Raw genomic sequence first — 246,374 nt, 5'->3', positions numbered from 1 at the left:
ATGTCACCTTCATGGGGACTTAACAGTGTCACCTTCTGCCCCATCCCTGCGTGGACCTGATAGGACGGAGGCCCAGGGGAAGGCAGGTGCTATTTTTAACAGCAGCAGTTCCAGACGCTCTTAACGTCGCTTCTGCAAAAACAGCTTTCAGAGGACGCTTTGCTTTCGATCCTGTCAGTTTAGCCCTGGTGGAAAATGGATGGGGCGGAGTGACGCGTCCAAACTGAGGAGGACAGCGAGAGGAAGCAGTGTGGCCTTGTGGCTAGAGCCTGGGCTCCAATCCCAACTCTGCCACTTGTCTGCTGTGTGACCTTGGACGAGGCACTTCACTTCTCTGGGCCTCGGTCACCCCATCTGTAAAATGGGGATTAAGAGCGTGAGTCCCATGTGGGACAGGGACTGTCTCCAACCTGATGATTTTGCATCTACCCCAGCACTTAGAATAGCGCCTGGTACATAGTGGGTGCTTAACAAATATTTTTTTAAAAAAGCGAAGTGACACCCAGGGGCCATAACTGTCATGATTATTCATTCAGTTGTATTTATTGAGCGCTTAGTATGTGCAGAGCACTGTACTAAGCGCTTGGGAGAGGACACTACAACAATAAACAGATACGTCCCCTGCCCACAACGAGCTTACAGTCTATCTTCTCTCTACTCCAGCACAGGGCTCGGCTTCTAATAGGAGCTTCAAAAATACCAATCGATCAGTGGTATTTAGTGAGCGTTCACTGACCCTGGCCAGGGTCAAGCAGCATCTGTAGCAGTGAGTGGTCTTGAGAGGGCATCTCTTGTTAACAGACATCAACACCGACAAACTATAGCAGAGACATTGAAATAAAATAAAATGAAATAAAATAAAACATGAGAAGCAGCATGGCCTAGAGGAGAAAGCACAGGCCTGAACGGCGGGAGTCCTGGCTTCCAGTCAAGGCTCTGTCACTTGCTTCTTGGGTGACCTTGGGCAAGTCACTTCTCTTCTCTGTGCCTCAGTTACCTCATCTGTAAAATGGGGATTCAATACCAGTTCTCTCAATAAATCAGTGGTATTTAAAAATTTTTAAAAAGTCAGTGAAGTGACACCCAAGGGCCACAAATGTCAAGATTATTCATTCAATTGTATTTATTGAGCACTTACAGAGTGCAGAGCACTGTACTAAGCACTTGGAATAGTACAGTTCTCTTCCTTAGATTGTGAGCCCCATGTGGGACTGATTTTTTTTTTAATGGTATTTGTTAAGTTCTTATTATGTGCCTGGCACTGTACTAAGTACTGGGGTAAATAAAAGATAACCAGGGCCCACATGGAGCTCACAGTCAAAGTAGGAGGGAGAACAGGTATCAACTCTCCATTTTGCAGATGAGGGAACTGAGGCACAGAGAAGTTGCCCAAGACTTGCCCAAGGTCACCCAGGAGACAAGTGGCGGAACTAGGATTAGAACCCAGGTCCTTCTGATTCCCAGGCCTGGGCTCTATCCATTAGGCCGTACTGCTTCGTCTGATGGTAGTCATTCATTCAATTGTATTTATTGAGCAATAGAGAAGCAGTGTGGCTCAACGAAAAGAGCACGGGCTTGGGAGGCAGAGGTCATGGGTTCAAATTCCGGCTCCTCCACTTGTCAGCTGTGACCTTGGTCAAGTCACTTCATTTCTCTGTGCCTCAGTTCCCTCTTCTGTAAAATGGGGATTAAAACTGTGAGCCCCCCATGGGACAATCTGATCACCTTGTATCCTCCCCAGCGCTTAGAACAGTGCATTGTACATAGTAAGCGCTTAACAAACGCCATCATTATTATTATTATTATTACTGCTTGCAGAGCACTGTACTAAGCACCTGGCAGAGTCCAAGAGAACAGTAAACAGACGCATTCCCTGCCCACAATGAGCTTACCGTCTTGTATCTACTACAGCACTCCACACAGAATAAGTGATTAATAAATACTCCAATTATTACAGTGCTCTGTGCACAGAACAGTGCTTGGCATGCAGTAAGCGCTTAACAAATACCACCATTATTATTTACACAACACCTCTGTTCAGGGTTTACTATGTGCTGGAGATCTACAGAGTTCAACCTGCCTCCCGAGCGGGGACCCAATAATCCAGTTATTCATTCCATCGTATTTACCGAGCGCTTACTGCGTGCGGAGCACCGTACTAAGCGCTTGGGAGAGTACAAAAGAACAATAATCAGACACGTTACCTGCCCACAACAAGCTTACAGTCCTTTGGAACAGACCCTTGATCCGTGTCCTTGGTTTCAGCGCAACCTTTAAGTCCACACCAGTCGGAGTCCTCTTCTCACTTCAGCTCTTGATCCCGGAATTCAGCCCTTCATCCCCCTCCCAGGATGGCAGTGTGAGAGATCAGACCACGTATAAGCTCAGCACTACCTGTTTGGGAGTTGAGACTCTCTGCTGTCGTTTCTGTTTGCAAGGAGACTGATCGGCAAAAATTTCTACGGGCCTCCTACAGCCAAAAATCGGGAAGGAACCTCAAAAAGCCCTCCGGTTTAGCCCGTGTATCTGTCCAAGTCTGCCCCAAGATCTCTTTTTTTATATATATGTTTATGTTGAAGCTGCAGCAGGAGGGTTTTAAGTTAGATGTCGGGGAACATTATGAGTTGAAGAAACCCTTTGGTTCAGGCCACGCTTCTGGAAAAGTCTGCACCTAGACCTCACGAAAAGAATATCTTTCTGCCGTTTTATTGAAAATATAATAATGGTAATAATGATGGCATTTATTAAGCGCTTACTATGTGCAAAACACTGTTCTAAGCACTGGGGGGATACAAGGTGATGAGGTTGTCCCACGTGGGGCTCACAGTCTTCATCCCCATTTTACAGATGAGGGAACTGAGGCACAGAGAAGTTAAGTGACTTGCCCAAAGTCACACAAGCTGACAAGTGGCAGAGCCGGGATTTGAACCCATGTCCTCTGACTCCAAAGCCCGTGCTCTTTCCCACTGAGCCACGCTGCTTCTCTATAATATGCAGATAAGACACATCCCCATCTTGATGTAGATCCCTTCCTAGCATCTCACGACTCATAATGTTCCCCGACATCAAACCTAAAGCCCTCCTGCAGCGGCTTCGGCGTAAATTTAATATATAATATTCTAAAAATCCATACTAAAATCCACTCGGTTTGGGGGTCAGAAGGCGGCCCCCATAAGTCACGTTAAAATGAAGGATGCTGAGACGATCCTTGGTTATAACGTAATTCTTTAGCTGCACAGAAATTCTAGTGAGACTTCTTTGTGTCTTATTCTTGTTTGGGAATCTTAAAGGTATCCATCACCTTAACAACCATCGGTTTGAAGGATAAATCAAAAGATTCTTGGTCACTGAAGCTTTCTGCTTTATATTTAGCTAATTCTTTCAACTTCTTGTGTTCTTTGACCTGCAGTGACCCGTCCAGCCTGCTGCCTGTTCGACTCCAAATTTCTTTCTCTTCTTCTGGGTTGTTTTTATACCTCTCCAGGTCACTAGACGATGGTATTTTGTACTTTCCGGATTCCTGGCATGATCTTGTGCCTTCCACGGGGCTCGGTCTCTCTGAATCTTTGCTTGGCAATCCATAGTGCTTGCCTGTATTTTCTGAAATAACTTTCTGTTTGGTTCTGGGGGTTTCAGTGTTGCTTGAAGTGGATCCTTGATATTGCTCCTTCTTATCCAAGGTGTCTCTCGCTGCTGAAACGCTGTTGATGGGCCTCCCCAAATCTTTGGTAGGTGGGGTGTGATTCTGGGGTGCCGACGTCACAGATTCCGTGTTCCCCAGGGACGGATCACTTCCAGGGCTTTTGGTATTGCTCGAAGGGGCCGAATGGCTCTGAAAGGAAGTCAGCCCTCTCTTCCTCTGTGTTGGATTAGCTACGGACTCCCCCAAGTCACTGGGCAAAGAAAACTCCAAATCAGGACAGACGTCCCTCACCTCTGAAAGTTTGTTTTTATGATTCCCCAAATCCATTGACAGTGGCGTCCGATTTCTTTGAGAGTAGCCTGAGGAGATGGTCTCCCCTGCAAAATCGGTTCTGTTCTCCCCACCAATACGTGGTGAAAGCCACTTACAAACGGGATTCTCCCGTCCAGAAGGTTTTACCAGCTTCCCCGAGACCTCGGGTAGGGGGATCTGCCCTCCTCCCAAATTGGCTGACACATTCCCTTCTCGTGGAAGGCTGGATTTGGGCTTTGAAAATCCACTGGGTTGCGGATTGTTCTTCTCCCCTTGAGTGATACCAGTTCCGGGTCTCAGTGCTGGACCCGGATGTGACTCGGGATTCCGTGAGATCCTCGCTGTTGAGGGCACGTTGCTTTTCTGCTCTGCCCGGTCATCCGATGCAGGCCATGGACCGCTGTCCAGCTCATGGCAGGTGTCCTTGCTGACCAGATCTTTTCTATGCCTCTCCTCGACTCCTGATAGAGGCCTTCTGTGTTCCTTCGTGCTAGAAAAGAGACCCTTTGCCGCCTCGGTAGGTTTTTGGCTCTGCCCCAGTTCATTCGGAGGCAGTGATTGTTTTTCAGAATTCCCTTTTGAAACATTTTTCACTCCAGCGGAGCGATTCAGTGCCAAAATCTGGTATTTTTCAGAATTCCCTAAAGACTTGGTCTCCTCTGTCGAATCGTCATTGTCCTTTAGCGATACAGCGGACGAAAGCAGCTTCTTCTCCCATTTAGGATAGGTATCATCTTCCAGGTTGCCAGTGTCACGGACCACCGGGCGATCTAATACGGAAAGCTGGTTCTTCCTGTCATCACTCAAGTGTCTTATTTCTGCCGCATTATTGGTTTTGTGCCTCACCAACTGAACGGACGAAGGTAATTGTTGCCCCTCGAGTTTCAGAGAGGGTTTCTGTTCAATAATACCCTTTCCATGAGCCACCAAGTAATCTGGGGATGACTCCTGGCACTCAGACATGGTCCCAGAATTCATCTCTGCGGCAATATTATTGTCACGGCTCCTGGTGGCAGGCATTGCTATACCAAGGGCTTTCTTCAAGTTGCTTTCAGGCTTCGTCTCTGAGGTGGCTGTCCTGTCAGACCCTGCCAAGGTGATCGGAGTGAGAAATTTGTAGCCACCCATGTGATGACCGGCACTTTCTTCAGTCATGTTTGACGTCTCGGCGAAGGCTCTCCGGGGTGACACATCACACCCCTCTTCATTCCCCAAGCCTCCACTGAGGTTCCCTCGCTCTGTGAGGCCTGTCGATGGTGCATGTTTCACCCTCAGGTGACCTGCGAAGTCCCCCTCATCTGAGGCCCTGGACTTCGATTTGGCCTGTCTTTCTGGTGCCAGCAACTGGTCCTTCTCCAGATCCAGACATGTGTCCTGCTTCCTCCCAGATGTGGTTTCCTGTTCCTGGCCCTCAGTTGACAGCGGCCTGTGAAACGTCTCTTCAGGAGGTGATCTTCCCAGTTTCCCCGTAGCTGGTGGATGACCAGTGGGAAACCCAGGGGCCAAAAGTCTCCCTGGAGCACCAGGATCCAGTCCACTCATTTGGGTAGGCACTGGATCCCATCGGGTTTCTCGGGCCTTCGGTTTGTTTTGTTCGGGACGAGGGCCCGGCTGGGCTTTCCATCGAGTGTGGTTGTCTGGCGCCGCTGCTGCTTCGCAGTGATTTCTGGGAGTGCCGGGAATGGATCCCTGGGTATTTTCCAGTTTTTCTTCCACCCCCCGAGGACGTTTGCTTTCCAGACTGGATGTGTTTTGGGGCCTGACCGGAGGCGGTGGCATCTGGTAAACGACAGGGAGACTGATGATGACTTGTGGGGGGTCGATGGTGGGCTGGACATTCCGCGAAGCCCCGAAGGCGGGGTAGTGAAAGGGTGGGATCTCTTCCGAGATTTTCTGTTCCAGCAAACACTCTTGGGTCGCAAAGAAGGCATCTCTTTCTGAGCCCGGGCTCGCCATTTCCATGTCCTCGTCTGAAACGCAGACGCTCATTGTAATTTGGGGAATCTCCCCACCTTCCGCACCCCGGGGAACAGCCGGTGCCTCATTTGAGCAGGACAGCAGGGCCAGGGGGCCAGCCTTCCCACAGTGTCCTATGGTGCGGCCATCTCCCGATCCTGACCCTTGGCTCCAGACAGCTCCCACACTGTCTGGGCCAAGAAGCGGGGGAACTCTGGCGTCCCAGATGGCAGGTGGGACGTCCGGCTTGGGAAAGAGGTCTGGTTCCGAGTTGGGAAAAGCTATTTCAGGCCGGGCTGGTGGCCCCTGTGTGGGTACATCTGAACCAGGGGCTTCTGGGGGGCAGGAGCTGCAGGGCGCTCCGTCTCCTGGCTTCTCTTGGTCACCCGCCTCTGGCTGGCCTGTGACAAGAGCCTTGTGCGTGGATGCCCGTGGGGCCTCGAGGGCCCGCGTTGGACCGACGCCCGCCCTGGGTGCCAGCCACCGCCAAGGGCTGCTGACCACCGTCGCCAGGCTGAAGGCCGGCACGGGCTCGGCCGCGGGGGCCAGCTGCCGGGCGGGCGGGCGTCCCAGGCACGTGCCGGCCAGAGACACCAGCTGCAGCACCCGAATTTCCGGCTTGTGGACTTTCCTCTTCTGCACTCCTCTCGCCTTCTGCCGGTCCCCTCCGGCCTTCCGGACAGGCGGGGCGGCCAAGCAGAGCAAACTGCTTTGCTCGAACTTCTCCTTCAGCTTGGACAGGACCGAGTTCTTTTTGCCCACCAGTCTGGGCAAGATGCCCGGCTTCTCCTTGGCTTCCTTCTCCTCGGCCGCCAGGAACACCTTCAGGATGTTCTTCACGGTGCCCCGTCCGGTGGGGTTCATCCACCTGGGCTTCTCTGCCAAGAGGGGCTTCGGCTCCGCCCCCACTTTCTCCCGAGTCTTCTCCAGGAGTTTGTTGATGGTGGCCCTGACGCGGCCTCTGACAGGGGAGGGTTTCTCCTTGAAGATCAGCCTCCCCACCTCCCTCGTCCTGAACCCGGCGGGCTCCCGGTGAGGGTTCATGAACTTGGACCGCAGGAGCTGGAACTTGCTGGGCCTCCGTTGGGCCTCGCCGTCCTGGGGGTCCACGCTCCCTCCCGGCCTCCCCCCTCCACCCGGGGGACACCGGGCCTTCTCAGCAGGCCCCAGGGGGGACCCGGCTTCGCGGTCGGTGATGTAGAACAGCAGGTTGCTGAGGAGGGCGAAGACCCCCGGGTGGGTGGCCATCCTGTCGATCTTCTTCTTCAGCACGTTGAGGTCCATGGGCATCGCAGCATCAGCCATTTTAGCTCCCACGAACCTGCGGGAGAGGAAGCGACATGGTCTTCTATGACTGTAGACTAGACTGGACCGAAAGCACCTTGTGGGCAGGGATTAGTCGTTCAGTCAGTCAGTCCGTCAGTCAATCATATTTATTGAGCGGTTACTGTGTGCAGAGCACTGTGCTAAGCGCTTGGGAGAGTCCAAAACAACAATGAACAGACACATTCCTTGCCCATAACGAGCTCACAGTCTAGAAATTGGTTCAGGATAAGCATTGGGAAGTGACATCCGGAACAATAAACAACTGAACTACATGGCCCAGTGGATAGAACACAGCTCTTTATGGGCAGGGAACCGTGTCTGCTAATTCTGTTTTACTGGCCTCTCCCAAATGCTTAGTACAGTGCTCTGCACACAGTAAGCACTCAGTAAATACCAGTGACCGATGGACTGGCAGTCAGAAGGCTTGAGTTCTTGAGCCTGCTGTATGACTTTGGGCATGTCATTTAACTCTATGTGCCTCTGTGTAAAATGGGGATTCAATACCTGTTCTTCCTTCCCTTTTGACTGTGAGCCCCACGTGGGACGGGACAGTACTTGACACGTAGTAAGCATTTAACAAATACCATCACTATTATTATTATTGATTTTACCGTATCCAACCCAGAAAGTGATTAACAAATACTGACTTTCTACTCAGGAAAATGGAAAGTTTAGAAGCAGCATGGCCTAGTGGATAGATCCTTGCCTGGAAGTCAGGAGGACCTGGGTTCTAATCCCGGCCCTGCTGCTTGTCTCCTTTGTGCCCCTGGGCCAAGTCACTTCACTTCTCCGTGCCTCAGTTACCTCATCTGTAAAATGGAGATTAAGACCCCGAGCCCCATCTGGTACATGGACTGTGTCCGACCTGATTGACTTGTATCTGCCTCAGTTCTTAGAACGGTGCCCGGCACATAGTATGTGATTAAAAAATGCCATTAACAACCACAAAAGAGTTACCTTATTGTCCAGAAAAAATCTCAAAAGGAATGGGCCCCAGCTGATGTGGTAGGAGTGTTGTTTTTTTCTATCTCTGTCTAGGCGTGCATGACCTCAAAGCCCGGTCAACACTCTGAACTAATTTTCCATCCAGGCCAATAACATCCACATGGCCCATCATGGGAATGGTCTCCAAGCTTCCCCTCCACATCAGGATCCTCTGCTCTCTCATAAATTGTCTGTGGCGGTAGGGGGTAGAAAGCTGAGACACCGAAGAGTTCTGTCAAACAGCGGGAGGTGAAGTCTAGTTGCCCTGGTTTCCTTTTTAAAAGGCCCCCACACCTGTAGTGAACAGCTCATCGCTAAAGCGAGAAATGTTGCCCTCGCTCTGCTTTAATAGAGGTTTACAGTTTCAGCAGAGAACAGGTGCGTTTTAAGTGGAGTATCCTCTCGCAGAAAAAACACCCCCAATAAGGAAAGGAGCACAGCATGACAGGTTTTTGATTCGGAAGAAATGGAACTCTCCCAGAAGGGGTGATGAGGATTGATTCCTTCAAAATGCTAAATGTTAGACCTCCTCCCTGTTGTCTAATTTTAGCACCGAGTGGTTATCCAGGCTCTGAAAGAATTAATTCCCCACGATAGCTCGGCCTAGCAGAAAGACCACACTCCAGAGTCGGGGGACTGGGTTCTAGAAACATGCCTGCTGGGAGATAGTTGGACAAGTCACTTCTCTTTGCCTTGGTTTTCTCATCTGTAAAATGGGGATTCAATACTTGTTCTCCCTCTCAGACTGTAGGACAGAGACTGTGTCCAATTGGCTTATATCTACCCCAGGGTTTAGTAATAATAACAATAATAATAATGTTGGTATTTGTTAAGCGCTTTCTATGTGCCAAGCACTGTTCTAAGCGCTGGGGTAGATACAAGGTGATCAGGTTGTCCCACGTGGGGCTCACAGTGTTCATCCCCATTTTACAGATAAGGGAACTGAGGCCCAGAGAAGTCAAGTGACTCGCCCAAAGTCACACAGCTGACAAGCGGCAGAGCCGGGATTTGAACCCATGACCTCTGACTCCAAAGCCCGGGCTTTTTCCACTGAGCCACGCAGTACAGTGCTTGGCATATAGTATGGGCAGGAGACGTATATGCCGATTCTGTTGCATGCCCCCAAGAACTTAGTACAGTGCTCTGCACATAGTAAGCACTCCATAAATACCAATGATTGATTGATTGATTGTTAATAGGCACTTAGCACGAAGCAGAAGCAGTGTGGCCTAGCTGAAAGATCACAGGCCTGGAAGCCAGAGGACCTGGGTTCTAATCCTGGCTCCGCCATTTGTGTGCTGTGTGACCGTGGGCAAGCCACTTAACTTCTCGGTGCCTCAGTCGTCTCATCTGTGAAATGGGGATTATGACTGTGAGCCCCACGTGGAACATAGACTGTGCCCAACCTGATTACCTTGTATCTACCCCAGGACTTAGTGCCTGGCACATAGGAAGTGATTAACAAATACCATTAAAAAAAAATTCTGTTCTTTTTCTCTATTGGATTGTGAGCCCCACATGGGACGGTGAATGTTTCGGATCTGATTGCATTTTCCCCAGTGCTTGGCACATAGTAAGCACGTACCAAATGTCACGATCATTATTATTATCTATGAGGGAAGTTTCTGTTTTCTCAAAACTTCCCTCGGGTCAGAAACACTTCGGTAGTGTCCTGGATTCCAATCCCTTTGAATCCCAGTTATATAATGGTGAACATGTATCCTGGGGGGTATTTAGATTTTTGGCAAATCCCAGCTGAGAGTCGGGTGACGATGAGATCATCACTTTGATTCAGGGTTCGGGAGAGATAAATGACGAGAGGCAAACTGAGGAAAGTTTCTGGGAGCCACACAGCTAACCGTCAGCCCAAACTCACCGGAACGTGTCTCCCCGCACCTTCGTGTATTAGGGGTTGGGGGTGGTTTCAGTTTCTGAATGGTTTCATAATGGTATTTGTTAAGTGCTTACTATGTGCCAGACACTGTACTAAGCACTGGGGTAGATACAAGATAGTCAAGTTGGATACAGTCCCTGTCCCACATGGGATGCCAATCTTAATCCCCATTTTACAGATGAAGAGAGTGAGGTCCAGAGAAGTGAAATGACTTGCCCAAGGTCACACAGGAGACCAGTGGCAGAGCCAGGACTAGAACCAGGGCCTTGAGTCCCAGGTTCTTTCCACTAGGCTACACTGCCTGAGAGTCCTTTCACTCACAGAGAAGTGCAGACCATTTGGCCAAGATTTCCAAGCCAGTAACAGGAGCATGGAAAGCAGTGTGGCCCAATGAAAAGAGCAAGGGCCCAAACATCAAAAAGTCCTGGCTTTTAATCCTGGCTCTGTTAACTTGCCAGCTGTGTGACCTCGGGCAACTCCTGTAGTGTCTCTGTGCCTCAGTTTCCTCATCAGTCTAATAAAGATTCAATACCTTGTTCTCCCGTCCCTTTAATAATAATAATAATGGCGTTTGTTAAGCACTTACTATGTGCGCACACTGTTCTAAGTGCTGGGGGGGAATACAAGATGATCAGGTTGTCCCACGTGGGCTCACAGTCTTCATCCCCATTTTGCAAATGAGGGAACTGAGGCCCAGAGAAGTGAAGTGACTTGCCCAAGATCATACCGCTGACAAGTGGTGGAGCCGGAATTCGAACCCATGACCTCTGACTCCAAAGCCCGGGCTCTTTCCACTGAGCCACGCTGCTTCTCTAAAGTTCTAACCTCTGAGGTTCTTTAGATTGTGAACCTCATGTGGAACAGGAACTTTGTCTAGTCAGATTATCCTGTATTCACCCCAATACTTAGCACAGTGCTTGGGTAATTTTTTTTTATAGTATTTGTTAAGCACTTATACTACTTACTGTCACGGACCAGTGGATGTTGTCAAGTGGCTCCTTGGTCGTCTTCTTTGCAAGTGAAGTCTAATTCTTCCCAACTCTCCTTAAATCACCCATTTTCCCACTCCCTTTTGTGTCTCTCTGTTTCACTCCCTTTATCCTGCCCTCCCTCAGCCCCACAGCACTTATTTCCATATCTGTAATTTCTCTCTTTGTATTAATGTCTGTCTCCCCCTCTAGGCTGTCAGTTTTTTTTTGTTTTAATGGTATTTGTTAAGCGCTTATTATGTGCCAGGCACTGTACTAAGCACTGGGTAGGTTCCAGCTTATCAGGTTGGACATAGTCCTTGTCCCACATGGGGCTCACACTCTTAATCCCCATTTACAGATGAGGTAACTGAGGCCCAGAGAAGTGAGGTGACTTGCCCAAGGTCACACAAATGATACGTGGCAGAGCTGGGATTAGAACCCAGGTCCTTCTGACTCCCATGCCTGTGCTCTATCCTCTAGGCCCTGCTGCTTCTCACTTTGGGCAGGGAATGTGTCTGCCGACTCTGCTGTATTGTACTCTCCCAAGCGCCTGGCACAGTGCTCTGCACACGGGAAGCGCTCAATAAATACAATAGATTGATTGAATTCAGTATTCAGCATTCCCTCGAATTTCCTTTCCAATGATCCACTCCTTCCCTCCCCGCCCTCCTTCTTTCCACAGACACCGCCCCTGCTGCAAAGGATGAGGGAAGATCCGTTAAAGTCACCTTACAAAGAAGGAATCCATTTGGGCTCCTTAGGACCTTGAAAAACTGCTTCTGGGAGAGAGAGAGAGAGACTCCGAAGAGTCAAACCGTAGAACGGGATGGAATGGATTCTCCCAGATGGCCGGGAGAAGCAGCAGGGGTGCTACACTTTCCAAATTTGTTGTCCACTGGACATAAGTTTGGCAGGCCAGCCAGGCCACGACGCTTGAAAACATGAGACTGTGGAAAGGTGCCATTTTGGAAGATATTCAAGAGTCAATCTCACCGCCCGTTGGCTGTGAGGTCTCTGGGGAGATCTCTACGTCGGGATAAGGTAGGATTGATGGCTGTTTTTTTATCTCTATTTCTCTGACGGAGAGCTTCTGGGCATTGTGGATTCGCTTTCAGAGAGCGACGCAGGGCGGTTCTGTTCAATCTGTGGCATATTCCGTCTCCTTGTTCCTTGTTAATAATAACTACGGTTTGCCAGGAAGTACAAGCAAATCAGGTTGGGTACCTCCTACATGGGGCTCATAGTCTTAAACCCCATTTTACAGATGAGGTAACCGAGGCACAGAGCAGTGAAGTGACTTGCCCGTTAACTCAGGGAGCCTGTTGCCCACTTCTTTAGTACCCCAAGGGGACAGAGAAAAAAAGATTAAAGCTAGTTTGCACATGATAGACCAGGACTGTGATCCGCACGCAACAGATCAACATTGCTGTTGTCAGTGCTGTCAGCGAGTAAAGTAATCAATTTCAGGGATTGAGCCTTGCCTTATCAACATCACTCTAAATTAGGACTCTTCCTCTTAACTCAGAGAAAAAAGATTCCGTCTTTATCTCCTTTACATTTTGGCAGAGGGGCGGTTTACCCTGCTGCTTCTCCCGGGTTAAAATATTTCTGAAATAACTGACACTGTCGCTGTCTATCATGTCCAACATTGGATTAGCAGATTCAGTGGCTATGTTAAGAACCAGTGTTTATGGTTACTGGCTAGGTCTGTATGAAGTTTAGATAAGCTTTGCCAAAGTTTGCTTTTTTCCATTACCCTGAGGAATTATATGCATTTTGTGGGCACTTCCTTCTTAGGATTCTAAATGAATGTGCCACACTTCAACTCCTCTGTCCCTTTTTTCCTTCCAGCCATCTGTCCGTCCTATCTACCCACATGAGACGCTGTCATTCTCTGGGTGGCTGGGAATCATTTCCTAGAAGGCCCTGGGAGAATTCTAGAATTTGGTCTTTGAATCCTAGTATTGTTTTGAGATGGACAGAACATAAATAGAGGCAGTAGGCATGGGCTCAAAACCCCCTTTTTTGTTTCCAATCATGTCTCTCATCTGAAGTTTTCATCAAGGGACGCTCGCTCACTGAAATTGTCCGCGAGACGATTCGTCTGCTGACAGGCTAAAATGTTGTTTAATCTCCCGTGGCAGGTGTCAGTTTCAAAAATCCAAGACGATCTGTCCTGAAGCTTCAGTGTGAAAATTTTGGAAGCGGAATCTGATTCCTATTATGTAGCGATTTTTAGAAGTCAGTCGGGACAATCGGAATTATGCGGAACAGTGCCAATTCACTCGATTTACATATTTACACTGCCATCCTCATTGTACACATGACAACATGGTCTTGTGGCTATTTTCATTCTTGTTCACTGGTGAGAGTGAAATCCGGGGGCGGGGGGAGAAGGTGGCAGAGGGACTACCTCCAGTCACTGGCAAGGGGCATCAGAACAGTGCTTTGCACATAGTAAGCACTTAATAAATGCCATCATTATTATCAGAAAAGTTTGGGTGAAAGGGGAGGGGATGTCTCTGCTATGGGGCCACTTTCTACCCAAAGGACCATGTGCCTTCTCCAAAATGATGTGCCCTTTCCCGCCTCAAAGGAATCAATGAGCTTAAAAGGGGATCTGTGGCAGTGATTTTATGCCTACCCACTTTTAACCAGTTCTAAGAGGTTGGGGTGAAAAGGCGGTTTCTACTTCAGGGAGAATAGAGTTATTCTTTGGGAAGTGGTGAATGACGAAGTTTGATGAAGAAAGGAGTTCTAATAATACAGCTGTTGAGAAAGACAGAGATCGAAAGCAGCCAATAATGCTCTCAAAGGATCGATCGGCTTGGAAAATTTGGACTCGATCGTTGTTCTGTTCCGTGAGGGTATAACTGAGTGGGAGAATCAGACTCAAAGAGGGGGTCTTTCGGTGGCACGAGCTCAACTCTGGGGAGATGTGCAGAGTTTTCTTCGATACCTTTAGCGAGAGCTCGGCAAAGGGATCGAGAGGAGGCTTACTAGACTGCTGATGCATTGAATTCACCAGGATGGCTAAAGCCCTGGAACACGGGGGCAAAGTAAAAAGAAAAAGGTCCTGCCGAAATCGAATTAAAATCCAAAGAGTTGAACGTAAATCATTGAAAGTTCCCCCAAACCCAGCACAAATGTCATATGGAACATTTCTACCAACTCTGTTATATTGTCCTCTCCCAAGTGCTTAGTACAGTGCTCTGTACACAATAAGTGCTCCATAAATACCACTGATTGATTGATTGTTTGGATGGGAAAAGACTATGCAGACACTGATACAGCAAAGGAAGACCTGATTGATAGAGTAGGGTTGGGATTTTTCTTTCCTTCCTTCTTTCATTCATTCAATTCGTCAATAAATCAATGGTATTTATTGAGCACTTCTTGGATGCAGAGCACTTTACTAAAGAGCTTGGGAGAGAACAATACGATAAAGTTGATAAACATGACCCCTGCCCTCAAGCGTTTTATGAATTAATTAGGTCATCTGTTCATATGTATTGAGGGCATTCTGACGTGCAGAGCCTTGTATTAAATACTTAGGGGATTTCAATAGACATAACGGACATGGTCTCTGCCCTCAAGAAGCTTCTAATATAAATCTGATTTGGGCTAAGGATGCAGCACCCCTCTAGACTGGAAGCTCGTTATGGGCCGGGAACGTGTCTACCAGCGCTGTTGTATTCTCCCAAGTGCTTAGTACAGTGCTCTGCACACAGTCAATGCTCAGTAAATACCATCGTTTGATTAACAGGGGTATCATTCTCTCTATAATTCTGTTGAAATTCTGTCTTAAAATGTGTGACTTAGAATTGTTAAAATGCTGTTTTAAACGTTGGGGGAGGTACAAGTCAATTAGGTGAGACATAGTCCCTGGGGGCTCCCAGTCCTAAGACTTGCACTTTCCGAATTGCACTTTCCAAGCGCTTAGTACAGTGCTCTGCACACAGTAAGTGCTCAATAAATACTATAGAATGAATGAATGAAGGGCCCTGACCAGAAATAGTCCATCAGAACAGGGCTTGCTTGAAGGCCAGAGACACAGGGATGACTCCATTAAGAGAACAAATTCTCCAGAAAACCTGTAATGCACACACAGTAAGCACTCAATAAATATGATTGAATAAATAAAAGTATGATTGAATCCCCATTTTACAGTTGAGGAAACTGAGGTGCAGAGAAGTGAAGCGACTTGCCCAAGGTCACACAGCAGACAAGCGGTGGAGAACCCTGGTCCTCTGACGCCCAGGCCGGTGCTCTTTCCACTAGCCCATGCTGCTTCTCTGCCAACTCTTTTGTACCGTGCTCTCCCAAGCGCTTATTACAGTGCTCTGCACCCTATTGGCACTCAAGAGCAAGGGCTTGGGGTCAGAAGTCGGGGGTTCTAATCCCAGCTCTGCCACTTGTCCGCTGTGTCATCTTGGGCAAGTCACTTCATTTCTCTGTGCCTCAATTACCTCCTCTGTAAAACGGGGATGAAGACTGTAAGCCCCACGTGGGACAACCTGATTACCCTGTATCTGCTTCAGAGCTTAGAACAGTGCTTGGCACATAGCATTTGACAAATACAGTAATAATTATTAGTATTATTATTGATTGATTGTACGCTCCCGAGTGTTCAGTAAAGTGCTGTGCACATAGTATGCGCTCGATAAGTACCATCGATGATGAAGATGAGACTGTTGGAAAGAGATGTTCCCCAAAGATGACGGGCAAAGTCAGAAGTAGCAGCGGTGCCAGACACAGGCAGAGACACGCACACGCTTAAGGGCCCGTTGTTGGGTAGGGATTGTTTCTCTGTTGCCGGATTGTACTTTCCAAGCACTTAGTACAGTGCTCTGCACACAGTAAGCGCTCAATCAATACTATAGAATGAATGGCCCTGACCAGAAATAGTCCATCAGAACAGGGTTTGCTTGAAGGCCAGAGACACAGGGATGACTCCATTAAGAGAACAACTTCTCCAGAGAACCTGTAATGCTAGGACGGTGAAGTTGAGGGGAATGAGGATGACGGACGGTGAAGACGGAGGCGGTGAAGGTGACAGCCACCGGCTTCTCCACCCGAGGCTCCTGGGGATGCAGAAGGGCACCCTCGGGAGCCTCAAAGAGAAAGGAAGATCCCTGTTACCACCGGACAGTTACTTCCAAAAGAGGCGGTGCTTTCTCCCACTGTTGGGTAGGGACTGTCTCTATATGTTGCCAACTTGTACTTCCCAAGCGCTTAGTACAATGCTCTGCACACAGTAAGCGCTCAATAAATACGATTGATTGATTGATTTCTGCCTGCAAACAGTGGCTTCTCCAGCCCGGCACTTTGAGCTCCTTTGAGAGGATGTTCAGATCAGAAGAGGAGCAGAGCGCTCAATAAAGACGATCGAATGAATGAAGGGTGGATAGAAGGCGGGCCTAAGAGGCACCTGGGTTGGAATCCCGGCTCCGCCCCTTGTCTGCTGGTTGACCTGGGCCAAGTCACTTTACTCCTCTGGGCCTCAGTTCCCTCATCTGGAAAATGGGGACAAAGACCGTGAGCCCCAGGAGGGACACGGACTGTGTCCCATCTGATCAGCTTGTATCTATCCTGGGGCTTAGTAAAATGCCTGGCACCTAGTAAGTGCTTAACAAATACGATAAAAATAAATCCAGTGATTCGGGAGGTTTTTAATTGTTCTGCTAAAGCTCCGTGTGGTGTGCCCATTTCATTCATTCAGTTCAATCGTATTTATTGAGCGCTTACTGTGTGCAGAGCACGGTACTAAGCGCTTGGGAAGTACAAGTTGGCAACATGCAGAGACGGTCCCTACCCAACAGCGGGCTCACAGTCTAGAAGTCAGGGGGAGGACAGGGTTTGGGTGGGAAGATAAGGGGCTCTGTTTAAGACATGTTAAGCTTGAGGTGACGGGTGATGGGAGACGAGAGATTTCCATCTCTCACAATTTTTAAAAGGATACCTCAGCTAAGAGCAAACAGATTGCCAAATTGGACTTTCCATGTGCTTAGTACAGTGCTCTGCACACAGTAAGCGCTCAGTAAATACGATTGAATGAATGAATGAACGGGTCTGGAAGTTTAGGGATCTGACTTCCAAGCTCCACCATTTGCCTGCTTTTTGACCCTGGGCAAGACACTTATCTTCTCTGTGCTTCAGTTTTCTCCTCTGCAAAACAGAGAAGCAGCATGGCCTTGTGGAAAAAGCGTAGGTCTGTGAGTCAGAAGGCCGTGGGTTCTAATCCCTGCTCTGCCACTTGCCCGCTGTGTGACCTTGGGCAAGTCGCTCAGTGGAAAGAGCACGGGCTTTGGAGTCAGAGGTCATGGGTTCGAATTCCGGCTCCGCCACATGTCTGCTGTGTGACCTTGGGCAAGTCACTTAACTTCTCTGAGCCTCAGTGACCTCATCTGTAAAATGGGGATTAAGACTGTGAGCCCCACGTGGGACAACCTGATCACTTTGTATCCCCCCAAGCGCTTAGAACAGTGCTTTGCACATAGTAAGCGCTTAACAAATGCCAACATTATTATTATTATTATTATTATTCTCTGTCCCTCAGTTCCTTCATCTGTAAAATGGGGATTAAGATTGTGAGCCCCATGTGGGACAGGGACTGTGTCCAACCCCATTTAGAGAAGCAGCGTGGCTCAGTGGAAAGAGCCCGGGCTTTGGAGTCAGAGATCATGGGTTCAAATCCCAGCTCTGCCAATTGTCAGCCGTGTGACCTTGGGCAAGTCACTTAGCTTCTCTGTGCCTCCGTGACCTCATCTGTAAAATGGGGATTAAGACTGTGAGCCCCACACGGGACAATCTGATCACCTTGTATCCTCCCCAGCGCTTAGAACAGTGCTCTGCACACAGTAAGCGCTCAAAAAATACGATTGAATGAATTTACTTGTATCCATTCCAGAGCATAGGACAGTGCCTAGCACACAGTAAGCGCTTAACAAATACCAGAATTATTATTATTATTATACCTGCTCTCCCTCCTATTTAAGCCGCGGGAGCCCCGTATGAGACAGGAACTGCGCCTGACTCGAACTTCACCCCAGCGCTTAGAACAGTGCCTGACACATACTAAGCGCTTAACCCATACCGCAGTTATCACTGTTATCATCGCTATTATGCCCTGACACAAACACCCCCGACATCTCTCTGGCATAAGCCCCTCCGCCACAGTTTCCCAGAAAACCATTTATATAAAACCAGCGAGCACAGACACGGAATGAAATGAAAACGGAAATGAAACCCAGCAATGAAATCATCCTGAAACCCCCAAGAGACCAAACTCTCCAGAAAGAGGGTCCTGATTCCACGCCCTGACCGCTCAGTCTATGCCCAGAACCCCCTGAAGGACAGGTAAATTGCTAGACGTCTTCTGATTTGGCTTATTTCAGTTGAAGGCCTCGGGTTTCTGTTTATTGCTACATTGAACTCTCCCAAGCGCTTAGTACAGTGCTCCGCACACAGGAAGCACTCGAAAAATACGACTGGCTGAATGAATGACTTCAGCCGGCGCTTTCTCGACTGTGAGCTCGCTGCGGGCGCGGAACGTGTCCACGCAATCCGTTACACCGTGCTCTCCCAAACTCCCGGCACCAAGTGCCCGGGAAATACAACCGATCAACAGTCGCTGTTGGGGTGATTCTAGATCTCGGCTTCACGTCCTGTAGTTCCAACCCACATTCAACTGTGCGAAAGGAGGGAGTCGGGATTTGGAGGGTTCAAGTGGCAAAGCGCAGGGTTAAACTCAGTCTCCGGCTTTTTTAATTCACACCAGCTACCACCCCGCTGAGCGAGGCAGTGTCCGTTTTCTGGCTGGAGAAACCACCCAAAATACGGGGTTACCTGAGCAGTGAAGCCTAAATGGGAACGGACAGCTGCAGCTTGAGAAGCCAACTGCCGATCTGTTTCCTCACCCAGCGTGGCTTAGTGGAAAGAGCACGGGCTTGGGAGTTAGAGGACACGGGTTCTAAATCCACTGGTCTGCTGTGTGACCTTGGGCGAGCCGCTTGACTTCTCTGTGCCTCGGTTACCTCAGCTGGAAAATGGGGAGCCAAACTGTGGGACCACCTGATGACCCTGTATCTACCCCGGCGCTTAGAACAGTGCTCGGCACATAGCACTTAACAAATACCATAATGATTATTACTGTTAGTGCATGGTGAGTCCAGAGTTGGGTGGCATTTTTTCCACAAGTTCTCTCCAAAAGCTGTCCGATTTCTTTTTTTTTCTTTCAAAAAATAAAAAAAAAAGTGTTTGGAAAGATCTAGTGTGATTAAAAACGCAGGCTGGGAAGGTTAAACACATGTGTTGTGCTTGATGTTGAAAGGCCAAAGCACGACTTTTTCTTTTCCATGTAGAAGTCTCCTCAGTCTCGCTATAAATGCAGCTTTGTACCACCAAGAGAGTAACGTTTCATTAATGGATAATCCGAGAAATATCAGAATCGCCAGTGTTACGGAGGCACTGATCTCAGAGGGAGAAGGGGAAAAGCGAGAGGTTTAAGGATCAGAGGAAATAGCCCATTAGATGAGCAACTGCAGTTAGTTTTATTGGAATAAGTGAGCCAGTAGCATTAGTTTTGCATTCGACTTACATGATTGTCCAAGAGATTACTCGAAATGAATGCCCTTGGAAGTTGTGGCACGGAAAATGAGGCGAAATTCCAAGAGTAAACTACCTTTGGAAGAGTGAAAAAATAGTCTCACTGGACAAAAATGTATTTCAAGAAGCAATTAGGATCGTCCGATCTCCCTGAAAAGTGGAAAAAGTTCCATGTTGCGTGAACTGTTTCGCTAAGCTCTATCCCTCGGAATAACCTGTGGCCTAAAACTCATTCGAACCTAGCCAACTCGCTCTGAAAAACCACTAGATCACCTGAGGGCCTTGGAAGTGGCCTCTGAGGAAATGGGAAAGAAACGACAGAAACCGCTTTACTTTTCCGCTGTGGATACTTGATAAAGCGCTTCGCCCAAGTTTTCTAGCTTCTCCTTGTGCTCCAGGTCTTGGTATAGGCCTTTGGGAACGTTGTTTAGGCCGTAGAGCAATCCATAGAGGCAGCCGGCAATTGATCCAGTCGCTCCGCTCTCGCCTGCAGCGGGAAGCCAAAAATGGGCATCAGTAATCAATCAATCAATCGTACAAATTGAGCGCTTACTGTGTGCACAGCATTGTACTGAGCGCTTTGGAGAGTACAGCCCAACAATGTAACAGGCACATTCCCTGCCCACAACGAGCCTACACTCTGGAGGTGGTGGGGAGGGAGAGACGGAAAGATTTCACAATCAATCTGTCAATCGACGGTATTTATTGAGCGCTTCCTGGGTGCAGATCTCTGTACTATGTGCCTGGGAGAGTAAAATATGAGAGCGTTAGACCCGCGAGGAGCGTAGAATCTCTTTTTTTGGGTAGGGAACGTTTCTGCTAACTCTGCTGTATACTCAAGTGCTTAGTACAGTGCTCTGCACATAGCACTCAATGAATACCATTGATTGATTGACAGACAATAAAATAATAATTATAGCACTAATAATAATGATAGTATTTGTTAAGCGCTTACTATGTATCAAGCACTGTTCTAAGCACTGGGGTAGCTACAAGGTAATCAGGTTGTCCCCTGTGGGATTCACAGTCCCCATTTTACAGATGAGGTAACTGAGGCACAGAGCAGTTAAGTGACTTGCCCAAAGTCACACAGCTGATAAGTGGCGGAGCCGGGATTAGAACCCATGACCTCTGACTCCCAAACCTGGGCTCTTTCCACTGAGCCACGCTGTTGGCACTCATTAAGCATTTAATATGTGCCAAGCAGTGGGATAAATGGAAAGTGATCAGATTGGACCCCGTCTCTGTCCCACATTAGGCTATCCAAGAGGGAGAGTGTTTTTTTTTTTAATTTTACAAATGAGGAAACTGAGGCACAGAGGAGGTAATGACTTGGTCAGGGTCACACAGCAGTGTCTCATGGCGTTGCATCTACTCCAGCGCTTACCAGCTCCATTGTATTGGATTCTCCCAAGCATTTAGCACAATGCTCTACACACAGTAAGCGCTCAATGGATATCTTTGATGATCATGATGCTTGATGAGGCCAACCTGAGTAATTTGTATCTTCCCTAGCGCTTAGTACAGTGCCTAGCACAGAGTAAGCATTTAACAAATGCCATTAAAAAAAAAAAATTACTTGGTTGATTGGAGTAGATTCTGTCCTCAAGGAGTTTTCAGTTTAAGGGGCAGCTAACCAATATTGAGGCCGTTACAGAGGTGAAACTGGAGAAACTGAAGGGAGAGTCAGCCCCACAGCGCTTATGTCCATATCTGTAATTTTATTTATTTGTATTTATGTCTGTCTCCCCTGCTCTAGACCGTGAGCTCGTTTTGGACGGGGAATGTCACTGTTTATGGTTGTACTGTGCTTTCCCAAGCGATTAGTATGGGGCTGTGCATACGTCAGGCGCTTGATAAATACGATCGATGGAATCAATCAATCAATCATATTTATTGAGCGCTTACTGTGTGCAGAGCACTGTACTAAGCGCTTGGGAAGTCCAAGTTGGCAGCATATAGAGACAGTCCCTACCCAACAGTGGGCTCACAGTCGAAAAGGGGAAGATGGAATGAATGACCAGAGATGGCGGAGGGTTCCCTGCCCACAGTGAGCTTCCAGTCTAGAGGGAGCGATGGGCAGGTGGACAGGCAGAACCCGAGGGCCAGTCTCCGAATAGGAAGGAATTGGTTAGCGCGGCCGGGCGAACCGCGGGAGAAACGAACCTCCGTGAAACATGGCTCGATTGCAGAGCTCTGGCCAGTCGCCTCCCGTCCCCAGGAGTGCGTCGTAGGCGATCATCGGGGCGTCGTGGCCTCTCCTTCCTCCTCGGCCTTCCGAACTCCACTTCCTGTAAGTCTAACGAAACCGTCCCGGGTGAGTTGGGGGAGACAGTGAGGGGCCCCGCCATTTGGCTTTAGAGTCTGGTGGGACTCCGCTAGGGACCTGGCCTGAACCCGCTGACTTTGTCCTCATCCCCTGCATTTAGTAGTAACGACAGTAAAAACAATTGCGGGATTTATTAAGCACTTACTATGTGCCAGCCACTGTACTAAATGCTGGGGGGATACAGGCAAATCGGGTGGGACACAGCCCCTGTCCCAAGCGGGGCTCACGGTCCTCAATTCCCATTTTACAGAGGAGGGAACTGAGGCACAGAGAAGTGAAGTGATTGGCCCAAGGTTATCATCATCATCAATCGTATTTATTGAGCGCTTACTGTGTGCAGAGCATTGTACTAAGCGCTTGGGAAGTCCAAGTTGGCAACATATAGAGACAGTCCCTACCCAACAGTGGGCTCACAGTCTAAAAGGGGGAGACAGAGAACAAAACCAAACATACTAACAAAATAAAATAAATAGAATAGATATGTACAAGCAAAATAAATAAATAGAGTAACAAATATGTACAAACATATATATTCTCCCCCTTTTAGACTGTGAGCCCACTGTTGGGTAGGGACTGTCTCTATATGTTGCCAATTTGTACTTCCCAAGCGCTTAGTACAGTGCTCTGCACACAGTAAGCGCTCAATAAATACGATTGATGATGATGATGATGATATATACATATATACAGGTTATGCAACAGACAAGTCACGGAGTCGGGATCAGAACCCAGAACCTGGCACATAGTAAGCGCTTAATAAGTGCCATTAATAATAATAACCTGGGATCTAGCCACCAGGCCACACTGCTTTCCTGAAGCCAAAAATGAAAGTTTACCTTGTCTCTCTCCTCGGCGTCGTAATTATCCGGAAAGATGGCTTTATTTCCCTGCTCATCAGCAATCCCTCTCTCCTCCAGGTAGAACTGCCATTTGGCTTCAAAGTAAAACCAGTGCTCCTGGTACTCTAAGCACAAAGAGAGCGGAGAAGTTCAGTCCACTCAAAGGATAATAATAGTCTTTAGACTGTAAGCTTATCGTGGGCTGGGATTGTGTCTGTTTACTGTCCTATTGTACTCTCTCAAGCACTTAATACATTGCTCTGCACACAGCATTCAGTAAATGACTGAATTAAGAGAATGAATAATAATAATTACAATAACAGGATTATTTCTTTAGCGCTTCCTGTGAACCAAGCACTGTACTAAGCACTGGGGTAAATACAAGATAATCAAGTCCCACGCACACAGTCTAAGTAGGAGGGAGAACAGGGATTGAATCCCCATTTTACAGATGAGGGAACTGAGGTGCAGAGGAAGTGAAATGACTAGCCTAAGGTCACACAGCATGTACGTGGCAGAGCTGGGATTAAAACCCAGGCCCATTCTTTTTCCTTAGACTGTAAATTCATGTGGGCAGGAAATCGGTCAGTTATATTGTGATATTGTACTCTACCAAGCTCTTAGTACAGTGTTCTGCACACAGTAAGCGCCCAATAAATACAATTGAATGAATGAATGAATGAACGCTCTGCACACAGTAAGTGCTCAGTACATACAATAGACTAATAATAATAATATAAATTATGGTACTTGTTAAGAGCTTACTATATGCCAAGCACTTTTCTAAGTGCTGGGGCAGCTATGAGTTAATCAGGTTGGACACAGTCGCTGTCCCGCATGGGACTCACACTCTTAATCCCCGTTTTACAGATGAGGTAGCGGAGGCCCAGAGAAGTGAAGCGACTTGCCCAAGGTCACTCAGCAGACAAGCTGAGCCGGAATTAGAACCCAGGTCCTTCAGACTCCCAGACTTGGGCTCTATCCACTAAGCCATACTGACATTAGGCCTCGCTGCCTCACAGCAAACGTTGTCTCTTCCAAAGCGGATCAGAACCAATCTCCTTGGGAGGAACTGAGTATTCAGTTATTATTCTCCTGGCCTGAATTCTGGAGTTATTTCATTGCAGTCGTGTATAGCGGGGGCAAGAAATGAGGGTGGGAATTGAGGTTGGGCCATGGGGAGGGGAGGGAGGAAAAAAAAATACACGGCCACGGAAGAGCAGTGGTGGCAATTTGATTTAAACTCCCTTCTTTAGACCTCTTTACAACTGTAATCTCATTAATCATCACACCACTCCTTCAAAGCAGGGAGAGGAAAAGTACAATTCATCCAAGTTAGCAAATGGAAATCCGAGTCCCAGAAATGTTAAGTGATTTTTTGGAGCCCTTCAGCAGTGGGATAGGGCTGGAAATAGAATCACCGGTCATTCTCGATACACTAAGCCATTCCCCTGGGGCTTATTCCCTAGACCATAGTCCCAGGGCTGTGTACTAGACACCAAACTATGCTCCCGGGGCTGTGTTCTAGACACCAAACCATATGCCACATCTTTGGCAAATGAAGGAAAAAAACAGTTAAACTAGAGCTTAGAAACACTCAGCTTCTTCCTTCTCCTCCTCCTCCTCTTTCATCCATTCATTCAATTGTATTGAGCACTTATTGTGTGCAGAGAACTGTATTAAGTGTTTGGGGGAGTGCAATATAACACAACCTCTTGGATGTGCCAGGAGTTTTCTGTGGGTTTTTAGGCCTTACTCTGTTCCACAGCTTGCTGAAATAGAAGCATTTTCACCACAGTGTTGTGTATTCGGGCCCACACCTCAGAGGCAAAGGTCCAACCTGGAGAATACACAGTTTTGGGTTTTTTTGGTGGGGGAGGGTCATCTGGGTGTTATTTAAGTGCTTACTACATGCCATGCACTCCACTAAGCGCTGGGGTAGACAGAAGCTACATCAGGCTGGATACAGTCCATGTCCCTCATGGGACTCACGGTCTTCATCCTCATCTTACAAGACGAAGGAGCCGAGGGATAGAGGAAATGAAGTGACTCGCCCAAGGTCACAGCAGACAAATGATGATTAGAACTCAGGTCCTTCTGACGCCCAGGCTCTATCCACTAAGCCACACTGTTTCTCTAAACAGACACATTCCCCGCTCACAAGGAGCTTACAGTCTAGAAACGAGCTCACCCTCTCCCCAGCCCCACCTGCCTTTGAAGACCGGTCAGGTTCATGCATTGTCGTATTTATTGAGCGCTTATTGTATGCAGAGCACTGTACTAAGCGTTTGGGAGAGTCCAATATAACAAGCAGCATGGCTCAGTGGAAAGAGCACGGGCTTGGGAGTCAGAGGTCATGGGTTCTAATCCTGACTCTGCTACTTGTCAGCTATGTGACTTTGGGCAAGTCACGTAACTTTTCTGTGTCTCAGTGACCTCATCTGTAAAATGGTGATGAAGACCGTGAGCCCCGCGTGGGACAACCTGATCACCTTGTAACCTCCCTAGTGCTTAGAACAGTGCTTTGCACATAGTAAGTACTTAATAAATGCCATCAGTATTATTATTATTATTCTTTGTGTCTCAGTGACCTCATCTGTAAAATGGGGATGAAGACTGTGAGCCCCATGTGGGACAATCTGATCACCTTGTATCCCCCCAGCGCTTAGAACAGCGCTCCGCACATAGTAAGCGCTTAACAAATACCAATTAAAAAAAACCCAATAGACACATTCTCTGCCCACAACGAGCTTACAGTTGAGTGCGGGGGAGACGGACATGAATAGAAATAAATAAATGACAGACATGGACCTGTGTGCTGTGGGCATGATGGGGGGGACAACGAACAAAGGGAGCAAATCAGGGTGATGCAGAAGGGAGTGGGAGAAATCAGGGAAGGCCTCTTGGAGGAGATGGGCCTTTGATAAGGCTTTGAAGGGAGGGAAAGTCATTGTCTGTCAGATTTCAGGAGGGAGGGCATTTCAGGCCAGAGACAGGATGTGGGCGAGGGGTCGGCAGTGACATAGACGAGATGTACATATTTATTACTCTATTTATTTATTTATTTTACTTGTACATATCTATTCTATTTATTTTATTTTGTTAATATGTTTGGTTTTGTTCTCTGTCTCCCCCTTCTAGACTGTGAGCCCACTGTTGGGTAGGGACTGTCCCTATACGTTGCCAACTTGGACTTCCCAAGCGCTTAGTACAGTGCTCTGCACACAGTAAGCGCTCAATAAATACGATTGATTGATTGATTGGAGGCACAACAAGAAGGTTGGCATTAGAGGAGCGGAGTGTGCGGGCTGGATTGGAGTAGGAGAGCAGCAAGGTGAGACAGGAGGGGCCGGGGGATTGAGACGCTTCTCACCTGCCATGTGCCGGATGGTCCTCTTACAGTAGTCTTCCGCCTTCGGCATCTCCCTCATCATGTCCCTTCCCCACTGGACCAGAGGCTTTCCTTGGATGGCGTACGACGCGAACAGAGCTGTGCACAGGGAACCCAGGAACCCTGGAAGAAGAGGGAGTCATAAAAATGGTGGCCGCTCACTACGGGCCACGTGACGTGCTAAGCGTCGGGGTAGATACAAGATAGATCAGACACCGTCCCTGTCCCCACGTGGGGCTCGCGGTCTGTGTCCCCATTTTACAGATGAGGGGGCTGGGGTCCAGAGAAGTGAAGGGACTGGCCCACGGTCACACACACACACAGCGGACGAGTGGCGGAGCTGGGTTTAGAAAGCGGGTCCTTAGGACTGCCAGCCCCGGACTCTACCCACTAGGCCGCACGGCTTCTCTTCTGTTCTACTTGAGAAGGCATGTTCCAGTACAGTGCAAGCGCTTAGAACAGTGCGCTGCCACACAGTAAGCGCTCAATAAATACGATTGAATGAATGAACATTCCGAGAAACCTTTCAGAGACGTTTTACAGATAGGTGAGATCGGGATTTGGATGCTATGGGAGTCGAGTGGCATGGTGATCTCAGACCAGCGGAGGTGTTAGAAATTCATTCTCCCCCAGGGGAGCCAAGGGTGGGTCAAAAAGGCCTCAATCTGGTCACCCACATCCTCTGGCCCAAAACACCCTCTTTCCCTCTTCATATCTGGCAGACGATCACTCTCCACACCGACAAAACCTTATTAAAAGCACATCTGCAAGAGGCCTTTCCGGACTAAGCTCTCGTTTCCTCTTCAATCAATCAATCAATCGTATTTATTGAGCGCTTACTGTGTGCAGAGCACCGTACTAAGCGCTTGGGAAGTACAAGTTGGCAACATATAGAGGCAGGCCCTACCCAACACCCTTCTGTTTCGCCCTTGCCCTTGAATTTGCACCTTGTATTCGCCCTGCCCCGGCCCCACACTGCTCGTCTAAGGTATCCACAATTTCTTTATTTATATTAAGGTCTGTCTCCCCTCTAGATGCATTCACGTGTGTAGATAATGTGGATCTGCCAGTCCACTTCATATAGTTGATTTAAATCTGGTTATTCGCTGTGGGCAGGGAATGTGTCTACCAACTTGGTTATAGTGTACTCTCCTGAGCGCCTAGTACAGTGCCCTGCAAGCAGCGTGGCTCAGTGGAAAGAACACGGGCTTGAGAGTCAGAGGTCGTGGGTTCTGATCTCGGCTCCGCCACTTATCAGCTGTGTGACTCTGGGCAAGTCACTTCACTTCTCTGAGCCTCAGTTACCTCATCTGTAAAACGGGGATTAAGACTGTGAGCCCCAGGAGGGACAATAATAATAATAATAATAACAATAATGGCATTTATTAAGCGCTTACTATGTGCAAAGCACTGTTCTAAGCGCTGGGGAGGTTACAAGGTGATGAGGTTGTCCCACGGGGGGCTCACAGTCTTAATCCCCATTTTACAGATGAGATGGGAAGTCCCAGAGGGAAAGCATGGTCTCCTGGAAAGGGGCAGGGGGATGAGGGGTATTCATTCATTCATTCATTCATCAATTCAATTGTATTTGTTAATAATTAGGGTTATTATGGTACTTGTTAAACCCTTACTATGTGCCAGGCTCTCTTCTAAGTGCTGTGATAGAAACACGTTAATCAGGGGCTCACACTCTTCACCCCCATTTTACAGATGAGGGAACTGAGGCCCAGAGAAGTGAAGTGACTTGCCCAAGGTCATACAGCAAAGAGAAACCTGATTACCTTGTATCTACCCCAGCGCTTAGAACAGTGCTTGGCACATAGTAAGTGCTTAACAAATATCATCATCACCATATAGTAAGCGCTCAATAATCAGGTTTAATTGATCATTCTTTTCTCAGATCTGTTGGCAAAAGTGCTGAGTTCAGTGCTTTCATTCATTCAATTGTATTTATTGAGCGCTTACTGTGTGCAGAGCACTGTACTAAGCGCTTGGGAAGTACAAGTTGGCAACACTTAGAGACTTTGCAAGTACAGTGCTCTGCACACAGTAAGCACTCAATAAATAGGATTAATCGATCACCCTTTTCTTAGATCTGTTGGCAAGAAATCCACATAAACCCAGGGAGCATCTAAATTCCCCAAATCCGCGACGCCTACTCATCAAATATAAATAAAGGATCCACTCCTTTAAAAGCATGTTGCAAGAGGCTCGGGTTTCTGACGTCTGAGTAATTCAACTCTGTCTCGGGGAGTAAGTCAAAAACCGCTCCAGATTACGATGCCCGGGGAAGGCAAAGTAAGTGAGCAGTTCCCGTTTTAAGGGTTTTAAGTGGTCCGTGAGGCTCAGCAGCTGCTATGAAATGCATCCTTTGAACATTTAGAATGATTTAAATTATTCACCACTGTTCCTATCAATAGCAGAGGAAAAAAACCTCCTGGTCGTAGCAAGTTATTAGCAGGCAACCCAAAGATGCCAACTGAGTTGATGCTATTTCTGTAGTAGTGAGAAAGTCCATTTTGTTCTTCGGCTTGTATTATGGAAAAGTCAATGTCTTGAGGGAAATTTGCTAGATTGTCAACTCTTGGGGAGCGGGTTGACTAAGTCTCCCAAGCGCTCAGTACAATCGTCAGCCCAGAGTAAGTTCTCAATCAATATCATTGCTGGATTGACAAAGTGGGCAGGAAAGGTGTCTACCAACTCTGTTGCATTCTCCCAAGCGCCTAATATAGCGCTCTAAATGTAAGCTCATTGGTGAGCAGAGAAAATGTCTGTTTATTGTTCTATTTTACTCTCCCAAGTGCTTAGTACAGTGCCCTGCACATGTTAAGAGCTCAATAAATACGAGTGGCTGACTGACTGACATTGATTGATTTGCTGGTAGGGTCCATGTGAAAATCAGAGAGACACCTCTTTCAACATCTAGCTGGGAGTTTTGTGATAATTTCTCTTTGGCTTCTCTCTGCGCCATCAAACGCAGAGAGATATTCTAATATTATATTACGTTATATTGTAATATTATTATTGCCACGTGCGACTATGTGTCCCACATGGGGCTCACGGTCTCAATCCTCATTTGCCAGATGAGATAACTAGGCCCAGAGAAGTGACGTGACTTGCCCAAAATTACCCAGCAGATAAGTGGCGGAGGCGGAATTAGAACCCATGACCTTCCAACTCCCAGGCCCGTGCTCTATCCACTAAATATATCTATGTAGAGTTTCTTCCTTCTTCACAATAAAGACTCCAGTTGGGCAATTCTATCTCACCGCCAACCTCTGGCCCGCATCCTACCTCTGGCCTGGAAAGCCCTCCCTCCTCCTCCTCCTCCTCCTGATAATAATAATAATAATAATAATAATAATAATAATAATAACAATAATAATAATGGTTTTTGTTAAGCGCTTACTATGTGCAAAGCACTGTTCTAAGCACTGGGGAGGTTACAAGGTGATCAGGTTGTCCCACGGGGGGCTCACAGTTTTAATCCCCATTTTACAGATGAGGTAACTGAGGCACAGAGAAGTGAAGTGACTTGCCCAAAGTCGCACAGCTGACAGTTGGCGGAGCTGGGATTTGAACCCATGACCTCTGACTCCTCTGCTCATATCCCACAGATAATTGCTCTCCCGACTAAGCCCTTCTCTTCTCCCACTCCCTTCTGCGCAGTTCTTACTTGCTCCTTCATCCTCCCTCCCATCCCCACAGAACATATGTATATATCTCTATATATCCGTAATTGATTTATCTATTTATTTATTCCTTTATATTAATATTTGTCTCCCCCTTCAGACTTTGAGCTCGTGGTGGGCAGGAGCATGTCTGTTGTTCTGTTCCAAGCGCTTCAGTACAGTGCTCTGCGCGCAGTAGGCGCTCAATAAATACAATTGAATAAATGAGCGTGTTGGAGCGTGCATTACCCGTGGGGTGATTGTGCGTCATCCGCCCGCATTCGATGCTCACTTCGATGAGGGTGTCCAATCTCTCGGCCTTCCAATATCTCATGCCAATGCACATGGCCTTAGTAGCCGCTCCAAACCCCGAACCTGTGGGAGAGAGGCAACAGCCTTAACAAAAGAATACATTCATCTATTCAGTCGTATTCATTGAGTACCTACTGTGCGCAGAGCACTGTACTAAGCTCTTGGGAGAGTCCAATGCAACACCAAGCGGACATAATCCCTGCCCACAACGGGCCTACCGTCTAGAGAATCATCCTACAGAGCCACCACAACCGCTCAGTCGAGCCTCTCCTGGCATTAATTCGCTTGTTTTTCATTTTTAAGGGCATTTGCTACACGCCGACTAGGAGCCAGGCACTGTTAATTGGGTTGGACACAGTCCCTGCCCCACATGGGGCTCGGAGTCTTCATCCCCGTTTTACAGATGAGGTGACCGAGGCACAGAGAAGTGGAGTATCTTGGCCGAGGTCACAGGGCAGGCGAGGGGCAGAGCCGGGATTAGAACCCAGGTCCTTCTGACTCCGGGTCCGTGCTCTTTCTACTAGGCCACGCTGTTCCTCACTTCGGAGAATTTCAAGTGAAACTAAAAGAGGAGCCCTGAGGCCTAGTGGAAAGAGGGTGGGCGTGCTAATCAGAGGGCACGGGGGTGTTCGTTCGTTCAATCATATTTATTGAGCGCTTACTGTGTGCACAGCACTGTACTGAGCGCTTGGGAAGTACACATCGGCAATATACAGAGACAGTCCCTACCCAACAATGGGCTCACAGCCTAGAAGGGGGAGACAGACAACAAAACGAAACAAATAGCAGGTGACTTACAGTGCCTGACACAGAGTTAGCACTTTTATACACTACAATTATCATCATCATTGTTACAAAGAATGAAGGAATTTTAGTGTCAATACAATTCATACAACACAGGCATACACTCACAAGGAGTAACGGATGGAGGGTGGGGGACAGTAGTATCTAATGTCCTCCTGTGTATTATTTCCCACTACTCAGAACAGTGTTCTGCACACAGTAGGAGCCTAATAAAGCTTATTATTTCCTCAGCTTCCCCACAGCACCTTATGTCCACATCCATAATTTATTTCTTCGTAATGACATCCGTCTCCCCCTCTATCAGTCAGTCAATCGTATTTATTCATCATCATCATCAATCGTATTTATTGAGCGCTTACTGTGTGCAGAGCACTGTACTAAGCGCTTGGGAAGTCCAAGTTGGCAACCTATAGAGACAGTCCCTACCCAACAGTGGGCTCACAGTCTAAAAGGGGGAGACCGTCTAGACTGCGACCACGTTGTGAGTAGGGAATGTGTCTACCAACTGTTATACCATCCCCTCCCAGGAGCTTAGTATATCGCTCTGCACACAGCGATAAATGGTAATAAACAGTCGTAAATACAACTGGATGAACAGATGAATCCCTCGTAGGGGAGGAGCAGCTCGGCTCAGTGGAAAGAGCCCGGGCTTTGGAGTCAGAGGTCATGGGTTCAAATCCCGGCTCCGCCAATTGTCACCTGTGTCACTTGAGCCCACTGTTGGGTAGGGACCGTCTCTATATGTTGCCAACTTGTACTTCCCAAGCGCTTAGTACAGTGCTCTGCACACAGCAAGCGCTCAATAAATATGATTGATCGATTGATTCTCTGTGCCTCAGTTCCCTCATCTGTAAAATGGGGATTAAGACTGTGAGCCCCCCCCGTGGGACAACCTGATCACCTTGTAACCTCCCCGGCGCTTAGAACAGTGCTTTGCACATAGTAAGCGTTTAATAAATGCCATCATTATTATTATTATTATTGACCGTCCAGCCCATCCGGCTGTGAGGCGTGAACCGCCTTCTCATCATCATCATCATCAATCGTATTTATTGAGCGCTTACTATGTCCAGAGCACTGTACTAAGCGCTTGGGAAGTACAAATTGGCAACATCTAGAGACAGTCCCTACCCAACAGTGGGCTCACAGTCTAAAAGGGGGAGACAGAGAACAAAACCAAACATACTAACAAAATAAAATAAATAGAATAGATATGGACAAATAAAATCCTCCTCACCCTTCTCGTTGAAAGGCGTGTGCCAGGCGAGCAGGTAGTTATCGGGCTTGAGCTGGGAGCATCCTTCAGCCGTGGCGGGGTCGGACTGGCGGCCCGGAAGCTTCTCGGCGATCTCCACGTAGCGTTTCACCAATTCGCGGTACAGATCTTCCAGACACCAGTAGTCTGGGCCCAGGGAGGGGAGAATGGAAGACAGGAATAATAATAAAATAGGAATTGCGGTATCCGTTAAGCATTTACAATGTGCCAGGCACTGTTCTAAGCACAGGGATGGATCCGAACAAATTGGGTTGGAGACGGTCCCTGTTCCACGGGGGGCTCACAGTCTCACTCCCCTTTTTACGGCTGAGGCAACTGAGGCACAGGAAAGTGAAGGGACTTGCCCCAGGGACACATAAGAGGGCCTCAAACCAGACCCCCGAGCGTTCCCCCCGGATTTGGGATCACTTCAGCCAGGGTGGCATCCACCACGTGCCCGGTTCGGCACGTGTTGGTGCGCGAAAGACGTCAACCTCTCAACAGAAATAATAATAAATAACGAGAATGATTGGGGTGTTTAGTGAAGTGCTTACTAAGGGTCAAGCCCTGGAGAGACCTGGGTTCTAATCCTGGCTCCGCCATTTGTCTGTGCGTGACCTTGGGTGAGTCACTACACTTCTCTGGGCCTCAGTTACCTCATCTGTGAAATGGGGGTTATACGGTGACCCACAAGTGGATCACAGATTGTGTCCAACCTGACTAGCTTATATCTACCCCAGCTCTTGTCACCTTGCCTGGAATAATAATAATAATGGCATATATTAAGCACTTACTATGTGCAAAGCACTGTTCTAAGCGCTGGGGAGGTTACAAGGTGATCAGGTGGTTGTTCCACGGGGGGCTCACAGTCTTGATCCCCATTTTACAGATGAGGTAACTGAGGCACAGAGAAGTTAAGTGAGTTGCCCAAAGTCCCACAGCTGACAAGCGGGAGAGTCGGGATTTGAACCCATGACCTCTGACTTCAAAGCCCGTACTCTTCCCACTGAGCCATGCTGCTTCTCTTCTCTGGAGCATAGAAAGTGCTTTACAAATACCACTTTTTAAAAAACCACTGTATTAAGCGTTGGGGTGATACAAGATAGGTTGTGTACAGGCCCTGTTTCATAGGGAACACACATATAAGTGGAAGGGAGGACAGGTATTTTAATTCCCATTTTACAGATGAGAAAACTGGAGCACAGAGAAGCTAACTCATCTGCCTAAGGTAACACAGTAGTCAAAGGGCAGAGTCAGAATTAGAACCCAGGTCCTCAGACTCCCATGCTCGTGCTCTTTCCACAAAGCCATGCTGCCCCCAAATAACCAAACAACAGGAAACGGAACGTATCTGCTAATTCGGTTATATTGGACTCTCCCAAGCGCTTAGTACAGTGCTGTGCACATAGTAAGTGCTCAATAAATACCATTGATTGATTGAATAATAATTGTAGTATATGTTAAGCACTTCCTGAGTGCCAAACGCTGTAGTAAGCACAGACTCATCTGGTCAGATGCAGTCCTTGGGCTCACAGCCTAATAGGGAAGAAGAACTCATCTCCATTTTACAGATGAGGTAACTGAGGCACAGAAAAGGGAGATGACCTACCTAAAAGTAATAATAATTATTATGGTACTTGTTAAGCACTTACTATGTGCTTAGTTTTAGTTTTAGACTGTGAGCCCACTGCTGGGTAGGGACTGTCTCTATATGTTGCCAACTTGAGCCCAAAGGTGCTCAATAAATCCTGTCGATCGGTTGAATGAACAATTTCCGTGATGTAAGACAGGAACAACTTTCCCGACTAAATTTTAGTAAGTGCTCAATAAATACGATTGATTGATTGATATGTTTGTACATATTTGTTACTCTATTTTACTTGTACCTATCTATTCTATTTATTTTTTGTTAATACGTTTTGTTTTGTTGTCTGTCTCCCCCTTCTAGACTGTGAGCCTACTGTTGGGTAGGGACTGTCTCTATATGTTGCCAATTTGGACTTCCCAAGTGCTTAGTACAGTGCTCTGCACACAGTAAGCGCTCAGTAAATACGATTGATGATGATGATGATGATGATGTGCCAGGCCCTGTTGTAAACATTGGGGTAGATACAAGTTAATCAGGTTGGACCCACTCCCTGCCCCACACGAGGCTCCCACTCTTAATCCCCATTTTACAGAAGAGGCAACTGGGCCCCAGGAAAGTGAAGTGACTTGCCTAAGGTCACACAGCCGAAACGTGGCAGAGCTGAGATTAGAACCCTGGTCCTTCTGACTCCCAAGGCGGTGCTGTAGCCACTAAGCCCCGCTGCTTCGGGTGGGACGGAAGATGAATAAATTGGGGAGATGGGAGGTTAGTCAGGGAAGACTTCTTGGAGGAGATGGGAATTTTTAATGCCCCAGGTCCTCTGACTCCCAGTCTTGTGCTCTTTCCAGTAGGCCACACTGCCTCCCAGCAGGGAGATAGAAGGCCAGCAGTGATTTGGGGGAAAACTTCATCTGTAAAATGGGGATTCAATCACACTTGAAACGTAAACTCTGGTTGGGGCAGGGACCGTGTCCCATCTGAATACCTTACTTGACCCATAGTAAGCGCTTAACAAATACCATCATTATTATTATTCCCAAGACAGGGGTTTGAATAAGAACCAGTCCCGTTCCATCTCGCCCGACCACATCCATCTCCTCCTCTCAGCCGCCACCACGTCTCTTGGGGGCCATTAAAAATCCCACCTCCTCCAAAAAGCCTTCCGTGACTAACCCCGAATCTCCCTGCTTTATTCGTCTTCCAGTAGGCGCTTGGGTCTGAAGCCCCGAAGTATCCCACAACACTTATTCGCATGTCCTTACACTCCGTTTCTTCCAGTGCTTGGTACGTAGTAAGCGCTTAACAAATACCATCATTATTTAGGTTGATGTAACCGAGGCGCAGAGATGTGAAGTGACTTGCCCAAGGTCACGCAGCAGACAAGTGGTGGAGCTGGGATTAGAACCCATGACCTTCTGACGCCCAGGCTCATGGTCTACCCACTATCCCACGCAGCTTCTCTCCTTGAGAGCAGGAATCATGCCTATTTACTCTATTGCACTCTCCCAGTCAATCAATCAAGCAAGCAATCGTATTTATTGAGCACTTACTGTGTGCAGAGCACTGTACTAAGCGCTTGGGAAGTACAAGTTGGCAACATATAGAGACAGTCCCTACCCAACAGTGGGCTCAAGTCCCAAGTGCTTACTATAGTGCTCTGCACCCCAAAGGTGCTCAATAAATCCCGTCGATCGGTTGAATGAACAATTTCCGTGATGTAAAACAGGAACAACTTTCCCGATTAAATTTTAGTAAGTGCTCAATAAATACGATTGATTGATTGATATGTTTGTACATATTTGTTACTCTATTTTACTTGTCCCTATCTATTCTATTTATTTTATTTTGTTAATACGTTTTGTTTTGTTGTCTGTCTCCCCCTTCTAGACTGTGAGCCCACTGTTGGGTAGGGACCGTCTCTATATGTTGCCAATTTGGACTTCCCAAGCGCTTAGTACAGTGCTCTGCACACAGTAAGCACTCAGTAAATATGATTGATTGATTCCAGCGGCACTCACTAACTTCCTTTGATTCATTTGTTCACTCCATCGTATTTATTGAGCGCTTGCCGTGAGCGGAGCACTGTGCTAAGCACTCGGGCGTGGACGCTGTAATGATAAACGGACACATTCCAATGATTTTGGAAGGTCCATGACGTGGTCGCCGAGCTAGCCGCCGAGTTATGGGTCAGACGCCCGAGAATAATCCGTTGGTAAAAACGGATCAGGACAGAGAGACGGCAGGAGTCATAAGAGGCTCGTTTCATCACCGAATGTGTCAGGGCTCAGGAAGACATCTATTCTTGTTTAGCTGACATCTTATTATCTACAGCCCCTTAAAACGCTGGTGATTCAGGATTCAAACATGTCTGCGACATTCCTCCCCAGTGATCCTGGCACTAAATTTAGCACAAAGGAGCCACGCACGAGTGACACTTCATTGGCTTCGCTTGGTCCGCACTGCCCGGTTTTAACTTATCAAATTTTGCCAGGAGCCTGGGTGGGTTAGGGTTATAAAAAGCAACGGCATGGTTGGAATGGAAGGATATTCACCTATTTGCTTATTCATAGCACCCCTAGCTGTTTCTCCAAACAGTATTTTAATCCCAGATCCTGTGGGGTTTTCGGCGGGGAGAAGACAAACTCGGAAAATCGAAAATGAAAAATCGAGGCGCCTCGCTTAAACTTGTGGGTGTTGGACAAATATACACCAAGCTGAGTATATTTTGGCATAAACTTATGGGTGTTGGACAAATATACACCAAGCTGAGTATATTTTTAGCCAAAGAACAGCCCCCTTTTCTCCCGGAGTTGCGAAGCGCTTCTCGTTTTAGACAGAGGTACGCAGGATTTGGATTACTTTAGCTGATTTGAATGGGTTTATCTTTACATTCCTTTTGACCCCCCTGGAAGCTGGATCTTCCAAAACGGTTTGTTTTCGGAAGGCTTCCGAACGGTCTCAAATTGAATTCCGACTTGGAAAACCCCAGCTCCCCACCCGCCTTCAGATGTCACCCGGCCGGTTAAAAATTGACAAAGGTCAGAGGTGAAGGCAGCATGGAACATTCCACCTCGACGCGTTCCAGCTATTGGATTTTTATCAGAGTCCGGGGAGGGACCTCATGAGAAACACAATCCATCACCTATATAGCATTCGCGGAGCGGCCCTGGTGTAGATTAAATGGCCTTTTTTAGCCGGGGCATCGGGTGACAGACATCAGTAAGCGCCCGCCGTGCTTTTGTCCCAAGCTCTCCGCCGCACTGTGTTTACTTCAAGAAATAGGGACTAGTCAGTCTCCCTCTCTTCTTTCCCCGATTTAATAATTCTGGTGTCCATTGAGCGCTAGGATGGATCCAGGTTGGACCCAGTCCCTGTCATCATCATCAATCGTATTTATTGAGCGCTTACTATGTGCAGAGCGCTGTACTAAGCGCTTGGGAAGTACAAATTGGCAACATATACGTGAGACTGTGGCCCATGTAGGGGCTCACGGTCTCAATCCCCGTTTTCCAGAGGAGGTCCACTGAGGCCCAGGGCGGTGACTTGCCCCACAGACAGCCTTACCTGTGGTGAGAGCCTCTGCCGTGGTCATATGCAGGACAGTGTTGTCGCTCACCGGCCACTTGTCGGGAGAGATCACCAGCTTGTCCAGCCCTCCCAAGGCCTTTAGTTCTTCCCGGATCTTCGTCCCTAAGGCGCTGTTTTCCCGGCTGGCATTACGGTAGCCGAGGGCATCTCCGACGGCTCCCAGGAGGACGGCCGCCTTAAATTTCTCCATCCCCTCGGGTCCCGGCCGCTCTCCTGCAGCTGATGAACGGTCACCCTCACGGCCTCCTCTACTTCTGCTCTCCCGACACTTGTGTCGGTCACGGCATGAGTTCTGGAAGCATCCTCTATAAGGCCGCCCGCTCCTTTTCTGGCTCTGCAGGTGACTCCTCTCGCCTGCCACCCAATGAGGCGGGAGCGTTGGGAGATCCAAGCATCGTCCCCGTTTCCCTGCGAGCGGGAAGAACGGGCCGGAGAGCCGTCCGGTCGGACAGGCCGTCTCCGGCAAACCGGCAGACGTGGGGTGGGAGGGCTCCGCTAATCTCCCTCCGGTCACCCGACACCCCGAAAAATACCACGGTGTTCATTTGCTTTCGGTCGCCCCGGTCATCGTCTTCTCGTCGCCTACCTGGATCGCTGCGGCGTCGAGGCTAAAACGCAGGCCTGGGAGTGAGACTGTCGTGGGTTCTAATCCTGCCTCTGCCCCTTGTCTGCTGGGTGACCTTGCGGAAGGCGCTTCGCTTCTCCGTGCCTCAGTTTCCTCGTCTGGAAAGTGGGGACGAAGACCGTGAGCCCCGTGAGTGACAGGGACCGGGTCCAGCCCCATTTGCTTGTATCCCACCCCAGCGCTTAGTACAGTGCCTGGCGCACGTTAAGCTCTTAACAAATACCACAATTTTGTTTCTTCTAGTCTTTTATTAATAATGAAAATAATAATGATACTAATGATCGTGCCATTAATAATGACAATAATGATACTAATGATCTTCTAGCCATTAATAATGAAAAAATAATCAATCAATCGTATTGAGCGCTTACTGTGTGCAGAGCACTGTACTAAGCGCTTGGGAAGTACAAGTCGGCAACACATACAGTCCCTACCCAACAGCGGGCTCACATAGTAATGATAATAATGATGGCATTTATTAAGCGCTTACTATGTGCAAAGCACTGTTCTAAGCGCTGGGGAGGTTACAGGGTGATCAGGTTGTCCCACGGGGGGGCTCACAGTCTTCATCCCCATTTTACAGATGAGGGAACGGAGGCACAGAGAAGTTAAGTGGCTTGCCGAAAGTCACACAGCTGACAATTGGGATAATAGTATTACCCTTCCCAGACTGAGCCCCTTCCTTCCTCTCCCCCTCATCCCCCTCTCCATCCCCCCATCTTACCTCCTTCCCTTCCCCACAGCACCTGTATATATGTATATATGCTTGTACATATTCATTACTCTATTTATTTTACTTGTACATATCTATTCTATTTATTTTATTTTGTTAGTATGTTTGGTTTTGTTCTCTGTCTCCCCCTTTTAGACTGTGAGCCCACTGTTGGGTAGGGACTGTCTCTATATGTTGCCAACTTGGACTTCCCAAGCACTTAGTACAGTGCTCTGCACACAGTAAGCGCTCAATAAATATGATTGATGATGATGATGGTAGTATTTATATCAAACTAATATGTACTGATACATAGCTAACTCCATATCAAGCACCATTCTAAGCATTGGGGTGGATACAAGCTGATCAGGCTGGACACAATCCCTGTCCCACATGGGGCTCACAGTCCTAATCCCCATTTTACAGATGAGGGAAATGAGGTCCAGAGAAGTGAAGTGACTCGCCCAAGGTCACCCAGCAGGCAAGTGGCAGAGCCGGGATTAGGGGAAGGAACCCAGGTAGAAGGATCCCTAGTCACAGGGAAGTTTGAGAATTCACTCCCATTGTCGATCCGGGCATGGAGACTGAAAAACTGGAATCTCCGTCCCAGCTGGCCCTTCTCTGGGTTGAAGTTCACTGAGCCGAAGAATGGGAATGCTAAGGATCTCTGAATTGTTCATAGAGCTCAGCAGAAAAGGAGTCAGGAGACGTGGGTTCTAATTACTCCCGGCTCGGCCATCTGCTGGCTGTGTGACCTTGGGCAAGTCACGTCACTTCTCTGAGCCTCGGTTTCCTCGTCTGTCAAACGGGGATTAAATACCTGTTCACCCTCCCACCCAGACTGTGAGCCTAGGAGGGGGGGCAGGGGCGGTGTCCAACCTGATTATCTTGTATCTGACCCAGGGCTTAATACAGTGTTTGGCACATAATAATAATAACAATAATCATAATCATAATAATCATAATAATGATATTTGTTAAGTGCTATGTGCCAAGCACTGAACTAAGCGCGGGGTGGATACAAGCAAATTAAATGGGACACAGTCCCTGTCCCATATAGTAAGCGCTTACCAAATGCCACAATTATGACTATTATTATTACCTTTCTTTCCCCCGTGTGTTGAAAAGCAACATAAAAAGAGCACAGGCCTAGGAGTCGGAGGATCTGGGTTCTAATTCTGCCCCCATCATCTACCTGCTAAAAGACTTTGGGCAAATCAGCTAACTTCTCTCTGCCTCAGTTTCTGCATCCAAATGGCAGGGGTTGTCTGTATTTGTTGCTGAAGTGTACTTTCATTCATTGTCAGTCGTATTTATTGAGCGCTTACTGTGTGCAGAGCACTGTACTAAGCGCTTGGGAAGTACAAGTTGGCAACATATAGAGACGGTCCCTAACCAACAATGGGCTCACAGTCTAGAAACTGTGAGCCCTACTTTCCAACTCCACGGCGCTTATGTACATACCTTTTAAATCATATATTATCAATTACTTATATTCGTGTCTGCCTCCCACTCTAGACTCGTTATGGGCAGGGAATGTGTCTGTTATAATAGTAATAATAATGATGGCATTTATTAAGCGCTTACTATGTGCAAAGCACTGTTCTAAGCACTGGGGAGGTTACAAGGTGATCAGGTTGACCCACGGTGGGGGGCTCGCAGTCTTCATCCCCATTTTACAGATGAGGGAACTGAGGCACAGAGAAGTGAAATGACTTGCCCAGGGTCACACAGCTGACAAGTGGCGGAGTCGGGATGTGAACCCAGGACCACTGACTCCGAAGCCCGGGCTCTTTCCATTCATTCATTCACTCAGTCGTATTTACTGAGCGCTTACTGTGTGCAGAGCGCTGTACTGAGCGCTTGGGAAGTACAAGTTGGCAACATATAGAGGCGGTCCCTACCCAACAGCGGGCTCCACCGAGCCACGCGGCTTCTCTTGTATTGGGTATTGTCTGTTATTGTCTGTTCTGTTGTATTGTGCTCTCCCAAGCGCTTAGTACAGTGCTCTGCACGTAGTAAACGCTCAATACGATTGAACACACGTTACATTTCTGCAATATGCCTTTTCTGCCGCCTTGTGGGCAAATGGAGAATTACCTGCGCCATCTCCAATCAATCAATCAATCAATTGTATTTATTGAGCGCTTACTGTGTGCAGAGCACTGTACTAAGCGCTTGGGAAGTACAAGTTGGCAACAGCTGGCATCCCCACCAAGGCCACTACTGTTGAAAGGAATCATAAAGGAATGTATATTCATTCAAACGTATTTATTGAGCGCTTACTGTGTGCAAAACACCGTACTAAATGCCCGGGAGAGTCCAATATAACAATAGACACATTCTTGCCCACAGTGAGGTTATCATCATCATCAGTATTTATTGAGCGCTTACTGTGTGCAGAGCACTGTACTAAGCGCTTGGGAAGTACAAATTGGCAACATATAGAGACAGTCCCTACCCAACAGTGGGCTCACAGTCTAAAAGGTCACATTCTAGAGGGGCAGACAGACATTAATACAAATAAATGCAAACAGCTATATACATAAGAATGATGGCGTTTATTAAGCGCTTACTATGTGCAAAGCACTGTTCTAAGCGCCGGGGAGGTTACAAGGTGATCAGGTTGTCCCTTGGGGGGCTCACAGTCTTCACCCCCATTTTCCAGATGAGGTAACTGAGGCACAGAGAAGGGAAGTGACTTCCCCAAGGTCACACAGCTGACAATTGGCAGAGCCGGGATTTGAATCCATGACCTCTGACTCCAAAGCCCGGGATCTTTCCACCGAGCCACGCTGCTTCTCTACATATCATCATCATCAATCGTATTTATTGAGCGCTTACCGTGTGCAGAGCACTGTACTAAGCGCTTGGGAAGTACAAGTTGGTAACATATAAAGACAGTCGCTACCCAGCAGTGGGCTCACAGTCTAAAAGGGGGAGACAGAGAACAAAACCATACTAACAAAATAAAATAAAAAACGTATTTACTGAGCACTTACTGTGTGCAGAGCATATGCGCTGCGGGGATGGGAGGGAGGATGAGTGAAGGAGAAAGAGCGGTGCAGAAGGGATTGGGAGGAAAGGAGGTCTTAGGGAAGGCTTCTCGGAGGAGATGGGCCTTCAATAAGGCTTTGAAGTGGGAGAGAGCAATTACCGATCTGAAATGAGGAGGGAGTGAGATAAAAAATAGTTGGAGATAAAAAATAATGACGATGACATGTAAGTGCTTACTATGCGTCAAGCGCTGTTCTAAGTGCTGGGGTAATTACAAGCTAATCAATTTGGATGCAGCCCGTGTCCCACCGCAGTGGGCTCGCAGTGTTAAGCTCTATTTTCCAGATGAGGTAACTGAGGCCCAGAGAAGTGAAGTGACTAGCCCAAGGTCCCGCAGCAGACAAGGGCGAAGGAAATCAAAATCATCTTTTTCCAAATCGTGAAAGTTAGCACGGTATTTACAGAAACAAGTAGGATGGTTATTATGAGGGTCTGGGTCTCGGAGGAATAATGCTCGATTCAACCAATATGATAATAATAATGATAATCGATCAATCAATCGTATTGAGCGCTTACTGTGTGCAGAGCACTGTACTAAGCGCTTGGGAAGTACAAATGATAATAATTTGGAATGCATCTAAGAACCTTATCCAGTAAGGTGCGTCATTCTTCTCATTTTCAAACCCTCACTATCTTTAGCACTGGATCAGTCCTTCAGTAGTATTTATTGAGCGCTTTACTATGGGCACAGCACTGTACTAAGCACTTAAGCGAGGACCATACAGCAGAATTAGCAGACATGTGCCCTGCCCACAAGGAGCTTACAGTCTAGAGAGCCTTCTGATCAATCAATCAATCAATCGTATTTATTGAGCGCTTACTGTGTGCAGAGCACTGTACTAAGCGCTTGGGAAGTACAAGTTGGCAACATATAGAGACAGTCCCTACCCAACAGTGATCTCCCGTTAATGTTTTACTGCACCTTCATACACCATTCCTGCTCAACTTCACACTTTCTTCTGAAAGTCAAAGTATACTCTGATTTGATTGAGTCTTGCTTTATAAAGTACAGTATTTTACAAAAAAAAATTAAAAGCGATTGTTAACTTCTACCTGAGTTTTTCCTTAGCCCCCAGGCATAGAAATGACCAGGATATACGATACTGCGAAGCAGTTTAGCCTAGAGGAAGAAAGACCTGGGTTCTAATCAGCTGTGTGACCTTGGGCAAGTCACTTCACTTCTGCGGGCCTCAGAGACCTCATCTGTAAAATGGGGATTAAGACTGTGAGCCCCATGTGGGACAGAGACGGTGTCCAACCTGATTAGCTTGTTATCCACCCCAGCGCTCAGTACAGTGCCTGCATGTAATAATGATGGTATTTATTTTTTTTTGATGTTGTTGGCATTTGTTAAGCGCTTACTATGTGCCAAGCACTGTTCTAAGCGCTGATAATGATGGCATTTGTTAAGCGCTTACTATGTGCACAGCACTGTTCTAAGCGCTGGGGGTGGATACAGGGTGATCAAGTTGTCCCACATGGGGCTCACAGTCTTAATCCCCATTTTACAGATGAGGTCACAGAGGCTCAGAGACGTTAAGTGACTTGCCCAAGGTCACACAGCAGATATGTGGCGGAGCCGGGATTCGAACCCATGACCTCTGACTCCAAAGCCCGTGCTCTGCTCCACTAAGCGCTTACTATGTGCAAAGCACTGTTCTAAGCGCTGGGGGGATACAAGGTGATCAGGTTGTCCCATGTGGGGCTCACAGTCTTAATCCCCATTTTACGGATGAGGGAACTGAGGCCCAGAGAAGTGAAGTGACTTGCCCAAAGTCACACAGCTGCCAATGGGCGGAGCCAGCATTTGAACCCATGACCTCGGACTCCAAAGCCCGTGCTCTTTCCACTGAGCCACGCTGCTTCTCATGTAGTAACCGCTTAACAAATACCACTAAAGAAAAAAGAAACCCAACTGAAAAGAGTAACAAAAATAGACTATTCACACACCAGGTTTATTAGACGTCGCGAAAAAATTTAGCTCAGGAAATCTGCTCATTGAGAGAGACGATACAGCATTTTCCATTTAAGAGCATGCACAATTTAAACTCCTATGGTGAGAAAATAAATGGAAATAAATAAGTCTTTGATGAACAAACCTCTGCTGACTAACTTTATCCAGTAATCCATACGGGGGGGAAAAAAATAACCAACTACTACTGAAAACATTTCTTTTAAAATATAAATCTTGAACACCCGCATGAATTATATAGCAGAATTAAATAAAAAGCCACGAAACAAGTATTTCAGATGTTAAACACAGTTATGATCTCAGTAGGACATTGGTATTTCAAGAAATCATCCAATCCAGGTGAAAAATTACTCCGTTGCCTTTCTTTCCCGGTTTTGTGCAGACCAGCTTTGACCAGTCAATGAAGATCTTTTTGAGATTTGAATCAAATCTCCGCCATACCGTAACCATGCCGCTCGTATACAGGAAAATCTCATTTAACACTGCACAGTCTCGACCACGCTGATGAGTCACTGAGTCAAGGGGAAGTAGAAGGTTAGCTTCCTGAGACCTCAAGCTTTTCATAATTCGAAAAGCTTTTTAAATAAATATTTTAAAGCAGTACATACTTAAAATGAACATGTGCGTGTGCGTGTGTGTGTCTGAAACTGGGATTATGAGCGTGATAAACTGTGTTTGTTCCTCTAGACAGCAAACTCGTTTTGGGCGGGGAATTTGTCCGTTATATTGTACTCTTCCAACGGTTTGGTACAGTGCTCTGCACTCAGTAAGTGCTCAATAAACACGACTGATTCTGTTTGGGGTGCGGGGGTGAGTGGTATGCTTTGCGTCCCAGTGCTTAGTACAGTGCCTGGTACATAGTAAGCGCTTAACAGATACTATTATTATTATCATCATTGTTATTAATAATGATTTTAGCCAGAGTTTACAGGTGTCCCTATACTGCTGTCTCTTTGACAGCCTCTTTCACACGGTCTGCAAAACTAAGATGGATTTTGTGGGAAATGTTCACTTCTTATTCCACTTCCGCCGTCTCCCTACTGGGCCCGGGAGTCAGAAGGACCTGGATTCTAATCCCGGCAGTGCCACGTGTCTGGGCCTCAGTTCTCTCGTCTGTAAAATGGGGAGTAAGACTGTGAGCCCCATGTGGGACAGGGACCGGGTCCAACCCGGTTACCTTGGAGCTACCCCAGTGCTTAAAACAGTGCTTGGCACATAGGAAGCACTTACCAAGTACAGTGATTATTATTATTATTCCTAGATCTCCACATAATCTACCGTTCTAATCTACCAGCGAGCAAAACTAACCGGCTTTATATCAAAACACCCTTTTACTGTGGTTCGAGGGGGAATTGGGGCGTGCTGTGGTCAGCCGGATAGGTTAGAAATCGCATCAGGAGAAGGGAATCTTTTTGTTCTCCAAGTGGAAGCTATCAGCCACGTCTTATTAAAATTGCACTTTAAATGTTGCCTCCTCCACGGTTCTCCTGCATAGTCTTTTGTTCACAAATGAGGTAGCATTGACAAACAGGAGGTTCGGCAAACCTAGAGATTTTTCAGCAGGAAAATGTCACTCAGCCTCTAAAGTCTGCACGATTCATTCTTGGGAGCGATTGTTGTCGTCGTAAGTGACAAGGGAGAGGTCGGGGAAAGCAGAAATCATTTCCAAAATGTAGAGATCAAGGAAAACAGAGATCTTTAAAAATGCAGACCCTAAGGAAAACAGAAATCATTTAAAAATGTAGAGGTCAAGGGAAATAGAAATGATTATGTGATGGGGAGAAAAACCTCTCCTCGTACATAAAAAGAGATTTCCCCAGAAAGGCAACTTTGTACGTGTTAACTTCCAGCTGGAACCTGTATAAATCACATATTCCAACGGGTGGATTCAGTTCGCCAACCCATCTGATTTTTTCCGTCGAAAATGTGTTATTTCCAAAGAAAAGACGTGTACGCTGAAAAAGACCACTTAGAACAGAGGAGAAAGGCTCAAATTTCTAAAAGTTTATGAGAACCTCTTTGGAGGTCTGAGGAGCATTTCAAAACAGAAAATGAAAACACGTACCAGTTGTCAAAAGAATCGGAAACCAAGCTTCGGTCTTAAATATGACTCCCACCGTGTACGCTGATGTAGATGTTGCAACCTCAAATTGATTTTCAAATGAACTTTAAAATGAGACAATGAAAACTAAAAGGGCAGAGAATCTGGCATTCTGTAGGTTAAAAAAAATAGAAATCTAGAGCCCTGACAAGAAGTACAAAAGTGTCAACCGTCGTCAATTACAAGATTATGTCTTTCAGGCCTATATATATATATATATATATATATATTTTTTTTTTTTAACAAATATCGTTGATCTGTATAAAAATACGACATATTAGATACATTTCATTTCGGGATTTGATTCGGCCTACAAACGTTGCTCCTCCGTACGAGCACGTGTGACCCGGTCCTAGTTAACAGTAACCGCTGGTGTTCGCCTTGGGTGGGCAATCGGACGGGGGCACCTGCTTGGACGTCAAAAGCCAACGATACGGCGCTGGTGAACCTTTCTGGAAGAGTCGATGACTTCGGTCCTGACCCATCGAACTGATGAGGCGATGGGTTCCGGATGAACCTGGGCTATCTTCGGAGTTGAGTTCGGGAGTCAGCCACTCTAAGGCTTCTCTCTAAGCAGCATAAAGAGCCAGGCGGGGGCGGGCGGGCGGGCGGTGGCGGGGGGGATCCCACTCCGACTCCTGAAATCGGGCGCCGTTATTGAAGTCAACTACTTCCCCCCCTTCCCAAAAGCGATTCCGACTGCCGTCTCCATCCGGTCAGGCCTGTCTCTGCGGTTAGAAAGTACGGCGCTTCCCTCCTTTCACTAGCGGCCGGGCAAATTCCACGAAATCGTCTATGAGAACCGGCCAGGCTCCTAAAGGAAAAATCCAACAGTTTGAAGGGAAGGTTTGGGGGTGAAAATGCGGCCGCACGGTCTTGAAAAGATCTATCAATCAATCAATCGTATTTATTGAGCGCTTACTGTGTGCAGAGCACTGTACTAAGCACTTGGGAAGTATAAGTTGGCAACATATAGAGACAGTCCCTACCCAACAGTGGGCTCACAGTGTCTAAAAGGGGATAATAATAATAATCATCGTCATCAATCATCAGTCGTATTTATTGAGCGCTTACTGTGTGCAGAGCACTGTACTAAGCGCTTGGGAAGTACAAGTTGGCAACATATAGAGACAGTCCCTACCCAACAGTGGGCTCACAGTGTCTAAAAGGGGATAATAATAATCATCATCATCATCAATCATCAATCGTATTTATTGAGTGCTTACTGTGTGCAGAGCACTGTACTAAGCGCTTGGGAAGTACAAGTTGGCAACATATAGAGACAGTCCCTACCCAACAGTGGGCTCACAGTGTCTAAAAGGGGATAATAATAATAATCATCATCATCAATCGTATTTATTGAGCGCTTACTGCGTGCAGAGCACTGTACTAAGCGCTTGGGAAGTACAAATTGACAACAGTCCCTATCCAACAGTGGGCTCACAGTCTAAAAGGGGGGGACAGAGAACAAAACCAAACATACTAACAAAATAAAATAAATAGAATAGATATGTACAAGTAAAATAAATAGAGTAATAAATATGTACAAACATATATACATATATACAGGTGCTGTGGGGAAGGGAAGGAGGTAAGTTGGGGGGGATGGAGAGGGGGACGAGGGGGAGAGGAAGGAAGGGGCTCAGTCTGGGAAGGCCTCCTGGATAATGGCATTTAATAATGGCATTTATTAAGCACTTACTATGTGCAAAGCACTGTTCTAAGTGCTGGAGAGGTTACGACATTTCAACGTCGAGAAAGTATCTTTGGGTGGCTATTCATTGTTCTATCCTACTTTCCCCAGCGCTTAGTAGAGCGTGCTGCACACAGTAAGCGCTCAAATCTCTGACACTCCTCGTTGTTTAGTCATATTTACAGAGTGCTTATTGTGTGCGGAGCACTGTACTAAGTGCTTGGGAGAGTTCGAAATAACAATAAACACACACCCCCTGCCCACCACAACCTTACAGTCTAGAGGGGGGAAGACAGATATTAATAGAAATAAATTACAGATATGGATATAAGTGCTGTGGGGCTGGGAGCCTCACAGGGGACCTGATGTTCTTGTAATAATAATAATAATGATGGCATTTATTAAGCGCTTACTATGTGCAAAGCGCTGTTCTAAGTGCTGGGGGGGAATACAAGGTGATCAAGTTGTCCCACGCAGGGCTCACCATCTTAATCCCCATTTTACAGATGAGGTAACTGAGGCTCAGAGAAGTGAAGTGACTTGCCCAAGGTCACACAGCAGACATGTGGCAGAGCCGGGATTCGAACCCATGACCTCTGACTCCAAAGCCCGGGCTCTTTCCAGTGAGCCATGCTGCTTCTCTTGTATCTATCCTCGTGCTTGTTTCTAGACTGTAAGTTCATTGTGGGCAGAGAATGTGCCTGTTTATTGCTGTACTGTACTTTCATCATCATCATCATCAATTGTATTTATTGAGCGCTTACTGTGTGCAGAGCACTGTACTAAGCGCTTGGGAAGTACAAATTGGCAACATACAGAGACAGTCCCTACCCAACAGTGGGCTCACTCTCCCAAGTACTTAGTAGTAATAATAATAATAATAATAATGATGGCATTTATTAAGCGCTTACTATGTGCAAAGCACTGTTCTAAGCGCTGGGGGGATACAAGGTGATCAGGTTGTCCCGCGTGGGGCTCACAGTCATCATCCCCATTTTACAGATGAGGGAACTGAGGCTCCGAGAAGTGAAGTGACTTGCCCAAGGTCACACAGCAGACATGTGGCGGAGCCGGGATTCGAACCCACGACCTCTGACTCCAAAGCCCGGGCTCTTTCCACTGAGCCATGCTGCTCCTCATAATGGTATTTGTTAAGCACTTACTATGTGCAAAGCACTGTTCTCAGCACTGGGGAGGTTACAAGGTGATCAGGTTGCCCCACATGGGGCTCACAGTCTTAATCCCCATTTTACAGATGAGAGAACTGAGGCAAATAATAATAATGATGGCATTTGTTAAGCGCTTACTATGTGCCAAGCACTGTTCTAAGCGCTGGAGTACAGTGCCTTGCATACAGTAAGCACTCAATAAAATACGACTGAGTGAATGACTACAGTGCTTGGCGCACAGTAAGTGCTTAACAAATACCACAATTATTATTATTATTATCACTGTTCATTCTTCCTAGGCCGAAAACACGGGCTAAGCCGAAAGGTAGAGCCATCATCAGCAATGGTATTGATTGGGTGCTTACTGAGCGCAGAGCAGGATTGTCTCTGTTGCCGATTTGTACTTTCCAAGCGCTCAGTACAGTGCTCTGCCCACAGTAAGCGCTCAATAAATACGATTCAATGAATGAATGAATGTAGGTATTGATCGGGTGCTTACTGAGCGCAGAGCAGGATTGTCTCTGTTGCCGATGTGTACTTTCCAAGCGCTTAGTACAGTGCTCTGCCCACAGTAAGCGCTCAATAAATACGATTCAATGAATGAATGAATGTACTAAGCGCTCAGGAGAGTACAACAGAGTTGGTAAATTCGTTCCCTGCCCTCGAAGAGGAACCAGATATAACAAATCAGTTTATATGAACTGGAATGGCAAATCCATATTATATACAGATTATGATACTTGTGAAGCACTTACTAGATGCCAAACACTGTTCTAATTCCCGGGGTAGATACAAGCAAATCGGGTTGGACGCAGTCCCTGCCCCACATGGGGCTCTCACTCTGAATCCCCATTTTACAGATGAGGAAACTGAGGCCCAGAGAAGTGAAGTGACCTGCCCAAGGTCACACAGCAGACACGGGGCAGAGCCGGGATTAGAACCCAGGTCCGGGCTTTATCCACTACACCACGTTGCTTCTACAGATGTGAATTTTGAAACACCACCCAAAGACTAAAGAACAGATCTGCGATCCTTTTTCGGTGAGTTAGAAGGGGAGAGGATGAAAATCCTAAAATCGGTGTAAGACCAAGTTACTGGAAATAATCTACCGAGTTTTGGAACTGCCCTCTTAGTTTGGCTGCTAAATATTTAACTACTCCAGGGTGGAAAACTGATGGAGGGAATTTTCAAAATGACTACTAGCAGATAGTTCTGTTTCGCTGTATTTTTTGTTGAGAATTGTTTTCATTTAAACAGTAGTAAAGCATTTAAACAGTAGTAAAGCACCAACATCACAACTTCGGCTTATATATTACTTGAACCTGGGGCCGTTGCTGGGGGAAACATTGGTCTTGGGGTGGGAAGGGAGAACGCAGGCTGGGTTCTTTATGTTTCTGGGCTATGTAGGGCTTATACCACTGATGAAAGTCCCTGCTGTGAAAGGAAAACACGTAGCAGCCAGTTGTTGGGCATCATCATCATCATCAATCGTATTTATCGAGCGCTTACTGTGTGCAGAGCACTGTACTAAGCGCTTGGGAAGTCCAAGTTGGCAACATATAGAGACGGTCCCCACCCAATAGTGGGCTCACAGTCTAAAAGGGGGAGACAGAGAACAAAACCAAACATACTAACAAAATAAAATAAATAGAATAGACATGTACAAGTAAAATAAATAAATAAATACATAGAGTAATAAATATGTACAAACATATATACATATATACAGGTGCTGTGGGGAAGGGAAGGAGGTAAGATGTGGGGGATGGAGAGGCTGCCCCGTGGGTGATGCCCCCGGGCCCGGAAGAAAGTGGAGAGCCCGATTGGCTCTGTCTTAAGCGCTTAGTACAGTGCTCTGCACACAGTAAGCACTCAATAAATATGATTGATTGATTGATCTGTTGCCGATTTGTAATAATAATAATAATGATGATAATAATAATGATGGCATTTATTAAGCGCTTACTATGTGCAAAGCACTGTTCTAAGCGCTGGGGAGGTTACAGAGTGATCCGGTTGTCCCACGGGGGGGGTCATAGTCGTAATCCCCATTTTACAGATGAGGGAACTGAGGCCCAGAGAAGTTGACTTGCCCGAAGTCACACAGCTGACAGCTGGCAGAGCCGGGATTTGAACCCATGACCTCTGACTCCAAAACCCGCGCTCTTTCCACTGAGCCATACTGCTTTCCAAGCACGTAGTACAGGGCTCTGCACTCAGTAAGCGCTCAATAAATACTACTGAATGAATGAATAACCCACATAAGCCACCCTTCTGACAATCCTTGCTTGAGATAATATTCTTGCAATCTTTTAAGAAAAATTGTCCAAACAAGTCTCCACAGACTAGGATCAGGATTAGGGCCATTCTCTGACATATCAGGGCTCCTCCCTCTGCATTAAAGATTTTTTTAAATGATCACACTATCCAGGTTTTTTTTTAATGGTACTTGTTAAGCGCTTACTATAGGCCAGGCACTGTACAAAGCACTGGGGTACGATACAAGATGATTGAGTTGAACACGATCCGTGTCCCACTTAGGGCTCACTGTCCTAATCCCCAATTTCCAGATGAGGTAACTGAGGCTCAGAGGAGTTAAATGACATGCTCAAGGTCACACACCAGACAGGTGGCAGGGCTGAGATTAGAACCCAGGTCCTCTAACTCCAAGGCCTGTGCTCTTTTCACTAGGCCGTTCTGCTTCCTCTGAATTCAGTTCTATATGTTGCCAACTTGTACTTCCCAAGCGCTTAGTACAGTGCTCTGCACACAGTAAGCGCTCAATAAATACGGTTGATTGATTGATTGATACTAGATTCCTTTAAGTACCTATAGGCCAGTCTTCATTTCAGTTCTCTAACTCTGTTCTGTGCTTCTACGAGTTAGTTCTTTGGAGATGAGATACAACAGATCCAATGACCTCTTGTCGGGCCCCTTATCTCCCCAAATCTCTGTGAACATGGGTCAAACCCTAACCTAACTTTAAAATCCAAATTTCAATAAGTTAAATTACTGAAGGTGGAGTGTAGATCTGGGAAAGGAGAGTCTGGGGACGGAGCCAGCGGAGGAAGAAATAAAAAGAAAAGCAAAAAAGTTGGCTAGGCCTTGGAGAACAGAATGCATTTTTAATTAAAAAAAAAGGATTAAATTTGGCTGCCCAGTGATTGGAATCATGGCTTAAATGACCTTGAATGAAATCAAATTCAACTCCACATTTTTTTAAAATAGTATTTGTTAAGCACTTCCTATGTGCCAGGCACTGTACTAAGCGCTGGGGTAGATACCAACTGATCGGGTTGGGCACAGTCCCTGTCCCACATGGGGCTCACGGTCTTAATCCCCGTTTGGTAGATGAGGGAACTGAGGCACAGGGAAGTGACGTGGCTTGCCCAAGGTCACACAAGAGCCAAGTGGTAGGACCGGAATTCGAATCTACGTTGCAAATTGTTGCAAATTTGCACTTCCCAAGCGCTTAGTACAGTGCTCTGCACATAGTAAGCGCTCAATAAATACGATTGATGATGATGATGATGATGATCTACGTCCTTCGACTCCCAAGCCCGTGCTCTATCCACTAAGCCGCACTCCTTCCTAAATCACATTTTGGGATTTACAGAGAACGCTCTGAAGTTGGGGGGAAAGGGAAAAGAAATCAAGCCTAATTTTCGCAATGCTGAAGCAACATTATCGATTTTGCAAATGCCACTGAAGCGTTACTAGTTGCATACCTTCTTCGTCATAGTTGGACATATCGTCCGCAATCATATTTCCAAAGTCTAGCAGAAGGTTCCAAGTGTCTTTGGGGATCGACCTTTTATGATGTTCCTGATACAGGGAAACAAATGGTCAAATTTAAAACACAGACTCTACTCAGAGATGTTACAAGAGACTGAATGCACATATTCTTAAATCCGCTTACTATAAGTGTGGTAACTGAACTCATAAAATTGCTTAAACCGAAAAGTATAATTTATTGATAAGCAGTGTGGCTCAGTGGAAAAAGCCCGAGCTTTAGAGTCACAGGTCAAAGGTTCAAATCCCAGCTCCGCCAATTGTCAGCTGTGTGACTTTGGGCAACTCACTTAACTTCTCTGGGCCTCAGTTCCCTCATCTGTAAAATGGGGATTAAGATTGTCAGCCCCACGTGGGACAACCTGATCAACTTGTAACCTCCTCAGCGCTGAGAACAGTGCTTTGCACATAGTAAGCGCTTAATAAATGCCATTATTATTATTATTATCATTTCACAAAAAGTGTCTTAAAGGTAGATACACACTTAAGGCTTTAATGGTTAAAAATAAGGTGGTTGGGGGTTGTGGGAGGAGAGATGGACTGCATTCTCTTTTCCCCCTTGTTTCAGAAAGCACTTTATTGCACTGCACTCTCCCTGGCGCTTATTACATTGCTGTGCACACAGTAAGCGCTCAGTAAATATCACTAATGGATTATTTGCCTTCTCCCTGATCCCACCTACAATACACCTCCAACTGTCTATTTCCAGCCCACTTTCCACTGAAACTAGCAAATAACTCCAGATAAAAACCATCTGGATCATTCTGAATTTATAAAGGGATTGAGGACTCGTATTTGCCATTTAAATGTGTGCTACTAGAAATATATAGTGCTCTTCCAAATCCCTTGACAGAGTTATATGAAGCACGGAAACGAATGCCTTAAAATAGCTACCTATGAAGAGGCCACTTGTTTTCCAGTGATATTAAGTGTCAATGTCAGAAAGGGCATTCAGTCCCTGGGGGAGCTTATCCGCTCTCAGAGCTTAAACTACCGTCTCTTTCGATCAATCAGTTGTATTTCTTGAGCGCTTACTGGGTGGAGAGCACTGTACTAAGCACAAGGGAGAGGACGACGTAACAGAGTCAGTCGACAAGTTCCCTGCCCACGATGAGGTTGCAGTCTAGAGCAGCGTGGCTCAGTGGAAAGAGCGCGGGCTTTGGAGTCAGAGGTCATGGGTTCGAATCCCCACTCCCCCACATGTCTGCTGTGTGACCTTGGGCAAGTCACTGAACTTCTCTGAGCCTCAGTTACCTCATCTGTAAAATGGGGATTAAGACTGTGAGCCCCACATGGGACAACTCGATCACCTTGTAACCCCCCCAGCGCTTAGAATAGTGCTCTGCACATAGTAAGCGCTTAACAAATGCTATTATTATTATTATTATTATTATTGTTATTATTAGAGAGGGTGACCGCCCCCTGCAAATCTACTTCACCAGCCCCAACTTTTTGTCTGCAACCTCACATCTCCTAAGGACTCCGTGACATCCCTACGTGGATAATCTACCAGCACCTCAAGTTCAAAACGTCCAAACCCGAACTCTTCATCTTCCTCCCTAAATTCCCTCCTCCTTAGCGCCAGGAAGACTTACTGGAATCCCACTGCCCAAAGACGGCAGTCTCCACTGTTCCCCATCCACATATATCCCACCACCAGGAAAAGCAGTCCCCATTTGATGCCCTATGCTCAAGCGCCTAGTACAGTGCTCTGCCCCCCGAGTGCACGCTCAATAAATACCACACTGACAGATCCGTCTCTCGGGAAAGTTAGAGACCCTCGCCCAGCGTGGAACAAGCAAGCTCACAAGTTGCGGATCTCTACTAAGCGTTTGGCACTCGCCCTGACAAGTTGGAAAGTGTACTTACCGTTAAAAATTTGTTCCACAGTTCTAAAAATTTAAACCTTCCAGTTAAGACTAAATTCCAATATGCAACTGCCATATCTAAATCTGGAAAAAAAATATGATAAAGCACAGTTAATAAATGCAAACTCTACGGAACAGTGCAGAGGACTGGCTTTTTTCTTTGGCAAAGTAAACCTTCATTATGCCACTGTGAGTTACGATAAATGCTCGGGTAAGGCTGTTTATAGTCTGTTTTATGAGATGGAAAGACCTATCGTTTTAGGTATCTAGTGGTAACTAATAGTAATATATATAAATACATATATATGGTAATATGTACTATATATGAATGAATATATTCATGAAAAAGTATACATATATTTGTATATGCTATATTCATGCTATTTAAAAAACCTATTTCTTTATTTTGAACGTTGTTCCATGAAATTAGGCAAGCTACCATATTGCTTCGCAAGCAACCAGACTTTGAAATTCTGTGATTAGTCACACAAAGCCAGAGTAATGTAATTTGGCTCAACCTGGAAGCAGGAGTTCAGAATTAATGGTGGCATTAGCAATGACTTTGAGTTTTATTACAAAAAGGAAAAATAAACCAGCAAACATTGAAAATTACCAACTTTCTGAGATTCAGAAAGTTTTAAAGTCTGCCTGGGGATTAACAGCCTGAAGACTTAGCCCTAGTTGTTATTTTCCTGAAAGGTGGAAAGGTCATATTTTTTCAAACCACATACGTACCCTCACGTATACAAATCTAAAGGAAACATACCATAAAGGGAATATCAGAGCTGAGTTTTAAATAATTTCTAAATCTCCTTTAAATCATGATACCGAATGACACTTTAACTCACCATAACCCTCCTCCAACAATCAATAATATTTATTGAGCAATTACTCTGGGCAGAGCACTGTATTAAGCACATGAGAGTATATCAGTTTAGTTTGTGTGTGCTTGAAAAGAGTTTGCTTCAGCATGATTCACATCAGTTAATAATACATATATCAATACGAAGAGGCTTTAAGCACATCACACTAAGGCATAAGCAGACAGGCTCACCTGAAAGGTAAATTTGCATTGCAACGTTCAGAAAGGGAATCAATCGTATTTATTGAGCACTGACTGTGTGCAGAACACTGTGCTAAGCCTTTGGGAGAGTACCATATAACAGAGTTGGTTTATGCGTTCCCTGCCCACAGTGAGTTTACAGTCTAGAGGGGGAGGAGGTAATATGGGGATTCCAAATACATGGATTGCACTTGAAAGAAAATTGGTAATAATTCAGTTCAGCCGGAACACCTATTAGATTGCAGTTGCAATTCCTAGTAGAAACGTTCATTCCCCACCAAAGCAGAATTAGAACTACGGGTACAAAATGTGAATAATTCTGGCCCCAGCAATAGCTGAATTAACAAAGTATTTCAGGAGGATAACGATTAAGTATCCTTTAGGGATCCTAAAAGAAGAGGTAAGGATATTTATGGGCAGGGAACATGTCTGCCAATTCTGTCGCACTGTACTCTCCCAAGTGCTTAGTACAGTGCTCTGCCCATAAGTGCTCAATAAATTCAACTGATTGACTGATCCCAACCCTGATCAAGTGTGTGATTGGGAGAGACTGCACACAAAAAAAAACCCTATTCAGTGGTAAAAATCAATTTTTGACACAAGTATAAATTCTGAGTTCTGAGAAAATACAGACTCCACTCAGTTGCTACTGCTGCACAAATGAGCACAGCAAAATTACAAGGAGGGAGGTCTTATTTCTCTATTACGCCTGCCTTCTGTTGACTCCGGCAAGAACCAAATGATCATAAAATGATAATACAATTAATTGTCCCTAGTGTTGGTCATGGGTTCTCATCTCTGCCACTTGTCTGCCGTGTGACCTTGGGCAAGTCACTTCACTTCTCTGGGCCTCAGTTACCTCATCTGGAAAATGGGGATTGAGACTGTGAGCCCCAAATGGGACAGGGACTGTGTCCAACCCGATTTGCTAGTCTCCACCTCAGCACTCAGTACAGTGCCTGATACACAGTAAGTTCTTAACAAATACCACCATTATGATGATGATGATGATTATGGTTACATATTTTACAAACCACATAGTCCACTCCAATATGAGGAGAGAAATCTTATTAAACAGAAGGCAGATCCAGATAAAATACGACAAAAATCTTAAGAAAACGGTTTCAGGCAGCAATTAAAGTCATTCCAGATTATTGGTTGGGGACACATTAGGGCTAAGTGGCTTTAGTACTTGGAAATGAGAAATCCATTGAAATTGATTTCGATTATTTGCAGTCAGTACATTCTTTGAAAAAGAATCCAAAGCCATGCCATGAAAATATAAAAATGTAACTCTTATGTAGGTCTACTTTAGATTGAGGTTGTTCTCAATACATTTATAGTCCTTCATATACATATAGTATACATATATATCAAAGAAGGACAAAATCAAAACGATGTTAATTTCCATGTTTTTTGCAAATCTGGAAGGTTATTGCAGTTTTTCAAGAGCAAAACTCAAGGCGAGCCAAAATCTTTCCACACGGACACCTGCAAACTAATAACTTTTAAGATTTTGATCTAGAAAGCCTGCAGGGTCACAGAACCAGCAGAGCTAGTCAGTCTCAGCTGAAGAAAAAAAAAAAGAAAAATACTAAACGGAACTCCTAAATCAATCACTCAATTGTGTTTATTGAGCACTTGCTGCGTACTAAGCGCTTGGGAAGGTATAATATAACAATAACACAGACACATTCCCAGCCCACAATGAACGGACAGTCTAGATGGGGGGCTTAGGGGGGAAATTTAGTGAACGCTAAATGACAGAGTCACCAGACTTAATACTTTGACAGTACACTGTTCTGCATACAGTAAACTCTCAATAAATACCCCTGATTGATTGATTTATTGATTAACAGCCCCTTTATCTTGGGCACTGCGATGATGACATTACCGTGACACACTTGGCTTTTCTACTCACCTAAACCTTTTTGTCCAGGATTCTTTGCAAAATTAAAGGTAAACTGATAGAAATCTTTGAACTTCATCGGGTCCTTAAGTTCTTGTTCTAATCTTGGCAGTAGCACTCTTAGCTTTTCTGTGCTGTCACAGCTGTTGGCAAGAGACAATGTTATCTACGAATAACGTTCTCCAAAGCAGGCTTAATCTAAACATTTTAGTATAAATCACATTTAAAAGAATAGCTCTATTGGGTTTTAGTGTCCAGTACCAAGGACACCCCATCAGCTAGTCTCTTTTATAAAATAGCAGAGATCTTTCCTCAATTATAAAGGTAGGGACAAGAAGCCTCTCATTTTATGAGGGCCTCAGACAAGAATTCTGGAATTGCATGCTGTTGATGAGACTCACAATTCCCTCCACCAGCAATCTTATCATTATCTGGTGATTAGAGAAACACCTGGCCAAGTGGAGAGGATACCCACATTGGAGCTGGAGAGGCCTGGGTTCTAATCCTGGCTGTGCCACTTGTCCGCTGTGTGACCCCGGGCAAGTCACTTCACTTCTCTGGGCCTTAGTTACCTAATCTGGAAAATGGGGATTAAGACTGTGTCCAACCTGATTAGCTTGTTACCACCCCAGTGCTTACTGCTGTGCTCGGCACATACTAAGTGATTAACAAATTCATGTGCCTAGTACAGTCTCTGCACACTGTAAGGGCTCAATAAATGCGACTGAATGAATGAACAAATACCATAAAATAAATAAATAAATCTGCATTTTATTTTAATGTCTGTCACCTCTAGACTCTCCTTGTGAGTGGGGATCATGTCTCCAATTCTGTGGAATTGTACTCTCCCAAGCACTTAGTACAGAGCAAAGATAATGACATTTATTGAGCGCTTGCACTTGCTGTGCAGAGCACTGTTCCCTGATTACAGGGAGCTTATTAAAATTCCCATGGAGAACGGCTATTACTTTTTGGAAAACAGTGTTTTTACGGGATTCTGATCTATTAAGTCCCTTCCGCGTTTACCATCTGTAATTAGATCATTATAAGGCTTTCAGGAGAGGTAGGGTGGTTCTTCCGTTCAAAGATGGCACTGCTGATTTCTGGAATGTGCGTGCCACCGAGGAAACAGTGTGGCCTAGTGGAAAGATCCCGGGCATGGGGGTCAGAGGACCTGGGTTCTAATCCTGCCTCTGCCACTTGCCTGCTGTGTGATGATGTGCTGAGTTGATGTGTGATGCTGTGTGATGAGAAGCAACGTGGCTCAGTGTGGAAAGAGCCCGGGCTTGGGAGTCAGAGGTCATGGGTTCTGATCCCGGCTCCGCCACATGTCTGCTGTGTGACCTTGGGCAAGTCACTAACCTCTCCGAGCCCCAGTTACCTCATCTGTAAAATGGGGATGAAGACCGTGAGCCCCACGTGGGACAACCTGATCACCTTGTATCCCCCCCAGCGCTTAGAACAGTGCTTTGCACATAGTAAGTGCTTAACAAATGCCTTATTATTATTATTATTGTTATTCTGTTGGGCAAGTCATTTCACTTCTTCTTTCTATTTTAATGGAACTTTTACATGCTCACTATGTGTCAAACACTGCTGTAAGCTCTGGGGTAGATAGAAGTTAAGGTGGATTCAGTCCCTGGTCTGCACGTGGTCCACAGTCTAAGGAGGAGGGACAAAAGGAGACTCAATCAATAAATCAAATTTATTGAGCACTTATTGTGTGCAGGGACTGTACCAAGCGTTTGGGAGAGTACCACACAACAGTATAACAGGCACATTCCCTGCCCTCAACAAACTTCCAGGCTAGAGGGGAGACTGTACTGTCTAGAGAAGTGAAGCATAGAGACGGTAAGTGACTTGCCCAGGGTCACCCACCAAGCAACTGTCAGAGCCAGGATTAGAACCCAGGTCCTCTGACTCCCAAGTCTGTACTCCTTCCACCAGGCCACGCTGCTTCCCTGTGCCTCAGTTCCCTCATTTACTAAACGGGGATTCAATACCTGTCCTCCCTTTGATCGAAACTGAGTTCCACGTAGGACCTGAATATCTTGCATTTAACCCACTGCTCAGTACAGGCCTGGATTTAAGGTAAATACTTAGCAAATACCACGGTTATTTTTATTATCGAGGGCTCTCCCCCAGCCCATGAAAATAAACCGATGCACTTTTTTTCCAGCCCTTTGGCATTCTGGGAGAGAATTGCTCAAACAGCAATGGCAAGGCAGGAAAGATAGGTTCTACGGCCAGTAGGACATACACATGAGCTGTTCTTGCTGTAGTGGATTCAGATCTAATGTATTAAAGAAACAAACAAAAAAAAGGGAGAAATATTTTACCAAACCTCACAGCTGTCATTCAGTATTTTTGAGAACTCTTAAAAGGAAAATGGCACCATACCTCTTCTGCACAAAAAATGGATCAGCTTGTTTTAGTTTGGTGGGTCTTTTTTTTGAGTATTTAAGTGCTCACTATATGCCAAACACTCTACTAAACACTGGCGTAGTACACTGTCTTTTTTTTAATGGAATTAGTTACACACTTATTATGTGTCATGCGCTGTACTAAGCACTGTGGTAGATACAAGCTAATCAGGTAGGACACAGTCCATGTCCCATACGGGCCTTACAGTCTTTAGCCCCATTTGATAGATGAAGTCACTGAGGCACCTAGAAGTTAAGGTCACAGAGCAGACAAGTGGTGGAGACGGGATTAGAACCCAGGTCCTCTGACTCCCAGGATGAGAGCCTGTTCAAAACACTATAATATGTTTGCTCTCCCATCGGGGTTATCTGTCTGGAATGTGAATTTCAAATTTTCCGATTATCATGATGTAAGACTGGCCACTTCTGTTATCACAAATTAACCTGAGCAGCCTTGATCACTTAATTCTGAGTCATATTTCTACTGCCCCATAAAACAGTTTAGGAAATCCATTAATTGACTGGGAAAACCAGAACGAGCTGCCGATGGTGGAAGAGAAACAAACGAGGTTTAGTGTAAGCTCGTTGTGGGCACGGAATGCATCTGTTTTTTGTTCTATTTTACTCTCCCAAGCGCTTAGTACAGTGCTGTACACACAGTAAGGGCTCAATAAATACGAATGAATGAACGGAATGAAGGAATAACTTAGCTGGAGGGGAATGACCAATGGAAGATGAGGGATTGTGGGGGAAAGCGAGAGGATAAATAGGATGGAGAGAGTTCACAGCCTTAAAACCCACTGTCAGGAATCAGCTTGGTGCGGAGGAGGAATCAAGCTAAAAGTGTCAAAATAACAAACGGAATCAGTGCAAACCACGTGAGGCCCGTGGAGACAAAGGGAGTACTAGAAAATAGGGAGAGGACGCACTGGGGAGATTACATTAGGAAGATCCCAGACAAAACCTAAAAACTCAACTGAGCGGGGAACTTCGTACGCTTTGTGAATCGAGTAGCGAACCGCCGCACTTACCCAAGCTCTAGCATGCCATCTATAAATTCTTTTTTGCTGAATTCGCACTGAGTGGCCGCCCTGAATTTCCACGCTATGACCAAAACGCTGAGACTGGCAGGGTCCAGGTTTAAATCATCACAGAACTGTTGGATTCCATCAATGCCAATTTTGTCCTCATCCTGTGGGTCTGTATTCAAAATGGCCAGACAGAAGCAACTTGAAGGCAGAGGGAAAAAAATGATCAGAGTCACCCTCCCTCTTCCTCCCTGACAGCGACACTCCCCCGCTTCAAAACCGTATTGAAAGCACAGCTCCTCAATGAGGACTTCCCGACTAAGCCCTCTTTTCCTTTTCTTCCACTCCCTTTTGCGTCGCCCTGGTTTGCTCCCTTTATTCAGTCCCCCCCTCCCAGCCCCACAACTTTTATATTCATATCCGTAATTTATTTACTTATATTAATGTCCGTCTCTTCCTCCAGACTTTCAGCTGGTTGTGTGCAGGGAATGTGTCTGTTACACTGTACTCTGCCAAGTGCTTAGTACAGTGTTCTGCATACAATACATAAATACAATCGATTAATCCTGATACTTTGCGCTACACAAGCGACAATCAGCTGATTCTGAAATATGGAAATCAGTCCATCAATCAATGGAATTTCCTGAGCGCTTACTGTGTGCAGAGCAAGACGGTAAGCTCATTGTGGGCAGGGAATGTGTCTATTATACTGCTAAACTGTATTCTCTCAAGCACTTAGTACAGTACTCTGCACACAGTAAGCGCTCAGTAAATACGACTGACTAAGCACTTGCTCAAATAAAAACCTGAATAGCCTGGACAAGATTGTAAAATCCTGCTCTGCCATATGGCCCGTCGGAAAATTAACCTTCCCCTTTGCAGACGCAAACTAAGACATTCTGAATATCGTTACTTTGGCAGGGGGCGGGGTTCACTAAAACTCGGGCCTAATTCATATTTTTTTTTTTCTTTCCACGTTCAAAGCGCATAAAATAATTGCGGCTTTTTATAGTGCCGGTATTGAAACTTTTAAAAAGTTAACCGTGAAGCAGGGTTTTCCCATTTCCGGTTCCAAAAGAAAAATAAAGGCGATACTGTCCTCCCACGACTAGGAAGTGGAAAAATTACTTGGGCAGTTTGAGCCCTGGTGTTTCGTCAGTTTGGAGGAAACAAAGGCAACCATAGTTCACCGGTGTAACCAAACCAAACCAGGCTCTGAAACACCGCTGAAAGACACGAGATGTTGAGAATGGGACTGTTAACACCAAGTAGATTATTTGGGGAAACTAAAAATGATGAGACCAAAAACAAATCAATGTGTTCATGAAACAGTGTCAAAATCTGCTTCTAAAAACTTACACGGCAGATTTAATGTCTGTCTCTCCCGCCTCTAGACTGCAAGCTCGTTGTGGGCAGGGAACGTGTCTGTTAATTCTGTTTTACTCTCCCAGGCACTTAGTACAGTGCTCTGCGCAAAGTAAGTGCTCGATGAGTATGACTGAATGAATGAATGAAGACGTGAGGCTTTAAACATCCCACATCTGATTTTATGCATTTATTTCCAACACCTTAAAGAGCTTCTGGGACACTCCTGTGCAGGCACAGTAATTTTTGAGACTCACAAACACACGAGGATTGAAAAAACGTTCTGCTACAGAATAACTGGTGTAAAGTAACAAAATAAACGGAAACTTAAACACACCATAAAAATATGCTTTCCAAGATTGCTCAACTATACCTGAACTTGTTTAAATATTGAATTACCTACATATGAATAAGCAAACTGAGGGCAAAATCCGGTTCGGGTCAACTTTCAGAAGTTTTACAACCCCTTGGAAACTCCAGTTATTGTGTCTTTACTGGAAATTTTAGTCAGCATACTTCATAAGGGAAATGAATTTCATAAAATAGCTGTATAAATGTTCAGCGGCATATAAGAACTAAGTATCCTTCGTAAGGGAAATGACAGAAAAAATAATGGCATAAACATTCAGCATCATCTACGGCAGTATATTAGAGGAACAGCGTGATCAAGTGCAACGAGCACGGGTCTGGGAATCGGGACCTGGGTTCTAATCCCGGGTGACCCTGGGCAAGTCACTCGCTTAACATTTCTGGGCCTCAGTCTCCCCATCTATAAAATGGGGATCCAATACCTGTTCTCCCTCGTACTCAGGCTGTCTAACCTGATTAACTTGTATCTCCCCTAGAGCTTGGAATACTGACGCACAATGTGTGTTTAAGAAAATACCATAAATCAGGGAGACATAACAAACTCCCAACCCTTCAAATAACATATATGGGTAGAAGGACCCTCACAGGAAAGACTGTGAGCCCACTGTTGGGTAGGGACTGTCTCTATGTGTTGCCAATTTGTACTTCCCAAGCGCTTAGTACAGTGCTCTGCACATAGTAAGCGCTCAATAAATACGATTGATGATGATGAGGAAAGACCCCACTAAAGGTGAGGAAACAGGATGGACATTTATCTCCAATCCTAGGGTGGGCTGAAGGAGAACCAGTAGAGTCCCTGACAGGACAAAAATGTGATTTTTGCAAGAGAAGCGTAGCTAAAAACAATCTACAGTGCTCCCGCTAATATTGTACATTTTATTCCCTGCCAGTACTACAGCAGAATAAATCCGCTCATTCAGTCGTATTTATTCAGCAGTTACTGTGTGCGAAGCCTGAGAGTCAGAGGACCTGGGTTCTAATCCGTCTCCACCACTTGCCTACAGTGTGACATCAGGCTAGTCACTTAACCTTTCTGTGCCACAAGTTGCTTCATCGGTAAAATAGGGATTAAATACCTCCTCTCCCTTCGATTTAGACCGTGAACCCCGTGTGGCAAAAAGGACAGTGTTCAACCTGATTATCACAAATCTACCCCAGAGCCTTAGTCCATTACTTGGCACATAGTAAGTGCTTAGCAACCACAATTATTATACATTGATATATAAATAATATTCCTGTTAAGAAAAACCAATTCAGTCCATCTCTTTACACCACCTCAGACTCACAACAAGTATGACAACGAAAAACTCTGGCCCCTCCTTTTTATGGCAACAATTTAAACCCCAAAACCTTACCTTTGTACCTGTTGAACGACTGTTCTAATTTCTTTTTGTCTACGGAATTTTTCATGGATTCTCTGTAGTACAGGTCTGGGTTCTGGAAGTAGTTATCTGTGGCGGTTTCTAGTTTCCACTCATTCTGCATTAAACAGTAGATAGCCGTGCTTTCTCCAGCCTTGGTAAATGACATAAACTGGCGAGCCTTGTCCTTCTGAGATGATTTGAGTTTATGCTTTGGGATGCAAAAGAAGGGGGGAAAGCCAGTGAAGCTAATCCAGAAGTTAGTTTCAGCACTCGTGCTTCCATTTTTTAGGCATTTAAGTTGGTCTTGTTTGGTGACTCCACTTTCACTTCAGAATTACCAGAAAAATAATAATAACCGTGGCATTTGTTAAGCGCTTATTATGCGCCAGGCTAAGCGCTGGGGTAGATACAAGATAATCGGGCTGGACGCAGTCCCCGTCCCACGTAGGACTACCAGTCTCAATCCCCATTTTACACCCGGGTTAACTGAGGCACAGAGAATTTAAGTGACTGGCCCGAGGTCACACAGCCGACACGGGACGGAGCGGGGATTAGAACCCGGGCCCACGCGCTCTCCATTAGGCCACACTGCTTCTCTAAATAGAGTCTTTGGAAGAATGGTGTTGATGGAAATAAGCTTATGAGCAAAGATAGAGGTCTAGTATTTTGGTGTGGAAACTGGGAGAGAGGATGTAGGCTAAGCTATCGTGCATTTCACAAGGTTTCAGAATTGCATACTAGGTCTTACCATCACACGCACATGGCTATTTACACCAGAAGATTAATTTTAATTGCCCGTGTATTAAGAAGAAAGAAATTTTAGGTGACTTGCGGTATAATAAACATCACAATGACAGTGGGGAGAGGAAAAGCTGTTATAGCCAACTTCCCTTCATCCATCAATGGCATTTATTGAGTGCTTACTAATAAATTATGATAGTACTTGTTGAGCGCTTACTATGTGCCAAGCTCTGTTCTGAGCTCTGGGGTAGATGCAAGTTAATCAGGTTGGACACAGTTCCTGTCCTACGTGGGGCTCACACGTCTCCATTTGACAGATGAGGCAACTGAGGCCCAGAGAAGTGAAGTGACGTGCCCGTGGTCACACAGCAGACATGTGGCAGAGCCAGGATTAGAACCCAGGTCCTTCCGACTCCCAAGCCCGTGCTCTATCCACCAAGTCACGGATAGTGCCGAACTAGCACTTGGGAGAGTATAATAGAGGAGGCAGACTCAATCCCTGACCTCCAGGAGTTTCCAGCGCTTAGAACAGTGTTTTGCACATAGTAAGAGCTTAACAAATGCCATCATTATTATTATTACAGTCTGCTGTGGGCATCATCATCAATGGTATTTATCCAGCGCTTACTGCCCTCCTTTGCTTTCCCTTGTCGGGCCCTCTCGATATTGGCACGGTTACTTCAGCACATCACTATGAAAAAGAAATTTCAAGGCACCGTACCTGGATTTTAAAAATAACACAATGAAAATCTGTGCATGGCAGTCGTAATACTAAGCCCGAAAAGGGTGAGGAACCGGTCTCAGAGAAACCGACAGAAAAAGGCGAGGGAGCCGATATCGAAGAAGGAAGGTGGGAGAAATCCCCTGGCCCTGGTGGCGTGAAATCCAAATCCTTGGAAAGCTCTGGGAAGGAACTCAAGGACAAGTGGGTGATATTTTTGTTTTTAGACCATGTTAGATCTTAAAGAGACTTCGGAGTCAGATCACCTTTCCTCAAATTGTGCGCCCAGGTTTTCCCACAGGGATTTATGTCTGGGGTTCAAATAGACACTTTATGCCATTCACTTATTCATTAATGCCATTTATTTATTTATTTATTTTACTTGTACATATCTATTCCATTTAATTCATTTATTCATTCATTCATGCCATTCATTTATTTATTTATTTATTTATTTTACTTGTACATATCTATTCTATTTAATTTTGTTAATATGTTTGGTTTTGTTCTCTGTCTCCCCCTTCTAGACTGTGAGCCCACTGTTGGGTAGGGACTGTCTCTATATGTTGCCAACTTGGACTTCCCAAGCGCTTAGTACAGTGCTCTGCACACAGTAAGCGCTCAATAAATACGACTGATTGATTGATTGATATGTTGCCAGAGAGGGGGCACATATCTTGGCACGTAAGCTTATTTCCAGCAAGGCAACCACAACACCATTCTTCCAAAGAATCATCATCAATCGTATTTATTGAGCGCTTACTGTGTGCAGAGCACTGTACTAAGCGCTTGGGAAGTACAAGTTGGCAACATATAGAGACAGTCCCTACCCAGCAGTGGGCTCACAATCTAAAAGAATCTGTTTAGAGAAGCAGCCGTGGCCTAATGGAGAGAGCAGGGACCTGGGTTCTAATCCTGCCTCCGTCACTCGCCTGCTGTTTGACCTTGGGCAAGTCAGTTCACTTCTCTGGGCCTCCGTTACCTCAGCAGAATGGGGATTAAGACTGAGAGCCCCATGTGGGACATGGACTGGGCCCAATCTGATCAGCTTGAATTATCCCAGCATTTAGCACAGTGCCTGGCACATAGTAAGCGCTTAACAAATTCCTTTTTTTTTTTTTTAAAAAGAGATAAAACAGCAGGGTAGATGGGGTCACTGTTAGTCCCTGGAGAAGCAGTGTTGCCTAGTGGATAGAGCACGGGTTCAGGAGTCACAAGGACCTGGGTTCTAGTCCTGGCTCTAATGCTGGTCCGCCGAGTGACCTTGGGCAAGTCACTTCTCTGTGCCTCAGTTCCCTCATCTGCAAAATGGGGATTAAGACTGTGAGCCCCACGTGGGACAGGAGCGTGTCCAACCTGATTAACTTTTATCTACCCCGGTGCTTAGAACAGTGCTTTGTCACTTAGTCAGCACTTAAATACCATTATCATCATTATTACTTTGAATACTAAATTTTGAGACAAGGGGCTTCTTGGTGCTTTAGAACCTTCATCTTTAAAGTCAATTATGGGGAAAGTAACAAGTGTTGAGGACCTGCATCATCATCATCATCATCAATCGTATTTATTGAGCGCTTACTGTGTGCAGAGCACTGTACTAAGCGCTTGGGAAGTACAAGCTGGTAACATATAGAGACAGTCCCTACCCAACAGTGGGCTCACAGTCTAAAAGGGGGAGACAGAGAACAAAACCTGCTGAGGAGTTGTGCTGCTTGCCTTCTGGGTGACCTTGGGCAAGTCACTTCTCTGTGCCTCAGTTTCCTCCTCTGTAAAATGAGGATTAAATACCTGTTCTCCCTCTTCAATGGCTGCTCTTGTCTGGGGCTGGCACTGTGTCTGATAAACTACAGTGCTGGCCCATAGTACACGCCAAATGCCACAATTAATTTATGACGGAAGTACGTCTGGATGACAAGAGAGCGGAAGAGGGGAGGGGGATTGGAGAACGGGAACCTTTCCTTTCTTTCCTCTTTTCTGGCTTGGAGGAATCCCTCTTGGGCTGCCCAAACTTGAGGGGCTAAAGAGTATATTGTAGTCTCCCAAGCCCTCAGTACAGTGTTCTACACTCACTAGGAGCTCAATAAATCATCATCATCATCATCAATCGTATTTATTGAGCGCTTACTATGTGCAGAGCACTGTACTAAGCGCTTGGGAAGTACAAATTGGCAACATATAGAGACAGTCCCTACCCAACAGTGGGCTCACAGTCTAAAAATAAGAATGACTGACACTGTCCCTGAAGCTATATTGTGGGCAGGGAAAGTGTCTACCAACTCTGTTGTACTCTCCCAAGCGCTTAGTACAGTGTTCAGCAGATTCAGCGGCACGGCCTAGAGGAAACAGCCCAGGCCTGGGAGCCAGAAGGACCTGGGTTCAAATTCTGACTCTGCCACTTGTCAGCTGACTTTGGGCAAGTCATTTCACTTCTCTGTGCCTCAGTTACCTCACCTGTAAAATGGGGATGAAGACTGAGCCCCCTGTGGGACAACCTGATCACCTTGTAACCTACCCAGCGCTTAGAACAGTGCTTTGCACATAGTAAGTGCTTAGCAAATGCCATTATTATTATTATTATCCCACCCGATTAGCTTGGACCCACCCCAGCTCGACACTCTGTAAGCGCTCAATACCGATCCATCAGTGGTCCTCACTGAGTGTGCAAACAGCACGGCTCAGTGAAAGAGCCCAGGCTTGGGAGTCAGAGGTCACGGGTTCTAATCCTGGCTGTGCTGCTTGTCAGCCGTGTGACCTTAGTCAAGTCACTTCCCTTCTCTGGGCCTCAGTCACCTTGTCTGTCAGATGGGGATGAAGACTGTGAGCCCCCCATGGGACAACCTGATCACTTTGTATCCACCCCAGCGCTTAGAACGGTGCTTGACACATGATGATCATGATGAAGGCATTTATCAAGCGCTTACTATGTGCAAAGCACTGCTCTAAGCACTGGGGAGGCTACGAGGTGATCAGGTTGCCCCACGGGGGGGGGCTCAGTCTTAACCCCCATTTTACAGATGAGGGAAATGAGGCCCAGAGAAGTGAAATGACTTGCCCAAAGTCACACAGCTGATAAGTGGCGGAGCTGGGATTCAAACCCATGACCTCTGACTCCAGAGCACGTGCTTTTCCCACTAAGCCATGCTGCTTCTCTGGTAAGCACATAATAAGTGCTTAATAAATGCCATTATTATTATTATTATTATTATTACTATTAATGAGGGCATTTGTTAATGGCACTATCGATGGTGGTATTTGACGTGGCATTATTAATGTCAAGAGCCCGGGCATGGGAGTCAGAGGATGTGGGTTCTAATCCTGTCTCCGCCACTTGTCCGCTGTGTGACCTGGGATGGGCCGCTTGACTTCTCTGAGCCTCAGTTATTCATTCATTCCATCGTATTTATTGAGCGCTTCCTGTGTGCAGAGCACTGGACTAAGCGCTTGGTAAGTACAAGTCGGCAGCATATCGAGACGGTCCCTACCCAACAATGGGCTCACAGTCTAGAAGCAGCATGGCTAGAAGGAAAGAGCCCGGGCTTCGGAGTCATTCATTCATTCAGTCGTATTTATTGAGCGCTTACTGTGTGCAGAGCACTGTACTAAGCGCTTGGGAAGTACAAGTCGGCAACATCTAGAGAAGGTCCCTACCCAACAACGGGCTCACAGTCAAGAAGGGGGAGACAGACAACAAAACAAAACTCGGAGAGTCAACAGAACAAATAGAATTAAAGCTCTAGGTACATCATTAACAAAATAAATCAAAGGTCATGGGTTCAAATCCCAGCTCCGTCAATTCATTCATTCAATCGTATTTATTGAGTGCTTACTGTGTGCAGAGCACTGGACTAAGCACTTGTCAGCTGTGTGACTTTGGGCAACTCACTTCACTTCTCTGGGCCTCAGTTCCCTCATCTGTCAAATGGAGATGAAGACTGTGAGCCCCCCGTGGGACAACCTGATCTCCTTGTAACCTCCCCAGTGTTTAGAACAGTGCTTTGCACATAGCAAGCGCTTAATAAATGTCATCATCATCATCATCACTGTTCTAAGCACTGGGGAGGTTACAAGGTGATTGGGTTGTCCCACGTGGGGCTCCCAGTCTTCATCCCCCTTTTACAGTGCTTAGAACAGTGTTTTGCACATAGTAAGAACTTTATAAATGCCATCTTTATTATTATTATTATTTTACAGTGCTTTGCACATAGTAAGCGCTTAATAAATGCCATCGTCATTATTATTATCTTACAGTGCTTTGCACATAGTAATTGTTTAATAAGTGCCATCATTATTATTATTATTATTTTACAGTGCCATCATTATTGGGTAGGGACCGTCTCTATATGTTGCCAACTTGTACTTCCCAAGCGCTTAGTCCAGTGCTCTGCACACAGTAAGCGCTCAATAAATATGATTGAATGAATGAATGAATTATTATTATTATTTTACAGTGCTTTGCACATAGTAAGCGCTTAATAAATGCCATCATTATTATTTTACAGTGTTTGCACATAGTAAGCGCTTAATAAATGGCATCATTATTATCATTATCATTATTTTACAGTGCTTTGCACATAGTAAGTGCTTAACAAGTGCCATTGTTATTATTATCATTTTACAGTGCTTTGCCCGTAGTAAGCGCTTAATAAATGCCATTATTATTATTATTTTTTACAGTGCTTTGCCCATAGTAAGCGCTTAATAAATGCCACCATCATCATCATCATCATCATTATTATTATTTCACAGTACTTTGCACATAGTAAGCGCTTAATAAGTGCCATTATTATTATTATTACTTACAGTGCTTTGCCCATAGTAAGTGCTTAATAAATGCCACCATCATCATTATTATCATTACAGTGCTTTGCACATAGTAAGCGCTTAAGAAATGTCATCATCACAGTGCTTTGCACAGAGTAAGCGCTTAATAAGTGTCGTCATTATGATCATTTCACGGTGTTTTGCATATAGTAAGCGCTTCATAAGTGCCACCGTCATCATTGTTATTATGAATTGTGTTTTTCCGGCGCTCCTCCCGTAGTAAGCGCCCACCCAGGAGCAGGCCGCCCTGAGCTCTGAGGGGGGGGCGAGGGCCGAGCGGGCCCACCCTGCCCGCCTGCCCGCCCGCCCGTGACCTTGCCCGGGGCCCTAAGCTCACAACGGCGCCTGCCACCCGGTGAGCGCCCGGCGCCTGCCCTGCGGGCCCCCCTCCCCCCCGCCGGGCCCCCCGTGACCTTTGCCCCCCGGGCCCTCCCCTCCCCCCCGTCCCGTCCCGTCCCGTCCCGTCGGCTGGGGGGGGAGGGGTCCCCGGGGGTCCCCGGGGGGAGGGTCGGGGGCACCTACCATGTTCCCCTTAGCGCCCTCGGCCGCCTCAACCTTAGCAGCGGCCACTACACCCACCGCCCACACTGCGCAGGCGCCCAGACTCCCGCCCCGCCCAGCCCCCCCTCTTCTCTCCCTCCTTTCCCCTCCCTCTCCCCCTTCCTCTTCCCCTCCTTTTCCCCCTCCTCTCCTCTCCCCCTCCTTTTCCCCTCCTTTTCCCCCCCTTTTCCCCTCCTTTTCCCCCTCCTTTCCCCCCTCCTCTCCCCCTCCTTTCCCCTTCCTCTTCCCCGTCCTCTCCCCTTCCTCTCCCCCTCCCTCTCCACCTCCTTCCCCCCTCCCCCTCCTTTCCCCCTCCTTTCCCCTTCCTCTTCCCCTCCTTTTCCCCCTCCTCTCCCCCTCCCCTCCTCTCCCCCTCCTTTCCCCCTCCTCTCCCCCTCCTTTTCCCCCTCCTTTCCCCCCCTCCTCTCCTCCCCTCCTCTCCCCTTCCTCTTCCCTCCTTTCCCCCCTCCTCTCCCCTCCTCTCCCTCTTCCCCTCCTTTCCCCCCCTCCTCTCCCCCTCCATTCCCCCTTCCTCTCCCCCCCCCCTTCCTCTTCCCTCCTTTCCCCCCTCCTCTCCACTCCTCTCCCTCTTCCCCTCCTTTCCCCCCTCCTCTCCCCCTCCTTTTCCCCCTCCTCTCCCCTCCTCTCAACCTCCCTTTCCCCCTTCCTTTTCCCCTCCTTTTCCCCCTCCTTTACCCCCTCCTCTCCCCTTCCTCTTCCCCTCCTTTCTCCCCCTCCCTTTCCACCTCCTTTCCCCCCCCTCCTCTCCCCCTCCTTTCACCTTCCTCTTCCCCTCCTTTTCCCCCTCCTTTCCCCCTTCCTTTCCCCCTTCCTCTCCCCCTCCCTCTCCCCCTCCTTTTCCCCCTCCTCTCCCCCTCCATTCCCCCTTCCTCTCCCCCTCCTTTTCCCCCTCCTTTTCCCCCTCCTCTCCTCCTCCTTTCCCCCTTCCTCTTCCCCCTCCTTTACCCCCCTCCTCTCCCCTTCCTCTTCCCTCCTTTTCCCCCTCCTCTCCCTCTTCCCCTCCTTTCCTCCCTCTCAACCTCCCTTTCCCCCTTCCTTTTCCCCTCCTTTTCCCCCCTCCTTCCCCCTTCCTATTCCCCTTCTTTCCCCCCCTTCTCTCCCCCTCCTTTCCCCCTCCTTTTCCCCCTTCCTCTCCCCCTCCTTTCCCCCCTCCTCTCCCCCTTCTAGACTGTGAGCCCACTGCTGGGTAGGGACTGTCTCTATATGTTGCCAACTTGTACTTCCCAAGGGCCTAGTACAGTGCTCTGCACACAGTAAGCACCCAATAAATATGATTGAATGAATGAATGCACACAGTAAGCGCTCAGTGAGAAGCAGCATGGCTCAGTGGAAAGAGCCCGGGCTTTGGAGTCAGAGGTCATGGGTTCAAATCCCGGCCCTGCCAACTGTCAGCTGTGTGACTTTGGGCAAGTCACTTTGCTTCTCTGGGCCTCAGTTCCCTCATCTGTAAAATGGGGATGAAGACTGTGAGCCCCCCGGGGGATAACCTGTTCACCTTGTAACCTCCCCAGTGCTTAGAACAGTGCTTTGCACATAGTAAGCGCTTAACAAATGCCATTATTATTATGATTAATAATAATAATAATAAATACGATTGAATGAATGAATTTCTAGACTGTGAGCCCACTGTTGGGTAGGGACCGTCTCTATGTGTTGCCAACTTGTACTTCCCAAGCGCTTAGCACAGTGCTCTGCACACAGTAAGCGCTCAATAAATATGATTGATTGATTGATTACCTCCTTCCCTTCCCCACAGCACCTGTTTAGATGTATATATGTTTGTACAGATTTATTACTCTATTTTACTTGTACATATCTGTTCTATTTATTTTATTTTGTTAATATGTTTGGTTTTGTTCTCTGTCTCCCCCTTCTAGACCGTGAGCCCACTGTTGGGTAGGGACTGTCTCTATGTGTTGCCAACTTGTACTTCCCAAGCGCTTAGTACAGTGCTCTGCACACAGGAAGCGCTCAGTAAATACGATTGAATGAATGAAGGAAGGAATGACGAGGGCAGGACTACAACTCCCGAGATGCACCGCGCCCACCGCCCCCGAGGGGAGGGGAAAGACTACAACTCCCGACATGCCCCGCGGGCCCAGGCGTGGCGGCGTCGGCCCCGCCCCTAGACCACGCCCCCTCGGGCCGGGCTCGCCCCCTGATAGGCTGTCGCGCGGTAGGCCACGCCCCTTTGCCTGCTACGCCCCCTGCCGGCCACGCCCCAGACTGCCAGGCCGGAGCTCCAGCTCGCCCAGTCGCCACTCTTGGAGCTCAGCACAGTGTGGGAGCCAGGTCTCCCCCATCCCCCCTGGACCAGGAGGAGGAGGTGAGGACACTGCCTTCATTGCATCCCCCCCAACTGCCTTTTCACGGAGATGGAGGCTTTGATTCCTTTTTTTCTTATTTTTTTAAAAAAGGGATTTATTCATCAATTCATCAGTTAATCAGTGGTATTTATTGAACGCTCACTGTATAGAAAAAATCATCAATTGGAGGAATTGGTAAGCGCCTACTAGGCTCTTAAGCGCTGTACTCAGCGCTGGTTTGGATGCTAGCAAGTAATAATGGTGGTATTTGGTAATAATAATAATAATGTTGGTATTTAAGCACTCACTGTATGCAGGCCACTGTAAAGAAAGAATAATCAATTGGATGATTTGGTAAGCGCTTACTGTGCGCTTAGGCGCTGTACTCAGCGCTGGGATGGATGCTAGCAAGTAATAATGGTGGTATTTGGTAATAATAATAATAATGTTGGTATTTAAGCACTCACTGTCTGACTGTAAAGAAAGAATAATCAATTGGAGGATTTGGTGCGCTTAGGTGCTGTACTCAGTGCTGGGATGGATGCTAGCAAGTAATAATGGTGGTATTTGGTAATAATAATAATAATGTTGGTGTTTAAGCACTCACTGTATGACTGTAAAGAAAGAATAATCAATTGGAGGATTTGGTAAGCGCTTACTATGCGCTTAGGCGCTGTACTCAGCGCTGGGATGGATGCTAGCAAGTAATAATGGTGGTATTTGGTAATAATATTAATAATGTTGGTATTTAAGCACTCACTATCTGACTGTAAAGAAAGAATAATCAATTGGAGGATTTGGTAAGCACTTACTATGCCCTTAGGCGCTGCACTCAGCGCTGGGATGGGTGCTAGCAAGTAATAATGGTGGTATTTGGTAATAATAATAATAATGTTGGTATTTAAGCACTCACTGTATGACTGTAAAGAAAGAATAATCAATTGGAGAATTTGGTAAGCGCTTACTAGGCGCTTAGGCGCTATACTCAGCGCTGGGATGGATGCTAGCAAGTAATAATGGTGGTATTTGGTAATAATAATAATAATGTTGGCATTTAAGCACTCACTGTATGACTGTAAAGAAAGAATAATCAATTGGAGGATTTGGTAGGCGCTTACTAGGCGCTTAGGCGCTGTACTCAGCACTGGGATGGATGCTAGCAAGTAATAATGGTGGTTTTTGGTAATAATAATAATAATGTTGGTATTTAAGCACTCACTGTCTGACTGTAAAGAAAGAATAATCAACTGGAGGATTTGGTAAGCACTTACTATGCGCTTAGGCGCTGTACTCAGCGCTGGGATGGATGCTAGCAAGTAATAATGGTGGTATTTGGTGGTAATAATAATAATGTTGGTGTTTAAGCGCTCACTGTATGCAGGGCACTGTAAAGAAAGAATAATCAATTGGAGGATTTGGTAGGCGCTTACTATGCGCTTAGGCGCTGTACTCAGCGCTGGGATGGATGCTAGCAAATAATTGGTAAGCGCTTACTATGCGCTTAGGCACTGTACTAAGCGCTGGGATGGGTGCTAGCAAATAATAATGATGGTATTTGTTCATAATAATAATGTTGGTATTTGTTAAGCACTCCCTGTATGCAGAGCACTGTAAAGAAAGAATAATCAATTGGAGGATTTGGTAGGTGCTTACTATGCGCTTAGGCGCCATACTCGGCGCTAGAATGGATGCTAGCAAATAATAATGGTGGTATTTGTTAATAATAATAATAATGTTGGTATTTAAGCGCTCATTATGCAGGGCACTGTAAAAAATGAATAATATTGGAGGATTTGGTAAGCGCTTACTATGCGCTTAGGCACTGTACTCAGTGCTGGGATGGATGCAAGCAAATAATAATGTTGGTATTTGTTAAGCGCTCACTGTATGCAGGGCACTGTAAAGAAAGAATAATCAATTGGAGGATTTGGTAAGCGCTTACTATGTGCTTAGGCACCGTACTCAGCGCTGGGTTGGATGCTAGCAAATAATAATGGTGGTATTTGTTAATAATAATAATAATAATGTTGGTATTTAAGCGCTCACTGCATGCAGGGCACTGTAAAGAAAGAATAATCAACTGGAGGATTTGGTAAGCGCTTACTATGTGCTTAGGTGCTGTACTAAGCGCTGGGATGGGTGCTAGCAAATAATAATGATGGTATTTGTTAATAATAATAATGTTGGTATTTGTTAAGCGCTCACTGTATGCAGGGCACTGTAAAGAAAGAATAATCAATTGGAGGATATGGTAGGCGCTTACTATGTGCTTAGGCGCTGTACTCAGCGCTGGGATGGATGCTAGCAAATAATAATGGTGGTATTTGTTAATAATAATAATAATGTTGGTATTTAAGCGCTCACTGCATGCAGGGCACTGTAAAGAAAGAATAATCAACTGGAGGATTTGTAAAGCACTTACTATGTGCTTAGGCGCTGTACTAAGCGCTGGGATGGGTGCTAGCAAATAATAATGATGGTATTTGTTAATAATAATAATGTTGGTATTTGTTAAGCGCTCACTGTATGCAGGGCACTGTAAAGACAAAATAATAAATTGGAGGATTTGGTAAGCGCTTAGGCACTGTACTAAGCGCTGTGATGGATATAAGCAAATACTAATTCAGTCATTCAGTCATATTTATTGAGAACTTACTGTGTGCAGAGCACTGGACTAAGCACTTGGGAAGTACAAGTTGGCAACATACAGAGACCGTCCCTACCCAACAACAGGCTTACAGTCTAGAAGCAGGAGACAGACAACAAAACAAAACTCATGATGGTTTTTGTTATTAATAATAATAATAATGTTGGTATTTGTTAGGCGCTTACTATGTGCCAAGCACTGTTCTAAGCACCGGGGTAATAATAATAATAATAATGATGGCATTTGTTAAGCGCTTACTATGTGCAGAGCACTGTTCTAAGCACTGGGGGGGATACAAGGTGATCAAGTTGTCCCACGTGGGGCTCGCAGTCTTAATCCCCATTTAACAGATGAGGTCACTGAGGCCCAGAGAAGTGAAGTGACTCGCCCAGGGTCACACAGTAGACAAGTGGCAGAGTCAGGATTAGAACCCATGACCTTCTGACTCAAGACATAAGGGTTGGAATAGGGGAGCAAATCCAAGTGCAAGGGCGACGCAGAAGGGAGTGGGAGAAGAAATGGGGGCTCAATCAGGAAGGCCTCTTGGAGATGTGCCTTCATTAAGGCTCTGCAGGTCGAGAGATTGATAGGGATTTGTTAAGCACTTGCTATGTGCTAGACACTGTACTAAACGCCGATAATTGGGCTAGCTGATTGGCGCCACTGGAGAGGCCCCTCCATCCCCATGATTTATGTAACGCTTCATGGTATTAGAGGCATCAGAAAGCATCCTGGCCTAGTAGAAAGGGTGTCAGACTGGGAGGGAGTCAGAAGACCTGGGTTCTAATTGTGGCGCTACCATTTGGCTGCTGGGCAACCTTGGGCTAGTCACTTGACTTCTCTGTGTCTCAGCCTCCTCATCCGTAAAATGATGGCATTTATTAAGCGCTTACTATGTGCAAAGCACTGTTCTAAGCACTGGGGAGGTTACAAAGCAATCCGTTTGTCCCACGGTGGGGGGCTCACAGTCTTCATCCCCATTTCACAGATGAGGGAACTGAGGCCCAGAGAAGTGAAGTGACTTACCCAAAGTCACACAGCTGACAATTGGCAGAGCCGGGGTTTGAACCCATGACCCCTGACTCCAAAACCCGCGCTCTTTCCACTGAGCCACGCTGCTTCTCGTTGAGCCACGAGAATGGGAATATAAAATATAAATATATAAAATATATATTAATATTATATATGCATTTATATTTATATATGTAAATATATATAAATATAAATATAAAATATATAAATAAATATAAGTATAAAATGGGAATGAAATACCTCTTCTATATATTATATATACATTTATATATAAATAAATATAAATATAAAAATGTATTATATATATATAAATAAATATAAATATAAAATGGGAATGAAATACCTCTTCTTCCTCCCCCGTACGCATTGAGCCCCGGGCGGGACAGCGACTCTATCAGATGTTGCACTTGGTACATTATAAGGGCTTAAAGTTATTATTATTATCATGATGAATCAATCAGTGGTATTTACTGGGCACTTACTGTAAACTCATCGTGGGCAGGGCTGGTCTCTGCTTATTGTTGTTCTCTCCCAAGCGTAGAGCACCAGCCTGGAAGTCAGAAAGTAATGGATTCTAATCCCGGCTCCGCCTCCCGTCTGCTGTGTGACCTTGGGCAAGTCACTTCACTTCTCTGGGCCTCAGTCACCTCATCTGTAAAATGGGGATTGAGACTGTGAGCCTCATGTGGGACAGGGACTGTCTCCAATACAATTTGCTGTATCCACCCCAGTGCTTAGTACAGTGCTTGGCGCATAGTGTTTAACAAATATCACTATTATTATTATGTTCTGCATACAGTAAGGGCTCAATAAAGCTGATCGAATGAAATGCGATTGAATGAGGAGCACTGTAGTAAGCGCTTGGAAGAGTACAAGGCCCTACTGAGAGCGCACCTCCTCCAGGAGGCCTTCCCAGATTGAGCCCCTTCCTTCCTCTCCCCCTTGTCCCCCTCTCCATCCCCCCCCATCTTACCTCCTTCCCTTCCCCACAGCACCTGTATATATGGATATATGTTTGCACATATTTGTTACTCTATTTATTTATTTACTTGTACATATCTATTCTATTTATTTTATTTTGTTAGTATGTTTGGTTTTGTTCTCTGTCTCCCCCTTTTAGACTGTGAGCCCACTGTTGGGCAGGGACTGTCTCTATATGTTGCCAACTTGGACTTCCCAAGCGCTTAGTACAGTGCTCTGCACGCAGTAAGCGCTCAATAAATGTGATTGATGGTGATGATGATGATACAGTACAACAGAATTAGCAGTTTTAATTAAACTCCCTGCCATTAGGAGTTTACAGTCTAGAGGGACAAGGTCATTATCATTATTATTAATGCTAAGCTTTTATTTATTTATATGAATGTCTGCCGCCCCTCTTGACTGTGAGTTCGCTGGGGTCAGGGAATGCGTCTGTTTATTGTTGTGTTGTACTCTCTTGAGCGCTTAGTACAGTGCTCTGCACACCGTAAGCGCTCAATAGATACGCTTGCTCTTTTCACTAGGCCATTCTGCTCCCTCTGAATTCAGTTCTATATGTTGCCAACCTGTACTTCCCAAGCGCTTAGTACAGTGCTCTGCACACAGTAAGTGCTCAATAAATACAATTGATTGATTGATTGATTGATTGATTGAAAGAATGAATGATGTGCCCCTTGCAACCACCCTTCTCTTCCTGAATGGCTTCAGTTCATCAGGCAAGATCCTCTTGCTTCTTTTTTTATTCACCTACAGGAGAAATAATAATGATAGTATTTGTTAAGCGCTTACTGTGTGCAAAGCACTGTTCTAAGCGCTCTGCCCTTAGGCCCCGCTTTAAAATTCCATCCTTTTCCTCATGGACCCAGCTCCCGAAACATCCAGCAAGCCGATATTCCCTCCGCTCTTAGGGAGTGGGAGAGGGCGTTGTTTGCCTAAACGGGAATTATGGTTGTATTTGCACTGGCTTTAAGTCGTGAAAATGATCTCACCAAATCACCCTCCTAGGTCAGGGCCCCAGTGTTCACAATCCACCAGACCAATTAACGTGTGGATTTTAAGCCTCGGGAACGTCGGATGTGGGGGTCAACTTCCTGAAATCGTAGATTGCCCTGTGTACTTAATGCACCTTCCAAATGGCGTTTATTATATAGACGTATAAAACACGAGGACAATTTAACTCGGCCGCCAACAGATGTCTGGTGTCGTGGATTTGGGGTGTTTCCCCATTTGGTGAATTTTGAGTGTGTCTGGGAAGCAGCAGGGCACAGTGGAAAGAGGACCGGACTGGGTATTTAATCCCCATTTTACAGATGAAGAAACCGAGTAACTTGGCCTAGGGGATCGAGCACGGATCTAGGAGACAGGAGGATCTGGGATCCAATCCCAGCTCCGTCGCTTGTCTGCTGTGTGACCTTGAGCAGGTCCGTGGCTCATTGGAAAGAGCCCGGGCTTTGGAGTCAGAGGTTATGGGTTCGAATCCAGACTCCGCCACATGTCTGCTGTGTGACCTTGGGCAAGTCACTTACTTCTCTGAGCCTCAGTTCCCTCATCTGTAAAATGGGAATTAAGACTGGGAGCCCCACGTGGGACAACTTGATCACCTTGTATCCCTCCCAGTGCTTAGAACAGTGCTCTGCACATAGTAAGCGCTTAACAAATGCCATCATTATTATTATTATTATTCGACTTCTTTGTCCCTCAGTTTTTTTTTAATTTTGCTTTGTGTTGTGGCCTTTAAGTGCTTACTATGTACCTCGCACTGTACTAAGCGCCGGGGTAGATACAAATTAATCAGGTTGGACACAGTTCAAAGTCCCACATGGGACTCACAGTCTTAATCTCCATTTTACAGATGAGGTAACGTGAAGCCCAGAGAGGTGAAGTGAGTTGCCCAGGGTCACACAGCAGACAAGTGACGGAGCTGGGATCGGATCCCAGATCCTTCTAATTCAGGCTGTGCTACTCAGTTTCCTCATCTGTAAAATGGGAATTAAATACCTGTTCTCCCTCTCAAGGACTGTCAATTTGATTATCTTGTAGGTGGTGCAGTGCTTGGCATGTAGTAAGTCCTTAACAAATACCTCACTCACTTTACCCCAAAGGACATGTTGATTTTTTAAAATACTAGTCAGATGAGAAAGGCTTAACAAAGATGACTCGTTTAGGCAAGCAAAATGCAAGATCAGCTTCTGGCGTTAAGAACTGTTGGACGCTTCTCTTGAAACTAGAAATACTGTAAAACACCGTCCGATGTAAATTAACTTCAAAATTTCTGAAAAATTAATTTTTGCCCGAGTAGTAAGAAGCCAATTGGGATTTTTAAAAATACACTTAACTCTACTCCTATTAAGAGCCTGTTTGTCATTCCAGTTATTGCTGCTTCTAACTTTTGCTCCTTGTTTGACAATCTCCTACAGGGAACGTAGTGTGGACAAAATTTAAATTGATCAGTTAGTTGAAGAACACCGGCAGTTAAAACTAAAGAAAATGAGATGTTTGTGATTTCCCCTATTATTATTTGGTTTTCATGTGAGTGCCTTATGTATGTATACACACACACACACACACACACACATCATCATCATCATCATCAATCGTATTTATTGAGCGCTTACTATGTGCAGAGCACTGTACTAAGCGCTTGGGAAGTACAAATTGACAACATACAGAGACAGTCCCTACCCAACAGTGGGCTCACAGTCTAAAAGGGGGAGACAGAGAACAAAACCAAACATACTAACAAATAAAATAAATAGAATAAATGGAATAGAATAGATGTCACACACACACACACACACACACACACACACACGATTGGCGTCCAATGCTATGCATTTATTTTAGTGTATAAAAAAAGATTCAGATGAACTTGTGGGTCATATTAGACTGTGAGCCCACTGTTGGGTAGGGACTGTCTCTATATGTTGCCAACTTGTACTTCCCAAGCGCTTAGTACAGTGCTCTGCACACAGTAAGCGCTCAATAAATACGATTGATTGATTGATTGATTGATTTAAAAATGCATCAAATGCAGGCCCGAAGAGCTGTTTTTTATCAACACAATTTAAGGTAGCTTTCTTTCCTCTTCTTAAAATTTTAAATATGTTATGGCCAGGGCATTAATCCCCTCTCAGGATGGCACCTGGAGAGTTTCCACTACTCTACCAGTCTCGACTACGGGAGGGAGAGTCAAGCAGAGGCATAAGCGCTTAGTACAGTGCTCTGCACACAGTAAGCGCTCAATAAATACGATTGATGATATCTGTTCCACTTCTAGCTTTGGGCAGTGGCTAGCGAGTGGAAGGCAATCAATTTGCTACAAGTCAAAACTCACCCATGCTGGGCAGCAGCAACAGCGATAGAGAGTCGAGGGCAGAGACTCAAGTTTACTGCTCGGAAGGAGATGATGGAAAACCACTTTCGGATTTGGACTAAGAAAACTCTAGAGATACATTACCAGACGATTGCAGGTGGAGGTGGTGCGTTTTGGGAGAGACGTGTCCACGGCATCGCTGTGGGGCGGAGACCCCTCGATAGCATAAGACGAGACAAGGGCATTAATGGCACTGTAATAATGGACTCAGACTGACCCCATTTCGAACCGTTTGCCTTTTGTCTCTTCCAGTATCTTCCCCAAAAGGTCACACCTGAGAGGCGGTGAGTTCTGCCTGATTAGCTCTGGTCCAGGCCAAACAAAAAAGGAATTAATTTGGATCTTGTCCCTGTGGCTTATTTCTCGAACACTATGAAAGAGACCGTCCTTAGTGAATTAACAATAATCATAATGATTATGGTATTCGTTACGTGCTTTCTGTGCGCCAGGCACGGTACTAAACTCTGAGGTGGCTACAAGGAAATGGGATCGGACAAAGTCCCTGTCCCACGTGGGGCTCCCAGGCTTAATCCCCGCTTTCTAGGTGAGGTAACTGAAGCTCAGAGAAGTGGAGCGCCCTGCCCATGGCCACACAGCAGACGAGTGGCGGAGCCGGGATTAGAACCCATGACCTTCTGACTCCCAGCCCCATATTCTGTCCGCTACGTGATGCCGCTTCCTTTCTCTTCCTCCTGCTCTCTTAGAGATGTTAGCTGAAACCATGGGAGGAGATGAGCTCACCGAGGGAGTGGATGTACATTGTGAATAGAAGCAGCGTGGCTCTAGTGGAAAGAGCCTGGGCATTGGAGTTAGGGGTCATGGGTTCGAATGCCGGCTCTGCCACTTGTCAGCTGTGTGGCTTTGGGCAAGTCACTTCACTTCTCTGTGCCTCAGTTCCCTCATCTGTAAAATGGGGATGAAGACTGTGAGCGCCCCGTGGGGCAACCTGATCTCCTTGTAACCTCCCTGGCACTTAGAACGGTGCTTTGCACATAGTAAGCGCTTAATAAATGCCATCATTATTATTATTATTATTAAGTGAACAGTAGTGGCGTGGCCTACTGGGTCGAGCACAGACCTGGGGGTGAGAAGGACCTGATTTCTAATCCTGGCTCCTGCACTTGTCTGCTGCGTGACCTTGGACAAGTCACTTCACTTCTCTGGGCCGCGTTTCCCTCATCTGGCAAATGGGGATTAAGACTGGGAGCCCCACATGGGACAGGAACCGTGTCCAACAGCTTATATCTACCCGCATGGGTCATGGAGTGTGGCCAATCTGGTTAACTTGTATCTACCCCAGTGCTTAGTACAGTGCCTGACACATAATAATAATAATGATAGCATTTATTAAGCGCTTACTATGTGCAAAGCACCGTTCTAAGCACTGGGGAGGTTACAAGGTGATGAGGTTGTCCCACGGGGGGCTCACAATCTTAATCCCCATTTTCCAGATGAGGGAACTGAGGCCCGGAGAAGTGAAGTGACTTGCCCAAAGTCACCCAGCTGACAAGTGGCGGAGCGGGGATTTGAACCCATGACCTCTGACTCCAAAGTAAGTGCTTAACAACTACCATTTTTTTTTTAAAAAAAAAGAACCAACACACCACCTCGGCATAGCAGATGGGTCCTTAAACTTCTTCCAGGCTGTATTTCCGAGATGGAAGAAAGCTTATTGCATCTTGTGGGCAGCTCTCCCAGCGTGATTTACCAAGTTTCTCCGTATTTTCTGCCACGTGAAGGACAATGCAAAGAGACGAGGCAGGATTTGATGGCTAGAATCAATAAATATTCATGGAACATTTTGATAATTATTTCCGAAGACTGCCAAGTGAACAAGGCCTATTGAGGGAATTCATCTCTCTGAATGTCTTGGGCAGAGAGTCAGAAATAGAGAAATGAAGTAGAATGACTCAGCCAGTTTGGGGATTTTGTAACCCTGCTCAGATTCATTTGCAACTTAGTCTTGAAATAGATGGAAATAGAACTATCTTTCTATATTTCTGCCCGGAACAAACAAGAGAGTATTTCTTATTACAAATGACTATTGGAAAGATATTCAGTTTCCCTTTTTTGCCAGATTTTTAGAAGGGAAATAACCCTGGTTTTATCCCAAGTATAATTCATATACAATCAACAGACTGGAATTGTCTGATACTGGTTTTTTAGTTCATTTTAGTTTTTGCAGGCACTTTTCCTGAATGCTCATGACTAACTTCATTAGCTTTATTTCATCTGCAGAAGTAAAGAGTGTAACTTCTGTACCTGGAAGAGAATTCTTCAACTTAAAAGAAAAAATATTGGGGAAGAAATTGCTCATTCCTTTGGTCGGGAAGTCTTTTTCCAGAGTGCAAAATTCCAATCCCTCAGATGGCATTTGAGAAGGAAGGGAGGATGGGAAAGAAAGAGACCATTAAGTAAACTTCTTAGCTGTCTGTTTAATCATGGAAAACAAGAGGCTAAGGCAACTCCTCTCTCTTAAAATTTAATTCACTTTTCTTTTTTGGTACTCGTTAAGTGCTGACTGTGTGCCAGACATCATACTAAGCGCTGGGGTAGGTGCAAATTACTGTACTAAGCGCTTGTCCTCCTATGACAAAGCCTTATTGAAGGCCCGTCTCCTCCAAGAGGCCTTCCCTGACTGAGCCTCCCTTTCCTCTTCTCCCCTGCCCTGAATTGCTCCCTTTATGTACAGATCTATAATTTATTTATTTATATTAAGAAGCAGCATGGCTCAGTGGAAAGAGCCTGGGCTCTGGAGTCAGAGGTCATGGGTTCAAATCCCGGCTCCGCCACTTGTCAGCTGTGTGACTGTGGGCAAGTCGCTTCACTTCTCTGTGCCTCAGTTCCCTCATCTGGAAAATGGGGATTGACTGTGAGCCTCCTGTGGAACAACCTGATCTCCTTGTAACCTCCCCAGCGCTTACAGCAGTGCTTTGCACATAGTAAGCATTTAATAAATGCCATTATTATTATTATTATTACAAGCTAATCAGGTTGGGCACAATTCATGTCCCACAAGGGGCTCACAGTCTTATTCCCTATTTTACAGATGAAGTAACTGAGGCCCTTTTGGGAGACTCAGTTTCTTAATCCCTTTCTTTTGTTGCCAAGGCTAAAAGGAAATTAATTTTTACAGAAGAGGCGGCAAGAAGCAGCGTGGGTCGAGTGGAAAGAGCATGGGCTTGGGACTCAGAGGACCTGGGTTCTAATCCCGGCTCTGGCACTCAACTGCTGTGGGACCTTGGGAAAGTCAGTTCACTTCTCTGGGCCTCAGTGACCTCATCTGTCAAACAGGGATGAAGACTCCGAGCTCAACGTGGCATAGGGACTGTTTCTAGCCCAATTACCTTTATCAACCCCGGCGCTTAGTACAGTGCCTGACACATAGGAAGCATTTTAACAAATACCACAGTTATTAGTCTTACCTCTCCAAGAGGGTCCTTGTGTTTGCGACCTCTTTGACCATGCCAGATCTAAATCTTGCTAAGCTGTAGACCCACCTCCTCTAAGAAGCTTTCCTCAATTAATTTCAACCATTCCCAAAGCTGGGAGTTATTCGCCTGTTCAGTATACTGTAGTAATCACTGTGGGCTTATGTTTATAGAGTTTTTTATGCTATTTGTTAAGCACTTACTATGTGTCAGGCACTATACTAAAGCACTGGGGTAAATACAAGCTGATCAGGTTGGACACAGTCTTTATCGCTTATGGGGCTCACAGTCGCCGTCCCCATTTTACAGATGAGGTAGTGAGGCCCTGAGAAGTGAAGTGACTTGCCCAGGGTCACACCACGGATAAGCGGTGGAGCCAGGACTAGAATCCAGGGCCTCTGACTCCCAGGACCGGGCTCTTTCCACCAGGCCAGGCTGCTTCTCGTATATTTGGTTGATGTATTTTCGGGATAATTAAGGAAATTCTGAACTTGGATAATCCTCTTCCGTTCCTCAGGGCATCACGGACTGAAAATGCAAATTCCCTGGAGCAAAAGTCACCGGGCCGTCCGGGGAAACTAGAGCGTACCATGAAGGCAGTTGGGGTCCTGTGTTCTTGGAACCTCATTTCACTGCTCCATTTAGCCGCGCACGCGGCCGAACACGAGGATGTAGCCAAGCACGCGATCAAGTTGCACCGTGGGAAAGGGGCCGCCGTAACGCAGAGGAAACAGTGGGCCCTCAACAACTGCAGGAAGCTATCGGGGCTTCTCCGCCAGAAGAACGTGGTTCTCAACAAGCTGAAAAACGCCATGAGAGCGGTGGAAAGGGACCTGGGACTGTCAGCTGAGGAGAAGCTCTTTCAAGTGCACACGTTCGAAATCTTCCAGAAGGAGCTGAACGAGAGCGAAAATTCGGTCTTCCAGGCGATCCACGGACTTCAGCGGGCTCTGCAAGGCGATTACAAAGATGTCGTGAACATGAAAGAGAGCAGCAGGCAGCGACTGGAAGCTTTGCGAGAAGCGGCCATCAAGGTCAGTTCTTTCCCATTTGATTGCACGCCACGGGTGAGTATAAACAAAGCAGCGTTCGCTTTGAATTAAGTCAGTTCAGTCATATTTACTGAGCACTTACGGTTTGCAGAGCACCGTACTAAGCTCTCGGAAGAGTTTCCAATTTGTACTTCCCAAGCGCTTAGTACAGTGCTCTGCACATAGTAAGCGCTCAATAAATACGATTGATGATGATGATATAATATAACAATAAACCAACACGTTCCCCTCTCACGACGACCTTACATTCTGGAGGGGAAGGCAGGTGCTAAATAAATTACAAATCGGCACATAAGTCTAGATGGTGAGACAGACATTAATAGAAATAAATAAATGATAGATATGTACATAAGTGCTATGGGGCTGCGAGGGGGGATCATCATCATCAATCGTATGTATTGAGCGCTTACTGTGTGCAGAGCCCTGTACTAAGCGCTTGGGAAGTAATTAAGGATGAATTAAGGGGATGAATTAAGGGAGCAAGTCAGGGCAAGGCAGAGGGAGTGGGAGAAGTGGAAAAGGGGGGCTTAGTCAGGGAAGGCCTCATGGAGGAGATGGGCCTTCAATAATCAATCAATCAGTCGTATTTATTGAGTGCTTACTGTGTGCAGAGCATTGTATTAAGCGCTTGGGAAGTCCAAGTTGGCAACATACAGAGACAGTCCGTCCGTACCCTACAGTGGGCTCACAGTCTAAAAGGGGGAGACAGAGAACAAAACCAAACATACTAACAAAATAAAATAAATAGAATAAATATGTACAAGTAAAATAAGTAAATAAATAGAGTAATAAATATGTACAAACATAAATACATATATGCAGGTGCTGTGGGGAAGGGAAGGAGGTAAGATGAGGGGGATGGAGAGGGGGAGAGGAAGGAAGGGGCTCAGGATGGGAAGGCCTCCAATAAGGCTTTGAAGTTGGGGACAGATTTGATAGATGAGGCAACTGAAGCATGGTGAGGAGCCTTTTTTCTGTTAATTGTATTTGTTAATCGGTTACTATGTGCCAGGCAGTGCACTAAGCACTAGGGTAGGTACAAGCTACAGGGTGGACACAGTCCACATCCTACATGGGGCTCACAGTCTTCATCCCCATTTTACAGATGAGGGAACCGAGGCCCAGAGAAGCTAAGTAACTTGCCCAAGGTCACGCAGCAGCCAAGTGGCGGAGAAACCACATTCATCTGACTCCCCTAATCAATCAATCGTATTTATTGAGCGCTTACTGTGTGCAGAGCACTGTACTAAGCGCTTGGGAAGTACAAGTTGGCAACATATAGAGACAGTCCCTACCCAACAGTGGGCTCACAGTCTAAAACCCGCTAGACTGCCCTGATGGAACATAATCCGTGCCGATTCTTACCGGGAAGGTAGCACAGGTTCTTGGCAAAGATTTCTTCCATCTCGAGCTATCGTGAATGAGCGATTTCGTCTCGGGCTGCGTCTTTTGCAAACCTTAGCCGTCGTTTCTAAAATTTACACAGGAAGAGACGGAGTACGTGCAACTCCTGGCAGCCGAGAAGCATCAAGCCGAAGCCCTGAAAAACATGCAGCATCAAAACAAAAGCCTATCCATCCTCGATGAAATTCTAGAAGATGTAAGAAAGGCGGCCGATCGGCTCGAGGAAGAAATAGAGGAGCATGCTTTTGACGACAACAAATCGGTAAGCAATCAAGAAAATGCAGATCTTATTCATGCCTGTGAGCTTCTGATTGAACGGTAATAATAATGGCATTTGTTAAGCGCTTACTATGCGCCAAGCACTGTTCTGAGCACTGGGGTAGATACAAGGTGAGCAGGTGGTCCCACGCGGGGCTCACAGTCTTCACCCCCATTTTACAGAGTAGGGAACTGAGGAATGGAGAAGTGAAATAATCAATCGTATTTATTGAGCGCTTACTGTGTGCAGAGCAAGTGAAATGGCTTGCCCTAGGTCACACAGCAGACAAGTGGTGGAGGTGGGATTAGAACCCACATCCTTTGACTCCCAAGCCCGGGCTCTTGCCACCGAGAACAAGAAGTTGTGGTGATTGAACCATTTTCTATGTTTGTGCTCGGACTAACTTCACTAACAGATCAGAACTTCATTCTGCTTACCCTGTCCCATCCTACAAAAGAAACCCTATTTGTCGTGAAAGGTAATCCCGTGGCTTGTTGGGAGATTGTGGTTTTTGTTTTTGCTTCCTTTGTCCTCTTCTACCAAAGAGAAAGTTTTCGATTTTATGTATTAGACCCCTTCCCCCTTTCCTTTTGGAAACTTGGAATGGGGTTGATATTTTCCTATATATTTCTGCCTGTGAGGATTAAGAAAATTCGAGGTCAGTTTGGGAAGTAGCATGGAGTAGTGCATAAATCACAGGCCCAGGAGCCAGAGAACCTTGATTCTAATCCCTGTGACCTTGGTCAAGTCACTTAATTTTTCTGGGCCTAAGTTTTCCCAACTGCAAAAAAATGGGAATTCAGCACCTGTTCCCCATCCTACATAATGATAATAATCACTGTGGTATTTGTTGAGTGTTTACTATGTGCCAGGCACTGTACTAAGCACCAGAGTATATAAAAGTTAGGTTGGACACAGGCCTGTCCCACATGGAGCTCACAGTCTTAATCCCCATTTTACAGATGAGGTAATAGGAGGCCCAGAGAAGCGAAATGACTTGCCCGAGGTCACACAGCAGACACGTGGCGGGGCCAGAATTAGAACCCAGGTCCTCCTGTCTCTCAGACCTTTACTGCACTTCCTGCCGCTCTCATATAGAAATAATCTTTGCCAGAGTTGGAGGCTTCTCTTCTTTCACAACTGCTGCACAACAGGCAACTGCTTTTTTTCCTTTCTTGCTTTTCTTTTTTTATGATATTTTTTAGGCGCTTATTTCCTGTCTTCTAAAAACCGGTAAGTACCCCCAAAAATGACACTCCTACCAAAGGCTGCCCTGTGTTATGGCTTTGTAGGTGAGAGGCGTCAACTTTGAGGCCGTGTTGAGGGTGGAAGAAGAGGAGGCTGACTCCAAACGAAATATATCCAAGCGAGAAATAGAGGACGACTTGGGGCTTAGCATGCTTATCGACTCGCAGAACAATCAGTACATACTGACCAAGCCCAGAGATGCAACAATCCCTCGTGCTGATCACCATTTTATCAAGGTAAGTCTCACCCGCTGGGTGACTCTAGACTATAAACTCGTTGTGGGCAGGGAATGTGTCTGTTCTATTGGACTCTATTGGAATGCCCTCCCTCTGCCCATCCGCCAAGCTAGCTCTCTTCCTCCCTTCAAGGCCCTGCTGAGAGCTCACCTCCTCCAGGAGGCCTTCCCAGACTGAGCCCCTTCCTTCCTCTCCCCCTCGTCCCCCTCTCCATCCCCCCCATTTTACCTCCTTCCCTTCCCCACAGCACCTGTATATATGTATATATGTTTGTACATATTTATTACTCTACTTATTTATTTATTTTATTTTTACATATCTATTCTATTTATTTTATTTTGTTAGTATGTTTGGTTTTGTCTCCCCCTTTTAGACTGTGAGCCCACTGTTGGGTAGGGACTGTCTCTATATGTTGCCAATTTGTACTTCCCAAGTGCTTAGTACAGTGCTCTGCACATAGTAAGCACTCAATAAATACGATTGATGATGATGATGATGATGACTCTCCCAAGCACTCAGTACAGTGCTCTGCGCTCAGTGAGCGCTCAAGACATACTATTGACTGTCTGACTCATGAATGATATGGCTGCTCCTTTCATTCATCCAGTCGTATTTATTGTGCTCTTACTGTGTGCAGAGCACTGTACTAAGCGCTTGGGAGAATCCAATATAACAATGGACTCAGTCTAGAAGCGGAGGGACAGACAACAAAACAAGACAAGTGGACAGGCTTCTATGAAAGTATTTAAACAGTTACCTCTTGCGTTCTCTCCCCAGAGTTCCCCAAATTCCATCTCTCTCTGATGCTGAGACTGTAGGAATTTAGAGCACTTCACTCTCTCTTCTACTGCTGTTTTTTTTTAAAATGGTATTTAAGTACTACTCTGTACCAGGCACTTTATTAAGTGCTGACTGATTTAGTATTCAAATTGTTTAGCATTCTTTTTCATTCCCTTAACAGTGCCCTTGAGTACTAATGGTAATCTTTTTTAAATTTTTTTTTTTAAATATTAGGACATTGTGACCATAGGTATGTTGTCACTACCTTGTGGTTGGCTCTGCACGTTGATAGGGTTGCCAACAATGTTCGGGTACATTATTTGTGGAGTGCTTTTGGGACCTTCGGGATTAAACAGCATTAAGGTAAGAGCGGGGTTTTTGATGATGCTAGTTGTCGTTTTGAAGACGGTACCACAAGCGGTTATGTAGAGTAAAATCTTTGCACCCGTACTTACAGTGAAGCCCGTTTCCCTGTAATCAACCTGAACAGAGCAGCCCTTTATAGTTTGGATCGCCAATTCACACGCACCCCCTTCTAAACATTAAGAATTTGTTAAGCGTCGTGACACGTGCCTGGAGGAGGGGATCAAAAGTCCTTCGAGTTGCAGGTTGCGATTCTCTGTTCAAATGAGGCTTCTCATTCGTCGTCACAGAAGACAGTCAGGAAGAAGCCTAACGTAATTTAGAAGCCTGTAGATTTAAGAGGAGGTGATTTTGTTGCATCCCGCATTTTTATCTGACTCGAAGGAGGTTTATTGAACGTGTCTGTGAAATCTTGATTCCTTCACCCTTTGTGGCGTGGTCTTCCACCCTTGGTGCTGCCCCGATCATTTTTCTACAAAAAACTTCAGGCCGTGCTTGCCCACTCTTCGAGAACCTCCGATGGTTGCCCATCCACCTCCGCATCAAATAGAAACTCCTCACCATCGCCTTTAAAGCCCTCAATCACCTCACACCCTCCTATCTCCGCTCAGCGCTCTCCTACTCCAACCCAGCCCTCACACTTGAGTCCTCTAAAGCCAACCTCCTCACTGGCCCTCCATCTCTTGTATCTTGCCACCGATCTCTTGCCCACATCTTCCCTCTGGCCTGAACGCCCTTCCTCTTTATATCTGACAGACAGCGACTCTCCCCGCCCTTCAAAGCCTTATTTAAATCCCATCTCCTCCCACAGGCCTTCCCTTTCCTATTCTCCCACTCCCTTGTGTGTCACCCTTACACTGGATTTGCTCCCCTAATTCACCCTTTCCTCAGCCCACGCTGTGCGTATCTGGAATTTATTTCGATTAACGTTTGTCTCCCTCTCTGAACTGTAAGCTCGTCATGGGCAGGAACATGTCTACCAACTCTGTTCTATTGTACTCTCCCAAGCGCTCAGTACAGCACTGTGAACACAGTAAGCGTGCAATAAATGATTGATTGGCCGGATTTAGAGGTTCCGTAAAGATGAGCCCCTGCTGCAATTTTTTTTTTCATTTATTAAGCGCTTACTATGTGCAAAGCACTGTTCTAAGCGCTGGGGAGGTTACAAGGTGATCAGGTTGTCCCACGGGGGGCTCACAGTCTTAATCCCCATTTTATCTGTCTCAATCCAGACCTGTGATTTGGAATTTCCTGCCCCTTCAGTGATCTCATTCCTGCTAATCTGATGCCACTAAATAATAATAATTGTGGTGCTATGTGCCGAGCACTGTACTAAGCGCTGGGGTGGATACAAGCAAATTGGGTTGGACACGGTCCCTGTCCCACGCGGGGCTCACAGTCTCCATCCCCATTTTGCAGGTGAGGTAACTAAGGCCCAGAGAAGTGAGGTGACGTGCCCAGTGTCACACAGCAGACTCGTGGTGGGGCCGGGATTAGAACCCATGACCACCTGACTCCCAGTCCTGTGCTCTATCCACTAATAATAATAATAATAATAATAATAATGGCATTTATTAAGTGCTTACTATGTGCACAGCACTGTTCTAAGCGCTGGGGAGGTTACAAGGTGATCAGGTTGTCCCACAGGGGACTCACAGTCGTAATCCCCATTTTACAGATGAGATAACTGAGGCACAGAGAAGTTAAGTGACTTGCCCAGAGTCACACAGCGGACAATTGGCGGAGCCGGGATTTGAACCCCTGACCTCTGACTCCAAATCCCGTGCTTTTTCCACTGAGCCACGCTGCTTCCCCATGGAAGCAGACCTTCCTTCTGGGAACCTGAATTTTAGATGACTAGTAAGGGGGCAGTTTACTTCCCGGGGCGAGCACAATTTACCGATCGCACTCCGCTATAGGATTGAGGAAAAACCTCTTAAATAAAACCTCAGACTTCCCTCTCAATTTGGACAGAGAAGCAGCATGGCTCAGTGGCTAGAGCTTGGGCCTGGGAGTCCAAAGGTCCTGGGTTCTAATCCCAGTTCTGCCAAATGTCTGCTGTGTGATCTTGGGCAAGTCACTTCACTTCTCTCAGTGACCTCATCTGTAAAATGGGGATTCAGGGTGTGAGCCCCATTTGGGACAGGGACTGTGTCCAACCCGATTAGCTTGTATCAACCCCAGTGCTTAGAACAGTGCCCGGCACATAATAAGTGCTTAACAAGTACCATAATTATTATTATTACTCTCCCAAGGCTCAGTGGAAAGAGCCCAGGCTTTGGAGTCAGAGGTCATGGGTTCAAATCCCTGCTCTGCCAATTGTCAGCTGTGTGACTTTGGGCAAGTCACTTCACTTCTCTGGGCCTCAGTTCCCTCATCTGTAAAATGGGGATTAAGACTGTGAGCCCCCTGTGGGACAACCTGATTGCCTTGTAACCTCCCCAGCGCTTAGAACAGTGCTTTGCACATAGTAAGCGCTTAATAAATGCCATCATTATTATTATTAGTAGTAGTAGTAGTACAGGGTTTTGCACATTGTAAGCATTCAGTAAATACCACGGATTGATGATTGAGTGATGAAGCCCAAGACTTTAGCAGTTTAACTGGCTAATGCACATATGTGCCATATGCACATATGTTAGAACGGAAAATCAATCAATCGTATTTATTGAGCGCTTACTGTGTGCAGAGCACTGTACTAAGCACTTGGGAAGTACAAGTCGGCAAAGGCACTTTTCCGGAAACAAAATGCCTATCCTGAAGAAACACGGCTGCTTACAGTCACTTTCATCTTTTATATTGTGATGATAAAAAACGATGTCAAATATAGCCCCAAAGTAAGAAAAATTGCTGCTATGCTGGCATGTATTTTTATTGAAATTGCCACATTGGGATAAACCAATCAATGACATTTATCAAGCACTTACTACATGCAGAACACTGTACTAAACGTTTGGAAGAGTACAACAGAATTAGCAGACGCATTCCCTGCCCACAGTGGGCTTACAGTCTAGAGGTGAGTTTACCGTCTAGGGGATAAATCCATTACTGAAATGGGAAGTTACAAATTTTAGGTTTCCTAAAAGATGAATATTCCCCTACTGCACCGTTTTTAGTCTCATGTGGGAATAAATTCAAATTCTGTCATTTAATCTGAACTTGTATCATTTTTTTGACATCTTATTTTGCAGTCCATGGTACAGGTGGAGACGTTAGGAGAATTTGGTGTGTTCTTCACTCTTTTTCTAGTTGGCTTGGAGTTCTCCCCGGAAAAGCTGAGAAAGGTGACCGCAGATCATATTTTATTATCAACTGACTCATCAGTTTGGGCCCTGAAAATTTGCCCTGTGATCATAGACAAGCAAAAACTTCAGTAAGGAAAGGCAAGGAAGGAGGAAGATCATGAGGAATTGGAAAAAAAAGAATCATCCCGCTTTACTGATAACCAAATTCAGAGAGTAGATTTCAGGTCGATTAATGATATTTATGCAGAGCCTGCTGTGGGCAGAGCTCTGTCCTAAGCACTTGAGAGAGTGTAAGAGAATTAGAAGACTCCAGCCCTGGCTTCAAGGCACATACAACCGAGCCGGGGAGTTAGACATGAGATAATTTACAGAAAAAAAAGGAAGGGAAGAAGAATTTGTAAAGATGAATAAGGCTTAAATTGCAGAGTAGGTAGGTCATATCACTCGTGTATATATATATATATATATATATATATATATATATATATATATATGTATACGTATCTATCACTGAAGTGATATGTGCAAGTATGTAGAAAGTGTGGAAGTAGTAGTTTGGTGGATATAATCCACGAAGAAGAAACACTAATGGGGAAAACCCTGGAGGAGACCTACCTTAACAAGTGCGTGAGAAACAGTGTGGCCTATCAAACAATCAATCAATCAATCGTATTTATTGAGCGCTTACTGTGTGCAGAGCACTGTACTAAGTGCTTGGGAAGTCCAAGTTGGCAACATACAGAGACAGTCCCTACCCAACAGTGGGCTCACAGTCTAAAAGGGGGGAGACAGAGAACAAAACTAAACATACTAACAAAATAAAATAAATAGAATAGATATGTACAAGTAAAATAAATAAATAAATAAATAGAGTAATAAATATGTACAAACATATATGCATATATACAGGTGCTGTGGGGAAGGGAAGGAGGTAAGATGGGGGTGATGGAGAGAGGGACGAGGGGGAGAGGAAGGAGGGGGCTCAGTCTGGAGCCCCTTACAGTTGAGGAGACCGAGATACAGAGATGTGAAGTGCCTTGCCCAAAGTCACACAGCAAGTTGGGATTAGAACCTAGGTCCTTCCGACAGGCCCGTGCTCCATCCACTAGGCTATAGTTGAACGCGTAACTTCCTCGGGCAGGAAGTAGCGGATGAGGTTTTAATACGGATATTATCCATAAAATCACTACGTTTTCTTAAGGTGTGGAAGATCTCTTTGCAAGGACCCTGTTACATGACCTTCCTGATGATTGCGTTTGGCTTATTGTGGGGGCACCTACTTCAGATCCGACCAACGCAGAGTGTCTTTATTTCAACCTGCTTATCCTTATCAAGCACACCTTTGGTGTCCAGATTTCTGGTCGGTAGTGCCCGAGGAGATAAAGAAGGTAGGTGCCTTGGGGGGCGGGTTGCGGGGGCATGCATTTTTTTTTTACGTATTGGGAGAGCTATTTTAGATTAGTCAATCAACCATATTTTTCATTCGACGGTATTTATGGATCTCATCCTCTGTGCAGAGCAGTGTACTAACCGCTTGAGAGAGTACAGTATAATAATAATGATGGTATTTATTAAGTGCTTACTATGACTATATGCCAAGCACTTTTCTAAGCTCAGTATAACTGAGTTGATAGACACATTCCCTACCCACGGTGTGAGCCCACTGTTGGGTAGGGACCGTCTCTATATGTTGCCAACTTGTACTTCCCAATCGCTTAGTACAGTGCTCTGCACACAGTAAGCACTCAATAAATACGATTGAATGAATGAATGACCTAACGGTCTACATTATTATTTAAGAGAATCAATCAATCAGTCAATCATATTTATTGAGCGCTTACTGTGTGCAGAGCACTGTACTAAGCACTTGGGAAGTACAAGTTGGCAACATAAGAGAAACGGCGTGGCTCAGTGGAAAAAGCCCGGGCTTTGGAGTCAGAGGTCATGGGTTCAAATCCCGGCTCTGCCAATTGTCAGCTTTGTGACTTTGGGGAAGTCACTTAACTTCTCTGTGCCTCAGTTCCCTCATCTGTAAAATGGGGATTAAGAGTGTGAACCCCCCCGTGGTTCAACCTGATCGCCTTGTAACCTCCCCAGTGCTTAGAACAGTGCTTTGCACATAGTAAGCGCTTAATAAATGCCATCATTAGTATTATTATTATGTGCAGAACACTGTACTAAACTCTTGGGAGAGTGCAGTACCACATAATTAGAAGTTACGGGGTTTCCTGGGGCTTCCTAGCAAATCATTGGAATGGCACTGTTTAGACTTGTAAGGTGCTCTGGTTTATTTCAAATCCACAGTTTGACTCTTTTTCTTTGTCTCCAAACAGGCGATATTGACTATAGCAGTGTACTCCTTGGCATGCTGGTAATGCAGGATGTACAACTTGGATTATTCATAGCTGTAATGCCAACTCTAATTCAAGCAGGAGCCGGTACATATTCCAGGTTAAGTTTTTATAGTACTTTTTTAAATGGCATTTGTTAAGCGCTTACTATGTATCAAGCAGTCTTCTAAATGCTGAGGTAGATACAAGATATGTACAGCACCTGTATATATGTATATATGTTTGTACATATTTGTTACTCTATTTATTTTACTTGTACATATCTATTCTATTTATTTTATTTTGTTAGTATGTTTGGTTTTGTTCTCTGTCTCCCCCTTTTAGACTGTGAGCCCACTGTTGGGTAGGGACTGTCTCTATATGTTGCCAACTTGTACTTCCCAAGCGCGTAGTACAGTGCTCTGCACACAGTAAGCGCTCAATAAATACGATTGATGAAGTTCATCGGATCAGAGACGGTCCTTGTCCCATGTGGGGCTCACATTTGGAGTAGGAGAGAGAACAGGTATTGAATCCCCGCTTTGCAGATGAGACACGGAGAAGTGAAGTGACTGGCCCGAGGTCACCCAGCAGGTAAGTGGCAGAGTCGGGATTAGAACCCAGGACATCTGGCTTCCAGGCCTGCTCTTTATCCTTTAGGCCACGCTTCTTCCATTAGGCCATGCTGCTTAGTACTTAATCAATCACTTGTATTCCCTTGGGGACATACAATGTAACAGAATTGGTCGACCCATTCCCTGCCCACAATGACCTTATAATAATAATGATAGCGTTTATTAAGCGCTTACTATGTGCAAAGCACTGTTCTAAGCCCTGGGGAGGTTACAAGGCAATCAGGTTGTCCCACAGGGGGCTCACAGTCTTAATCCCCATTTTACACACGAGGGAACTGAGGCCCAGAGAAGTGAAGTGACTTGCCCAAAGTCACACAGCTGACAAGTGGCGGAGCCGGGATTCGAACCCATGGCCTCTGACTCCAAAGCCCGGGCTCTTTCCACTGAGCTACGCTGCTTCTCTAATAGCCTAGACCTTATAGTCTAGAGGAGATGTATTTGTGCTGTTATTTTTTTATTTTTCTAGATTTAAGGAGTAAACCGCCCAGAGAGACATTATTACCTGCTCTTCTCCTTCTAGCATATCTCATTCCCTTTCGCAATTCCCAACTCCGCGACAAACCGAGACTAGAGCCTTGGGTCTAGATTGCCGATGCCCTTCTTTTTGAGGTCGGAAAATGCATAGAAACTATCTGGAGTGGAAGGCCATTCCAAGAGAAGTAATTGGAAGATTGTATTTTCCTGCCAGTTTAGAAAAGACTCGCCTCTGGAGGTACAGAATATAATAAAAATTGCACGTAAAGAATATGAGCAAATATACTAAATAAATGTAGGCACTCTTATGATTTGTAAATTGAGAAGCAGCGTGCCTACTGGAAGCAGCACAGGGATTCAGGAGACCTGGAATCTTAACCCAGCTCCGCTCCCCGCCTTGCTGTGTGGCCTTGGACAAGTCGTTTAACTTCTCTGTGCACCTCTGTCTCCTCTATAAAATGGGGATTACATACCTGTTCCCTGTCCCCACTAGAGTGTGAGCCCCTTGAGGGACAGGAACTGTGTCCAACCTGATCATCTTGTATCAGTGACACACACAGTAAGCGCTCAATAAATACGATTGATTGATTACCCCAGTGTAGATAGTAAGTGTTTAACAAGTATCATTATTAGTATTATTGTTCAGTCGGTGAGATATACCCGAACTAGCTTACAATGCGCCGGGTAGTTCTTCAATTATATGGAGTTAAGCCAGGCAAGTGACCAAAATACTTTTGTAAAGTTATCTCAGATACTGCATCACAGAGAATCTAAAAAGAAGAGGCATTCCTCCCTTTTCCTCCCTCCCTCCCTGGGAATGATTGAAAAATCTAACTGAGGTAATTCCCTCACTTCCATTTCTCAATCCAAAAATTGGATTGGGAAACACGGTTTTAAGAAGCGCTGATGCCATCCAAAAACCTGTTGATTTTTTCCAGTGTGAATGTTTTCTGGCATAAGGGAGAGAAAACTCCCTATTTAAAGAAGCCTCTTGGGCCACAAGAGTTGAACTGATAATGTCTTTTTGGTAGTGTCTTCTTTCTTTCAATCCTAAATAAATTTATAATAATGTAGGCTGACCATTGAAGGTGAATTCATTCAGGATGGGTGGGCATAATATTAAATAGTTTATATTACCCTTGAAATAAAGTGCACAGCGAACCTCTTTCTGTATAATCTTCCTGGCTTTAGGAAAAAGTACTCTTGAAATCCCACACCAAATGTAATCTGACTGTGATGTATATTATTAGGCTACTGCTAATTGTATTAATCAGCACTTCATTCATTCATTCAGTTGTATTTATTGAGCGCTTACTGTGTGCAGAGCACTGTACTAAGCGCTTGGGAAGTCCAAGTTGGCGACATATGGAGACGGTCCCTACCCAACAACGGGCTCACAGTCTAGAAGAGGGAGACAGACAACAAAACAAAACGTGTGGACAGGTGTCAAGTCGTCAGAATAAATAGAATTAAAGCTAAATGCACATCATTAACAAAACAACATTACTTTAAACATTAAAACATTTAAACATAAACATTAAATTTAGCTTGTAACGCAATAGAAAATTTGAAATTCTTTGGTAGAGTGTTATTGGTCCTTACTTTCCCAGTTGTAGCTTTTGTTTCAAAGTGGAAAATGGTGTTTGGAGCCACGTTTTGAGAGGGGAGACGTAGTTCTAAGGATCGGGAAAATGGGGTTCGAAGCTGCCAATAACCTATTCTTTTTTTTTCTCTTTTTCCCCCAGCATTGTCATGGAAATGCTGAGAATATTTATACTGATTGGTCAAATTCTCTTTTCTCTGGCTGCTGTCTTTCTCCTATGTCTTGTTATAAAGACTTACCTCATAGGGCCATATTACCGCAAGTTGCATACGGAGAGCAAAGGGAGTAAAGAAATCCTTGTCCTGGGAATCTCTGCTTTCATCTTCCTTATGTTAACGGTAATTTGTCGACAATTCGCACCTTTAATTGTGCATGTGAGACGATCTACGAGGCATCTGTTTCTAGAAAAGCGCTTCCACTGGGTTTCCCGGGTGTCGATCTTGTCTGTCCGCTGACGACCCCTCGCCCACATCCTGTCTCTGGCCCTACTGAGAGCTCACCTCCTCCAGGAGGCCTTCCCAGGCTGAGCCCCTTCCTTCCTCTCCCCCTCGTCCCCCTCTCCATCTCCCCATCTTACCTCCTTCCCTTCCCCACAGCACCTGTATATATGTTATATGTTGTACATATTTATTACTCTATTTTACTTGTACATATCTATTCTATTTATTTTATTTTGTTAGTATGTTTGGTTTTGTTCTCTGTCTCCCCCTTTTAGACTGTGAGCCCACTGTTGGGTAGGGACTGTCTCTATATGTTGCCAACTTGTACTTCCCAAGTGCTTAGTACAGTTCTCTGCACACGGTAAGTGCTCAATAAATATGGTTGATTGATTGATTGATTGGAATTCCCTCCCTCCTCAAATCTGACAATGACTCCTCCCCACCCTCAAAGCTCTATTGAAGGCCAGTCTCCTCCAAGAGGCCTTCCCTGACTAATCCCTCAGTTCCTCTTTTCCCATTCCCTCCTGCCACCCTGAATTGCTCCCTCTTTTCATCCCTCCCTCAGCCCCACAGCACTTATGTCCGTATCCGGAATGCATTTATTTATAGTAATGGCTGTCTCCCTCCCTAGACCGTCAAATCGTTGCGGGCAGGGAATGTTTCTTCCAATTCTGTTATTTTGTACTCTCCAAGCGCTTAGTAGAAAGTTCTGTACACAGTCATAAGATTGATTGATTGGTTGACCAGGACCGTACCACTGTTAATGGAAGAGGCGGAAACCTCTATAACCTCTATAAATGTATTTATTTATTTGTATTGATGTCTGTCTCCCCGCCTCTAGGCCGTGAGCTCGTTGTGGGTGGGGAAAGTCACTGTTTGTTGTTGTATTGCCCTTTCCCAAGAGCTTAGTACAGAGCTCTGCACACAATAAGCGCTTAATAAATACGACTGAATGAACGTAGGAATGAAAACAGTCTAAAGATGCTAAGCGAAGTGGGGAGGATTCCCTTGCTGAAGAATCATGATCTAGAATACTAAAAATCCAGCATCCATATCACTGTGAGGTAGCTATTCTCTGGCAATGTGGACTACATCCAGGACCGTAGTAACATTCCAAGAAAAAGCAGTTATAGTTAACGTATTTTGCCTTTTTTGTAGTAGTATTAATTGCTTTTTTTTTTGCTTTAAAAAAAGCCACTTTAATTATATCATTTGCTCCTCAGAGGCAACAGACTAGATAATTAGGACCCAAAAGGGTCACTGGAATTAGTGAGTTCTGAAAGGTGGAAATTCAAGTTTGGCACTAGGTGGGAGGTCAAATTAGGAAATAAATAATTAATAAATAAGAAAAATGTTTGGCTCTTATACCACCCTTCTGGCTGGTGGAATGGAAATTTTAAAAACTGATCTGGGTAATTGAGTGCAAACCCTACTGTGGCATGAATTACCCGGCTAATTCTTCTCTTCACTGTGCCCACGTGTCTTGTTTTATAGTTGATGAGATTTTGATGTTTGTTTTCAATGCTATTTATTAAGCCCTTGCTATGTGCTAGCACTCTAAGCGCTGGAGTAGATATAAGATCTTCAGGCTGAACACAGTCCATGTCTCACTAGGGCTTCCAGTCTTAATCCCCATTTCACAGATGAAGTAACTGAGACACGAGAAGTGAAATGACTTGCCCAGGGTCATACAGCAGACAAGTAGGGCAGTGCATAGAATTTCTAGGTCTTGAGGTGATATTCTTTGGAATTTGGACATTTCAAGAAATTGGACTCTGGGGATCTAGGTTCAGATGAAGAGCCATAGCATTATATAATAAATAAATAATGTTGGCATTTGTTAAGCGCTTACTATGTGCAAAGCACTGTTCTAAGCGCTGGGGGGGGTACAAAGTGATCAGGTTGTCCCATGTGGGGTTCACAGTCTTAATCCCCATTTTACAGATGAGGTAACTGAGGCTCAGAGAAGTTAAGTGACTTGCCCAAGGTCACACAGCAGACATGTGGCGGAGTCGGGATTCGAACCCATGACCTCTGACTCCAAAGCCCATGCTCTTTCCACTGAGCCACGCTGCTTCTCGTATTATGTTGCCAACTTGTACTTCCCAAGCGCTTAGTACAGTGCTTTGCACACAGTAAGCGCTCAATAAATACGATTGATTGATTGATTGATTATACCTTTCTCTGTGATTGCATAGGTTTTTCATTGTCGAAACTGCCGTAGGAAGCGTTTGTGTCTGGACAGGAGACAACTTGATCTGTAAAAACGTAATTTAGACCAATAACAGTAATCCGTTTAAAGAGGAAAATCTCAAAAAAACTTTCCAATCTTCTTTGACAGATCACAGAACTTTTGGATGTTTCGATGGAATTGGGATGCTTCTTGGCTGGTGCCTTGATCTCTTCTCAGGGTCACATGGTGACTGAAGAGATTATGTCCTGCATTGAGCCGATACGTGACTTCCTTGCCATAATTTTCTTTGCTTCTATAGGTACCTCTTCTTTAGTTTCATGGGTAGGAAATTAGCCGTGTTTGTAGACTCCATGTGCCTTAGAGCCTGGGAGTCAGAAGGGCCTGGCTTCTAATCCCGGCTCTACCACTTACCTGTGGTGTGACCTTAGGCAAGTCACTCAATTTATCTGTGCCTCAGTTCCCTCATCTGTAAAATGGGGATGGAGACTGTGAGCCCCACATGGGACAGGAATTGTGCCCAATCCGATTTGTAATAACGATTTGTTAAACTTGTACCGTATGCCAAGCACTGTACTAAATGCTGGAGTCCATATAGGATGCATTCAGTCGTATTTATTGAGCACTTACTGTGTGCAAAGTACTGTACTAAGCCCTTGGGAGAGTACAATATAACAACAAATAGATACATTCTTGCCCACAGTTTAGAGATAATCAGGTACCACATGGGGCTGACAGAGGAAAGAGAACAATTATTGAATTCCCACTTGGCAGATGAGGGAACTGAGGCCCAGAGAAGTGAAGTAACTTGCCCAAGATCACACGGCAGGGCCGGGATTAGACCCAGGTTCTTTCCATTAGGCCATGCTGCTTCCCTGATTGTCCTCGTGTTTTAGATTTTTATTGTTTCTTCCTTCCTATGTGTCTATCCACTGTTCTCTCTCCCCTCCCTTATTCTTAGGCTGTGAGCCTCTTGAGGACCAGGAACTGCATTTTTGTTATTGGTATTTATTAAGCGCTTACTATGTGTTTGGCACTGCACTAAGCACTGGGGTAGATACAAGCTCATCAGATTGGACACAGTCCATGGCCCACATGGGGCTCACCGTCTCAGTCCCCACTTTAGAGACAAAGTAATTGAGGCACAGAGAAGCTAAGTCACTTTTGTGTTCTTTCCTAATGCTTAGTAAAGTGCTCTGCAGACAGAAGGCACTTAACAAACACTATGTTTATACTACAACAACCTTGTAGGAAGGCTGCTTTTTGACAGACAGCTGTCTCCTCTTATGGAATAAAATTGCTGTGCGAGTACATTATCAAGTTCAGTTCCTTATTAGTATATATTTTTTAAAAAAAGGTTTCCATGATGTCTCTGTTGTAGAACTAACAGTAGCAAAACAAAGGACCCTTAATTGGTGTGGCAGGAAGAGATAGCGGTCTTCGTGTTCTTAAAAATAACCCGCTGGCTTTCATGTGGGGCAAGAGTAAACGTGAATCGTCAAATTCGTTGCTATAGTTGAATTATTTTAACATTTCCCTGTAAACATGTATTTAATCAGTTTTAGCAGAAAGGATGATGAGGCCCTTTTGTTTCTTCTCTCTTTCAGGACTCCATGTTTTCCCGACCTTTGTAATATACGAACTCACTGTCTTGTTGTTCCTTACCTTGTCGGTGGTAATAATGAAGGTATCGATTTTTCTCTTTCTTCAGCATTATGTTTCGCCTTTGATATGTCAATCGTTCACCCATTCATTCATTCAGTCGTATTTATTGAGCGCTTACTGTGTGCAGAGCACTGTACTAAGCGCTTGGGAAGTACAAGTTGGCAACATATAGAGACAGTCCCTACCCAACAATGGGCTCACAGTCTAGAAGGGGGAGACAGACAACAAGACAAAACATGTGGTCAGGTGTCAAGTCATCAGAATAAATAGAAGTAAAGCTAGAAGCACATCACTGACAAAATAAATAGTAAATATGTACAAGTAAAATAGAGTAATAAATCTGTACAAACATATATACAGGTGCTGTGGGGAGCAATAAGTCATATTTATTGAGCGCTGACTGTATGCAGAGCACTGTACTAACTGCTTGGAAGAGTAGAATATAACAAGAAGCAGACACATTCCCACCCACAGCAAGCTCACGGTCTAGAGCAGGGGGAAGCAGACATTAATATAAATAAATTACGGATATGTACATAAATGCTATGGGGTTGGGAAGGGGGATGAATAAAGGGAGCAAGTCAGGGTGACTCAGAAGGGAGCGGGAGATGAGGAACGGAGGGCTTAGTCAGGGAAGGCCTCTTGGAGGAGAAGTGCCTTCAATAAGGCTTTGAAGGTTGGGAATAGTCATTGACGGTCGGCTATGAGGAAGAAGGACGTTCCAGGCCAGAGGCCGGACGTGGGCGAGAGGTCATCATCATCATCAATCGTATTTATTGAGTGCTTACTGTGTGCAGAGCACTGTACTAAGCGCTTGGGAAGTACAAATTGGCAACATAGAGAGACAGTCCCTGCCCAACAGTGGGCTCACAGTCTAAAAGGGGGAGACAGAGGTCGGCAGCGAGATAGGCGAGATCGAGGTACAGTGAGAGTGAAGTGTGCCGGCTGGGTTGTAGTAGGAGAGGCAGGGAAAGTGTCAACCAACTCTTTTGTATTATACTAGATAATATAGAGAAGCAGCGTGGCTCAGTGGAAAGAGTACGGGCTTGGGAGTCTGAGGTCATGGGTTCAAATCCCAGCTCCGCGACTTGTCAGCTGTGTGACTTTGGGCAAGTCACTTCGGGCAGAAACTCCTCACCCTCGGCTTTAAGGCTGTCCATCACTTTGCCCCCTCCTACCTCACCTCCCCTCTGTCCTTCTCCAGCCCAGCCCGCACCCTCCGCTCTTCTGCCACTAATCTCTTCACCGTGCCTCGTTCTCGCCTGTCCCGCCGTCGACCCCCGGCCCACGTCATCCCCCGGGCCTGGAATGCCCTCCCTCTCCCTTCCCCACAGCACCTGTAAATATGTATATGTTTGTACATATTTATTACTCTATTTATTTTACTTGTACATATCTATTCTATTTATTTTATTTTGTTAATATGTTTGGTTCTGTTCTCTGTCTCCCCCTTCTAGACTGTGAGCCCACTGTTGGGTAGGGACTGTCTCTATGTGTTGCCAACTTGTACTTCCCAAGCACTTAGTACAGTGCTCTGCACACAGTAAGCGCTAAATAAATACGATTGATTGATTGATTGACTTCACTTCTCTGTGCCTGTTACCTCATCTGTAAAATGGGGATTAAGACTGTGAGCCCCATGTGGGACAACCTAATCACCTTGTATCCCCCCCAGCGCTTAGAACAGTGCTTCACGCACAATAAGCGCTTAACAAATACCATCATTATTATTATACTCTCCCAAGCACTTGGTTCAGTGCTCTGCATACAGTAAGCCCTCAGTAAGTACCATTGACTGATAGCAAACCCCTGTGTTACCAAAATGTCAATTGTACAGTATTTTCAGTAGGCTGAAGGGGAAGATGGTTTGAAAACAACTCCTATCACAATTGGTTATAGCAAGTCATTAACCATGATATGTTAACTGTATTCCCCTATTCTTCTATCACGTTCTAGCCTAATTGCATCCCACAACATTGGATTTTGGCAGGAATACATGTAAAAATAGCATTCAAAGCAAGGAATTATTTCCTCTTATTCTGCCAGAGGCAGTACTTTTTTATTTTTTTAAAGGTATTTGTTAAGCACTTACTATGTGCCAAGCACTGTACTAAACACTGGGGTAGATACAAGATAATCAGGTTGAACACAGTCCATGTCCTACGTGGGGTTCACAGTCTTAATCCCCATTTTACAATAGAGGGAACTAAGAGGCCCAGAGAAGTGAAGTGACTTGGCCAAGGTCACACAGCAGACAAGTGGCAGAGGCAGGATTAGAACCCAGGTCCAGTTCTTCTCTATGAAGGAGACTAAGCTGCTATGAAGGAGAAGCTTAGTTCCACAGGATTGTGTGAGGGAGAGGATACCCTCACACAAAGTAAATTTAAAACCTTCCAAAATAAAGAGGAATTGAGGTCAATCCCATGGGGAAGTGTTTTCCAAAGACTTCAATATAATATTTAATGTTTGCAGTGTTAAAAAGATCATCACTTTATTGAGATAGAGCGATGAAATAATAGCTAGGTGGATTTCTGGATCGTAATAATTTAATAAGAACAGTAATAATTGTATTTGTCAAGCGCTTACTCCAGGAGGCCTTCCCAGACTGAGCCCCTTCCTTCCTCTCCCCCTCGTCCCCCTCTCCATCCCCCCATCTTACCTCCTTCCCTTCCCCACAGCACCTGTATATATGTATATATGTTTGTACATATTTATTACTCTATTTATTTATTTATTTATTTATTTTACTTGTACATATCTATTCTATTTCTTTTATTTTGTTAGTATGTTTGGTTTTGTTCTCTGTCTCCCCCTTTTAGACTGTGAGCCCAATGTTGGGTAGGGACTGTCTGTATATGTTGCCAATTTGTACTTCCCAAGCGCTTAGTACAGTGCTGTGCACATAGTAAGCGCTCAATAAATACGATTGATGATGATGATGATGATGATATCAGGCACTGACAGGCACTAAGTGGATAAAAGCCAATCGGGTTGGACACAGTCCCTGTCCCACATGGGGCTCACAGTCTAAATCCCCATTTTACAGAAGGGGGGAAGTGAGGCACAGAGAAGGGAAGTGACTTGCCCAAGGTCACACAGCAGAGAAGTGAGGGTGTCAAGTAATCAGAATAAATAAAAGGAAAGATAGATGCACATCATTAACAAAGCAAAATAAATAGAATTGTAAATATGTACAAGTAATAAATCTGTACAAACATTTTATATATATATATACATAGGTGCTGTGGGGAGGGGTCCTCCGCGTACTGTTTAGAAGCATGATTTGTCAAGGTTCTTCTGAATTCTTCTAAGTTACAACAGTAAATATCCCATTTTTCCGCCTGTAAATCATATCTGCTCTTTGTCTCTGCTAGTTTATTTTGGCGGTCTTCGTCCTGTCCCTCATTCTGCCAAAGAGCTGCCAGTACATCAAATGGATCGTTTCAGCGGGGCTGGCACAAGTCAGCGAGTTTTCCTTCGTTCTGGGAAGCAGAGCCCGAAGAGCAGGGATCATTTCTCGAGAGGTGAGTTATTTATCTTTGATTTTTTTTTTAAAGTATATTTGTTAATCCTTACTATGTGTCAGGCACCATACATAGCGTTAGGGTAGATACAAGCTAGTCAGGTTGGACGCAGTCCCTGTCTCACATCATCATCATCATCATCAATCGTATTTATTGAGCGCTTACTATGTGCAGAGCACTGTACTAAGCGCTTGGGAAGTACAAATTGGCAACATATAGAGACATGGGGCTCGCAGTCTTCCTCCTTATTTTACAGATGAGGTAACTGAGGCCCAGAGAAGTGGAGTGACTTATCCAAGGTCACCCAGCAGACACGTGGCAAAGCCGGGATTAACACCCAGGTCCTCTGAATCCCAGGCCCATGCTCTTTTCATTAGGTCACGCCGCTTCTGGATTACAGGCCCTTTATTTTATTTTATTTTGTTCGTATGTTTGGTTTTGTTCTCTGTCTCCCCCTATTAGACTGTGAGCCCACTGTTGGGTAGGGGCTGTCTCTATATGTTGCCAACTTGTACTTCCCAAGCGCTTAGTACAGTGCTCTGCACACGGTAAGCGCTTAATAAATACGATTGATTGATTAATAATTATAATAATAATGGCATTTGTTAAGTGCTTACTATGTGCCAAGCACTGTTCTAAGCACTCGGGGGGTACAAGGTAATCAGGTTGTCCCACATGGGGCTCACAGTCTTAATCCCCGTTTTCCAGATGAGGGAACTGAGGCCCAGAGAAGTAAAGTGACTTGCCCAAAGTCACCCAGCTGACAGTTGGCAGAGCCGGGATTAGAACCCATGACCTCTGACTCCCAAGCCCGGGCTCTGTCCTCTGAGCCACACTGCTTCTCTTTGTGAACTACAGCACTTCTGTTCTTGCCGCAACCTTCTTCAGGCAAACCCAAGCGAAAGAGAAGCAGCGTGGCTCAGTGGAAAGAGCACGGGCTTTGGAGTGGAGGTCATGGGTTCAAATCCCGGCTCGGCCATTTGTCAGCTGGGTGACTTTGGGCAAGTCACTTCACTTCTCTGGGCCTCAGTTCCCTCATCTGTAAAATGGGGATTAAGACTGTGAGCCCCATGTGGGGCAACCTTATCACCTTGTAACCTCCCCAGCACTTAGAACAGTGCTTTGCACATAGTAAGTGCTTAATAAATGCCATCATTATTATTATTATTATTATTATTATTATCATTATACACAACTAAATCCAATAAGCTCTCGTTTTCTAAGGGTTATAGAACTGTTTTTTGGTGTTTTTTTAAAAGTCATCCATAGTATCTGAAAACCTAACTTTTACTTCTTATATCATGGAACTATTCAGACAATCTATGTGAGGATAACTGGATAAGCGCTTAATAAATGCCATTATTAGACTGTGAGCCCACTGTTGGGTAGGGACTGTCTCTATATGTTGCCAACTTGTACTTCCCAAGCGCTTAGTACAGTGCTGTGCACACAGTAAGCGCTCAATAAATACGATTGATTGATTGATTATTATTATTATAAGCAGTGAGCACCTAAACATGAAAAGGAATGAAATAACGACTCAACAACTCCTCATCTTGCAACCCCAACCCTGTCCGCCCCCTCGCTGTCCCGTCACTGTTGACAGCACTGCCATCCTCCCTCACAAGCCCCGTAACCCACACGGATTCAATCTGTCGTGAAATCCTGGTGGATCTACCTTCACGTCTCAAGATGCCTCAGCCTCCCTCGCTGAATTCCCAGCCTCCTGTCCCTCCTCACTCCAGTCCATACTTCACCCTGTACGCATTCAGCGCTCCATGAATACCACTTACTAATTATTCACTCTGCTGCCCGGATCATTTTTCTGAACAAAATCAGTCCGTATCTCTTTTCACCTCAAAGACTTCCAGTGGTTGCCCACCCACCTTCGCAACAAACAGAAACTCCTTATCAGCCTTAGGACACCCAGAGAAGCGGTGTTGCCTAGTGGATAGAGCGTGGGCCTGGGTTCTAGTTCTGACTCCACCACTTGTCTGCTGTGTGACCTTGGGCAAATCACCACTTCTCTGTGCCTCAGTTACCTCATCTATAAAGTGAGGATTGAGATTGCGAGTCCCGTGTGGGACGGGTACTGTGTTTAGCTCGATTACCTTTCTACCCCAGTGCCTGGCAAGTAGTAAGCACTTAACATATTTATTACTCTATTTATTTTACTTGTACACGTCTATTCTATTTATTTTATTTTGTTAGTATGTTTGGTTTTGTTCTCTGTCTCCCCCTTTTAGACTGTGAGCCCACTGTTGGGTAGGGACTGTCTCTATATGTTGCCAACTTGTACTTCCCAAGCGCTTAGTACAGTGCTCTGCACACAGTGAGCGCTCAATAAATACGATTGATTGATTAACAAATTCCATAAAAAAGAAAGAAAATCACCTCTCCCCCTCCTATCTAAACTCACTGATCTTCTACTACAACCCAGACAGCTCACTCTGCTTCTCTAATACCATCATCATCATCATCATCAATCGTATTTATTGAGTGCTTACTATGTGCAGAGCACTGTACTAAGCGCTTGGGAAGTACAAACTGGCAAATTGACAAAGACCCTGCCCGTCCTGGGTTCACAATCAAAGAGGCAGTAAGATGTCACTGCAGTAGAAATAATGATTCTTTCCTTCCAATTTTCAGGTGTACCTCCTCATATTGAGTGTGACAACCTTGAGTCTTTTACTTGCCCCAGTTTTGTGGAGAGCTGCAATTACAAAATGCATGCCAAAGCCAGAGAGACGATCCAGCACCTGACAACAAAATGCTTCACCTGGAATTAATACATTTCCTTGCCCAGGCTGCCTTTGTTCCTTGGTGTATTTCTAGGAAAGTAGAAAGCAGAAAAAGTCTGTGTGAGTCCTCTAAACATGCGCGCTTATGAGCCTGTTGTATTAACAAAACAGCAAAAAATAGTTCCATGTTGGCCCAGATTACACAAAATACACTTTGTCACCTTTTAGAATCTTCCAGCACAACTCTTGTTTCGACTCCATTCATCATACACAGTAGAAATGTTTCTTCGGATTTGGCGCCATGCAAATCGGCTTGACTATTTTGCCCTTATGTGCCTTCTTAACAAATTGGTTTCATCCTTTCACTCCTCAAAATGCCTGTTGCACAAACGTTATTATTTAATGGTGCCTGTGGTACCTTGTTAGAAATGTCCAATTTAATGGTATAACTTTAGAATTGTAATCTGTTGATCAAATACGTCAAAAAGCTTATTTCAGTAATGCAGAAATGCCAGCCAGTAGTTTTGCACATATGAAGTTATTAAAATAGTTGTAAATTCTCGAGTCACAAAATGCAGAAAGTATTTCAGTGGACTTGTGTCTTTTATTTTTCATGTATTAGGATCAAAGCGTCAGATGCAGATTCTTTAAGGATACACTATTCTGATTCCAACATTGCTAATTTGCTACATCACACACTGACTACATTCCTCAGAAAGATTTCACTAGACCCAGGATGTGAATCCATCGCCGACTGGGTGCTCATAAAGGAAGTTAAATGAACCAGGGCAATTTTCCACTCATTCAGTTGATCAATATATATCATCATCATCAATCGTATTTATTGAGCGCTTACTGTGTGCAGAGCACTGTACTAAGCGCTTGGAAAGTCCAAGTTGGCAACATATAGAGACAGTCCCTACCCAGCAGTGGGCTCACAGTCTAAAAGGGGGAGACAGAGAACAAAACCAAACATACTAACAAAATAAAATAAATAGAATAGATATGTACAAGTAAAATAAATAGAGTAATAAATATGGACAAACATATATACATATATACTTACAGTCGTTGCTCTGTGTGCCAAGCACTGTACTGAGCGCTGGGGTAGATACAAGACAATCAGGTCAGACACCATCCAGATCCGACATGAGGCTCGCAGTATTTATTGAGCACTTACATAGTACTAAGCACTTGGGAGTGTATTATAGAGTTAGTAGGCATTAATATCTGTTCCACCATCTAGACCGTAAGCTCATTATGGGCAGGGAATATGTCTACAAATTCTGTTGTATTCTCCCAAGCGCTTAGTATGATGCTCTGCATATGGTAATCGCTCAGTAAATACCACTGATTGATTAGCAGACATGAGCTTAACCCACAGAGAGCTTAGGGGTCCCAGAACAGAGCTCGGGATTGTCACTTTGAGATGTGGACAGTTTCAATATATTTATAGGTAAGCTTGTTAGGGGCAGGGAACATGTCTGCTAATCGTAGCGTATTCCCCGAATCAATCAATCAATTGTATTTATTGAGCGCTTACTATGTGCAGAGCACTGTACTAAGCGCTTGGGAAGTACAAATTGGCAACATATAGAGACAGTCCCTACCCAACAGTGGGCTCACAGTCTAAAAGGGGGAGACAGGGAACAAAACCAAACATACTAACAAAATGAAATCAATAGAATAGCTATGTACAAGTAAAATAAGTAAATAAATAGAGTAATAAATATGTACAAACATATATACATATATACAGGTGCTGTGGGGAAGGGAAGGAGGTAAGATGGGGGGATGGAGAGGGGGACGAGGGGGAGAGGAAGGAAGGGGCTCAGTCTGGGAAGGCCTCCGAAGCGCCTAGCACACTGCACACAGTAAGCACTCAGCAAATACCATTGATGGATTGATTGAAACGGGCAAACCAAACAATGCAACTCTGAGTACAAATTATGGTCCAAAACAGCAGATCACTCAAACACTATTCATGAAGGCACAATTCCTGATTGTACACCAGATTTTTTGTTTTTTTAGAACCCCATACCAAACTCCTCTTTGCACAGGAATGACATCCATACCTTTTTAATAATTAACTGATAATAATTGTGGTAGTTGTTAAGCGCTTACTATGTACCAAGCACTTTATAGTGTGGGAGTAGATACAAGGTGATCAGGTTGTCCCATGTGGGGTTCACAGTCTTAATCCCCACTTTATAGATGAAGTAATCAATCAATCAATCGTATTTATTGAGCGCTTACTGTGTGCAGAGCACTGTACTAAGCGCTTGGGAAGTACAAGTTGGCAACATATGGAGAGAGTCCCTACCCAACAGTGGGCTCACAGTCTAAAAACAGTGGGCTCACAGTCTAAAAGTAACTGAGGTAGCTTGCCCAGGGTCACACAGTACACAAGTGGCAGAGGCAAGATTAGAACCCATGTCCTCTTGAGTCTGAGCCCGTGCTCCTTCCACGAAGCCATGCTCGTACTCTTTTTGTTTATATCAATCATTTATCGTTTTCCATGCTGCCAATCAAAGCAAAATACAGTTGTACTTGAAAAAAGAGCTTTTTATGGTTTCTCTGAATGAGATTCACCAAACCAATTTACGGTTAAAAGTTTGTGAGCCAGCATTCAGGGACTGAGGTGCCAGTTAAAGATGTTACCAATCATTTATTGAGTGCTTGCTAGTGCAGAGCACTGTACTAAGCGCTTGGGAGAGTACTGGCCTGGTTGCCTAGTAGAATATCAATCAATCAATTGTATTTATTGACTTTATTATTATTATTATTTATTTATTTATTGACTTTGTTGCCAATTTGTACTTCCCAAGCGCTTAGTACAGTGCTCTGCACATAGTAAGCGCTCAATAAATACGATTGATGATGATTGAGCGCTTACTGTGTGCAGAGCACTGTACTAAGCGCTTGGGAAGTACAAGTTGGCAACATATAGAGACAGTCCCTACCCAACAGTGGGCTCACAGTCTAGAAGAATATGCCTTTAGCCCGTTGTTGGGTAGGGATTGTCGCTATTTGTTGCTGAATTGTACTTTCCAAGTGCTTAGTACAGTGCTCTGCACACACTAAGCGCTCAATAAATACGATTGAATGAATGCATATCCCTGGGAAATGACAAATTCAAGAGACTTTGAACAGCAGCCAAAGTTCTAGAACAGCCAACTCTGGAATTGCTGAGGTTTGCCAAGAGCCGCACCCAAGAAGACACCCTAATGATTTTAAACCATGAGTTAGCCGTGAATTATGGGTTGATGTTAAGTCCGAGGGAAACTGAAACTGAGGTGATATATCAGCCTGTAATAAATCAGTAAATGAATGAATAAATACACTTTTTTCTAGGAGAGGCACCCTAATGCTTGAGGAAAGCAGCATGGCATTTTGGATGGAGCATGGGCTTGGATGCCACTTGTCTGTTGTGTGGCCTTGAGCAAGTCACTTCACTTCTCTGGGTCTCAGTTACCTCATCTGTAAAATGGGGATTAAGACTGTGAGCCCCATGTGGGACAGGGACAGTCTCCAACCTGATTTGCTTGTATCCACCCCAGCGCTCAGTACGGTGCCTAGCACATAGTAAGTGCTTAACAAATACTATAATATTTGTATATATGCTTGTACATTTTTATTACTCTATTTTACTTGTACATATCTATTCTATTTATTTTGTTAGTATGTTTGGTTTTGTTCTCTGTCTCCCCCTTTTAGACTGCGAGCCCACTGTTGGGTAGGGACTGTCTCTATATGTTGCCAACTTGTACTTCCCAAGCGCTTAGTCCAGTGCTCTGCACACAGTAAGCGCTTAATAAATACAATTGATGATGATGATGATATAATAATAATAATACAGTGCTTGGCACAGAAGAAGGGCTTAAAAAATTCCACTATCATTATTATTTTTTTTTTAGCACATCCCAAGCACCTAAAACAGTGTGTTGTACCCCAAAGTCCTCACTTTCAGGCATCAAGAACAACTGAAGTGTTAGTGTTGGGAGAATTGAAGAGTCTCAGTAAAATTGCTCCTATGAATCCTGGTAATTTACATCCATGTGATTGTAAATTTAGCACTGTTCTAAGTGCTGGGGTAGATACAGGGTAATCAGATTGCCCCACATGGGGCTCACAGTCTTAATTGCCATTTTACAGATGAGGTAACAGGCACAGAGATGTTAAGTGACTTGCCCAAAGTCACACAGCTAAGTGGTGGAGCCTGGATTAGAACCCACGACCTCTGACTCCAAAGCTCGTGCTCTTTCCACTTAACCACACTTCTTCTCTTACTATTATTATTATCTCCTCATGGGTGTCCCGCCAACACCCCAAAGTGAATGTGTTTAAAACAGATATCTTCTGCAACAGTCAGTGAGTCAGTCAATGGTACTTATTGAACGCTTACTGTGTGCAGAACAATGTACTAAGCGCTTAGGAGAGTACGATATAAAAATACGACAGACACATTCCCTTCACACAGCAAGCTTAAAGTCTAGAGGGGGAGATAGACGATATAAATAAATAAAATACAGATATGCAGCGTGGCTCAGTGGAACGAGCACGGGCTTTGGAGCCAGAGGTCATGGGTTCAAATCCCGGCTCCGCCACGTCTGCTGTGTGACCTTGGGCAAGTCACTTCTCTGAGCCTCAGTTACCTGATCTGTAAAATGGGGATTACGACTGTGAGCCCCACGTGGGCCAGCCTGATCACCTTGTATCCCCCCCAGCGCTTAGAACAGTGCTTTGCACATAGTAAGCGCTTAACAAATGCCATCATTATTATTATTATTACTTGTACATAAATGCTGTGGGGGATGAATGAAGGGAGCAAGTCAAGGCGACGCAGAAGAGTGGGAGAAGAGGAAAGGAGGGCTTGGTCAGGGAAGGCCTCTTGGAGGAGGTGTGCCTTCAGTAAGGCTTTGAAGGTGAGGAGAGTCATTTTCTGTGGGATATTAAGAGGGAGGAAGAGGCAGGACATGGGTGAGAGGTCAGCAGCTAGGCAGACGAGGTCAAAGAACAGTGAGAAGGTTGACATTAAGAGGAGCGAAATGTGGAGGCTGGATTATTGTAGGGGAAAACCAAAACCTGTCCTCCTTCCACCACTGATTGATGGATGGATGGATGGATGGATGAAGTTACAACTGTAGTCTGCCCAGAGTCTGGAATGGCAGCTGCCAATGACTCATTAGATTTCAATCAAATTGAAGTTCTTCAAAGACTCAGTGTTTGACCTTTGATAGCCCGTCAGCCCCTTGAGGGACAGAGGCTGGGACCAACCTGATTTTCTCATCTACTTTAGTGCTTAGTACAGTGCAACAAATACCGTAATAACTATAATTACTATAGCCTCTGAGATCTGAACCTACCACTGAAGGAACATGCAGCCTTCCAAGCAGTTTAATCAGCGTCCCCTCGAAGCCACATTTAGGATTTTATGACAAGAGAAGATCATCCCAGAAATAAATCAGTTCACCAGCCCTGACGCAATGGCTCGCTGCAACACAGTTTTGCTGAGAAGCCAACTGGGGAGAATGGACGACAGCAGGCTGTCTGTACTTGATTCATTCAATCTTATTTATTGAACACTTTCTGTCTGCGAAGCACTGCGCTAACCGCTTGATTTTATGCCCACCCTACAATATCCTGATTCCTTTTTCTCCTGCATGCTTTGACATCTTATTTGTACTTCCCGAGTGCTTAGTACAGTGCTCTGCACACAGTAAGCGCTCAATAAATGCGATTGAATGAATGAATTTCAAATCAGTGACCTCACCTGTAAAATGGGGATGAGGACTGCGAGCTCCATGTGGGACAGGGACTGTATCCAACCCAATTAGCTTGTATCTACCCCAGTGCTTAGGACAGTGCCTGGCACCTAGCAGCATGGCTCAGTGGAAAGGGCGCGGGTTTGGGAGTCAGAGGTCATGGGTTCCAATCCCGGCTCTGCCACTTGTCAGCTGTGTGACTTTGGGCAAGTCACTCAACTTCTCTATGCCTCAGTTCCCTCATCTGTAAAATGGGGATTTAGACCGTGAGCCCCAAGTGGGACAACCTGATCACCTTGTATCCTCCCCAGTGCTTAGAACAGTGCTTTGCACATAGTAAGCACTTAACAAATGCCATTACTATTATTATTACCTAGCAATTATCTTCATTCATTAAGTCGTATTTATTGAGCACTTACTGTGTGCAGAACCCTGTACTATCTGGTGGGGGGGAGGGGGCTGTAGGGGGGTCAGTAACAGGGAGCAGAAAGGACTGTGAGCCCACTGTTAGGTAGGGACTGTCTCTATATGTTGCCAACTTGTACTTCCCAAGCGCTTAGTACAGTGCTCTGCACACAGTAAGCGCTCAATAAATACGATTGATTGATTGATTGATTGAAAGAAGGGCAGAGAAAACTGGTCCAGTTGGGGGATTATGGAAAAAGCACGCAGGAAGCAGCCACGAAGCTCCAGAGACCTTAGTGCCGAAGGAGGAAGTTCTAAGGGAGCTCACTATTGGCAGCCCTGATCCAGCAATCAATCAATAACGGCATTTACTGAGCGCTTACTGTGTGTGCAGCACTGTACTAAGCGCTTGCACACTTCTAGCTTTGCTCTGGCTCATCGTAGTCCCTGTCCCACGTGGGGCTCACAGTCTCAATCCCCATTTTACAGATGAGGGAACTGGGGCCCAGAGAAGTGAAGCAGCTTGCCCAAGGTCACACAGCACACAAGTGGCAGAGCCAGGATTAGAACCTGGCTCTATCCACTACACCATGCTGCTCCCTAAGTGCTCTCCTAAGTGCTTAGTACAGTTCTGTGCACCACAGTAAGCACTCAATACATAGTACTGGATGACTAACCACAAAGTACAGAGGTACTTCCAACAAAAGGTATTCACTTAGGCCCAATCTTCACAAACAACAAGCTAATTAAAAAATTGAACTATATTGAGATTTTGTGAGTGTACCAATCAATCAGTCAATGGTATTTACTGCGTCCATACTATGTGCAGAGCACAGGATTAAGCAATCGGAACAGTAAGATATTACATATTAAGATATTAAGATATTACAGATATTACACGTTCCCTGCCCACAACAAGTTTACCCATGAGAAAGCTCTAGAAACCACTGTCTCTGAGGTAACCCTATGAATGAGCCAACATGCTCAATTATTATCTATCCTTTGTGAAGAAGGAATGTTCCGAGTCTCACAGTCCTCTGGAAAGGGTTGTTTTTTTTCCCTCTGAAATAAACCACTGGCTAATCCAGTAAATAAATAGGTTCGATTTCCAGTTATTCTCTAAGCACCCTTCTCCACCTTGAGATTGCCTTCAAGTTGGACTACTTTCGGTTTGCATTTCTGCTAAGGTGATTTAGTAAACAGTACCTTTCTCTAGCAGTTTCACGTCCTTGTTCTCTGCTTATCTGATTAGCAAAAAGAGGAGCTGACTATGCAACTCTACCTTCTAGAGAGCTCCTAAACTTCGGTATCCACCATATTTTTTTTTATAATGGCATTTATTAAGCGCTTACTACATGCAGAGCACTGTTCTAAGCGCTGGGGGGGTTACAAGGTGATCAAGTTGTCCCACGTGGGGCTCACGATCTTAATCCCCATTTTACAGATGAGGGAACTGAGGTTCAGAGAAGTTAAGTGACTTGCCCAAGGTCACACAGCAGACATGTGGCTGAGTCGGGGTTCGAACCCATGACCTCTGACTCCAAAGCCCGTGCTCTTTCCACTGAGCCACGCTGCTTCCCAGCCATATTTGACACCTCTTATTCCCCAAATAATAATTACAGTACTTATTAAGTACTTAATATGTGCCCAGCACTGTATTAAGCATTGGGGGTAGATACAAGATAATCAGTCTGGACACAGTTCCTTTCCCATAGCGGGGCTAAGAATGTAAGTAGAAGCACACCCTCTAAACTGTAACCTTGTTGTGGGCAGAGAAAGTGTCTGTTTATTGTCGTATTGTACTCTCCCAAGCACTTAGTACAGTGTTCTGCAGACAGTAAGCGCTCAGTAAATACGATTGAATCAATGAAAGAGGGTGTAGGATTTAATCCTCGTTTTACAGACGAGGAAACTGAAACATGGAGAAGTGACTTGCTGAAGGTCACACAGCAGACAAGTGGCAGAGCCAGAATTAGAACCCAGGTCCTCTGATTCCCAGAACTAGGCCGTGCTGCCTCTCAATCCCTGCCCACAAAGAGCTTTCAGACTGGATGTTTGTACATATTTATTACTCTATTTACTTATTTATTGTACTTGTACATATCTATTCTATTTATTTTATTTTGTTAGTATGTTTGGTTTTGTTCTCTGTCTCCCCCTTTTAGACTGTGAGCCCACTGTTGGGTAGGGACTGTCTCTATATGTTGCCAGTTTGTACTTCCCAAGCGCTTAGTACAGTGCTCTGCACATAGTAAGCGCTCAGTAAATACGATTGATGATGATGATGATGATGATGATGACAGATATTAAAATAAATTACAGATGAATACGTTCATCACTACCGTTGGCTTCCCATTATTCATTCATTCAATCGTATTGATTGAGCGCTTACTGTGTGCAGAGCACTGGACTAAGAGCTTGGAAAGTACAATTCGGCAACATATAGAGACGGTCCCTACCCAACAACGGGCTCACAGTCTAAAGGGGGGACAGACAACAAAACAAAACCAGTCGACAGGCCTCAATCTACTGAACGCTTACGGTGTGCAGAGCAATCAATCAATCAGTCGTATTTATTGAGCACTTACTGTGTGCAGAGCACTGTACTAAGCGCTTGGGAAGTACAAGTCCAGGAGCACTGGACTAAGCTCTTGGAAAATACAATTCAGCAACGAATAGAGACAATCCCTGCCCAACAATGGGCTCACAATCTAGAATCGGGGAGACATTCATTCAATCATATTTATTGAGCGCTTACTGTGTGCAGAGCACTGGTCTAAGCGCTTGGAAAGCCCAATTTCTCCGTAGGCACCCCACCTGGCGCTGCCCATATCGTAAGATTCTTGGGAGAAGAGGCTAAAAACAGGGATCATTTTCATTTTATTTCATTTATTTCATTTCATTTTATTTAGTAATGAGACCATCCTAAGGAAAGACAGAGAATTCTACCTGAAGTGGTAAGTCTCAGAGTGGGTTTTTGTGGCTGGAAAACCACAAAATCAATCTATTAATCGATGGCATTTATCGAGCACTTACTGTGCGCAGAGCACTGTATCAAGCGCTTGGGAGAGTACGCTATAACAATAAAACATTCCCTGCCCACAAAGAGCTTACAGTCTGAGTCATAATCTGGTGCTCCCTCAACTAGATATATGTGCTCTTATAGTATGGGAGAATCAAGGTTTTACCAACACCTCCAAAGTAATTGGGTTGCAGGCTTTTGTGTCAGATGAAGCTTTTGAGCGATTTTAAAGAATTCGTCAGTTTGAAGAAATGAGGAGTAAGCACTCCTCTCAGGAAGTTGGAAAACAGACCAAAATAGATGGTTGTTGAAATGGACAAATTTGATGCCGAAGAAGTATGAAGTGGCAGGTGGGAGTGGCAGAATGCATAAATTTGAAGTAATAATAATAATAATGGTATTAAGTGCTTACTACGTGCAAAGCACTGTTCTAAGCGCTGGGGGGGATACAAGGTAATCAGGTTGTCCCACGTGGGGCTCACAGTCTTACTCCCCATTTTACAGATGAGGGAACTGAGGCACAGAGAAGTTAAGTGACCTGCCCAAAGTCACACAGCTGACGAGTGGCGGAGTCGGGATACTGTTGGGTAGGGACTGTCTCTATATGTTGCCAACTTGTACTTCCCAAGCGCTTAGTACAGTGCTCTGCACACAGTAAGCGCTCAATAAATACGATTGATGATGATGATGATGATGATATGAACCCATGACCTCTGACTCCCAAGCCACTGAGCCGCACTGCTTCTCTACAATCTGAATAAAAAATAAGGGCAATTTGGAGGATTTCTTTTTTCTCCAGGTCTCTCAGGGATCAGTCTATCTTTATTGGTTATCAAATACGGGAAATATGTGTATCCATTATCAAATACGGGAAATATGTGTATCCAGAGAATTACCTGGCCATCAGCTCTCCTGTCCATCAGGAGTACGATTTGTATTAACAGGTGAATAAAGATTTGAGGAAGGGGTCGGTGAATTCCTAGTACAGAAACAGAGGGTGTGATCAGCAAAAAAGTGGTTAAATTGTGAAATCACGGCTGAATGGGAGTGCACTGTAATAATCACAGGTTGCATTAACAGCAGGCCTTTGGTCTGGGAACCTCAAAGTGCTTTTCCAAACGTTAATTATGCATCCCCACAGCAGGGAGGCCTAGGTGATTCATTCATTTATTCACTCAATCGTATTTATTGAGCGCTTACTGTGTGCAGAGCACTGTACTAAGCATTTGGGAAGTACAAGTTGGCAACAGAGACAGTCCCTACCCAACAGCGGGCTCACAGTCTAGAAGGGGGAGACAGAGAACAAAAGAAAACATATTAACAAATAAAATAAATAGAATAAATATGTACAAATTGATGTTATCTCCTCATCGACTGAGGGGTGGGTGGTTGGAGAAGCGATAGAGAAGCGATAGAGAAGCGATAGAGCCCCGGCCTGGGAGTCCAAAGATCTGGGTTCCGATTCTGCCTCCGCCACTTGCCTGCTGCCTGATCTTGGGCAAGTCCCCAGTCTAGACTGTAAGCCTGCTATGGGGAGGGAGCATATGGGAAGCAGTGTCGCGTAGTAGAGCATGGTCCTGGGAGTCAGAAGGTAATGAGTTCTAATCTCACCTCTGCCGCTTGTCTGCTGGGTGGCCTTGGGTAAGTCACTTCACTTCTCTGTGCCTCAGGTACCGCATCTGTAAAATGGGGATTGAGACTGTGAGCCCCACATGGGACACGGACTGTGTTCAACCCCAATTGCTTGTATCCACCCCAATCAATCAATCAATCGTATTTATTGAGCGCTTACTGTGTGCAGAGCACCGTACTAAGCGCATAGTACAGTACCTGGTACATAGTAAGTCCTTAACAAATACCACTATTATTATTATTAGTCTCCCAAGTGCTTAGTTCGCTGTTGTGCAACAACAAACAATTGTGCAACAACAACAACAACAACAAATTGTGCAACAACAACAAACAATATGTTTGTACATATTTATTACTCTATTTATTTTACTTGTACATATCTATTCTATTTATTTCATTTTGTTAGTATGTTTGGTTTTGTCTCCCCCTTTTAGACTGTGAGCCCACTGTTGGGTAGGGACTGTCTCTATATGTTGCCAATTTGTACTTCCCAAGCGCTTAGTACAGTGCTCTGCACACAGTAAGCACTCAATAAATACGATTGATGATGATGATGATGATGATGAGCAAGCGCTCAATAAATACCTGTGATTGAGCTTTCTGCACCTCAATTCTCTCATCTGTAAAATAAGAGGTGGGGTGTGGGATGTGGACTGTATATATGTTTGTACATATTTATTACTCTATTTATTTATTTATCTTACTTGTACATATCTATTCTATTTATTTTATTTTGTTAGTATGTTTGGTTTTGTTCTCTGTCTCCCCCTTCTAGACTGTGAGCCCGCTGTTGGGTAGGGACCGTCTCTGTGTGTTGCCGACTTGTACTTCCCAAGCGCTTAGTACAGTGCTCTGCACACAGTAAGCGCTCAATAAATACGACTGATTGATTGATTGATTGATTGACTGTGTCCAACCTGATTATCTTGTAAATACCCAAGCGTTTAGGACACTGCCCGGCACATAGTAAGCGTTTAACAAATATCTTTTTTTTTTTTTAAAAAAAAAGGAATCTAGGGAGAAATGCTGAGCTTCTTCTGTCCCCCACCAAACTGTGAGGTGCTCGTGGGCAGGGAATGTGTCTGTTTATTGTTGTAGTGTACTCTCCCAAGTGCTTAGTACACAGTAAGCACTCATTAAATGCAATTGAATGAGTGCTGTGCACACAGTAAGTGTTCAATAAATACGATTGAATGAATGAATGAATGAATGTTGTATCCTTTCCTCTTTATTCATCCCCCTCCCAGCCCCGAAACGCATTTGTACCTATCTGTAATTTTTTAAATTATATTAATGACTGTCTCCCCCTCTAGACTGTAAGCTTGTTGTCGGCAGGGACTGTGTCTGTTTATTATTCTATTGTACTCTCCCAAACGCTCCATAAATATGATTATCATCATCATCAATCGTAAATATGAATCATATTGAATCAATCAATATGATTGACTCCAAAGTTTTTAGTACAGTGCTCTGCACACAGTAAGGGCTCAATAAATACGATCAATTGATTGATCGGCTGTAAGCTCACTGTAGGCAGGGAATGCATCTGTTTATTCATTCATTCATTCGATTGTATTTATTGAGCACTTACTGTGTGCAAAGCACTGTACTAAGCGCTTGGCTGGCAACATATAGAGACGTCCCTACCCAACAGCGGCTCACAGTCTAGAAGGGGGAGACAGACAACAAAACGTATTAACAAAATGAAATAAATAGAATAGTAAATGTGTACAAGTAAAATAAATAGAGTAATAAATCTGTACAAACATATATACAGGTGCTGTGGGGAGGGGAAGGAGGTAGGGCGGGGTGGGGGAGAGGAAAAAGGGGGCTCAGTCTGGGAAGGCTTCCTGGAGGAGGTGAGCTCTCAGTGCTTACTGTGTGCAGAGCACTGTACTAAATTCTTGGGAGAGTACAATACAACAATACAGAGTGACAGTCCCTGCCCACAACCAGCTCACAGTCTAGAGGGAGGGAGACATCAATACAAACAAATAAAATTATTTATGAAGCGCTCAACAAATGCCGTCATTATCATCATTGTCATTGTTAACAATTGACAAATAACAATAATTATTAACAATTGTTAATAATAATAACAATATTATTATTATTGTTGCCTGTTTACTTGTTCTGATGTCTGTCTCCCCCTTTCTAGGCCGTGAGCCCGCTGTGGGCAGGGAGGGTCTCTGTTGCCATATTGTACTTTCCAAGCGCTTAGCACAAAGTAGGTGCTCGATGAATACGACTGAATGAACGAATAAGAATAAATGGACAAGAAAGAAACCCAATCCTAGGCCACAAGGCCTCCCGGAGGAGGTGAGCTCTCAGTGCTGACATGTGTGCAGAGCACTGTACTAAATTCTTGGGAGAGTACGGAGTGACAGTCCCTGCCCACAACCAGCTCACAGTCTAGAGGGAGGGAGACATCAATACAAACAAATAAAATTATTTATGAAGCGCTCAACGAATGCCGTCATTATCATTATTATTATTATTGTTGCCTGTTTACTTGTTCTGATGCCTGTCTCCCCCTTTCTAGGCCGTGAGCCCGCTGTGGGCAGGGAGGGTCTCTGTTGCCATATTGTACTTTCCAAGCGCTTAGCACAAAGTAGGTGCTCGATGAATACGACTGAATGAACAAATAAGAATAAATGGACAAGAAAGAAACCCAATCCGAGGCCATAAGGCCTGCTGGAGGAGGTGAGCTCTCAGTGCTTACTGTGTGCAGAGCACTGTACTAAATTCTTGGCAGAGTACAATACAATAATACAGAGTGACAGTCCCTGCCCACAACCAGCTCACAGTCTAGAGGGAGGGAGACATCAGTACAAACAAATAAAATTATTTATGAAGCGCTCAACAAATGCCGTCATTATCATTATTATTATTGTTGCCTGTTTACTTGTTCTGATGTCTGTCTCCCCCTTTCTAGGCTGTGAGCCCGTTGTGGGCAGGGAGGGTCTCTGTTGCCATATTGTACTTTCCAAGCGCTTAGCACAAAGTAGGTGCTCGATGAATACGACTGAATGAACGAAGAATAAATGGACAAGAAAGAAACCCAATCCTAGGCCACAAGACCTCCCGGAGGAGGTGAGCTCTCAGTGCTTACTGTGTGCAGAGCACTGTACTAAATTCTTGGCAGAGTACAATACAACAATACAGAGTGACAATCCCTGCCCACAACCAGCTCACAGTCTAGAGGGAGGGAGACATCAATACAAACAAATAAAATTATTTATGAAGCGCTCAACAAATGCCGTCATTATCATTATTATTATTGTCGCCTGTTTACTTGTTCTGATGTCTGTCTCCCCCTTTCTAGGCTGTGAGCCCGCTGTGGGCAGGGAGGGTCTCTGTTGCTGAATTGTACTTTCCAAGCGCTTAGCACAAAGTAGGTGCTCGACGAATACGATTGAATGAACAAATAAGAATAAATGGACAAGAAAGAAACTCAATCCTAGGGCACAAGGCCTCACTAAGAAGGAATGAAGGAAGAACTGGGTCTCCTCCCGTCGGCCTGAGCGGATTCCTCAGCGTGAAGCAGGGTGGCTCAGTGGAAAGAGCCTGGCCTTGGGAGTCGGAGGTCATGGGTTTATTCTAATAATAATAATAATGATGATGATGATGGCATTTATTAAGCGCTTACCATGTGCAAAGCACTGTTCTAAGCGCTGGGGAAGTTACAGGGTGATCAGGTGGTCCCACGCGGGCTCACAGTCTTAATCCCAATTTTACAGATGAGGTAACCGAGGCACAGAGAAGTGAAGCGACTTGCCCAAAGTCACACAGCTGACAATTGGCAGGGCCGGGATTTGAACCCATGACCTCTGACTCCAAAGCCCGGGCTCTTTCCACCGAGCCATGCTACTTCTGAGGACTTTGACACCTGTCTGCATGGTTTTTGTTGTCTGTCTCCCCCTTCTAGACTGTGAGCCCGTTACTGGGTAGGGACCTTCTCTATATGTTGGCGACTTGTCCTTCCCAAGCGCTTAGTCCAGCGCTCTGCACACAGGAAGCGCTCAATAAATACGACTGAATGAATGAATTCCCCTTCTAGACTGTGAGGCCGTGGTTGGGTAGGGTCCGTCTCTATATTGTGCCAACTTGTACTTCCCAAGTGTTTAGTCCAGTGCTCTGCACACAGTAAGCGCTCAGTAAATAGGATTGAATGAATGAATAATCCCGGCTCCCCCACGTCTGCTTTGTAACCTTGGGCGAGTCACAACTTCTCTGAGCCTCAGTTACCTCATCTGTAAAATGGGGATTAAGACTGTGAGCCCCACGTGGGACGTGATCACCTTGTATTCCCCCAGTGCTGAGAACAGAGCCTTGCACATAGTAAGCGCTTAACAAATGCCACCATTATTGGGGAAGCAGCGTGGCTCAGTGGAACAAGCGTGGGCTTGGGAGTCAGAGGTCATGGGTTCAAATCCCGGCTCTCCCACTTGTCAGCTGTGTGACTTTGGGCAAGTCACTTAACTTCTCTGTGCCTCACTTACCTCATCTGTAAAATGGGGATTAAGATTGTGAGCCCCACATGGGACAGCCTGATCACCCTAGCGCTTAGAACAGTGCTTGGCATATAGTAAGCGTTTAACAGCAAAATTATTATTGTATCCCCCCCAGTGCTTAGAACAGTGCTTTGCACATAGTAAGCGCTTAACAATGGCCACCTTTATCTTCCATGTTGTTGGAGGCCCAACGTCCTCCAGAGAGGCCTGGAGGGGGACGCTGAGTCAAGCGCTTAGAACAGTGCTTTGCCCATAGTAAGTGCTTAACACCGAAATTATTATCATATCCCCGCAGTGCTTAGAACAGTGCTTTGCACATAGTAAGTGCTTACTATGCTGCGAAGCAGCGTGGCCCAGTAGCGAAGCAGCGTGGCTCAGTGGAAAGAGCACGAGCTTTGGAGTCAGAGGCCGTGGGTTCGAATCCCGGCTCCACCACGTGTCTGCTGCGTGACCTTGGGCAAGTCACTTAACTTCTCTGAGCCTCAGTTACCTCATCTGTGAAATGGGGATGATTGCTGTGAGCCCCACGTGGGACAACCTGATCACCTTGTAAAAACTCCCCAGCGCTTAGAACAGTGCTGTGCACGTAGTAAGCGCTTAATAAATGCCATTATTATTATTATTATAGTAAGCGCTGAACAATGGCCACCATCATCTTCCATGTTGTTGGAGGCCCAACGTCCTCCAGGGAGGCCTGGAGGGGGACGCTGAGCCAAGCGTTTAGTGCAGTGCCCTGCACCCCATAAGCGTTCAATAAATAGGACTGAATGAATGGATGGGGGCTTCTCCTCACGCCCGTCCTCGCCAGTCACTTCACTTCTCTGTGCCCCAGTTACCTCATCTGTAAAATGGGGATGAAGGCTGTGAGCCCCCCGTGGGGACAACCTGATTACCTTGTTACCTCCCCAGCGCTTAGAACAGTGCTTTGCACATAGTAAGCTATTAATAAATGCCATTATTATTATTATTATTATTATTGGTGGCCAAATCTGGCCTTGAGGTAGCCCTGGGGGGGGGGGGGGGAAAGGCCGAGCCACGTGACCAAGGCGGCGCGTGAAGGGCAGCGTCGACCCGCACCCCTAGGGGGCGCCCTCGCGCCCCGGCCCATTCGCGCGCGCGCGTGTGTGTGGCCCCCCCCGATTGCGCATGCGCTCTCGCTCCCCCCCCCACCCCGATGCCTTCACGGCGAGGGAGGGAGGGAAAGGCGCGAAAAAGGCGCGCAGGCGCGCTGGCTCCCCGAGGGTGAAACTGACACATTCGGAGCCCCATCTCTATGGGGCCGCTCGGGGGCCCCCTACGTCACCGCGTCGCCGGCGCGTCACGCCGGCTTGACGCTCCCAGTACAAAGTGTAAGTTTCAATTTTTTTCCCTCCAGCCCCCCCCGCCCCCCCCACCTTGCCAACTCTGTCTACCGTTGGGGGGGGCGGCGCGCGTGCGCGGGGCCGGGCGCCTCGCGTCTCGCGCCAGCCGGGGAGCGGCGGCGGCGGGGGCCCTCGAAACCGCCGCCTTGGGGCGCGAGGAGCGGGGCAGGGGGGCGCGCGCCGGGCGTGAGGTGAGCTAAAGGTGGGGGGGGGGGGGCGGGCGAGTGCGCGTGCGCGCGGGGCCTGAGGTAACTTAATGGGGGGGGGGGCGCAACGGTTTGAAGAGGATGGTCAACGTGGGGGGAGGGGAGCAGGGAGCATGATGGGAAAAAACAGAAAAAAGGCCCCCCCCACATCCATCCTGCTTGCCTCAACGTGTGTGGGAGTGTGTTGCACACTTGCAATGGGTTAACAGCCCCCCCCCACAACCAGACCCTGAGGTGAGGGTTCAGGGGGGGAGGGGGGACCCCCCCATTTTGGGGGGGTCCAAGGTGTCTCCTTCCCCTCCCCACAGCACCTGCCTATGTGTTTGTCCATATTGACCACCCTATTTGTTTCCACAGCACCTGTATATATGTTTTTTTCCATATTTATTACTCTGTTTTAGTTGTACAGGTTTATTCTATTTATTTGATTTGGTTTAGAGGTTCAGTTCTGTTGCCCGTCCCCCCCCCTTCTATCAATCAATATCAATCAATCGTATTTATTGAGCTCCCCCCTTCTATCAATCAATCAATCATATTTATTGAGCGCTTACTGTGTGCGGATGTCTCCCCCCCTTCTATCAATCAATATCAATCAATCGTACTTTTAGACTGTGAGCCCACTGTTGGGTAGGGACTGTCTCTATGTGATGCCAATTTGTACTTCCCAAGCGCTTAGTACAGTGCTCTGCACATAGTAAGCGCGCAATAAATACGATTGATTGATTGATTGATTGAGCGCTTGCTGCGTGCGGATGTTTGGTTTTGTTCTCTGCTTCCCCCTTCTAGACTGTGAGTCCACTGTTGGGTAGGGACCATCTCTATACGTTGCCAACTTGGACTTCCCAAGCGCTAAGTACAGTGCTCCGCACACAGTAAGCGCTCAATAAATACGATTGATGATGATGATGCGGAGCACTGGACGAAGCGCTTGGGAAGGCCAAGTTGGCAGCATATAGAGATGGTCCCTACCCAGCGGTGGGCTCACAGTCTAGAAGGGGGAGACAGAGAACAAAACCAGAAATACTAACAAAATAAAATAAATAGAATAGATGTGTACAAGTAAAATAAATAGGCTGTGAGCCCGCTCTTGGGTAGGGACCATCTCTATATGTTGCCAACTTGGACTTCCCAAGCGCATAGTACAGTGCCCTGCACACAGTAAGCGCTCAATAAATACGATTCGTTGATATATGTTGCCAACTTGGACTTCCCAAGTGTTTAGTTCAGTGCCCTGCACACAGTAAGCACTCAATAAATACGATTGATTGATTGATATATGTTGCCAACTTGGACTTCCCAAGCGCTTAGTCCAGTGCTCTGCACACAGTGAGCGCTCAGTAAATGTGAATGAATGAACTGAGGCCTAGTGACAGGGCCTGGCAGTTGTTCTGGTAATAATAATGATGGCATTGATTAAGCGCTTGCTATGTGCAAAGCACCATTCTAAGCGCTGGGGAGGTTACAAGGTGATCAGGTTGGCCCGCGGGGGGCTCACAGGCCTCATCCCCATTTTCCAGATGAGGGAACTGAGGCCCAGAGAAGGGGAAGTGACTTGCCCAAAGTCACACAGCTGACAGTTGGCGGAGTTGGGATTTGAACCCATGACCTCTGACTCCAAAGCCCGGGCTCTTTCCGTTGAGCCATGCTGCTTCTCTACCAGATGCTCAAGGAACAAGGGCCCACCCATCTCTCCCTCCCCTCAAATAATAATAATGATGACATTTCATTCATTCATTCATTCATTCAATTGTATTTATTGAGCGCTTACCATGTGCAGAGCACTGGACTAAGTGCTTGGGAAGGACAAGCTGGCAACTTATAGAGACAGTTCCTACCCAACAACGGGCTCACAGTCTAGAAGGGATAATGATAGCATTTGTTCATTCATTCAGTCGTATTTATTGAGCGCTTACTGTGTGCAGAGCACTGGACTAAGCGCTCGGGAAGTACAAGAGACGGTCCCTACCCAACAGCGGGCTCACAGTCTAGAAGGGATAATGATAGCATTTGTTAAGCACTTACTGTGTGCCAAGCACTGTTCTAAGCACTGGGGAGGATACAAGGTGATCAGGTTGTCCCACGGGGGGCTCACAGTCTTAATCCCCATTTTACAGATGAGGGAACTGAGGCACAGAGAAGTTAAGTGACTTGCCCAAAGTCACACAGCTGACAACTGGTGGAGCCGGGATTTGAATAATAATAATAATAATAATAATAATAATAATAATAATAATGTTGGCATTTGTTAAGCGCTTACTATATGCAAAGCACTGTTCTAAGCGCTGGGGGGGATACAAAGTGATCAGGTTGTCCCACGTGGGGCTCACAGTCTTAATCCCCATTTTACAGATGAGGTAACTGAGGCTCAGAGGAGTTAAGTGACTTGCCCAAGGTCACACAGCAGACATGTGGCGGAGCGGAATTCGAACCCTTGACCTCTGACTCCAAAGCCTGTGCTCTTTCCATTGAGACATGCTGCTTCTCTATTAAGCGCTTACTATGGGCCAAACACTGTTCTAAGCGCTGGGGAAGTTACAAGGTGAGCAGGTTGTCTCACAGGGGGGCTCCCAGTCTTAATCCAGATGAGAGAACTGAGGCCCAGAGAAGTGACTTGCCCAAAGTCACACAGCTGACAAGTGGTGGAGCCGGGATTTCATTCATTCAGTCTTATTTATTGAGCACTTCCTGTGTGCAGAGCACCGGACTAAGCACTTGGGAAGTACAAGTCGGCAACACTCATTCATTCAGTCGTATTTATTGAGCGCTTCCTGTGTGCAGAGCACTGGACTGAGCACTTGGGAAGTACAAGTCGGCAACACTCATTCATTCAGTCGTATTTATTGAGCGCTTCCTGTGTGCAGAGCACCGGACTAAGCGCTTGGGAACTACAAATGGGCAACAGATAGACACGGTCCCTACCCAACAACTGGCTCACAGTCTAGAAGGGGGAGACAGACAACAAAACAAAACATGGAGACAGGTGTCAAAATCGGCAGAATAGAATTAAAGCAATATGCACATTAACAAAATAGAGTAGTAAATAGGTACAAGTAAAATAAATAGAGTAATAAATCTGTACAATCAATCAATCGTATTTATTGAGCGCTTACTGTGTGCAGAGCACTGTACTAAGCGTTTGGGAAGTACAAATTGGCAACATATAGAGACAGTCCCTACCCAACAGTGAGCTCACAGTTTAAAAGGGGGAGACAGAGAACAAAACCAAACATACTAACAAAATGAAATAAATAGAATAGATATGTACAAGTAAAATAAATAAATAGGGTAATAAATATGTACAAGCATATATACATATATACAGGATATACATATATACAGGGATATATGTACAAATATATATACAAGTGCTGTGGGGAGGGGAAGGAGGGCGGGGGGGATGGGGAGGGGGAGAGGAAAAAGGGGGCGACCTCTGACTCCGAAGCCCGGGCTCTTTCCACTGAGCCACCCCTGACCCCCCACCCCCAAATCCAAGCCTCCCCTCATCCACCCCGAAATCCAAGCATCCCCTCACCCCCCTTCCCCACCCCCTGCCCAAGACAGGGCACCTGTCCACCTTGACTCAGATCCTTGCCAACGCCGCCATGGGGCATCTCTAGACGGTAAACTCACTGCGGACAGGCATTATGACTATTCTATACCATGTTTTGTTGTCTGTTTCCCCCTTCTAAACTGTGAGCCCACTGTTGGGTGGGGACCGTCTCTGTATGTTGCCAACTTGTCCTCCCCAAGCGCTTAGTACAGTGCTCTGCACACAGTAAGCGCTCCATAAATACAATTGAATGAATACTTGCCAACACCCTCATCATCATCATCATCAATCGTATTTATTGAGCGCTTACTATGTGCAGAGCACTGTACTAAGCGCTTGGGAAGTACAAATTGGCAACATATAGAGACAGTCCCTACCCAACAGTGGGCTCACAGTCTAAAAGGGGGAGACAGGGAACAAAAGCAAACATACTAACAAAATAAAATAAGTAGAATATGTGGGACATCTCTAGATGGTAAACTCACTGTAGACAGGCATTATGTCTGTTATATAATTTATTCTGACGGTTTTGACACCTGTCTACATGTTTGGTTTTGTTTGTCTCCCCCTTCTAGACTGGGAGCCCGTTGTTGGGTAGGGACCATCTCTGTATGTTGCCAATTTGTACTTCCCAAGCGCTTAGTACAGTGCTCTGCACACGATAAGCGCCCAATAAATGCAATTGAGTGAATGAATATAATAATAATGATGCATTAAGCGCTTACTATGTACAAAGCACCGTTCTACACGCTGGGGAGGTTACCAGGTGATTAGGTTGTCCCACGGGGGGCTCATGGACTTAATCCCCATTTTTATAGATGAGGGAACTGAGGCACAGAGAAGTGACTTGCCCGAAGTCACACAGCTGACAATTGGCGGAGCCGGCATTTGAACCCATGACCTCTGACTCCAAAGTCCGTCCTCTTTCCACCGAGCCACACTGTTGTATCGTCCTGTTGCACGTTCACCGACGCTTAGTGCAGTGCTCTGCACTCCGGAAGCGCTTGCTAAATCTGTAAAATGGGGATTGAGTGTGAGCCCCTCGGGGGACAACCTGATCACCTTGTAACCTCCCCAGCGCTTAGAACAGTGCTTTGCACATAGTAAGCGCTTAATAAATGCCATTATTATTATTATTATTGTTATAAATACGACTGACAGACTGACTGACCCACCCTTGTGAGCCCTGTGTGGGATATTCATTCATTCAGTCGTATTTTTTGAGCGCATGCTGGATAAGGGATTGTGTCCAAACCGATTGGCTTGTGTCCATCCCAGCGCTTAGCACAGTGCCTGGCACATAGTAAGCGCTTGGCAAATACCAGAATGATGATGATTATTATTGGGAAGCGGGCAAGGGGACTGATGCCATCTTGACCCCGAGGAAGTGGTGGCAGGGGCGGGGGGCCTGGGGGAGATGGTCTTATCCATTGTCCCTCTAGGTGAGAAAGTGGGGACCCCAAGACTGTAAGCCCCTTGTGGGCAGGGATTGTCTCTTTATTGCTATATTGTACTTTCCAAGCGCTTAGTACAGTGCTCTGCACACATTAAGTGCTCTGTAAATACGATTGAATGAATGAATGAGGACGAGGAGGGCTAGCAGGATCGGATTTGCAGCCTTCAGCCCCACAGTCCGTACGTCCATAGCTGTAATTTATTTTTACTCATGTCTAGACTGGAAGCTCCTTATGGGCAGGGAAAGCGTCTACCAACTCTGTTACGTCGTACCCTCCCTGGCGCTTAGGACAGCATTCCCTGCACACGGTAAGCGCCCAGTAAATACGATCGGTTGGTTGGTGGACCAGGAATCCACTCTCTGCAGCCACTATCTTCAGCCTTGTTTGGAAGCCGGACCGGGGAAACGGCATTTATTAATCCGGGCTTCACGTCTTCTGTCCAAGCGATGGAGGAGAAGGGGTTGCCTTTTGGAATAGAACTGTTTCTGTTGAATAAATACCTGTATATTTTGGGGAGGAGAGAAAGGGGGAACCCAAAAGCTCCGTTCATTTTAGAGGCAAATGTCATTGCTTTGCTGAGTTGGCACCATATGCCATTTTTCTACAATCTTCCATTGCACTTACACTTGGTTTCGTCCTTACCAGAAATCACCATCATTTCTTCCCGTGGAGAGAGAGCATTTGTAGAATTTCTTTCAAGGATCTGGTAACATGGCAAAAGATGTAAGTATATTTTCCTAGCTTGTAATCCTGTGAAAACTTTTAAGGGGGTGAATTATTGAGGTTTGGCAACCTCTTTTGTATCGGCCTTAAGTTAAAATGTACAAAATCATGAGGGTTTTTTAGGACTTTTTTCAAAAGAGGGGTGAATAGAATTAAAATGATGTTGTGAATAAGTGATAGCCATCAGGAAAGGTGGACATTCATGATTGGTTCCTTGTGTCCTCTTAAAATGCTATCCTTGCTCTGGAATGCAACATTTTGTGCATGCTTTATTAGTAACATTTAAAAGTTGAATATTTTTGCTGTGTGCAATATGAAAAAAAGGGCACCATCTTAATAAGTGAGTATTTTTCCGGAGGTATTAAAGATTTTGTGAGTTTATATCAAGTGTTGTAAACTTCTTTTTTGGTCATCCATTTTTCTTTTCACACGAAAAAAAGTCATGCGATCAATTCTGTCATCATCAATCGTATTGATTGAGTCCTAACTGTTTGCAGAGCACTGTGTTAAGCTCATGGGAGAGTATTGTACAGCGGAGTTGGTGGACACATTCCCTGCCCACAACAAGTTGTGTGTTTGTATTCTGTCTAGACTGTGAGCTTCCTTTTGGCAGAGAGTGTGTTTACAAACTCTGATGTGTACTCTCCCAGGCGCATAGTATAGTGCTCTGCACATATTAATCCCTCAGTAAATACCATCGATCGATTATTATGTGCTTTGGATACCGTATTGCTGAGGGTTTAAGGAATGCTTTTCCCCGCCTGAATATAAGGCAATTCACAAGTTGGCATAGTAGATTGGGCTTGTAAAGAAACATATTTTTGTGGTGTTCGTTAAGTGCTTACTACGTGCCAGGCACTGTACTAAGTGCTGGGGTAGATTCAATTCCTGGCCAATGCAAGTGGTCATTAAAGCGCTTAGTACAGTGCTCTGCACACAGTAAGCACTCAATAAATATGACTGAATGAATGAATACAAGGTAATCAGTTTGGACATAGTCCTTGTCCTACGTGGGGCTCACAGTCTTAATCCCCATTTTACAGATGAGGGAACCGAAGCCTTGAAAGTTAAGTGACTTGCCCAGAGTCACACAACAGACAAGTGGCCAAGCCAGGATTAGAACCCAGGTCCTTCTGACTCCAAGGCCTGAGCTCAATCCACTAGGCCCGGCGTGTGCTTATGCATGGCCTTGCTCACCCTGTGAGTATTATAACACAATTTTCAATAACACCGCTACTGTGTTATAGCCGAAATGACGATGGTTGAATCTGGTACCTTCGAATTATCTAGTACAGTCAAGCACGCCAACTGGGCGCTCAATAAATGCGACTCCTACTGCTCAAGAAAGCGGCCGCGCATTCCACCAGTTCCCAGCGTCCGTTTTCATTGGCAAAACTTCTTGCAGCAGGAAGTTTTGAATCCATTCCGTGACCTGCGTAGATGAGCCCTGTTTTAAGAAATCCCTTTGTAAATAATGAAATTATGTCAAAGTGCTGGGACCGATACAGGCTTATGAGATCGGACGGTCTCTGGGTCACATTGGATCGTCATCTATTATCCCGTCCTCTATTTTGCAGAGGTGAGGGGAGCAATATGGTAGAATTAATGATCTCGGTCATTCTGTCCTTACTCTTCCATCCAAAGTCACTTTCATTTGGCACTTGTCGAACACCAGTGGTCTCTAACATTATAACACCGTAATAATCATAAGGATGACATGCAGACTGGGGCAAGCGATCCATATTTTTTAAGCCTTAATGAAGGCACATCTCCTCTAAGAGGCCCTCCCTGACTAAGTCCTCATTTCCCTTTCTCCCACACCCTACCGCATCACCCTGACTTCATCCCTTCATTTACCCTCAGCTCTTATGGAAATATCAGTCATTTATTTATATTTAACGAGTGTCTCCCCTTCTAGACTGTAAGCTTGTTGTGGGCAGGGAATGTCCGTTATATTGTACTCTCCCAAGCACGTAGAGCAGTGCTCTGCGCACAGTAAGTGCTCAGGAAATTTGATGGATTGCTAAGTGCTTACTATATGACCAAGCACTGTGCTAAGTGCTGGGTTAGAGACAATACAGTCAGCTCCTATAGAGTCCCTGTCACAGCTGGGGCTCATAGTCTTAAGGGGAAGCAACAAAAGATATTTAACACCGAATTTATAGAGAAGTGACTTGGCCAAGGTCACACAACAGGCATATGGTGGAGCTGGATTAGAACCCAGGTCTCTTGAGTCCCAACCACCTGCTCTTTTTGCACTCTTTGCTGTGTTTTTTTGAGGTTTTTTTTTAAACAAGACTTCATAAAATAATAGTGCAAATGGTGCTGCAAGAAGCAGCATGGCATAATGGATAGAGCCCGGGCTGGGAGTCAGAAGGTCATGGGTTCTAATCCTTGCTCCACCATTTGTCTGCTGTGTGACCTTGGGTAAGTCAGTTTACTTCTCTGTGCCTCAGTTACCTCATCTGTAAAATGGGGTTTTAGACTGTGAGCCCCATGTGGGGCTGGGACTGTATCCGACCTGATTTGCCTGCATCGGTGCCCCCCTGCCCACCCAGTGTTTAGTACAGTGTCTGACACGTAGTGAATGCTTAACAAATACCAGAATCTACCCATTAATAAATACTATGTGATCATTCCCCCCTAAAGTCCATTCCTCTTCCCATCTCAGTGGATGACACCAACATCCTCAGTGTCCCAGGAGCCCACTGTCCGGGTACTAACCTCGAGGCCTCTCTTGGTTTTCGACTCTCACACTTAATCTGCTGCCAAATAATAATAATTATGGTATTTGTTAAGCACTTCCTATGTGCCAAGCACTGTTCTAAAGCACCGAAATCCCGCTGGTTCTTCCCAGGTCCAAACAGTTACCACCTTGGGGACGTAAGATCAGGTCATATCGCAGCTCGACTAGCATATCCCCCCTCTTCACCGGTCTCCCACCAGTAGCTTCTCCCTGTTGCCGTCTACTGTACGCTCCGTTTTGCAGCTGGCCATCTTGACTTATTGCTTGGCCCAAGTCTCCTCTCTTCAGGACATCCCTCTGACCTCCTGAGGTCTGGCTTGTCCAGACTGGAAGCCTCTTGTGGGCAAGGAAGCGCTTAGCTTGTACCAAGCGCTTAGTACAGGGATCTGCGCGCAGTAACCACCCAATAAATCCCATTGGTTGATAGCTAGGCTCCATCACTCACTTTTCCCCAACTTACCGTATTTGTTTAGCACTTACTGTTATTATTATTAAATGTCCATCCCTCCCAATATTTTTACTGATATAGAAACCGTTTTTACAGGGATGTGTTGATAGGTAATTGGCGAGTAACCAACTGAAGTGATATCTGAACTCTAGACTGTTAGCTCACTGTTGGGTAGGGACTGTCTCTAGATGTTGCCAATTTGTACTTCCCAAGCACTTAGTACAGTGCTCTGCACATAGTAGGCGCTCAATAAATACGATTGATGATGATGATGTTGGCAGGGATTGTGTCTTTTATATTGTATTTTACTCTCCCAAGCGGTTAGTACAGTTCCCTGCACACAGTAAGTGTTCAAGAAATATTATTGACTGATTATACTGCACGTTTATCAACTATTATATCATCAATGTAATTAAATATCTGTACTGCTTAGTACAGTGCTCTGCACACAGTAAGCGCTCAGTAAATACGATTGATTGATTGATTGTATAATGCATATCATTGTACAGGATTGATTTAGTTTTCACCTGATATTTTGGAACACTGTGAAAGATGCAGTGAAAGAAGTATAGCTAGTTTCTGTTGAATAAAACCCTAACCCGTAGTTCACTAGCATCTTCAGCAAATAGAATCTGAAAAGGGTGTTGTTTTTCGGTGGGAGGGAGAAGGTTGATGCTTTTTACTGGCAGGTCATCATCAGTGATATTTACTAAGCACTTTCTGTGTGCAGAGCACTGTACTAAGCACTTGGAAGGTACAGTACAACAGAGATTGTAGACCTGTTCCCTGCCCACAACTGGCTGACAGTCTAGAGGGGGAGACAGACATTAATAAAGCAATATATAATACATCATTTATAGACATGGACACAAGTGCTGTAGGTCTTTTTCTTCTAGCCCCTTTCTCGCTTTCCTCTCTTGGAGTAGGAGGACAGTTGTCTCCATTTCCCAATCTTTCTACATCGATCAACCAATCAGTGGTATTTATTGAGCGCCTGCTATGTACAGAGCACTGTACTAAGCATTTGGGAGAGTATAATACAACAGAGTTAGCAGTCACGTTTTCCCTGCCCATAACAAGGGTACAGTCCAGAGGGGGAGACGGACATTAATGTAAGTGCTTTTCAGGACATAATTTATGGATATGCTCCTAAGTGCTCTAGGGGGAATATCATCATCAGAGTCACCTCTGGAACAAGGCCTTTTACATTGATTTTTAGACTGTGAGCCCACTGTTGGGTAGGGACTGTCTCTATATGTTGCCAACTTGTACTTCCCAAGTGCTTAGTACAGTGCTCTGCACACAGTAAGCGCTTAATAAATACAATTGATGATGATGATTGAAAAAGCAAAGCGAATGTCCACAGGAGAAGAGAAATCCCATTCTAATGACTTTAGGAAATAGGTACGCTGAGTATGGTTTTCCAACCCAGTTGGGAATAAAATGGTAGTCATGACCATTTTCACTCCCAACCTTCATTTCTTTATTCCCTTCCCTGTAGATTCAGAGTCATCAGGAAGCCTTCACTTGTACAAGTGAAAATGAACTTAAAGATATCGAGTCCCACTGTACTGAATTGTACCAGGCTATAATGTCGCCTGTACTATAGTTCTCTGATGGTTTGTGTATTTCATGCACTGGGATTAGGCTGAAGAGTCAATGCATAGACTAAGGAGAGGGTGTGGTCTGGTGGAAAGAGCACGGGACTGGAAGTTGGTAAGCCTGGATTCTAACCCATTCTGCCCATTCGCTGCTCTGTGTCCTTGGGCAAGTCACTTAACCTCTCTGTGTTTTGGTTTCCTCATTGTTGTTGTTATTATTGTTAATAATAATCATTATTATTACTATAAGAAGGGCTTATGTGTCACTGTTTTATGAGCTGGGGTAGATACAAGTTAATCAGGTTGGACACAGTCCCGGTCCCACACGGGACTCACAGTGTAAGTAGAAGGGACAGGTATTGAATCCCATTTTGCAGATGAGTGAACAGAGGCTCGGAAAACTTGAAGTGACTTGCCCAGGAGCGTACGTGACGGAGCCGGGATGAGAACCCAGGTCCTCTGACTCCCGGCCCCGTGTTCTTTCCATTAGGAGAACGGAGAGATAGAGTGGGCGAAAAGAAGGGAGCTGTGAAGAGTGGTGAGGAGGGATAATAATAATAATGGTATTTGTTAAGTGCTTACTGTGTGTCAAGCACTGTTGTAAATGCTGGGGTAGATACAAGCTAATCAGGTTGGACACAATCCCTGTCCCACATGGGGCTCACACTCTTAATCACCATTTTGCAGATGAGGTAACTGAGACACAGAGAAGTGACATGCCCATGGTCACTCAGCAGACAAGTGATGAAGCCAGGATTAGAACCCAGGTCCTTCTGACTCCGGCCAGGTAGCCACTAGGCCACACTGCCTCCTGTGCCCTGAGCTACTCTGGTTGCAGAGATTGTGAGCCCCACGTGGGACAACCTGATCACCTTGTATCCTCCCCACTGCTTAGGACAGTGCTTTGCACATAGTAAGTGCTTAACAAATACGATATTATTATTATTATTATTCTGTGTCAGTCAAGAGGGGGATTTGATCAAAGGGCTCTTGGGAACCTGTAGCAGATTTTTTTTTTCTGTCCTCGATGCAGTTAAGGTGACAGCGGTGAGGGAGAAAAAAAATCAGTAGGCCAAGCTTCGTTCCTTGCAGCTTTTGGCTGACATCCCTTGCAGAAAAGGGGTCATTAGGCAATGGAGATACAGCCTCTGCAAGCTGCTGTCTGAGTTAATACCCAGGAGTTTTGAAAGCCATTCCTGGGAAGCCAGTTTCCATCCTCTGTTCCTTGGGGTCGTTCCCATCCGCAACACCCCGCAGCCGAAGAGACGGCCCAAAGAACCAGAGGATTCCCCCTAAACTGTTGAGTCGTAAGGTGAGGCCCCGCTGAATTTTTATAGACCAATGAGCCTTTCTAAAAATATCCGTACTGTATCCCGAATATCATTTTACAGAACTAGATGACGAAATTCACGGCTGTAGAAATGAAACCCGCTGTAGCAGTAACCCCTGCTTTTCCCCTCGGTCGCTGATGAAATGAGTTTTGGGACAAATGCCGGTACTATCGCAAACGTCCCATTGGAGAACACGGCAAATCTGTTGCTCCGTGAAGTGAGGGATTTTTTTTGGGTGGGGGGTTCAGGGGTGTCTTCTGTAGAATGCATCAGAATTAATCTTGTGCTTATCTTTGCCTCCATGCAGTAAGTTGAAATTTGAGAAACTTAAGAGAGGTCAGACTGACATTAAAAAGCTCAGAGTTAGCGCTTGCTGCAAAAAAACCCAACAAAACATTGTCTCTTTACGGTGCTTTTAGATTTCAGTTTTTACTGCACTGTCAGCTTTTCTAATACATTTTTTTGTGTGTGTGGCTTCAGACAGTGTCAGACTGTGTTCAATGACGTTTTGCTAGTTCAAATCAATCAGTCAATGGTATATATTAAGCACTTAGGGCAGAGCACAGTATGGAGTGCTTGGGGGAGCACAATGCAATAGAATTAGCAGACATGTTCTCCGCCCATAATGAGCTTCCAGTCTAGAGGGGGAGACAGACATTAATATGAATTATTTATCAATCAATCAATCGTATTTATTGAGCGCTTACTATGTGCAGAGCACTGTACTAAGCGCTTAGCTTAGTAGCATTACTTATAAGTAGCAATAGTGTTGGTCTTGACACTTGATCCCAGATACACTCCAGGTTTTATGTTTGCCTGCACCCCTAGGTAGGTAATGACGTTTGACATAGGCAGTTGGCCGAGCTGATTTATCCCCGTCACTAAGGCAGTTTTAATTCAAGTGTCTGCCTATGTCCTTACCGGTAATGTATTTTAATGGCTGTCTCCCCCTCTAGACTGTAAGCTCATTGTGGGCAGGGAACTTGTCTTCTAACTCTGATATATTATCCTATCCCAAGCATTTAGTACAGAGCTCTGCACAGGGTAAGCACTCAGATACGATCGATTGTCTCTCACTGCCATTGTGTCTTATGGGGAGGTTCCTGGCTAGAGAATTAAACGTTTCAGCTTCTATTATTTATGCTCATTTCAGTTTATTGTTGCGATTATGGCGGTTCTGTGTTTTGATAACTTCGCAGGTCAACGATTTCAATACGGTCTATAAGGAAATGCTGCTAAAGCTCACTCCCAGATCGTTTGGTGCTGAATGAAGCAGGCTTTCCATTTAACATGAGTTTCCATTGAAACACGTTGTTTAGTACATTCTTAGATACCTCCTGTAAGGATAGAAGGGTAATCAGTCAATGGTGTTTGAGTGCTCACTGTGTGCAGAGCACTAAACTACACTTGGAAGAGAACAATATAACAGAGTTCCTGCCCTCAAGGAGCAAGTGGATAGAGCACGGGCCTGGGCATCAGAGGGACCTGGGTTCCAATCCCAGCCCTGGCCACTTGCGACTTTGGACATGTCACTTAACTTCTCTGGGCCTCAGTTACCTCAGTAAAGTGGGGATTAAGACTGAGCACCCCATATGGGATATGGTCTGTGTCCAACCTGATCAGCTTGCGGCCACCCCACCACTCAGTACAGTGCCTGACGTATAGTAAGTGCGTAACAAATACCACAAAAAAGGAGCTTGCAGTCTAAACACTAAAATAGATTATGGATCTGGACATAAATGCTGTGGTGTTGAGGGCGGGGTGGATATCAAGTGCTTACAAGGGACAAATTCAAGTGTAAGAGTGATGCAGAAGGGAGAGGGAGTAGGGGAAGACCTTTTGGAGGAGATGGGATTTTAATCAGGATTTGAGGTGGGGAGAGCGATGGTCTGTTGGATATGTAGGGGGATATGTAGCGTTCCAGAGATAGTAGTTGCCGAAGAGGGAGGGAGCCGGGAAAAAGAAGTCTTCATTGGGGAAGGCCTCTTGGAGGAAGTGTGACCTTGGCTCACGATCTAAGTAGGGGGGAGAATAGATATTGAATCCCCATTTTGTAGATGAGGTAACCGAGGCATATAGAAGTTGACTAGCCCAAAGTCACACATGGTGGAGCCAGGATGAGAACCCAGACCCTCTGAGTGCCAGGTCCGTGCTCTTTCCACTAGGCCACACTGTTCCTCGTGAAGGGAATCCCAATCTAGTACGATGCATGTTATCTTTCAAAACCTGCGTAAAATCACACTTCCTCGAAGAGGCCTTCCCATACTAACCCTTCATTTCTCTTCCCTATGCTCCGCTTTGGGTTGCCTATGCACTCGACTGTCTCGTGAGCAGGGCCTGTGTCTGTTTATTGTTATAGTGTGCTCTTCCAAGTGCTTAGTACAGTGCTCTGCACACAGTAGATGCTCAATATGATTGACTACCCCATAAGCACTTTGATTTCACCCCAACCCCCACAGCACTTATGTACACTTCCTTATGCCATACTATTTCCCTTCTCTGTAATTTATTTTAATGTCTGCCTCTCCCTGTTGATTGTAAGCTCTCTGTGGGCCTGAATCGTGTCTACCAGTCTATTGTATTGTACTTTCCTATCGCTTAGTACAATATTTTGCATACAGTAAACACTCAATAAATAACACTGATCGATTGGATTATAGAAAGCACTTGCCAAAGTTTTTTTTACAGTCTGTACTGAGTGCTTATTTGCTTCTGAGAAATTCAAGGATTTGATTCTCTGCAAGACCAATGTAATTGGGACTCTGATAACCTTTCATAATAATAATGATGGGGTCTATTAAGCGCTTACTATGTGCCAAGCACTGTGCTAGGCATTGGGGTAGTTACAAGGTAATTAGGCTGTCCCCTGTGGGGCTCACAGTCTTAATCCCCATTTTACAGATGAAGTAACTGAGGCACAGAGACGTTAAGTGGCTTGCCCAGGGTCACAGCAGACAAGTGGTGGAGCCGGATTAGAACCCATGTTAGCTTCCTTCTCTCCCTTCTTGGCATTTCTCATCATCTTCACTGTTTACAACTGGGGGCGGGGAGATTTTTGTAAGTGCACTTGAAAATTCCAAAGTTTGTCAGGTGCTTTACTTGGACTGTTCTTGTCCAGTGAACATAAATGTACATTTTTTTTTCCGTGCCACTCCAGATCTATAGCTTTTCAGGTTCACCGGCAGGCAATGGAGAGTCAAATTCTTTTGACAAAGGTGCCCAGCTTAGTATGAAACTCTTAATGATTATTATCAGTAATAATGGTGAAGATGATGATAGGAAGAATACCTTTCCGTAAGAGTTCAGAATTCCCGGGACTGAAGGGATAAGGGTGGGAAAGATGTGGGGTTCCCGAGGGCCATCAGTCCATCATATTTGTTGAGTGCTTACTGGGAGCAGAGCACTGAACTACACACTTGGGAGAATACAGTGTAACAGAAGTGGTAGACATGTCTGGGAGCTGCTTGGAAACCATTTTTAAAAGCCACAGTGGGAGTGAGGGGAAAGGAAGAGGGATGAGAGGTTTGGGAGTCTCACATAATAATAATAATGATAATAATAATAATAATAGTATTTGTTAAGCTCTTACTATGTGCCAAATACTGTTCTAAGCACTGGGGTAGATACAAGATAATCAGATTGTCCCATGTGGGCTCACAGTCTAAATCCCCATTTTACAGATGAGCTGAAGCACAGAGAAGTGAAGTGACTTGCCCAAGGTCACACAGCAGACAAGTGGCAGAGCCAGGATTAGAACCCATGACCTCTGACTCCCAAGCCCATGCTCTTTCCACTAAGCCACGCCGTGTCATGGAGCCTATGTGTCCTCTGACTTTAGACTCTTAAACTAAACAGCGTATCCTTGTTAATAATAATAGTAATAATACTTATGGTATTTGTTAAGCGCGGGGGTGGATACAAGCAGATTTGGTTGGACACAGTCCCTGTCCCACGTGGGGTTCACAGCCTTGAACCCCATTTTACAGGTGAGGTAACTGAGGCACACAGAAATGAAATGACTTGCCCAAGGCCACACAGCAGGCAAGTGGCAGAGTTAGGATTAGAACCCATGACCTTCGGGCTCCCAGGCTCTATCCGCTACGCCATGCTGCTTGTTAATGTCATTATCGTTGTTGTGAAAGTTCTGTTCTTTTTTTGTTGTACTCATTAAGCTCTTACTGTGTGTCAAACACTGTTTTAAGCACTGGGGAAGGTACAAGTTAATTGGGTTGGAAGAGTCTCTGTCCTACATGGGCCTCTCAGTCTGCTGTAAGCTTTATAGTCTAAACTATTTTAGTCCTAATTCCATCATATAAAATAGGTCATATGACTTTTAGAAAAGAAAATGAAAACGGTAAGCATTGAGAGAGGTTTAGTGGTGTGCAACATCATCACCATTGCTGCACAACTGGTGGTGCAGGTATTAAAAATGTTCATTTAGTGCCGGTGGAAATCTGTAAGTTCACCTATTTTTTAAAAAAGTCACTAACATTTTAATCTTTGTCTCCCTCCTACTTAGACTGTGAGCCCCATGTGGAACAGGGACTGTGTCCAACCTTTTTTTTTTTTTTTTTAAATGGTACTTGTTAAGCGCTTACTATATGCCAGGCACTGAACTAAGCGCTGGGCTAAATGCAAAGTAATCAGGTTGGACCCAGTCCATGTCCCACATTGGCTCACAGTCTTCATTCCCATTTTACAGATGAGGTAAATGAGGTCTGGAGAAGTGAAGTGACTTGCCCAGGGTCAATCAATCACTCATATTTGAGTGCTTGGTATGACAGAATTAGCAGATACGTTCCCTGCCCACGGTGAGTTTACAGTCTAGAGGGGGACAGCAGACATTAGAACCCAGATCCTTCTGACTCCCAAGGCCTTTCTCTGTCTATTAAAACCCCCACTGCTTCTCCACAGTCCGATTAATTTGTATTTATCCCAGCGCTTAGAACAGTGCTTGCCACATAGTAGGCGCCTAACAATTCCCATAATAATGATTGTCATCTTTGGGATGCCTCATGCAGACGTTAGAGCCATTTGGTTGTTGATGTTTAAGGAACTGCTAATGAGCTGGGCAAGATGTTTGGTCCTTAAAGTGCTCACTGAGCATTATTCCAGCATTCAGTGCAGGGCTTCCCATACTATACCTATTTTATCTCTGTCCTTCTTCATTGAGTGGGAAAGATGTACTTTTAAATGCTATTTGCGTTGTAGGCTTTTGGGGAGTGCTTGCTTTTAGCTTCCTAAAGGTTTCACCAAAGTGCTCCAGGGAAAGACCAAAAAAAAAAAAAGGAAAACAGCCAGAAATAAGGAGCCTTGATTCTCTTCTCCAATTTGTCCATTGCAGTTTTGTCAGAAGTTTTGCTTTCAGCAGCCTCTCTTCGGAAGACCCGTAGAAGTTTGACAGATATTCTTTTCCGGAGTGTCTGTATTCTGTGGCTCCACCACTTGTCTGTTGTGTGATTTAGAGCAAGTCACTTGACTTCTGTGTCTCAGTAACCTCATATGTAAAATGTGCTCGGCACATAGTGTTTTAACGAGAACTAAAAAATTAAAACTAAAAATATTAAAAAAGAATAGGCAAGTGATACCTTTTTAATTTTTTTTCTACCACGATAAAATTCAGTGAGTATTTATGTGGGGGAAAAATAATCATGTTTGTTGGAGGTCGTTCTGGAGAGTGAACTGTTGACTTAAACTCAGGATTAGCCCATTGTGATACCAACTTTTTAGGTGCGCATAGATAATTGATTTATTATTATTTTTAATGGTATTTGTGAAGTGCTTATTATGTGCCAGGCACTGTACTAAGTGGTAGGTAGATACAAGTTAGTCAGGTTGGACATAATAGTCCTTATTCCACGTGGGGCTCGCAGTCTTAATCCCCCTTTTTCAGGTGATGTAACTGAGGCACAGAGAAGCTAAATGACTTGCCCAAGATCACACAGCAGACCAGTGGAAAAGACTATCTGTCAAGTTCCTAGGGGTCTTCCCAAAGAAAGACTTTTTAAAGCAAAACTTCTGACAGAATTATAACCGACGAAGACTCGGCTCATTTCTGATTATTTTTGTTTTTTTAACTTTTTCAAGAGGGAGTAGAATGAAATGGCATTTGAAATGAAATTAAAATGAATCTAAGAAAATGTTAATTTTGGTTTCAGGAAGAACCTCCCGATAAAATTGAACTGGGATATCTGGGCCAGTTAGGGGAAGGTGCCTTTTGTCGAGGCTGGTTGTGATGTGTGTAGCCGTGCTGTGGTGGCAGGGTTGAAAGCCTTTGTGGCTTTGTGTACGACTCTTTTAGTTCTGCAGCGCTAACCGCCCTATCTTTCGTCTTAATTTTTTGAAAGTAAATTTTTTTTTAGTCACAGTTACCACCACAAGTGTACGAGTTCCGTCTTTGAAGTGTATTTCGACAGTCTGCAGTGCGTGTTTCATTATTTGTTTTGGATGGAGTGCTGCTATGGAATTAGTGCAGTGTCAGTCGGTGGTATTTACTGAGCGCTTATTGGGAGAGCAATACAACAGAGTTGGTAGACCTGTTCCCTTCCCACAAGGAGTTTAATGTTCATAGGGCGAGACGGACATTGAGATAGATTAGGGTTGGGGGAGATAGTGCTTAGAGCAGTGCTTTGCACATAGTAAGCGCTTAACAAATACCAACATTATCATTATTATTATAGTGGAGTATGAGGATGTGGATATTAGTGCTGTGGGGTTAGGGGGAGTGTCAGTGCTTATGGGGTACATAGCCAAGTGTGTAGTCGGCTCATAGGGGAGAGGGGAAATAAAGGGCTTAGTCTAGGAAGGAGATGTGATTTTAAGAGGGTTTTGAAGATAAGGAACATGATGGATGTGTGGAGAGTGAAGAGTGTCGGAAGAAATGGTTTTCTCCCACGCACGTGACAGTGGAGACAGCAGATTAACTGCACCCCAATGTTGCCCTAACACAAGGTTATTCAAACCCCAGCTCTAAGAGAAATCTGTAGAATTCTAGAAGAGCGTCTCCCGGAACTGTGGCTAGCTTAGATGATCGGACACAACTGGTGCACATCCATTTGAGATAATAAAAATGGGATTTGCCCTCCTAAATTTGTTGTCTCTTCATTAATTTTCACTTAATTGGTTTAACTGGCTCTCTGCTGCTGAAGCTTGACTGCAAAAGAACCTGAATACAACAATTGCCTCAGAAAATAGGAATCACACTAAGGGGAAGTGTAAATGAATGGTGAGAAATTGGGAAGGAAAATGCAAGAAAGATGTGTGTGTGTGTGTGTGTGTGTGTGTGTGTGTGTGTGTGTTAGGGGGAGTAAAACCAGAACTTCTAATAATACTGGTAGTTGTGTTATGTTGTGCTAAGTCCTGGGGGCAGTTTGGATCAAACCTGACACATTCCTTGGTCCACACGAGGCTTAAGGGTAGAGGGAGAGCAGGAATTGAATCCCCCATTTCACTGATGAGGAAACCGAGATGTAGGGAAGATAAATGACTTGTTCAGGGTCACACAGCAGGGAAGTGGTGGAGCTGGGGAACTAAGCGCTTGGGAGAGTACAATATAATAGACTTGGTAGACATTCCTTGCCCACAATGAGCTTACAGCGTAGAGTGGGAGACAGGATATGTACCATAAAATGCCAAGGGGCTGAGGGAGGGTTGAGTCCAAGCACAAGGGTGACACAAAGGGAGTGGGACAAGAGGAATTGAGGGCTTAGTCAGGGAAGGCCTCTCGGAGGAGATGTGCTTTTAATAAGGATTTGGGCAAGGGGTCGGCGACAAGATAGATGAGATCAAGGTATGGTGAGTAGGTTGGCATTGGAGCAGTGAAATACGCGGGCTGGGTCACAAGAAGAAATCGGCGGGGTAAGATAGAAGAGGGTTAGCTGATTGTATGCTTTCAAGCCCAGCTTAGAGTAAAGGCTCAAATTCTGTTGACTGATTTATACAGTCTTCTCAAAGGTTACCTTTTGATCATAAAGGGGCTTTATCTGATCTTTTAGGTTCCAAGGGTCCCCCCCTTATCTTACTTTTTCTTCGGTGTTTGCTGTCCCAGAGAATGGTCCCCAGTTATTTTAATGTGTCAGTCAGTCATTGGTATTCATTGAATACTTACTGTGCGCAGAGCACTGTACCAAGTGCCTGGGAGAGTACAGTACATCAGAGTCAGTAGGCACGTTCCCTGCCTACAACGAGTTTACAATCTAGAGGGGAAGACATTAAAATAGATTTGCTAGAAGGGGAATAACAGAGTGTCCTAAATCCTGCCTCTGCCATTCGTCTGTTGTGTGACCATGGGCAAGTCTCTCCACTTCTCTGTGCCTCAGTTACCTCTTCTATAAAATGGGGATTAAGTCTCGGAGCTCTATGTGGGGCATGGACTTGTGTCCAACCTGATAAGCCTGTATCTACCCCAGAGCTGAGCAGAGCGCCTGGCATGAAGTTAGCGCTTAACAAATACCATTAAAAAAAGTATACGTATGTCCTGGTGGGCTAGGGTGAGTGTCAAAGGCCTTCAGGAATACACAGGGGAGGGCGGAGAGGGGAAATAAAGGGCTTAGATTGGGAAAGCCTCTGGGACGAAGTGGGATTTTAGGAGGGTTTTATGGGTGGGAAGAGTGGTGGACTGTCAGACCTGAAGTGGAAGGGAGTTAGAGGAAGAACATGGGCCAGAGGTTGGGGGCAGGATAGATGGGATTGAGGAACAGAGAGCAGAATGGTGTTAGGGGAGCCAACGTATAGTAGGTCAGCAAGGTGAGGGAGGTAGTTGATTTGAGCACCTTAAAGCCTTTGGGAAGGAGGTTCATTTATTCATTCAGCCATATCTTTTGAGCGCTTACTGTGTGCAGAGCACTGTACTAAGCACTTGGGAGAGTGCAAGACAACAGTGAACAGACACATGATCTGTCCACAGCCAGCTTACAGAAGTGGATGGGCACCCGCTGGAGGTTTTTGAGGAGTGAGAAGATAGGGCCTGTGTGGTTTTTCCAAAATTGACGCGATCCCTGCCCTCAACGAGGTTTTGCCCACCCATGTAATCGATTGGTGGTGCTTGTCAATCCATGGTATCTGAGTGCCTATCATGTGCAGAGCACTGTGCTAAGCGTTTGGGAGAGGATGTTACAACAGAGTTGGTAGACACATTCCCTGCCCACGTGGCACTTTCAGTGTAGCCTTTCCCCTTAAGCGATCATGGATTGCACAGAGACCCTCCACACGGTCTCACTGGGGTCTCATTTCGAGTCCAGCAGGTTTTGCGGAGCAGCTGACAGGGTCAGGGTCAGTCAGTGACACACGCACTCCAAGGACCCCCTACATTAGCTGATTTTTTTTTTTTTGGTTAAGGACTTTTACTCTTTGCCAGGCACTTTACTAAGCGCTAAGGTAGATCCAAGCTAATCAGGATGGACACAGTCCATGTCCCACATAGGGCTCACAGCCTTAATCAGCGTGGCTCAGTGGAAAGAGCCCGGGCTTGGGAGCCAGAGGTCATGGGTTCTAATCCCAGCTCTGCCACTTGACAGCTGTGAGACTTGGGGCAAGTCACTTAACTTTTCTGGGCCTCATTTACCTCATCTCTAAAATGGGGATTAAGACTGTGAGCCCCACGTGGGGCAACCTGATCACCTTGTACCCCACCCCAGTGCTTAGAACAGTGCTTTGCACATAGTAAGCACTTAAGAAATGCCATCATTATTAATCCCCATTTTCCAGGTGAGGGAACTGAGCCCCAGATAAGTGAAGCGACTCACCCAAGGCCATGCAGCAAAGAAGGGGAAAAGCTGGGGTTAGAACCCGGGTCCTTCTGACCCATGGGGCCTGGACTCTATCCACTAGGCCACCCTGCCTGAGCCCTCATCTGGATTTTACGCCGTCGTTGAGCATGGGGCTTGCTCATTTTCAGCCAGTGGCGTCTTGGATTCATCGGTGTGGAAATGGCCACGTCTCATTAAAGCTGCAGTGGGAGGGAGGGAAGGGCAGAGGGAAGGGCAGCCAGCCTCCCCCTCTCTCCTCCCCAAATCGACACTCACATATGGTTTTCCCAAAGGCCTTCTAACTTGCAGCTGCCCTGAAAGGAAGTGGCTAAGAGCTTCATCATCATCATCATCATCATCAGTGGTGTTTATCTATGCAGAATATTGTGTTAATAATAATAATAATAATAATGATGGCATTTATTCAGCGCTTACTATGTGCAAAGCACTGTTCTGTGTGCTGGGGAGGTTACAGGGTGATCAGGTTGTCCCACGGGGGGCTCACAGTCTTAATCCCCATTTTCCAGATGAGGTAACTGAGGCCCAGAAAAGTTAAGTGACTTGCCCAAAGTCACACAGCTGACAATTGGCGGAGTTGGGATTTGAACCCATGACCTCTGACTCCAAAGTTTCCACTGAGCCATGCTGCTTCAATCAATCAATCAATCGTATTTATTGAGCGCTTACTGTGTGCAGAGCACTGTACTAAGCGCTTGGGAAGTGCAAGTTGGCAACATGTAGAGACAGTCCCTACCCAACAGTGGGCTCACAGTCTAAAAGGGGGAGACAGAGAACAAAAAAGCACTCAGGAGAGTAAGTAGATACGTTGCCCCCCACAAGCTGACAGTCCAGAAGGGGTGACAGACATTAATATAAATAAATCCTTTATAAAACATCTTTTATATCTACATCTGCAGTGTAAATTCACATTTTAGTTCTTCCTGGTTTCCCCCAAAGAGAAAAAGGTTCCTCTTGCCACAATTGGGAATGTGGAGATGCCACCTCCCTGCCCCCATCACACAACATTCGGGTGATCTTTTAAAAAAATTCTCTTTGTGGAAATGTGTTTGCATTTCCTTTGCGGTTTTTTTGTGCACATTTTGTTATGAAAGAGACCACTTCTTCTAGCACGTTCTGGTAAAACCTTGGGTGAGGTAAGATAGCCAAGCTAACTTACTGAGAGAGCAAATTGTGGGGGGGAAAAAAACCTCTTTTGGTTTAACTTGAGGTCAGATTTCGTGTCCTAGTCCCTATCCTTTTCTCCTCCCAAATTGGGATGGACCGCGTGCCGTCTCGGTACTTCTTGCAGGCCGAGAAGTGTTTATCCCGGTGTCGTCATAATCCATGACATAGCCGCACCGAATGAGTAGGCGGTTTTCCAGTTGAGTTCTAGTTCTGATTGTGGCATAAGGGGCATTTCTCTCTCCCCTTTTTCCTTCCCCTTAGAAAGGGAATTTGGAGGTGAGCCAATAGAGGCACCAGTGAATGAGGTGGTGACAGACAAAAGAGGGGCTGGTAGAGAGGGAGGAGGGGGATGTTCCCAAGGATCCTTGACACCACACAATATGCGAAGCAGGGCGGCCTCGTGGAAAGGGCTCGGACTGGGAGTCGGAAGACCTGGGTTCTTAACCCGGATCCGCCGCTTGTTTGCCCGGTTGCCTTGGGCAAGTCACCTAATCAGTCCTATTTATTGAATGCTTACCGTGTGAAGTGGACTATAGTAAGCGCTTGGGAAATTTAAGTGTCTGGGCGACTATGTTATGACTTGTCTGAGCCTCAGTTCCCTCATCTGCAAAATGGGGATTCAATCCCCGGTCTCCCTCCAACTTAGACTGTGAGCCCTACGTGGGACCTGATTGTCTCGGCTCTACCCTAGTGCTTAGCGCGGTTCTTGACTCATAGTAAGCGCAAAACAAGCACATCGCAATTATTACTATGGCGGAGGAGGTGATTTATTGATTTATTTTAAATTGGCTGGTGTGACTGCTGGAAACTGGCTTCCTTTTCTTGGCAAATCATCATCATCAATCGTATTTATTGAGCGCTTACTATGTGCAGAGCACTGTACTAAGCGCATGGGAAGTACAAATTGGCTACATATAGAGACGGTCCCTACCCAACAGTGGGCTCACAGTCTAAAATAGATCAGACCTTGTCCTCTCCTCCAGATATTAGAAATAACCCATCGCCTCCTGGGTAGAGAGAGCCAGCATCCTGTTGTGAGTGCCCCCCGGCAGGCCGATGGACCAAGAAGTTTGCATTTCTGCCTTCAAACTCTGAGAACTGATTGCGTGTCTTAGATACTAAAAATATATGTTTATCTTTTTGTGTGTTTGTGCGTTTTTTTGTTTACTTGCTTCGTAGGCCGGTTTAATTGAAGCCAATGGAGAACTCAAGGTTTTTATAGACCAGAACCTTAGTCCTGGAAAAGGTAAGGAAATGGTCTTTGGAACCATTTTTATTTCTCCTTGTTCGCGAAGGGGTGCACTTATATCCGTTTTGAGGTTCTGTATGTAGCGTGTGCAGTTTCATACCGTTGTAAAGATGGAAATTTTCCATTCAGAAATGGAGTGACCTGTTGGATCTGATTGCATTGGCAATTTTTTCATTATTAATGTTGGCAATTTCAGAGAAAAATGATCTGTCTTCAACTTAAAACGGATTAACGAACATAATAATCATACTTTGTCAAAGTATGCATGTTCCTGATTTCCAATTTACTTGGAAAAAATAAAGAGCTGTCATTTTGCAACAGCCTTCGATTTGGAGAGTACTTTTCCATTTCAGTGATGCTGGCTGGGTCGGAAATGTACTATTGTCTTGCCTGATTAAGATTCAAGGACAGGAAACGTATTTTCTGCAAATCCACAGCCTCCAAAATCTACTTTCAACCTATTGTCACTGAACACCCACTCATTATTATCCAGTCAATCAGTGATATTTAGAGTGCCCATATTAAAGCGCCATATTAAGCTTTTGGGAGAAGACAGTACAACAGAGTTGGTAGACATTCCTTGCCCACAAGGACTTTACGGTCTAGAGGAGGAGCTTACATCCAAAAAATCCTAGGCACAGATCCTTATTCTTCCCTCCAGAATGGAGAGACTGAAGCAACATAAGTTTCTCCGAAGTGTAGGTCTATAATATGGGAAGAGTTTCCCTGTGGCACCAAATAAACTGGTTTGAATCAATCAATGTTGATTCTTGATGTATTCTTCTGGTGTGTCTTATTTTTCAGTTGAGAACCAGAGGACTAAGCAAGTTTGGAGGGATGGGGAGGGAGGGTCATTTGAACTGAAGCCTAAATCAAACGAAAGTTTCTTTAATTTTATTTTGTTTAGCTTCCACCTGTGGTGGATGCTGCATCCTTCATGGAGGGTTAGTCAGTCAATTATATTTACTGAGCGCTTATTATGCACCGAGCACTATACTAAACACTTGGGAGAGTACAGTATGACAGACACATTCCCAGCCCACAACGAGCTTACCTCTCCGCAGTGTTTCCTGGAGGCGGAAGAAAAACAACCTCATCCTGAGTGCCTTCTAAGCTGGCTGGGACTAATTTTGATATTCATTGTCACTCTCCTGGAGATTTAAATAAATTGCCTCCAGCAGCTATATGCTGTTGTTAATCAGAAGTCCATTTATATGCCGAAAGGTCAGAGAGAAATGAAAGGAAAAAAACTAATCTCTTGTAGAGCCTACTATTTTGTGTATAGTTAATAATATTGAAATTATTCTGATGGTTTAGAAGGTCTTCTGAAACACTGAGCTGTTGCTTTCCGTTTTCCTTGTGTAAGTCAATCAGTTGAATATATTGAGCGCTTACCGTGTGCAGAGCACTATACTAAGCACTTGGGAGAGTACAGTGTAGTAGACACATTCCCTGCCCACACGAGCTTACAGTCTAGAGGGGGAGACAGGCATTAATAAAAATAAATTCACAGATATGGACTTAAGTGGTGTGGGGCTCGGGGAGGGGGGGATGAATAAAGGGAGCAAGTCAGGGTGACACAGGAGGGAACAGAAGAAAAGAAAAAGAGGACTTAGGAAAGGCCACTTGGAGGAGATGTGCCTTCAATAAGGCTTTGAAGTGGGGGAGAGTGATTGTCTGTGGGATATGAAACGGGAGGATGTTCTAGGCAAAAGGGAGGACTTGAGTGAAAGGTTGGCGGCAAGATAGACGAGATCGAGGTACAGTGAATGGGTTGGCGTTAGAGGAGCGAAGTGTGCGGGCTGGGTTATAGCAGGAGCAGTGAGTTGAGGTAGGAGGGGGCCAGGTGATTGAGTGCTTTAAAGTCAATAGACAACTCCTGCTTCATGGTAAATTGTTTGGTTTACCTGGAATTTAAACTAAATATTTATCTCCTGTAGAGTGGTTGACTGTAAAGAACTGAATTCAAACTTGTTCCGTGGCTGACTTAGCTTTTCTCAAACGCCTTATCTGTCGAAACACTCCTGTCTCTCAGTTGGCTGGCTGTCAACTGCCTGTGTGTGTTCTGCATTTTGGAGGCCATTTAGACAACAGCCAAGGTAACCTGAAGGTGTTCGTATTTTTGCTGGCTGTCAAAAAAGGAACCGACTTGAATTCAGTAGAATAAGTTCAGTAGAAATTATTGAGCATCTGCTGTGTGCAGAGAACTGTCCTGAGCCCTTGGGAGAGGCCAGTAGAATTAGCCGGCACAATCTCTGTCCATAAGAACTACATTTTAGCAGAGGAGACAGACTCTAGGATATATTAAAGTGTGTAGAAATATACATAAATGGTACGCAGGGTTGGGAGGACCCAAGTAATCAGATGGCTTGAAAGTGCTGAAGCATACAGTGCACTATACTAAGCGTTTCGGAGAGTACAGTATAATACAGCACTTAGAACAGTGCTTGGCACACTGTAAAGCGCTTAACAGATACCATAATTATTATAATTATAAACAGTGAACAGACACATTCCCCTGCCCACAGTTAGCTTACAGTCTAGAGGAGGAGAGTAGGGGAGGAAGGACGCTAAGAAGATCGGAATTCGTTGCCTCATCTTGATAATAATAATAATAATTCTGGTATTTGTTAACCCAGGCGCTGTACTAAGTGCTGGGGTGGATACAAGCAAATGGGGCTGGACACAGTCCCTGTCCCACATGGGTCTCACAATCAAATACCGTTATTATTATTATTATTAGGCCCAGAGAAGTGAAGTGAGTTGCCCAAGGTCACACAGCAGACAGTGATCTAGGAAATGGCGTGGGCATGGGCAGGAGCCACGGGGGGAGAGGTAGCGTCAGGGAGAGGGGGGATAGGTGGTTGTCTGGGTGGTTGGGGAGTCTCCAGAGTGTCAGAACCGCGGCTAGGAGCAACCGCGGGAACCGCGTCGGTGTGATGATGGAGGCCGCAGGGGCAAGATATTTTCAAGGAGCTCAAGGGAGCTGGCAGTTCCCCCACAACATGTGTCTGGGCCATCCTCCTCCCCTCCCTACCTTGAGGGAGCTGTAGGCCATTTTGGGTGGTCAGAATCCTCGAAAGGGGTCAGTGTCATCGCTGTAATAGACAGTTTGTTCATCACCCGCATAACAATCGTTTTACCACCCAACTTTGGCCAAGACGCTTTCCCCTCACTCACTCGTTCGGTCAACTCTGCCATGAGAAAGCTAACTCCGCACTGAAATGTTGTCCCTCTTTCTGTCGTAGGGGTTGTGTCATTAGTAGCGGTTCATCCTTCTTCAGTAAACACCCTTGGGAAACAACTCTTGCCAAAAACATTCGGACAGTCTAACGTCAACATTGCACAACAAGTGGTAAGAAACGTCTGGGTGGAAAGGGAAAAATGGATCGGGTTCGACACGGGACGCTTACCAATCGATGGAGCTCGGAATGCATCCGCGCCCCTCCTTGTCAGGTTGTGGGGTGCCCGGAACCATCCACCCTGGATTTCACACCCCCTTTTAGCTCGGAGAGAGCGTCGTCATTCAGGTCGTTCCCCGAAGCCGTAGCTTCATCGATGTTGTTTCCTAAGGAAGGGAGTTGTTGCTGTTGTTCTTTTGACTTCCCTCTATACTCTGTCCCAAGAGATGGCGTGCATTTCCATGTATTCAATTGTCAACCCAAGGCTATTCAGTGCTTTGCATCACTAACCTTTCACCAACACTGTCCAATTCCACATTTTCTTTTTTGTTTGCCTTTTTGATAATGTCCCGGTTGTGGAGTGATCAATATACTGATTATCTATAATGTGCCTGGCAAGGTAGGAAAGATTTAAAAGGTATGGTCCTTGATACATAGGAGCTTACAATCTAGAAAATCAGGAGGATAACTCATAGTTTTTGTGTCCAGGGTGACCTTTATAATCAGCAGGACAAGTATTTTGCACAAAACACTGTGCTCAGACGGAGTAAAAAAGGACTAAGAGACCTTTGAAGAAGTTTACAATTTAGTGTGAGAAGCATGAAGTAGCAACATTCCCATAGCTAAAATACACAGGTCCCAGACCCCAAGAGTGCACATTATAGGAACACAGCAGACTGCAGCAAATGGCACACGAGAGCTTGAAAAGAAAGGCCAAAATTTTTGAGCAGTCAGGACTGTAACCAGGGTATTGAAAGAGCCGTATCTGGGAAGGCTTCTTGCGGGAGGTGGGTTTTTAGTAAAGGGACAGATGCGGTCTAAGCGGAAACAGCTAGTATGGGGGAAATGTGTGAACTGTGGCTCACAGAGCGGAGAATTGGTGTCAGGCACTGTACTAATCACCGGGGTGGATACAAGCAACTCAAGCTGGACACAGTCCTTGTCCCATGTGGGATTTGCAGTCTCAATCCCCATTTTAAAGATGAGGTAACAGAGGCACAGCAAAGTGAAGTGACTTGCCCAGGGTCCCACAGCAGACACGTGGTGGAGCCAGGATTAGAACCCATGACCTTCTTATTCCCAGGCTCATTCTCTATCCACTACGCCATGCTGCTTCTCTGCAGAATGAGAAGCTTGCCTCCAGCCTCTCCCTACCTCACAGAGATGTTGAGAGGATAAATGAGATAACCGACTTGAAAGCACCTGGGGAAAGTAGAAGTGCTCCATCTCAAACAAGGTATTGTTATTATTTGGTGAAAGGAAATAAGGCGTTCATTCAGTCTTTAATTTGGGAGCACTGTCCTTAGAAGTGACTCTCAGGTTATACAAGAATGGGAGACAAGGGAGGTAGCAGTGGTGGTGACCGTGATGGGAAGATTGAGAAGAGCCATGAGATCATAGGATGGTGAGTGGGTCAGTTTTTGACAAGTGCAAAGAAGTGGCAGAACGATCAAGAGGAGATATCCTTGGGAAAGGGAAAAAAAATATATGAGACTGGAGAGATGTAGTGATAAGGATTCAGGATTTGAAGCTACAACTTAGAACAGTGCCTCAGTGCTTAAAGCAGTGCCTGGCACATGGTAAGCACTCAACAAATGCCATTTTTTTTAAAAAAAAGGTGACAGCTTTAAGTGATTGAGTATAATGCTTAAGTACAGGTCAGGAGGAGGAAGATGAGCCAACAAAGGAGCAAAGGAGAGATGAGTTACTAGAAGAGGGGAAGCAACATCTTCTAGTGGGTAGAGCCTGGGCTTTGGGAGTCTGAGGACCTGGGTTCTAATCCTTGCTCCACCACTTGTCTGCTGTGTGACCTGGGGCAAGTCGCTTCACTTCTCTGTGTCTCAGGGACCTCTTCTGAAGAATGGGGATTAATACCAGGATCCCCACGTGGGACACAGACTGTGTCCTGCTCTATTAGCTTGTATCTCCCCCAGGGTTTAGTACAGTGTCTGGCACCTAGCGCTTAACAAACACCATAAAAAAAAGAGGAGAATCAGGGTCGATTATGTTCTCATCAGCCACCCTGATGATGATAATGATGGTACTTGTTAAGCGCCCTACTGCGTATCAAGCACTGTTCTAAGCACTGGGGTAGATAGAAGTTAATTAGGTCGGATGCAGTCCCTGTTCCTTGGAGCTCACTCACCAGATGTCTCCTGGGTGACCTTGCGCAAGTCACTTCATTTCTCTGGGCCTCAGTTAATTCCTCTGCAAAATGGGGATTAAAACTGCTTTTCTTATGTACTAAGCACTTCGGAGAGTACAGTAATAATAATTATGGTATTTGTTAAGCACTTACTGTGTGCCAGGCACTGTACTAAGCACTGGGGTGGATACAAGCAAATCGGGTTGGACCAAGTACCTGTCCCACATGAGGTTCACGGTCTCAATCCCAAATTTACAGATGAGTTTCACTGAGGCCCAGAGAAGTTACTTGCCTAAGGTCACACAGCAGACAAGTGATGGAGCCAGGATTAGAACCCATAGCCTGTGAGCCCGTCCTTCTAGACTGTGAGCCCGTTGTTGGGTAAGGACCCTCTCTATATGTTGCCGACTTGTACTTCCCAAGCGCTTAGTATGCTTTGCACACAGTAAGCGCTCAATAAGTATGATTGAATGAATGAATGAATTAGCAGCCACGGTCCATCATCATCATCATCAATCGTATTTATTGAGCGCTTACTATGTGCAGAGCACTGTAATGAGTTTAAAGCCTAGACGGATGGATTTTGAGAGAGGGGAGAACTGAATCAATCAATCAGTGGTATTTATTCAGCCCTCACTATGTGCAGAACACTGTTTTAAGCGCTTGGGAGTGGACAGTAAAACAGAGTTGGTAGACCTTTGCCCTGCCCACAACATGCTTACAGTGTAGAAAGCTGTAAGGATTAAATGGAGGTGAAATGGGAAGAACCATTAATAAGTTGGTTTTTGTGGTGTTTCACTTGTTTTGTCCCTTCTTTAATTTCTTCGTAATCCAGTGCCCATCATGTCTTGTTTTTTTTTGTTTGTTTGTTTTTCCCCCTCTTGGCCATATCCAAACACCAAGTCACCCTCTTAAAATAATAATAATAATTATGGTATTTGTTAAGCACTTACTATGTGCCAATCACTGTTCCAAGTGCTGGAATAGATACGAGGTAATCAGGTTGGACACAGTCTGTGACCCATATGGGGCTCACAGTCTTAATCCCCATTTTACAGATGAGGGAACTGAAGCCCAGAGAAGTGAAGTGACAGCCCCAGGGTCACACAGCAGACGTATCGCAGGGCCGGGGTTAGAACCCAAGCCCTCTGACACCCAGGCCCGTGTTCTTTCCATTAAACCAGGCTGATGCCCTAATTTCCCCCTAGAAAGTACCATCCTGTTGCCACCGGGGTTGAACAGACGCGCTCTCCTGCTCTTCAGCGACAAATGAGAAATCAAGATCGGCGAGCGGCTATTTCTGAATATATTTCGCAAACTTAGCGGTGGAAGGCCAAGAGATCTTGAGAAAAAGATAGCAAACCAACAGTTAAACCCAAGGCCCCTCCCACGGGCTGAGGCCCAGAGTGTCCGATTGGTTGTATTTTGACAGGTTAGCGTAGCCAGCGTTTGTTGAGCCATGCTCAACTTCGGCTACGATGATGTACTTCTGAATTCTTGGTCTTAGATTTGTTTTTGTCCGGGCTGTCTGTGTGGTTCTCATGATTTCCCACCTTTTAAAACAAAGCACAACCCACTTGTGCTTTGCTTGACTCTTTCCTTTCATCTCCCCTTACGTCCTCTCCCACTGCATCTGTTCTTTTCAAACCTCCCCTGGGGCTCTTTAAATCTGTGCAATATAACAGGTCTTCTAGGACCAAAACACTCACCTCCCTCACCTCTCCTCATCCCCTTTTTATGTGGGTTCCTCTCCTAGCTCCTGGTAATTTTAGGATGAAGGTGGAGTCCTCTAGACCATAAGCTTTTTTGTGTTTTTGTTTACTAATGACGCTTATTAAGTGTTTTCTTTGCGCCAAACACAGCCAAGCGCTGAGGTAGAGACAGGTTAATCAGGCTGGGCCCAGTCCTTGCCCCAGATGGGGCTCATAGTGTAAATAGGAATCTGCATTTTAAAGATGAGGAAACTGAGGCTAGAGAAGTGAAAGATTTGCCCAGAGGCACCCAGCAGACAAATGGCAGAACCGGAATTAGAACCCAGGTCCTCTGACTGCCAAGCCCGGGCTTTTCCCGCTAGGCCGCACCGCTCTGGCCTGTGTGTCTACAAGAACCCAAGGCCCCTGCAGCTTCTCATCTGTCTCTCTTCTCCCAAGCCTCTGAGAGGATCGAGCTGTTCTTGGGAAAGGTACCAGGATGCCAGTTCTCAGCACCTCCAACACTTCTCCCAATAGATATTAAACCCTATGCCAAGTTGAGTTCGTGACTTAATCGTTGTCCTTCACTGCATCCCCATAGCGATTATTCCTGGCATTGTGGAAATGTGTGGATATCGCAGGCACATTTGTTGGTTTTTATCTTGCCCGTCGTAGTTAGCGTTTTATCGTAGTTAGCATCGGGAAGAGCGAATTGAGCAATAGGAATTAAAAGGAAAATGCGGTTGTGGAAACAAGCATTATTCCCTCTAAACTCAAAACGTTGTCTTGGAAATTAAAACCAGTTTATTTTTCTTAATCCTTGAAACCCAGCTACTTCTTATTTTCCTCCACGAATCTGTCTTTGGCTCCGCTTGTGGCTTGTAGTTTGTCTCTGCACAATTTGCAAAGTGGCATCTGGGCCCACAGTTCAATCTGTGATTAATTTGATGAATTACCATTTAATTTTGTAAAGCGCCCACACCTGGAATTAGATAGGTTACTCTGAATTAATCCTTTAACATCCAGAAGACTTTCCCCTGAAAACAGATTTTCTTTTCACGGATTATAACTTTGTGCCAACTGTTGACTTTGAAAGAGGTCACCTGGACTTAAAGAAGATAATAATAAAAAAAAAGCTGTCAGCAACTTATAGGGTCAAAGTAAGCAGGGCATTTATCCCTTTAAGAAGGAGAACAAAAGGATAACGGGCTTAAAATAACTCAGGATATTATCTTCGGTGGATCTGTTGAAAGGATTTCTTCCATTTCAGATGTTATGGGTGTTTTAGGATTTTCTGGCTCCTGGTGAACTTGAATAATTTGGCTTTTTTTTTTATTAGACCTACACACAGTCCAGTTGAGGTGGTAATTAAGCAAGGCTCTAAATATTCACCAAGATATTTTTGGAATAGTCTAGCTGTAAGTCGCCTGTTTAGGTTTATGGCAGGTATAACCTTCACTACGTGGGATTTTCAAGGCCTGTTGCTAGTCAGGCCCTGTAAATATCGAACCGCTGAACGATAGTCCACATTGGTCACTCTTACTGTCAGAGGGAGTGTGAATAATTGAGATTGTGTTTAAGCACACAGAGCCGCGTCAGCCAACTTCTCGAGAAGATTCTGTGGTCCGTGGAACTCTCACTGAATGATCTCTCCTTTTTTTCTCCTATCTCAATTGACCTTATTATTCACCGGCAGCTAATATCATGCGACTGTTTCTGGATTGTTTGGGGTTTTGGGGAAAGGCGGCTGACCATTTGTTTAAACTGGAAAGGCACGGCAGGCTAATCTTGGTATAAAAAGGAAGGCTCTAGAAGTTGCCCCTCGGCAGACGACACTAATCCATTTTGAAAGGTGGTGATTTTCTTCAGAGAATCAGTGGAAGCAAGACTCTAGAGAATTAGCGACTAATAAAGTGTCACTGCTATGGGGGACTCTGTTTTTTTTTTTTTAATTGTATTCTGAATTTTCTTTTTTTTTTTAACTGTAGGTAATTGGCACACCACAGAGACCCTCAGCACCAAATACTATCCTAGTAGGAAGTCCACATACACCTAACACACATTTTGTATCACAGAACCAAGCATCAGATTCCTCACCTTGGTCCGCTGGGTGAGTAAATATTTCTCTCAGATCATTAGAGACTTAAGAGAATTGCTGTGGATTTTCCTCTAAAGTTGTCAAAACTGGGTTGTGTGGTCAGTCCTTACAACCGAGTTCAGTAGGGCTTCCATTTTCTTTTTTTTTTTTTTAATTTATTTGTTAAGCGCTTACTATACACCAGGCACTGTACTAAGCGCTGGGGTAGATAGAAGCTAATCAGGTTGGACGTAGTCCATGTCCCACTTGGGGCTCCCAGTCTTAATTCCCATTTTACAGATGAGGGGACTGAGGCCCAGAGAAGTGAAATGACTTGCCCAAAGGTCATGCAGCAGAGCTGGGATTAAATCCTACGTCCTTCTGACTCCCAGCTCCACGCTGTGTCCTCTAGGCCACGCTGATTTAGTTGTATTTTTCAGAGCTCTTGATCCTTTCAGGTCAGCCTGGTATGAATGGAAACATTTCAATCGGTACCCAGAATAGATCGAAAATCAAGAACACACTTTGACTTCAGTCTGTCGGAAGTCAGATTGCTGTGAAAGGGGTCCTACGAGTCCACGCGCGGTATAGTGTTCTGGGATAAAGTTGGTGCTTTAAAAGTTCACTAGTTATTAGCAAAAGGTGAGGAAACAAGCCGACTTCACGGACCCAACTTGGAGACTTTCCACTGTCTGTCCTGGAAAATAACAATTTAGAAAGTACAGTCTTAAGAACGGTTTTGTAGCCTTAAATGTTACCAATGTCAGAAGCAGTAGACTTCTTCCCCTTAGGGAAGCACAGTAGCAGTTCATTTTAGCAAGTGTGAATTTCTGTGATTGTTGTGCATATGCACTTCAAGTTAGACCAGGCAAATAGGGCGGCAGGCATTCGTAATATACCAGGGATATTTGGGAGAAGTGGAATCTTCATTTAAATCCATATTTTCATTTTCCGGATTTTTTTTTCTTAGAACATTGGAATTCCAGCATCGACTAGCCTCGTGTGGAATGCCATTATTCAGTCTACTTCCAATTTTCATCATGTCTCATTCCTCCTACCTTCTGAAGACGTGAATGTGAAACTGGCTTCTCGGGCTTATAAATTTCCTGTCCCCGCTATCGGTATTTGTTAAGCGCTTTCTATGTGCCGGGCACTGTACTAAGTGCTGGAGCAGATACAGGATGATCAGTTTGGACCCAGTCCGTGTCCCCAGTGAAGGGTCACACAGCAGACACGTGGCAGGGCCCAGGATTAGAACTTAGGTCCTCTGACATCCAGCCCCGTGCCCTTTCCACTTGGCCATATCGCTTCTCATGAAAGTAATTCCACATTTAAATAATCTACTGTCTACTGTAACTTGTATTTAGTTTTTCCAGAATGCATTTTGGGTAGAAACGGATGGCGGGGTTAGGGTTCGTTCTTCCTACAGTGCTTGCGTATCCAGGTATGGGTTAAGATATAGTGTCTGGAGAAACAGTTGTGTACATGTGCATGCTTAACAGGCCTTGGGAGAAAACTCTAACATGAGTTTTCCATAATACAGGGGTCTGCAAAGATGCCACCCTACATTGCAGGAGAAAGGTGGTGGTGGGATGGTATTTGCTCTCTCCAAAAATCATGGAATTCATGGCCCTCCCCCATGCTTTCCATCCCAGTGATAAAGGGACAGTGAGGTGCAGCAATTAAATTCGTGGCTAAGAGCATTTTAGGTCGAGGCTGACGCTAGACGGTATTAACGTCCATTTGTTTCCGTGCGTTGTGTCTTCAAGGAAGCGCAATAGGAAAGGAGAGAAGAATGGCAAGGGCCTGAGGCATTTCTCTATGAAAGTTTGCGAGAAGGTGCAGAGGAAAGGAACCACGTCATACAACGAAGTGGCAGATGAGTTGGTTGCAGAGTTCAGTGCCGCGGATAACCACATTTTACCAAATGAATCAGTAAGTAGACCATGGGAATGTAAATGCAGTCGAGAGACCCGAGAGACTCTTTCGCTTTTGAAGGGCGGTGGTTAATAGCGTTCTGGGGTCCAACGTCGTATGCGATCACATCTGCCTACTCCTTTGAACTCTCCCACGGTGAGCCCTCAGTAGATACCATCGTTCGTTACTCAGTGCGGCTTATTGAGTGACCCCAAAAGAGCTTACCATGTGCCAAGCACTGTTCTAAACACTGGAGTAGATTGCAAGTCAGTTGGACACAATCCCTGTCCCTCATGGGGCTCACACTCTTAATCCCCATTTTTACAGATGAAGGAACTGAGGCCCGGAGATGTGAAGTGACTTGCACAAGGTCACACAGCAGACGTGGCGGAGCCGGGTTTGGAACCCGGTCCTTCTGATGCCTAAGGCCGCGCTTTATCCACTGAACCACCCTGCTTCTCAGTGATCCCTTTAGTTCCTTATCCGCTGCCCAGGGGTGACAGCAGGGTGTCATCGGTGGACCGTTTATCATGATTTTCAGCCTGACCGTCCATTGGTTAGAGACTTGCCCTCCAAGATCTTTCAGCCCTGAATTTGTGTAAGCTCTCAAACTCACCGTTGTAATGAATTCTACAGGGTCACCCGTATTGTGTGAAGAAGCAGCAGAGAATCAATCAATCAATCAATCGTATTTATTGAGCGCTTACTATGTGCAGAGCACTGTACTAAGCGCTTGGGAAGTACAAATTGGCAACACATAGAGACAGTCCCTACCCAACAGTGGGCTCACAGTCTAAAAGGGGGAGACAGAGAACAGAACCAAACATACCAACAAAATAAAATAAATAGGATAGAAATGTACAAGTAAAATAAATAAATAGAATAATAAATATGTACAACCATAAGTTGTACATATGTACATATGTACATATGTACATAAGAGAAGCAGATTGGCTCAATGGAAAGAGCACAGGCTTTGGAGTCAGAGGTCATGGGTTCAAATCCCGGCTCCGCCACTTGTCAGCTGTGCGACTTTGGGCAAGTCACTTAACTTCTCTGGGCCTCAGTTACCTCATCTGGAAAATGGGGATTAAGACTGTGAGCCCCCGTGGGACAACCTGATCACCTTGTAACCTCCCCAGTGCTTAGAACAGTGCTTTGCACATAGTAAGCGCTTAATAAATGCCATTATTATTATTATTAGGAACGATTTCTCCTTTTTTGTTTGGAACCCACTACTTTTTGGTCTTAGTTATACAAGCCCCAGTGATCATGTTGTGAGATGCGATGGGCTAGTTTCTTGTATGCCTCACCACGTCTTTCATTATTTTTTTCGGCTTCGGTCAGATTCCCTCTTGACTCTGGCCCCATCCATTCCAGATGAAAGAGTCATCGACTTTTCTGTCTACCCTGGTTCGCTAGCTTTCTCTTACCCCTCTGTTCGTTCTCCAGCTCCAGCCTTTCAGGGATTTGAGCCTCCTTGTCCGTTGGGGGCTAATCTGGATCTGTAGTGGAGTGAATTGTTTCCGAACAAGGCTCAGGTGTCTAAAATGACAAGTGTTCACTGTCTGCTTGAGTTCTCTCAGGTTTGGAATTGGACGGTCAGAGCATTTGTCACAGGTGCGTGGCCTTTTCGTTGTATATTTTGTATTAATGCACACTGTCTTCAGCAGGCCTATGACCAGAAGAATATAAGACGACGTGTCTATGATGCCTTAAATGTCCTAATGGCCATGAATATTATCTCTAAGGAGAAGAAGGAAATCAAATGGATTGGTCTACCCACCAACTCGGCTCAGGAATGTCAGAATTTAGAGGTATGTTGCGTTTCTGGCTGAGAGCTTTCTGTTCGAATTGGAATTAGGGTTGCTTTTAAGTTTAGGAGGTACTCAGCTAGGGTTCAAAAAAATCCCCCCCCCCCCTTCATATGAAGGGTTAAAGGAACGATAGCCCACATTTCCAAAAATCTTCACAATTAATGACAAAAGCCCAACTTTTCAGAATTATTGCAAATCATTTAGTTTGAAGGTTTTGAGTTGGCGGTACTCCCTGGAACAGTTTTGGCTGTCAAAACTGAGTCACTTTCTCTTGGAAGCTGGAAGTGCTTAAAAAAAGAAACCCCAAATCTCATTAAGGCGCAGTGCCGTTAGTACCTGAAGTTGTGTTGTTGTTGTTGTGTTATGCTGTCAAGTCATGTCCGACCCATAGTGACGCCATGGACTGAGTCCCGCGTGGGTCAGGGATTGGGTCCGGCCTGATCGACTTCTATCTTTGCCAGCATTTGGATCAGTACTCGACTCATTGTAAGCGCTGGACAAATACCATAAAAAAGAAAAATACTCCTTGTGTCAAGCAGCTCTAAAATAGGGCCTAGAAGCAACCCGGGCTTAAATTGGATCAAGTTGTAGGAGAGTAAGAGTGAAGAGAAGATACAAAATGCAATTTACAACATTTTATTACGGGCTGTGATGTCTGCTGGGATCAGCCGCATGTTCATTGCCATGACCTTGGGGAAGGGCTGATAAATTGTGTCTGCCTACTCTGCTGTACTCTCCCAACCCTAGTCAGTGTTCTGCACACAATAAGCACTCAATAAATACCATTGGTTGAGTGATTGAAACGTTTTCCACTTGATCGTGCCCACTCCCCTAGCTACTTATACGTATGTGGTCTTTGTTGAGCATTTCCTGTACACACAGTGTCCCGTATTGGGTGCTTGGGGAACGTGGAGTCTCCTAGGGAATCAATTATCATCATGAGGAGCAGCATGGCCTAGTGGATAGAGCCCAGGCCTGTGAGTCAGAAGGATCTGGGTTCTAATCCCGGCCCCGCCACTTGTCTGCTCTGTGACCTAGGGCAAGTCATTTCACTTCTTTGGGCCTCAGTTACCTCAGCTGTAAAATGGCGATTAAGACCGTGAGCCCCAGGTTGCCCCAGGGACTGTATCCCATCTGATTACCTTGTATCTGTCACATCGCTTAGAACACTGCTTGACACATAGTAAGTGCTGAACAAATACCATCATCATTATTATTATTTACCATCAATGGGATTTACTGAGCGCCTACTGTGTGTAGAGCACCATACTAAGCTCTTGGGAGAGAACAGTGCTTTGTTCATAGTAAGCGCTTAATAAATGCCATCATTATTATTATTATTACAGTGCCACAGAGTTGGGAAATGGGTTCCCTGCCCATTTACAGTCGAGACAGGGAAGATATATGTTGAATCTCTCAGGCCTGAGGTTGCAGAACCCGCATGAAGGAATGGGATAGCAACAGTATTGGTTTTCACTGTGCCACCAACACCCTCTTATCCTTGCAGAGTTTTTTCTGTTTTCATTCATTCAACGGTATTTATTGAGCGTTTATGCAGAGCACTGTACCAAGCGCTTGGGAGAGTACAATATAGCAATAAACAGACACGTTCGCCGCCCACAACGAGTTTTGTTTTTCTGATATTTGTTCAGTGCTATCTGTCAAGCCTTGTTCCAATCACTGGGGTAGATACGAGGTTGAACCCAGTCCCTGTCCTGCACAGGATGCTCAGTCTAAGTAGGGGGAAATAGGATTTAATCCCCATTTTACAGCCGGGGAAACTGAGGCCCAGCAAAGTGACTTGCCCCAGGTCACGTAGCAAGCAGGTGGCAGAGCCAGGATTGGAACCCAGGTCCTATGCCCGCTGAGGCCCAGGGACTTAACACTAGGCTCTGCTGCTTCTTTGGCACTCCTGCCCCGGCCCAAAATTCAGAGTGGGTGGGCGGGTGGAAGGGCAGCACATCAGCAAGCATCGTCGCTCATTTATGGCCAGGGTGACCCCAGCCCTGTGCCGAAGCATTCCTTCGTATTTATTGAGCGCTTACTGTGCGTAGAACACTGTACTAAGCGCTTGGGAGAGTACTGTATAACAATAAACAGACACATTCCCTGCCCACACCGAGCTTACCCAACCCTTTGTAATTCGTGGGGTAGGCTACAGGTCAAAGGCCCAATTTCTCATTCCCAGAGCCGGGTCCTTTCTACCAAACCAGCCACAGGGCTTGGGGGAATGTGCAGTGCTAATAAAGTTCATGTGCGTTAAAGAAGAACTTGTGTTTGGAATCCTCTTTTGTGGTGTAACTTGTAACAAAAATGCTCTTAGATTACATCCTCAGGGTTGAAGTAAATCGTGGGGACTGAAAAATGACTTTCAAGCTGCTACTTGAAATCCTCAATGCTATTATTGGTGGCATTTGTATTTACCTCACCTGACCTTTTAATAAAAAGGAAGTTCTAACAGGAAAACTTTGCAATATGAGTTGAGAATGAAAGGAAGTAATGGCTGTGGGCTTGTATCACTTTAGTGGCATTAAGTCAAGTTATGGATTCCAATTTTATGCGTATTGTGCCCCTCTTTCCTTCCCTCCAAAAAAAGAAATCGGAAACAATAGCTGAAGAACGTTTTGTAGACCTAAAAACAAGGGGAAATGTTACGATTTTTTTTTTTCGGAATGATCCAGGTTGGACTTGGCATAGATTTATTATTTTACCTAAACAAATTTCCCTGAGTATTTTTCTTTGTGTGTGGCTTATTTCTGAAGGTAGAGAGACAGCGAAGACTTGAAAGAATAAAGCAAAAACAGTCTCAACTTCAAGAACTTATTCTCCAGGTAATAAAGTGCTTCTCTCTGTGGGGGCAAGGTAATTTTTGTCTTTTCCTTCTCCACTTTGCTAATGCATCAAAATCCCTGTGCTTGCAAGTGATGTCTTGAGAAGCCGGAAATCATAATACGTTCAGTCCGGTATCTCAGTCAGTCAGTCTTATCTGCTGAGTGCTTAGTGTGTGCAGAGCCCTGTACTAAGCGCTTGGGAGAGTCCGGTATTACAATATAACAGATGCATTCCCTGTTCACAATGAATTGATGGATTTTTAAGGTTCGGATCATTCTCCCAAAGCTTCTGGAGAGAGGAGAGAAAAGAGCCCATTCCATTCTTGGACTCATCAGGTCCAGTGTGAGACTCAATTTATTTTTCCTTAACTGACATGGTATAATGGCTTGAGTTTGTAGGTAAGCACTCCGACGAGTACTGAAAGTTTCGGATTGAATTCGCTCGGTCCTGTCAGAAAGGGCGTCTACATGACGTGCTTCAATTAGAAACCATTCATTCATTCATTCATTCATTCAATCGTATTTATTGAGCGCTTACTGTTTGCAGAGCACTGCACTAAGCGCTTGGGAAGTACAAGTTGGAGACATAGAGAGACGGTTCCTACCCAATGACAGGCTCACAGTCTAGAAGGGGGAGGTAGACAACAAAACAAAACATATAAACCAAATAAAATAAGTAGAATAAATATGTACAAGTAAAATAAATAGAGTAATAAATATGTACAAACACATATACATATATACATTCCGCCCTCAGTTTCCCCCTCTGTAAATTGGGAATTAAATCCTACTCCTTCTTATTTTGACTCTCCTATTTTGACTGGCACATAGTAAGCGCTTAACAAATACCATCATTATTGTTAAGCACTTAAGTGCCGTTATTATGATTATTAAAATTATGGTAACAAAATTGCTCAGCAGGACCCCCAGCTACCTGTCTCAAATTCCTAAATTTTTTCCCCCCCACATTTTGTCTAGAGAGATGATTTCACACTGTTTCCACCATTTCATTGTCTCTGGTTATTCCAAGATTATCTTTCCCTTTGGGACACTGGTGGATTGCATAATATTGAACACTAGAGTCCGTAGACCCGTTCCCCGCCCACAGTGAGCTTATATTCTAGAGGGGGAGACAGACACTAATATAAGTAAATTACGGACATGTATGTAAGTGTTTTAGGACTGAGGGTGGGGTGAATAAAGGGTGCAAATCTCATATTCTTAGGTTGTGTACCCTTTGAGGGGCAGGGACTCTTACCTGTATTTTTTCCCATCACTAAAAAGAGTATTCTGAATACTATTACTCGACTAATTCTCACCTTTGCAGTCTCACCCTTGGCCATGACAGCAGAGAAGCAGTGTAGCCTAGTGGGTAGAGCCCAGGCTGGGAGGCAGAAGGACCTGGATTCTAATTCCAGCTCTACCACTTGTCTGCTGGATGACCTTGGGCAAGTCACTTCAACTTCTCTGGGCTTCAGTTCCCTCATCTGGGAAATGGGGATTAAGACTGAGCCCCATGCGGGGCATTGGCTGTGTCCTGCCTTATTTGCTTATAGCCACCCTTGGCCCATAGTAAGCACTTAGCAAATACATTATTATTATTATCATTGTCATCGTCATTATCAGTATTGAACCAGAGGACTAGGTCTCCTAACATTTCCAGAAATGTGAGGGACAGTGAGGGAGGATTGGCATTTTGGTTGTATGGGAAAGTTTTGCATTCACTTCTCTTCCTGCTTTTCCCACAGCAGCCAAGCCAGCTCTGCCATTTTAAATGACCAATTGACTTCTCCATACAAAGCTCCTTTAAAAGTTCTGTAGTGTTTATTTATCCAGGAAGTATTTGTAAACTTGGAGCCCCAGAAGCTCTTCTAAGAAGTTTGGTTCATGTTCTGTTTAAAACACGAAGCAGCGCAGCTTAGCCAATACAGCCTTAGGTCTGGAAGTCCAAAGAACCTGGATTCTTGTCCTGCCACTTGTCTGCTTTTTGACCACAGGCAAATCACTTAACTTCCCTGTGCCTCAGTTCCTTCATCTGGAAAATGGGGATTAAGACTGTGAGCCCCATGTGGGACAGGGACTGTCCTACCTGATTAAGCTTTTATCTCTCCAGTGCCTAGTACAGAATCTGGCACATAGTAAGCACTTAACAAATACCTTTAAAAAAAGGCGTGTTTGGGTATATTTGAAACATTTGGTGGCATATGAGCGGACATAGAGAACTGACTCAGAAGCCTGGTGTACCAGAACTAGAAATCCTTCAAATCTGCTTTTGGGCGTGTTTTGCAAAAATCTCTTCTCCTGTCCTGAAATCGGGTCCCTTTTTCTGAATTGCCTCCCAAGGACTGTCGTGGTTTATTCCAGGGAAGTGGTGCCTGGAAAGTGCTTTGAGCTATCTAAAACCAAGACACAGGGAAAACACAAGGCCTTATTGGTACTCCCAAGAGTAAGGCATTTATCTGAGGTAATGTAACAGTGCTCTTTTCTGTTTCAGCAAATTGCCTTCAAAAATCTGGTGGAGAGAAATCGTCAGGCAGAGCAACAAATAAGCAGACCACCGCCTTCCAACTCTGTTATCCACCTCCCGTTTATCATTGTGAACACCAGCAAGAAGACGGTCATCGACTGCAGTATTTCTAACGACAAGTAGGTTGTTTGAGGGGGAACATTTTTCCATTTGTTCAAGTTTTGTTTTTTGTTTTTTATGGTATTTGTTAAGCACTTACTTTGTGCTGGGGTAAGTACAAGCTAATCCGGTTGGACACAGTCCCTGTCTTTCATTCATTTATACATTCAGTGGTATTGATTGAGTGCTCACTGTCTGCAGAGCACTATACAAAGCGCTTGGGAGAGTACAAAAAGATGAACAGATACATTCCCTGCCCACAGTGAGATTGCAGTCTAATTTAACAATGAGATTACAGACATTAATATGAGTAAATGTCCCCTCAAGTGGCTCACAGTCTTAATCCCCATTTTACAGACGAGGCAACCTTGGCCCCGGAAAGTTTACTGATTTGTCAAATGTCCCACAGCAGACAAGTGGCAGAGGAGAGATTAGAACCCAGGTCTTTCTGACTCCCGGGCCCGGGCTCTTTTCCAGTAGGCCACACTGCCTCAGGTGTTAATGTCTGTCTCCTATTCTAGACTGTAAACTCACTGTGGGCAGGGAATGTGTCAGTGAGCTCTGTTGTACTCTCCCAAGCACTTACAACACAGTGCACCGTACCCAGTAAGTGCTCAATAAATACCATTGATTGTCGGCCCTGAGTGAAGAAATCCCCTAGAAGGCATGGTTAAGGCAAAATATCCCTGGCTTTTGTTCATTGATTTACAATAGCATTATTGATTGTAAATCATTTCATGCCTGTTTTGATTTTCCATCCCTTGGAATAATTACTTGGATTATTCATTCAGTCATATTGAGCACTTACTGTGTGCAGAGCACCGTATTAAGCACTTATAACAGTGAACAGACACATTCCCTGCCCACAATGAGGATTATCATTGGGAAGTGAGAGTCGGGTCGTTTTCAGTGATCAAGAGAATAAGAAATCTCTTGAACAGGGCCGGGCTAGGGGAAGGGACCACCTCAGAGCATGACTGAAGCAGGGCCTCCACCCCAGTGACTCTGCTTTCTAAGAACTCATGGGGCCCTCTCAGTGGTTCAGTCCGGTTCTTTACCGCCCTGCTATTTTTCGGAGTCTCCTCGAGATACCCAGCTCCAGATTCTGAGGTAAAGTGGAGCTGTTTAGGAGTAGGGCCAGGCCCCCAAAGGCAAGCCAGAGCCTGGGACTTCAGGGCCTCCAGTGCTTGCTTTTGTGGGGAGAATCTTAACCGTGAGCTTTTCTCCCTGCAGATTTGAATATTTTAACTTTCTGACCATACATTTGACATCCCCGGTGATATAGAAGTATTAAAGCGGATGGGGTTTCGGGGCCTAGAGCGTATGCGTTCTGGGGAGACTCTTAACAGTAAGCTTTCTCCCTTGCAGATTTGAATATCTATTTAACTTTGACAACACATTTGAAATCCACGATGATATAGAAGTATTAAAGCGGATGGGAATGGCTTGTGGGCTAGAATCTGGAAGTTGTTCTGCGGAGGACCTAAAAACCGCGAGGAGTTTGGTACCTAAAGCTCTGGAACCTTATGTGACAGGTTAGTCCGAACGAGGTAACAGAATGACCACTTGATACTGTCTTGTAAGATAGCTGGTCTTTTTCTTTCTTTCTTTTTCTTTTCCCTTTTTCTGGCGGTAAGCACTTACTGCGTGCCAGTCACTGTACTAAGCATTGGGGCAGATACAAGCTATTCACGTTGGACACAGTCCAAGTCCCACGTGGGGCTCAGTAGGAGGGAGAACAGGTGTTTAATCCCCATTTTGCAGATAAGGTAACTGAGGGACAGAGAAATTAACTGGCTTGCCTAAGGTCACACAACAGACATGAGGTGGAGCTGGGATTAGAACCTGGGTTTTCTGATTTCCAGGCCTGTGCTCTTTTCACGAGGCCATGCTGCTTCCTTTTAAAAATGAGGTGGAACCCATCACTTGATTTACTGGCTTTTTCTTGCATTGAAATAATACATAAACAGTCTAAATAGAAAGGAATAGGATTTAATCCTATTCAGAGAAGTGAAGTGCCTTGCCCAAGGGCACCCAGCAGACCCGTCGCAGAACCGGGATTAGAACCCAGGTCTTCTGACTTCCAGCCTGGTACTTTTTTTCCCCCTAGGTTACACTGCTTCCTGCTTTTACCTACTTCCATCTTTTCTGTGCTCCCATCTCATTCATGGAAGCTTCTCAAACCGAATTCTTCCATTCATTCATTCATCCATATTTATTGAGGGCTTACTGTGTGCAGAGCACTGTACTAAGCGCTGGGGAGAGTACAATACAACAATGAACAGACACATTCCCTGCCCACAAAGGCTCCTCTTCTGGGTAAGTCGTCTGTCGCTAAATTGAAGTCCTCTATAATGGGTGATGTAGCCAATTAGCTCTGGCAGGTAGAAAGAAAATAGCTACGTGGAATCATTTTCTATCTGCGTTTACTTTTTGAGCAATGACCTCATAGACTAATGTCCCTTTCCTAGGGTAAACTACACGATTTGAACTGCAGCATAAACATTAGGAAGATTTCTTGTCCTTTATTTTTGTAGTTTGAAGGTATTCAGCTGCTTTTCACTCCGAGAGCTGTGCTGGGAGTTTTACCCTGTTGTCTGAGCGGTAATAAACAATTTTAAGTGTATAGATTTCAGCTAGTCCCTTTAAGAGGTGACTGTTTGAAATTCCATACTGCTTCAAAAGATTACACTGAATGGGCTCTTAGAGTCTTTGGGCTAGAAGGGAATCTACGACAAACCTGATGATGGGGGGTATTTTATAGCCTTAGCTTCTTGTCGGTGTTGGTTCACAGTAGCAGTTCCAAGAATCTCTTGAATTCTTCAAAGAAGGAGATTCTGTCACTTTGTTCGGAAACCATTTGTCCTGTCTGCTCTCCTGAAATTTTAACCTGAATTTGTTTTGCTCTGTTACATTTTTGTTTTAATCCAAGTAGAGGGAGTGACCTTCTGTATAATTCTTAGGCTATTTTGACAGTTATTTACTCTCTTCTCCGACTTCTCCTCTACAAGTTTCTCGGCCCTTTTCTGCATTTTCCTGTTTTGATGGCTTTGATTTTTTGGATGTGCTTCAAAAATCGGTAATTTTTGTTTCTTTCCAGAAATGGCTCAGGGATCAATCAGCAGTGTCTATGTCACATCATCGGGTTCAGCTTCAAATGGCACAAGATTTTCTGCCAGGTGAAACAAATTTAGAGCTAAGTTTATGGTTTCCAGCGTAACATCATGCATAAGAGCAATTCATAATTTCATAATATTGATGGTCTGTAGAAAGTGTCTTTCAGTTAAGCCTAAGCTAGTAAACACCTCAGTTATTTACCTCTGAATTGCTATATTTTATGCCATCTTAATTCTTTTCACCTGCCAAGATGAAAATTATTGTGGAGGAAGTTGTTTTGTAAACCCATTTGAACACCTCAAGTTTAGGAAACATCCTGAGAGTGGGATTAGTGAGAGCATGGTACTACAAACACAGGTCAAAATCATGGTCTTTTCTAAAGGAGTTTGACATTTGCCTACAGACAACCGCATTGAAGCGAACAGTGGCACTTCTTGTTGCATGAAAATGTGACCAAGCTTTAGAAACACTGAGAAAAGATAGGGTGCTTTTTTTTTTTAATATTGCCTGTCTGTAAGGTCACAATATATTTTCCATTTGGTTGTAAGACACCAGCTGGTGGGATGATCAGAAATCGTCCCTAGAGAGCCGTTTTCCAAGTATCGATATTTTGCAGGATTGTCACGTCAATCTTTAAAAATGAAATACCACATAATAATGATAATTATGGTGGTTTTTAAGTGCTTACTACGTGCCAAGCACTGTATTAAGCCCTGGGATAGATACAAGATATTCAGGTTGGACACAGTCCCTGTCCCACATGGGGCTCACAGTCTAAAGAGAGAGATGTTGTAACTGTGGTATTCGTTAAGTGCCTACTGTGTGCCAAGCACTGTACTGGGGTAGATTACAAGATGAACAATTCCCACGTGGGGCTCCCAGTCTAAGAAGGAGGGAGAACAGGTATTGAGTCCCCATTTTACAGATGGGTTAGCTGAGGCCCAGGGAAGTGAAGTGACTGGCCCGAGGTCCCACAGCAGACAAGTGGCAGAGCCGGGATTAGAACTCAGGTCCCCTGATTCGCAGGCCCGTGCTCTATATCCACTAGGCCACACTGCTTCCCATCATGTGTTTCAACAACCTTTTCCCAGTGGTGGAAACATCAGATCAGCCACGGGCCTAAGGGTCCGATGATTGGCATTGGTAGCATTCCACAGGCAGTTTCTGAAGGAATTTTCCTTGCTGCAAATGTTGGCTGGATTTTTCCGCCTTAGAATTGTGGCTATTAGTGGTGTGCAACACCAATTCAGTGTTCTAGGTATTTAACCAAATTTCATTTTTTAGGTAGTGATTGAGGAGGATTGATCAATCAATCAATCAATCATATTTATTGAGCACTTACTGTGTGCAGAGCACTGTACTAAGCGCTTGGGAAGTACAAGATGGCAACATAAATATAAATATGATATTTATATGATATATATGATAGGACAATTTTGAAGGCGTTTAGTAATTTTTTCAAGTGGTGTAGCTATTGGAGATGAAAATCTTATTAGTGTTTTGGATCCAATAGAAAAGTAAGCCTTGGATTAATCTCTCATTTCCCTGTCCTAGTTCCTTCCGCTGCCCCTCACCCCAAGTTCACCTTGGGTACTTCACCACCTCCCCATCCTCTCCATGACCCAAGGATCGGGCCTGCTAATTCTGGGTACTCCCAAGCTCTTCATACAATGCTCTGCACAGAGGAAGTGCTCAATATTTCACATTTTACTTTCCCGATACGCCCAAACTTGGCCAGGTGTTGCAAAACATGACACTCCAACAAGGTCTAATCTTTGTGTGTTCTGGACTATGGCCCCACATTTTCAGGGGGAGTGAGACGCACACTTCAACTTCAGTCAGTCCATCGCATTTATTGAGCGCTTACTGAGTGCAGAGCACTGTGCCAAGTGATTTGGACAGTACAGTAAATCAGAGTTGGTAGACACATTCCCTGCCCACAACACACCATCAATAGTATCGTCTTTGCATACAGAGTCCAACTACAAATATATATATATATATATATATATATACATATGTATGGGTGTGTGTGTTTATTTTCCTTTCTGCCATTTAATTTGCATTTCCTTGGGTAAGAGAATAATAGTAGTGTTTCATGATCCTGCAGGTGTCCTTAATGTCTGGCATTTGCGAAGGGCGGTGTTCTACTAGAAAAAGAACCAGAATGGAAGTGGAGAGGCTCTGGTTTTGAGGAGTGGCATGCGTAATAATTAGGGGCTGGGACATTCCGGTGTTTCTGGCTGGTCATAAGATGCCCTAGCATTCTGGCAGGGAGGGTGTGGGCAGAGAAGAGGGGAGAAAGAGGACAGAAGCCACCCCAAACCCCCACCTCAGCCCTAGGATGGTCCCAGGAATACCACTTCCATAAGACGCCCACCCCGGGGAGGGTGCAAGGTGGGTCGGCCCTTCCCTGTTTCCTTTTCCCCGCTTCTCGTCGCCAGGGTTTCAGGCCTTAACTGGCTTCTACTTGGGGGTACTAGCCAAAGGGCTTCCTTAAATGGCTTCGACTGGGGGCTACCAGCCAGCACTGTAGATTTTGTAAGCCTCCATCCATTAGACTGAATTAATACTGTCCCGCATCACGGAGTGGCTGGTTCTACTTCCGCCGTCATCCGTAAGGGGCTCCGAGCTCCCGTGGACAAAGGCGCGTTCTCAGTCAGCAACGGGGAATCGCTCACCCCTATGTCTTTCACGGTCCTCGTTAAGCGCTCACTATGTGACAGGCACCGTCCTGAAAGCTCATCAGGTAACCTTTGATTAAAAAAAAACACTTGGGCTTTCCCCGGGTCAGACACCAGGGTTCAAAAAGACGCAATCCCCCGGGGAGCACCGCCCTGACTGCCGTTTCTCTCCCTCCTTTCGCACCCCTTCCCGCAAATCCCCTTCTTTGCCCTCCTCCACAGCGATTTCACCAACGGCGCCGACAGCACGTTGGCCACCAGCTCCAACGGGTCCCAATACAGCGGCTCCAGGGTGGAGACCCCCGTGTCCTACGTCGGCGAAGATGACGACGACGACGACGACTTCAACGAGAACGACGACGACGATTGATTTCGTGGTTTCTAGACCTTTTGTTTTTTTTCCTCTCCTCTGTTCCCCTCCAAATTCAACTTCAGGAATAAATTGTCGTAGGGGAAGAAGCTTTTTTAAAGTGTGGGTGGGTTTTTTTTGTTTGTTCGTCCCGTCCCGTCCCCCCCCCCGCCCTTTGGTTCTTTTTTTTGCCCATCCCCAAGGATATATTGGTAAGCTGTTATGAGTTTAGACATTGCACCTCTGATGAGCAAAGTGAGGATCGTTTTCGGTAGGCTTTTTAATGTGGTGTGGATGTGTGTTTTGATACCAGTGTGTTAATGCAGATCTCTTATTTACTCCTTAGGGTTTTGTGTTTTTTGTTTTTGTTTTTACTTGAAGGAAAGTAAATTTTGTCCCTCAACACTTCGTGTTAAAGGAACTGTACTTGATCCACGTTGATTAAAAATAAATGCTATCCTTCTGTGGAAAATTGGTACACTGAATGGCCGTTTATTTGAAGTGTCTTTTTTTTAATAGTGCCAGTTTCTGATGGATAGCAAAATTACAAAATGTTATTTTGTTTTACCATGCAATGTCCAAAGAGCCAAGTGAGGGAAACCCCCCGCCCCCTTTTCCCCCACATTAAACTGAGTAAATTTTATTGTGACTTTATTTTCCCTTAAATTATATCTGATGTTCTGATTCCACCAAGCTTGTGTACTTTTTTCATGGAATGTTGGGACGTAGAAAAGGTGTACTTTTTATTTTTGTTGGCAGAAGTTTACTCCCGTGCTGGTGCAGCTCTATGAAATATCTTGAAGGTTCGGAATGATTTATTGCTTATGATAAAAATTTGCCTGATTTCTTACAGGCAGACTTTGGAAACTTTTTATTATATAGTTGTTTACATACTTATAAGTCTATCATTTAAAGACATGTACTGAAACAAATGTTTGTATTTGTTTCGTAAGCATCTTCCTGTAATCTATTATAAAGTTGAAATTAAATATAGAGAATGTTTTAACAATTTTTTAACTCAAATTTGTCAATCATTTTTAATAGTTCATTTTTTATAAAAAGAAAAAAAAAAGGAATTTCAGGGCAGGTGGTAGTCTCTTTTTGAATTTATTCACCAAACCAATTAACTGCACAAATGCTGTCAGCTGCCTGTTCGAAGACAATAGTCTTTTTATGGAAACACAAATGAACTTTTCTGTAATATTTTATGGACTATAAAGAGACTTTAATTGTTTGACTTGTTTAACTTGGCACTGTTAGTTTTTATTAATAAAACGCGCATGGGCATTTTAAACAAGCTCTGTGTTTCTCTAATTCAGGGTCATTCCGCCTAGAATTTTTCTTTTGGTCTCCCTGACGGTGATTTAAAGGATGGCGTGAGAAGGTAGTCGTAGTCCGGCCTGGCCGGCGGCCGCCTGGGGTCTTCTCTCCCTTCCCCACCGGCATCGTCCCCTTTCGGTGCTGGGGTTACGCTTTTGTTTTTATCCTCCACTGCCTCCCACCTCTGCTGGTGGTCCTAAACTGCAGAGTCGGGGGGCAGAGAGGCTGGAGGCGTGTCTTCCTCCCCCAGGGATGCTCAAATCGAAGGGGATTGCCATCGGAAGAAGCGCAGGAAGCTACAGCCAGGACACGGACGTTTCGACTCTGCCGTTTCCAGGAGTCTGAGAGACTCTGTCGATTCCATTCTCAAGATTGAGACGGATTTCCCCGCGGCGTTGGAATAACAGGAGCTTTTTTCATTTTTTACGGTATTTGTAAAGCGCTTACTACGTGCCAGGCACTGTACTAAGTGCTGCGGGAGACGCAAGCTAATCAGGTTGGACACGGTCCATGTCCCACTTGGGGCTCGCGGTCTTAATCCCCATTTTACAGATGAGGGAACTGAGGCCCAGAGAAATGAAGTGACTTGCCCAGGGTCACACGGACTGGTGGCCGAGGCAGGATTAGCACCCAGGTCCTCCGGCTCCCATGCCCGTGGTCTTACCACTAGGCCACACTGCTTTCCTAATGGCTCTGAGAATGAACTCTCTTATTTTCTTGGTAGGGGAGAGAAACTACCTCCATTCAAAGACGGTATCACACATTACCGTTTGAGAGGAAAAAAAGTTGAAGTCAGTAGTTGTAGATTTAGTAGATGAAGTAGTAGTAATTTAGAATGAAAATGTAGAAGGATTAACAGTTTCTATCTCTTGACTTCCATAAATGAATGAAAATGTTGGAATTTTGGTTTTTGGGAGGAAGAAAATTCAGTCAGATGATAGTACTTTAGGTGAATTATTCTCGTCTATTTAACTATGTCTTTTGCCTAACCAAGGTCCATTGGTGTATTTACCGCTGAAGGGGCAGAAGGTGAAACCCTACGTTTGGATGGGGAAGAGATTGAAAAGATAGAGAAGCAGTGAAGCCCAGTGGATGGAGCACGGACCTGCTAGTCCGAGGAACGTGGTTCCTCATCCCCGCTCCATCACTTGTGACCTTGGGCAAGTCTCTTCACTTCCCTGTGCCTCACTTCCCTCATTTGTAAAATGAGGATTAAGACTGTGAATCCCAAATGGGACATGGACTGCATCCACCCTGATCATCATCATCATCATCAATCGTATTTATTGAGCGCTTACTATGTGCAGATTATCTTGCATATACCCAGCACTTAGTACAGGGTCTGGCACTCAGTAAGTGCTTAACCTTTTGAAAACAGTCTTGCCTAAAATTTTGAGGTGTTTATTCATTTCTAACTGTCCACTTTCACCAAGAATTAATTACACAGCATAAAACTGATATATAGGACTAAGCTTTTCATCTAGGGTGGAATCGTAGAGAACTCAACAAGGAGCTTCCAATAGTGACCTTTTCCAATGTCTTGTTTTATGATCCGTCCAGTGGGATCAGCTGTCCATTCGTAAAGATTTTGTAAGGAAAGAGACTTCACAACCTGCCTTGCCTTTTATCGCTTTGATAGTCCACCAAGCAACATGGCCTAGTGGAAAAATCACAGGCCTGGGACCAGGGTTCTAAATCTTGTTCTGCCACTTGCTTGCCGTGTGACTTTACTGCTGTGCCTCAGTTCCCTCATCTGTAAAATGGGGATTCAGTACCTGCTTCCCCTCTTAAAACTGTGAGCCCCATATGGGACAGTGACTGTCCAGCGTGATTATCTCATGTCTACCCCAGTGCCAATGCCTCGCACATAGCGCTTTACTAATACCCCAATTATTATCAAGTTTCCTCACGTAACCTTAGGCAAGTCACTTAACTTCTCTAAGCCTCATCTGTAAAACGGAGATTTAAGACTCAGCCCCATGGGAGACGGGGATTGTGTACAGCTTACTTCAGTGCTTAGTACAGTTCCTGGCATATAGTAAATGCTTAAATGCCTTTAAAAAATACCAGAAGATTGTCCTGCAGCTTTCTCTTCTCCAGGCAAAATAACCCTATTTCCTTTAGTGTTTTTACGTTGAGATGGGAGGTAATTCTTGGTGCTTAGGTGCATATGAGAGAAGTAGAAGACTCGGAGTATCCCGACTCTGATCGTGGTTACGGGATGTTTGAAGAACTATAATGGAGCCCTTCTTGACATCCATCTGAGCCTTAAGGTAAGTACCATCCAACTTCCTTCTTTTCCCCTGTATCCCTAACTATGCCTCCAAAAGGCCTACAGTACTCAACCAAAAATTGGTCCAAATTACCTCGTTCAGGCTGCAAAAATCAGGTTCGACTTCACAGGGTAACGAATTCCGGGGAATGTGCCTACCAACTCTGCGGTATTGTCCTTTCCCAAGCGCTTAGTACAGCACACAGTAACACAGAGAAGCACACAGAGTAACCCAGCACCCAGAGAAGCAGCGTGGCTTAGTGGAAAGAGCACGGGCTTGGGAGTCAGAGGTCATAGGTTCAAATCCTGGCTCCCCCACTTGTCAGCTGTGTGACTTTGGGCAAGTCACTTAACTTCTCTGGGCCTCAGTTCCCTCATCTGTAAAATGGGGATGAAGACTGTGAGCCCCACGTGGGACAACGTAAATCACCTTGTATCCTCCCCAGTGCTTAGAACAGTGCTTGGCACATAGTAAGCGCTTAACAAATGCCGTCATTATTATTATTATTATTATTGGGAGTCAGAGGATGAGGGTTCTAATCCCGCCTCTGCCACTTGTTTGCTGTGTGACCTTGGGCAAGTCATTTAAGTTATCTGTGCCTCAATTTATTAAGCTGTAAAATGGGGATTAATATGAGCCGCATGAGGGATATGGATGTGTCCAACCTCATTAATTGGTATCTACCCCAGCACATAGAACAGTGTTTGGAACATAGTGCTTAACAAGTACTATTATTATTAAGAATAAGACATACGATTGATTGATATTGGGAAGTCTGAATACAATATGAATTTTCCTTAACACAGACTCGTGAAACACCTGCATTACTGAACTACACAGATCTCCTTTTGTCATCAGTTGGTTATTACACAGTTCTTTTTCTGGTATTTGTGAAACTCTTACTATATGCCAGGCACTTTAGTAAGCGCTAGGTTAGATACAAGCGAATCAGGTGGGACACAATCCCTGTCTTCCCTACGTCTCATAATCGTAATCCCCATTTGACAGCCGAGGGAACTGAGGCCCAGAGAAGTGAACTGATTTGTCCAAGATAACACAGCAGACAAGTGGCAGAGCAGGGATTAGAACCCAGGTCTTTTGTCAGATTGGTTTGTAAAGGCTTAATTGCGGTCTGATTGGTTTTAGGAAATGGATGAACTGTTCCCGAGAGGAGTCACGTAGGCTCTTTGCCTCTTGGCCACCTTGCTGTTTAATCAATCATCCTGTAGTACTTGGCCCCGGAGGAAAAAGGACATTCGCTACATCTTCCAGGCAGGCCCTATGTCAGTAAGTGACAGATAACAGTTCATTGTGCCATTTTTTCATTCAATCCATGGATTGATGGTGTTTATTGAGCTCCTGTGTGCAGAGCACTGTACTAAGTGCTTAGAAGAGGACAATGCCACAGAGTTGCTGGAAACGTTCCCTGTCCACAACAACTGAGAAGCAGCATGGCTCAGTGGAAAGAGCCCGGGCTTGGGAGTCAGAGGTCATGGGTTCTAATCCCGGCTCTGCCACTTGTCAGCTGTGTGACTTTGGGCAAGTCAGTTAACTACGCTGAGCCTCTGTTACCTCATCTGTAAAATGGGGATTAAGACTGAGCCCCACGTGGGACAACCTGATCACCCTGTATCCCCCCCAGCGCTTAGAACAGTTCTTTGCACATAGTAAGAGCTTAACAAATGCCGTTATTATTATTATTATTATTCCCTCCTCCTGTTCTCTGCCCGGAAACCGGCAGAAACCCACTGAAAACCTGGAAACAAGCAGGTTGATTGTGTCTAGTTCCCAGTGCTTAGTACAGTGTTTTTCACGCGGTAAGTGCTTAATCAATACCGCTACTACTACTGCTACTTGAAGGAGGGATTTGAAAGAGGAGAGGAACTTTGGCTCAATGGAAGTCTGGTCCATGAGCACAAAGGGAAAGAACACCTTTATTTTTTCAGAAAATTTTTCTCCCATCCTGGAATTTCCAGGTTCACCTTAGTCAAAAAAAAAAAAAAAAAAATACCATCCCCGTGCTCAATTTGCTTATTTGTGATTTTAATCTAGCATGCCAGTGAACAGAGGCTGCATTTTTACTGATCCACTGCAGTTGGGGAATTTCAGGATTTTCTGTTTATCATATTGAAAACGGGAACTAGTTGAAAAGGTTTGTTTCATTCCACCCTTTTGCACAAAACATGGGCAACCCAATTCCGAGAAAATATGTCCCAAGTTCATTTAGGATACCATTGGGACATTTTTGTTTTGTGTATTTCACATCACCTAAAGCCAGAAAGGAGATCTCATCATTTCCAGGCTAGAATTTATAACAAATCACAGCCTTTCTAATGATAAGGAAAGAGGCAAATATTTAACTCCGTGGTTCCTCCTGAGGAATGTGTAGAGGGAGGCTGACAGTGTGCTTTTATTCGTGGAATGTTTGCTCAGTGGGTCACTGTAACAACTAATTACTGGGTCCGCACTGGGGAAGCGCAACATCCAAACGGTTAAATATTTTTGCTCTCCTCATCTGGAAACAATAGAAACTACATGTTACCCAGCTCCCTCTCTCAGGCTTCTAGGTTGACTTAACTAGAAAAGCCTGAAGAAATTAGGAGTGGCCCCATAGGCTGAAATAGACAAATGAGAATTGACTTTGCAAGTCACTCCGGCGCTTAGTACAGTGCCTAGTGATGCTTAACAAATACCATTATTATTGTTATTACTTTTTTGACCATAATGAGCCCTTTTTATATGAAGCACTCCGTAAGTGCCTTTTAGACTGTGAGCCCACTGTTGGGTAGGGACTGTCTCTATATGTTGCCAACTTGTACTTCCCAAGCGCTTAGTACAGTGCTCTGCACACAGTAAGCGCTCAATAAATGCGATTGATTGATTGATAAAAAGTGCCAGGCACTGTACTAAGCACTGTACAAGCTAATCAGGTTGGACACAGTCCATGTCCCATATAATAATAATAATAATAATAATGATGATGGCATTTAAGTGCTTACTATGTGCAAAGCACTGTTCTAAGCGCTGGGGAGGATACAAGGTAAGCGGGTTGTCTCACATGGGGCTCACAGTCTTCATCCCCATTTTACAGATGAGGGAACTGAGGCTCAGAGAAGTTAAGTGACTTGCCCAAGGTCACACAGCAGACATGTGGCAGAGTCGGGATTGGAACCCATGACCTCTGACTCCAAAGCCCGTGCTCTTTCCACTGAGCCACGGAGCTCACAGTCTTCATCACTGCTTTACACTGAGGCACAGAGAAGCAAAGTGACTTGGAAGAGTGTCCATTTGAAGCAATAATGTTCTTGCCATCTTACGTTTCAATTTTCACTTTAAATTCCACTTTTCCTTCATAGGGGTCCTGGGGATTGTTTGAGGTAATCTTGTCGGCGACGACTCTGCACACCACAGAGACTTCTACGTCCTCGGGAATGTTGAGGAATTTTGCTGCTACCAGAGGGTTGCTGTAGTGAGGCTGGAAAGGAAGCCCAAGGTATTTTTGGTGTTTCAGATTCCCTGCAGATAAATGCCCTCCCGCACATCATCGAAGAAGAAGCAGCGTGGCTCAGTGGAAAGAGCCCGGGCTTGGGAGTCAGAGGTCATGGGTTCTAATCCCGGCTCTGCCACTTGTCAGCTGTGTGACTTTGAGCAAGTCACTTCATTCATTCATTCAATCGTATTTATTGAGCGCTTACTGTGTGCAGAGCACTGTACTAAGTGCTTGGGAAGTACAAGTTGGCAACATACAGAGACGGTCCCTACCCGACAATGGGCTCACAGTCTAACTCTTGTGTCTAACTATTGAACTCTCCCAATGAGTTGATGATGAATTCTTGCAATCAATCTTAAACTGGACCGAAAAGAGTCAGAACCCCGGGAAGTGGTGTATTATCCAGATAACGGCACTTTTAGTCTGCACTATTTCCCTTATTATGGAAAGAAAGCTCAGGTAAATTTTTCTGATGCCCTTTTAACTTTTTCCTGCCATCTTGACATCTTTCTGAATTATCTGCTATCCCACAGTAGTTATCATAAAACCAATTCAGATATTGATTTAGCAGAATGATATGAAATTAGACACAAGTGTTGCCTAGTAGCTAGAGCCCGGGCCTGGGAGCCAGAAGGACCTGGGTTCTAATTACGGCTCTGTCACTTGTCTGCTGGGTGAGCTTGGGCAAGTCACTTCACTTCTCTGGGCCTCAGTGACCTCATCTGCAAAATGGGGATTAAGACTGTGAGCCCCCCGTGGGACAACCTGATCACCTTGTCTCCTCCCCAGCACTTAGAACAGTGCTTTGCACACAGTAAGCGCTTAACAAAGGCCATCATCATTATTACTATTATTATTATCGAAGCTGTGGAATGTCACTTGGGAGCGTTTTAGAGGGTCTGGTCACTGCAATTCAGAAATGTGAAATCATCTCTAACGTCTATTTCGCCGCCAACCTCTAGCCCACATCCTGCCTCTGTCCTGGACTGCCCTTCCCCTTCATATCTGATGATCGCTCTCCCCCACCTTCAAAGTCTTATTGAAGGCCCATCTCCTCCAAGAGGCCTTCCCTGACTAAGCCCTCATTTCCTCTTCTCCCACTCCTTTCCGTGTCACCCTGACTTGCTCCCTTTATCCCCTCCTCCCTCAGGCCAACAGCACTTGTTTCCACCTCTGTGATTTCTTTATATTAATGTCTGTCTCTCCCTCTAGACCGTAAGCTCACTGTGGGCATCGACTCTGTTGTTTCGTATTCTCCCAAGGGCTTAGGAAAGTGCTCTGCACAAAGTAAGCGCTCGATAAATACGACTGATTGATTGATGCCTCATTCTCCTGTTCTTGAGATCCAAGAGGAACTGAACGGAAACCTGGCCCTCGAAACACTCCCCCTTATACTGGACACTGTGCGTATACGGTATTTTGGAATCACAGATTGTTCCACTCAAGACAAAGATGCATTGTACAAAACTCCGTCCCCCCATCCTCCAGCCCTTTCAATCAACCAATCAAAAAATACGTGGTATCTTATCTTACCTCCTTCTTATCTTACATCTTACCTCCTTCCCTTCCCCACGGCACCTGTATATATGTATATATGTTTGTACATATTTGTTACTCTATTTATTTTACTTGTACATATCTATTCTATTTATTTTATTTTGTTAGTATGTTTGGTTTTGTTCTCTGTCTCCCCCTTTTAGACTGTGAGCCCACTGTTGGGTAGGGACTGTCTCTATATGTTGCCAACTTGGACTTCCCAAGCGCTTAGTACAGTGCTCTGCACACAGTAAGCACTCAGTAAATACGATTGATGATGATGATGATGGTATCGATTGTGCACGTACTTTGTGCAGAACACTTAGTGCTTGGGAGAGTCCAGCAGACCTCTCCTGTTCCAGCCCCAATGGCCTGGAAGGAAGACCATGGGGCTGGGAGTCAGATGATTTGGGTTTCAACCCCAACTCCAATAATAGTAATAATAATAATAATAATAACATTGATGCTATTAAGTGCTTACTATGTGCCAAGCACTGTACTAAGCACTGGGGTAGACACAAGGTCATCAGATCCCACAGGGCCTCACAGTTTTAAGTGGGAGGGAAAACAGGTACTGAATCCTCATTTTGCAGATGAGGGATTTGAGGCCCAGAGAATAATAATAATAGCATTTATTAAGCGCTGACTATGTGCAAATCACTGTTCTAAGCACTGGGGAGGGTCCAAGGTGATGAGGTTGCCCAACGGGGGGTTCACAGTCTTCATCCCCGTTTTGCAGATGAGGTAATTGAGGCCCAGAGAAGTGAAGTGACTTGCCCAAGCTCACACAGCAGACAAGTGGCGGTTTAGACTGTGAGCCCACTGTTGGGTAGGGACTGTCTTTATATGTTGCCAACTTGTACTTCCCAAGCGCTTAGTACAGTGCTCTGCACACAGCGCTCAATAAATACGATTGATGATGATGATGATGTCAGGATTAGAACCCAGGTGCTCTGATTCCCAGGCCCTTGCTATTTCCACTAGATCACGCTACTTTTTTTCTGCTTTTTTTTTTAATGCTATTTATTATTTACTCTGTGCCAGCCACTGTGCTAAGCTCTGGGGTAGATACAAGATAATCAGGTTGGACACAGTCCCCGTCTCACATGAGGCTCACATTCTTAATCCCCTTTTACAGATGAGGTCACTGAGGCCCAGAGAAGTGAAGTGACTTGCCCAAGCAGACAAGTGACAGAGCTGTAATTAGAACCCAGGTCCTTCTGGCTCCCAGGCCCGGGCTGTAGCCACTAGGCAACACTTGTGTCTAATTTCATATCATTCTGCTAAATCAATACCAGAATTGGTTTTATGATAACTACTGTGGGATAGCAGATAATTCAGAAAGATGTCAAGATGGCAGGAGAAAGTTAAAAGGGCATCAGAAAAAATTTACCTGAGCTTTCTTTCCATAATAAGGGAAATAGTGCGGACTAAAAGTGCCGTTATCTGGATAATACACCACTTCCAGGGGTTCTGACTCTTTTCGGTCCTGTTTAAGATTGATTGCAAGAATTCATCATCATCATCATAAATGGTATTTATTGAGCGCTGACTGTGTGCAGAGTACTGCACTGAGCGCTTGGGAGAGTTCAACAGTTAGACACAAGAGTCAGACACATTTCCTGCCCACCACAAGTTTAAAGTCCTGAGGCAGAGACAGACATTAATATAAAATAAATAATATATAACATATCATTTATGGACATGTCGGTATAGATATTGCCTTTAGCTATGACCCATCCCAGGAATTAGTCCCTTACTTTTATTGAATTCCCAACTTGACTCTTAATTTCTGACAAGCCCTGGCCCTGTGATTTTGTGAAGTGGCTGAGTTAAGCCAGTTACCTTGAGTCTTAATCAATCAGTGATATTTATTGAGCACTTACTGTGGGCAGAGCGCTGTACTAAGCACTTGTGGGATCAACTGGTACTAATTTGTTGAGTTAATTTCCTGCAGGACTTGTCTGAGGTGTACATTTTGGAGTGGCTAGCATGCTTCATTCATCATCATCATCATGATATTAAGTGCTTGTTATGTGCCAAGCACTGTACTAAACACTGGAGTAGATAACAAGATAATCAGGTCGGGCACCGTCCCTGTCCCACATGGGGCTCCCAGTCTAAGGGGGAGGAGGAACAAATGGTAGAACTGGGATTAGAACCCAGGTCTCCTGATTTCCAGGCCATTGCTTTTTTCTGTTGGGTGACCTTAGACAAGTCTTGTGCCTCAGTTCTCTCCTCTGTAAAATGGGGATTCAGTTCCCTGTTCTTCCTCCTACTTTGACTGTGAGCCCCGTATGGGGCAGGGGCTGTGTTCAACCTGGTGATTTTGAACCTACCCAGGTGTTTAGTGCAGTGCTTGGCTCTTGGTAAGTGCTTAACAAATACCACTCTCATCACTGTTATCAGAGTCTGTGCCTTGTGGGAGGCAAACCTCAGGACCACTCAGGGCCAGCCTGGACTAATTGCTAGCCACCAGTTAACCTATTTTTTTTTAATGGCATTTATTTAGCACTTACTATATGCAAAGCACTGTTCTAAGCACCAAAAATAATGATAGCATTTATTAAGCACTTATTGTGTGCAAAGCACCGTTCTAAGCGTTGGGGAGGTTACAAGATGATCAGGTTGTCCCACGGGGGGGGCTCCCAGTCTTCATCCCCATTTTACAGATGAGGGAACTGAGGCCCAGAGAAGTGAAGTGACTTGCCCAAAGCCACACAGCTGGCAATTGGCAGAGCCGGGATTTGAACCCCTGACCTCTTTCCACTGAGCCACGCTGCTTTTCTATTTGAAAAATGCCTCTCATCTATAGCCCTGTCCCAGGCACTTTTCAAAGCCAGTAAAACGACCAGTATCTTCGCTCAACCCACCTACTGGTTTAGCATTTTGCTCTCTCGACTCTCCCTGATATAAAAAATATATATATATACACCAGTTGTAGCCCCTATTTATTCCACGGATTAAATAAGCCAAAAAGAGAGCTGTCCATATGGAAACTGAGACAGCGTGGCCTAGTATAGAAGCAGTGTGGCCTAGTGGGTAGAACCTGGGCCTGCGAGTCAAAAGGACCTGGGTTCTTGTCCTGGCTCCGCCGCTTGTCTGCTGTGTGACCATGGGCAGGTCCCTTCACTTCTCTGGGCCTCAGTTACCTACTCTTTAAAATGGAGATTAAGACAGAGAGCCCCATGTGAGACCCGGACTGTGTCTAACCTAATCAGCTTGTATCTTAGTACAGTGCCTGGACAAAGTGGTGCTTACCAAATGCTCTAAGCAACAACAGTTTCTGAATTATGGTGAACCAATCTGACTTCTGGGGTTGTAAGCTCTTATCATCATCATCATCATCAGTCGTATTTATTGAGCGCTTACTGTGTGCAGAGCACTGTACTAAGCGCTTGGGAAGTACAAGTTGGCAACATATAGAGACAGTCCCTACCCAACAGTGGGCTCACAGTCTAAAAGGGGGAGACAGAGAACAAAACCAAACATACTAACAAAATAAAATAAATAGGATAGATATGTACAAGTAAAATAAATAATAAATAAATAGAGTAATAAATATGTACAAACATATATACATATATACAGGTGCTGTGGGGAAGGGAAGGAGGTAAGATGAGGGGGATGGAGAGGGGGACGAGGGGGAGAGGAAGGAAGGGGCTGTTGACCAACTCTGTTATGTTATACTGTCCCAAGCGCTTAGTACAGTGCTCTGTACATAGTAAGTGCTCAGTAAACTACCATCGATTGATAGATTTATTATTCTATTTTACTTGTACATATTTACTATTCTATTTATTTTGTTAATGACGTGCATCTAGCTTTAATTCTATTTGTTCTGACGACTTGACACCTTTCCACATGTTTTGTTTTATCTGTCTCCCCCTTCTAGACTGTGAGCCCGTTGTTGGGTAGGGACCATCTCTATATCTTGCCAATGTGTACTTCCCAAGCGCTTAGTACAGTGCTCTGCACACAGTAAGTGCTCAATAACTACAACTGAATGAATGGATTGACTTCCCACGTCTGCAAGTGGTGGGTCCGATTATCTGAGCACAGGAGGAATATACTCACCAGAGTTGTGCATTCCACCCTTGGAGGAGAGGCAGTGCCGGGGAGAAAGTTGATAATCTGGGAAGAGAAGAACATTTCTAGTCAGGCATCTTGGCAAAAGAGCGCTTCCACTTCAGAAACGAGCGCAGGTGTTCCCACGGATGTAATAATAATAATAATAATAATAATAATAATAATAATAATAATAATAATAATGGCATTTGTTAAGCGCTTACTATGTGCAAAGCACTGTTCTAACCGCTGGGAAAAGCATAATATCTCAAGTGCCATCTTCCTCATGTTGAATCCTGAAAGTTCTAAATTAGTTGTAAGCCAGGCTTGCGGGGTATTTTTGTTGGGGTTATTGAGCTTCTCTGACTTCTAAGATATCTTAAGATTTGGTAAATAATGCTTTAGTTCAGTGATTCGTGTCCCCATATTGCAGTAACACTAAAACTCCGTAATTCTGAAACCTTGTACCTGAAATGTTCGCGTGAATAATCTGTCAATCAGTGTTATTTATTAGGCACTTCCTGAATGCAGAACACTAAGTACACTACTGTAGCAGAGTTGATAGACCCGTTCTTGGCCCACAAGGTGCTCACTGTCTAGAGGGCATGAATAGAAATGTCAGGAATTTATTCATCTTCTTCATCTTTACTTATTCTAGATGCCTACTAAGTCCTTGCCAGTCAGTCAGTTGTATTTATTGAGCACTTCCTGTGAGCAGAGCACTGTAATAAGCACTTGGGAGAGTACAATATAACAATATAATAGACACATTCCATGCGCACAGTGAGTTTACAGTCTAGAGGGGCAGACGTTAAATAAATAAATTACAGATTTGGATATAAGTGCTTGTCTACGGTCTGGGATTGTCTACCTTCCCCATTAGATTAGAAGTTCCTTAAGCAGGCGGAGGATGTCATGTCTTTGCTTCTGTTTTACTTTCCCGGGCACCGAGTGTAGTGCTTTGCACACAGTGGATGCTCGGTAAATACTCTCGATTGATTGATAAAGGCAGAGGTTGAGGATCAGAGGCACCAGCCTCCCTACACATGGGACGGTCTTACTCTTCGGTGAGTTGGGTTATTTAAGGAGTCCGAGGCCGCCTGCTTCCTTGACACTCACCCTGTTCATTTTTATAATGAAGCATGGTTTTCCATCCTCGAATCCAAAATTGCGATCTTGGACTCCGGAGCAGTTTTGAAGCCTATCTGCTGTGAACTTGCAGGAAAACTTGGTGTGGTTTGGAGCGAGAAATTTGTTTTGGAAGTCGTATTCCCCAGAGGTGCAGTTTTGGTTTTCGTGTTGGGCGACAGAAGAGTATGCTGCTTCGGGGTAACAATAACAATAATAACAGTAATAACTGTGGTATTTGTTAGGCACTTACAATGTGCCAGGCACTGTACTAAGTGCTGGGGGTGGGTACAAGCAGATTGGGTTGGACACAGTCCCTGTCCCATGTGGGGCTCACAGTCTCAATCCCCATTTTAAGGATAAGGTAACTGAGGCCCAGTGAAGTGACTTGCCCGAGGTCACACTGCACACAAGTGGTGGAGGTGGGATTAGAACCCATCACCCTATGACTGCCAGGCCTGTGCTCTAGCTACTACACCGTGCCACTTATGAGCAAGAAAACGGAATATGAAGCTGGGATCATCGATCCTCCGTTCCGTGAGAAGAAGGAATAAAAGACAATAAGTCACAGCTGTGCTCCAAACAGCGGCTTTTGTCTATTTTTATGGCTCGTGCCCACCATCACAAAAATGCCCCGGTTGCTCAGACCGAGGTTGCAGCTTCACAGTGTTTGGAAACGGTCATTTCTCCCCGTACTTATGTGACTTGTGTTGGTTTCTAAATCATAGCACGTTGCAGTGGGTAGAACCTAGGCTGGGGAGTTGGAAGGACCTGGTTCTAATCCTGGCTCTGCCATTTTTTTGCTGGGTGACCTTGGGCAAGTTGCTTCCCTTTTCTGGGCCTCATTTCCCTCATCTGTAAAGTGGGAATTAAGCACGTGAGCCCCATGTGGGACAGGGACTGTGTCTTACCTGATTAATTTGTATCTACCCCGGGGCTTGAAACAGTGGTTTTTACTGATGTCTGTTTATTCGTATTGATGTATGTCTCCCCTCCTCTAGACTGTGAGCTCGTTTTGGACAGGGATTGTCTCTCTTTATTGTAGTATTGTACTTTCCCGAGTGCTTAGTACAGTGCTCTGCACAAGGTAAGCGCTTAAATAAATACGATTGAATGAATGAATAAGTAGGCAATAATGCTGATGACTGAAAAAGAAATTATGCTCAGCTGTTAGGAGGAATCAGCTCCAGTTTCCTCATGTGTAGAATGGGAAGCTCCATGGGGGACTGGGACTGTGTCTGCTCCGATGTCCTTTTATCTACCATGTCACTTAGCACATACTATTTTGCCCAACGGCAAAATCCCCATTGGATCACGAGCTAAAACGGGGGCTTTCTGGCCAAAGATGGAGCGTCTGAAGGACAGGCTGAATTCACGAGCTTCTAAGAGAGGCTCTCTTGAAAATGTCCTAAATATAAAATACAGCCCGGGTGACTTCTTTTACTCTCTAGGTGGTATAGCAATGCAATCATTTCATCAGATTGAAAATTGTTTTCAGGATAATAATAATGATAATTATTATGGTACTCGTAAAACACTGTGTGTCCAGCGTGTTTTGAGCGCTGAGATGGATATGAGATAATCAGGTTGGATGCATTCCCTGTCCTACCCAGGGTTCACAGACTAAGAGGGCATAGGAGTTAATCCCCATTTTACAGATGAGGTAATAATAATAATTATGGTATTTGTTAAGCACTTACTACGTGCCCAACACTGTGCTAAGTGCTGGGGTAGATACAAGGTACTCAGGTTGCACATGGGGCTCACAGTCTTAATTCCCATTTTACAGATGAGGTAACTGTGGCTCAGAGAAGTAAGTGACTTGCCCAAAGTCACTAGTCCCGGTTCTAGTCCCGGCTCCGCCACATGCCAACTGTCTGATTTTGGGCGAGTCACTTCACATCCCTGGGCCTCAGTTGCCTCCAATGGAAAATGGGGATTAAGAGTGCGAGCCCTATGTGGGACAGGGACCGTGTCCAACCAAATTACCTTGTATCTACCCCAGCACTTAAAACAGTGCTTGGCACATAGTGCTTAACACGTACCAAAATTATTTTTATTATTATAGTAAGCATTTACCAAATACCATCATTATTATTATCAATAGAACAATATAAGAGAGTCGGTAGACGTGTTCTCTGTTGCAAGAAGTTTCTGTTGGGGAAGAAATCCGCAAGGCCCTTTTGTCCGAGAGAGAGAGAGAAGGCCACGGTTTAATTATCTGCCTAATGCACTAAAGGGATTACAGAGGTGATGTCTCAGGGGTATTAGCTCCTCCTTCACTTGTCTGCTCCCTCGGAGAGCACCTGCGCATCACCTCTAAGGAGCTTGGGATCAGTGTCTCCCTGATGGAAGGGGTGGGTTGTTAGTGACTTTCCCGGCGGCTCTGCGGTCGCCCTTGCACGGATCTGGGAAAATTCCTCAGAGGCCTGGAGGTTGGGAAGCAGTGAGCAGCTCAAGGGTGACCGGTGGATCCGCTGGGGCTCTTCGTGGCGTGCCCCCCCGAGGGAAGGGCCCCTGGGTGTCGGGGATGGATTTTGGGGCCCTGGAGACGGTGGTGGCCAATTCCGCCTTCATCACTGCCCGGGGTAGCTTCGACGGGAGCGCGGGCCAGGCGGCCCGGGACAGGAAGTACCAGGAGAGGCTCCGGCTCCCGCCCCTGTCCAAGTGCGAGGCCCTGCGGGACAGCCTGGACCTGGACTTCGACAGCATCTGCTCCCAGCAGCCCATAGGCAAGCGGCTGTTCCTCCAGTTCCTCAGGGGGGAGGCCCAGCACGCCCCCGCGGCCCAGCTCTGGGAGGCCATCGAGGACTATGACACGGCCGCCGACGAGTTCCGCCTGCAGAAAGCCCGGGCGGTCCTGGCCCGGTTCCTGACCCCCGGGGCCGAGCTGTTCTGCGGCTTCCTGGAGGAGGCGACGGTCCGGGGGGCAAAGGAGAGGCACGCGGGCCTGCCGGATGGGCTTTTCCGGCCCATCCTGCGGGAAACCATGAGGCACTTGAGGGAGGCCCCGTTCGGGCAGTACCTGGACAGTCTGTACTTCCTCCGCTTCCTTCAGTGGAAATGGCTAGAGTCCCAGCCCGTGGGCGAAGACTGGTTCTTGGACTTCAGGATCTTGGGGAAAGGGGGCTTTGGGGAGGTGTCCGCCTGCCAGATGAAGGCCACAGGCAAGATGTACGCCTGTAAAAAGCTGAACAAGAAGAGGCTGAAGAAAAGGAAAGGTTACCAAGTAAGGGCCCCCGGGAGGTTGCTCTGAGGGGGTCCCATTGTGGGGGGCTTCAGGCTGGGCGGGATTGTGCTTAGGGTGGGCGGGGGACAGACTTACTGGGAAGGGGGGGGGCCAGGGACCATTTCTAATAATAATTATGGTACTTGTTAAGCGCTTACTCTGTGTTAAAGCACTGTTCTAAGCGCTGGGGTAGGTACAAGTTAATCAGGTTGGACACGGTCTCTGTCCAACATGGGGCTCACGCTCTTAATCCGCATTTTACAGATGAGGTGACTGAGGCACAGAGGAGTGAAGTGACACGCCCAAGGTCACGCAGCAGACTTGTGGCAGAGCTGGGATTGGAACCCAGGTCCTTTGGACTCCCAGACCCAAGCTCTATCCACTCATCCGTACGGCTTCTTATTTCTGTCCTTGGGTGATTTAGGTCAAGATACCTCAGAGACTGTCGGGCTTCTCAGAGGGGGTGGAAATGAGGTCTCAAAAGATGGTTCCCCATGTCCCCCAAATTTCTAATTGGGTGGAAGTTCCTGTCCCCCAAATTTCTAATTGGGTGGAGTTTCCATTCCGTCAGCCAATTTGTTTGAGTCCGCGGCCTGTCCTTCTGGCTGGGAACGAGGCAGTGGAGAGCTTCCCGTATTTCCCGTGAGTCTGTACTTCCAGAGGCTCCTTCGGTAGGTGAGGAGAGGATCCCGGCCCTAATTGGAATTCCCGAGTGTTGGAGAAACGGGACTCAGGGGACAGCAAGTCGAATTCCAGAGTTCCGGGAGAGCTCTACTGCCTGGAAAACATTTTGGCCTTTCTGGCTTTGCGTTCCAAGTGTCAAACCCAAATGGACCCCCCACTTTGAGGGTATGTGTGTTCCTGTTCTGTTGCCTTGGAAGCATGTCTGGAAGCATCCCAGCTCCACCAATTGTCAGCTGTGTGACTTTGGGCAAGTCACTTAACTTCTCTGTGCTTCAGTTACCTCATCTGTAAAATGGGGATTAAGACTGTGAGCCCCACGTGGGACAACCTGATCGCCTTGTATCCCCCAGCGCTTAGAACAGTGCTTTGCACATAGTAAGCGCTTAACAAATACCATCATTATTATTATTATGTCTAAGAAGCAGGGGCCTGGATCAGATGACCTCTCAAGGTCCCTGTCAACTCAGGGTGGCCTAATGGATAGAGTACAGAACTGGGAGTCAGTAGCACCCGGGTTCTAATCCTAGCTCTACCGCTTGACTGCTGTGTGGCCTTGGGCAAGTTCCTCCACTTCTCTGGGCCTCAGTTGCCTCATTGATAACATGGGGATTAAGACTGTGAGCCCCGTGTGGGACGTGGACTGTATCCAACCTGATTAGCTTGTATCTACCTCAGAACTTAATACAATGCCTGGCATATAGGAAGGGCTTAACAAATGCCATAAAAAAAATAGGGTTCTCTGGACTTGGGCGTTCTGTTGTGTGGGAAACAGCCTGTCTTGGCCCCTAGGATAGGGGGCTATCGTGCTCTGCAGTTCACAGCTAGGACATTTTGGCTGGTTATTCCTATGGCTGTTCTTATTTTTTAATGTTGTATTTTGGGGCATTGTTAATTAAGCACTTACTACATGCCAGGCCTGTACAAAGTGCTGGAGTAGATATAAGCTCATCTCATCTATCCCACCACTGACCGACCTCTTGCTGACGTCCTTCCTCTGGCCTGGCATGCCCTCCCTCTTCGTATCTGACAGACAATGACCCTCCCCACCTTCAAAGCCTTATTAAAGGCACATCTTCTTTCCTGACTAAGCCCTCCTTTCCTCTTCTCCCCCTCCCTTCCGCATCACCCCGGCTTGCTCCCTTTATTCATTCTCCCCTTTCCAGCCCCACAGCACTTATTTCCGTATCTGTCATTTATTTATTTACACGGATGCCTGTCTCCCCCTCTAGACTGTAAGCTCGTTGTGGGCAGGGGATGTGTCTGCTATATTGTTCTGTTGTCCTCTCCCAAGTGCTTTGGACAGTGCTGTGCATACAGTAGGTACTCAATTGATACAATTGATTGATTGATTGGTCTGTGGAGATGCACGCTCGTAGGCCAGGAGGCCAAAAGTTGTGCCCCAAGCACTGTGGGGAGAGACCCGGCTATGGGCAAGGAAGGTGTCTGCTAGTTCTGTTGCAGTGCGCTCTCCCAAGTGCTTAGTACAGTGCTCTGCACATAGTAAGGGCTCAATAAATACCAATCAATCGATCAACTGTATTTAATGAGCACTTACTGTGTGCAGAGCATGGTACTAAGCTTTTGGGAGAGTACAACACAACAGTATAACAGACCCATTCCCTGTCCACAGCGAGTTTACAGTCTAGAGGGAGAGTAATATAAAGAAATAAACGGCAGATATGGACATAAGAGTACAACACAACAGTATAACAGACGCATTCCCTGCCCACAGCGAGTTTACAGTCTAGAGGGAGAGTAATATAAAGAAATAAACGGCAGATATGGACATGAGGGCTGTGGGGCTGGGACGGGGGTGAATAAAGGGAGCAAGTCAGGGTGACGCAGAAGGGAGTGGGAGAAGAGGAAAGGAGCGCTTAGTCGGGGAAGGCCTCTTAGAGGAGATGTGATTTTAATAAGGCTTTGAAGGTGGGGAGAATGATTATCGGTGGGATATGGGGAGGGAGGGCATTTCAGGCCAGAGGTAGGACGAGGGCGAGAGGTTGTTGTTCTCGGACTAAATCTGGGCACTCACACAAAATCTTGCTCTGCAGGGGGCTATGGTGGAGAAGAAGATTCTAGCAAAAGTTCATAGCAGGTTTATCGTCTCTTTGGCCTATGCGTTTGAAACCAAAACCGACCTCTGTTTGGTGATGACCATCATGAATGGAGGAGACATCAGGTAAAGTGAAAGTTTCACCAGGAGAGAGAGAGAGAGAGAGAGAGAGAGAGAGAGAGAGAGAGAGAGAGAGAGAGAGAGAGAGAGAGAGAGAGAGAGAGAGAGAGAGAGAGAGAGAGAGAGAGAGAGAGAGAGAGAGAGAGGAGAGAGAGAGAGAGAGAGAGAGAGAGAGAGAGAGAGAGAGAGAGAGAGAGAGAGAGAGAGAGAGAGAGAGAGAGAGAGAGAGAGAGAGAGAGAGAGAGAGAGAGAGAGAGAGAGAGAGAGAGAGAGAATATATACATACAGTTCATAATTAGGACATTTTGGCTGGTTATTCCTATGGCTGTTCTTATTTTTTAATGGTTTTTTTTTGCATTGTTAATGAAGCACTTACTACATGCCAGGCCTGTACAAAGTGCTGGAGTAGATATAAGCTCATCTCATCTATCCCACCGAACGACTTCTTGCTGATGTCCTACCTCTGGCCTGGAATGCCCTATATATATATCATATATAAAATATATAATATATATATTATATTATATATATATTATATATATTATATTATATATATATTATATATATATATTCTGCCTGGGGGCAGAATTGGGCCACTGCTGTGGCCTGGGACTGTAAGCCCGGCAAACTAGGGCTCGGCTGCAAATCAAGAAGCAACATGGCCTAGTGGAAAGAGCACCGGACCTGGGTTCTAATCCCAGCTCCGCCGTTTACCTGCCAGGTGACCTTGGGCAAGTCATTTCCCCTTTTTTTAATGGTATTTGCTAAGCACTCACTACATGTCAAGCACTGTTCTAAGCACTGCGGTAGATACAAGTTAATCAGGTCAGACGCTGGCCCTGTCCCATATGGGGTTCACAGTCTAAATTAGAGGGAGGAGGAGGATTTAATCCCCATTTAGAAGATGAGGGAACTGAGGCCCAGAGAAGGGAAGTGATTTACCCGTGGTCACACAGCAGTTAAGTGGTGGAACGAGGATTTGAACCCAGGTCCTCTGGCTCTCAGGCTCGTGTTTTATCCACTAGGCCATTCTGCTTCACCTGAAAGCTTAAACCAGAGGGAATACTCTGGTTTAAGCACATGAGCTGACTTTTGGGTCCCTTTTCCAGTGTGGGGGAGGAAGGAACACTCCATCAGCGGGTTGACTAGAGGGCTCGTCTTATGAGGAAACTGAGGGACAGATAAGTCAAGTGACTTCCAATTATCTCATTGTGAAAGCCTGAGAGTTGCCTCCTAGGTTGCTTTTAGGTTGCTTCAAGGCCCTACTGAGAGCTCACCTCCTCCAGGAGGCCTTCCCAGACTGAGCCCCTTCCTTCCTCTCCCCCTCGTCCCCCTCTCCATCCCCCCATCTTACCTCCTTCCCTTCCCCACAGCACCTGTATATATGTATATATGTTTGTACATATTTATTACTCTATTTTCCTTGTACATATCTGTTCTATTTATTTTATTTTGTTAGTATGTTTGGTTTTGTTCTCTGTCTCCCCCTTTTAGACTGTGAGCCCACTGTTGGGTAGGGACTGTCTCTATATGTTGCCAACTTGTACTTCCCAAGCGCTTAGTACAGTGCTCTGCACATAGTAAGCGCTCAATAAATATGATTGATTGATTGACTGCTTGTTGGGTAGGGACTGTCTCTATATGTTGCCATCTTGTACTTCCCAAGCACTTAGTACAGTGCTCTGCACCCAGTAAGCGCTCAATAAATACGATTGATTGATTTTAGCATTAAGGTGATTGGTCAAGTTGCTTCACTTCTCCGTGCCTCCGTTTCCTCATCCGTAAAATGGGGATTCAATGCCTGTTCTCCTTCTCCCTTAGACTCTAAACCGCACATGGGACTGGGAATGTACCTACCCTGATTAGTTCGTATCTACGCCAGCGCTTAGTGCTTGACACATAAGCACTATAATAACTCTATAATATAGCTCTAATCTCCATTACCATTAAAGGTTTTTTTATGGTATTTGTTAAGTGCTTACCCTGTGCAAGGCACTGTTCTAAGTGCGAGGGTAGATAGACTGTGAGCTTGTTGGGGGCAGGAATGTGTCTATTGTTCTATTGGACTCTCCCAAGCGCCTAGTAAGGTGCTTTGCACAGTGTAATCCAATTATCTTGTAGCTACCCCAGTAGTTAGAACAGTGCCTGGCACACAGTAAGCGCTTAACAAATACCATCATTATTATTATAAATACAAGATAAGCGCTTAGTACAGTGCTCTGCACACAGTAAGCGCTCAATAAATACGATTGAATGAATCAGGTTGGGTACAGTCCCTGTCCCACATGGGGCTTACAGTCTAAGGAGGAAGGAGAACACCTGCAAAATGGGGATGAAGACTGGCCTCACTTGGGCCAGGGACTCTGCCCAACCTGATTAGCTTGTATCTAACCCAGTGCTTAGTACAGTACGCTGGAGAAGCAGCGTGGCTCAGTGGAAAGAGCCCGGGCTTTGGAGTCAGAGGTCATGGGTTCAAATCCCGGCTCCAACTGTCAGCTGTGTGACTTTGGGCAAGTCACTTAACTTCTCTGGGCCTCAGTTCCCTCATCTGTAAAATGGGGATTATGTCTGTGAGCTTCCCCTAGGACAACCTGATCACCTTGTACCCTCCCCAGCGCTTAGAACAGTGCTTTGCACATAGTAAGTGCTTAATAAATGCCGTTATTATTATTATTACAGTGCTTGGCACACAGCGCTTAACAGCGCTTCCCCCTTGTAGACTGTGAGCCCACTGTTGGGTAGGGACTGTCTCTATATGTTGCCGACTTGTAGTTCCCAAGCGCTTAGTACAGTGCTCTGCACACAGTAAGTGCTCAATAAATACGATTAACTGATTAACAAATACCATTTAGAAAAAAACAAAAAGCTGACTGACTAAACGGAGGATGAGGTTTCCTAAGGCCTTGGCCGCGGGTCAAGTGGTGGTGGTCATTTCTCGGGTGGGTAAATTAGCTTTCGGCTGGTCTCCTCCCTGCCCCCGTGTCCTTTGTGGCCTTAGGTATCACATCTACAATGTGTCCAAGGAGAAGCCCGGTTTGGAGGAGCCGAGGGCCGTCTTTTACATCGCCCAGATCATCAGCGGGTTGGAGCATCTGCACCAGAACAGGATCGTGTACCGGGACCTGAAGCCGGAGAACGTCCTCCTGGACAATGACGGTGAGGGGGACGGGGCAGCACCTCCCGGCGGGAAGAACCCCGGCCTGGGAATCCAAGGACCCGGCTTCTCATCTCACCTCCCTGCTGGGTGACCTTGAGCAAGTCATTTCACTTCAGAGAAGCAGCGTGGCTCCGTGGAAATCAATCAATCAATCGTATTTATTGAGCGCTTACTGTGTGCAGAGCACTATACTAAGCGCTTGGGAAGTACAAGTTGGCAACATATAGAGACAGTCCCTACCCAACAGTGGGCTCACGGTCTAAAAGAGCATGGAAAGAGCACGGGCTCGGGAGTCAGAGGTCATGGGTTCGAATTCCGACTCTGCCACTTGTCAGCAGTGTGACCTTGGGCAAGCCACTTAACTTCTCTGGGCCTCAGTTCCCTCATCTGTAACATGGGGATTAAGACTGTGAGCCCCACGTGGGACAACCTGATTACTCTGTACCCCACAAGAGCTTAGAACAGTGCTTCGCACATATTAAGTGGTTAACAAATACCATCGTTATTAATATTATTCTCTGGGCCTCAGTTTCACTTCACCTCTCTGTGCCTCAGTTTCTCTAACTGCATCACCTAGTGGATTGAGCCTGGGAGCCAGAAGGACCTGGGTTCTAATCCAGGCTCTGCCACTCGTCTCCTGAGTGACCTTGGTCAAACCACTTCATTTCTTTGGGCCTCAGTTCCCTCAACTGGAAAACGGGGATGAAAACTGTGAGCCCCATTTGGGACAGAGACTGTGTCCAACCCCATTTGTTTGTATCCACTGCAGCGCTTAACACAGTGCCTGGCACATCATCATCATCATCATCAATCGTATTTATTGAGCGCTTACTATGTGCAGAGCACTGTACTAAGCGCTTGGGAAGTACAAGTTGGCAACACATAGAGACAGTCCCTCTGTCTCTAGCACATAGCCTCTAGCACTGACATAGTCAGTGCTTAACACTGCTTAAGCAGTGCTTAACAAATACCATTTTACCTATTCTCCCTCCTACTTAGACTGTGAGTCCCTTGTGGGGCCCGATCACCTTGTATCTATTCCAGCGCTTAGTACAGTGCCTGGCACCTAGTAAGCGCTTAGCCAATACCACCATTATCACGATTATTGTTCTTATTGATCCTCAAAGCCCCAGCCTTGGGATGTTCCCACCTAATTCTCCTCCCGCTGCCGGCTGACTCTGAAAAACTGTCTGTTCCTCTCCTGACTTTCTCCCGGCGAGGAGACAGTAGCTCGGGGGCTGTCGTCAGGAAACAGAACCGTATTTGAGGCTTTCCCACTCGGACTGTAAGCTCATTGTAGGCAGGAAATGTGTCTGTTTTATTGTTCTGTTGTCCTCTCCCAAGGGCTTAGAACAGTGCTCTGCACACAGTGAACGCTCAGTAAATACCACTGACTGAGTGACTGGATTTTCCCTGCCAGGGAGCAGCGGATTTTGTTCTTTTCCCTCACTTTGGAGGCAAAACTGGAAAATGGGAGTGAGTGACGATGCTGGCTCCTCCGTTAGAAGCCGGAGGGCAGTTGGGGGTGGTAGTGGAGAGGGGAAACTCCGTCCTCATTGGCTACAGAACCTGGATAACCAGGTGGGTTCATTAAGTGATGAGGGGGTGGACGGGGGAGATGCAAATCAATCAATCAATCAATCGTATTTATTGAGTGCTTACTGTGTGCAGAGCACTGTACTAAGCACTTGGGAAGTACAAGTTGGCAATCAATCAATCGTATTTACTGAGCGCTTACTGTGTGCAGAGCACATAGAGACAGTCCCTACCCAACAGTGGGCTCACAGTCTAAAAGGGGGAGACAGAGAACAAAACCAAACATACTAACAAAATAAAATAAATAGATATGTACAAGTAAAATAGAGTAATAAATCTGTACAAACATATATACATATATACAGGTGCTGTGGGGAAGGGAAGGAGGTAAGATGGGGGGATGGAGAGGGGGACAAGGGGGAGAGGAAGGAAGGGGCTCAGTCTGGGAAGGCCTCCTGGAGGAGGTGAGCTCTCAGTAGGGCCTTGAAGGGAGGAAGAGAGCTAGCTTGGCGGGTGGGCAGAGGGAGGGCATTCCGGGCCCGGGGGATGACGTGGGCCCTGGGACTCAGTGGCCTCTGCCCAGTCACCCCGTGCTACCCACTGCCTCGTCCGCCCCCCGTCTGACCTCCCTCATCGCTTGTGCTCCAGGCAACATCCGCATCTCTGACCTTGGACTGGCCGTGGAGCTGAAGGACGGGCAGACCAAGACCAAGGGCTACGCGGGCACTCCAGGTATCGGCCGGGCAGCTGAGCCACGGGGTCACTCCGTGACCCACCCGGGCACCTGGGACCTGGGGGAGGTGGTACGGGCCTAGGGACAGCCAGCAATCCACCCACCTCTCCGTCCCTCCCGGAGGCCTTCACTCCGCAATTAGCCTGATCGTCATCCACCAATCCTATGTATTGAGGGCTTACCGTGTGCAGAGCACTGCACTAAGCGCTTGGGAGAGCGTACTCCAACAGAGTTGGTAGACACGTCCTCCGCCCACAGGGAGCTTCCAGTCTAGAGGGTTTGTCCTCCCTGATCCGGGGACTGAGGCAGTTCGAAAATGTCAGCGGCGCCAGGCCTGTCTCCCAGGATGGTGGGAGTCTGGCTTGGACAATTTGACGAAACCAGGACCAACTTGTTGTGGGCAGGGAATCTGTCCATTATTATATAGTTCGTTCGTTCATTCAATCGTATTTATTGAGCGCTTACTGTGTGCAGAGCACTGTACTAAGTGCTTGGGAAGTACAGGTTGGCAACATATAGAGACAGTCCCTACCCAACAGTGGGCTCATTGTACTCTCCCCAATGCTTAATACAGTGCTGTATATACAGCTATATATACACCTGTATATATGTTTGTACGTATTTATTACTCTATTTTAATTGTACATATTCTAATTATTTTATTTTGTTAATATGTTTTGTTTTGTTGTCTGTCTCCCCCTTCTAGACTGTGAGCCCACTGTTGGGTAGGGACTGTCTCTATATGTCGCCAACTTGTACTTTCCAAGAGCTTAGTACAGTTCTCTGCACACAGTAAGCGCTCAATAAATACAACTGACTGAATGAATGAATGCTCTAAACACAGTATACGCTCAATAAATACGAGTGACTGACTGAGCTCCAAACTAGCTTAGGAGGCTCTACATGTGGGTCCTAGTGTGGTGGAGACGAGTGTTTATGTCAAGAGAGGGCTCTCTCCTGTGCTTGAGGTCCAAACTGCAGCCCGGAAACACCTTTTTAAATGGCATTTGTTAAGTGCTTACTATGTGCCAGACACTGTACTAAGTGCTGGGGTGGTTACAATCTAATCAGGTTGGACACAGTCCCTGTCCCATATGGGGCTCACAGTCTTTATCCTCATTTTCCAGATGAGGTAACTGAGGCCCGGAGAAGTGAAGTGCCCAAACTGAGCCCCCTTTTTCCTCCCAGACTGAGCCCCCTTTTTCCTCCCAGACTGAGCCCCCTTTTTCCTCCCAGACTGAGCCCCCTTTTTCCTCTCAGACTGAGCCCCTTTTTCCTCTCTTCCTCCCCACGCTCCCCACCCTACCTCCTTCCCCTCCCCACAGCACCTGTATATATGTTTGTACAGATTTATTACTGTATTTATTTTACTTGTACATATTTACTATTCTATTTATTTTGTTAATGATGTGCATCTAGCTTTATTTCTACTCGACCTGTCCACATGTTTTGTTTTGGTTGTCTGTCTCCTCCTTCTAGACTGTGAGCCCGTTGTTGGGTAGGGACCATCTCTCTATATGTTGCCGACTTGTACTTCCCAAGCGCTTAGTACAGTGCTCTGCACGCAGTAAGTGCTCAATAAATACGATTGAATGAATGAATGAATGAATGAATAAATACGGTTGACTGACTGACTGACAGACAGGAAAGCCGGGGGGTGGCCAGGGCCGGTGGTCTCTGACGATCGGGGTTGTGTCCATCCCATGCAGGCTTCATGGCTCCGGAGCTGCTGCGGGGGGAGGAGTACGGCTTTTCCGTGGACTATTTTGCCCTGGGCGTCACCTTGTATGAGATGCTCGCTGCCAGGGGTCCCTTTCGGGCCCGAGGAGAAAAGGTAAGAGACAGCGGAGCCCTCGCCCTCGCCACCATTTGAGGGCACGATGTCACCTGCTAGAAGGGCAGGAGACGTGGAGAACTCCAGGGCCAGGGGTCTACTCCTTACCCATCCTGCTCATCTTGTTTTTTATTTTTCTATGGTATCTATTAAGCGCTTAATCTGTGCCGGGCACTGGACTAAGCCCTGGGGGTAAATCCAAGCTAATCAGGTTGGACACAGTACCCGTCCCACACGGGGCTCACGATCTTCACCCCCATTTTGCAGGTGAGGTAACTGAGGCACAGAGAACTGACCCGAGGCCATGTGGCAGAAAAGTAGCAGAGCCGGGACGACTCGACTCCCAGGCCTGAGGTCTATCCACTAGGCTAAACTGCACATCATCATCATTGGTCTTTATTGAGCGCTTACCATGTGCAGAGCACTGTACTAAGCGCTTGGGAGAGTAAAATAGAGCAGAATTGGCAGACACATTCCCTGCCTGAAACAAATTTACCGTCTACAGAGGCAGAGACACTAATGTAAATAAACAATTTATATATAATTTAGAGATACGTAATTGTAATAATGACAGTAATTGTGATATTAGTTATGTGCCAGGCACTGTACTCAGCACTGGGGTGGATACAAGCAAACCCCTTCCTTCCTCTCCCCCTCGTCCCCCTCTCCATCCCCCCCATCTTACCTCCTTCCCTTCCCCACAGCACCTGTATATATGGATATATGTTTGTACATATTTATTACTCTATTTATTTATTTATTTATTTTACTTGTACATATCTATTCTATTTATTTTATTTTGTTAGTATGTTTGGTTTTGTTCTCTGTCTCCCCCTTTTAGACTGTGAGCCCACTGTTGGGTAGGGACTGTCTCTATATGTTGCCAACTTGTACTTCCCAAGCGCTTAGTACAGTGCTCTGCACACAGTAAGCGCTCAATAAATACGACTGATGATGAAGCAAATAGGGTTGGACACGGCCCCCGTCCTACGTGCGGCACACAATCTTAATCCCCATTTTACAGATGAGGTAAATGAGGCCCAAAGAAGTGAAGTGACTTGCCTAAGTGCACACTGCAGACAAGTGGTGGAGCCGGGATTAGAACCCAGGTCCTTCTGACTAGGCCACGCTGCTTAAGTGCTGTGGGGTTGAGGGTGGGGTGAATATCAAATGCCCAAAGGTCACAGATGCAAGTGAACGGCGTGCACCTCCTCTCCCCTAAAATGTGTGGGCCTCCCCCCCTGCTCCCCCCATCATCATCATCATCATCATCAATCGTATTTATTGAGCGCTAACTGTGTGCAGAGCACTGTACTAAGCGCTTGGGAAGTCCAAGTTGGCAACATATAGAGACAGTCCCTACCCAACAGTGGGCTCATAGTCTAAAAGGGGGAGACAAAAACCAAACATACTAACAAAATAAAATAAATAGAATCCTGGGTTTTCCCTGTGCAAGTACCTGCTGATAACACCTGTGTTTTGAAGCCCAGCTATCGGATGAACTAGAAAAGGGAATCTTTTCTTCATGGCTCTCCCTCCTTCCCTATGTCCCTCATTCCTCTTTCTTATTTTTTATGGTATTTGTTAAGCGCTTTCCATGTGCCGAGGACTGTACTAAACGCCGGGGTAGAGCCAAGCTAATCACTTTGGACACAGTCCATGCCCCTCATGGGGCTCACAGTCTTGATCCCGATTTATTACTCTATTTATTTTACTTGTACATATTTACTATTCTATGAGGTTTCTATGAGGTTTCTATTCTGTGAGGTTTCTGTAGCGTCGTGGTTATCACGTTCGCCTAACACGCGAAAGGTCCCCGGTTCGAAAGCGGGCGGAAACATTTCAGCGCTTAGAACAGTGCTTTGCACATAGTAAGTGCTTAATCAATGCCATTATTATCATCTATTTTGTTAATGATGTGCATAGAGCTATAATTCTATTTATTCTGACGATTTTGATACCTGTCTAAATCAATCAATCGTATTTATTGAGCGCTTACTGTGTGCAGAGCACTGTACTAAGCGCTTGGGAAGTACAAGCTGGCAACATATAGAGACAGTCCCTACCCAACAGTGGGCTCACAGTCTAAAAAGTCTATATGTTTTGTTTTGCTGCCTGTTTCCTCCTTCAAGACTGTGAGCCCGTTGTTGGGTAGGGACCGTCTCTATATGTTGCCGACTTGTCCTACCCAAGCGCTTAATACAGTGCTCTGCACACAGCAAGTGCTCAATAAATACGACTGAATGAATGATTTCAAAGATGAGGGAACTGAGGCACAGAGAAGTGACTCAATCAATGGCAGGATTAGATCCCACGTCCTTTTTCCTCCCTCCACCCTGCTTTTCGCTCCCGCTCCCTTCTCCAGGATATTTTCTCTCTGTCTCTCTCTCTCTTCTGTGCAGCTGTCCCTATGTTCTTGCTGTATTTTTCCTTCATTGTGATTTTCTGGGGGACAACTGTCTCAGCCTAGGGGGTCTCTGCTTCTCTTCCCTCCTTCTCCTTCCCCTCCCCACTTCCCCTCTGTTCCCCATCCCACTTCCAGCCTTGCTGCTCAGCCTTGGGTTGGCTGTTGAGGTGACTGAGCCCATTTAGTGAGCACTTCCTATACTGTACTAAGCACCTGGGAGAATACAATTGGGAAAATCCCAGGCCTGGGAATCAGAGGATCTGGCTTCTAATCCCGGCTTTGCTGGCTTGCTGGGTGTGACCTTGGGCTAGTAACTTCACTTCTCTGGGCTTCAGTCCTCCTGTTCGCCCTCTTACTTAGACTGTGAGCCCTCTGATGGATAGGGACTGCATCCAACCTGATTAATCAATCGTATTTACTGAGCGCTTACTGTGTGCAGAGCACTGTACTAAGCGCTTGGGAAGTAACAAGTTGGCAAATTGTATCTATCTACTCCAGCACTTATAAATGTGCTTGACACACAAGCACACGAGAAGCAGCGTGGCTCAGTGGAAAGAGCCTGGGCTTTGGAGTTAGAGTCATGGGTTCAAATCCTAGCTCCGCCAATTGTCAGCTGTGTGACTTTGGGCAAGTCACTTCACTTCTCTGAGCCTCAGTTCCCTCATCTGTAAAATGGGGATTAAGACTGTGAGCCCCATGTGGGACAAACTGATCACCTTGTAACCTCCCCCAGCGCTCAGAACAGTGCTTTGCACATAGTAAGCGCTTAACAAATGCCATTATTATTATTATTATTATTGACACATAGTAAGCACTTAGCAAGTACCATAAAAAAGAAGTCCTCCTCTGGGTTTCAAGTGCCACTGAAACCGCCCTCCTTGGGGGGGTCTTCCAGGGATGCTGTGCCCAGTGGGTCCCGTGTGGCCCCCCCCTAATAGCAAGCCATGTTTCCCCCACCCCACCTCACCTCACCCCCGCAGGTGGAGAACAAGGAGCTCAAACAGAGAATCCTCTCCGAGCCGGTGAAATATCCGGAGAAGTTCAGCCGGGCCAGTAAAGACTTCTGCGAAGCTCTGCTCGAGAAGGACCCGGAGAAGCGGCTGGGATTCCGAAACGGGAATTGCGACCAGCTCCGGGCCAATGCCCTGTTCAGGGAGATTAACTGGAGGCAGCTTGAAGCCGGTAGTGTACTCGTCCACTGATTTATTAATAATAATAATAACAATAATAATTGTGGTATTTGTTAAGCACTTACTGTGTGCCAGGCACTGTACTAAGTAATAATAATAATAATAATGATGGCATTTATTAAGCGCTTACTATGTGCAAAGCACTGTTCTAAGTGCTGGGGATGTTACAAGGTGATCAGGTAGTCCCACGGGGGGCTCACAGTCTTAATCCCCATTTTACAGATGAGGGAACTGAGGCACAGAGAAGTTAAGTGACTTGCCCAAAGTCACACAGCTGACAATTGGCGGAGCCGGGATTTGATCCCATGACCTCTGACTCCAAAGCCCGGGCTCTTTCCACTGAGCCACGCTGCTTCTCTGGGGTGGATACAAGCAAATTGGGCTGGACACAGTCCCTGTCCCACACGGGGCTCCCAGTCTCAATCCCCATTTTACAGATGAGGGAACTGAGGCACAGAGAAGGGAAATGACTTGCCCAAAGTCACATAGCTGACAAGTGGCGGAGCTGGGATAAGATAAATACAGTTGATTGATTAGACCATTTATTCAAACATATTTATTGAGCGCTTACTGTGTAGAAAACACTGTACTAAGTGCTTGGGTGGCCAGCGCGGCCGTTTAATCCACGGAGAAGCAGCGTGGCTTAGTGGAAAGAGCCCGGGCTTGGGAGTCAGAGGTTGTGGGTTCTAATCCCGGCTCTGCCACTTGTCAGCTGTGTGACTTTGGGCAAGTCACTTAACTTCTCTGGGCTTCGGCTCCCTCATCTGTAAAATGGGGATGAAGGCTGTGAGCCCCATGTGGGACAACCTTGGATCTCCCCGAGCACTGAGAACAGTGCTTGGCACATAGTAAGTGCTTAACAATCAATCAATCAATCAATCGTATTTATTGAGTGCTTACTTTGTGCAGAGCACTGTCCTAAGCACTTGGGAAGTACAAGTTGGCAACATATAGAGACAGTCCCTACCCAACGGTGGGCTCACAGTCTAAAAGGGGGAGACAGAGAACAAAACCATCATCATCATCAATCGTATTTATTGAGCGCTTACTATGTGCAGAGCACTGTACTAAGCGCTTGGGAAGTACAAATTACAAACATACTAACAAAATAAAATAAATAGAATAGATATGTACGAGTAAAATAAATAAATAAAGAAATAGAGTAATAAATATGTACAAACATATATACATATATACAGGTGCTGTGGGGAAGGGAAGGAGGTAAGATGGGGCGGATGGATACCAATACCAAGATTACGTGGCTTAGTGGAAAAAGCCCGGGCTTGGGAGTCAGAGGTCATGGGTTCTAATCCCGACTCTGCCACTTGTCAGCTGTGTGACTTTGGGCAAGTCACTTAACTTCTCTGGGCCTCAGTTCCCTCATCTGTAAAATGGGGATTAAGATGGTGAGCATCATGTGGGACAACCTGATTACATGGTATCCCCCCAGTGCTTAGAACAGTGCTTGGCACATAGTAAGCGCTTAACAAAAGCCATTATTATTATTATTATTATTTAATCAAAGCTCACCTTGGCATCTTCTTAATCATGGAGGAGGACTGAGCTCTGATCCTGCACCCGCTCTGCCCTGGACTTGCTGATTGTCTGCCCATCTGCGCTCTCTGTCTCTCATCTTAGGGCTGCTGATCCCCCCGTTTGTCCCCGACTCCCGAACAGTCTATGCCAAGAACATCCAGGATGTCGGGGCCTTCTCCACAGTCAAAGGGGTCGTCCTGGAAAAGGCGGACACGGATTTCTTTCAGGAATTTGCCACCGGCAACTGTCCCATACCCTGGCAGGAAGAGATGATCGAGACGGGCGTTTTCGGAAAACTGAACGTCTGGCGCGCTGACGGCCAGAAACCGGACGACATGAGGGAGGGTCCCGGGGCGGATGAGACGGCCTCTTCGTCCAAATCGGGGGTGTGTCTCGTCTCCTAGAGGGAAGGTGGCGGGGGCTGAGGGGACAGGACCGGAGGAGGAAAGAGACCCACCGATTTTAGCAGAAGGAGAAATGGTTCCAGAAACCACAGTTGGGTCCAAATGGCCATTTATCAGATGGAAAACCAAGACATCCCTATCTCTCTGTGAAACAGGAAGGCCCCATTAATAATAATAATACTAATAATAACGGTGGTATTTGTTAAGTGCTTACTATGTGCAAAGCCCTGTTCTAAGCGCTGGAGCAGGTACAAGGTAATCAGATTGTCCCATGTGGGGCTCACAGTCTTCATCCCCATTTTACAGATGAGGGAACTGAGGCCCAGGGAAGTTAAGTGACTTGAGTGAATGGAGTACAGGCCTGAGAGTACGAAGGACCTGGGATCTAGTCCTGGCTCTGCCACGTGTCTGCTGTGTGACCTTGGGCAAGGCACTTCACTTCTCTGGGCCTCAGTTCCCTCATCTGTACAACAGGGATTAAATCCGTGAGCCCCATGTGGGACAGGGACTGTATCCAACCTGATTAACTTGCATCTATCCCAGAGCTTAGACCAGGGCTTGGCACATAGTAAGCACTTAACAAGTACCATAATTATTATATTTATTTTAATGGCATTTGTTAAGCCATTATAATTAATGGCATTTGTTAAGCCATTATAATTAGAAAGACCACTTCTTTGGACTCTTCTTCCACCTGGTACGTACCGAGGGCTCATTATAGGCTCCTACTGAAGTTTTTCTTTTTTCTGGGTAGTGCAAAAACTACTTGAGAAAAAGCACTTTGTGGAAACCAACTTACTTGAACATCTTTTTCTCTTTATGGTCTTTAAAGCGCTTTCTATATACCAGGCACTGTACTAAGTGCAGGGGTAGATACAAGTCAATCCGGTTGGACACAGGATGAGCTTTATCATTATTATTAATAATAATAGTAATAAATAATTGTTACTTATTAAGCATTAACTACGTGCCAAACGTTCTAAGCGCTTGGGCAGATACAAGTTAATCACGTTGGACATAGACTGTAGTAGAAAGCGGTTGACTTTAGTAGATACAAGTTAATCAGGTTAGACATAGTGGTAGAGCAATAGACTTGTCTTTAGTTTGGAAGTCAAGGCCTTGCATCTGTCTAAAACATCATGAAGATAATAACGTTGCTATCAGCCACATTTTGGGGGCGTGCAGGTCAATAATAAATGATCTGTGGCTCCAAAATTCTTAAGAATTTTCAGAATTTTAGAATGGAAGAATCCCTAGTAATCCAATGAACACATGACGTTTTTTCCCCCCATCCGTGCTTTGGGTTTCTTTTCCAGAAGGTTCTCTATTTTTCAATTTTCTTCTGTAAAACGCTTCTTTCGTTAGTCACCAAGCCCTCAAGAGTGACCAATTCTCCCACGCTCTGAAATCAGAGTCCCACCTCTCCTCAACAGTTTCCTGTGTGATTGACAAGGTGAAGTTGAGATCCTTTAAGGGAATGTATTAAATGGAGTTGATTCTTCGAAACAAAGTTGCTAGCTAAGAAAATTGCCCTTTTTTATTTCTGTTTTTAGTAAGGAGACCTTGGCATTTGTCCAATAGTTAATGAGAAATCATGGTACAATTGTATATTTTTTTTCTCAGTTCTTTCTGCATTTGACATAATGGTGAAAATTAAAGAACCTTCAATGGAAAATGCATCAATAAAATAAAAGCATATTGCAATTATATTCTGACCTTGATTTTCCCCCCCCCATAACTACATATTTTTCACAGGATTAATTATAATCTAAAATGTACCTCTTCCTCTTTGTATTTGCTACTAGATGTTTTGTAGGTAGAGTAATTACATGTTACTTTGGCCTTAAATGAAGTAACGCTTTCATAACTTCTAAAGATGACAGACTTGTGTGAGGGTTTTTTTTTTCTCTTTCAAATTAAATTTTCTCATTGTTCGCATTGATAAAAATCCGGCTGCACTCCAATTACCAGGATAAATTAGTGTGTTGTCTGTAAAAACTAGCTCTTCTGTTCAAATGAATAGCAGATAAATACTATAAATGCAATTAATCTAATACGCTGAGTGGCAAGCCACAGTACAATGATGCTTTATAGTTTGTCGGTTGAGTAACCTTTTAGATTACTCTGCACGGCCTCACGCTTTTTTTTTTAATGGGTGATAATGCAATTGTGTGCTCTAGCAATTATAGCCTCATTGCAGTTCTATTTGTCCTGGTAAGTCAAGTTGTCTCAAGCATCAGTATGAATGCAATTCTACCCAAAGCCACCGTCTCCATATGTATTTAATAATAATGGTATTTATTAAGCGCTTACTATGTGCAAAGCACTGTTCTAAGTGCTGGGGAGGTTACAAGGTGACCAGGTTGTCCCATGGGGGGCTCACAGTCTTCATCCCCATTTTACAGATGAGGTAACTGAGGCACAGAGAAGTTAACTGACTTGCCAAGTCACACAGCTGACAACTGGCGGAGCCGGGATTTGAACCCACGACCTCTGACTCCAAAGCCCGGGCTCTTTCCACTGAGCCACGCTGTTATTTTCTTTTAAATGGTACTTGTTAAGTGCTTACTATGTGCCAGGCACTGTACTGAGCGCTGGGGTATGTACACAATAATCAGGTTGGAGACATTCTCTGTCTCACATGGGGCTCACAGTCTCAGTTGGAGGGAGGAGGATTTCATCGCCGTTTTACAGACAAGGGAATCGAAGCCCAGAGAAGTTAAGTGGCTTGCCCAAGATCTCACAGTAGGCAAACTGTGGAGTGGGATTAGAACCCAGGTCTTTGGACTCCCAGGCTGCTTTCAGCTTGACTGGTGTTTGGATGGCTAGAATGAGTGGATTGGACATCCTCCTCCCCTTCCCCATCCCGCCCGCCTTACCTCCTTCCCCTCCCCACAGCACCTGTATATATGTTTGTACGTATTTATTACTCTATTTATTTTATTTGTACATATTTATTCTATTTATTTTATTTTGCTAATATGCTTTGTTTTGTTGTCTGTCTCCCCCTTCTAGACTGTGAGCCCGCTGCTGGGTAGGGACCGTCTCTATACGTTGCCAACTTGTACTTCCCAAGCGCTTAGTACAGTGCCCTCCACGTTCAGGGACAGAGGGGCCCGGAACTGTTGGGAACCCACATTTGGGTAGAGAGGGGCCTGGAGTTGTGGGGAATGTATATGTCTATAATTTATTTCTTTACATTAATGTCTGTCTCCCCGTCTCAAATGTAAGCTCGTTACGGGCCGGGAATATGTCTGTTTCTTGTTATAGTCTACTCTCCCAAGCACTTAGTACAGTGCTTGGCACATAGCAGCGTGGCTCAGTGGAAAGAGCACGGACTTGGGGGTCAGAGGTCATGAGTTCAAATCCCAGCTCTGTCACTTGTCAGCTTTGGGTAAGGCACTTAACTTCTCTGTACCTCAGTTACCTTATCTGGAAAATGGGGATTAATAATAATAATAATAATGATGGCATTTATTAAGAGCTTACTATGTGCAAAGCACTGTTCTAAGCGCTGGGGAGTTTACAAGGTGATCAGGTTGGCCCATGGGGGGCTCACAGTCTTAATCCCCATTTTACAGGTGAGGGAACTGAGGCCCAGAGAAGTGAAGTGACTTGCCCAAAGTCACACAGCTGACATATGGCGGAGCCAGAATTTGAACCCATGAACTCTGACTCCAAAGCCCGGGCTCTTTCCACTGAGCCACGCTGCTTGTGAGCCCCATGAGGGACAACCTGATCACCTTGTATCTTCCCCAGCGCTTAGAACAATGCTTTGCACATAGTAAGCACTTAACAAATGCTATTATTATTATTATTATTATAAGCACTCAATAAATACCACTGATTTATTGATTGACTGATTTAGTCCCCGCTCTTTGCCTCGGTAATGAGGATGGGGTCTGGCTAGATGCCAAATGATGATGATGATGGTGGTGTTTATTAAGTGCTTACTATGTGCCAGGAACTATTCTAATCACTGGGGTAGATGCAAGATATCTACCCCAGGTAAAGTACAGCTTCATCGCTCAAAGGATTAGGCTTGTAGAGCACTCAAAATAACTTCGGCATCAATGAATCAGGAGGTATTTATTGAGCACCGCCTGTGTGCAGAGCACTGTACTAAGCATTTGAGACAGTAGGATAAAACAGAGTTCGTAGACACATGCCCTGCCTGCAGTGAGCTTACAGTCTAGAGGACTGGCATCCAAAGCAACCCAAGAGAGAAGTCAGTAAGTGAGTACTATTTATTGAGCGCTTACTGTGTGCAGAGCACTGTACCTAGCTCTTGGGAGAGTACAATCTGACATTATAACAGATACATGAGCTGAGAATGATGTCAGGCCTAACAGCTATCAGGCAGATATCCTAGTGAAATATATGTTCACTAGTGAAACATTTAGGTGATGTTAAATCATCTCCATTTTAAGCTCGTCAACAAGTCCATTGACTCCTAAGCCTCAAAACCGATTTTGTTTGCCTAGCAACAGTATTAACTGGTATTTGTATCTCTGCTCTTTGAAAAGAAAGGAAGCACTCTGCAGAAACATAACTAGGTATGGAGTGCAGGATCGATATCCCGTTTGATGTGAGAGTGGTGATTAAAGTTTTTAGAGGATAAAGGCCCTTTCACTGGTACGGTACTTTGAAGATTTTAGTGCGTTTGAAGAGGTGGGTGGTCCACTCTGTAAATAATGTATTTGAAATTTTCTGAGAGCCACTAACAGAAATAAAATGGATTTTTTTGGCGGGGTGACTGCTCGAGGTTAAAGCAGATAAAAATAAGAAAATTTCAAGTATGGGAGATACAATCCAAATATAATGATATAAACCGTGAAGGTCATATTAACTAATCGACTTGAAAATGGCAGTTGGCACTTACAATTTGATAAAGGTGTTAGGCTATTGAAATTTTCTGCCTGAATTGGAAGGAATTCAGTTATTAAAGCTGAATTTCACACCTATCTTAGAGGAATTATTAACCTAGAGGTCTTTCCCATTTTTGTTCAATCATATTTATTGAAAGCTTACAGGGCACTGTATTAAATGCTTGGGAGAGTACAATATAACATTATAACATTATTCCCTCATCCCCCTCTCCATCCCCTCATCCTACCTCCTTCCCTTCCCCACAGCACCTGTATATATGTATATATGTTTGTACATATTTATTACTCTATTTATTTATTTCACCTGTACATATCTATTCTATTTATTTTATTTTGTTAGTATGTTTGGTTTTGTTCTCTGTCTCCCCTTTTTAGACTGTGAGCCCACTGTTGGGTAGGGACCGTTTCTATATGTTGCCAACTTGTACTTCCCAAGCGCTCAGTACAGTACTCTGCACACAGTAAGCGCTCAATAAATATGATTGATTGATTGATTGATAACAGACACATTCCCTATCCACATTGAGCTTAGCATCTAATGGGGGGAGATAGACATTAATATAAATAAATTACAGATCTGCACATAAGTGCTGTGGGGCTGGGAGGGGGGATGAATAAAGGGCACAAAGCAGGGCGATGCAGAAGGGAGTGGGAGAAGAGGAAAGGAGGGCTTAGTCAAGGATCAGTTCAAAAGATTTAGTCATCAAAATGGTTATACATAATACACGTATTATGTACACAATAATAATATAATAATAATATATAATATATAATAATATAATACACAATCTTGCAGTTGTGAAGAGCCCATAAAAGTTATAGTTTAGGCTGAAGACATCCCATTCAGTGTCATTTGGAGATACCTAGCAAAAAAATAATATACGTATATTTGCATGTGTGTGTGTATATACATATATATAGATACACACACACACACCTACGTCTTTATATAAACAAAGAGCATGGGAGAAACACAACAGACAAGAAAGACCCATTTTGCCAGCCCTGGAGTTTACAATTGGAGTTTACAATCCACCTAGTTTCTCAACGTACAAGCCTTCCCTAATCTCAGGAAACTGGATAGGGGGTTAGACGCATCCCATGGGAAGTTCCAGAGGATTCACCACTATCAGGTAAAAAGATTTCCAGACAAGTCCAAGAGGTGAGGAATCCTTTGCGACAAAGCTGTCTCTATATCTCTATATGTTGCCAATTTGTACTTCCCAAGCGCTTAGTACAGTGCTCTGCACATAGTAAGCGCTCAATAAATACGATTGATGATGATGATGAAGACCTTCCCTCAACTTAAGATCTGACAAGACACCCTTTCTTTAGGGAGACCTATATTTCAGTATGAGTAGTCTACCTTTTCTGACTCTCAGGCAGAGTTGAGATTCCACAGCTATTTAGTGGACAGTTGGTCTAATGAACCCCCGAGTACGTAAACTGTCAAATTTGGTTAAAAGTTTGGCCTTCTGTTTTGGAATCAGGTGACACTGAATGAGACGTCTTCAGCCTAGTCTAACACGTCGATGCGACGTTTGCTGTTGTGAGATCATTTTATCCATTTGTGTATTATTTCATTCAATTGTATTTATTGAGTGCTTACTGTGTGCAGAGCACTGTACTAAACGCTTGGGAAGTACAAGTCAGCGACATATAGAGAAGGTCCCTACCCAACAACGGACTTATTATTGGTAACCGCTTTGATTATTCAATATTTTGTCTTCACTCTGAGAATTTGAGACTAAAGTGATGATTCTTTTGTCCAACAAATGAATCATACAGGCCAAATTTCAATCTCTGTAAATTATTGATGCGCGCTAAAATGTTCCATCATCTTTAAAATAAATCATTTGCTCCTGTGAAGATTTTGGTAAGTACTCCATAAATGGATTATTCATCTTTTTTCTATTATTCTTAGGCTACAGCAACTAACCAGAATAATTTGTCAGGAACCATAGATTGTATCTGAGGGGAATAGTATTTGTACCATTTAAATAAAGTTTGATATATAGTATTCATTTGAATTGGTGAGAAAATAGCTCTACTATTGTTCTAGATGCTTTTCAACAAGTATCAGATAGTAAAAGTTTGCCCATCCAACTTGGCCTGTTATGATGAATAAAGGGATAGTCATCTTCTTGTCTTTTTACAGTGAATAAAGGGATAATCTTCTCTGCATACCTTTTTTTTCCTTTCACAGGCTGCGTTTTCTGGAGCTGTTGATCAGCACGCAAGTTCAAAGATTTTATTATCAGATTTTGACTACTTGACATTTTCATTGGAAGAAAATTCAGTATAGTTCCTTTAACTATTGTTAAATTTTTAATGAGGACCTCTTAACGCACATTATTTAAGTGGAAGAAATTCATGATTGTCCTTAAATGCAGCAGTTTTCTAACATCATGTCTTAATTTATTTACTGTCCTCTTAAAAATGAAGTAAAATGAGCAAGTTGTTCCAAGCATTTATATTGTAACTAGTATAAGGTTTTGTTTTAAATATTTAATAAGTGGAAGCATTCACATTGCTATTATTTTAAACACATTTTCTAAAGTACTTCAGAGTTCTTATTTCTTCTATTCAGTCTAAAGTATTTCATATTTATTAAGCCAGTGATTTTGTTCGGGTAGTTTTTAGCCAAAGGAGGAGGTACTGTTATATAATTGGGTATTAGCCCTGGCTTTATAATGGTCCTGAAATACCTGAAAGTTAAGAAAAATCAAAGCACGAACCTTCAAAGAAGGAAAATTAAATTAAAGTTTTGATACTTTTTTTTACAGAATTTTGGAAATATTGCTTATATTCTAGTACCTTAGCTCCTTTCACCCTTTTTCAAACTAACTTTGTTTCTAAAAATGGAAAAATAATAGTTGAGGGTTATCTTGTGATTTTAACTCTGTAGGACTAATATTAAGTATGGATCAAGTTTAGATTTTCAACCCTTACTGGATCACTTATTTCATTCAATTGCATTTATTGAGCGCTTAGTGTGTGCAGAGCACTGTACTAAGCGCTTGGAAAGTACAATTTGGCAAATGTGGTCAAGAAAGTACTTACGCTACCTCGACAGGGCCCCCAGTCTGGTCACCTCAGAGCACGAGGCCTCTCTTAATAAGTCAAATGGGGAAAAAAAAAATCAACTTTTAAAAACCCTGTCTAAAATCCATGATCCATAATTCCAGTTTACATTTTGCTTTAAGTTGAACAAGGCCCTAGTTCTTTGTTCTTCAAAAAGTTCATTCATTCCATCATATTTATTGAGCGCTTACTGTGTGCAGAGCACTGTACTAAGCGCTTGGGAAGGTACAATACAACCATAAACGGGGACATTCCCTGCCCACAACGAGCTTAAACAAGTCTCAGGTTAAAGGAAAAAGCAGAAGATGAGAGTTAAACTAGATCTCGTAAAGACTATGAAATGAAACCCCTTGTATATTGAGGAAATTTTGATGGTAGCTAGCTTCCACCATAACACATTTCTATGATTGCCAGCGTATTAGTATATTAAAGGGGTTCAATTAAGTCATAATTTTGTCCCAGACAAAGCATCCAGGAAATGAGAGCTATTTGGGAATCATTCGTATTCACTGAGCACTTTCTGTGTGCAGAGCACTGTACTAAGCACTTAGGAGAGTACAATACAACAGAGTTGCTAGACTCTGCCGCAATGAGCTGGGAAACTGAGTAACTGCTGCCATATGTTTGTACATATTTATTACTCTATCTTGTACATATCTATTCTATTTATTTTATTTTGTTAGTATGTTTGGTTTTGTTCTCTGTCTCCCCCTTCTAGACTGTGAGCCCGCTGTTGGGTAGGGACCGTCTCTATATGTTGCCAACTTGGACTTCCCAAGCGCTTAGTCCAGTGCTCTGCACACAGGAAGCGCTCAATAAATACGATTGATTGATTGATTGAGAAGCAAGATACCAACTCTGTTATAGTGTACTCTCCCAAGCATTTAGTACAGTGCTCCGCATACAGTAAGCGCTCAATAAATATGGTAGATTGATTGATTGAAAATACACTGGATTCTGAGGGCTCACGGTACCGGAACTCCAATGTTCCAGACCGAAGGGAGTGGCATTTATGTTGCTTTGATGGGTTTTAAATCTGCAAATGATTTTCCTCTCCATAGCTACTACCCCCATCTCAAAATCTTTCCAACCATTTCAATCAACTGATCAATCATCATCATCATCAATCGTATTTATTGAGCGCTTACTATGTGCAGAGCACTGTACTAAGCGCTTGGGAAGTACAAATTGGCAACATCTAGAGACAGTCCCTACCCAACAGTGGGCTCACAGTCTAAAAGGGGGAGACAGAGAATAAAACCAAACATACTAACAAAATAAAATAAATAGAATAGATATGTACTCAATCGTATGTCCCCCTTTCATCCACCCCTGTGCAGGTGGTAGACCCTACTCCAAACATCCCTTTCCAACAGCTTTTAACAAACCTGTTTCAGCGTCAACTCTCTTCCCAAATAAAAAACCAACATCTGTGAGCCCCATGTGGGATAGGGACTGTGTCAGGTCTTTTTTATTTTTATTATTGGTATTTGTTAAGCATTCACTCTATATCAAGCACTGTTCTAAGCGCTGAGGTAGATACGCGTTTATCCGGTTGGACACAGTCCCTGTCCACCGTGAGGTTTACAACCTAAATTAGAGAAGCAGGGTGGTCTAGTGGATAGAGCATGGGCCCGAGAGTCAGGATCTGGGTTCTAATCCTGGCTCCGCCACTTGTCTGCTCTGAGACCTTGGGCAAGTCACTTCATTTCTCCAGGCCATGTCCATGGGACATGAGACACATGGGACAGCGTGGCTCAGTGGAAAGAGCACGGGCTTTGGATTTGAATCCCGGCTCCGCCACATGTCTGCTGTGTGACCTTGGGTAAGTCACTTAACTTCTCTGAGCCCCAGTTACCTCATCTGTAAAATGGGGATTAAGACTGTGAGCCCCACATGGGACAACCTCATTACCTTGTTTCCCCTCCCCAGCGCTTAGAGCAGTGCTTTGCACATAGTAAGCGCTTAACAAATGCCATCACTATTATTATTATTATTATCCCGCTCCGCCACATATCTGCTATGTGACCTTGGGTAAATCACTTAACTTCTCTGAGCCTCAGTTACCTCATCTGTAAAATGGGGATTAAGACTGTGGGCCCCCCATGGGACAACCTCATTACCTTGTTTTCCCTCCCCAGCGCGTAGAACAGTGCTTTGCACATAGTAAGCGCTTAACAAATGCCGTCATTATTATTATTATTTTTATTCAAACCCCAATCTGCCAATTGTCAGCTTTGTGAATTTGGGCAAGTGACTTAACTTCTCTGTGCCTCAGTTACCTATCTGTAAAATGGGGATTAAGACTGTGAGCCCCCTCTGGGACAAGCTGATCACCTTGTAACCACCCCAGTGCTTAGAACAGTGCTTTGCACATAGTAAGCGCTTACTAAATGCTATCATTATTATTATTATGGGGCTCACTGTCTTAATCCCCATTTTACAGTTGAGGGAACTGAGGCTCAGAAAACTGAAGTGACTTACCTAGGGTCACACAGCAGACAAGTGGCAGAGCCGGAATCAGAACCCAGGTCCTTCTGGCTCCCGGGCCCGAGTTCTAGTCACTAGGCCATGCTGCTTCCTATGGCCAGTGTATAATCCAAAACATAAAAACTTTGCATAAACTTATTTTGGGGGGGTATTTTTCATTAAAAACACTGGAATTATTATAAATAACCTCGAGAGGGCAGTAGAGAATTACAAATGACTGGACATTCTGTTGATTGACTGATTTTCTTTGCAGAATATAAACCTAGGGTAGTCCAAAAAGATGGGTTTCATTTTCTTTGTAGAATATAAACCTAGGGTAGTCCAAAAAGATGGGTTGCGCTTCTGTGAATTTTGGATTACTAAAAGATATCCATTTTCATTCATTTCTTCCTTTGCCAAAATATAACTATTGTGTGTGTGGATCAGCGTGAATAACTCATTATTATAATATGATATATATAATATAAATGACTCATTATTATAATATGATATATAATAGAATAGAATAGAATAATAGAATAGAATAATATAATAATATAATATAATATAATATAATATAATATAATATAAATATTATTATTATGGCATTTGTAAAGTGATTACTATTTGCCAAGCACTGTTCGAAGCACTGGGGTGGATACAAGTTAATCAGGTTAGACGAAGTCCCTGTCATCATCATCATCATCAATCGTATTTATTGAGCGCTTACTATGTGCGGAGCACTGTACTAAGCGCTTGGGAAGTACAAATTGGCAACATATAGAGACAGTCCCTACCCAACAGTGGGCTCAGGGGTTCACGCTCTGAATCCCCATTTTATAGATGAGGTCACTGAGGACCAGGGAAGTTAAGCGACTTGCCCAAGGTCACACAGCAGACATGCGGCAGAGCTAGGATTAGAACTCAGGTCCTTCTGAGTCTCAGGCCTGTGATGATGATGATGTATTTGTTAAGCGCTTACTATGTGCCAAGCACTGTTCGTGCTGGAGTAGGTACAAGGTTATCAGGTTGTCCCACTTGGGGCTCACAGTCTTAATCCCCATTTGACAGATGAGGGAACTGAGGCACAGAGAAGTAGTGACTTACCCAAAGTCACACAGCAGACAAGTGGCAGAGTCGGGATTAGAACCCACGACTTCTGACACCCAAGCCCAGGCTCTATCCACTAAGCCACACTGCTTCAATAGCTCAATACTGAAATGTATGTCACCTAAACTTTCAAGAGTTGGTTGTGAAGCTACCTAAAAGAGATGCATATTGTAGCTGTAAATTATCTTTTCCAGTAATTGCATGCTAAAATCTGTTGGTTGAGCAGGTTGCTTTAAATAGAGGTGAAAAATAAGAGTTGGATAGTTGGTCAGAACCAGGAATGTTTATAGGAGGGATTTTGGCCATGTTTATCAACCCTAGTTGATGGGACTATACAATGAATATAAATTTTATTTTGAAAGGAAGACCCCCATTTTTTCAACTTTATAGTGAGAAGCAGCATGACCTAGTGGAAAAGAGCACAAGGCTGGGAGTCAGAGGATCTGGGTTCTAATCCTGGCTCTGCCGCATATCTGCTCGGTGACCTTGGGCAAGTCACTTAACTTCTCTGTGCCTCAGCTACCCCATCTTTAAAATGGGAATTCAATCCTACTCCCTCCTTAGGCTGTGAGCCCCATGTGGGACAAGGCCTGGGTTCAACCTGATTAACTTGGATCTCACTCAGTGCTTAGGGAAGTGTTTGGCACATAATAAGGGTTTAACAAGGGCCATTGTGACTATCATTATTATTATTATCTCCTTCTCTTTCCTACCCAGAATTTCCAAAAAGTGTCAGAGAAAGCTTTTTCACAATGGGGGTGCAGTGCTTTATATTAGAAAAGTAACACTAAAGGAGTATGTCATCCATTGCTCTCAACAGATGATAATTTTTTAAATGGAATTTGTTAAGCGCATATTGTATGTCAAGCACTGGTTTAAGCACTGGGGTTGGCACAAGATAATCAGGTTGGACAGTCCCTATTCCATATGGGGCTCACAGTCTGAATCCTCATTTTACAGATGAGGGAACTGAGGCACAGAGAAATTAGGTGATTTGCTCTAAGATTGCACAAGGAAACTTTTAAAAATTGAGGTATGATGCAATAAATTTGGTAGATGCGATCCCCGTCAATCAATCAATCGATCAATCACATTTATTGAGCGCTTACTGTGTGCAGAGCACTGTAATAAGCACTTGGGAAGTACAAGTTGGCAACATATAGACACAGTCCCTACCCAACAGTGGGATCACAGTCTAAAAGCTGTCCTCAAACAGCTTCCAATATATTCGGTGTTTACATGCTTAGATTTCGGTTTGCTTGTTTCCATACTCCTAACAGAAGTATATGCACCATTAACAATTTTTTTTAATGGTATTTGTTAAGTGCTTAATATGTGCCAGGCCCTAGGTACTAGGCGATGGGGAAGGTTCAAGCTAATCAGATCGGACACAGTCCCAGGGTCTTAGGCAGGGAAGGCCTCTTGGAGGAGACGTGCCTTCAATGGGACTTCAAAGGAAGGGAGGCTAATTGTCGGTTGGATAAGAAGAGGATGATCGTTCCAGGTGAGAGGTTGGCGGGGAGATAGATGAGATGGAGGTACAGGGAGTAGGTTGGCAGTAGAGGAGTTGAAGTATGTGGGCCGCGTTGTAATAGGAGAGCAACGAGGTAAGGTAGGAGGGCACAGGTGAGTGAGCGCCTTAAAGTCAACCGTGAGGCGTTTCTGTCTGATGAAGAGGTGGATGGCCAACCACTGTAGGTTCTTGAGGAGTGGGGAAACTTGGACCGAACGTTTTTGCAGAAAAATAATCCAGGCAGCAGAGTGAAGGATGGACTGGAATGGGAAGAGACAGGAGGCTGGGAGGTCATAAATTTGGTAGACGTGATCCCTGTCCTCAAACAGCTTCCAATATATTCAGTGTTTACATGCTTAGATTTCAGTTTGCTTGTTTCCATATTCCTAACAGAAGTATATCCACCATTAACAATTTTTTTTAATGGTATTTGTTAAGTACTTAATGTGTGCCAGTCCCTAGGTACTAGGTGATGGGGATGGGGATCTATCTCCTAGGGGAGATAGATGAGATGGAGGTACAGTGAGTAGGTTGGCAGTAGAGGAGTGAAGTATGTGGGCCGTGTTGTAATAGGAGAGCAACGAGGTAAGGTAGGAGGGCACAGGTAAGTGAGTGCCTTAAAGTCAACCGTGAGGCGTTTCTGTCTGATGAAGAGGTGGATGGCCAACCACTGTAGGTTCTTGAGGAGTGGGGAAACTTGGACCGAACGTTTTTGCAGAAAAATAATCCAGGCGGCAGAGTGAAGGATGGACTGGAATGGGGAGAGACAGGAGGCTGGGAGGTCATAAATTTGGTAGACGTGATCCCTGTCCTCAAACAGCTTCCAATATATTCAGTGTTTACATGCTTAGATTTCGGTTTGCTTGTTTCCATATTCCTAACAGAAGTATGTGCACCATTAACAATTTTTTTTTAATGGTGTTTGTTAAGTACTTAATAGGTGCCAGGTACTAGGTGATGGGGATGGGGATCTATCTCCTAGGGGAGATAGATGAGATGGAGGTACAGTGAGTAGGTTGGCAGTAGAGGAGTGAAGTATGTGGGCCGCGTTGTAATAGGAGAGCAACGAGGTAAGGTAGGAGGGCACAGGTGAGTGAGCGCCTTAAAGTCAACCGTGAGGCGTTTCTGTCTGATGAAGAGGTGGATGGCCAACCACTGTAGGTTCTTGAGGAGTGGGGAAACTTGGACCGGACGTTTTTGCAGAAAAATAATCCAGGCAGCAGAGCGAAGGATGGACTGGAATGGGGAGAGACAAGGAGGCTGGGAGGTCAGCGTGGAGGCATCACGTCTCTATGCCTCAGTTACCTCATCTGGAAAACGCGACTGTGAGCCCAAAGTGGGACCCGATTTCCTTGTGTCCACTTAGCAGCGCTTAGCACAGTGCCTGGCACATAGTAGGCACACAATAAATACTCATTAAAAAAGAGTAAGTTGTGCACGTGCTTGTATTAGGAGCACGAAAGCAAGCAAACCCAAATCTAAGCATCGACTAGACCGGAAACCCTTTGAGGTCAAGGATCACGTCTATCCACTCTGTTGTACTATACACTCCCAGGCATTTAGTACAGTGCGCTGCACACAGTAAACACTCAACAAATACCACTGATTGATTAAATAGAACAGGTTCGTTTAGGAAAGGAAAAAAGCACAGCCATTGTTTTTCTGCTTTACAGCTTTCCCACTTTATGTTTTATTTAAATATTATGTAAGAAAAGGTGAAGATAGTGGTTTCCAAAGTATCTGTGTGTTTCAAATATGGAATTTGTTTTCTTACATAGGCAGATAACAAAAAAAGCAACTGGGAAAGCTAATGAAGAGGTCAAATTTGACCTATTTTAATGGTTTCATGTAACTGCTCATCTAGTAGACTTATCTTTGATTTGACCCACTGCATACATTAGTGCAATAAATTGTACCCTTGTAGTCTCTGTGCCAGAAATTAAAAGTGGTGAGCAGGCAACTGCTGCTTGTTGGTGACCTTCAAACCTTTTGATGGTTTTATAATCTCAAGAAGAATAAAGAGCAGCCTCTGAACTTGCGCTTACTCTATTTCAAAGGTTCATATTTCTCTCAGGTGGTGAGGTCACTTGGCAGTTCCTTGAAGAAATGTCATTTTTGTCTCCAAACACCTGGGGAATAGTAAATGTTTCATACACAGTAGGCACACTAATTGTGAAAGAACCATGAAGGAGAGCTAGTGTTTGCCCAAGATAAAAATATTGGTATACTATTCTCAGTAAGCGCTTAATAAATGCCATTATTATTATCTAAAATTCCATGTACTATACTTGGTTTCATTCCATTTCGATGTAGACTTTAACCATCCAGTTTATTTTAGGGAAGTAGTATGGCTTAATGGAAAGAGCCTGGGAATCAGAGGGCCTGGGTTCTAATCCCAGCTCCTTAACTTGCCTGCCGTATGACCTTGGGAAAGTCACTTAACTTCTCTATGCCTCAGTTCCCTCATCTGCAACATAGGATTCAGTACCTGTTCTCCCCTCCTACTTAGACTGTGAGCCCCATATTGGTTCTCATTATCTTGTATCTAACACAGCCCTTAGTACAGTGCCTGGCACACAGTAAACACTTAAATACCACAATTATTATTTAGTTTATGGAACTCTGGTCTTGTGCCACTCAGGAATGGAAGTGGCTTAAATTTCAAAGAGATATTTTTTAACGTATGCTAGAAAAAGCAAAATAGAGCCAAACTTCGGGAAATCAATACTAAATTTGAAATTCTAGGTGCTGGAAGGTTCTTGGGATAAACTTTAGGACAAAGTCCAGTGGGCCCAAGATTTAGTTCACATCATTCCTGCCAGCAAAGTTTTCCTAAACTCCATCATCTCTCACTGCCTGCTGGACAGTGACTTCAGGGTTAGGCCACAGAGGGTTTGCAGAATTCACTTGTACAGAGCAACATCATTAAAAAGGTAAACATTTTTACCCAAGTTTGGTGCTCCTACGCTGCACTGTTTCTGTTCTGGAGTGGAACAATAGTGAGAGGCAAGAAGATTACGTACTGGTGTCTAAAACAGATATCAAAATGGTAAAGAATAATACCTATTCATCTCCAAAGTATAATAAAATCTCTAGTTTATTGTTCAAAATAGAAAAAGAATGTTTTTATGCATAATTTGAAGATGATGTTGAGTGGGAGAGAGGCAATCCCAGAACAAAGCTAGGTGGGTTTCAAAGCGGATATTTTATAGGATGTGAGAATCGATCAATCAATCGTATTTATTGAGTGCTTACTGCATGCAGGTCGCTGTACTAAGGTCTTGGGAGACTGCAATATAACCATGTAACAGAGTTGATGGACACATTCCCTGCCCATAGTGAGCTTACAGTCTAGAGAATTCAGAAGAATCCCATAGGAAAATCCAGATTCCTATTTCCCTGGGAGTATGGATACAAAATGGAGTCACAATCCCTGTTCTCCCTCCTACTTAGACTGTGAATCCCAAGTGGGCTCTAATGATCTCATATTTACCCCAGTGTTCAGGACAGTGCCTGGCACATAGAGCTTAAGTGCTTCACAAATGCTGCAATTATTATTTAGGGTGTAAAAATCTTGTGTTGTGCCACTCAGGCTTCAGTCCTGAAGAGGTATTTTTCTACATATGCAAGAGAAAGCAAAATAGAGCCAAATGACGGTAAATCAACCCTAAAATTGATGTTCTAAGCGCTGGAATGTTCTTGGGATGAACTTTGGAGCAAAATCCAGAAGGCCCAAGATTAAGGTCACATCTTGGCTCTCATTCTTTGATATGAAGATAGACTGTGGCCAAGGGGACAACTTTTAATTTTGAGTTTAGGAGAGGACTTGCGACAGTATTTCTAGGTACTGCGTGACCTTGGGCAAGTCACTTCACTTGGGTAAGGATGTACCTACCCCAGTCCTTTGTACAGTGCCTACCATTTAGTAAGCGCTTAAAAAATACCATTTTAAAAAAGAGTAGGGCCAGGAAAGCAATGATAAATTTAAACACACCAAAGTTGGCATAAGGGGAATTGAAACACTCGGAGGAGGTCAGAAAGGAGGAGACAGAAACATGTTTGGGGAGAAAAAAGTCAAATGTTCAGAGACAGGCAGGCAGTGCCCAATAATAATAATTAATAATAATTATGGTATTTATTGAGTGCTTACTGTGTGCACAGCACTGGACTAAGCGCTTGGGACAAAACAATAAAACAATAAACAGACACAGTCCCTGCTCAAAACAAGCTTACAGACTAGAAGGTGAGACAGACATTCAGACAAAATAAATAAATTACAGATACGGACATAGTGTTCTTCCAAGAGGCAGAGTGACTTAGCAACAGATTCCTACCCTGCCCAGAAAGTTACAGGGTTGGCAGCTTGGTTCCACGGAAGTGTGAAGTCATTTAGAAAAGAAGTGGTGTTGCCAAATGGTTAGAGCATGGGCCTTGAAATCAGAAGGACCTGAGTCCTAATCCTGGCCTTGCCACTTTTCTGCTACGTGACCTTAGGCAAGTCACTTCCTTTCTCTGGTCCTCAGTTACCTCATCTGTAAAATGGGGATTAAGAGTGGGAGCCCTATGTGGGACAGGGACTGTGTCCAACCTGATTATCTACCCCAGCCCTTAGTACAGTGCTTGGCACATAGTAAGAGCTTAACAAATACCATAAGAAAGGAAAAAGCTCCTCTCCTTCCTGGGAAGTATAATTTTCTCCTTTTGTTCCCTACAACGTCCTGGCCACCTTTGAAAGGATCTTTTAGGTGACCCCAAAACCGACCATGACACAACAAACTACAGGCAAATCTCTCCTCTCTTGCCTCCTCCCCATCTGGATTGCGATTAAACAGTCATCCATGAACGGATCCTTGAGCAAGCTCCATTTTCAGTGAGTGTCAGATTTTTTCGGCATCGAAGAATCGCCTGAGAAGATAACCACGGAAGTTGTTGAACTGGGAAGCAACTTAATTTAGAAATGGATGAGGCGGATGTCTAAGAGTTAATTGCATCTCACTCGGAGGAATGGCTGTCCCAACGAGGACCTAATTGGGTTTTGACACTCCAATACATCACTGCAAGATGCCGAAATAGATTAAGGAGTTGTTAGGGGCTCTCCGACACCGGAGAAAATTTCAAGAGGAAGAATGGCATCAGTTTTCAAGAACAAGCATGGATTTATACAAAGGACTGAAGAAGAGAAGCCTGATGGTGAGAGGAGTTCAAAGTAAATTAAGCAACTGATTAATGGTAATTACTGAGGAGTGCTTTGCACATCGTAAGCGCTTAATAAGTGCCATTGTTATTATTATTATTATTACTGTGTGCAGAGTACTGTACTACGCACTTTGGAAAGTACACTAGAAGTGATACGTAGTCAATCAATAGTTTTAATGAGCACTTACTGTATGCAGAACACTGCACTAAGCGCTTGGGGGAGTAAAATTTAGCTGGTAGACACTTTCCATCAAATAATAAATGGTATTTGTTGAGTGCTTATTGTGTACAGAACATCCCTCTATCAATGAATGTCAGTGGTATTTATTGAGCACGTACTGTGTGCAGAGCACTGTACTAAGTGCTTGGGAGAGTACGGTAGAGGTGGTAGACTAGCAATCAATCAATTAATGATATTAAGCCCGGGCCTGCGAGTCAAAAGGACCTGGGTTCTAATCCTGGCTCTGCCAAGTGCCTACTGGGTGACCTTAGGCAAGTCACTTCACTTCTCTGAGCCTCAGTTACCTCATCTAGAAAATGGGGATTAAGAGTGTGAGCCCCACGTGGAACAGGGGCAGCGTCCAACCTGATTAACTTGTATCGGAGAGGCAGTGTGGCTTAGTGGAAAGAGCCCGGGCTTTGGAGTCAGAGGTCATGGGTTCAAATCCCAGCTCCGCCACATGTCTGCTGTGAGACCTTGGGCAAGTCACTTTAGTTCTCTGTGCCTCAGTTACCTCATCTGTAAAATGGGGATTGACTGTGAGCCCCCCTGTGGGACAACCTGATCACCTTGTAACCTCCCCAGCGCTTAGAACAGCGTTTGGCACATAGTACACACTTAACAAGTACCATTATTATCATTATTAATATTAACGCATTAGAGTCAGGAGAGGGTCAGGGGAGGGGTATCTTCAGGAAGGAGGCCCCTGGCTTGTTTCTTTCCAAGTCAATCAATCAATCAATCATATTTATTGAGCGCTTACTGTGTGCAGAGCACTGTACTAAGCGCTTGGGAAGTACAAGTTGGCAACATATAGAGACAGTCCCTACCCAACAATGGGCTCCCAGTCTAGAAGGGGGAGACAGAGAACAAAACCAAACATACTAACAAAATAAGCCTCAACTAGAGGAAGGGTTAAAGTCTCCTTTAGCCCTTCTCCTCTCCCATCCGTCCCTCACTACCACTGGCCTTCTCCAGGAACTCCCTAGTTAAGACCGTTATACAATTGATATGATTGATTGATGGAATGAAATCCTATCCTGAACCAACTTTGTCACATTCAGCTGACAAATCTAGTGGCTAATTGCCACAGTTCCCTCATCTGTAAAAAATGGGGATTGACTGTGAGCCCCATGTGAGTCATGAGCTGTGTCCAACCTGATCAGCTTGTATCTTCTCCAGAGCTTAAAACTATGCCTGACACATAGTAAGTGCTTAACAAATAACATTTAAAAAAAATACTCCATAAATACTGTTGATCGATTAATAAAGCACGCCTCGATAGTTTTGCTGCAAACACAGTCTAAAGTTATAGAGTTTTGAAACAAGTTGACTTCTTTTGCTTCTAATTTGCTTTTCCTTACTTATCATCAGACATATGGGCAGGGAATGTGTCTGCTATATTGTTCCATTGTACCCTCCCAAGCACTTTGTACCGTGCTCTGCACATAGTAAACACTCAATAAATATGACTGACCGACTGATGTATCATGTCACAAGTTTTGGGGATCACTAGCAAATCCATTCTGAGATTCTGAGAGCCTGGGGGTTCTTAGCTTTAGACTGTAAACTCATTATGGGCAGGGGATGTGTCTGCTAATTCTCTTGTAGTATACTTTCCCAAGCGCTTAGTACAGTGTTCTGCACATAGTAAGCACTCAGTATATACCACTGATTGATTTGAAATGAACGTTATGAAGAGAGCGAAGGCTTTGAAAGTAGTATGTTTGGTTTTGTTCTCTGTCTCCCCCTTTTAGACTGTGAGCCCACTGTTGGGTAGGGACTGTCTCTATATGTTGCCAACTTGTACTTCCCAAGCGCTTACTACAGTGCTCTGCACACAGTAAGCGCTCAATAAATACGATTGATTGATTGATCTTGACACTAGAGGGCAAAACAAATCTCACGTGGAAAACCATTTTTACCAGTCACCCTTGATCTGTCAAGGGAACTGAACAAGATTCTCAGACCTAACCGCCAATATCTAAATACCGAAACCAAACGGCACGTGGATCTGAATATATTTTTTCTGTCCAGGAACTCTTTTTCTGCCACGTGGCACTTTGGTAGAAATACTTGCATATTGTTTTCCACCCAAGATTGGGAAAAGATTTTTAATACAACTGTGTTAAATGACCTGCTGGTCACTATTCCAATTTTTCTTTAAAAATATAAATTTTTCATAAATACTGTGCTTTGTGGTGAATTGTGGCTACTTCCTCTATTGTACATTCTACATGAATCCAAGCACTTATCCTATCCCATCTTGATTACTGTATCAGCCTCCTTGCTGACCTCGTTGCCTCTCCCCACTCTAGTCCATACTTCCACTTTGCTGCCCAGATCATTTTCCTACAAAAACGTTCAGTCCATGTTTCCTCATTCCTTAAGAACCTCCAGTGGTGGCCCATCCACCTCCACATCAAACAGAAACTCATTACCATCCATTTTAAGGCAATCACCTTGCCCCCTCCTACCTCACCTCACCTCACTGCTCTCCTGCACACTTTGCTCCTCTAATGCCAAGCTACATACTATACCTCCATCTCTTCTGTCTCGCCGCCAAACTCTCGCCCACATCCTTCCCTGGCCTGGAATGCCCTCCCTCTTCATATCCGACAGTCAATTACTCTACCCTACTTTCAAAGAAGGCACATCTCCTCCAAGAAGCCTTCCCTGATTAAGCCCTCTTTTCCTTTTCTTCCACTTCCTTCTGTGCCACCCTGACATGCTCCCTTTATTTATTACCCCCACCCCCAGCTCCACAGCACTTCTGTCCTTACCTGGAATTTATTTATTTATATTAATGTCTGACCTCTGTTTTAGACTGTAACTTGTTGTGGGCATGGAATGTATCTGTTATATTGTTATATTGTACTCTCCCAAGCGCTTAGTACAGTGCTCTACACACAGCAAGCACTCAATCAATACGCTTGATTGGTTGATTGATTCCCAAATACTTAATAGAGTGCTCTTTACATAATAGGCCCCCCAAAAACACCAGTGACTGGTGTTTTAGACCTTCCATCCTGTAATTTCTATTTGTCATTTAAAAGTGAAATCATACTTTCTCCTGGAGAAAGCTGAGAGAGAAGGGAGTGGATATTTAAGTCACCATGAAGGCATCTTTAACTTATTTCCTTTACCAATAGCCCCCCAAATCCAGACCACATCCTAAAAAAATACATTTTACTGTACTCATTTTCAGTGTTGTGAAGGATTTGCCTCTGTGAGAATCCTTGTCTCTTGATCTGCAAACTGAATGCATTTTTGTTTCCTTTCTCTCAAATTTACATTTTTATATTTCTTATTCCAAATGACTTCTAAAACTCAAATATAAAAATAGAGAGGAGTGATATATTTCAAAAATATCCTTTAACAAGGCCAAGCTCAAATCTCAGAACTGTCAGGTAAAATGATGTGTAATTATGGGTAGAAATGAATGAAGTATTTTGCATTCAAAACTCTAATGGGTGTGAGAAAGATTTGGATATTGAAGCTTTCCCTCTTCCCAGCCCATTTTTTCAGTGGTAAATATTTATATACTGCCATCCAGATATTAGGGGAACTATATTTTAGAAAGATGTCACTGTATTGAATCACTTAATTGTCTACTATATTCCATAAGTCAAAATTCAGAAAAATTACAATGCACTTATCTTTCCAATATATTGTCTACTTTCTGAATGGTTTGGAAAACCTATCATTTTACATAGAGGGGCAGAGCGGGTTTGTTTCAACATGTGTGTAGGTTGTTTTTCACTAATGTCACCCAGAAACCACTTTTGTGTAATATAAAGTGGAGAGAGGAAAATCAAGTGAATGGAATATAGCCATCTTTCCTTCTGACAATATTTATTAAAAGCTAAAAAAGAAAATAAAACACCTAGGGTCTGAAAGATCTGAGGGAGGATGGAGTTTCTGTGAGCCCGTTGTTGGGTAGGGACCGTCTCTATATGTTGCCAACTTGTAATAATAATAATAATAATGGCATTTATTAAGTGTTTACTATGTGAAAAACACTGTTCTAAGCGCTAACACTGTTCTAAGCGCTTGTACTTCCCAAGCGCTTAGTACTCTGCACACAGTAAGCACTCACTAAATATGATTGAATGAATGAATAAAAGGGCTTGAGAAAGAGATCAGCAGAAGGAGAGGAGAGAGCGTGGTACGATGAGTAGGTTACCTTGAGAGGAACAGAGGGTGTGAGCTGGAGTGTAGTGGGAGAAGAGAGTGGACTAAAAGAGGAAGAGAACTCATTAAATGTCTTAAAACCAAGGGTTAGGAGTTTCTGGTTCATGTTGGATAACCATTAGAGGCTTTGAAGAGTGAGGAGATGTGTGTAGAATGAGGGTTTAGGATGAAGGCAGTGTGAACTGGAGATGAGACACGAAGCAGAGAGACCAGTGACGAAGTAGATTTAGTAGTCACTGTGATGAATCAGTGGAAGTTGTTGGCAGGGAATGTGTCTGTTATACTGTAGAGCGCTTAGTACAGTGCTCTGCTCAAGGTAAGTGCTCAATCAATATGACTGATTGGTTAGGAACTTCCCACTTGTGGTGTGAAGAACATACGCCACTCATAGTAGTAATTGTATTTATCAAGAGGTCACTGTGTGCAAAGCACTGTACTAAGCACGGCTAGTCTGTAAACTCCTGGGCAGGGAACGTGTCTACCAATTCTGTTATACTGTAGGGACCGTCTCTATACGTTGCCGACTTGTACTTCCCAAGCGCTTAGTACAGTGCTCTGCACACAGTACTTCCCCAGCGCTTAGTACAGTGCTCTGCACACAGTAAGCGCTCAATAAATATGATTGAATAAATGAATGAATGCTTACTTCCAAGCGCTTAGTACAGTGCTCTGCACCCAGAAAGTGCTCAATCAATATGATTGATTAATTGATTGAGAAAATGCACAGCTGGGAATTAAATATAATAATAAAGAATGATGGCATTTGTTAAGCGCTTACTATCAATCAATCAACCATATTTATTGAGCACTTACTGTGTGCAGAGCACTGTACTAAGCGCTTGGGAAGTGTAATATATAGAGACAGTCCCTACCCAACAGTGGGCTCAGCACCGTTCTAAGCGCTGGTGGGGGATACAAGGTGATCAGTTTGTCCCACGTGGGGCTCACAGTCTTAATCCCCATTTTACAGTTGAGGTAACTGAGGCTCGGAGAAGTTGCCCAAGGTCACACAGCAGACGTGTGGAGGAGCTGGAATTCGAACCCATGACCTCTGACTCCAAAGCCTGTGCTCTTTCCACTGAAACATGCTGCTTCTCTGGTCCCTGTGGTCCCTATGGTCCCGGTCCCTCAAGGGGCCCACAATCTCAAAGTTTATGTGGGGAGAAGAGATTGGAAACAGACACATCAGGATTGGTGAAACATGAAAACACAACACAAATAGACAAAACGGGCTCAGGTTCTCCGCACTGTTCATTAATATCTTGGCTTTTGCAGAGAAACAAAAGTCAAGGTGGGCCACACTGAGAAGTCAGAAGGACCTGGGTTCTAATCCTGCCTCCGCTGCTTTTCTGCTCATGTTTGATCTTGGGCAAGTCACTTCACTTTTCTGTGCCTTAGTTGCTCATCTGTAAAATGGGAATTAAGAGTGTGAATCCCCCGTGGGACAACCTGATCACCTTGTAACCTCCCCAGCGCTTAGAACAGTGCTTTGCACATAGTAAGTGCTTAATAAATGCCATCATCATTATTATTATTATTATTAAGTAGGACATAGGTTCTGTCCAGCCTGGTTACCTTGTATCTACCTTAGCGCTTATTGCTTGGTACATATTAAGAGCTTAACAAATTCATCGTTACTATGAATTATTATTATTGTTATTAGAGATTCTTATACCCCACACGCTCTCACATTACTAATCTCATTTTTGCCCTCACAACAATGCTCTGAGGTGGTTTGAAAGGTAGGTATTATCCTCATTTTTTAGATGGGGAACCCGAGGTACAGAGAGGTTAAGTGGCTTGCCAAAGGTCACACAGCAGGCAAGCGGCAAAGCGCAGACTCAAACCCTGGTCTTTCGGCTTCTGGACCTGTTTTCTTCCACTACAGCTGCCCCTGGCCTATGGCAATGGGGCCATCGGCCTGGATAAAAAGATGTTTTTCCCAGTTCAGAGATCAGGTGATCGTTCAACCGCTGCCCAACCCAGCCTTGGCCCCGATTTTAATTTCAAAATGATTTTCTTGCTTGCTGAATTCAGAAAGCCAAACCATGCAGCTGGGTCACTAAATCAAATTGAGTAAATAAATCAACCACGTTTTCAGTATTGTCTTTAGTTCTTAGTTCTCATGTCTCACTCCATTAGAGGTTTTTATTGTCATCTCAGCAGCTCAACAAACCACAACAAAATCTGCCCTGTTAATTTTGTAATTGAGGTCTGGCAAACCAATCGCCGGAGCCGTAGAAAAATGTTTGCTCTCTCTCAGCTGAACACACATCATACATTTTAGTTGAATAAGACCCAACCGAAAGGCATAAATCAAGAGACTAAAAATAGAAAGAGAAGAGCAATAGCTCCCTAAGTCAATCCCCTCGCCAATGCTAGAAGTCAACAAAGCAGAACTCCATTTCCTTGGGTACATAAGGAAACCCATTTTGACGTGATGTCACTGTTTTCACATTTCGTCTGCCACTTCTGCCCCCTGCACCTCCTAAATTTTGATCTGAGTGGGAAGACTTCTAGGAAGAAAGCTCCTTGTGGGCAGGGAATAATAATAATAATAATAGTATTTGTTAAGTACTTACTACATGCCAAACACTATTCTAAGCGCTGGGGTAGATACAAGGTAATTAGGTTGTCCCACAAGGGGCTCTCAGTCTTAATCCCCATTTTACAGATGAGGGAACTGAGGCCCAGAGAAGTTAAGTGACTTCTTAAGAAGTTAAGTGCCCAAGGTCATACAGCAGACAAGTGGCGGAGCCAGGAGTAAAATGTGTCAACTCTGTCATACTCTCCCAAATGCTTAGCACAGCACACAGTAAGCGCTCAGTAAATACAACTGACTGACTTTCTTATGGGAACTTTCTGCCTTGTTTCTGGGCTTGTGACAGGCCAGCCAGACATCCCAGAGCCCTGAAATAGGAAGGGAAATCACAAAATATTCCCCACAACCAGAGTAGCTCCTCTCTCTCTCCGGGAAGCATCCCCTCCCAACCAAGACCCACTCCATCTCTCACAATGGTGCAATCTGAGAACCATTAGGGAAGCACAGCATGAGATGTTCTCTAAATGCAAAATTATAGGGTGGGAAATGGTCCCCTGGCCATCTGACTGGCTGATCGTCTCTGAGTGCTTTATAATAACAACACCGAGGAGCAGAAAAGCGAGGTGATTTATCCGTAAATGGAGTTCTCCCCGCGCCTTCACTCTCAGAGCGTTTTCTATTGCCTGACACGGACCGGGACTGGGATAGCGATCGTGGTTCGGAGACCTCTGAACTCCGACTGCGTCGGGCAGGCCCGGGGGGCCGTGTCGCGAGTGGGAACCCCCAGTAGCATCTTGCTCCAGAGGAGATGGATGGCATGAAGAAATGGAGCAGGGGGCAGAACAGAGTCCTGGTTTGAGTTCTAGGGGCAAGACGATGAGACTTCTTGAAGAGAGGCTAGTTGTTAGAGACAACCTCTCAGGGCCTTTGGAAAATGATCCTTGGGATTGTAGGGTATTAAATTGGACCTCCGGAATGCACTTTGTTACGGGCTGGGGAGCAGGGAGGGCTGTTTAGTCAGAAACAGTTCTTCAAAGCAGAGAAGTGGCATGGCCCAGTGGATACAGCACCTTAGGAACAGCCTCCAGTCAGATTCATGGTCCAGTAGGAAGAGAAGAGGGTTAGGAGTCAGGAGACCCAGGTTCTAATCCTGTTTCTGCCACTAGCCTGCTGCGTAATCTCAGTCAAATGCCTTAACTTCTCAGTTGTCTCCCCTCCTACTTATCAGCTGTCTCCTCGGAAACAGCACAGGCTTGAGAGTCAAAGGTCATGGGTTCAAATCCCAACTCCGCCAGTTGTCAGCTGTGTGACTTGGGCAAGTCAGTTAACTTCTCTGTGCCTCAGTTATCTCATCTGTAAAATGGGGATTAAGACTGTGAGCCCCCCGTGGGGCAACCTGATCACTTTGTATCCTCTCCAGTGCTTAGAACAGTGCTTTGCACATAGTAAGTGCTTAACAAATGCCATCATTATCAGAGAAGCAGTGTGGCTCAGTGGAAAAGAGCCCGGGCTTTGGAGTCAGAGGTCATGGGTTCAAATCCCGGCCCCGCCCATTGTCAGCTGTGTGACTTTGGGCAAGTCACTCCACTCCTCTGGGCCTCAGTTACCTCATCTGTAAAATGAGAATGAAGACTGTGAGCCCCATGGGGGACAACCTGATCACCTTGTATCCTCCCCAGTGCTTAGAACAGTGCTTTGCACATAGTAAGCACTTAACAAATACCAAAATCATTATTATTATTATCTCAGCTTGTATTCTTCTATCACCCCATGCTCACCTTCTCACGGTGCCTTGTTCTCAATTAGCATGGCCTACTGTACAGAGCCTCAGCCTGGGAGTCAGGAGGACCTGGGTTCTAGTCCCAGCCCCACCACTTGTCTGCTGGGTGACTTTGGGCAAGTCACTTAACTTCTCTGGGCCTCAGTTACTTCATCTGGAAAATGTTACCTCATTTGGAAAATGGAGATTAAGACTCTGAATACCATGGATTGTGTCTTCTATTTATGCCAGCGCTTAGTACAGCGCCTGGCATATAGTAAGCACTTAACAAATGCCATTAAAAATGAAAAAAAAAAAACCTAAAAACAAACCAGCTTTAATTAACTTTTCCAGTGCCGGGAAAGAGGCTCTTGGGTTCTTTGTGTGAGGTACCAAAATGTCTTCCATGAGAAGGATTGGAAGATTCAAGAGTCCATTAGCCCCAGACACAACCGCCATAATAACAAAACCTTGAACTTGTAGAGAATTTCTATTTTTCCAAAGTGCTGTCACATTATTTACCTCATTTTGTCTTAGCTTACAAGACTCCTCAGGCTGCGTAACGCTATACGGATCCCAAGAAAATGAAGATGAAGAACTGCAAAGGCTGAGACCCCAAGGACTCCTGACCAGAGAGTGAGTGGGGAAAAAATGAGGCAAAGGACCTTCAGGGTCTCACCAGCATTTGTGATGTGCCATCTTCTCTAAACCCCTCCATAGATGGTTAGACGGGACTGTTGATGATCTAACCTTCTTGAATCGGGGGGTGAGGAAAGGAAGTCGTGAATGTCCTTTGCATGAAGAACTTCTCAATCCAGATTCAAATTGGGAGGACTCTGAAATGCTACCAAAGAGATACGAGATATGCTCTCAAGCAGATAATAATAATGATGGCATTTATTAAGCGCTTGCTATGTGCAAAGCACTGTTCTAAGCGCTGGGGAGGTTACAAGGTGATCAGGTTGTCCCAAGGGGAGGCTCACAGTCTTAATCCCCATTTTACAGATGAGGTAACTGAGGCACAGAGAAGTTAAGTGACTTGCCCAAGGTCTCACAGCAGACATGCTGTGGAGCTGGGATTTGAACCCATGACCTCTGACTCCAAAGCCCGGGCTCTTTCCACTGAGCCACGCTGCTTCTCTAAGCAGATGACACACGGCAAGGCACATGGGACACCAGATGGTCCGCTGAGAAGCAGCGTGGTCTAGCGGATAGAGCATGGGCCTTGGAGCCAGAAAGACCTGGGTTCCAATCCTGCCTCCTCCACTTGTCTGCTGTGTGACCTTAGACAAGTCGCTTAACTTCTCTCCACCTCTGTTACCTCATGGGTAAACTACGGATTAAAACGGTGAGCCCCGTGTGTCACATGGACTGTGTCCAACCTGATTAGCTTGTTTCTACCCCAGAGCTTACTACAATGTCTGGCACATAGTGAGCGCTTAACAAATACCACTGAAGAAAATGTCTGTTCATATAAGCCTATCTCCTCTTCAAGACGCTAAGCTCGTCGTGGGCTGGGAATGCATCCGTTACATCATTGTACGGAACTCGCCCAAGCGCTTAGTACAGTGCTCTGCACACAGTAAGCGCTCATTAAATCTGACTGACAAATGAGATATTTTAAATTCCAAGTCACGTGGCTTTCTCAGACTCAGTGAATTTCAGTGGGACAAGGGTGATGGCTTGCGTTTTGTATACTATATAGGTAAATTCATATATAAATAAATCTTTGAATCTTTTACTTATTCAGTGATAAAAGCAAATGAACTCTTGCTCACCACTGCACCTATCTCCATTAAGCAGCCCCATACATTCGAGAAGTGCAGGCAAGCGTTTGAAGTTCCAACTCTAAGCCAATGACAAAGCTGATTTTCCAATGGTTTTAATGATAGACAATCTGCATACCAATTGACTCATTTTGCGCACATGATGGCTTAGAACAATACAAGAAAAATATGTAAAAAGGTCTGTAATGGTGTATAACAATTGCTTCCAAGTATGCTGACCTTTGGTAAACGAAACAAACAAGAAGTACAGTACTCTTTTGATGAGACATTAATGAATGATTAAGAATGGATACAGCTGCATCCCACAAGCACTTTGTTAAAAATATTCTTTTCATTTTGTGGCAGTCCCATAATTATAATGGAGACATTCTGCAAGTCAGTCAGTAAGCATAGGCGATAAAATATTTATGTTTTATAATAACGGTATGTTTTTTTTAAGAGTGCATTGTCTAGTATAGTCAATGGGAAGCAGCGTGTCTAGTGGATAGAGCCAAGGGCTTGGAAGTCAGAAGGACCTGGGTTCTAATCCCGGCTCCGCCCCCTCTCTGCTGCATGACTTTGGGGCAGTCACTTCATTTTTCTGTGCCTCAGTTACCTCATCTGTGAATTGGGGATGAAGACTGTGAGCCCCAGTGAGTCTGTGAGTCCCGGCTCTGCCAAATGTCAGCTGTGTGACTTTGGGCAAGTCACTTCACTTCTCTGGGCCTCAGTTCCCTCATCTGTAAAATGGGGATGAAGACTGTGAGCCCCCGTGGGACAACCTGATCACCTTGTAAACTCCCCAGCGCTTAGAACAGTGCTTTGCACATAGTAAACGCTTAATAAATGCCATCATTATTATTATTATAGGGGACAAGGGCTGTGTCCAACCTGATTAGAAGCAGCATGGTTTAGTGGAAAGAGCGCGGTCTTGGGAGTCAGGGGCTGTGGGTTCTAATCCCGCCTCTGCCACTTGTCTGCTGTGTGACCCTGGGCATGTCACTTAACTTCTCTGTGCCTCCGTTACCTCATCTGTCAAGTGAGAATTAAGACTGTGAGCCCCACATGGGACAACCTGATGACTATCCCAGCGCTTAGAACAGTGCTTGGCACTCAGTAACTGCTTAACAAATACCATCATTATTATTATTATTAACTTGTGTCTACCTCACATAATAAGTGCTTAACAAATGCTACAGTTACTATTATCATTATAATGGTCCAGGTGCTCACATGTTTCTAATTTTCATGTCTACCTCACCCCACTGGGAAGAGGATTGAGAATCAAGTACAAAGCACTAAATTTTGCTACTTTAAATTCACTGTGGGCAGGGATCATGTCTACCAACTCTGTTAAAAATGAAGCAAACTGGCCTAGCAGATAGAGCACAGGCCTGGGAGTTAGAAGGACCCGGATTCTAGTCCTGGCCCCACCACTCGTCTGTTGGGTGACCTTGGGCAAGTCATTTCACTTCTCTGGGTCTCAGTTACCTCATCTGCAAAATGGGGATTAAGACTGTGAGCCCCATGTGGGATAGGGACTGTGTCCAACCTGATTTGCTTGTATCTATCTCAGGGCTTACTACAGGGCCTGGTACATAGTGCTTAAAAATGACCACAATCATTATTTTTAAAAAAATGATGGCATTTATTAAGCGCTTACTATGTGCAAAGCCCTGTTCTAAGCGCTGGGGAGGTTACAAGATGATCAGATTGTCCCACAGGGGGCTCACAGTCTTAATCCCCATTTTACAGATGAGGGAACTGAGGGACAGAGAAGTGAAATGACTTGCCCAGAGTCACACAGCTGACAATTGGCGGAGCCGGGATTTGAACCTGGCTCAAATCCTCCTCTCCTCTCCTAAGCATTCGGTACAGTGCTCTGCACACAGAAAGCGCTCAATAAATACGATTAATTTTTGGTTTGTGGTATTTGTTAAGGGCTTACTATGTGCCAGGCACTGTACTAAGCTCTAGGGTAAATTCAAGTTAATCAGGTTGGATAAGGTCCCTGCCCCATTTAGGGTTTACGGTATTAATCCCCATTTTCCAGTTGAAGAAACTGAGGCACAGAGGAGTGAAGTGACTTGCCCAAGGTCACACAGCAGGCAAGTGGTGGAGCAGGAAATGGAACCCAGGTCCTTCTGACTCAATGGCCCGTGCTCTATCCACTAGGCCATGCTGCTTCTCTTGACTGATTACTACTACCAGTATTATTCCTACTACACCCATTTCTACAACGACGACTATTACTGCTACTACAAAACTACTACTACTATTACTACTACCACTACTACAGGATGACCCAAGAACTCACACCTTCAAATCACCGAAAACCCCTCTGAAAGTTCCTTTTCCATACACGATTCCAGTTGCGCTCCACTTATGAACATATCCTCGTAGACCCATAATTTGGCAATATACACGTAATCAATTGTTTTAAAACAGAAGTGATGTGGGCTATTATAATGTAAACTGCTTTCTAAATGAAAAGAATTAAAGGAACGTAATTGGAGAAGTATACAAACAGTGGTTAATATGCTGTTTCTCGCAAAGACATATTACAACTTATAATCTTCTTTTATGGGTTTATGTTGTTAGTGTTTAATCAGGCATGTGAATGTATTCAGGTGCTAAAACCATTCTATTAGCTGTGAAATTGCACTGTTATTTACTGAGCTGTTTGTGATATATTGTTGTTCGCTCTTTGGGTTTCTTTTTCTCCTGCTCCTCTTTCTCTGGTCTCTCTGCAATCTATTTAATTGTCTTCCTTACTTTTGTCTTTATAAAGCTTTAAATAGAGTAACTGGGGACGATTAACGGTGTCAAAATCACATAAAGTTCTCATGAGCTTTACGGATTAATTGTGGAGAGCTTTTACGCTGATGTTTTAAGAGCGGGTTGGATTTCAGAGAAACGTTCTTCAAAGTGGCAGAGGAGGCCACTGACAGGGAAAATGTAGTCAAGCGTTTGGGTGTGGCCAAAAAGAGGTGAGAAGTTTAATGAATTATGGACTTAATTAAGTGCTTACTATCAGTTAACACCTGGACTGGATGCGGAATGATGATGATGTGTCTCTAAAATTAATAATAATAATTATGATACTTGTTAAACACTTACTATGTGCCAAGCACTGCTCTAAGAATCGGGGTAGATACAAGTTAATCAGGTCGGACACAGTCCCTGTCCCATATGGGGCTCACACTCTTAATCTCCATTTTACAGATGAGGTAACTGAGGCACAGGGAAGTTAAGTGACTTGTCCGAGGTCACACAGCAGACAAGTGGCGGAGCCAGGATTACAGAATAACACATCGCCACTAAAGGTCCAGATGGAGCAACTTCAGGATGTTCTCTGGGTTAGTCCAACCCTGCTTCTATGTAGATATGAACCAATCCAGAGAAACCAGCATGCATGTGATAACTCCAAAACATTCCTTTTTTTTTCTGATACGGCACACGGAATTCTGCCTCATTCATGTGTCTTCAAGGACACAATTCAATCCAAATGGAGAGCTGACTGTGGAAAAAAAATAGAAAGAAGTAGAAAAAAAAATCATCGAATAGCTGTCATGTTACCAGAAAATTAAAATGCAAACAGTTTGGAGAGAAGCAGGCATTAACGATATTCGAAAGCTGGAGAAAGAATGCTTTCAATGATTTCTCAGTGGCAATATTAGTAATAGCAGTTATGGATTGTGTGTTTGGGAAGTTCAGAATAATGAAAGGACACATTCCCTGCCCACAAGGAGCTTACATTCTTATGAGAGTAGACAGTGTGTTTTGTCTTTGGAAGAAAGGTAGTGACAAAGCAGGGTTTCATGAAGAAATCTGAAATCAAAAGGGCTCTTCTAGAATTTATTTTATTTTTTTAGCCACCTACATCCCGATTAAGGCCCTGTCTAATTCTCAAAACTTTGGTTAGGAAGCAACCCTCCCAAAGCATCAGTGAGGTAAGTAGGCCAGTGCAATTATTTCTCTAACTATTCGCATAGAGTAGCAGAACAAGAGACATGAAGACCTTAATATTTAAGATAACTGGAATGATCAAAAGCATGAAATTGCTCTTCATTACTAGAATAATAATGATGGCATTTGTTAAGCGCTTACTATGTGCCAAGCACTGTTCTAAGCACTAAAAATGGCTATAGATTCCTGGCAGCCTGTTTATTCAATTTTTTACTTTTGATTCACCCTCTCAAATGATAATTAATAATTATTGTGGTATTTGTTAAGTGCTAACTATACACTAAGTACTGTAATAAGCGCTGGAGTAGATACAAGTTAAACAGGTTGGACACAGTCCCTGTCCCATATGGGGCTCATGGTCTAAGTAGGAGGGAGAATAATAGTAATAATAATTTTGGTATTTGTTAAGCGCTTACTATGTGCCAAGCACTGTTCTAAGCACTGGGGAGGATACAAGGTGATCAGGTTGTCCCATGTGGGGCTCACAATCTTAATCCCCATTTTACAGATGAGGTAACTGAGGCACAGAGAAGTGAAGTGACTTGCCCAGAGTCACACAGCTGGCAAGCGGCGGAGCTGGGATTTGAACCCATGACCTCTGTCCAAAGCCTGGGCTCTTTCCACTGAGCCACACTGCTTCCCACGCTGCTTCAATAAGTATTGAATCCCTATTTTGCAGATGAGGGAACTAAGGTCGAGAGAAAGCAGGGTGGTCTGCCCAAGGTCACACAGCAGACAAGTGGCAGAACTGAGATTAATTTAAAAAAAGATGATCAATAATTGGGACACTTAAGTACTTACTATGTGCCAAGCACTGTTCCGAGCACTACAGTAAATACAAGTTAACCAGGCTGGACGCAGTCCTTGTCCCACAAGGGGCTCATACTCTTAATCCCCATTTTCCAGACGAGGTAACTGAGGCCCAGAGAAGTGACTTGCCCAAGATCATGCAGCAGACAAGTGGCAGAGGCAGGATTAGAACCCAGCTCCTCTGACTCACAGGCCACTTTCCACTGGGCCAAGCTGCTTCTCTAAGCCTCCTCCAACTCTGTGGGTTATGTTTCCCTTGGGATTATCAATCAATCAATCAATCGTATTTATTGAGCGCTTACGGTGTGCAGAGCACTGTACTAAGCGCTTGGGAAGTACAAGTTGGCAACATATATCTTTTGATTTCAGCGCTTAGAACAGTGCTTTGCACATAGTAAGCGCTTAATAAATGCCATTATTATTATTATTATTTGATTATCTTTTGAAATCGTTGTCATGGAAATCAACATTCTAGATAACCCAATGGAAAGAACAGAGCGGAACAGAGAACTGCACACCACACGCGTGTTTCGTTCCCTCAAAATGGGTGGGGGGGATCACTGTTGGTTCATGTCGCGGAAGAGAAAACTGGTCCTGCACCTTGGAGTCAGAGCGATGACGTGCAGTTAATGAGCACTTCCACCCCAGCCTCCTTGTTTCTGTCACCCACTTGAGGGTGTCACTTGGTTTATACTTAGCGCTCGAGTCTCAGATTAGTTTAGGGCTAAAGTGAAATAAGATCGAAAGTCAAGTTCCCTCAACATCAGAGGTTGACGCAATTATTGAGTCGTATTTATTGAGTGCTTACAGGGTGCAAAGCACTGTTATTATTATTACTGTGGTATTCTTTAAGCGCTTACTTTGTGTCAAGCACTGTTCTAAGCTCAGGATAATCAGGTTGGACATAGTTGCCCTCTCCCAGGTGTATGGTCATTCATATGTGATAGAACCCTTCAAAACCTTATTCATTCATTCATTCATTCAATCGTATTTATTGAGTGCTGTGTGCAGAGCACTGTACTAAGCGCTTGGCTTATTGAAGGCACATCTCCTCCAAGAGGTCTTCCTAGACTAAGCCCCTCCTTCCCTTTTCTCCATCTCTCTTCTGCATCACCCTGACTTGCTCCCTTTTTTCTTCCCCTCTTCCAGCCCCACAGCACTTATGTATATATCTATAGTTCATTTATTTGTATTGATATCTGTCTCCTTACCCCTTCTAGACTGTAAGCTCATTGTGGGCAGGGAATATGTCCATTTACTGTTGTATTATACTCTCCCAAGTGCTTAGTACATGCTCTGCACACTCAATAAATACAATTGAAGGAATGAATGAAAGAATATACTTAGGACGACTGGTGAGGGAAAAGGGAGCTGAGCTTTATTTTCTAATTCCATGACCTTGGTCTTAAGATGGAATTCATAATGATAATAATAATAATAATAATAATGGTATTTGTTAAGCACTTACTTAGCCCTGGGGTAGATACAGAGTAATCAGATTGGACACAGTCCCTGTCCCACATTAGGCTTACAGTCTTAATGCCCTTTTTATAGATGAGGTCACTGAGGGACAGAGAAGTTAAGTGACTTACCCAGGTCACACAGCAGACAGGTGGCAGAACCAGGATTAGAATCCATGTCCTCTGACTCCCAAGCCCAAGCTCTTGCCACTAGGCCATTAACCAGAATCAAAATCGAAATTAATGTCTGTCTTCTCCTCTAGACTGTAATCAGTGTGGGCAAGGAACTTGTCTTCTGACTTTAATATACTGTACTCTCCCCAGAGTTTAGTACAGTGCTCAACACACCGTGAGCATTCAATAAATACCATTGATCAATTGATTGATTGGTCCTGGGAGAATCATCCAGCCTGTTGTGGTCCTGCCTTCAGGCCAGCACTTAGTACAGCGACTGACGTTCACTCATTCAATCATATTTACTGAGTGCTTACTATGTGCAGAACACTGTACTCAGCACTTGGAAAGTACAATTTACATAATAAGCTCTTACAAATACCACAATTTTTTTATAGCATTTACTTCCCCCTTATTTTTTCAAATCACAAACACTACACTAATGTCAGAGCATAAACTCCAGCATCAAATTAAGTGATAGCCCGATGTGAATTTTGGACATCCAGGCGGTTGGATGTGCGCACATCTACCTCCTCTGTTATATTGTACTCTCCCAAGCGCTTAGGACTCTGCACGTAGTAATCACTCCATAAATGCAATTGATTAATCAGTCGATTGATAAGAGACTGAAAGGCAAATTCTGAAATGTCCTTCAATCGAAACGGGACTTGGAAAACCTACTTGTAATTTCCTAATTCAATTATCCAACAACTCTCGAGAGTGAAACAAAACTTTGGAAGGTCTGTTGAAATAGACCTCATCATTAATCTCTGACTGTCATAAATCATTTCATTCTACTAATGAACTTGAGGGATGGATCCGAGGTCTGAACTTCGCTTGGTGTCACCAGTTGGTCTAGAGGTTAAATGCAAAGCTGCAGAGCATAAAGAGTCTGGCAAAAATGATTCTGGGCTTTTAGTTTTGATTTCCATTCTATTGATTTACACTAGATACATTTAATTCCAAATCTCACAGACGGCTGAGATCTTCATTCAATTTGGTCTTTGTCATGAAGAAGCCATTAGGAAAATGGGAGAGAGAGAAGGGTCACATAATCTCGGCGGGGATGAAGAATCAAGGACCAATTTTATTCAGCGAACAGATCTGGGCCAAAAGCTTTGCAACGCACATGTCACTGCCTTTATTGAAGAATAATGAAGTGCATGTATTGGAGGGTGGAGGTCGAAGGAAAATGCACACTGTGTATCTCTTACAACTTGCCCAGCACACATGTCTTGGAAATAAAATGCTTGTAGGACCAGCGGAAATGAAGCTAAAAGCAGCTGAACCAGTCAAAACAATTTCCCAATGGATGTAAATTGAAAAGTGATCTGATGTTCCCTTATGTTTGCGCCTTCAAAATTTTATTGAAATAGGTCAAGGCATTTTTTCATGAATTTCGACTCTTTTAATATACGGATTTCCTTAGACGGACAGGAGAATGGTATACAGTCTTGTAGCTCTCTGAACCATAGCCTGTTCAGAGTTTTTTTTTTAATGGTATTTACTAAGCACTTATTATGTGACAGGCACTGTACTAAGCGCTGAGTTTTAAGTTGTTGGAGATCTGCAGGGTACGCTATGTTCAGTCTATAATATATAATTTAGTCAGTCAGTGAATTGTATTTATTGAGCATTTACTGTGTGCAGTGCACTGCACTAAGCTCTGGGGAGAGTGCAACTCAACAATAAGCAGACACATTCCCTGCCTACAACGAGCTTACAATCTAGAGGGGCAGACAGACATTAATATAAATAAATAAATTACAGATATGATGTACGTAAGTGCTGTGGGGCTGTGAGGTGGGGATAAATAAAGGAAGCAAGTCAGGGTGACCCGGAAGGGAGAGAGAGAAGATGAAAGAGGACTTAGGGAAGGACTCTTGGAGGAGATGAGAGATAGACGAGATGGAGGTATAGCGAGAAGGTTGGCATTAGACCAGCAAAGTGTGCAAGCTCGGTTGGAGTAAGAGAATGAGGTGATGTAGGAGGGGGAAGGAGAGGTAGGAGGAGATACTTCCATAAGTGCTGTGGGGTTGAGGGTGGGGAAGCATCCTTGTGAGAATCCCTGAGAGGAACCCAGATTCAGGTTCTGGTGGGAGAGGAAAATCAAGTGTGGCTCTAAACTTGAATCCAGTTCAAGTGTCCTTCAGATTTGATCAAAGAAATGTCTCCTTGTCTATAATGAGATCTCTGAGTCAGAGGCAAGGAAGGGGAGATCCAATGCTTAACCTGCTCTGCATGGTCCCCTCCTTCTGTGACCTGCCTTTGAGAAGGACCTGCGCTGAGACTCTGTGAAGGGTAAACCCTTTTTTGGGGGGAGAGGAGGGGAGAGGGGGTTGCTGAGAATCTGGCAAGAGTGAGAGGAAACTGAGGCCCAGAGAAGTTAAGTGACTTCCCCAAGTTCCCACAAGCAGATAGCTAGAATGTCAGACTCATCAAAGATCACATCTACCGAGTTGATTGTTTTGGACTCTCCCAAGTGCTTAGCACAGTGCTTTGAAACATTAAGCACTCAATAAATATCTTTGATTTATTGAAAATCAATCAATCAATCAATCAATCGTATTTATTGAGCGCTTACTATGTGCAAAGCACTGTACTAAGCGCTTGGGAAGTACAAATTGGCAACACATAGAGACAGTCCCTACCCAACAGTGGGCTCACAGTCTAAAAGGGGGAGGCAGAGAACAAAGCCAAACACGGAACTGCTTCCGTGACCATTCCACACTGTATGACCATTTTTTTTACTGTTGAAGTATTTGCTAAGCACTTACTACATGCCAAACACTGTTCTAAGCACTGTAGTAGATATAACATAATCTGGTTAGTCACAATCCATGTCCCACACGGAGCTCACAGCCTAAAGAGGAGGGAGAACAGGCATTGAATCCCCATTTTTGCAGATGAAGGAAACTGAGGAACAACGGAATGAAGTGAACCTAAGGTCACACCACAGGATTAGAACCCAGGTCCACTGCCTCTCAAAGCCCGTGACCTTTCCACTAGGCCACACTGCTTCACGGCACTTCAGGAGTCCAGGCCCAAGTGTGTAGGTGATTCTCGAGGGATAGTGAGTAGGGGAAATGAGGGTTTAGTTGGGGAAGGCTTCTTGGAGGAGACGTGATTTTAGGAAGGCTTTGAAGGTGGGGAGAGTGATTTAAGCACTTATTTGCACAAAACAAGTGCTTAACAAATGCCCCAAATCGTCACCAGCATCATTGTCGGGAGTGTGGTTGGGGTCCACACCTTGTGAGTGGAAAGATTGTCTTTGCCTGATGGTGGATTTTCCCACTGGTTTCAAAATTCCCTCCTGCTCTCCTCATCCTGAAATTTCTGCTCCAGGTGATCAGAAATTTTCATACTGTACTGTTCAAGATGTGTGTTTAAAACGTTTGCTCCAATATTTGTTTGCCCGTGCCCCATGACAACTCATCTTACGGCAGCTGCTTGAATGTCTTGCCTTTGTCTATTCTTCTAACGCAGCCTAGAGAGCAAAGCTGTGCTTACACAATCACCCCCCAAATGCTAGCGAACTCTTTATTGCTGAATTGTACTTTCCAAGTGCTTAGTACAGTGCTCTGCACACAGTAAGTGCTTAATAAATACGATTGAATGAATGAACGATCGCGACATAGATCTCCATTATCATTGTAGTGCCCCCCTCTAAACTGTAAGTTCTTTGTGGGCAGGGAACGAATCTACCAACTCTTGTATTGAACTCTTCCAAGTGTTTAGTACAGTGCTTTACACAAGGTAAGCACTCAATAAATACCATTAATTGATTGAATATGAGTTTCTTGTGGACAGGGATCAAGTCCACTATACTTTCCCAAACGGTTAGTACAAGGCTCTGCAAATAGTGAGCTCTCAATAAGTTCCATTGATGGGTTGCTCGACAGTCTTGCACGACTGCTTCCTGGAGCAGAAATAGATGGTGACGGAAAAATTTTAACATACTTTATTGTGATAAAAGTAACCACTAAGCCGGCTCAGCTTAACAACTACTGCAAAAGATAATTGCATTCTGTAGTATAGAAAACATGCTTAAGCGGAGATAATTTATTTAAAAAATGTTTAGTTTAGTAACATTAAGTACAAGCAACTGTACCTGTTATACAATAATTATACCCACTGACA

At 44.9% G+C, this 246,374-nt stretch overlaps 6 protein-coding genes across 13 annotated transcripts; 3 read left to right on the top strand and 3 right to left on the bottom strand.

Annotated features, from left to right (window-relative positions):
• Positions 1–2,958: 2,958 nt before the first annotated feature.
• ADPRHL1 (ADP-ribosylhydrolase like 1) lies at positions 2,959–37,726 on the bottom strand. 2 transcript variants are annotated; one of them, XM_038761580.1, is made up of 8 exons: positions 37,447–37,726; positions 32,277–32,441; positions 30,173–30,298; positions 26,235–26,375; positions 22,859–22,986; positions 21,860–21,992; positions 20,027–20,180; positions 2,959–7,232 (listed from the first exon to the last, which is right to left on the bottom strand). In XM_038761580.1, the coding sequence occupies exons 1-8, from the start codon at positions 37,658–37,660 to the stop codon at positions 3,266–3,268; spliced, it is 5,028 nt and encodes a 1,675-aa protein (XP_038617508.1). In that variant the 5' UTR covers positions 37,661–37,726; the 3' UTR covers positions 2,959–3,265. The 2 variants fall into 2 exon arrangements, with proteins under 2 accessions (XP_038617508.1, XP_038617509.1); XM_038761581.1 differs by lacking the exon at positions 2,959–7,232 and having other exon boundaries at positions 19,624–20,180; positions 37,447–37,705.
• Positions 11,859–109,343, top strand: TMCO3 (transmembrane and coiled-coil domains 3). 3 transcript variants are annotated; one of them, XM_038761582.1, is made up of 13 exons: positions 11,859–12,127; positions 85,112–85,661; positions 87,133–87,312; positions 88,602–88,793; positions 89,808–89,936; positions 93,128–93,220; positions 94,383–94,569; positions 95,515–95,632; positions 98,366–98,561; positions 101,005–101,155; positions 102,462–102,541; positions 105,894–106,043; positions 108,693–109,343. In XM_038761582.1, the coding sequence occupies exons 2-13, from the start codon at positions 85,185–85,187 to the stop codon at positions 108,804–108,806; spliced, it is 2,067 nt and encodes a 688-aa protein (XP_038617510.1). In that variant the 5' UTR covers positions 11,859–12,127; positions 85,112–85,184; the 3' UTR covers positions 108,807–109,343. The 3 variants fall into 3 exon arrangements, with proteins under 3 accessions (XP_038617510.1, XP_038617512.1, XP_038617511.1); XM_038761584.1 differs by lacking the exon at positions 11,859–12,127 and adding an exon at positions 73,068–73,150 and having other exon boundaries at positions 85,112–85,628; XM_038761583.1 differs by lacking the exon at positions 11,859–12,127 and adding an exon at positions 82,695–82,715.
• Positions 46,543–70,845, bottom strand: DCUN1D2 (defective in cullin neddylation 1 domain containing 2). Its single transcript, XM_038761586.1, has 7 exons — positions 70,786–70,845; positions 63,972–64,188; positions 60,886–61,054; positions 57,444–57,574; positions 54,461–54,543; positions 52,528–52,624; positions 46,543–46,751 (listed from the first exon to the last, which is right to left on the bottom strand). Exons 1-7 carry the CDS (start codon positions 70,786–70,788, stop codon positions 46,672–46,674), a joined length of 780 nt encoding a protein of 259 aa, XP_038617514.1. The 5' UTR covers positions 70,789–70,845; the 3' UTR covers positions 46,543–46,671.
• Positions 109,344–125,389: 16,046 nt separating the features above from the next.
• Positions 125,390–175,678, top strand: TFDP1 (transcription factor Dp-1). Of its 5 annotated transcripts, none has more exons than XM_038762041.1 (12): positions 125,390–125,471; positions 131,342–131,419; positions 149,656–149,722; positions 152,974–153,080; positions 158,952–159,073; positions 160,810–160,975; positions 162,628–162,774; positions 165,537–165,605; positions 168,100–168,251; positions 169,600–169,766; positions 171,332–171,410; positions 174,255–174,402. In XM_038762041.1, the coding sequence occupies exons 2-12, from the start codon at positions 131,408–131,410 to the stop codon at positions 174,400–174,402; spliced, it is 1,236 nt and encodes a 411-aa protein (XP_038617969.1). In that variant the 5' UTR covers positions 125,390–125,471; positions 131,342–131,407. The 5 variants fall into 5 exon arrangements, with proteins under 5 accessions (XP_038617969.1, XP_038617970.1, XP_038617968.1 ...); XM_038762042.1 differs by lacking the exon at positions 125,390–125,471 and adding an exon at positions 125,656–125,674; XM_038762040.1 differs by lacking the exon at positions 125,390–125,471 and adding an exon at positions 125,829–125,923 and having other exon boundaries at positions 174,255–175,678.
• A 4,615-nt stretch (positions 175,679–180,293) lies between these two features.
• Positions 180,294–190,510, bottom strand: ATP4B (ATPase H+/K+ transporting subunit beta). Its single transcript, XM_038761646.1, has 7 exons — positions 190,443–190,510; positions 189,513–189,604; positions 188,188–188,387; positions 187,078–187,134; positions 184,394–184,489; positions 181,292–181,449; positions 180,294–180,441 (listed from the first exon to the last, which is right to left on the bottom strand). Exons 1-7 carry the CDS (start codon positions 190,508–190,510, stop codon positions 180,294–180,296), a joined length of 819 nt encoding a protein of 272 aa, XP_038617574.1.
• A 216-nt stretch (positions 190,511–190,726) lies between these two features.
• GRK1 (G protein-coupled receptor kinase 1) lies at positions 190,727–207,079 on the top strand. Its single transcript, XM_038762090.1, has 7 exons — positions 190,727–191,425; positions 194,161–194,288; positions 197,281–197,438; positions 199,624–199,707; positions 201,418–201,542; positions 204,930–205,131; positions 206,778–207,079. Exons 1-7 carry the CDS (start codon positions 190,727–190,729, stop codon positions 207,077–207,079), a joined length of 1,698 nt encoding a protein of 565 aa, XP_038618018.1.
• Positions 207,080–246,374: the final 39,295 nt, after the last annotated feature.

This window comes from Tachyglossus aculeatus, chromosome 20 (genome assembly GCF_015852505.1).
Source record: "Tachyglossus aculeatus isolate mTacAcu1 chromosome 20, mTacAcu1.pri, whole genome shotgun sequence".
In the NCBI taxonomy this organism is placed as follows: domain Eukaryota; kingdom Metazoa; phylum Chordata; class Mammalia; order Monotremata; family Tachyglossidae; genus Tachyglossus; species Tachyglossus aculeatus.
Note: the sequence above shows the minus strand (reverse complement) of the source record. Positions and strands in the feature narration are given on the sequence as shown.

Bases quoted from the DNA above. Each gene is read 5' to 3' on its own strand.
- ATP4B (XM_038761646.1), bottom strand. From the start codon at position 190,510: ATGCGCAGGTGCTCTCCGAGGGAGCAGACAAGTGAAGGAGGAGCTAAT. The intron at 181,450-184,393 runs GTAAATTTTTTC...CTTCCTTTCCAG, and splicing joins ATTATGGAAAGAAAGCTCAG to CCTCACTACAGCAACCCTCT. The intron at 180,442-181,291 runs GTAAGATGGCAA...GCGCTTCCCCAG, and splicing joins TTTAAAGTGAAAATTGAAAC to TGCGGACCCAGTAATTAGTT.
- DCUN1D2 (XM_038761586.1), bottom strand. The intron at 61,055-63,971 runs GTAAGGTTTTGG...TTTTGAATACAG, and splicing joins GTCGTTCAACAGGTACAAAG to ACCCACAGGATGAGGACAAA. The intron at 46,752-52,527 runs GTATGCAACTAG...TTTTTCCTTTAG, and splicing joins GTCCAACTATGACGAAGAAG to GAGCCTGGCCGGTTCTCATA.
- ADPRHL1 (XM_038761580.1), bottom strand. From the start codon at position 37,660: ATGGAGAAATTTAAGGCGGCCGTCCTCCTGGGAGCCGTCGGAGATGCC. The intron at 26,376-30,172 runs GTAATGCACGCT...CTCTTCTTCCAG, and splicing joins GACGCACAATCACCCCACGG to GGTTCCTGGGTTCCCTGTGC. The intron at 22,987-26,234 runs GTGAGAAGCGTC...CTTTGTGCTTAG, and splicing joins GACCATCCGGCACATGGCAG to AGTACCAGGAGCACTGGTTT.
- GRK1 (XM_038762090.1), top strand. From the start codon at position 190,727: ATGGATTTTGGGGCCCTGGAGACGGTGGTGGCCAATTCCGCCTTCATC. The intron at 201,543-204,929 runs GTAAGAGACAGC...TCACCCCCGCAG, and splicing joins TTCGGGCCCGAGGAGAAAAG to GTGGAGAACAAGGAGCTCAA. The intron at 205,132-206,777 runs GTAGTGTACTCG...CTCTCATCTTAG, and splicing joins CTGGAGGCAGCTTGAAGCCG to GGCTGCTGATCCCCCCGTTT.
- TFDP1 (XM_038762040.1), top strand. The intron at 159,074-160,809 runs GTGAGTAAATAT...TGTGTCTTCAAG, and splicing joins TCCTCACCTTGGTCCGCTGG to GAAGCGCAATAGGAAAGGAG. The intron at 165,606-168,099 runs GTAATAAAGTGC...TTTCTGTTTCAG, and splicing joins TTCAAGAACTTATTCTCCAG to CAAATTGCCTTCAAAAATCT.
- TMCO3 (XM_038761582.1), top strand. From the start codon at position 85,185: ATGAAGGCAGTTGGGGTCCTGTGTTCTTGGAACCTCATTTCACTGCTC. The intron at 87,313-88,601 runs GTAAGCAATCAA...ATGGCTTTGTAG, and splicing joins CTTTTGACGACAACAAATCG to GTGAGAGGCGTCAACTTTGA. The intron at 98,562-101,004 runs GTAATTTGTCGA...CTTCTTTGACAG, and splicing joins TCATCTTCCTTATGTTAACG to ATCACAGAACTTTTGGATGT.